Genomic DNA, 288,358 nt, shown 5'->3' with positions numbered 1-288,358 from the left:
TTTGACTGTATCTGTTGGTCTTTTTAATAAGACAAGGTTATGCAATTATTTGTGATAGAAAGAAGTAAAATTAAAATTAAAAGTATCATCTTTCTTACCAGAAAAAAAAAAAAAAACCAAAAAACAAAAAACAAGTGAAGTCTTTGATTACACTGTAAGCCTACTTTATAATTCCTACTAATGTGGGCAATCTCTCTCTCTCTCTGTCTCTCGCTCTCTCAGTCTCTCTCTCTCTCTTCATCTCTCTCTCTTTCTCTCTCTCTTTTTCACAGACTCACAGAGAGAGGGAGAGAGAGAGAGAGAGAGAGAGAGAGAGAGAGAGAGAGAGAGAGAGAAAGAAAGAGAGAGAGAGGTGAAAGAGGAAAAGAAGCTGGGTCTGAGAGAGGCTAAGAATAATCTCAATGTAGTGGCTAACATTTTTTAATCATTCATTTTATGCTAATGTTATACTCTTTGGCTCAATGAAAAATGTATCTGCTTTATTCTAGAAGAATGGATAGAGAAGCCTGGAGAGAGAGGATAAAAACATTAGTGGCTTTTAGCAATGATGAAAAGCATGTTTTACGTGACAAAAATGAGATGCCTGTAAATGACAAGCAGGCTGTCGGCTCCCTGAAAACATTCAATTCAGAGTGACCTGTGGCCATAAATTACCAGCACAAAGCTTCAGATTCCAGTCTTGTAATTTCATCATGATCAACAAGATGCAATCTTGAAAACTGTTTGCATGGTGTGAGGACGAATTGATGCCCTTGTTCCTTCAGACGGCTGAGTTTGACGCATCAGGGTCTGACTGCTCTTCTGTCTGTGTGTAGCCATATATGGCCATTGTAAATAATTAAGTAGAAATTTGTTACCCTTTTGTCAAATGTATTTCTGATGTTACTCTTCCTAGCTTCCATTAAGAAATCCCTTGATTAAATTTTAAAGTCTTAAACAATTTGAGAGTCTGAGAGCATTGGATACAAACTACAATTTAAATGTTTTGCAAGGGAAAAGCATATTCTCTTTGGGAGTAGGAACAATAATGTTAGGTATTTAGTATGCAGCCCCATGATTCCTTTTCAAGACATGATATTACTGATTTGATTACGAACCCAGTAGCTGGTCTTGTAGGTCATTTATTTCCTCAACTTCAGTCTTTTACAGGTTTTTAGATGATGTTGCTTGAAATATTTGAAAATATTTTAAATTAGGTAAAATAAGCTGGTAACTCTAAATTTAAAATCTTAGTCATGTCACCTCTTATGTAACTTGATTAAAAACAAAGAACAACAAATAAATGCTTCTTTTGGGTTTCTAGACCTGTAACACATATTTATATTTTTGTTAAATAATTTCACGAATTACCAAAATGAGAAGCTGGATTATGAGTATAATGTTTCTGACTTATTTTATAGACTATCATGAACTGTAATTTTAAAATCTATTCTTGTTGAATGCATACATTATATTGAATGAGCATTGATGTATGGCACTTATTTGGGGTTTATATTGAAACAAGTGTGTATGTTTATTCCAACTTTAGAATAGCCTTTAGATCTATAACACTTATAATCCAAGACCAAAAATATGGTATTAGGTTCTCTATTGTAACAAACAAAGATGCACAGCATGTTGCTTATTGAGATGAAATAATCTAGAAGAATTTGAATGTTTTCTGCTTTCTTTTACGTGGAAGAATGCTTGAATTATTTTCTTCTATCTCCACAATCTTCCCAGGAAACTGAGTAAAGGGAACTCAGCATTAGTACCATTTATAACTACCTACCCCAAGGACCTTCTATCCATGGCTATACTTTTCTTACCATCTCATCTTCTGATTAGCCTACTGTAGTCAAGATGGTTATAAAGTGTACACACATCTGTCCCTCTGATGATGGCAATAAATAACATCATCATTATTATTTAAATTGTTATGTGTTGATGAGACATATGTATGTATTATAACTCTAGCTCTAAATAGAAAGTTTTCTAAGAATTTAAATTACGTTGTCTTTAGACTAGCCCTTTCCACACCCACTTACAAGCTTCAAATATATGCTTAAGATTCATGATTTTAAATTTTTGTCTCATGGTCTTTGATGGTGACAAACTACATTAGATGTAAGAGGTGTTGTTTATCAAGAGTTGAACCATTGCCACAGCTGACCTACTCCTCTCTTGCTATGTCCCTTTTAGGGACAATCTCTGTTGACTTCCTATGGCTGCAGTCTCTGCTAGATTCCATTCCATGGAAATGTTTGTAATATTAGACTTTAGAGCGTGTTCTGAGAGTAAAAGAAGCAGGTAACCTCTCATGTCTAACTGTCATCTTTGACTGAGTTAACTTGTCAAAACTTTTCACAATAAATAGATAAGGAATGAGATTTTTTTTTATTTCACAGCAGCACTGAGGGTTCAGATTATATATGTAATATAGCATAATTCTGATGAATAAGACAATCTTTAAATGGTTAAATTCTCTTAATTTTACTTGGAAATTCTACTACTAGCACTGGAAGTGGGAAATACTATGTAGGTTTTTGTTTGTTTAATTACTATTAATTTAATGAATTTCAGCAGTAAGCAATCATTTGAAATATTAGAATTACCAACCAGAAGAAGAACTGCAAAGTCATAAGCATGTGATATCACCTCTGCACATGTGACATGACTTAATTGGGTCTGGTCCCCAGCACTGGGGATTTCAGAAGGTTCTGATGATCAAACTGTTCAAAGTTAGAAATCACTGATGCTGCATTCCATTCATCTATTCTTGGTTAATTTAACAAGTGCTCTATTACATACAAACTTGTGGTGTGTATATTTAGAACCATTCATTGACAATTCTAATTGCCACTGGTGTAGAGAAAATGTTAGCAATATCTAAAGTAAGGGGGTCATTGTTTTTCATCATCAGCCAATAATGAGCCTTTTTTTAAAGACACTGATACTTCAAAGTCTTCCTTCCATCTTTCCCTCCTTCTTTCCTTTCTTCCTTCATTTTTCCTTCATTTTTTCTTTCCTTCATTTCTTCCTTCCTTGTTTGTTTTCTTGTATCCTTCTCTTTATTACCTATTTTCTACTTTTTATTTATTGAAAGTTTAGTATTCTGTGAATTATAGAAAAGCTAAAAAGAGAGTTTAAATTCAGCTGTTTGTCCTAGTGATGTGCTAGGATTCCCTGAGGTTCAGCTGTTCCTGGAAAAATGGTAGATCCCGGACAATGTGATAGGTACTTTGCTTATTCTGTCTTAGAGATTTCACTTTAACAACACTGGGATACATGATGTCTACTCTGCTCCCCTTCCAGTTCTTATCCAGAGGCAATAAAAGTATACTAATGTAATTTATATTTGTCTTCCATCGATTATACAATGTTCCAGTGCTGCTGTTTAGTATGGGAACAGCAGAAATAATTAGTACTTATTGAATACCCATTCAGTGCATGCCTACCAACTCATAGTAGATCACTGTGTGAATTGTTAATAATTCTACTATGTAGACATCAATGGAAAATTGAGAGTCAAAGGACACTTTAATGTTAGGTTAAAAAATCATATATTCAGGCATATGCTCAAAATTTAATTTGACTTATAATTTTATCTCTGTGCTTAGATTATTAGTACTTATTTTTATACCTTCTTTGTGTTTTTCAACTTCATTTTATTTGCTTCAAAAAAAGACAATAAAAGTCCTAGTTAAGAAAAATTTCCAAATGAATGAAATCAAATTCTGTTGGGAGAGTTCTGTAACTATTATGAAATTGAACCAATGTTAAGGCATGACACATGACTTCATTAATATTATTCAATGTTTATCTGATACTCTTTTCACAAAACAAGAGCATATGTTGAGATTATTTTACAGAAAAGCCTTGTTCTACCCATTGAGAGACAGGAGATGAAAAGACAGTATTAAACTATTGTTGCTGTTCCTTTACCTCTGTCCATCATGACATCTATTATTAAATTACAAAAGGTTGACTTGGAGGTTACAAGAAAAAAATACTATATTATGAATAAGTCAAAATTCTTATTATCAAACATCTGGTCTTCACAATCTTGATTAATTATGTTTAACATTTGTTCATGTAAGTAATGTTAATCTGTGTTTTATTTTTTATTAAGATTTTATTTATTTACATTTCAATTGATATTTTCCTTCCTGGTTACTCCTCCACAACCCTCCCCATCCTCACTCTTTCGTCTTTGTCTCTATGAGGGTGCTCCTCCTCACAGTCTCCCACTTCTGTGTCACAGCTTTATCATTCCCCTATGCTAGATCTTCATGTTTAAGAACTAAATTTGACTTAATTTGCTCCTGTTTTCAATGGAATGATAACAATAAAAACACTCAGCACAAAAAAAAAAAAACAAATAAAAGTATTTACTGGTAAACTATATTGTTGATTTTACAATTATTTTTTTATTGGATATTTTATTTATTTACATTTCAGATGTTATCCCCTTTCCCCATCCCCCCTGGAACACCCTAGCCCATCCCCTCCTCCTGCTTCTATGAGGGTGTGCCTCCACCCACCAACCCACTCCCAGCTTCCCGCCCTCGAATTCCCCAACACTGGAGCATCCAGCCTTCACTTCATGTGACCAAGGACCTTCTCTCCCATCTATGTTCTACAAGGCCATCCTCCATACATATATAGCTGGAGCTATGGGTCCCTCCCTATGTGCTCCCAGGCTGGTAGTTTAGACCCTGGGAGCTCTGGTTGGTTGGTATTGTTGCTCTACCCATGGGGTTGTAAACTCCTTCAGCTCCTTCAGTCTTCATTTTAACCATTGGGATCCCCATGATCAGTTCAATGATTAGCTTCCAGCATTTGCCTCTATATATGACAGGCTTTGGCAGAGCCTCTACGAAGGCAGCTGTATCAGGCTCCTGTGAGCATGCATTTCCTGGCATCCACATCAGTGTCTTCCTTTGGTGACTGCACATGGGATGGATACACAGGTGGGGCAGTCTCTGGATGGCCCCTCCTTCAGTTTCTGTTCCACCGTTTGTCTCTATATTTACTCCCATGATATTCAACATTTTATTAAAGCTTTTAGAATGAAATGAGATTTCATAGGGAGATATTGATTAATCTTTTTATCACAATGGTATAGAGCATTGTGATGCATGTATTGTTTCATTAGCAACAGAAATACTTAAATACATACAACTGTTCACCTGCCCAGCGTGTACACTCTTCTCTCACAGAAATCACACACTTATTACCTCTGAGAAAAGTTTTTCCTGTCTATGCTGAAGTGAAAGAATATTTTTCTTTAATACTTTCGGGGATAAAAGGAAGGTCCATCCAATTCCATGTAACAAATATTTTTAAGTGATTATTTCTTATCCTATACTGTTTATAGGTTTATTGTTTTGTCATTACATGAAGGCCACAGGCCAGTTAAAGGAAACTATGTAACAAATAGCTAGGTTATTCAGAAATATTGCTTAATAATTTATCCTCAGAACACTGACCACATCCACATTGTGTGGGTTGTTTGCCATTCACCTGCTCCTCTGTAAAACCATACATATTATTTTGCTCTTTCTCCTCCTTTGGCAAATTTTGATGACTTTCATTTCAGCACACAATTATTTCTCATAGGGAAGACTCATTTTACTTTTTGTTTCCCTACGTGCTTCATAATATGATCAACATGTAGTAAAATAGGCAATGAATACTTATTTAATCAACCAAAGCTGAAAATATCTAGACACCTATTAATACAATCATCTGACTTTCACCAACAAGCTTCAAATCCAGAGCCAGGAGTGAATGAAGTCATGGAGTTACAAGGTTTCCCATTACTAAATGCACACAAAAGCCGCCCACTGAGAAATTATCTGTTAGTGTGAATATGTTATATAGTTACATTTTATTAATGGCTAATTACTTTAGTATGATGTTGAGTTGTTATGCTAATGACTAGAGAGCAGAGAACACTATCCAAATGGGAGCAAAAAGTGGAATCTAGAGTGTTTAAATGAGCATTTACATCGTGAAAAATATGTGAATTTTTCATTCAATCGGAAAACATTATTTTGGTTTTAAACTTTAAGTGTTAATAGATTACATATGACATTTAATAGAGACTATATATTATTACACAATTGAAAAAACAAAATAAATGTTTTTAAAAGTTAATATATTTTAGCTATTACTTTGAATATATTTGATATTTAAGGACTATTTTCTCTTTTATTCAACTTCTTATATTCTTGGCCCCAGACTTTTTTAGGATTATCTTGTGAGGTACTGCTCCTAAAATACCAGAAAAAATTTTTTTTCAACATATAATTATTTGAATTCTACAATGCACAGTACAGGAATAGTTTGAGTAATCTTGGTCATTGTTAGACTATTTAATGTCTCATATTATATTAGAGAATATTTTGTTATAAAATATGGAATGATGAAAGGAAACCTGCTAGTGCTGAATGCAAGAACTTCTGGGGTCGAGTATTTGTTTTGGTCTAGTGGGCGTGATGCAAAGGGAGATAAGCCACAGAACAGAGAGAAACATTTGCAGACATTGTGTTTGTCTGCAGAAAAAACACAGTGAAAATGCATGTTTAATGAGTTTATTCACACAGGATAATGAAGCATGCTGCCATCTCCTGAGTGGGGCGGAAGCACTAAATATTTAGAACAGATTTTCTAGAGACCTGGGAAGATCTTATCAAAGAAAGCCCCAATGAACCACAAAATAAAGTATGTAATGAAGGAAAAAGGTTGATTATTGCTAAACAGAAAATATTGTAGTGTCTTATTTTTATGACCTCATGATTTAATCTAGCAGTGGTTTAGAATACAAATGTTGCAGAGATGAGAAGAGAGAATAAAAGCTGGGTGGGACAGGCAAAGGGAATTCAAAGGAAAGACTTGAAGGCATTAAAAAAAACTGAATAATTACTACATATTTAAGGCATAAGGATGTTTAGAATTTAATGCAAGTTAAGTCATAGATATAAATAAAACTTAAAGTTTATTTTTTTCATAGAGAAATGATTCTGGTCATGTCTATGTTAAGTAGCTTAATTTTTATTTCTAACATTTTCACTATTCTATTACATTTCTTGAAAAAATATACAGGAAAAATTATATAAATTATATTAAATAATATATAAATAATAAATATAGATTAAATATATTTTGCTTATACACACACACACACACACACACGTGTGTGTGTGTGTGTGTGTGTGTGTGTATGTAAATTTCCTTTAAAATTCTTACCTGTACACATTTTCACAATTTGGCTGCTTATTTTGGAAAGTACGCTCAAAATATATTAAAATCGTTATAAATACATTTGTTTAATTGAAAAAAAAGTAGAACTTTTAAGCAATAAAATGCCTGAGATTCACAAATATTTTTCTTTATGAATATGTAATGTATGGAGAAATAATCAGTTAATACTGTTGTTCCTTTAAATCAAACAATTTTAATTGGGAAGTTTGAACATGTGGCAAATGCATGTTCTTGGTCTTTTGCCTTGTTTCTTTTTACTTTTTTGGGGTTTGTTGTTGTTGTTTGTCTGGTTTTTTTTTTTTGGAACTACAAACAACAGAAGTTTATTTCCCATGGTTCCGGAGATTAGAAATACTCCAAGTTGGAGGTTGTGGCCAATTGCATGTGCACTTCAGAGTGCTCTTTCTGAACCATGGGAGACCCTCCTGCTGCTATGTATTCATGTGGCCAATGGTTGAGGGAGCCCTCTGGGATCCCTTTGTTAAGGGCTTCAGTTTCACTTATGAGCTAGCTCTCCACTATCATGACATTACATTTCCCCCTTTTTTCTCCTTGAATCCCTTTTTCATTTTTTCATCTTTCATTCCTTCCCCCTCTGAATCCCATTTTCTTTCTTGTACCTTTTCAATCAAGAACATTATTGCCTGGTCTGGCCTCAGTGGGAGAGGATGTGCCTAACCCTGTAGTTGCTTGATGCCAAAGGGAGAGAGGATCCTGCAGTGGAGAGGGTGGGAGTGGGAGAGATGGGGGATCGGGACAACCTTTCAGAGGTGCTGGAGAGGAGAGATGAGGAAGAACTCTGAGAGAGGGCCATGCTGCGATGGAGATAAATAAAATAATTAATTAATAAAGTTACAAAAAAAATAAAAGTAAAAAAAAAAGAATATTTACTGTCATTTACATATGACAATCTGAATCTACTAAGGAAATACTTTAGTAATGACAAAGGCGTTGATCTTTTCCACTTTTCTTTTAATAGTCTCAGCAATACTGAGTACTGTGCAGACACGTTCAGACACTTTCAGTCTTAATGACAATGATTTCCTTTCTACAATGACCGAGGCCTGCCATGTTTTCTAGATGTTTTAAAGCTGACTGCATTGACTGTTTTTGTCTCACTCAGACCTGAAGAAATGCTCTTTGTGGGGCATCACTTAATGATGCTATGCACATTCCTTGTTACCAGGGTTACAGATTATGATCATCTTTTCCCACTGCCATTGAAACAATGGTAGAACAAATACAAATTGCCTATAATTTTCTTATTCTTCTAATTTGCAATCACACTTTAGATGAACATGTGTAATAAATAGCAAGTGCTACACGTGGCTGTGGAGGTGAGAACCTTAATTCATTACAATTATAATGTAAAGTGACTTGAAAAATTGAAAGATTCTCCAAGTGGTTGTGAGTTGTTTTAAGATATTAAAGAAAGTTGAAGCTAATGTTTAAAATAATTCCAAACCATGCATACCAACAAAATTACATTAATCTTCTAAGAGGGGCAAAAATAACTCTGTGTGTGTATGTGTGTTTATGTATATAAAGCTCCAAGTTTAATCACCCACATTCCACCAATGAGTTAGATATGCTTCCTTACAGAGCATCGGGTGAGAGGTTATGGGTAGATGGATGACACCTTCAAATAGTCTCACTGGAAACCACCCAGGATGGATGATTTCTCTCATATAGCTACCCAGATGGAACCAAGGTCTAGTATACTTTCTTGACTGTATATGATAGCGCCTCTCCCCACTTCCCCCACAGATCAAATGCTATTAGTGCAGAGTTATATATAACAGACTGCCAAGGGTAAGCAGATACTCAGGTGAAGTTCCTATGACACTCCCTTCCCCCATTTTTTCTATAGAATCAGCTGTCAATGAGCAGAGCTGTGATTTTTTTTTTTACAAGCTGGATCAAGCAAAACTTCTACAGTGGGCAGCAATTTGGCTTTGAGAATACTCTTATACAACACAGAGTGAGATGGGAAGAGGTAGAAATAGAGAGGGTGTTGGAGGAGGAGTGAGGTAGAACCAGGGAACAGCAATCCTATGTGATCAAGGAATTGAACACAACAAAGAGCAGAGAAACTGCAGAGGATTGAAGCAAGGAGCTTGGATGTCCTTGGCGAAGTTGTAAATGAATAAACATCAAAAAGCTTGTTGCATAAAAAATTTATGAAACAAATTAAGCCATTTGCAATTCATTTTGATGTTCAGAAGGAACCTTGGGACTAAATTTAGCAAGGCAGAAAAATAAGATCAGGTTGATGCTTTTGAAAGATGGGTATGTGGGGGGATGTCAGGGTATCTGCAGCTCAAACCACCCTAAAGCTTACAATGTAGCCTAGGCGGACCTGAACCTTTCTATACTCCTGCCTCAATCTTTTGAGTTCTTGGATTCCAGGCTCTGTGTGCTACTGTTCTCAATAGAAGCTATTTTCTATTTTGACTGTTTTAAAGAAATTTAAATGAAAATAAATGACCTATGACAGGAGATGAGGTAAATATTAGCTCATCTGTCTATGTAATGAATGTCAGTTTTCACAGCAGGCATAGAAGGAATTGGCAGGATTAAGGATGTATGAGAAACAAAGCATTTGGTTGAATGTGTAATTTCTGGTTTGATCAAATTACTACAAGGACATACTAAAGGAATTGCAAGTAGACCTGTGAACATTGGAACTCAACTAGCAGCCCAGAAAGATGAAGGGAGAAAGAAAATGGTAAGGGCAAAACAAAACCCTATGCACCATGCTGTCTACTGATATTAAGTTTTATCTTTGGAACAATAACTGAACTTTGAAGTGATAGACTCTCATTCTCTCTCTCTCTCTCTCTCTCTCTCTCTCTCTCTCTCTCTCTCTCTCTCTCTCTCTCTCTCTCACACACTCTGTGTGTGTGTGTCAGAGACAGAAAGACAAAGACAGAGACAAAGACATAAAGTTACATGAATGTGAATGTCTATAAAACATATTTAGAATGCAGTTCAAAAGCATCATTTTGGCTGGATTCTCTGTGTAAAATATACAGGTGGTCACACATAATCTGATTAAGATGAAGCATTGATATTTCGTTTGGTTCGTGTTGGTGACTAATTTGATGTTGTGCACAGTAAACTGATCTTCTACTCCTGAGTTACATATCAAATAGAAGGGAAATTAATAACCAAGGTAAGATAGACCAGGATTTAGATTAATAATGGTGACTGTAGATAAATTTGTGTTAAAAGTATGATGGATTTTTCACAATTCAGTATTTGATGGTGCATCTGCATCTTGACCCAATATTATTACTCATAAAAATATGCCAATATTTTGAAGATTGCAACTTTGTTTAGACTTTGTTTAGAGAAAAACAATGGTTGTAACATGTGTAAACAGGAGGAAATGAAAAAAAAAAGGAGAAACCAGAGAGAGAGAGAGAGAGAGAGAGAGAGAGAGAGAGAGAGAGAGAGATGGGAGAGACCTTTGTTACAGGAAAAAAAGAAAATGAAGATTCACTGTTGAACATTGTATTCCCTGATGTATAAAAATCAAGTAAACAACTCTGAATAACAGGGTCTTCTCTGAACCTTCTGTAAAATAAGAGCAAGTTAAGAGGCAGTAAGAAAGGTCTCTGAATGAGATGTGACCTGTCAGGTCTTCCATTGGCTGCCTCTGAGAAAAACGGAAAGCTAGGAACAAGCTGGGGACATGTCATTTGAATGGCCTGCTTTGATTTTGTCTGCAAAACGGAAAGTGTGCAGACATTTCCAACACGTTAGAATTTACTTCCTAAGCATTATTCACGGCTAGCATATAAGCTTGGTAAGGTAAGCAAATGGTTTGCCTGTGGACGAGAATGGCTGTCATTCACTAGAATTCCAAGGGAAATGAAGCCGTCAAGTGGAACTGGTTGCCAGAACTCTGAGCAGTAATCATAAATGGCCCGTTTCTGAGTCTAAAGATTTTGAATGTCCTGGAAAGAGTCATCTTTTACTGGGTACAAAGGTGGAGACAGATCATGAAAACATGGAAGACTTCTCCTTATTAGCTGTAAGAAAAGCGCTGTGATTACAGTAAAATATGAGAGAGATTTGCCTTTACAGATGGCGCATGATCTAGTTAGAACAAAGGTGCCTGAACTTGGAAAAGCAATTTGCAGTATAATGGTGTGCAAGGGTGCTAACAGTGGCACACCTGAAGAGCGGCAGTAAGAAATGTATTGGTTTGAAAGTCTTTTTGAATAAACAAAATGCTTTAAGAAAAACCTTTGCAGTTCACCCTTTCCTTATTTAATTTGTTCCTGCTTCTGTGATAGCAAATAATGCCGATTACATCTTCTCTACTTCTTAATATGGCAAAGGTCCGGCTATTTTTTCCACACAGCACACTTTTAAAGGAATGTGTTTGTCAAGGAATTGAACTGACACCATTACCATGAAAGTCAGCTGGATATTACAGGTAGGCTCCTGCTCCAAGCGAATATTTATACTACACTCTTGCAAAAATTTAAAGTACACATTTACAGAATTTTTGTCTACATTAAGGGAAGTAAGAGCCTGAAGATGGTTTCCCTGGTGATATTTAAAAATCTGAGATACATGTTTTACACTTTTCTTAAGTGGTTTTGATGAGGAGAGAATCCTTAACAAAGTGACCTTTTACATTTGTTATTCCATTAATGATCCCCTGCTGTGTTCCAGGCAGTGTGCTAGACCTTGGTAAGATGAAAGATAGTGAGCATCTTTCGTAGAGTTAATAGGGCAACAGGGAAGAGAAAACTCATAAGCTTTAATAGTAAATTCACTTCTATCGGTTGCTGTGGTTTGAATATAAAATGTCCCCCAGAGGCTTCTGTGCTTGAATACTTGGTTCCTGATGGTTACACTGGGTTTGGAAAGTTGTGGAACCTTTAGAAAATGGAGCCTTGTTGGAAGAAGTAGGTAACTTGTGGGTAACCCTGGACATTTGTAGTCTAGCCTTACCTTCTGTCTGCTCTCTCTGCTAGAAAGCATTTTGAACAACTGTGTCATACCCACACACCCATGCCTTTCTCACCATGGTGGACTACATGCCTTTGTAAACTATAATCCAGAATAAGACCTTCCTCTAGTAAATTGCTTTGTATCAGATAATTATTCAAAACCAGGATCTGGTTCTTTGAGAAAGTCAACAAGATAGACCATACTGCTTTTTTTTTATTGGATATTTTCTATATTTACATTTCAAATATTATCTCCTTTCCCCGTCTCCACCCCCTTGAAATTTCCTACTTTCCAATGTGTGGCACACTCCAAAAAAAAAAAAAAAAAAAAAAATACTAGTTTTTCATGATAACTGCTTTTTGCCCTCAGATTGTGCTTTTGATTTTATAGTTTGAGCAAGTGAGAATCTGAGACACTAAGACATAAACATGTACAAGAGGAAACTTTTTATTTCCACTTGAAGTCTAAACAACTCATGGTCCAGAGGCTGACTTTCTAACCAACATGTTGCCAGATTTGCCTTCATTCCATCTCCTGAGAGCTTTGAAAAGCTACTGTTATTACCCAGATACTTACCATATGATCAGCTAATTTTACTTTAGAAACAAGGAGGGGGATGGATGGCTTGTCACTAAGTCTGTTTTGGTGGTAAGGTTATGTAGGATTAGTTTACATAGATGAACATTTCCTCCTGTCTGGTACTTTTGCACAGTGTGATCAGGGCAATGTAAGTAATTCTGATCCTAATCCTCTCATCAGGAGGTGTTTTCCAATTGTGCAAATCTCAAGAATGAAGATCAATATTTCCTCAGGCTATTCAATTAACTGAATAATTCCCTGCATGCAGTTCCTGACATACCATACAATGGACAGGCTCAAGAAATAGCTTCCCAGAAGTCCCTATGTTGATTGCTCAACTCTGTAATGAAAGGAAACATCTTACCTGATTATAAGGCAAGACAAAACTCAGGTGAGGCTAAGTAGAAAATTGAGAGGACATCTGGTCTAAAGTGTTTAGCATTAGAAGGTGAGATGACAAACAGATCAAATCTAATAAGTAACCATTTGCTGGTGAATCCAATCTAGGACAATGTTGTATGACCTCATTTAACCTTACATTTCCAAGAAAATGTATATTTAGGTAATTATTCATTTCATATAATAATATGTATAGTTAATTGACTTAGAAAACAAACAAATATTAGTTGAATTATTGTGTTTACATACAAAGTTTTAGTGAATTTCAAAAAGAAAGCATTCATAATTTTGAATGAAAAACACAAAAGCACTATCTGAGATACAGGAAATTATACAGCAAATAAACACACACTCATATTGATAACAGTAAAATTCAAATTGATTTATAACACATAGGCTATAAATCTAACTAATGTAATGAAAACTATCTTGTATTCCAAGGACAATAAGTCTCTATCTAAATTATCCATGGATAAATATATTTATCCTCAATTTTGTTTGTGTGTTACAGAATTTATTCTTTTTGCGATTATAGTTTAATTATATTTCTTACTTCTCTCTATTTCCTCCTAAGCCTTCCATATACTACTCTCTGCCATTTCAAACTCATGGACTCTTTTTTCACTATTATTGTATGAATATATATTTTTAAATTTCTTAGTTATCTTCTTTCAAATAAGAGGAACATTTTCTATTTTCTGAGGTAAATTAAACACTGTAATTAGTAAGTTAAATGGTTATAGTAAAAATACATTCTTAGGCATAGATATTAATTAAATTTGATTAGTTTTATTTCAAATTTTAATTGATATCAGACACATAGTTATTCACATTTATGGAATATAATGTGACACCATGACACATGTCTATAATGTATAAGGAATTAAATGTTATTACGGCTACAATATATAGATGTCTGCTATTATGATTTATACATTGCTATTATGGAATAGCTAAAAAAACAACCTAAGCAAGAAAGGTTAATTTGGATTACTGGTTTACAGTTTCCAGTCTTTTGTGATGGGAAAGACATGGTGTCTAAAATCACTGGGTCTCTGACAGTGAAAGTTTGTTGTAATTACTCATTATATAGTATTAACCAGGAAACATGGAGCCTGGGGAGAATTAATGGGGCCTATAACGATTATCACTAACCTTCTACTAGTTACCAAATTTTTCCATCTAGGTTCCATCTGTGAACTTTCCACGGCTTTCCAATATAAGACTACCAACCAGAGACTAAGGATTCAAACACATGAGCCTGTAGGGGGACATTACAAGTTCAAGCCATAACATGGAGAATGCAAAACAGACAACATTTAAAAGAACTATGCATTGTCATCTTAATAAGTAAATAAGCGTGGCTTCATATATTGTTATAGGTGGAGTTTTAATAAATGTTTGAGTGTCCAAAAGGTTAAAGAACACTTTGTAAGTGATCCCTTTAGAATTTCCACCAGGATGAAAGCATTCTTTCTACTGAGGATCTTGCCTAACACACACTACAAAAATACTTCTGGAAATGAAAAGCCTGCCCCTGAAGAATTTGAAATTAGCACACGTAGATGAGCCCAGATGCCCTACTCACGTGGTAAGAGGTAAGTAAGTGATATCATAGAGATATGATAATATCAACCCTGAATTCTAAGATTTTCATACTCATCTTAGCATTGTTTTCATTTTATAAAGAAAATAGGTAAAACAGATTTATTGTTCTATATGGCATCATATGTAGCATCCTGCAAAAGTTCCCCTAATGTGAGGCTAATCACTGTTTATCTTACCTGGTTTAGAATGCAAAACCTCTTGGTGTCCTTGTATTGTATGGTGGGATTTTTGTATAGTCAACAGGAAGTAATATATTTTAAAAAAAAATCACTGAACAAAATATAATACTTCTTTCTATTGTTCATATTAATTAAAAAAGAATTCTCATGAAGGCCAGAGAGAGTTAGGTCTTTGGGGCATAAATAATAACTAATGACTTTGAAAGTAAGAGTAATGTCCCAAATATATTTGCTCACAAGGTTTAGATAGATGCGTTCTTTTCCTATCTTGTACACATTTCATTTCCTTTTACTCTTATTGCAGGCACAAACCTTGTGTGGTTCAAGGTGGTCCTTTCATGTCCTTCAAGACAAACTAGCCACTGGCCTTTACTTATATGGGAAAATATTTCTTAACTATTCCTTAAACCATGAAGAAAGACTTGAAAATGGCACCTCCAGTGGAAGACTACTAGACTGTGTACCATTCCAGAGACACAATGAAAGCACCAGTTCCTTTCTCTCATTTTGGCAGACTGTCCTCTCTGCCAGCACTACCTGAAAAAACACTGTCTGCATACTTCTTTATTACTTTTATTGCTGGGTAGGAGTTTCATCTCTAAATCAAACAGGCATAAAAAACCCACATCTGTGTGGCAAGTAGGTTATCTCCTAATAGAGATTGTCTGGTCTGTTGTGGATTTTGTTTAACTTTGTAGATGTTTCAAAATACCACATTTGCTATTTTAATGCCACATTTGATAAGAAGCCAGCAATTGTATCTTATCAATTTTTTTGTTAGAACTTCATATATTTACACTATACTACACAAGAATTAGTCATGCGCCACCCCTCTGCTCCAACTTCTCTCATGTCCTCTGTCTTCCTGCCACATTCATGATCCCTGTCTAGTTCATTTTTTCAAGTACTGCAATTAAGATCATGACCAAGGCAATTTATAACCAAAAGGGTTTATATGTTTTATAGTTACACAGGGGTATTACTCCATGATGGTAGAGGTGAGGTTGCAGGCACAACACCTGGGCAGTCACATCTATAATCATTAACAAAAATACAAGAGCATACTGGAAATACAACATAGCTTTTGGATAGCTTTTGGATCCTCAAATTCTGCTCCTAGTGAGATGCTTCCTCTAGCAAGCCCATACTTCCTAAACCTATGCTAAACAGTGTCAACAGCTAGAAAGCAAATATTTAGATGCTTGAGCATATCATAGTCATATTCAACCCACTCAATTGTCCTCGCTGGCCCACACAATTATGTCCATATCATAATACAAAAATGCAAGTTAGTACAAATCGAAAAGTCCTTATAGTCTTTTGCAAGATCCACAGCTCCTTAATTCTAAAGTCTCTTCTGAAACTCAATGCAATCTTCTAATTCTAATACCTTAAAATCACACACTTTCAACAAATAACACTATAGAATATGAACTACCATTCTAAAAGAGATGAATCAGTGCATAACAAAAAAATTAGGCAAAACCATGTCAAGGCAAGTTCCAAATCTCATAACTCCATGTCTGAAGCTAAAGAACTTAAATGTCTCTGCCATTCTAGATTTGCTGCCTCAACACTGCCTACATGAACAAGAACAAGACTGTAGAGAGGCCAGAGACCTAGGAGAGAAAAAAAAATCAATAAAATAATTCTTAGTGATATTCTGCTATACTTGTAGATCAGTCTCTAGCCCAGTATGCATTAGAAATGCTTCCTCAAGCAACGGATGGGAACAGATGCAGAGACCCACAACATAACATTAGGCAGAGAGAGAGAGAGAGGAGAGAGAGAGAGAGAGAGAGAGAGAGAGAGAGAGAGAGAGAGAGAGAGAAAAGAGAGAGAGAAGAGAGAGAGAGAAGAGAGAGAGAGATTGAGCAAATTGGAGATCTGCATCGAGTCTCTCCCCTTGGAGTTATAGAAATCCCTTGGAAGAAGGGAAACAAGAATTGTAGGAGACAGAGAAATTAGACACATGGAGAAGATGGGCCACAGAATCAATCTCAGAGCCAGGGTGTGTGCTAGGTCTTTTGGTCTTTTATGATTGTTAACTTGGTTAGTTTTAGCGGAATTCTTAATAATGGGAGTGGAGTGTTTCAGACTCTTTCAAATGTTCTTGGGAATCTATCCTCCTACTGTCTTGCCTTGCCCAGCCCTGATATAAGGCTTTTAGCCTTGTCTTATTGTAGCTTGTTATTCTGTGCTCAGTGAGTACCCTGGGGTGTCCTGTTTTTTTTCTGCATGGAAATGGAGGAGTGGATTTGAAGGAGATAGGATGGTAGTGTAGGAGAAGTAGAAAGAATGGAAAGTGTGGGAGAGACATATTGTATTAGAATTAATAATAAAAATGATAATCACAATTGTTAGAACTTTTTCTAGGCTTTGTCTCGCAGTTACCTGGCAACAGCTAGGTATGCCTGACTTACTATAAAAGGGGCTGCTTGCCCCCCTCCTCTCTCTCTTGCTCTCTTGCTCTTCTTCCTCTCTTCTCTCTCTGTCCCTTCTCTCCCCATTCCCCTTCCCCTCTCACTCTCCACGTGATCATGGCTTGCTTCTACCCCATCGACTCCCCTCCCCATGCCCTAAATAAACTCTCTTTTATTCTATAAGTTCATGTGGTTGGTACCTTAGGGGAAGGGATGCCTCAGTGTGGGCCTGCAGAGCCATCTTCTTCCCCTGCACTTATCAAACATATTCCTGTTTTTTTCCTTTTTTTATAAAACAAAACAATAATGTTACTATTAGTATTATCATATTACAGACAATCTAATATATAATTATATATAATATTACAATGTTACTAATACTTCTACTACTATTACTACTACAACCACTACTACTATATAATTCTTTTTCAGGCTGGTTCCAAACTCAGTGTATAGCTCTGATTAGCAAGAATACAATGGCTCTGGAACCTCTGAAATCTTGGGGTCTCCCACCCAACTAAAGCTTCAGTTTCACAGCTTCATATATTGGCCTTTCAAATTTCCCATGAAGAGACATCCCCTCACACACACTGTTCTGGGTGGCTATCTTAAACTTCAAAGGAAGATTCCATAACTTCTGTATTTTTGTATTGCTCATTACGCTAAAAAGAACATCAAGGATACTGGCAATTTTGGTGACCTCTTGAGACAGATTTGTGGCTTCATTGAGCTACATTAGCAGAAAACTTTAATTTGTTGTTGCTTCTTCTAGGAACAGACACCTCTTACTCCTTTTTCCTTCACAAGCTGGAAACTTTACTGGATTAGATCTTGCCCTGAAAAACACTCTTTCCTTTATTTCAATATATGTTTTCTCTCTCCTTAATGGTGTCAACATCCTTACCAATTACATCATTTCTTACAGTGCAAGCTTTGGCTTAACATTTAGCTACTTAACATTTTCTCCTAAACTGTTCATATTTAAAACTTCTTTCTGCCCCGTTTGCATTTATCTCACTGTAGACCAATGTAAGAGTGGCATGGATCAGCATTAGGCTGTTTTAAAGTCTTTACCACAAATTATGTACTCCACTACTTTTTAATTTAGTGCCAGGCAAGTTCTTAAAACAAAAGCAGAAAGCAGCTACATTGTTTTTACAAACTATCCCAGCAATAGTCTCTGGTGATATTGTTCCCCTAGGTTACCTCATGAACCACACTCTGCATAGCTCTCAGCACTGCTGTCTTCCAAGCTCCATCTTTAATGCCCCATTAAGCTCTGCTTAGAATGTCCAACTTCTTTTATATTCTAAGTATTCAGTGCTCCCCTCTTAATTCAAAAAACAAAACAAAACAAACAAACAAAAAAAAAAACCATGATCATATCTGCCACAAAAAATACCCCATGATCCTGGTAAAAATTTGTGACTTGGTTTCTTTTTTTAAAAAACAAAACAAAATAAAACAAAACAAAAAACTTTTTTAATTGGATATTTTACTTACTTACATTTCAAATGTTATTCCCTTTTCATGTCTCCCCTCTGAAACCACCTATCCCATTTGCCCCCGCACACCCCCGCCTCTATAAGGGTGCTCCCCCTAACTCCTGCTTCCCTGTCCTGGCATTTCTCTACACTGGGGCATTGAACCCCCAAAGGACTAAGGACTCCTCCTCTCACTGATGCCCAACAAGACCATCTTTTGCTGCATATGTGGCCAGAGCCATGGGTCCCTGATGTGTATGTACCCTTTGGTTAGTGGTCCAGTAACCCAGAGCTCCGGTAGTCTGGCCGTTTGACACTATTGGTCCACCATATCACAGTGAAAACCACAGTGACAGAAGCAACTTATAAAGAGAAAGGGTTTATTTAGCTTTTGGTTCCACAGGGATGTGAGTCTCTGATATCAGACTAGACATAAGAAGCAGCAGGTGGCTGACATACCAGCATGATCTCAACACCACAAACCAGAAGCTGTCTCAGATGGAAATGGTACATATCCTAAATGAAGTGTTGTACAATGGGAATCAAGTATTCAGATCTCTAAATTTTTGAGAACATCTGAATCAAACCACCACATTGTTTCTTTTATTATCATTGTTTCATATTAAGTCTCTATATTAGGACATGTGTATATACAATCTTTGGAGTTCAATGAACTTTTCTTATATGTACATGTGTATAGGGGTTATCCCCTAGATAATACATGTAGGATCTCATTCCCCCGGAGGAGACTCCTCCCTCTATCAGCAGCCAGTGACCGCCTTCATCTATGGTGAGTCCATATGGAATTTCCCAGTCCAAACTGGAATATCAGATAGGGTTGTTTATTACAGTGGTTTTATTTAAGCATCATTTTTGGGCAAATTCAATGATTTCTTATAACCTCAAATACATTAAAATATTTATGTTTTAATGGATTTGATTTTATTATTAACATGTATATATATGTTCATAGATGTAAATGTGTTTTGTTTTCTTTTTAATCAGTCTGTAGGTTTTTTTCATACTGTTGAATTTATTCATAACACAAAGCGTTTGAAAACTTCTTTCTGTTCCTGTATCTGAATCATTACCCACATGTGGGAGTATACTCATCCATGGTAAGATCAAGGAAAATCTCTGGGTATAAACAGAAGAAGAAGTTTCTATAGAAAGTTTCGACTGAGAACTCAAACATTATCATCGCTAATGCCACCATTGTGCTTCTACCATAACAAACATTTCACTAAATAAAACAAATGGGGAAAGTAAAACTTTATTCAGGATACTGGTTTAGGAGAGTGATGTGAAAATCACTCTCCTAAAGTAAAGTAAATTTTTGGAACATCTTTAGGAGCTGGACCTGAGTCATTTTAGATTGTCAATTTTTATGAATTGGCTTTATGTAAAGGAACAGCAAACTGTTCCTCCAATCCTCATGGGAAGCAGCTTCACAACTTGACTCACTCACTGGAGTTAGCCCCAAGCCCTTGCTGGACATCAAGGGATGTTGTCTTTCCTAACAAGCGTATTTATCCAAAGTTTTGTTGTTGTTGTTGCTTTTGTTGTATCTGTGTGTTTTCTTTAAGTTTTGCAACTCAACACAGAAGATGAGGAATTCATAATTCAAACAGTTCTAAAGATAGCTGCTGTAACTGAGTGAAGACCAAAACCGACTCAGGAAGTTTAGTCAAACTAAGGAAACATGAGTGTCAGTCTTCTCATTGTTGGAAGCTCCTAATAGCAGCTAGGTCCTTCTAACAGCAGGGATCCTTAGGAAAAAAAAAATGACATCCAACCTGAGAGTATTTCTCAGTACAGATGCACTTGACAGAGCAAGAGTGTGTGCCTTGAAAGAGGATATAAGGAGGGGGGCAAGGGGGAGCAGTATCAAGTACTGGAGGGGACAGTAGAGAGATACAGAGAGTCAGGAAATTGAATAAAAATACATAGCAGTGGGGAATGAGGAAATGGGGGTATCCACTAGAGGGTCCCAGACACCAGGAAAGCTAAAGGCTCCTAGGAACCAAGGGGATGACTTTAGCTGAAATGCGCAGAGAAGGGGAGATAGAACCTGTTGAGACCACCTCCAACAGATAGGCATGGCCTTCTGTCAAGGGATAGGGCCACCCACCCATCTCAAACTTTTTAACCCAGAAAATGTTCCTGTGCAAAAAAAAACCAAAAAACAAAAAAAAAAACAAAAAACAAAAAAAAACAAAAAAAAAAACCAAAAACAAAAACAGGTACAAAACCTGAAGCTGAGACTGAAGGAAAATTGCCCTACATGGGAATCCATCCTGTCTACAGACACCAAACCCTGACACTGCTGTTGTTGCCAAGAGGAAATTGCTTACAGAACCCTGGCATGGCTGTTCCTTAGGAGGTCCAGCCAGCACCTGACCAGTGCAGGTGTGGATGCTCACCCAACCATCAGACTGAGCTCAGGGACCCTGGTGGGAGAGCTGGCAGAAGGACTGAAAGAGTTGATGGGAATTGCAACCCCATAGGAAGAACATTGTGGGCTGGGCAGACCACCCAGCATTCCCAGGGACTAGACCAAAAACCAAGGAGTGTACAGGGAGGGAGCCATGGTTCCAGATACATATGTAGCAGAGGATGGCCTTGTCTGACATCAATGGTTGGGGAGGCCCTGGTCCTGTGGAGGTTTGATGTCCCAGCATAGAGGGCTGCTGGAGCGGTAGGAGAGTGGCAGGGGAGGGTGGGTGGGTGGGTGGGTGGTGGAGCACCCTCATAGAGGCAAAGAGGAGGGAGGAGAGGGAAAATGTGTGATGGGGAGTTTTTGGAGGGGTAACCGGGAAGTGGGATATTACTTGAGATATAAAAGAATGTAATGATTAATTTGAAAAAGAAAAAGAAAAAGAATCTTTTTCATTTTGCTTTTCTTTCTTTCTTTCTTTCTTTCTTTTTTTTTTTTTTTTTTGGTTGAAGGCAAAATACTATCAATAAGTAAAACTAATGCACTCCTTGTGAGCATCAGAAAACCAAAACAAGGAGCCACTTAACTGAGATTTTGAGATGCAGAAATACTCACAAGCATTTTGCATTTACTATAATTGAGTACTTAAGTTACTAAAAAAAAAAAAAAAAAAAGAAATATAAAGCTTGATCAATGTGTTATAGGTTTCTTCTAGGGTTATATTTTTAATTTTTCATTTCTTTTCACTTACCAAAATGAATGTTTAGCTGACAGATGCCGACATGATCACCTAATATATCAAAGAAAAAAATTAAAAAAAGAAAAATCAGTGACATTTTTGATTAATTAATTATCTTTTTAGGGCAAATCCAGGAAGACTATTTTTTTCTCTGCCCCTTCCACAACTATGACCTAATTTTTATTCCTAATCATAGAATCAAAGGTGAGCATTTGACAAATTGGGCATTACTTGTTCTTCATATATTATGCTGTATGTTACACCAGATAGTTTTCCTTTATTATGCTATCAGAATCAAGTAATAAATTAACATCAATAAAATAGATGTATTTTCCTTTATGCATCAGCCATACGTGATGTCTTAAAAAGCTGTAAAATAAAGTTTTTGTGTGACAATGTACTTTGAGGTTTAACTCCTATCTTCTTTAACTTTTTGATACCCAACATCGCAATCATTTAAATACTAGTGCTGCAAATCTAATGATATATAAATTTAAACTTGAAAAACTTGGAGAACAAACCTTTGCTTTGTCTTTATACTAAGACTGAAATTCTGATACTTCCAACACATGTCTTCTGCATAAGATCGAACACACAGTTCTCATGGGAATGCAATTCTGCCTGATGATAATTAATTATTTTTCTTTACCTTGAAGATTGCTTGCTGGAAAACTGAGAGCAGAATGGGGTGAAGAAATGGCACTATAAATTAAATTCCTGATTTTTTTGGCCAAAAGGGGGCATGCATTTCCATGATAAAAGGGTGATCTTACTTGAGTTTGGGAATGCAAATGGTTAAGAGAAAAAAGAAGAAGAAGAAAAAAAGCTATTACCTGGCCTAAAACTACATATACAGAGAAAACTCCTGGGTTATTCTGATAAGAAAGCTACCCCTGTACTTCTTGACCAGAACATGGCCTGTCTGTGTTTGTCCTGGGCTTCTCTGTCACTTACTTGTAGATGGTATCTAGAACGGAAACTCCAGTCAAGGATATGCCACTGTAACTCAGGCAATGGAGAGTTTTAAGTCCATAACTGAATTTCTTTTGAAAAGAAAGAGCTTTCTTCAGAAGTAGCAATTTGTCAAGTAAAAATGTTCTGGTAATTACTGTAGGATGCATCTCAGTGTTTCTATAATTCATCTTAGTTTGATGCATAAGTCTCACCACTTTCCCCACCAGAATATCCACGTGCTGCCTCTTTATAATAAGGTTATGTGTGGTGAAGAAAAAAATGGCATTTTTTTTCTAGTCCCTGGAACTGTGTTTTTCAAAATTTTCATTTAGTTTACATAGTTATCCCACTTTGAAACCTACCTGAAGAATTGCTAAGAATACATTTTAATTACTGCCTTCTCATTCTCTGTGCATATTTCAGTAACCAGAGTCACTTACACATGTTTCTGTTGTTCATAATAAAACTAAAACTGAGTACCATTAGTAAAGAGATAGAATAAACATGTGCAGTCTTCCAGGGATGCTGTATACATGCATGTTTGTCTGTTTATCTCCTAGAGGCATCACAGGCTACTGCTTCTTCTGTCTATTTCAAAATCTTTCATAAAATCTGAAACTCCCTATTTTGCATATGTTTTTATCTTTTCATTTTTTTTGAGAAGATTGGTTTTATATTTGTATTCCTTCATATAAAACTCAGGTAGATAAAATCTTATTTTTAAGTATAGGTAGATTCCTAAGTTTTGTGTCTGTGTGTATTTGAAGATCCATTCATCACCAAAAGAAATATGACTTCTTTCTTTGAAAATCATGTAACAGAGCCTTGTGTGAGCTTAATGTTGTTGATAGTAGGTGAGTCATTTTTATTACTTTCATGTACTAGATAAACACTGTTTTATTTAGGATAGTATAAATCATACCCCACAGCAAACAAATGAGGATTTGCTTTTTCTGATTCTTTTCAAATATTTTATGTTTCAAACGCAATCATGGAAAAGAGGCAGATACTAATATTTTCCCAAATGGACTGTTTTTTGGAGGTCTTCCCATGACATAATGACACAAAATCAATAAGTAACTTATGTAAACTCTGTTAACTTAATTTATTTCCTATTAAATAGAGGATAACAGAAATCATTTATGAATCAATTTATCAGCCTATAAATCTTATATCACTTTAAAGAAAATTACTATATAAATTTAGTATTAGATATTTTACACTCATGTCTTTGCAGCCACAAAAAATGACATGTACCTTCTCAAGCTTTAGTGTGTATATGAGAATATGTCAATCATGTTGCAAGATGTTTCATATCTCAGTGTGTCTGTCAGGAAGTCCAATTCAAGATATATTGGAGTTATTCTGAGTAAATGATTGAAGTGAATCCCTTTTGAAATCTCAGAAGTAATTACTAGGGCCAACAATGCATGTGAAAATTTGGAATTAAAAAGTACCTGGGAATATATTGTCAAGCTCCAAACCATTTAAAAGTAGAAAAATTACTTTTGAGTAGTAATTTCAATATTTATCTTTAGGGAGAAAAAAATGATTATTTCTTTCTTTTTTCTTGAAAAAAAAAAACATTTCGGTTGGAACATCTAAGAAAAACTATTTAATGTGACTTTACGACATTAACAGAAACATTCATCCTGTATTCCATTGAAACAGTTAAAATCTTTCAGGAAACCATCAAGTTCTCTACTGAGTGTTCCAAAGTGGGTTTGATTACTTTTGAATTCTAAAGATGATAGCTAAATTAGAGCTTTCTCTTTTTCTTATCTGTATTATTTGAGCCTCAATATTTATGTTCATTTCTAAATATAGGAATGGGAAAATATTTAGTCATGACACACACACTTTTGCAAATGAAACAAACCACTTCTTAATAAATAATTAAACTGGTTTTGATTTGTTTGTCTATTTGTTCAGTTGACTTATTTAATGAGGTTCTGTCTCAGTAACTTAGTCCAAAGTGTCTTGGAATATTTCTCCAAAGTGCTAAGATAAAAGTCCTGTGGCACACTATACCTGCTCTCTCAGTTTCCTTCAAATAAAAATCTAATTTTCAAAATTATACCATGATAGAAAATTTATTACTTTTAGTATAGATGAGGCATATATATATATATATATATATATATATATATATATATATCTCCAAATGTAAATCCTTATAAACTAAGAATCCTCAATTTTCTATTTTTTATTGGTGTGCAAAACACATACTCATTTGAGAACTCCTACCATTATGAATCAAACATTTATTTTAAACATCATTTTATGTGTAAAGAACATGAAAACATTAAAAAATGATGAAATTCCCCTGCAGTGATTTTTCTAGATATTATTTCCACTTGATTTTCTGAGATAATCAAAATTATATTTATTTTCAAACAATTTTATGCACTTAAATTCTTTAAACTTCACTCTAATCTATGTGGTGCAATTGCATTGGAAAATAGAGATACTCTTCAGTGAGGTCTCTTAAAGGCTCTCATGAAGGCTGATAAGATGGCTCATTGTGGAATGGTGTTTTGCTGCCATGCCTGGTGACTGAGCTATGTACCTAGAAATATATGGTAGAAAAAGAAAATAGAAACAGACTCTGCAAGTTATTCTCTCCTGGGCATAGGTGCATTATTTCTGTACTCCCTTAATGGAAAATATGCAAATGTTAAAAAATTTAATTATCAGCACTTTTCTTCACTTCAAATATATTTTATAATAATAACTCTATTGTAATGTTTAAAAATGGATGTCTCTCTAGATGATCTGTAATCTTTGTGTATTTTTCACAAGTTAATTCTTCATTCAGTAACAGATGTAAGTTTTGTATACACTGTTTATTAAACATGGATCGAATCTTAAATTCATCATCATTATGGTCTTTCATCCAAAGGTCTCAGAATCTTCAAAACATTATCCACAAACTCTAATTCATGCTATATTGATACCGGCCTGTAAATTATTTATATTAATTTACTATGGTAGTGTAACAAGTCACTTAGAGTGGAAGGTAAACACATTGTTAATATGTTTTTAAGTAAAAAATTTGGATATGACCCAAAGGAGAACTCACCTTAGAATTTAACATGGTTGAAACTAAGGTGTCAAACAGACTATATTGTCCTAGGTCATCTTGAATAGAATAGAAACAATTTTTTTTCAGATAAATATTTATTTATTTCCTAAGGCCAAGGATTTTTGACCTGTTAAGAGCTGAGGGTCACTGAGTTTTGAAGGCCATTGTCCACACTTATCATGTTACCTCTTACAACACAGCAGCTTAGAACCACAAAGCTAGAAGGAGATCCTTTAGATAAGGAAAGGACCAAGATCATCTGCAAAGCTTTTGTGACAAGGTCATGTCAACACAAAGAAAAATATTTCCAGCTGCCTTGTAATTTTACTGAACCACAGCAGTGATTGTCCTTTATAGTCACGAAGAGCCCCATATTTGACATTAGTAATTTATCCAGAACACAAGCAAAGATCAGGAATATTGAGAAACTGCCTATAACTCTGCCTGTCATAAAAAGTTACGGTAATTAGATTAAATTTTATGCCATTCATAGAATATTAAGAAAATAAGCTATATTTGGAAGACAATGAAGAATGACTTGATATGTTATTCATGGATGTGGGTTTTATGTCTGCAGATATTGAAATTTACAACTTTGATTTTTATAAAAATAGCTAATATTCCCTACCAGATTATGAGAAAATACTGTGCTATCAACTTATGTTTAACATCTTCTACATTGTTAGTTTTGCTGATGACACAAGACAATTGCAAATTCAGATGTGAGTAATGAATGCATCAAAAAAGACATGACATTGGGAAGGAAACAAGGTCTCAGTATTGTGAGAAATTGTCAGCAAGACATACAGATAAGACAAAGAAGCAAATACATCAGCATTTATGACTCGGTCCTTGAAAGTTCATATTAATAAATGAAAACTAACCACCGAAAAGGTTTTATAGTCACTGCAGTTTTTGAATACTCTCTCCTGAAGATTTCTTCATTCTTGCTTCCATAGTTCCAAGTTGGAAGACGAGTGTCTGTAGTTGTAATATGCAAGAAATAGTCCATTCTCTGATGGATCTTTATTACTTATTAAATGTTTAATAGGCTGCAAGGCTCACTATAAGCTCTGTTTCATTCCCCTCGGTGTGTATAGTATTACTTGTCAGGGGAAGAATATTAGCAGTTCTTGGAGAGTTTTATAAATAGGATTAGGAAAAACTTCAAGAGAGTTATTTTATTCCATTTAGCTTAGGCTGAGTTGAATTTCAAGCATAATAACCTCAATGGGGAATATTACTAAAGCTAAATGGGAAAGAGAGGGAAGAAATATCTTTACCTGTATATAGAAAAATAAAGCAGTAAAAGAAACTTTTCTTTCCAGTGATCTACACAATCTTCAGTGTTTAAGAATAGAGAAAGGTCACTGGGTTCAACAAGCAATGCCCCTGCTGTTCTCCTCATCAAGGTTTGCCTGTTTTCTCTCCACACCCTCAGCTCTTCTCTTTGTCTAATACATATTGACTTCCTTATTTCACACTTGCTGTGATATTTTGAAGCAGCACTGGCAACCCTGAAGATTTTCTTTTCACTGCAAAACAAAAAGTCATTTCTCTGAAGGTCTCTGACATATCACTTCAAATCGTTGTTGAGCAGAAGATGTAGTTCTGTGGGTTAATCTAATCTTTTTCTGCATGGAAATTCTTTCCTTTGAGATCCAAATGCAGAGTTTATACAAACTAAGATATGGGGATGATTTTTAGACCTGAAACAATCAAATCAGTGTGTGTGTGTGTGTGTGTGTGTGTGTGTGTGTGTGTGTAGATATGAACATGTTTGTATACACATAAAAGCATCATCCCAATAGCAGTGCAAAACTGCTTTCATTGCATGGGAAAGACAACATCTAATGTTAGTCAGACTTCCTTCTCACTGTGTCTAAATACCTGGAAAAATTAAAGGTTAGCAAATTTACTATACCTCACTGTTTTAGATGTTTTTCTTCAGCATTACATGGATGGATGACATGGCTAGGAGGTTACCCCATCTTTTGGCCACCAGGAATCCTGGAAAACTATGGTAGGTACTTCCCAGTGTAAGAGATAGCACCAAAGATAAGCCCCTGTTGACCTAATTCCTATATCCTTACCGGCATGCTGGGAAGCCATTCCTAGGTCATAATCTTCAGAATTAAGTAGTTCCTAGAGCACAGTCTTCTGACACTTGGTTCTCCAAGTAATGAATCTATGGCACAATTTTTATTTGAACCATAACAACCAATTGTAAACTCAGAAGATGAAACTATTTGTGTCTCACCTGGAAAGTTTCCTCAGCTCTAGCCACAACCTTAAAAACAAATTCCCTGTGAGTTAATATTTTTTTTTTTTACTTTTCCTTGTAATCAAGTATTATATTCATGTATTTAACATCACAATTATTTGTTCCTTGTGTTTCTCATTATTTTTCAAATATGTATCAAGTTAATAGTCATTCATCTCCCTTTATAGAGAATACTTTAAAAATAATAAATCCAATAAAAATAGTATTTTATCTTTCAGGATTGCTTCTAATACAGTAACACATTTGGGGAGAAATTTCACTTTCCATTATTGAACCTTAACTCACAGTATTAATGGTTCTTTTGATTCCTACTATCCTTTGTCAAAACAAATCCTTTTGTGACTTAACTTCTCCAAAGGCTCAGGCACCTAAAAGGGTTTTGAAGTGACCCATCACAGAAATAGATAGCCTCACATAGTCTCTCCCCTTTGTCTGGTTTCTGATCTAAAAATGGTTATATCTCCAGTTATGTTTGGAACCTGGTGCTATTCTTCTCAGTAGATTTTAACCTAAAAGTATGCATATGTATTAACTTAACCTTACAATTGTCAGACTCAGCCAATGAACAAATGAACAGACATATAATTCAATTTGACTTTCTGAAAACCAATAGGTAATTGTTCAGATATGTATGGACTAATTTTAAATGATACTACCTTCCATTCACTTTAGGATTTAATCATTGCTGTACTGAGGCATATAAGGAGCCCAGGTTTGTTTAATTGGATCAAATCTCTGCTTGCCTATCTCAGCACAGCCTCTTTACTAGCGGTGCCTGTGTGACAGGCCACAACACAGAACAATGCTGTGCATTTTAAACTTGTTAACTGTGGTCAATTCTGTGGGTCAATTTTTTAATCTCTATGGCATATCAGAAAACCTAGAACATAGGAGGAATGGCAACCCATGGACAGGTGTTTCTCAGTGGTATAAGAACGCAAGACAGTTAGGTAAACAAGACATGAAGAACAAGCCAGAAAGTAGCACTTCAATGTGGCCTTCACATTAATTTTGCCTCTAGGTTCCTGTATGCTTTATGTTCTTGTCCAGAGTTCCTCAAAGACATTCTGGTACCTGGAAGTTTAAGATGAAATAAATCTTTTGTTCTTCAGATTGCTTTTATTCATAGTTTTTGTCACAGAAATTGAAGTTCTAACTAACTATCTAACTAACTAACTAACTAACTATATATATATATATATGTATATATTTGTGTATGTTTATGTATATATGTGTGTATATATATGTAAATATATATGTACATATGCATGCTTTCTTTAATGAGTATTTTCACATGAAAGCTGTCCAGCATATAATTTTGTAATGTCAACAGTATTGTCTTTTGTTCTCTATATAAGATCATAGATAGCTTTGGCTATGAGTTTTTGAGAAGCAGATCTTAAAATTTTATATTGAACTGAGTGTTGTCGTTGAAAAACAATATCAATCAATGTACTATCATTTTTCTCTATCACCTATTTATTTCATAATGATATGTAATATAATGCGATAAAAACACCATAAATTACTTTTGAAATGTATATAATATATAAATGTTCCATTTGATTGTAACATTGTGTTACTAGAATTGGTATGTAGTTTAAAATATAAGGATGATAAAAGTAATAACAGATGCAACATTTCCTGAGTGAATTTAATGTATTATATTCACATCCTACTAATTGATTGCTTTTACTTTTCTCAGAGGCAATTATTACTACAAACTACCAGGGCTGGAGTGATGGCTCAGTGGTTACAATCACTTGCTGCTCTTGACCAGTGTTTTGTTGTCTGCTCCTGTGCCAGGCAGTTGACAACTTCCTCTAATTCTCTTCCATGGGTATCAACACTTTTCTGTGGCCTCTCCAGTCATTGCTTCTCACAGACATAGACACATAAATATAAGAAAAAGACAAATTTTTAATGAACTACTTTCAAAACCATCATCTCAATTTATATGTACAATGGTAAATAAGAGTTTAAAGAATTGGAGAATAACATAAATCTAATTTGAAGTGGCAGGCTTAGTTTTTCTTGCTGTCTATCCTTTATCCATCTCTGTCATGGTTTAAATAAAACTGTCTACCATAGAGACATAGATTTGAATACTTGCTTATCAGGAAGTGGCAGTAGTTGAAGGAATTTTGAAAATATTTGTCATTGTGGTTTGGCTTTGAGGTTTCAATAGCCCAAGTCAGACTCAGGCTGCCCATATATCTGATATAAAACTCTTAGCTAGTGTCCACCAGCATGTCTGCCTGAATGCTGCTATGCTAGCCACCACGATTAAACATCTGAAATTGTAACCAAGCCTCATTGAAATGCTTTTCTTTATAAGAGTTGTCATGATCATGCTGTCTCTTCACAAATACAGAACAATGACCAGAGGCAATCTTCAATTCACACTGGCATATATATATATATATATATATATATATATATATATATATATCAACAAACCATTTATTTTTCTGTATTTATTTTTAAAATCTCTGTGAACCAGCTTTCAAAAAATGCAAGACACATAACCTATAACTTTTCAAAGGAGAGGGGATTACATAAAGGCTGATACTGCCTGGAATTTAACCACACACACACACACACACACACACACACACACACACACACGATTAGTTTTTTAATTATGTTTATGTGTGTGACTGTACACATAATTGCAGATGCCTATGGAGTATGGAATATGGAGAACCTGGAGTCGTAGACAATTGTGAGCTACTTAATATGAACCCTGTAAATAGAACTCAGTTCCTTTGCAGGAGCACTGTGAAATACTTATAATTTTGGAGCCCATTCTCCAGGCCCAGTGTGTAAGTTTTTGAGGTATAAAATTATTAAAACTCTTCATCTTGAAATAAAATCAGTTATTTATCAAATAAAGAAAATGGATCACAGGTACATTTTCGTATTTGAATTCACACTCTCCAATGGAGTACGATTTTCAGTTTTCAATAAGACTGAGTTAACAACTTCCCTTCCATGGGATAACACATGTACATATAAAAATTATAATTAAAATACAGCAAATTGAATGCTAATTAAAAATTGTACTTAAGTTTTAAAACTAACCAATCATTTATAAACATTTGAATTTACTTAATAACTAAGAAACCTTAAAATTAAAAAAACCAGAACTTTTAACTTTTAACATAAAGAGAAAAAATAGTATTTTAAAATTCCAGTTTTAATTTCAGATATTCTGAATTGTTTCAAAGATCTAAAATATTTTAATAAAATTTACAGATACAAGATAAAGAAATCAATAACTGAAAGAAGACAGCTTTTCAGAAATGCTTGAAGATATTAATGTTTTGATTGAAAGGGACTATTAAGTGTCATCCAGGTCAAATGAGAAAATTCTCACAGTAATAGAGAATTCAAAGTCTGTGCTCTAGACAAAAGCCATTAAATCTTTCTTTAAAATAATATATTTGACTGAAAGGTAATTGAAAATTAGATTGGCATCAGAAACTTTCAGTCCAAGAGAATTTAGAAAGACAATTGAATAATCCTTTCAAAGTTCTGAGTGATAATTTTATTAAAGCCAATATTCTGTACACATGTAAGTCAGATAAAAGGAGTTGCTTAAAATCAAAAGGTATCCATGCTAAACTTTGCTAACAGGAGCTATGCTTCTCCCTTCTTACATAACAGTCATTATTAGAAAATGGCATGATTATTGCACCTTGCTGTTCTGCTTGCGCCCATATGGCGGCATATGTATGTCTTACAATGAGACATTTGGGGTCCTTCCTGCAGCATGGAAATCAAGATAGTCTTGTGAGGCCGTTTACTGTTTGTTAGTACCCACTATCCTGCGATATCCTGTGAGACACGGGATATCTATTCCATTTACTACTTCTGCTCAAAACACATACACTAGCAAGTTCCAATTCCTATTTCTCCACGAAACAATTGTTTTCTTTGATACTTTTCCTTCCCTTGCAAAATTTCACTCATGTTTACCAGATACGACTGTGTTTCTTGGCTGCCCATAGCTGTCAGGAAGTTGAGAATTGAGTACTGAAACTGAATTCAGCTCTCCCGGGGGGTTTTGATTAGAGGTTGGCAAGTGAACTGAAACTGGGAAAGGGTGTTAAGTAAGCCGGTTGTACACCTAGTAACACTATCAAATTAAATTTAAGGACACATCGCGAGAAGATAATCTGTAACACATAAACACGTCAGGAAAAAATTAAGGTCCTCAAAAATATCCACTCTTCACTCTTCTTGGATGAAGAAAGTACTTAAAAATACGTTTGGGCACAATTTCACAAAACATAAGAAATCAGGAAATCATGGGAGTGAACCAAAACTCTAAGTGAAAGAAAACCAGTAAATATTTGTTGTCATTTGCATGTAAAATGCCCTTCACGGGCTCATGTGTTCTAGCGCCTGGTTCTCAAATAGTGATGCTGCTCATATAGGTTTTGAAAAAGTGGTTTAGCTGGATGAGTGAAACTCCACACAGTCGATCTTGAGAGGTCTGTGGCTCACTATCAACTGTTTTCCTTTCTTTAACTTATGTTTCAATAAGATAAGAAAGAAGGGGGCAGAATTAGGTGTGGGAGGAGACAGAGGTGATGTACAGAGGGTCAGGAAATTGAACAGACGTGTGTAGCAATGGGGGATGGGGAGCTGGAGGTAGCCACCAATAAGTCCCAGAAGCCAGGAAAGCAAGAGGATCCCAGGACCCAAGGGAATGACATTAGCTGAAATACCCAACAAAGGGGAGAGAGAACTTGTAGAGACCATATCTAGAGGTTAGGCACAGCCCCCACCCCCACCCCCACATTAAAGGATGGGACCACCCATCCATATCAAAAGTTTTAACCCAGAATTCCTCCTGTTTAAAGGAAATACAGGGACAAAGAGTGGAGTAGAAACTGAAGGAAAGGTCATCCAGAAACTACCCCACCTGGGGACCATTCCATATGCAGCCACCAAACCCAGACACTATTGCTGATGCTAAGTAGTGCTTCTGACCAGAGCCTGATACAGCTTTCTCCTGAGAGGCTCTACCAGAGCCTGATAAATACAGATGTGGTGCTTGAAGCCAACCATAGGACTGAGCATAGGGACCACAATGGAGGAGTTAGGGCAGGGACTGAAGGAGCTGGAGGGGTTTGCAACCTCATACGAAGAACAACAATAACAACCAACTAGAACGCCCAGGGCTCCCAAGCACTAAACTACCAATCAAAGAGTACACATGGAGGGACTCATGGCTCCATCTGCATACGTAGCAGAGGATGGCCTTATCTGGCATCAATGAGAGGGAAACTCTTCATCCTGTGAAGGCTTGATGCCCCAGGGTAGGAAAATGCCAGGGTGGTTGGGTGGGGGAGCACCCTCATAGAAGGAGGAGGGAGGGGAGATGGGATAGGGGTTTTGCAAAGGGGAAACCGGGAAGGAGGATAGCATTTGAAATGTAAATAAATAAAGTAACCAATTTTTTTGAAAAGGGGGGTAAAAAAAAATAGGCAAGAAAGGCCTACCGACACGCTAACATTCTAAAAGATGACTGTGAGCATGCCTGTCTAACTGTGATAGGCTGTAATTCCTCAAACTGAACTAAAATAAAAATAACTCCTTTGGTTGTACCTTCACAGGTATTGTCCCAGTGATTAGAATATTGAACATTGAAGCAGGACATGTTAAGAGCACTAGGAATTAGTGGGTGTCTGTAAAGAACATTGGATTATGGTGCAGTCTATTTTCACTCAAGGGTATCGATAATGGTATGTTGAAATTATTTTCTTATAAGTAGAATGAGAAAGAAATTTAAATGTTTCAAGCAACAAAGGGTATTTTACAAACAATTTAACTATGTATGAAAAGAATAGCATAAATGCAAGTAATTCTTAAACATGTTTAGTCGTTGGTTTTCTTTTTCTTTTTGGGTTCAATCATAACATTTCACGTGTAGATAAAAGGTGCATAAACACAATACTGTAGGTCTTTTCTATTCCTTTTCAGTGTTTTTCATTAGACTTAATTGTAATTTAATAATTAAATACTATAAACTTGAAAAATATGAACAAAGAGTACACTGTACTTAGAAGACAGTTGGAAGGTTAGAAGAATGAAACATTTCAATAAATACTATTAATAATTAAATAATCAAGGATATATATATAAATTATTTATACACACATATATATATGCTTAGATTAAAATTATTTATTATAAACAAAAATTGTATGGTTAATAGGAAGGGAATTAAGTATGAGGAATTCTTTAAATGTGAAGTAAGGACTACAGATTATAAATTACAAGTGCTTGTTGAACAATCATGAGGACCAGAAATCATACCCCAGTGCTCATGTAATATGCTGGGTGTCATATTACATGGGCATGTAATATGACATTATATGTCACAAAGAATATATACTATGTATATATTGCGGTAGTGGCGCAATGCCTTTAATCCCAGCACTTGGGAGGCAGAAGCAGGCGGATTTCTGAGTTCGAGGCCAGCCTGGTCTACAGAGTGAGTTCCAGGACAGCCAGGGCTACACAGAGAAACCCTGTCTCGAAAAACCAAAAAAATAAAAAAAAAACAAAAAAAAATTATTATTCTCCAAAATCTTATAATATAAAGCACCTAGTTTATTAACTCTAAGAATACGCAACCCAAAATATAATTGTTTTTATAATAAAAAGCATGCTGAAAACTGAACTATAATGTATTATTATAAGTTAAAGTTTTATTTTTATATCTTGAAAGAAGTGTCAGATATGAGTATGAGAGAATGAGGAGAGAGAGAGACAGAGACAGAGAGAGAGAGAGGAAAAGAGAGGGACAGAGAGAGAGATACTGTTATAAACTACCATAGAAATCTTAATATATATGGCTATTTTGTCTTAGGTTTTCTTAACTTTTACATTTGCCAACACTGAATAAGTAAAATCTGGTTTAGTGTGCCTATCAATGGTTTGAATGTCATTACTTACTTTTCAAAATATGTTGTTTATTGAAACAGAATGATAATTAATCTCAATTTCTTCAAATATCCCTTGGTATTGCTTGGAGAAAATTCTTCTATATTACAGCCAGTTGTAATGGATTGTAAAAGGCTCTATTTATTGAATGAGGGAGGCTCTATGGAATATTTTTACAGAATTAGCAGAATTTTGTATTCTGTTTCTCTGGTGGTCCTCAAATAGTTTGTTGATGAAACTGTTAGCACGCGGCTAGGCTAACATCATCATTCCACAAATAGGAAGGCTCTTTCTCATGCACGAGCTGTGCTTCCTTCACAGTACCTTAATACTGTCATCTGGACAGGATTGCAGGATTCCGTCAATCACAGATGAATCTTGATTTCAAAAGTGTTAAACTGTGAAAAACAAACATGTAACTTTTATGGATGAAATTCCATATTTGACCTATTGCAGATCTTTTCTGCTGCTGAGTGACATGGCCATCACTGCCTTCTCAGACAGTTAATGTTCAGTAAATGCATTCTTTCTGACCCTTCCTGTCAACACACAAATCAGCTACAATGACTTTTCAATGAATATTAACTCGTTTTTACTCTGACTCACAGAATATATATATATATATATATATATATATATATATATATATATAGTTCAAATTATAATTTTCCTTGTTCCCTTTATACCCCTTATCACCAGCAAAGGAGAATAAAATCAATGTAGTTATAGATGCATAAAAAGTAGCAACTGCTGTGGGAAATGAGATAGAATGAATCCAGAAGCCTTAAGGTAAAGGATAGGTACAGCTGTTGCAGATGGCAGAGCAAATTATGCACTGGGCTGCACACCACACTATTGCAAGGCTTAGAGACATCTACTTAGTAATACATTTTTCATCAACAGAAAGGCTAATAGTTTCTCACAATTGAATTCATAGCTTTAGATGGTTTCTGTTTAATAGAAAAGCATAAACAGCATTTACAATTTTGTACATTGGAAAGTAAAAAAAAGATTAATTTTAAAAATATATGTGAAATCAATATTAAGATTATTTCAACACCAGCATACAATTATTTTTTAATATTTTTCATATTTTGAGACTAAGTCTTGAGCATCAAGTACATGCTAATAACATAACTCAATGAGGACTGGGACTCAGTGGCCAAATGCTGTTGTTAATTAACATGCTTATTAGGATAATTGCTGACAGAGTTATTCCCAAGGTGTCTTTGAGTGGTTTGGAAAAACCTTTCTTCTGTTTCAATTTTGAAATACCTGGCTACTGAAACAATATTGTGTATATGCTGCTCTGATCTCAGGTTCACTGACTTTTCAAGCAACAGGGTCACTAAAATTGCCCTCAAAGCTGAGACAGAATATGCAAGCTTCTCCTGGTCCTCCGGATAAAAGAATGTAAGACCCATTTACAGTAACACTAGAAGTAGAGGCCTCCAGCAGGAATGAGTTACTTGCATGGGGCATTGCCAGTTTATCTTAGCCTTTATGTTTAAGTCTGATTGTGAAAAATCCCAAAATTTCTCTCTCTGTCCCTCTGTCTCTCTCCCTCTCTCCCTCTCTTCCCCCTATGTATGTATGTATGTATGTATGTATGTATGTATGTATGTGCTGTATTTATTCCTCTACCCTCTTTCTCTCTTTTCCATCACTATCCCTATTTCTATACAGTTTTTCAATCATACTTAATCTTTTGTACTCTTCTATACTTTTTCTGTGACTTCCCTCTTTGCTCTCCTATGTTTGTTCTGTTTCTTCTGTTTGAAGCATCCATTCTTAGGTGTTCCTACACAATAAGGAGGGATGTTTTCCGCATCATAGGAATAAGTCCAGCCTCATGCTAATATACTAACTGCACACTTGGTTTCTGCTGCCTAATCCTGTGCGTATGCAGAACACCAGCTACTTGCCAGGCTTTCTCATGTGTTTAATTCTTGATTAAAATTTATAGTCTGCATAATTTCATAAATTCCATTCAACTGTCTTTCACTAGAGTGTCTTTGACATTCTGAGAAAGTCTCATCAGGCTCTTCTCTGTGGGGCATGACACTCACAAATCTTTATTATGGCTGTACGCTTGGAATGAAAGATGAAAGTGTTGTCTAAAACATTCTGATTTTGTGGGAAGTGATAATGTCAAGTGTTTTATAAAATTATAATTACGTTTAGGTGAATAAGAATAAGCCAAACAATAATTCTGTGATGCTAATTCCTGAACAATTATTTATACAACTAAAATAGAAAATAATACTTTGTTACAAAATGCTAATAAAGAGAACATAGCAAGAAAAAAATCTTGAATGGGCCTTCATACTTTTAACTGTGGAATGAGATTTACTCAAAAGTGGATGTTTTACTTTTAAAGCACTTATTCTCTAGAAGTTTTCTAAAGGACTCAACCTTCATCCTATTCAGTATGAAAGGACCAAATTTACTATGTGACTGTATCAATTATCAGTTAAAGTACTTTCTTACATGTCCTCAGGTTTATGTTTATGTTTCAGCAAAACTACCTGCTAGAGAAAAGAGAGGGGCAGGTCGAGTTGTATTTTCAAGGAATTCTTTTTAAGAAGTTCAGCTCCTGAGGCTGGACAGAAAGATCACCTGTTAACATTGTATGCTGCTCTTGTAGAGGACACAAGGTCAACTCCCAGCACCTGTTAGGCGAATCACAACTGAGTGTCAGTTACTCCAGTTTCAGGAATTTTGACACTATTTCCTAGCCTCATATAACACCCAAACACACACCCACACTCCTACACACACATCAAATAAAAACAAAATAACTATTTAAATAAAAGGGCTTCGTTTCTAATGCCTTTTAACTGCTTATAAAACACATTATTCATTACACACACACACACACACACACACACACACACACACATTAAAATCAAAGATTGAGAAAGCAGTTCTTCACAAATAGTATGCTGATTATTTGAAATTTGTAGATGGTGATGCTTTGAGGCTTGAAATTTTTACATTTAAAAATCCCTTGGAAAATATGACTAGCATAATTTATCCCAGTGGATTGAGATAATAACTGAGAGAAGTCTTAGTTTGCAGAAGTGTTTGAGTGAAATAGTATCGTAAATTCTATTAAAACATGAAGGCTCCAGATTTTTCCACCACTAAGCAGTATTAGAAACATGTTAAATCAGAGTTCCAGCTCACAGAATTTTCTCACTAGTGCCTCAAATATTGTGATGGTGGGAAGGGAAATTTCATTACGCTTTAAATTGTTTCCAGATTTTTACCTTTGACAAAGTGTGTGCAGAGTCAAATGGTACTCAGTTTGAAAGAACTTGACACTGAATATATTAAGCTAAAGTGAAAGTAGTGTGAGTATACCCAAGCTGATTTAGCATGCAATATTTATCTGTGGGAGAGAGAAACACAATTCAATTCAGGTTGATTCATCCCCCCAATTTCTGTGCACAGAATCCCACAGGAGGTCATCTGCTATCATTTTATTTCTATTTGGTATGCTCGAATATATCAGGTAGTAACAGCATAAAACCTGTGATCATGGTCCGCAGGCGAAGCCGCTCCGTCCCATGTAGGTAGCGTCAGGAGCTGAGGGCTTGGCTTTTTCTCACATCTACTTTGTAGCTGTGAAATTACTGTAATTGTTTTTTAAAAGCTTTTATATTTTCACTACCTAGGAAGCCGTTCCACACTGTGTCTGTTTCTCTCTCAGAATGAGCATCGTTTTAGAGTTACTTGTATTCGTTTATCCAGTTTATCTAGTTCCCTTGATGAAGCCCAGGGAAAAAGCAGGACAATTTGATTTTTTTTTTCATTTTTATTTTATTTCTTGTTTTTCTAGACCTTGACATTGACTGACTGGATATAAATTGTATATCATCTCTCATGCAATTTACGAAATATCATTTTACTTGAGAGTCTTGTACAATATGAACATCCACTTGGGATATATTCTTAGACTATACTTACCCGAAGTATTTCTTAAGTTATTACCCCCTCATAAGCTAGTATTAATCTTCTCCTGTAATATATAGTCATTGTTTTTCTTCATATATTCTAATTATATATAAAATGTTTCCATTATATTTTAACATGTGTATGTAATATATTTATATCATATTCACTCCTCCACTGACTTGTTTCCTTCTTTAAGAAAGTCCTTTACTGCTTCTGTTCTTTACTTCTCTGTCTCTATCTTTCTGTGTCTGTCTCTCTGTCTGTCTCTCTCTCTAGTTATTTTTTGTATGTGTGACTCCATGAGTTTTCTTAAGACTGATTATATGGGAGTTTGTTTATAGTGGCACAGACATCTTACCAGTGCTTATACGAGTTAAGCAATTTATCTCAGTGCCCCAGTAATTGTTAACTGCTTATAGACTTCATTGTTACAAATTTAGCCAATAGTTCTGTATCCAAAAGACATTTTCTTTTAACATTGTGATCTTGAGAAGTTATAGCTCTTCTAGTAGAACGGGGTTACAAGGGAATTTTGAACTCAGGGAAGTACAGTATGTGTTCTTACTCATTGGGCTCTGTCTAACCCCAATTCTCATCTTGAGTTTCAAGTTTCCCCATAGTCACAGAAATACGAACATGTTTGCCCCTTTAGCTCTCTTCTTATCTTAGGTCAATTTTTGAACTTGCACAGAGTCCCTGAAACCTAAACAAATTTTGTTACTTTCACACAAACAGCCGTTACCAATAGGGTTTAGGTTTCCACAATGGCCCCACTGCTTTGTAACTGTTGTATGTTCCTGAACACTGGTGTCAGCATCCTATATACTGTTAGGTCTTTCATGCTATACACTGAGAACTGAAGAATATTGTTTAGCATGGGTTCTGTGAAAGATGCGTCAAGGTTCGTGCAGACATTAGAGCAAGAAATCCTATTGCTACAGCTAAGTCCTTTCTCCCAGTACAGTACTCGATTCAGTTTCAGAAAGTATTTTTCAATTCTGCTTCTTTTTATCAGGTCAAGTATTTACTTTATCTAATGTTATATTTTCAAGTTTCTGCATCAATAGGTGGTATTGCTTCCCCTTTCTTTTCTCCACTGTCTTTTGCCTCTTTAAAAAAAATGACTAGAGATAAAGTCACAGCTATTTGTAAAGCTTATGCATGACCCATGGTTTTTCTTAGAGATGGAAAATTGGAGTATTCACAAATTCTCCTGACCAGAATCCATGATTGGCCTAATTCTCTTTATAGCTATAGCCAATTAATGTTACTCAAATCAATCTGGGCAAGGGCTGAGCTTCTTAGCAATGATTCTCCTCCTGGGCTTCATATGCAAGATCTTCTCCAAATGGAGAATGTGAATGGGTAGCATAAAGAAGGTCAGCGTGTTGTAGTTGACCAGGATTTCACCCGATAAGGAACAGGCAGATGTGAGAAGCCTGCAAAACTACTTCAGGCCATAGTGATGTCTTGGCCCTGGCTGCTGGCAAGGCCCACATCCCTGTCCATTGTCAGGCAGTTTGTGTTGATGCCTGTGGCAGGGCTGCCACCTGAGACCATATGGTTGTCTGAATCGGACACATGCTGGTATGAGTGTCCTGTGCTGCCACTTGAGGCCATAGTGACATACAGGCCCATGTTCATGCCCAAGGCCATGTCTGCATCCATGGTCTTATTGCAGTTGAAATCTGTGTTGTCAATATTCAAGGTCTGAATTACTGCCAAAGGCCATGCAGACATTCGTGGTCTGGGCTGCTGCCTGAGGCCATGTTGATGTCTGAGCACTGTGCTGAGATGGCCACACTTCTTTTTGTTCTTATAAAGGATAGCATTTAATTGGGGATGTCTTACAGGTTCAGAGGTCCAGACCATTGTCATCAAGGCAAGAGCATAGCAGCTTCAAGGCAGGCATGGTACAAAAGGAGCTGAGAGTTCTACATCTTCATCTGAAAGCTGCTAGCAGAGTATTGGCTTCCAGGCAGGTAGAGTGAGGGTCTTAAATCCCACACCCATCATGACACACCTATGTCAACGAGGCTACACTTTCTAATAATGCCGCTCCCTAAACCAAGAATATACAAACCTTCATACTAGGTATTCCATGCATGTCATTTTGGGTCTGGGTTATGTCACTCAGGATAATATTTGTAGTTCCATCCTCATTTTTAATAGCAGAATAGTAGCCATTGTGTAAATGAACCACATTTTCTATATTGATTCTTTGGTTGAGGAACATTTGGGTTGTTTTAAGATTCTGGTAGCTGACCCCAGCTTTGGAGGCATGGGTGAGGGAGAGATGTCCTCCCTTTTACCATTCTTCCCCACCTGCATGACTGCAGGTTAATAACTCCTGATCCTCACTGGTTGCAGTAATTGGGAGAGCAAGACTTGGTGACTGGAGAACAGGTGAGCCTTCCCTGAGGGTGTGAGCATGGGAGAGCTGACCCTATTCCTAGTCTGGCATAAAGGGGCATGGACAAGTGAGAGATGGCCCTGCCTTGCCCCTTCTTGCCACCTGCAGCAAGAAAGAGAGCTAGACCTGGGTATGGAATATGAGGACTGCACCACAAGAGGGACCAGTATGGAAACAGGAAATTAGAGCAAACTCAAACCACAGAAATTTCTGAGCTTGAGACAAGGAGGAGTAGAACTAGCTTCCTCCTTATTTCTATGCCTGCCTCAGAGTGCTTAACCATGACTCCCAACTAGGTGATCACAAGCAGTCAGTCACATAGCAGAGCACCTGGAATTTTCCCCATGCAAATAGAGTATCACCAGCACATCACCTCAGCCAATAGAAAGTATTTACCCCATCACACTCCTCAGGGTTTATATAGTCCCTGTTGACATGGAGTAAAGCACATAAGATATTTCACCAATTGTCTGAGACTGGCTATTTTTATTGAGCTGTTACACTTGGGGGAAGGCTTTCTCTCTCAAAGCACTCATCCTTGGACATTGGACCCACCTGCCTTGCCAGACTCCAGTTGCTCAAACTGGCTCATATTAGAACTCATACTTCTGATAATGTCTCTGCTGCCCTTAGTCAGGGACATTTTCTAAGGGCTGTTAACAGTTTGGGCACTCCCTGTGGACCATATTTGTCCTTGGTACTACTTCACCCTCTTTGGTGGTCTTACAGTGATATCTGATGCCCCAAAGGGAAGAGGCAGACTGTGGACCCCACTCATTCCACTTTGCTCTACCCTCTCCTAGCCAGTGTATGTGGCATCACACTAAGAACCCCGCTATGTGAGTGGGGACACTGAACCACACCTGGGGTGATGAGAGCTGGAGAACTCCCTCTGCCCCCTCACCATCTGCAGCACTCAGGAAAGCTGACCCTGCACCTTGCCTGGGCAACAAAGTACAGCTAGCTTTGCTGGTGTTGGGGAAGGTGAGTGATTCCCAAGGCCATGAGAGTGGGAGTTCCCACAGCTTCCCAGCCTAGACATTGGGTAAGTTAGCTGGGGCAGTGCTGGAGAGCTCCGCCTGAGGTATTCTGACCAGTTCAGCTACTGCCCAGGCCCAGATCCATGTCTTTGAGTTTGCCCGCTCCAACATCTACCTCATTTAAGAACTTCTAGAGCATCTGCAAAGGCTAGTCCTGCAGATCCAAAGTTGCAGGATCACATGACAAGACAACAGGATATCCTAGAGTAGTTCCAGTGAGGATCCAGTATTTATAGTGTAGTAGAAGCCAGAGGCCTGGGACCAGACCAATCACTCACTGCAAAGAACATTTGCAAGTAAAGGTGTGTGGACAAAGGGTACACTGTGTGATACAGTGTGACACATTATGGCTCCCAGGATGAATTTTCTTTGGTTTTTATTCTTTATTTTATTTGGTGGGGAAGGTTTCAAAGGCAGAGAAGCAAATACAAAGGGACAGGGAGATGAGTGGGATTTTAGCACATGATGTGGAATTTACCAAGAGTCAATAAAAGGTTTTAAAAATTAAAATTATTAGACAATTATATCAGCAGAAATTAACAGGTTGAACAGGTAAAATAATCATCAAACTCCATGTTGGGCATTTGAATCCCAATACAACACAGTGATAGAAAATCAGCAAAAATATCTGTGGTAAATTACAGATCTTATATTCTTATACTATTTTTCTTTCTTTTTTTGGTTATTTTATTTATTTACATTTCAAATGTTACCCCCATTCCTGGTTACCCCACTGGAGAACCCCTATTCCATACCCTGACTCCCTACTTCAATGAGGGCGCTCCCCTACCCACTCACACACTCCCTCCTCACAGCCCTAACATTCCCCTACACTGAGGCATTTAGCCTTCACAGGACCAAGGGCTTCCTTTTATACTGTTTTTCAAGACCCCTTTTACCTTCCATTTACTGGAGACTGTATATGAAGTGAATTGTTTCGTAGAAATATGTAATGTTGAAATGAATGAAGGTTGGATGTTGTGGTACTATGTGTCTATGTGCAAGCAAGAGATCATCAAGCTTGAGGTAAGCCTGCATTTTATAATAGAGACCAATCTTAAAACAATGACACAAAAATACTGTAAATAAGAATAAATGAAAATAAAAGATATAACCAATCCTATAGTTAAAAACCGAACAAGACTTAAAATGAACAAATAACTGAAAAAAATTAACTCTGACTTGATATATTTATAGTGTAATTCCTGTAAAGTATGAAAAGCATGCAAAGAATGCTGCATGATACAGTAATCTCAGAGTAGTAGATTTCTAAATAGAATTTACAACAAGTACTAAAATTGGTAAATTAACATATAATCAATATAGTTACAATTATAGGTTTAAACAAAAATAATTTGTCTTTAAAATAAATATTTGAAAAAATTACTATTTAATATATTTTAAGTAAAAAAACATATCCACTCTTCTGCACTTAACTTGATTATTAATTTCAAAATCCTAGTAAAAATTATTAGCTTTTATCCTGAAAGAGGTGAAAATTTTCATATATTTCCTATATAGTTATTTAAGATTGTATTGCCTTAAATTATATAGTATGACAAATTGAGTTAGTCTTTTACAGAGAAGTTACTAGGAATTAAATAAAAATATACAAAATATAGGCTCTATAACATTTGAAAAATGTCTTGTTTTTGAGTATTTTTCTTAAAGAAAAATCCTCCCCCACAGCAATAATAGTATTTTTTTTCCAAGCTATTTCTTCTGTTTTGGCCTTTGCCAACCTGACAAAATTTTAGGCCTACAAATGGTGGTCTGCTTAGTTTAGCCAAATCAACTTGAAAAGTTCTACCCATAAAAAGTCTCACTTCTCAAGCTCTCAAACAGATTTAAATGAGAAAAATCTGGTACTTAATGTTCTTCTGGTAAGGTTGCTTAGCGACCACTCCGCCCTGCAGATCCCACTGTGGCTTAGGTGTGAAGTTAACTGTTGCAAGACTTTCTGAACACAAGTCAACATTTAAAGAGATGGAATAAAACACACCTGCAAAAGCCATTTGGCAGGGTTTGGTCAAGGTACATGCAGTAAACTATGTAAGATTCTGGCTCTGTTCCTATTTCTATAAGTTGGAGTCTAAAACAATATTTACATATAATTTTGTGACAGATTTATATATATTGTTTGGTTCTGTTTATTTGATTTTTAAAAAATCAATCTTAAGTGACAAAAATAAGAGAATGTAAAAAACCAGTTTCATTTAAAATAGCACATATAAATGAAATGACTTGAAGATAGAAATATGTTAAGAAAAGTTTAAAGCAGATTTCTTTGTGCTTAAAGAGCAATGGTTTGGAAATAAAACACAGATGTGTCGTCTCTGAGCATTTAATTCCTGTTATAGCATGTAGCCTTTGTTTTGTTAAGTCTTAGGCATCAACAGTATTAAAAACAAAAGTTCTGATCTCAAAAATTATATCAAAGACAACTTCTCTTCCAAAGCCCACATTTAGTTCTAAATAATATTCTTTATTACTGGACTTTTTTGTGCATTGTCTATTATTTTCAACTTGTTCTTGTCATGAAAAATTACCAATAGTTTTTTCAAAAACTAAATGAGCCATACTTTCATCTGCTTTCTTCATGCCTTTAAAATAATGAGCCAGATAGCATATAAAATCGGTTTTGCCAGGCTTTAAATACTGCTTTTGCACTGATATTCAATTTTATTAAAGGTTCCCTTTATGTGAGCTATCATTCTCATCCTACTCTCTGTCTGTCTATCTATCTATCTATCTATCTATCTATCTATCTATCTATCTATCTATCTATATCTATCTATCTTTCTATCTATGTACCTATCAATAACTAATAAAATCTTTAGGCCAATTATAGATTTGAGCAATAATACTTGTTTTTTTCAGATTTTATTGATGTCATAAATAGAGCTTTGATTCATCTCCCCAATAACTAATTGAGGAGAGTGATATAATTCACACCTATTGATAGGCATTATTAAAATTTATTTTTGAGGAGTTAAAGTACTCACAAACTTTAGGTTTCACAGTTATCTTAAGTTTCAAAAAGATGGCTTGTTTGTTTGTTTGTTTGTTTGTTCAGCTATTATCTGAGTTGTATATTACCTTCCCCAGGGAAAACATTCCAAATATTTTCTCAAATTGATTATAATATGAGCATAAGAACTGAATGATGTTTAAAATGCAAAGTCTTGATGATACACTTTTGCTACCTTAAAATGAAACTAAGTAAACATTATCATTGGTGGCACATCCTAAATTTCAGTGCAGTCAGGCAGTGTCTAAGTAAAGAACAAGGTGGAATGACTTGATATGCTTAAGAGGAAAGATGAATGATGGGTATAAATTCTGAGCATTCTGATCCTGGATATAAAAATAGAACTATTTTAAATATTCACTTCAGTGCTTCTGAACATGAAACCCTAGAACATCTCAGGTATTCAGAGTGTGTGGAATACATTCTTGAAATTGTAAATATATTTTTCATAAAAAATATTTCTCTGAGATTGATCAGTTCAATGAAGGAAGCAGAAAGGGGAATCACAGGATTCCTAAGCACTTAAGAGTTCTCTGTACATCCTCTTTTTGTTGACCTCCTGGACCTTAAGTGTGCTTAAGTCAGTTCTTCCTGTCAGCACCTGAAAGGAAGCACTGATTGTCCCCTAACCATTCAGTACAGCACATCCTGGCAGATTAACAGAGCTGTTGATGGCAGGATCAGAAGTTGAAGAGAACTAATAAGACTCAGAGATAAAGCTCTTGTTGGAATTAAAGGTACCTATAGAAGAAATAGAGAATAATTTATTGAAGAAAACAAAAGTAGAAATAAAGAATGGATCTTCCAAGAAATAAAGAAAAGAAAGAGGGGTGTTTCTTGAACAAGCAAGTAACATTTGGGTAAGAGGGAGGCGAGAGGAAGAACTGCGTTATGACAGATGGAGCTGCCTTACAAAAGTGCAAGATTAAACTACACAACTCCAGCTTAGCACTCAACAAAGGGTTAGAGGGTTCCCGAGCACAGACTGGAATACCTTTTGCAAGCTAGAAAGTGAAATATTAAGGGGAATAATTACTTCACTGGATCAGATAATTAGGCATTTAAGACAATTAAAGTTTGATAGATATCAGAACCATAAAGTGTTTCTGCCAAGTTTTAACTTTCCAAGCTACAATTTGGCTATGGAAATGCTCTCATTGCTTTAAAAAATTAACAGTGGTTTGTTGCTGAATGAGTTCATGGATTTCTATTACTTGGGTTTGGGGGGTAGAAATATTGAATGTTTAAATGAGGTATAATGTCACAGAAAGATAGTAGATTTATGAAGGATACATATAACAAAAATGAAGAGAGAACAAGTTCAGTTACATGAGTTAATGACAGCTGTTTCAGCAAATAGCAATTATTCCAAAGAGGTGTGTTCAAATCTTTTCTAAGAGAATGTGTACAGAAGCACAAGCATTCATACAATGTGGTATAAAATATTGTAATTCTATATGGTAAAACGAATGTATTAGCTACAGTGTTCAAAGGGTTAGTGATTTCTAGAAAGAAAAAAATATATAATTAAAGGTACTTTTAGTAGTAAAGTTTCTAAAAGTTAGGGATTGTTCTTGTTTTAGAGAATATGTAATTTGGATTCATTAAGGCTTTTCTAATATTTCAGAAAAAAGGATAGAGTATTTATATTTTATTTTTTAACTATTATAAAGGAAAACTTCAACTATTTCAGCAAAAATAATTATTTTGTTGTTTCACCTCAAAGGCATCATTATCTGTAGTTGTCATTTCATTATTACTGTAGCAACCTGCAGCTTGGCTTGTGTTATGAGAATACAATTATATACTTAAGCCTAGAAAAATTCTGACAACCTAGTCAATATTTCTCCTTTTTTATTAAATTACTAATAACTCAAAGTTATGATTAAAAAAGCTGTCTGAGATTATGTTTAGGTGAAATGGAAGCTAGATCAAGGGAATATATATGATATTTTAAGAAATTCTAACAATACATAAAAATGTATTTCAGAGTAAAATGTGGGAAACTGATTCATTTTAAATATTCGTGTGTCTTTTGTCATCATTTTACTATAACAGGGCAGATTTAGTTTATTTATCAAATAAAAGCATCACTCATAAGATAGAAGCAAACAGTGTTGATTTTCTAATCTGACCAAAGTGATTTAAAAGAAATGTATCATTAAAATTAAAGGGCCAATGCTCAAGACCCCTAGTCAAAGAGACTGGGATATTCCATTTTCTATTTCAAAGAAATATATATTGAAGTCTTCCTAGATAGCCATGTTTAGAAACATGAAAATTAAATCTTGAGATGGGCTGCCCCGCTGGCGGTGCAGAAGTGGAGGTGGCGGAGCTGTACGTGAAGCCTGGCAACAAGGGGCTGGAACGACACACCGCAATTCTCCTACGGGCTGCAGACTCAGACTGGTGGACCCAAATGCACTCCCCTTACTAAAAGTGTCGCGGCCCCCACAGGACAGATCTCCTAGAGCCCCAGAAACTTCTGGGCCACCTCCAGTGGATCATCCACCTCCTTCAAGTAAGGCATCCAGGCCTCCACCCATGGGGAGCTGTCCTGCTACTGGTGTGGAGCCCCCAAGCTCCCCAGTCATTGAGTCTGAGACTCTGATAAAAGACGTGCTGAGACCTCTGAAACAGGCACTGGAGGACTGTCGTGGTCACACCAAGACGCATGTATGTGATGAAATCAACCGACGATTGGCACTGCTTCAAGAACAGTGGGCTGGAGGGAAGTTCTCAATACCTGTAAAGAAGAGGATGGCACTGCTAGCGCAAGAACTTTTACATCACCAGTGGGACACAGCAGATGACATTCACAGATCACTCATGATTGATCACGTGACTGAGGTCAGTCAGTGGATGGTAGGAGTAAAAAAGATTAATTGCAGAAAGGAGGACTCTATCTTCAGAGGAGGCCAAAGGAGAGAAATCTACAGTGGCACCTGAGAACCAGACAATACCAGGCTTCCAACAGTCATCATAATGCCAATGGCTCCCCGGACTCACGTCACATGACTTCCTATGCCTTAGTGTGGAAGGTCTCTTCTCACTTTGCTCCCTTTCACCACCAGGGAGACTATTGGTCTTGACCAGAGATCTTACCTAGGATACTGCAAGATCACTTGTTATTCATATGTACATTTCAATAAACATCTCAGTGGTGGGAAGTGGGTAGGGAAGGTGAGCCATTCTGATGCCAGACTGGTTCTTTCTGGTGCCAGCTTCCCCGCTCCATGAATACTACTGCTTAGCTTATTCATCAAGAAGGGCCTTGATAGGGATTGCCAGATTGCTACCTGCTCTTCTCAAAAATAGACTGGAAAGTGTATTCATAATGTGGCATGGTGTCTTTGGATAATATCATTTTAGCCTGGGAACAGATTCAAATAACTGGAAACTTCCTGTCAGAAGAAACCAAATAAATAAATAAATAAATAAATAAATAAATAAATAAATAAAAATAAATCTTGAGATGACCAAAAAAGAGAAGAAAGTTTTCAGAATTGTGAGAAATCATGAAATTCACACATGTCACAATAGGATATGGAACAAATAAACATATTAAGAAGTGGAATTTATAACCCAGATAGCACTCAAACTTCAAACTTGTCTAAATAAAATCTGAAGATATAAGTAAATATATAGTGTTCATTTAAACAAAAATAAGAACAATTCTGGGTGCTGTGTCAAGGTTTTACCTAAAAGCAGCCTACACACGTGCGCGTGCACACACACACATACACACATACACACACACACACACACACACACACACACAAACTGAGTCTGAAACACAGGATGATGACCATTCAAAGTCTAAAATTTAAAACTCAATGGGCATCAGTTTTAGTAAAAGGAAAAGGAATTTAAGTGTGAAAGTACTTGACTCTTAACAACACTTAGATGTAAATATATTAACAGATACAGCCACTGGTTTGAAACTTACTATAGAAGTGTAATAGTGGAAGCATTCTACAAAAACCTAATGGGAGATTGGGAGGAGTGCAAATATATAGTAGAATCTATGGCACTAAAGGGAAGGTTTAGTGTTTCTTCAAATACATACACAGTTTTGACCAATATTTGAAAACATGAGATAGTTTGGCTCAATAACTCACAGAACTGGTTAAGTCTAATCTTATTTTTTCTTATATATGTATGTATGTGTGTATGACTGTATATATGAATGTATGTATGAATGTATGTATGTATGTATGTATGTATGTATGTATGTATGTATTTTAAACTCCAGATTTTATTCCCCTTCTGGTCCACCCTCCAACAATTCTAAATCCCATACCTCCTCCCTGTTCCCCTGTCTCCACAAGGATGTTCCCATCTCCCACCCCCCACCCTACCAGATCTCTAAACTCCCTGGGGCCTCCAGTCTCTTGAGGGTTAGGTGCATCTTCTCTGACTAAACCCTGATCTGGCAGTCAGTCTTCTGCTGTATATGTGTTGAGGGGCCTCATATCAGCTGGTGTATGCTGCCTAGTTGGTGGTCCAGGGTTTGAGAGATTAGGGGTCCAGGTTAATTGAGATTGCTCGTCATCCTACAGGGTCGCCTTCCTCCTCAGCTTCTTCCAACTTTTCCCTAATTCAACCACAGGAGTCAGCAGCTTCTGTCCATTGGCTGGGTGCAAGTATCTGCATCTGACTTTTGCAGCTTGTTGTGTCTTTTGGAGGGCAGTCATGATAGGTCCCTTTTTGTGAGAACTCCATAGCCTTAGTAATAGTGTCAGGACTTGGGGCTTCTCCTGTCACTAGACCTTCTTTTTCTCAGGCTCCTCTCCATTTCCATCCCTCAGAAAACTCAGATCAAGTCTAAATTTTTAAGTTGATTATAAGATAATTTTAGTAGTTGTGTACACTTAAAGACTATACAATCAGTTTCTCTTAGGAAATAAGCATAAAATATTGCAAACATCCAGAAAAATTTAAATATTTAATATACATATAAAACTTAAAGAAATGGGGAAATTCCAAATAATGTTAATAGGTTATAGCTTATACAGAGATGCAGATTTTTTATAATTTAAGTTGTACTACTTTTATAACTATTGAAAATGTACAGGATCAACTGAACAGCATTATATTTGGTGTACATCTCTGAATTAAAAATTCATTCAAGTACAGGAGACCTTATAATAAGAGGCTATCAGAAGAGAACTCTCTGATATTCTCACACAGCAAAGCTCTCTCTTCCTTCTGCCTGAGTTTGTCATACAGTTCAATATGTTTTAAAGCCAAACTCGATGTCTTGGCCTACAAGTCACAGAAAAGCATTTATTAAAAGTATAGAATCTAAGTAGTCCATTCCAGGATGCATACCAATCAAGTCCCTTGGTGGTACTTTCCCACTCTTTCTTGCTGTGCTTATATGATAAAGAAACAAAAACTCTCTCTGAGTTTTCTTCTCATGAGAGCACTGATTCAATTAATAAAAGTATCCCTTCCTGACTTTTTCATCTCCCAAATGCCTGTCTCTTAATGTCTGCTTCCCAGATGATGAATTTGAACATCAGATCAAAGGACAGTGAATATATAAGATGATATGAATGTTACTAACTATAGCTTTTCTGCTCGTGATGCTCCTTGTTTAATAACCATGCAAGTAGATCTGTAGGTTTGTATGTTATTTTAAAAAGAATCTAGACTTTCTGTTTAACTGTTCTAGCTAATGTTATAAATGGCTCATCACATTGGTTCCTTCTAAGCCAAATATCACTGAAAAACTATTTAAAAAATTCTTCATTTTTCTCTTTGATATTCTCTTATCACAATTTTGATATTATTGAGCAAGAGTTGATAAAACTTAGAGACATCTCATATTGGAAATTCAATGGCATACCTGAGAAAAGTCAGTAGTGGAGGAAGAATACTTTGGATATATACTGTAGAGTGTTACAGCTAAATCTTGAGGTGGAGCTAGCCCCAGCTTCCCAAGGAACCACCACACTAACTTTTATAATGACTGCACAAGTTTTTACTCCCTCCAGCAATGGATGAGTTTTCCTTCACTCCATGTAATTACCAGGATGAATTTTCATTTGTTTGTTGATCTTGACTATTCTGACACACGAAAGATGAAATTTCAAAAAAAAGTTTTGGTTTGCATTTTCCTGATGACTTAAGATTTATATCATCCTGAGTGAGGTAACCCAATCACAAAGAACACACATGGTATTTACTCACTGATATGTGGATATTAGCCCAAAAGCTTGAAATAGCCAAGATTCAACTCACAGACCACATGAAGCTCATGAAGAAGGAAGACCAAGTGTGGATGCCTCGGTCCTACGTTGAAGGAGTAACAACATACCCAAGGGAGCAAATATGGAGACAAAGTGTGGGACAGAAACTGAAGGAGGGGCTGTGTGGAGACTATTCCACCTGGGTATCCATCCCATGGGCAGTCACCAAAGGTAGACATTGATGTGGATGTTAGGAAGTGCATGCTGACAAAAGCCTGATATAGCTGTCTCCTTAGAGGTCTGCCAGAGTCTAACATATTCAGAGGAAGATGATCCCAGCTAACCATTGATCTGATCAAGGGGTTCCCCATGAAGAAGTTAGAGAGAAGACTGAAGGAGCTGAAAGGGTTGGTGGCCCCATGAGGAGAGCAAAAATACCAACCAACACAGTTCCCCAAGGTCAAAACCACCAGCCTGGGAGCACATAGGGAGGGCCCCATGACTCCATCAGTATATGTAGGGGAGGATGTATTTGTCAGGCATAGGTGGGAGAGGAAATCCTTGGTCCCATGAAGGCTGAACACTGAGGGGGGGGGGAATTCAAAGGTAGGGAGGTGGGAATGGGGGTGGGTGGGGGCACATCCTCATAGAAGCAGGAGGAGGGGGAATAGGATAAGGGGTCCCTGGATGGTGGTGGGAATGGGGTAAGAGGATAAAGTATGAAATGTAAATATAATATTCAATAAAAAAGATATTAAAAATATATTTAGGTGTTTCTCAGCCACTTGTGTTTTCTTTTTGAGAATAGTATTCAGATTTGTAATGTACATTTAAATTGGATTGTGTGTTTTTTGATGTCCAGTCTCGAGTTCTTTATATAGGTATAAAGGTATTATATAACTCCTCTATTGAGGACCCCATTGAGGACCTTGTTCTCAGTCCAATGTTTTGCTGCCAGCATCTGCCTCTGTATTTGTCAGCCTCTGGCAGAGCCTTTCAGGAGACAAGTATATCAGGCTCCTGTCAGCATGTACTTCTTGACATCCACAATAATGTCTGTGTTTAGTGACTGTATATGGGATGGACCCCCTAGGTGGGGCAGTCTTTGGATGGCCTTTTCTCCAGTCTCTGATCCACAATGTGTCTCCTTATTTTCTCCCATGAGTATTTTGTTTCACATTCTAAGAACTGAAGCATCCACACTTTGGTCTTCCTTCTTCTTGAACTTTATGTGGTCTGTGAATTGTATCTTTGGTATTACGAGCTTTTGGGCTAATATCCACTTATCAGTGAGTGCATACCATGTGTGTTCTTTTGTGATGTGGTTATATCACTCAAGATGATATTTTCTAGTTCCATCCATTTGCCTAAGAATTTTTTGAAATATTTGTTTTTAATAGCTAAGTAGTACTCCATTGTGTAAATGTACCACATTTTTGGTATCCATTTCTCTGTGGAAGGACATCTGGGTTATTTTCAGCTTCTGATTATTATATACAAGGCTGCTATGAGCATAGTGGAGCATGTTTCCTTGTTACATGTTGGAGAATCTTGTGGGTATATGCCAAGGAGTGGTATAGCTGGGTCCTCAGGTAATATCCAATTTTCTGAGGAACTTCCAGACTGATTTCTAGAGTGGTTGTACTAGCTTGTAATCCTACCAGCAATGGAGGGGGGGTTCCTCTTTTGGGGGCCTACTTTTAGCAGAAAGTGGCTATCAGCTTTGCAGCCATCTTGAGCCATATACCCTGACATGAGACTTGGATTACAATAGCCTACAACACCTGAGCACACTCCGATAATCTTGGTTTAGATATTTTAGGTGTGTGAGATTAAAGGTGTGTGAGATTAAAGGTGTGTAACTTAAGTGTGTGACTTAAGAGTGACCTAGAGATCAGATTTAGAGACAAGACCTAAGGGCATGATTAAAGGTGTGACCAAAAGTCGTGGCTTAGAAGTGAGACATATAAAAGGCAGAGGCAGACAGTAGAGAATCAGACACAGCAGAGAGAAGACAGAGAAACAGTACAACTTGGAGGAAAACAGATTACCTGACATTAGGTAGAAGACACTTTAGAGAGAACAATTTGGAATGACAGAAATTCAGACACTTAGAGGAAGAGAGACTGAAGAATAAACAAGATCGAAACACACTCTGTCTGGTCTCCATTCTTCCAGTCCGTCCTCTCTGTCTCTCTTGCTGAACCCCGACCTGCGGACCTGAGCTGCAGCTTGGACAGGGATACAGTGGCCGCTAAACGCGGGCAGCCCGGGCCTCAACATTTTGCTCGGGCCGCCCAAACGTGGGGCTAGTGCGGTTCCCAACATTTTTTGGCCGCCCAAAGTGGGCCAGCTTAGGCCTCGACATTTCTCTTTCTCCATATTCTTGCCAGCATCTGCTGTCATCTGAGTTTTTGATATTTGCCATTCTGACTGGTGTGAAGTAGAATATCAACCAATCAGACCTCCCAGAGCTCCTAGGGAATAAACCACCAATCAAGGGGTACTCATGGAGAGACTCATGGCTCCAGCTGCATATGTAGCAGAGGATGGCCTTGTCAAACATCCACAGGAGAGGCCCTTGGTCCTATGAAGGCTTGATGCGCCAAGTGTAGGGGAATTTCAGGGTAGGGAATGGGTGATGGGTGGGGGAACACCCTCATAGAAGCAGGGGATGTGGAATGTGATGGAGGTTCCCAGGGGGACTGGGAAAGCGGATAGCATTTGAAATGTAAATAAAGAAAAATATCCAATAAAGCAGGTATTATCTTTAGTATAGATAATATAGATATTTCATATATGTATAAAGATATTACCTATAGGTATATAGATGTTATCACTTTATAAGATGTATAGTAAATAAATACCTTTTCAATTTCTGTACCCTGCTGCTTTAAACAAATAACACTGTACATTTTGCTGTGGAAGTTTTCAAGTTTCATGAAGTCCTATTTATTTATTGTTGTTTTTAATGCCTGTGCCATTAGTGTATACTATCATATTGCCTGAAAATAAAGGTATCTGTGATCCCCTGCAGTTGTCATATGCTCTAGTTAAAAGTTCAAATTTGGATAATGATTCACAAATGAAAATCTTCCCCAACAGAGTCTCACATAATATTCAAACTACTTTTAAGGTCAGGCCAGGCGATCAACAGTAGACGAGAGGTAAAGACTGAATAAATGGCTTTGTCGTGTCGTGTCTCTTCATGTTTTATTGTTTTCAATAAATACCATGACACGATAACTCTTGTAAAAGAAAGAATTTAATTAGGGCTTGATTTTAATCCTAGAGGTTAGGTCCATTCTCATCATGGAAGAGAGCATAGGAGAACCCATGGACCATGGTCCTCGAGAAGTATCTGAGATTTCTACAATCGATCATAGACCTCAGGAAGAGAAAGCACTGCTGTGCCTTTCATGCGTTTTTGAAATTTCAAAACCCAACCCCCAGTGACTTCCTTCTTCCAACAACACCACAACAACTCTGACAAAGTCACACCTCCAAATCCTCGTAAATAGTGTTGCTCTGTAACCATTCAAACATATGAGACTGTACGGACCATTCTTTTTTGTTTATTATCATTAGTTTTTTTCTTCACTTTACATCCCTATCACAATTCCCTTCCCTCTTATCTTCCCAGGCCCACTCTTACAAATCCTTCTGCTTCATCACTCCCTCTTCTTCTGCTCAGAGAAGAGTACCCCCTTTGGGTATAATCTCACCCTGTGCCAACTAGTCTCGGCAGGTCTAGAACATCCACTCCTATGGAGACCCAACTGGGCAGCGAAAGCAGGGGAGAAGAGATACAATGGCAGGGAGCACGCAGGAGCTTTACCTAGACCGCCTCTACATTTGTAGCTAATGTGAAGCTTGGTCTTCATGTCAGTCCCCTAACAAGTGGAGCAGGGGCTGTCTTGGACTCCTGATCCCTGCAATGGGGGGGCCATTCATTTTCAGACCACCACTTCTGGCCTATTACTTTACCACAGTCACATCATATATGCAGGCAAACATACACCTAAAATAAAAAAAATAAAAAAAACAATAAAAAACATTCACTACATTATCATGTTATAACATCACAAAGTATACTATCGAATATTCTCTATAGAGAAAATAGTGATGAGTCTATCTTCTAGGGCTTGGATTGTATCACTGACAAGTTTGTGTATTTAGATATTGAGTTTCTAATATGGATAAATATGTTTTAGAATGAATTACCTATGATGAGCTCGTACTGAACTGTGGTGACTGAATTGTGGTGTGCCGTATATCTGATGTCTATGCTAATGGGGGAATTTGGACCCATATATGTATAAAAGGAAAATGCCATGTGAAGATGAAGGCAAGTGCTGGATGATGATTAGACAAGCCAAATAATGTGTCATATGTGACATATGGACAAGCCCAGAAGAAGTGAAGTGACAGGGCATCTTTTCAGATTAAGAACATGGTACTGTTTGTATATTTGTTTGTTTCCCTTAGGCTAGATATAATAGAAGTGTTTAGGGACATGGTTACTGTTCTTCTTTCTTGATCTCTCTTCACATTAAAATCTTATGGAGGCTTTACATGGGGCTGTAACCACATCTGGGTTGTACAGCATTTCACACGTGGAAAAATTATACTGACTGACCAAGTTACCTTAATCTACTTTCCCTCATAAGTCCTTTACATTTCTCAAACTAGTAGCAACTTCTCTTCAGAATCCACATTGTTGTAATTTATCTTTGTTTCCCTTTCCTTAAGCTTGGTTCTGTACTAACCCTCTTTTCTAAAAACTACTGTCTTGCTGCCCATGAAATTCATTCTCCAAGTTCTTCAGATGCACTGGCCCTGGGTAGTCATCACCAGGGCCAGTTTCTTGGTGGTTGATTGTGATGGACCATAGCATCCCCTGAGGGACGAATCCATAGCATCTTCATGGATTCATTGCTCACCTGAGGTTAGAAAGCTTCCATTAATCTCAGTGATTCCCCACGTTTTCTTGACATCACTAAGTGAAGAACATGGACCAGATTCTCTTTCATAGCTTTCTGAAGGAAGAAATTCTATTAAAACTGTGATTTTAGTTTCTAGATCTGTGAGTCATAAATTTTCTGTTGCTTATGTCACTTGGTTTGTAGGACTACCATGACTTTCCCAATAAATTAATATAGTATAATACAATACATATTAGAAATATTCCATTTTTTCTAGTGATAATAAAAGTCCTGTACCAATTTATGTACTTACCTTTTCAAAATATAGTGATGATAAAAAGATACATTGTAAAACAAAAATAAAAGTATGTAATATTCAAGAATCTTAAATGTACCTTCTTCTTCAGTTGTAATTATGTTTGTGGCAGTAAGTAATATGTATGCAAATATGAAAGCCTGTAGAAAAGCAACCACCTTTTGTAAATGACCTTTGAGGTTATATAATCTAGCCTTTGTCACAATAGTGTAATGTTATAGATAAGGTCAGTGAATGACAGCCAATTATCTCCTTTCATGTGACTAGAGAGAGAATGGCTGGCACATGGGGAAGCCAGGAATAAAGGAAGTGATAATTATACTGAGTTGAAACATAGACAGAATGGCAGGTTTCCCTAAGGCTGCAGTGTAATATTAGTAAGAGAGAAAGTAAGAGGTCGTATAAAATGTATGCTCCATGTCCTATGAAGACTCTTCTCTATTATACATAAACATCTGTGAGTACAAACTTACAGACCTACAAGACTAAGATTTTATTGTGTACTATTATGTACTATTTTAAGTTTTATTCATTTTTAGAATTTGGGAAACATTTAAAATCAAAGGAATAAAAACACACAGTAAATGCATCTGTTATTAAACATGTAATTTAGGAACTTTATATTTGTGAAAACATGACAATATTTGAATGAAAGATCAGAACACTGTTCATCAATGATTGCTCTATTTCCTTGCTTAGTATGAAGCAATTTTTTATTATGTACTAATCCATTCAATTAGAAAAACCATTCTACTACACCTATTTTGAGAAATGATAAGCTCATGTGATGGTTCTATGTGGAGCTTGATTCTACTCTCTCCACTGCTACAGTCCCAATTTACAGCAGTGCGTTTAGATTACGGGTAGTGTTTGTTGGCACAATATCAGTAATCATTATGTATATTTTAGAATAGAGCTTGTTAAATCCCAGGATAAGTTCACACAAATAACACAAACATAAAAAAAGATATCAAAACTCACAAAACATATACAAAGAAAACTGACATTTTAATTTGTTTGTTTAACCAGATTTATGATTTATATAAGCCTAAGTATTTTACTTCAAATTAAAAGTATCATTTGAATCATGGTGAGACATTCATTATATAATGTGACATAAAACAGAATAAAAACAATTCTCTCAATTTTCTTGTTCATTCAGTCTTTTTAGCTCATTGTATTCCATTGAGTGTCTGCAAGTTCTGTAGAATAGGGTTAGCTTTTACAGATCTCACCATGTGTAAAAAAGCATTTCAGTTAATGGAACAGAAAGATTTAAACAACTGCCATCAAGGTTCAGCTTGTGTTTTGTTATTTCTGAGACTGAAAACCTTAGTAACTGTGCTTTATGGTTTAGTCTTTTTTGACCTCACTTTATCATCTGCTGTCATGGAAGACCTTTCTGGCATCTAAATGAGACTCCCATTTAGTTTATTCTCTCAGCTGTAGTGGTTATTCTTGCCTTTGTAAAGAAGTTATCTTGAAATAGTTGGCACTTTTTGGAGTCAAAACGTAAACTCATTATACTCACCCATAGTTATAGTCTATCAATATGTTATCATTTCATCTAAAATAAATGAATAGATCTCAATAAAAATCTGTTTACCTCTGTATTTACAGGAGAAAATAATGATGAATAAATATCATACTGATATTTATTTAGAATTTTTATTTATAGAAAACTCTACCACTCTTCTCATAAGTCAGAGGACCACTCACTATTTCTAATGGGAATCTCTTTGCAATCAAGTCTATATTTTTCTGCCATAAAAATATGGTAATTATAATTTTGTCAATTAATTTTTTTATATCTCTTAGTGATGCAGGTAAGATTTTTTTTCTAAGAGCCCCAAAAAGACTGTCTTAACAAATAATTTCATTTAATACACATAATATTAACATATGTGAAACATACGTGTGCACACTTATTACCCATACAGTATGTGTACTTTTATTCACGTGACAAATTTTAATAACTTTGACGATGATCTGTCATTTTAAATTATGGTGAAACCATAATTATTGTACAAAAGATTCATTTTAATTACATTACAGAAACGTTTGGACAAGTCACACCATTAATTAAATATGTTTATAGCTAATACTTACCATGGAAGTTGAGTTACCATGATTAAATGTATCTGAAAAGTAGAGACAGAAGTTATTTCAGGTTAGAATGGATATCTTGACTTGGTGAGCTGTGGGTTGAGTTGAGATACCCTATTCTAATTATATGAAGAAGAAAAATCAAGAAAGTGTTGTGGGGTTGCTGCAAGTATTATCCTGAAAAAAGATACGAATCAATACTGAGTGTTCATTGACTTTTTCAACCTGAGTCAGACTTCAGGGAGTCTAACGCCAGGCATATTTAAAACTAAGTACAATTTGGGAAAATGTTTCCATACAACAATCAGTCCAATTAGTCCAATTTAAGGTATATAATAAAGCTTAAGGTATTTCTACATAGAACCTCTTTTTACAAAGTACATGTGGCCATGAGCTTGGGTCCTAAAGCTAGAAGACCTAGAATTTAGTGTACTCTGACCAATATCAGAGAGTTATTAAGTAAGCCATAAACTACATGTGACATCTTATGTAAGGATGGGTAATAGTCTAGGGAAAAATGTTTCTGGGATACTCATTCCATGAAATTTGGGTAAGGTCTCCCTCTACTACTAAAGGTTGTTGGGGTCTCCATTCACAGATAGCAATGATTTCATCAGGTCGTTAACAACTTTCAGGATTTTATGCACTTTTTTGTTTGTTTATCTGTTTTGTTTTTTGTTTTTTGTTTTTTTGTATTTTTATCTCTTCCCTTGATGAGATACCACTGTGTGGTTAACATTCCTGCTTCTCTTAGTACTTTTCTGTGAATACAAGGACCTCTGTGTTTTTAACAAATGTCTCCAATGTCAAACACAGGTACCCAGCATATGTATAACTACACATGTGAATAAACATACAACTCATACACAATGATGGAGAGGGGGGGAGAGAGAGAAGAGAAATGTTTCATATGAATATGATCTACATGGTGATGAAGACATAAAGAACATGGTCTTAAGAATAAGATTATAAAACTATGTATATATATACAATGGAAATCAAAACAATGCCACCTTATAGAGTTATTAGGAGAACTATATGTAACACATCCCTCAATGATTATAAATGACTCAATAAACTTAAAATTCTGGATATGAAGAAGAAAGCTATATCTCTGAATATTGCTCATGTAACTATAAAAGCTGAAGTAACTCTTATGAATTTAAAATTAACTGGGTTCATTTTCCAGCAGAGTTAGGTATAACTTATTTTCAAACAAGGACTTTACGTGGCCCTATGACATATATTGTTATTATATTGGTATTTTATACATATATATACACATATATATGTATATGTATATATATATATTCTTAAGTTTATATTATTTTATTTGGAAGAATTTGTGGAATGTCTAAAATATTGATCATTATCGCATCTATATATTAATGTCTATCTACCTACTACCTGTCACTTATCTGGCTACTGGTTTTATTTCCATAGCACAGGGTTGTGTACTTGAGAGGTAATATAATACAGCTTCACTGCAGGGATTTGTTAGGGAAGTAATTCTGAACATAATATTGTCTGTAGTGTTTTTAAATTAAGTTCAAAGAAAAAAATGAAAAAATAAAGCCTTTCTTAAAGTTAGAAAATTTGCTCATATACATATAAACCACTATTTTAAGAATACTTTTGTACTATAGTTAGTTTGAAACCCAAGAAATCCTACACAAGACCATAAATTCTAAATTAGAATTTAAACCTTCTCCTCAGTTTGAGGGATATGAGTAATATCACAGCCACTAGCTTGTCCAGCCTCTTAACTTTGCAGTGTCATAGGACAATGAAGCAAATATTTAGATCTTGAGGATTGAACATTACTCTGCTAATCAATTTATTCATTGTTTTTATTCAAGAGACCAAAAAATTATATTCTAAAATTGTATTAATTTCACATGTTCTCAGTTGTTTGATCATCTGAATTGTACAAAATTCTTGGTGTCTAGATAAATTCATGCACCTGTGACACATGAGCTCCTTGATCACAACATTACATTTTATGTGATGAAAATTATTTATTTAGTAAAAAAGTCATTAATCATTATAGGATTTTTCAAACATAATTATATGTTTTATAATAATGATAACCCTGACTATCATGGTAGAAAACTAGAGTTACAGAACTCAATACTTACTTTTATTGAAATGACCTCAGTTAACTGTATCAGTCACGCATGTGAGCTTCTGGGGTAAAGTCTTGAATCAAACCAAAAACCCAGTTGCCACAATCCTAAATGACACTAAAATTTCTTCTTTGGATATTAGACAGAAGGTTGGACCACAAAATGCTAATTTCTTATTCTTTTCTCATATTACCAAAACTTAAGAACGGGGTCCTAGAGCATCCTAAAGCCCACATTAATATAAAAGTTCGGAAGCCAAGAAATCAGTATTAAAAAGTATTTATAAGTATATGAGAAAGTAAAGAACCATAACCATGTCCCTTTGAGAGCTGTAGCACTGTGGCTGTGGAGGTGACCAAGTATGTTTAGAAGAATGTCTCAAGGACAAACACACTTTACCACAGTACTATCATTATGGTTTCCCTGACAACTGAAGAGAGCAGCACAGTTGTGTTCACTGCAAAGCTCAAGGCCAATAGGAGCAGAGCAAACAGGCTGCAGTAAAGCTGTGTGAAAAGATGGGACAAAAGTCAGTACCCTGATCAGGCATGATGGACAAAAGGCCTGTGTTTGATTGACTCCATATTGCAATGCTTTGGCCATTACCATGAAACTATAAACTGAGTGTAACTGGCTTATAGTAATTTATATATAATAAATACATACACATGTCTATATAGATATATAGTTACATTATAATATAATATATCATATATAAAATATAGTGTGTGTGTGTGTGTGTGTGTGTGTGTGTGTGTGTGTGTGTGTGTGTGCAGAGAACAACATATGGACTCAGCATTCTCCTAAATTTACTTGACTTGATATTTCCAAACTTGGTAGGCAAGCACTCACTGAAACTTTATTTTTTGACCTCTTCCTTATTCTAAGTATTTCCTTATTAGAAAGTCAGATTGGTGTGAAAAGCAGAAAAGGTTCTAACTATAAGACTGTAACTAGAACTAGTAAAGTAACAATGCATACACTGTCATGTGGTGCTCAGAAATGAAGTCAGATATCTTTTGTTTCCATATCTAAAATAAATCTATTAGGGAACTAAGGAAGGAAGAATCTAATCATCTTTTCTTCTTCTTCCTCTTCCTCTTTCTCTTCTTTGTCTTCCTCTTCTTCCTCCTCTTCCCCCTTCTCCTCTTCCTCCTCCTCCTTCTTTTCTCCTTTCTTCTTCCTGCACTCAGTAACAATACTTCAACAAAAGAATGAATACTTTCTGAAATCTTTTTGTGTGATGGAAATCTGACCTATTTGTATAGGTATAGTCTTTAACTTTTTAAAAGAAGGATTTCATTAATTTATATTTTTATGTATATGAGTGCTTTGCCTACCTAGATGTATGTGTGTGCATCATCCATGGAGTTAGAAGAGGACAAATAGTCCCAGGAACTCTAATTTTGGAGCTGTTTGATGATGGGAATAAACTTTAGTCCCTTTATAAGAGCTAAGGCTCTACTGAGGCTTCACCCAACACAAAGTCTTGCTAAAATGGTGTTCAGAAGGGTCATTAATAAAAACTCATTAGTCAGCAGTACATATTGATCCTGTACAGCATTCAGGATGGGTTTATAGAAGCCACACAAGTCATTCCACATATGCCTGTAACAATAAAAACATGATGCTTCTGGCCTCTGTATCTTCATCATGTTTTTGCACACATCTGTACACATAAACAAAGTAATATAAATAAGTCTTTAGTGAAACAAAGACAAATATGCTCAGAAAAATAATCAAAAATGGTTTATTTAGTTCATTAAAATTTTCCAAATATCTGTGAAACAATTAATTTGTATTTATTTTGCAATTGCAAATCATTCTTATTGATCACACTGGGTTTCTGGAACACACATAAAACTTCAACTTATTACATTTGCTCCAATATCTACAGCAAATAACTACAGGATATTTTACATATTAGATGTCATTGTTTCACTATGACTTAAATTTCTTGCTTACAGCATTTTAAACATTAGAAGTGTTTAATAACTTAGTGATCAATGTGTTGACTTTTTAAAGCTATTTTTTAGTTTAATAATTAAAAATGGAGAACATTGTGTTCAAATTATAAGTAATCTTGGAAGTTACTTGCAAGTATAAATGTCCTATAGAATAAATCAATATATGATACCTAGGTCACTCTAATTAAAACAGGGATTAAAAGATATTCTTACTAGTGTAGTTATACTCACTACTTAAATAAAAATTACTGAAATGAAAATGCTACTTTAACTTGACAAATTATCATAAAATATATTTTATAGAGTGCATGATAATGATAAAAACCTTAATATATAGAATAATGTTTTAGACTGGAAAATGTATGGTGCTCTTCTCCATCAAAGCATAGGGAACCTTATAACTACCTTATAAAACTGTTCTTGTTTTCCATATTTATGGGATGTCATTGGAAATTTTTTGTGATATAAGCTGACTCATTTTTAACACTAGTCGATGAAGTCTTTAATATTCATTTGCTGAAATAGTATGACATTTGTAGATTTTAATATATATTCATACTGATATACATAGCAAAAATAGTTGTAACATTCAAAACCACGACTAAACTAATATTTCACGTTAAAAGATTTGAACAAATGTATACAACGGTTATAATTGTCACTGTTAGTATTCAGTGGGAAACAATAGAAAATATGCCTAACAGTAATGGCCAGTCCTCAAGATAAGAAAATAAATTGTCTAGAAAATCTGTTCTCATGGTAACTAAATCAATATGTGTGGAATAAAAAGCGTAACAACGTGCTAAGGTATACTAAATGAAAAGTCCAAACTGTCTTGGGAGCATTTCTTGACATTCAAAGTATATATAGTAAGATATAATATTAGAAGTAGCTAGATCCAAAACAACAGTTCTCTCATACCTGGAAGAAAAAAAAATCTGCAATGTTACTTCTTTTTTTTCAAAGTCCTTCGCTTACACAGGGAGCACAGATGAAACTATCTAAAGCAGACAATAGCGTTTAGAAGCGGAAAATATGAAGACCAAATGTCCTAACAATTATATGCTGTACTCAAAGGTCACGCAACATGTTCAATGCTTAAAATGAAAATTCACTCCAGCAACTGATTTTTGCAACTGTTTACAGCTCACAGTGATATGTGCTAATTGGACTTATCAGGATAGAAAGTTTGTCTAAATTATTTGTTTAAATAGGACTATGACTACTTCCCATCAAAACTAAGGGTATTTATGATTACCGGTTGGTTAAAGAAAATTTATTATTTTAAAATTTAATGTAATGTACTCTTCATAAACCATGCATTTTCATAGATAAAGTCAAGAATTTGTAACCACTGTATTCTGCCTTTACAGATGAAAATATTAATGTGAACAAAGTTTAAAGTATATACACAACTATGAAGTAACAACTCAGCACAGAAAAGAACCTATGCCATGAAATTAGTGGTCATAATTAAGAAATGGCGTTAAGACAATCCCTTATAAATTATACCTATGAGGTTCAGTAGTGTTTTTTCCTTTTGGTAGAGGTAGTTTTGTAAGTAAAGTCATGTACATATGTACATTTTAAAAATATATCAACTGTCATACACTGAGATTTTCCCTAGCAATTTCCCAAAGTTTCCTACTACTCCTTTTCAACTTGACAACTGTTCCTTCTAAAATCAAAGGAATCTCGCATCTCACTCTTAAAATTCTGCTTTATTACCTCCTCAATTTTTATTACCTCCACCACACTGCTTTCCTATATCAATGTGTACATCATATGTAAAGTATATATACTTTATATTGGCTTAGAGGACACTGGATGATTCTCTTACAATACTAGCACAGGAATATCCTTTTTTTTTTTTTTTTTTTTTTTTTTTTTTGATGTCAGTAAATAGGTGACCAAGGGATGCTCAAAATAATATACATCCTGCCACTGCCTTTGGTAGTCATTCAGAAGTTAAAGGTCAGATCCTATTGATGAGAAAACCACACATATTGGGTACAGGATTTAAAGAATTGGAATAAAACAACCCCGAAAACCTCTTTCCTGAAAACTACCTCTCCTAGTATGTGAAGGTGCCATACAAGCTGCCAGTGGATAAAATCAATCAACAGGGCCTATGAGATATAAAATATATGAACCACAACAGTCACCAAACCAGCAAGATATTTCCAATGAATCAATAATGAAATTTTTATCTTATTGGTAATTTGTCTTATTGAACCTAAGACCTGCTAAATAAGAGAGAATTTGTAATGCACACTTTAAAGCCAGGGAAATCCTCAACAACCAGTTTTGACACTTTCCTAAGCAGGCATAATTTTTAGCTACATTTTAATTACATATTCTTATACTCATAGAATTGTGTAACTTCCACCTATCCATCATTAAATGAATTCATCAGGTAGCAGACAGAGGCTACTAGAGGTATTCACACCTATTCAGAAGTACAGAGAATACAACATTTTATGGTGCCTAGCTCTAAACAGTATAATACAATGCAACAACATTTATGCTTAAGGGTCAGAGACCATTTCAAAGGAGGTATTAGGAAATGGGTAAGAATAGGAGGACAAAGATGTCTGCTGCTAAATGCCTAGTAAACATGAAAGGGAAGCTGCATCCACAAAAACCATGAAATAATGGTTTCCTGAATAAGAGCTGCATAGAACTACTCCAGTGGGCATGCCTGTGAGGAAAGCAACATATTCCCAAGGCTCTACACCTAGATAAAATGCTACAGGCACACAATGCTGCTGCTGCTGCTTCTTTTCTTCTTTTTCTTCTTTCTTCTTTCTTTCTTTCTTCTTCTTCTTCTTCTTCTTCTTCTTCTTCTTCTTCTTCTTCTTCTTCTTCTTCTTCTTCTTCTTCTTCTTCTTCTTCTTCTTCTTCCTTCTTCTTCTTCTTCTTCTTCTTCTTCTTCTTCTTCTTCTTCTTCTTCTTCTTCTTCTTCTTCTTCTTCTTCTTCTTCTTCTTCTTCTTCTTCTCCTTCTCCTTCTCCTTCTCCTTCTCCTTCTCCTTCTCCTTCTCCTTCTCCTTCTCCTTCTCCTTCTCCTTCTCCTTCTCCTTTTCTCCTTCTCCTTCTCCTTCTCCTTCTCTTTCTCCTCCTCCTCCTCCTCCTCCTCCTCCTCCTCCTCCTCCTCCTCCTCCTCCTCCTCCTCCTCCTCCTCTTCCTTCTCCTTCTTCTTCTCTTCTTCTTTTCTTCTTCTTCTGCTGCTTCTGCTTCCTCTTCTTCTCCTCCTCCTCCCCTCCTCCTCCTCCTTCTAGTATTAAATTTATTTATTTATTTACACTCCAGCATTTGCCCTCCCAGTTTCCCTCCCATAGTTATTGATCCCATCCCTGCTTCTCCTTGGCTCTGAGATGGTGCTCCCTCCTTAACAGGAATCCCCTTCCCTGAGGATTCAAGTCTCTCCAGGATTAGGCACATCGTCTCCCACTAAGGCCAGATCAGGCAATCCTCTGCTATATATGTATATATGTGCCTGGTCCTCATACCAGCCCAAGTATGCTGCCTGATTGGTGGCTCAGTCTCTGGTAGCTCCCAGGGTTCCAGGTTATTTGTGACACCTGGTCTTCCTATGAGGTCTCTCTCCCCTTCAGCCTCTTAATTTGTCTCCAAATTCAACTTTAGGCATTGCCTGCTTCAGTCCAATGGTTGAGTGAAGGTAGCTGTATCTACCTCAGTCAGCTGCCAGTAAAGCCTCTCAGAAGACAGCCATGCTAGCTAGGGTCCTGTCTATAAGCACATCATAGTATAAGTAATATTGTCAGGCCTTGGTGTCATGAGATGGATTCCAAGTTGGACTGTCACTGAATTGTCTGTCCTTCAGTTCCTCTTTTTTTGTTCCTATAGTTCTTTTATACAGAAACAAATCTGGATCAGAAATTTTGACTGTGGGTTGGTAACCCAGTTCCCCTACTTGGGGGACCTGTCTATTTACTGGAGGTAGACTCCTTGAGTTTCCTGTCCCCACTGTTGGGCACTTTGGCTAAGGTCACCCACATTGAGTCCTTAGAGTCTGTCACCTCCCAAGTCTCTACAACTTTTTAGAGGGTTTCCCCACCCCACCCCCGAATCTGCCTAATTCTAGTTCCTTCTATTCACCTGCAAAATTCATGATGTCCTCATTTTTAATAGTTGAATAGTCTTCCACTGTGCAAATTAACTACATTTTCAGTATCCATTCTTTGGTTGAGGGACATATGTATTTATGGACACAGAAGAAGATAGCTTTGGGGAGTCTATTCTCTTTCTTCACCTTTATTTTTGGTTCTGGGAATCAAAGTCAGATTGCCAGACTTATGTTTCAAATATATTTGCTCAAAAAACTTTCTAACCCTTGTTTCAATCTTTCATAGACTTTCAATGCTTTTGTTGTTTTTTATATCTTCAATAATTATAATAAGCTCATGGTTAATTTCAGTAAGATTTAGTTTTTCACTTTATATATTAATTATTTGTGGTCTGATGATTTTTAGCTCCCCCAAAGTTGTTAGTCTATTTTGAAAATGTATTCTGGTTTTGAGAAATAGGAATACATGCTTCCCCTTATTCATTTTACATGCTACTGAAGAAAATCAATGTGTAAGTATATTCTTGATTCTGTAAACATTTATTGGTTCCATTTTGTTTCACTTTACATCACATAATCCTGAACTTGTATCTTTTTTCTAGTCTTTACAGTCTTGGGAATTTCACAATTTAACTGTAATTCACTATTAAATGGTACAGAAAAATACCTAATCCTTACTAGTTTTAGGATTATGCTACTATGGGTCAATATGAAAAAGCTTACAGTTTAAGAATATTGACCTTCTAGTCCATGAGTGTGGTTTATGTATTTACTTAAGCTTTCTTTGAAATATTTTATCAATATTTTATAGATTCTAATATAGGTGATTTCACCATCAGCTGTCTTTTTTTCCTATTCTGTTAAACATAAACTGTAAATGTGCTCTTAGTTTATTTTTATATGCCAAGATATTCAAAGCATGGATGCACATTTAATTTTTTTTTCTCATCACTATTGTGTGACAAGGAAATAATTATATTCATTTTTCTCTTAGTTCAGCTGATTTGTTTTTAATAATATTGGTTTTGTGTTTGAAAATTTTATATACTTTAACAGTATATTTTGATTACATTCATTTACTGCCACCCTCTAAGTGCCTGTAGTGAACAACCTCCTACCCCTATGTACACACCACACCTGTCTTCTATCAAATTCATGTACTCTTTAAAATTGATATGAGTAACTCTAGTATTCTCATTAGGGCTCCACATAATTTCAAAAATCTGAAATAATTCTTTGGAGAATGAAAATACTGTCGGCAGCCACATCTTCAGGAGAGAGCATTTCTTCACCAGCCAGGAAATGCCAACATTTACTCCTCTAGGATTGAGAGAGGCTTCTCTTCACCCATTACTGCTGGAATGGTTCTGTTTTGTGGAGGCCTAGTAGAGGTAACCACAATTACCATAAGTTTATGCATAAAACAGTCTTGTCTCTCCACTTGACTTGTTTTTTGTATTTTTATGCCCGATTCAACTTTAAAATATAGAAATATACATTATTTTATATCATTTGATTTTATTTGCTTACATTCTTATAGAGTTTTGAGATTATGATGGCTATTTACAATTTGCATGTGTGTGTGTGTGTGTGTGTGTGTGTGCCTTTGATAATGCCTTTCTCATGTTTTGGCTATGTCTTTTCCAATACAAATAAACAAGATGAGAAATAGTTCTGATTGTTTTGTGTTCTAACACATTAAAGATTTTAGTTTTAATTTTTTATTGTTCTATATTTTGTCAATAAAAGTTATCTGTCCTTAGTGTGTTATTGGTTTTTTTTGGGGGGGGGTAAATTTATTTCAAAATGAATACAAAATAAATATTTCCACTATCCAATTTGCTTCATTTGCATTCTAATTCATTATGATGTGAGATTTTTATAACTAAGTTACATTTGGATGTGATACAGACCACCTTTAAGTCTATGAAGCATTACATTACTTCCCCCAATTCTTCATTAACAGCCTAACCATCTTCTACCTTTCTTTTATATTACCCAATGATAATTAACTCTGCTGTGAATAAGTGAGGAAAGAGTTTCCTATTTTCAGTAGACATAGCCTCGTTCTTATTTATATTTTATTTGATGCAAATATTCAAAAATAAATATAGTTATTCTTGTATTAGGAAGGAGTTGATTGAAACCAACTCCATTTCAAGTTGACAAGAAATGGCTAAATATTAAGAAGTAGCTGCTGACATATGTGGTTTCTGATGAAGCTCACCTTACATAGAAGGATATTTCACAGAAAATATAGAGCATAGATGGGATTAATTCTGAGGAATGTGACATTATATATTTTTTGTATAATAATAGCATTCCTGTCCAATCAACCTAAGAGTCCCCCAAAAAAATGTAAAAAAAATAAAAAGTAAAATACAGTGCTGAAATTCAATTAACACTATTTATAATTTTCCATATCTAGAAGTGAAAGAATGTTGTACAATAAAAACTTGTTTTGTTTCAAGATGGCCTGATGATGAAACATTATATGGTGGTGACTACCACAAATTTATCTTCAATGTGAATTGAGTAATATGATCATGATTTATGTCTGTATACTTTCAAATCACTATTTCCCTTTAATCATTATGCTCTGTTTAGAAAACACAAATGTTATTATATCCTTTATTTACAAAAAATATTTTACAAAACATTTTACTTTAGTTTGATTTAAATTTAATTTAATTTAAGAAAATATAAAATAACTTTGTGCTGAATAAATACTGTGAAGGCCATACATTGTTTCTTAGCTTAAATAAAAATCTTATGTTTTTATTTCTCATTCACAGTTAACTAGGGCTTATTTGATATCTATTATTTAAAAAGTTTAAAATACCAGAACATAATACTTATTATTTTTAATTAACTCATTTTTAAGGTAACGTGAAAAGTTTTAGAAAAGGCTCTTTCATCTTGAATTTGAAAAAAAAAAAAACTTAACCTTGCATCAAATTTTCTGTTTTGTTTTGAACTACTTGAGGGGCATAATCTTAGAAAATACTTTCATTCACTAAACCAAACAATATCTCTGTGACCAATTTCATTACTTTCTGCAAGGCCAGCATTCAAATCTCTGATATATTCCATTTTAGAACTTAAAATATTTGTTCAAATTTATTGCTGTGTTATTTTAGGGGTCAAAATTTCTTCCTTCTCAGCCTCATAGTTTTCACTTGTGAACCTGTCTGTTCTATCCTGTGAATCACTTCTTAATAAACCTGCATTTTTAAAACTTCTTTTCTTCCTATATTGTGCTGTATTAAAATGTTTGCATACTATACTCAGTAGGAAAACATGTACCAAATCCATTGTTTACGCTTCCAGATATTGAGTAGAAAGGTCACTGTACAGCTTCCAAGAGAGAATTCTTAACTTATTGATTTTGGAGAAGTTACATTTACTAGGATTTTGTCAACGAGCCAGTATTGCTACAATTTCATTTCTGTGTTTTACTCATTAATTTTTCAATAAGACATATAAATTAAAGAGACAATGAAACAGCAAGTCAACATGAACCTGAGCTTTAAGATTTTTTATTCTTCAAGATTGTATTCAAACTTTTTATGTAAATAAATTTGTTATGATTTATTATTCTTGACTCATTTCCCTAAAAATCACAGAAGAAAACAATACTTTATATAAAGGAACCTATGTAAGGTTTCTAAAGTGTCAATAGAAGATATTTTATGGTCAGTGTCTACATTGTCATTATTAGACATTATCATTACATAATCAGAAAATACAGAAACATTTTGTATGAAAATTAGTATTCATTTTAAAGACAAACAGAAGAATGACAGATCTAATTTAATTGGTCTTGATACATAATCATGTGAGGGTAAATAACATATTGAACTAGCATTTTGTCACTTTTGGTGAAGTATGAGCATGAAACTGCCAGAATAATTACTTTTAATAAATTACTGACATCATTAAAGTGCAGCAAATGCAGGATTTTAAGCATGCCCTAGTTTATCTACCTTTATGTTACAGAAGCCATAATTTTCTCTTTTACTTCAGGATAGTTTCCTCTACTGAGGAACTCTAAATCTTTCCTGAGCCATAAATACGTGAACATAAACCCATGATTTATTGCAATTTAGCTTCTGTTTCTGTGGAGGAGGTTTACTGTGCTGAGAAAACTCATTAATCTCATTCACAGCTCATAGTATAAACATAACCTTTAGAATATATAACAGAACAAGTTATGTGTTTGGATGATTTACTGTTTCTGTTTTGGAAAAAGAACAAATTGTGGTGTTCTCTTCTATTCTTAACTTTAATATTCATTGATACATTTTGTACTATTAATACAAAAACAAGTCATGAAATACAATATTTTTACTGTGACATCACTTTCATTTATATTTATTATAAAAATATAGATTAAAATGCATTTTGACATAGAAGAAACTTCAAAACAAAATAGTATTGTATTTTTGTGAAACAAATTGGTTTCAGATACTGAGTGTAATTATAAACCCAATTTTACTGTAACTATATCCTAAACTCCATTTTATATTAATTTAACATTAAGTCCTTTAAGAAAAATAAACTTAAAATCAGTATGTCTTGCCAAATAATTCCTTTGTTTTTCTTTCTTAATAGTTTTGTTTTGCCATTCTAGATTTTCTTGTGTTTTACTATTTCATGTTGCAAATGCATAATTTTCATATCATGAGCAAATGTCCTGTTGCCTGTCATAAATTTTGTTCAAATTAATTCTTCATTCAGTCCATTTCAAATATTTTGAAAGTTTCACTTTGTGTGTTGCTTAGTCAACATATAATATTGATTTAGAGACATAATTCTCTATTATATAGAACTAACCTTTCTTAAATATAGTGGATTATGTAGTAATAATTATGAGTCATTAATAAGCAGCAATATTCCTTTTTGAGTATAGAATGTATGGTATGAACCTTAGTATTCTGTGTAGTTAAAAATTTGAAGGTATAACTTAATATCAGTTTTAACACAACATTAACTCAAGCACTGTTTAAAGTGCTAAGCATTCTGGCTAATGTTTTAATATGTGTCTTATTAAAATCCTTAAAAATTCTCTTTGACCTGGCATATAATGAATGGTACAGGCTTTGAATAAAATTCTAACGGAAAGGCATGCAGAATATATCTTACCAAATAAGTTTTTGTTGTTCTTTCTAAATAGGTGTGCTCTCCATTCTAGATTGTCTTGTGTTTCTTTTACTTAACCTCACTCAGAAGTAATATGTTAAAATACTTTCTCAGATGTCATCCAAGCTGTTGTGCCCATGCTTTCTAGCATGGCAGTAGAGGGCACTATGAGAATGTGAGAGCAAAATATTGACAGCTTCGGGCATTATGGCAGGGCATTCAACACAAAAAGGAGGGAGCTTATGTTTCAGTCATAAATTATCCGTAATTCACCAATCCTTGAATTGAGAATAATCTGCCATAATCTGATGATGCTTACCAAATGAATACTGGGTGTTTACTTGGCTCTAATCACAGCCTCTTGGCTCTGGTTTGAAACTTCTTCTCCTAACAAAATGTGGACATTAGGTCAATGTGTATCAACATATGGCTCGATTTCTACTCTCAGATGGCTTTACCCATAATTTTCTGACAAACTGTGATTCCTTCCATCTGCCCATTTTTTGTCTCTGATCCTAGTATAGATAGAGCATATGGGATATCATAATAATTAATTTACCAATGTTCTTATTCTTTTTGCCAACAACAAATTACTTTTGGAAGATAAAAACCTCAAAATCCAACATACCACTATAATTATGCTGTCTCCAAAGCATCTCAAGATATTCTTATATGTCATTGGCAATTTACATATAGAATTTGGGCTAACAAAGGCACCAAATAAACACCAAATTACAGTGTCAATGGCTGAATGCTGTATTTATTCTTCATAGTTGTATTTCTAATTCAGACAAGAAAGCATCTTCGAACCAATTTTACTAAGTACATTACTCAAACCATTTTCTAGCCTATGTGCTTTGAGCAAAATTGTTCAATACTCTGGTAATTATGTGATCAGAAGTCATGTATTAAATAGTAAATTGGTTAAAGTGTTTTTATGACATCATTGCTTATACAAGTTTTACCAACTAACCACATTATAGCTTTTCCTATCCTGTAATATTTTTATCAGTAGAATTCCCTCTACTGATTGTTTTTATCCTGAGATTTCTTTTATAGAAATCAGTAAAATCATCAGTGTATAGAATATATTCTATAAGTGACTATCTGAAATATATTCCTGCCTTCTACAGTAAAGCATAGTAAATGGTATTTATATCCAATTTTATCATATCAGCAATTTTACTGGCTTTTTTTGCAAACATTACATTTTTGAATGCAACATTAAATAAGCTTTAGTTTCTGTTAAACACAAGGAAAATGAATACACATGATGTTAGGTACTTATCATGCATAAGACACTGTAATGATGCTTTTCATGCGCCATCTCATTTAATCCCCAGAATGGCTGTGTTCAGTGAATCTTAGCAGCATTTTATAACCAGGTAACTGAGACTGAGAGATCTTAAACACTGCTGAATGCAGAGTCAGTACTGAAACCCAAACCCTTGAGAACATAATCTTTGTTCAACCTTATCTGTCTAGATCCCATGCCCCACTGCAGATTTCCTTTTGATGCCAGGCCATTTTGTACATAATTAAGGGACGGCTTTGTACTGAGTTATTCCACTAGGGCTCTAAGCTTCACCACAGATTGGAGAAAGCTGTTAGGAATAATGATTTTATCCATGCTTTTCTCTTGACCTTCTCTCAATAATGGAACGTTTCTTTGAATTTATTATGAACTAAGGGGCATAGTAAAAACAGGAATTAATGCCACATTAAGACTCCATGATCATTTGAAATAGCAGGTGAAACAAGGCAGAAATTGGTTCTCTAAAAGTCTTTGGACCTGAACAGAATAATTCATAGTAAGTACTCAAGTGTTGTTGTGGTGCCAATGTTTTTCCTGACATATATTTTATATTAATATTTTATCTGCAGAAATTTTCCATTGAAGACCAAAATCATTTATTTTATTGTAACTGAAAGACAGTTTTTTTTTAGGGTTAGACTTATTTATGTATTTATATATTTATTTATTTATTTGATATTTTATTTACATTTCAGATGCCATCCCCTTTCCACTTTTCCCCTCCCTAGAAAACCCCTATCCCATGCCCCCTTTTCCTTTTTGCTTTTATATATTTTTTAAAAATGTTAATCATAGGCTTTATAAGTTTGGTGATGCTCAATCAGAAGTGTAACCTAATACCCAACCTAGATATATCAACTATCTTTGACTGGTGGAGACACGTGAACATCTGCCTCCATGTCCCCTCCTGTCTTTCTCTCTCTTTCTCTCTCCCATCACCTAGTTTCTCCTCTCCTTCTTCTCCTCCTCTCCTTACTCCTCCTCTTCTCCTTACTCCTCCTCTTCCTCTCTGTACTCCTCCCACCTTAGCTCCTCCTACATATCACCCTTCCTGTTAAAATAAAACTTTTCTCTCAAAATACAATTAGAACATAATTATACCAACAAGTACCAGTGAGGTACAAGATAGTCCTAATACCCAGTCCATCATTTTGTTGACTAACCAGAACCTCTGTCATCTCTCCTAACTAAAACACTTAGTTCTGAACTTTTCAAAGTATTGTTATTTAATAAATGGAAATGTTTACTTCTTTTACTACTTTCTATAAATTTGAAAAGAAATTATTTAGATATGCTTACTTGCAGTGTTTACCTTTTCCATTAGTCTTGCTATTCATGATTAGCTACATGTTTACCTTTATGTTGCTTTAATATATATATATATATATGTATATACATATATATACATATATTATTGGATTACATTTATCAAATATACATACATATACATACACACATAAACACACATATACATATATATACATATATATAAAATAGGATGTAAATAATATAATAAAAAATGAATAAGGATAATCTCGCATAATTTAATTCTTATTTCTCATAAAACTTTAGAGCCTCAATGCCCCATTACAGTTTCCAAGGCCTGAAATTTAAAAGCTTAGGCTAAGCCATCATCATCAATCACCCACAGTTTTACTGTAGCTTCTAGTTTGATCTTTTTTGATATAATTCATGTCTCCTCCATATTACTTATATTTAAATATTACATCTAAAGTGATATTTGTAAAGATTAATTTATCATCTTTCAGGTACTCAAAATATTTTCATAACCTTGTGAGGTAGTTTGAACAAAATTTTGAATTATTTTCCAATCACAGGATATTACTGATCAAGTCACCCCTCCTTATATTTCCAGCCTTCTTCTCATCCACTCCATCAACTGTATTAGTGCTGAAAAGACACTGAGAAGTGGTTTGTGCATATTCTTAGCCTAAAATGGTCTTGTTCAATCTTTACCATCAAGATTAGCCTTCTCAGAAGTATAGTCTAATCAACAATAATTCTTTGTGAGAAATGCAACTCAATACTATTCATTTTCAAGTCTATATTTCTGAGCTACACTAGTACAAAAATCCTCACTTTACTTCTTACAATCATTACAATTTAAAATTATCTATGTTTCTCAAAACTCAAAATGTTCTGAAGTGGCAGAGAACTGCTGATACTTTTACCACTTTGAACCTAGCAGCTTTATTCACTTTCTTGGTCTTATTAGAAGTAAAACCTTTAGAAATCTCTCATATGGTTTTTCTAAAATGAATACAACAAATATTTTCTTGCCACTATATTAGTTCACAGAATTAAAGTGTAACTATATATTCAGCAAAGACTTAAAATTAAGTGTGTGAGGGCTAGGGAGTTAGTTGTTTGTATGGGAAAAGTGTTTATTGGCCTGGAATTTCAGGTCTCCATCATGCATGCAAAACCCAAGCATGGTGGTGTACACTTGGAATTCAGAGCTAGGAGTTGGAGTCAGACAGATTCTAAGGATTCTTTCAGGAATCAGTCTAGTCATATCAGAGAGTTCCAGGTTCAGTGAGAAAGCCTGCCTGAAAAACAACAGGAAGAGTAAGGAAATGACACCACATGTGAACCTCTTGCCTCCACTTGTGCAAGTATTGGAATATAAACCTGAATCTACTAATGTCTATATACACAAAGCAGGCACACATCAGATCTCAGCACAAGGTCTGATAACAGTAGTTGGTGGATTATAGTTAATACTCCAAGTATTTGTGTCAAGTCTGAATCTTTGTTTTGTCAGACTTTTAGGGAGTCAATAAAACAAACAAACAAACAAACAAAAAAACCAACAAACAAAATATAAAGCCCAAAAATGCCTTTAGAGAAGTGCAGTTATTTGCAGCCTAATGGCTCATTATATTATTTAGCACAGATTTTCTTTATGCTGCAGTTATCTATGCAAAAGGATGCAAATTAGAAATAAATAGGTTATGATGGAATAGAGATGTTAATCACTAGAATTGAGGATACTTGGAATCTCTGTCTTTTCTAAGGTATCAAAATAGAGTTTGGGGGATTGGATCATTCACGGTAACATCAAATTACATACATTAATTTAAAGGTAACAAAATTTAGCTCATTTTCACTACCTCTAGTAGTTTATACACAGTCATTAAGCTGCCTGACATTTTGTAATGCCGCCCTTTATAAAACATTTGAATAAGGCCCCTAAATGTCCTTACTTTGCATTTCCTACCTCTCCACTTGTTGCTCGTATCCCAAACTCATTTTTATCATCAGTTGGTGTAGCTGCCATTTTAAGAGAATAACTACTGGGAGGTTATCTCTTTTGAAAAGATCCAGTTTTCTCTAAAGCAAAATGACATCTAGGCACAGAAGCCCAATTATTATTAACAGTCAGCACAATTGTAATTATAAGTACAATGTTTCATTATATCTGTTCGACTTTTAACTGAATCTCTGCTCCCTGCAATCCTAATAAGCAGCTAGGAACTGCTGACTTGGCAGCCTTGCGCATCACATTTGTGATAACAAAGGAGGTTATGAAAATGAATTCACCACCGAAGCCCTACTGAGTTAGTTACTATGATTCACAAGTTTATTATGGTAATAAAGCAACATGAGACAGTAATACTAGGCACTCATATGTACAAGGAATGCTCAATATTGCTCTCAACACATTATAAGGAAGGGCTGTGCTGGGAGTTGTATATAACTGAGCTTAGCCGTCGTCTCACTGCTGAAGAAAACCTGCAGTTGCTTTTCATTTTCCCCACATGTACGTTTCCCCGACTGAGAATTTTCTATTGTTTCAGTTACACAAGCAAGGTGTTCTGATTGTAGTCTAAAGGTTGTGGAATTACCTCTTTCTCTAGGAGAACAGAGAAAATGGCACAGATTTGATCTTCAAACACAATGGGACTGTCACTTTGTCTCTTCTTTCTGGGATTTCCGAATGAAGTGGGAGAGTTCAAGCAAACAGATAGAACTGAAGTAAAAAATTCCAGTGAAACTGAAGGAAAAAAAGTAATGCTTGATCTCTGGATTATGTCCTGGGCATATCAAGTCAGTCAGCATGCACTTTGTGCTAACAAATGAATAGCACAAGACCCCACCAAATGCCCAATGTCTAGGTGAAACCTAGTTGTTAACCAAGCAATCCTACACTGTGCTGGAGAAGTAATTTCTCTTTCTTTTCAGTGATTTGATTTCTTTGTGCCCTCATCTTCTTTTATATGTGTGATGATGTCTTTTCATCTTGAAACATAATTCACACTTGAAAAGACCGCTTTCTTCATAATCAACCTTTATCAAACTGTATATTAGTTTCAGAAAGTTCACAGAAGTTGAAAAAGCCAATATTCCCCTTGAATGTTTTTTATGGTAAATAATTTATTTCAGTAAATATTTTATTTCTGATACGAATAAAAATACACCTGAAAAATATTTGTAAAATAGTATTCAGGTTGGTGGAAATTATTACAGAAGTATTATTGTCATTCTATTTACTTATATTTTTGAATAGGGAGTATATAAAAAAGTCATAGTTGTTTGGAAAACAAAATGTCACCATCATATTTTCTTTCTTTTCTTATTTGATATTAATATTGCTTTCATTTCTGTAGGTTAATTTCTATAGCATACACCATGCCAAGCTATGCTTTTGTTGTTATTAACTTCTGCTTTCCTCTGTAAATTAATGAAACTTAATAAGAAAAATCAAAATTTATTATGGAAGTATGATTTGTATAATTGTACAAAATATATTGCATCTTCTCTGAGAGACAAAATGTTCATTTAAATAGGTAACTCTAGCTTATATAAAAAGCTCAAAAACCTAAAAGATAAAGAATAATACAATTTAAAAAACAAAATGAATAAAATGCAAATTAGCAGTGAATAAATGAAAATTTCCAGTACCAACAGCACATATTTTGCAATAAATTTAAAATAGTATAATGACAACTTTATATTATTAATATTTTTTGTGACAGTATTAGTAAGAGATACAGAGGCATAGAAACAAATTTAGTCTCATTCACTGCAAAAATAATAATCTGATTCAGAAACTTTAAAAGAATTTAAATTAATGAGAAATTGTGATATTTATTATAGGATAGACATAGGCATTTAAATTATTAAATTTAAATGTATATTTAACTGATTTTTTTTCAGAAATATGCTTTGGTGGTTTATAATATCAACTTGAAAGAATATACAATCAATTATAAAATTTAAATCTAAATGTACACCTCAATTTCTACACAATAAAACATATTTTAAGCAGGAATAGGTTTTATTTGGTAGTATATGTTGCCTAGTTGGGATAATATATCTCTCATTATATTTAATTGCATTTAAACACCCTTTATGTGTGGATTTATTTTAGAAAATGTCTACAGTATTCCATGTGACTATTCAAGAAGCCTTTAGTGTTAGTTATTTGTCCTTATATTTCCTTCTCTACTGTTTATTTCCATCCTTTGGTGGTTTCAATAGGAGTGGATGCCCATAGGCTCACTGATGTGAATACAGGGTCACCAGAAAATGGCATTTCTAGGAGATATTTTCTTGTTGTAGTAGGTTTGACCTTGTTGAAGGCTATGGAGTTTCAAATGTACAATCCAGGCCCAGTCTCCCCTTTCTTCTTTCGGCCTGTTGATCTGGTTGTAGACCTTGCAACTCCTTCTCCATCACCATGTCTGCCTCCATGCTTCCATGATTTTTACCCCGATGATACTTGACTCTGAAACATGCCTCAATTAAATGCTTTTTTTTTCATGAGTTGCTGTCATCATGGCTTCTCTTCTCAGCAATAAAATGCTGACGAAAGCTCAGCCCAAATATATTTAATGGTTTTTATTATCTTTTCCCTTAATAACACAACATCCTTTTTTCTCTTCCTTAGAAAATACTTTGCTCACCCTTAATGTCTTGTGGTCTCTCTGACATATATGGCTATTCTAAATGAAACAAACATCTGTAAAGCTTAAAAGCTAAGAATTACATATAATATAAAATATTAAGTTATTTCTTTCTGGGTTTGAGTTAAGTTACTTCAGATAATTAGTTTGGATGATATAGTTCCCTGAATTTACTTATAGAAACAAAAATATCCTGTTCACAACACCGAAGTGATACTTCACAAATAAAAAAATAAAAGCATCCCTAATGATAATCTTTTATACTCATAAATCTCTGCAGTAATAATCAGAGAGCCTTCCTCCTGCAGTAAATGAGATCTGGTAGAGAGACCCACAGCCGGATTTTATTTGGAGAGTAGGTGGGGAGAGTGGAGGGAAGGGAAACTGTAGTGGTGATTTGTTGTGTGAAAGAAAAATTTATTTTCAATTAAGAAAAATCAAACCAAACAAAACAACAAAACATGTTTTTCTTGGCTATTTATATTTATTTTTTATATTCTTTTTTATATTCTTGCTTACCTCCATGCTCCAATTCTCAGCAGAGTGTTGGATTAACTGACATTAGTTGTCTTTTGTAGATTCTATGTACCAATCTTCTGTGGAATTTATAGCTGAAAAACATGTTTTCTATTCGATTGGCCACTGCTGCTAGCAGTTGTAATAGAAATGTTTGGTTTCTGATAGTCACTGGTCTCAATGCCTGATCTACCATTGCCCTGTTTGGAAAACACATTTTTGTGATGCTTAAGTTCAGACATATCTTCCACTTTATTCTCTATACCAGGCCCATGGAATCAGGTGTTTCATAGAACACCTTTGAAAATTTCTGGTTGCATTTTTGCAGGTTGAGAGATGAAGGGCTAGCTTAATTTTCTACATGTAGCTTTTTTTATTTTTCTAACTGCTTTTGGATTGCTTGGCAAAAATCGGTTGGTTGTAGGAGTCTGGTCTTATATCTCTTCTCTTATATAAGTACAACTCTTCTAAATGATAAGTGATCCTGTTTGTTTGTTTGTTTGTTTGTTTGTTTTTGTTTTTCTGTTTTGTTTTGTTTTATCACAGCACCACACTGTTTTTTATACTATAGCTCTATAGTTGTAGTTGTGGTTTTATTCTTCAGGTCTATCTTATATATCCTGAGTTTTTTATGTTTTGTGTGAATTTTAAGATTGTTTTTCAAATTCTATGGAGCATTGCTTTTTAATTTTGAGGGAAATTGCATTGAACATATAAGTTACTTTTGTTAAGATGGGAACTCTTATAATATTAATCATATTAATCTCATGGGATGGTGTTTTGTTTTCCAGTATTCCATGTAACTTGTGCAAGTCTTAAACTTTTCTGATTCCTATTTATTGTAAGTTATGTGTTGAGAGTTTTGAGGGTGAGATTGTTTTATGACACTTTTCTATAATTCTCTCTAGTATTTAGGAAGGTGACTGATGTTTTTGGTGCTAAGTTTGTTTGCTGCTAAATTGCTGAACATGCTCATGAAATTTTTGTCAAGTTTTTTAAGGTGTTTGAATTCAGAACCATGTATTCTGCAAGTAAGAATGCTCGTGCCATTCATATATGTATCTCCCTTTCATCATCTCTTATTGCTTGAGATAAGACTTCATGCACTTTATTAAACTGGATAAGTAGACATCTTCATAGTGGAGTAAAATGTTTGAATTCTACATTTGGCACCATAATGGATGTGACTGTGGTTGAATACTGTTTTTATTAAGTTAAGACACACTATCAGTACCATCTATGTCTAGATTCACTAGAAAGTTTATCATAAAGAATTGTTGTATTTTGCCAAAGACCAGTGCTTCATCTAAAGAGATACTCGTGTTTCTGCTCTTAGGTTTATTTGTGTGGCTTAATGCATATGTTATTTTTCAAATATTGAATCATTCCTTCTGGTTTTTTATAAGTTGACTTTATCAAGATGGATGATCTTCCTTACATATCCTTATAACTTAAAAACACCTTACTGAGAATTTCTGTTTATGTTTATCAAGGATATTTGCTCAAATTGACATATATTAATATTTTCTCTCTCTCTCTCTCTCTCTCTCTCTCTCTCTCTCTCTCTCATGCATGCACACACACACACACATCCCTCTTTGTTGGGACTGTCTAGTTTTGGTATCAGAATAAATTTGGAATATTAAAATAATTTTAAAATGTTTCTTCCATTTTCATTTAATGGAATAGCTTAGTGAATATTTTTCCTATATGTTCTTTGATGATCTGCTGGAATTCTGCACTAAATCCACTTGATACTGGGTTATTTTTTTTTTGCTCCAGAGATTTTATTTATTTCTTCTATCTCATTCATGTTTGTGTATCATTTCAATTTTTAAATAATCTTGGCTTGATTTTGGTAAGTATCTGTCTAGAAATTTTATTCTTTTCTTTTAGATTTTTCCAGTTTTGTGGAGTATACATTTAATTTTTTTTCATCCAAATATTTATTCAATAGCAATTTTACATGGCTAAGCATGTATTCTATTAGTGAATATAGTAGCTGGGTAAAATAAAAAAGCCTACTGCCTTTATTGTTTTGGACTGAGTAGGGGAGGAGATGAAAATCCCAGAGTAAAGCTAAACTCCAAGGAGGTAGAGTACTTTCTTAGCTTTTGGGCAGCTCTGGGTTTGCTCTCCAGCAACAGTGGGAGAGGATAATAAATTGTGCACTGCATGTGTCTCGACTAGAGTAGAGCCAAGAATGAAGTTCCTGAGCCAAGTCTCCGAGGCAGTGATTTTAAGTCCTTCCTGGTGGCTGAGCTCTTCCGCTGTGAAGACAGATTAGGGACAAAAAGGGTTTATTCTCCTTAGCAAAAAGCAACCAGGAGACAAGAAAGTAAACAAGAGCAAACCTGGAAACTGGAACAGGAGTTGCTTTTTGCTTATTTGAAGTAGTATTCTCAGTGTAGTTTCTTAGCATTTTTTTTCCTGTTTCCTTGCTTCTCCCTGTAAATCCTGCTGCCTATGACTCCTGACTGTTAACTAAAGTCCTTCCCTTTGGCAGCAGCATGATTCTCTCTTAAGGAGTTTCAATGGCTGTGGTCTTTGCTTAGTGAAGAAGAATGCTCATCCATGAAAGTATAGTCAGGAAACTCCTTGGTAAGCCCATACCTGGAAAGGGTTGGGTTCTAGGTTCTGCTGAAGTTACCACAGGCTACACATGGAAATTGCTATCCTATAGTGCAGTTCCCAGACCTGTATGTACATTCAAAACTCCAACATGAACCTGGTCTGTTGAAGGTCTTGATTATGAATTTTTAAAACATGTCACCTTTGATTCTCTGTATTTCCCCAAGGTGTGTTAGTAAGTCATAATGTCTCCATTTTCATCTCTAATTCTCTCTCTCTCTCTCTCTCTCTCTCTCTCTCTCTCTCTCTCTCTCTCTCTCTCTCTCTCAGTGTTGATGAAGATCTTACAGAAGATATTCAGTTTCATGTGGTCCCGTTTATTGTTAATTTAATTATTAACTTTTTAAGCCATTAGTGTTCTGTTCAGGAAGTTGCCTCCTGTGCCAATGTATTGAAGGCACTTTATTAATTTCTTTTCTCTAAGGTTTAGTGTATATTAGCCATAAAGTAAAGAATAACCATGCTACAATCCACAGACCCATTATGCTAAGTAAGAACGGGGGCTCAAGGATATATGATTGAATCTCATTGAGAAGAAGAAAAAGAATAGACATTGAAAGTAGATGGAGGGAAAAGACTGGATAGTGGAGGAGCAGATAGTAACAAGAATGGATCAGATAGTGGAAAGATAGAGTACTGGAAGAGACAAAGATAATTGGGTGGAAAGCATCTCTGCTATGAGGTAGAAATCTGGGCCAATGGAAACTCCCAAGAATCTATGAGGGTGAGTCTAGCTAAGACTCTTAGAAATAGCATATATCGAGCCTGAAACGGCCATCACTTGCAAACAAGCAAGACTTCCAATGGTTAGATTGGGACCCCAACCTAGCCATAAAACCTTTGTCTTATAAATTGTGCTTTCTATAAAAATGTCAAGGGATAAAGATGGAACAGAAACTGAGAGAATGGACTACCCATGACTGGTCCAGTTTGAGACCCATCCCATGATCCCTTGACACTGCTATACTTGTAAACAGGAGCATAGCATGACCATCACTGGAGAGGCTTCTCCCAGTAACTGATAGAAACAGATTTAAAGACCCATGGCCAATTATTAGGCAGAGACTGGGAATCTTCTGTAAGAGGGTGGGAAGGATTGTAGGAGCCAGTGAAGTCAAGGACACCAGAAGAAAACCTACAGAATCAACTAACCTGGACCTACTGAGGCACCTAGAGACTGCACCACCAACCAGAGAGAATGCATGAGACTGACCTAGGCCCTTTGCACATATGTAACAGTTGTGTAACTTGATCTTCATGTTAGACTCATAACAGTGGGATCACAGCTGTCTCTGACTCTGTTGCTTGCCTTTGGGACCCTTTCCCCTAACTGGGCTCCCTTGTTCAGTCTCAATAGTAGAAGATGCTCCAAATCGCACTGCAACTTGATACAAGGCTGGTTAAAATCCATAGGAAATATCCATTTTTCTGACAGAAAGGCAGAAAGAGTGGATGGAGGGGGATTGGGTGGTGGGGGGCTGGAAGGAGGGAGGGAAACTGAGTTTGGGATGAAAAGCAAATTAGTTAATTAATTAAAAATAATAAAATAAAAATAAAAACCAATAAACCTATATTTCACAAAATTGAAAAACCAAAGATAAATGGATAATTTTCTTGTAGAGACAACTTATTAAGGTAAAATGAAGATCAGATAGACAACATAAACCGACCTATAACCACTTTAAAATAAAAGCAGTCATTACAAGTCTCTCAACGAAAAGTGCCCATGCCCCTACATTTGTAGCACTGAATTTTCCCAGGCTTTCAAAGAAGAGGTAATACTGATACTCCCCAAATTATTACACAAAATAGAAACAGAAAGAATATTGCTAAATTCACTTTATGAGGCCGCAGTTACTCTAATACTCAAACTACACAAAGATTCAATGCAGACAGATAATTACAGACCAATTTCTCTAATGAATGCAAAATTACTCAATGAAATACAGAACAGAAACTTTTCAGAAAGATTGACCAGCATGATCAAGTAGGCTCCATTCCCAGAGATGCATGGTGATTCAGTATATTAAAAGTCAGTTAATGTAATCCAACATAAAAACAAAATGAAAAACTCCACATAATCATCTCATAAGATGCTGAAAAGCTTTTTGGCAAAATTCAACACCCCTTCATGTTAAAAGTTTTGTAGACATGAAGAATACAAAGAACAAGGAAAAATATAACAATCCTATAGCCAACTTCACATTAAGTGGTGAGAAACTTGAAACAGTACCACTGAAATAAGAATAAGACAAGGCTCTCCACTCTCTTCATATCTATTCAATATAATACTTGATGTTCTAGCTAGAGTAATAAAGGAATTGAAGGAGATCAAAGGAATACAAATTGGAAAACAAGTTAAATATTTTACTTGCTGATGATATGATAGTGTGCCTTAGTCATTATATATGAAAACAACAAAGAGACTGAGAAAGATGTCAGGAAAATAACATCCTTCACGGTTGCCAAAAATAATATAAAGCCATCTTGCAGTTACCCTAACCAAGGAAATGAAAATCTTATATGACAAAACTTTAAGTCTTTTAGGAAAGAAATCAAAAAGATATTGGAAATAGAATAATTTTCCATGCTTATGAATCTCCAGGATAAACATAATAAATATAAACACTCTGCTAAAAATGATCTACATAATCAGTACACTATGTATAAAATTTGTAACACAATTCTTTACAGACCTTGAAAGGAATATACTCAACTGCATATGGACAGACTAAAACTCCAAGTACAAACTCCAAGTAATGAAAACTATCCTGTACAGTAAAGTAACTTTTTTCAGAGCTACAACAATCCCTGATTTCAATATGTACTATAGATCTATACTAATAAAATCTTCATGGCAGTGGCATAAAATCAGACACATTGATTAATCCAATCAAATTGAAAATCTACACATAAAAGCACATAGCTGTAGACAACAGAGTTTTGATAAAGAAGCCAGATCTGCATAATACAAAAAAAGCATTTTTAACAAATATTGCTGCTCAAACAGGATGTTTGCATGTAAAAGAAGGCAAGTAGATTGATACCTATCACCTGCACCAAATCCCAGTCCAAGTAGTCCAAAGACTTCAACATTAAGTTAAATGATCATGGGCGTACTTAATCTGTGTTGGAATTTTCTTTCTAGTGTCTTCTATAGGGTTGAATTTGTAAATAGATATTGTTCAATTTTATTTATTCGTGGAATATCCTGTTTTTGTCATCTCTGATAATTGAAAGTTTTGCTTGGTGGTGTATGTGGTCTCTTAGTGTCTGTAACAGGGATTTTTGGCTTTTAGTATCCCCACTGAAAAGTTTGGTTTAATCCTAATAGATTTATCTTTATGTGTTACTTGCTCCATTTCCCCAGTAGCTTTTAATGTACATTTTTTGTACTTATATTCAATATTTTGATTAATATGTAGCAAGAAGACTTTCTCTTCTGACCCAATGAGTTTAGTGATCTGCAAGCTTCTTGTGCCTCTATATTCACCTCCCTTTTTAGATTAGGAAAATTTTCCTCTATGATTTTGTTAAAATTTTTTTCTGAGCCTTTGCATTGGGACTTTTCTCATTCTTCTATTTCTATTATTCTTAGATTTGGTCTTTTCATAGTATCTCAGATTTCCTAGATATTTTGAGTCAGTAATTTTTATATTTATCATTTTCTTTAACTGATGTCTATGTTTCTTCTATCATATCTTCAATGCCTAAGATTTTTCTTTTCAATCTCTTATATTCTGCTGGTAATGATTGTATCGATATTTCCCATTTGCTTACATAGATCTTCCATCCCCAAGATTTCCTCAGGGTGTGATTTTTTTTTTTTTGTTCCTATTTCTATTTTCCTGTCCTGAGCAGTTTTATTGCTTTCCTTTGACTATATTTTTTTTGCTGCTTTTTTTTTTTTTTTTTTGGAAGGGGGTGCTTTCTTTAAGGTCATTTCTTTTGGGTTTTTTTTTTTTTTCATAGTTTTCTTGATTTCTTGAAGGAATTTGTTCACTTACTCTTTAAGAACATTTAAGAACATTTGTCATCTTCATAAAGTTGGTTTTAAAATCTTATCTTTGTTCTTCAGCTGTGTTAGAATAGGCAGAACTTACTGTAGTCGAATATCTGGGTGGTAACATATTGCACTGGCTGTTGTTAATCTAAGCATCTTGGTTTGGGATGATTATAGGTCTAGGTGCTATTTTTCCATTTATCTTTGTTGGATATATGTTTTCTTGATTGTATCTGTTTCTTCTCTAGTCTTCTAGCCTGTGTGGTTTGTGGTTGAGCAGGCATCTCCACCTCAATTTGGAGCTAGACTTCTGGCAGCTTGTGTGGTCTCTTGTCAAGCCAGATGTCTCCACTTGGGTTAGAGGCTGCTTGCTTTTTTGACATCCTACATGGGAGCTGATCCAGCTGGGAGCCTCAACCTGAATTGAAGTCTGGCACATGCTGATCAGGAGAGAATTGGGTATAGGGGATAGTTATGCAGTGGGCACAGAGAGAATGTAGATAGGCTGACAGCAGGCTGGGAGCCTCAACCTGAATTGAAGTCTGGCACATGCTGATCAGGAGAGAATTGGGTATAGGGGATAGTTATGCAGTGGGCACAGAGAGAATGTAGATAGGCTGACAGCAGGCAACCTACCTGGATTTCTGATGGCTGGTATGGTCACTGGTCCAGCAGGAGTCTCGCCCACGTTGGGGACTGGAATGTGATAACAAGTGGGAAAGAGAATTTGGGATAATGTCAGATGGGGTTCACTAAGAGCATGGAGTGGATATTCATGCAGGCAACCTACTTGGTTTTCTAGAAGACATGCCTCTGTTAGGGCTGGATGTGTCTACTGGAGTTGGGTATGGGTCTTCTGTCAGGCATTGCCTGTGGGTCCACAGGGGTTTCTGATCTTCGACATTTCTTCTGATTAGTTTGCTCTGAAATCTATGTTGTCAAATGTTAGGGATATATACACCTGCTTTCTTTCTTACTTTTACTTGCTTGAAATACTTTTCCCCCATTATCAGTGAAAGTGAGTTGTGAGAATTTGGGGAGGCAAAAATAAACAAACAGTCAAAAACAAAAAAACAAAACAAAACCCCACAAAAATGCATGTATTTTATTTTATTTGTTAAATTCATTTTACTCAGTTGTGTCTTTTTATTTGGTCATTGGTGATTTTTTCATTCAGAAGTTTTACTGAAAGATGTGCATTAATTAACTAGAATAAAATTTCTCTAATTTTGTTAATCTTGTAGTGTTTGCTTAGTTCTTAGCATTGCTTATTTCTTCTATGTGACCTTGTTGGTGGAATTTATACTACTCTTCAGACTAATCAGCCATCTTAGTATACATAAATCCATTTAATAGAGTTCATTATGGAAATTTTTAATTTTTTTCAAATTTAGTAGATAGTTTTGCTGAGCACAGAAGTTCCAGTTGACATTAATTATCTTTCAGAACTAGAATATGTATTTCTAGGCCCCTAGGCTTTAAAAGTTTCCATATGAAACTTGGACTTAAATAAATTATTTGACCTTTTTATTTTTCTTTCAGTTCTCAATTTCCTTTCCTTTCCTTATTACATGTTTTTAATGTTTTAATCATAACATATCACATGAAGTTTCCTTTTCTATCTTGTCTATTCATGTTTTGAAAAATTTTGTATCTGGTTAGGAGAATTTTGGGAAACTTTCTTCTATGAACTTAATGAAGATGTAAATATAAAATAAAATGTTTTCTTAACACTTTTTACAATTGCTTTAGTGTTAGTGATTCTTCCAATCTCTCCATGTTGCCTTTGCTCATTTCCAGTTACAGCTGCCCTTCTCATGTTTCTTGTTTTCCCTTGTATGTCACTCACATACTAGTATACTCTATAGGGTTTCCCAACTCATGCTAAAGTCATGTTTAAAAGCTTGTTCAGGTTTCTGAAATTATTGTAGTTTTTATAAGCATATCTGAAGGATTGGTGCTAACAACCACAGACAATAAAAAACATATAGCTTTCGGATAACATAAAGTTATCCAAACAAGTATCTGTAAAGTAAGATTTTGGATACTTTGGGTATATCCCAGGGGGTAGTATAGCTGAGTCATAGGGTGTATTAGTTTTATGGTTCTGAGAATTCTCAGAGAATTTCTAGAGAGTAACCGAACCACACTGTTTTGAAATCTCATAATCAGTGAATCAGGGTTGCCCCTTCTCTGTATCAACTCATTATTTTGTGAATTTTAGCCTTTCTGACTGGGGAAGATGTTTCAAAGTTCTTATTTGCATTTCTTTAATTCTTAAAATAATATACATTTTAAAGGTATTTTTTAGCCATTTATTTTTTATAGAACTCATTCAGAGCCATGCTCCATATTTTCAGTAAGTCAGCTTTGGTTTGGTTGGTTTTTAACCTTTTATTTGAAATTCCTTATACATTCTGGAAGTAAATCCTTTGTCAGATTTGTAGTCCACAAATATTTTCTCCCATTTTGTAGGTTTACTCTTAACCTCTCACCTCATCCCTTGCTTGATTTATTTTTGTCATGTAACAAAAACCATACTTACACATTACACATACACACACACACACACACACAGCCACTTGAGCTAATTTCTTCTGTAAGGACTTCTAAGGAAACCTGAGGAGCATGAATAAAAAAGGAGTAAAGAATATTTTCTCAATTTGTTGGTTGAGAACATCAAAGTGACTAGTAGAACCATATAAGATGTCATTGCTTCCCTTTTTGGCCTTCCAGAGGTTAATGGCTCTTGTTGTTGAAGAAAGCAAACAATCAGATATAGGTATGCAACACAGAACTTGGAAGATTAAACTGGATTTGACCTGATAGTCTTCTCTCTGATGTCGAGTGTTTGTGCATGCAGAAGGTGCAATGTAAATTTCCAAAGTGGAGCAAATATCAGTAGTCTTACCTCCCCTATGAAGCATATGAGCCATATCGATGACCAAGATTATAAGATATCCCTAAAGGTGCAACATTGGCACTCATATCTTGGTGATGCCAACAGATTTCTGATTGACTTAAGGGCAACTAAACAGGAAAAAATTATATTTGATATTGATAACCAGGTCAAATCCCTGGAGAAAGGGGATTCATGAATGTTGTACAATTACCTACTACCACTGCTTTCTTAAACCAGTATAATTCTTAACTGCATTGTACATTCTTATCCTAAGTGTAACTCATACACCTCATCAAAGAAGTTTCTTTTTTTCAATAAACAGAGATCATGACAAAAAATAGAACATGTGAAAGCATAGAAAACCACTCATCATTAGGCACCCAGATCCACAGAAAACCTAAAACAATCCCTGCCTTTAAGTTCCAGGGACCATCACAGAAAAGGTGGTGGAGGGAGAAAATATTAGAAAAGCAAGAGGGCAAGAAAGTCTGCTGTCAGTTTGTGTCTCCTATAGGGACAGGAAAATGACAACCGTAGTAATAATGTATGGATGCCTAAACAGAACTAGAAAAATGACACCACTAATTTACATGGTAATGTGCAAAAGAGGATTCTCAAAGGTCCATACCTCTAGACAGACTACTATGCAACACTTAATTCTAAGAAGTACTGAAAAGAGAGAGCACTGTTCCCCCCCCCCCCCCCAGGAACGAGTCCTCAGATTAATTATCTAATACCAAGTGATCAGCCCTGACATATTTATATAAGTATGGGGAGCCGACAGAAGGCTGCTATAATCCTTGGAGCCATCTTGAGCCATATACCCTGACAAGAGACTTGTTTTCAACAACCTACAACATCTGAGCACACTCTGGTAACATCGTGTTTTATATACCCAGGATTTTCCCTTGGGTGTATGTGACTTAAAGGTGTGACTTGAGAAGTCAGACTTATAAGAGGCAAGAGGCAGACAGAAGAAAGGATCTGGGAAACTTGGAACTTGGAGGCACTAGGGACTAGGAACAAGGGACTAAGAACATGAGACTTGGAACAAGAAACTTGGAAAGAGAGAAGAAAGACTTGAGAATAGACGGGACTGAATCACACTCTGTCTGGTCTCTAATCTTCCCATCTGCCCTCACTCTCTCTCTTGCTGAACCTTGACCTGCAGACGGGAGCAGCAGTATGACCAGGACAATTTAGCCCCCAAAGTTTGGGGCAGTGCGGGTTCCAACATTTGGCAGAGCGGTCCCCAAAATATAAGCACCACTACAACAAAAAAGTAAAGTAAAAAGGAGAAATGGGATTAATTAGAATGATTGGAGGGAGAGACAAGTTGTTGAGAGGAAAGGAAAGAGAAAAATGATGTTATTGTAGCCCAGTTAAAATAAAATTATGAAGAAACATAGAATTAGGTGTAAAAAAAAAAAAGAAAAAACCTTAATCATCATAGTATAAACAAAAGAATGAAATAGTAGATAATTTGTTTTTAATTGTACATATATCTAAGAAGTCCTAGTAAATCAGTTTCATTTCACTTATTAAAAATTAAGTAAAAATTTAAGTTTCCTATTGTCTTTCAGTATGAGTAAAAATTTTTTCACCTGCAAATTTAATAAAATTTAAATCATTTTTTCCACTCATCAAAGCAATTATAAAGTAAGTTGGACCAAATGCTTACAGAAATATACTAATATATTTTCAAATCATTCTTTAAACTTCCTGGATAATAAAAAAAGATTAATTATATTTTAGGAAGGAGAACTAATGGCAGTTATTCTAGGTTAATATAAGAATGAAATGAGCATTTCTGTCTTGTACTTTATTGTCCTTTCTGTTTTCAGTTACACAGATAATTTAGATTTTCTACTTGCCATTTAATTAGCCTTTTCAAGTGTCAGAGATAAAATGTTCATCTAACATCATTTAGTAAAACATAACAGAATTACCTTTACTATGGTACCTTTCTTCTATAGCTATAATTCAAATGTTAGTTCTTCCCATGGCGTACCAGGCTTTCCTATGTACTATTTACATACATTGAGATACATTTTAATTCTTCTTAACTAAGTGACTCACTTAACCTACGAGGCCTCCTGTCTTGCCTTTCAATGTTTCATACTGAATGAAAAAAAAAAAAAAAAAACAGAAGAAAGAGAGAAAAGAGAACAAACATGACTGGTCCTACATGAGGTGGAGGAGGATGTTTACTGTAGATAAAAGGAGAAATAAACAGGGGCAGGGACTTCCGGGAGAGTGCAAACTGAACCCTGATCCATATAAAGAAAGTGGGAAGAAGGGAAAGGGGAAATAGAGAAAGCAGGTACAGCAGCCAGGAGGCCCAAGAGATAAAAGATGTGCTAGCCATAATGGATGGATTATAGAGGGGACAAGTCTCTAGGGGAAATGTAACCCAGCAACTGAGCTGGAGATTTTGGGGTAGTGGATGAGTTATGCTAGTTGTACTCCATATAGGTAGGGACTGAAGAATGCTGGGAGTACCTGAATTCCAAGTCTAATTTGACAATTGAGATAGGCATTCTGCCTATGCCCATCTGTCCCAGAGTTTTAGAATTAACACAGAGGAGTCCTTTTATTGGGGAGGCTCTCCACTGATGTTTTGTATTTATTTGGCTGTTAATTTTCACATTTCAAGAATCATTTTAGGTTGTCTTTTGTTCAGCAATTCTTTCTTCTTCATTAACTTCAGTTTTTGTATCTTAGATTTTTTTGGACTCTGCTATTTAAGGTCTTAATCAACCACATCTTGACAGCTTCTCTGCACTTGGTACAAAATGGAGGGTTCCCTTTGCTAGCAGGGCTTCCTCTTTGCGTACACCCTGTACCTGAGGAAGGTCACATAGTCCTTGGCATACCTACAAGTTCAACGTTCTCTTTCCCAATAAGAACCTGCCCAGCAAATCCCTTGGATTGCTGGTATGTGTCTCCATGCAAATGAAGCATTCCCAGTACTTTAAACTCCAGCCAATGTGGTATATTCACTCTGAAACTTACTTCACACCTTCCAAGGTTTATATAGCCATTTTCAGCCCTGAAAAAGGTAAATGCAGATAAGATATTTTACTGAAAATTTCTAAGAGAGGCAGGTCAGGAAGGCAGGAGTAAGTGGGTGGATGGGGGAGTATTCTCATAGAAGAAGGGGAGGGGAATAGGATAGGGGATTCCAGAGAGGAAACCTCTTTACATTTGAAATGTAAATAAAGGAAAAAATATCCAATAAAAAAAAAAGAAAAGAAAAACAATATCTGTAGCACTAAAATCCTCAGAGAAGGCCTTTGCCCCAACCCCAATGCCACCTTTCAGCACTCCTGCAGACCTCAAGCATTCTGGGGTTCACTTCATTCTTCCATCCCAGTATGGGACACCCTGAGAGACCGAGCAGACTGAGAAACCACATACATTGACTAATTTGTTTTAGCTCTTTGCTTTTATATTTGATTTTTTGGACATGTTTATGATCAGTTTTTGCATTCTTTGCAAGATCTGTTAGATAATTCTCACTATGGTTCATTATGCTGCAGCAGTAGTTTTTAGAGGGATGTGTATCTGTGTGTGTGTGTTATCATCTTGGTTTTTACTCTAATCTTGCATTTTATATATATGTGTGTGTGTGTGTATAAATAAAATATGTAATATATACAATATAGAAATACAAAATTTCAAAGTTAAAATTTCCCCTTTCCCTTTGTTCCCTTCAATCTTTTTGATCAATCCCATAAATCCCGTTGCTCACAAATACATGATCTCCTGTGTTTTTTCTCTAATTGTTTTACATATATTACATTCTTCAGCATTTATAACAATATGACCTGTACATAATGTTACTAATATACATATATAATTTCAGATCTGCCCATATGGTATTAGATAACAAAATTAGGGGTTATTTTTAAGAATAACTAATGTTTTAGCTCTCAGGTTTTCTTGGATAGCAGTAGTTCTATGTTCAGGGTTTCGGCCCCATGACTTTCCCCTTCCATGTTAGCGTATTTACTGGTGGTCTTCTTTAGGTCTTTAGTCAGCAATGATGTTGAGACATCTTGTTTTTACAAATATCTTTTTATAACACACAGATACCATAATAAAAAAATTATCACTGATCATAAAGCAGAAAACAAGTGATCTTGTGGTGCATAGAAAAGCTTAACCATTTATAATACAACTCCTGTAACTATAGCTTAAGAGAAATAATAGAAATTAGGACAGAAAGACAATGAGACCTGGAGAAACAGAATGCCTGTTATGAGATGTTGTCTCCTAAAAGCATTAGCTGCATCTCTTGTTCTCATCACCTTTCTACTTTTAATTTAGACTTGTACAATTTTAATGAGCCATTGTGTTGCAAAGTGTTTGAGATTTTGATTTGTTTTGCTGTTTGTTTGTTTTTCTAACTTATGTTGGGGGTTATAAATTCTATCCCCTGTATATTGAAAGGCTACTGTGGTCTGCCTAAACAAGTACTTTCAAAGTGTTGGCATATTACTTTGTAATGTTTTCATCTTCTGCTTTATGATGTGTCTCTTTAAACTTAGTGGCTCTATTTTGAGTAGGCTCTGTTCAACCAAAGGTCATGGTTAAGAGATCTTAGGAAGCTAAATATGTAGTCAGAGGTTGTGGATGGTGCATGTCTCTACACAGTTCTCAGGAGGTGGAATTGTATATGGCAAGGTAAAGAGTGCCATGTGAGTGAGAGGTTTGAATGTGTGTAGTTCTCAGGTGATTGAGCAGAAGGAAAGCTTGAAATAGTGATTTTGCATTATGGTTTTATTAATAGTTATTTCCAAAGAGTAAAACCTGAAATTGCCAGGTACTTGTTTTTATCCATCAACTTGCTTTTGACATGTAGCTGACTAGAGCCTTATGAAATCATTGACATAGACACAGAATCATTGAGAATATTTGAAAGTAGTCTAAAACTCAGTACAAATAGTAGAACACACTTCTTTTGTAGACATTGTAACAAAGAGACACCTGATGCATATAGTTGTGTGTACAATTATATTCCAGAGGTAGAGTGAAAAAGCTTATAGCAGGAAAACGAGCCTTGTACCTTCTTTTATGCTAATGGTTCCCAAAGCTAGCAATAACTTGTGAAACCCCAAGACTTTTGTGCACCTGCATTCTCTGATCTATTCAACTGTGTCCATTTCCTTTGGCCCTGTTAATTATCTGTAAGTTTATCTTAATAAACATTCTTTCCTTTTTAAAATTGTGTGTGTTTTTGTGTGTGTGTGTTTGTGTTTGTGTGTGTGTTTGTGTATGTGCTTGTGTGTGTGCTTGTGTGTGTGTTTGTACGTGTGTTTGTGTGTGTGTTTGTATGTGTTTGTGTGTGTGTTTGTGCATATGTGTGTATGTGTGTATAAATGCATGTGTGTGCGTGTGTGTGTGTGTGTGTGTGTGTGTGTGTGTTTTGTTTAACTCTTTTTTCTTGGGTACAAGCACATTGAAATCTTTGTTGGAATCTATTGAATTCTAACATTAACCATTATCAAGAATGTTGATGATATAGGTAAAACATGGTCAATTCACTTAGAAAAACTTATTAGGTAGCTTTATATAAAATTCAACATGGTTAACATGTGAGCCAGCAAATCCACTAAAGATAGTAGTTCAAGAAAGATAAATCTTGTCACAAAAACCGGCAATAATTTATTAGAATATGCTAATTCATAATAACCTAGAAATGGAAAATATGTTTATTATACAGTAAATTAAATTAAAATACTGTGTTATGCTTTTAGAAATAAATGATAATTGACTTATTGACTCATTAACTAGGTTGTTGTTAATCTTCTAAAACCTTATACTGAAAATTAGATGGTATGTACAAAATTTTATTCCTAATAAGTCTGAAATTCTATGATTCACAAATATCATAGAATATAGGAAATAGTCTACAATCCTAATTGCATGAATTTTACTAGAAATTTTGTGCTTAGAACTGTTTAAAATCACGTCATAAATATATTTTTGATTTTATTTGTAGTTTGGGTATATGCATTTTTAAAACTCAAACTTACCATTAAATGTTACTGTAAGGATGATATTTCTCCAGGTCTAACACGTCTACATGCAACCATGAGGCAGAAATTATTTGCTTGACTTCCAGAATACCCTGGAAGTTATGGCCATAAAAATGTATGAAAACCCAATGATAACTAGGAGTATTGTTATGCAACTGGCATTTCTCCCTTGAGGTTGAGAGGAAGAGGAATGTTATCAGAACATCTCTTGTGATTCCAGTATCAACTGGTGTAGTGGTTTAAATAACAAGGACCTATATAGGCTCATATACTTAAATCCCATTGGTGGAGCAATTTGGGAAGGTTTACTAATTGTGGTCTGGTAGAAGGAGATGTTTCACAGAGAGGGTTTTGAATTTTCAAAAACCCCATCATTCCCAATCAGCTCCCTGATTCATGTGTGCTGATCATATATGTAAACTCTCAGCTACTGCTTCACACTATGCCTCCCTTCCCATTGCTATGCTTCCTGACAGGATGTCTCTGTATTCTAACCCTCTGGAAAACATAAATATTATCTTTTACAATCTACCTTGGTCATGATGTAGTCTTATGACAGTAGAAATCAACTAAGAAGTCACTGTCAGGGAATGGGCCATTGCTATGTGAGAGCCAATCATGTTGATTTTTAAAGGCACAGATGCTTCCAGCCATAACTCCAATAAGATCACTTGTTCACTATAGGTGTACTCTGTGTTCGGATGTAACTGGAAAGACTTTTCAGTAGTTCAATAACTGTGTTAATATTTTAAAGCAAGTAAAGCACATAAACTTTCATTTATATAAAATAAATATATTTTTAAATAATGACAATAGTATCAGAAATGAATAATATTTACATACTGAACAATGATAGGAAGTAGAACACCAAACCTTGTCCAAAAGAAAGAGCGATTCATGAATAGTCGATAACTTTCATAATATACTAAATTAATTCTCAGTGGAACAAGTCAAAAGACCTCTGAAAATATAAGATATTAAAATAAAAATCTAGAGCTGGAGAGATAGCTCAGCGGTTAAGAGCAGTGACTGCTCTTCTAGAGGTCCTTAGTAAATTCCCAGCATCCACATGTTGTCTCACAACCATCTGTAATGGGATCCAATGCCCTCTTCTGAAGATAGTTCTAGTGTACTCACATACATAAAAACCAAATAAATAAATATTCTAAAAAATAAAAATATAATGTGCACACCAAGATTATAAGAAAGAAAACACCCAAATATTGTGACAGATTTTATTATTTCTTAAGAACATGGAAATGAATTTGTATAGAATTATAGTCTTTCCCTTGCAACTAGTTGTATAAAATAATTTTGTATGATAAGCAGATGTATTTTTAGCCTTACAGGTATACATTTATCTAATGTGATAAAAATTATAACTGTATGTCAGAGTTGCAATTTCAACTTCACATGAAATTTTGAGTCATATTTAAGATGAAGTATAGAAAAGATCAATTAAAAAATATGGAATAATATTATGAATGAACATATTGTGAAAAATCCAACAAAAGTTAAGATGACACTAAACATATTAATATATAATCGTGTTATTTAATTTTATAGTATTTATCATTTAATTTTTTGAAGGAAATTCTACTCTTAAAATAGAAAAATAATAATCAATAATTACTGAATCATGTATACATAGTATCATTCTAATATAGTTTAATTTTTGGATAAACATTAAGCTTTGTCAATTTTATGTTTCATTAGGTTCTGTTTACATTTCATTCTATTCATTGTTTTAAAAAAAATAACATTAGAAATTATCCTTCCCATAAATCAGGTTCTCAATCTGTAGGTCACAACACCTACTGAGGTCACAAATTAGACATTCTGTGTATCAGATATTTACATAATAGTAGTACAATTGTAGTTGTAAAGTAGCAGCAAAATCACTTTATGATCGAGGGTCACTACTACATGAGAAATTAGTTGGTTGTGGACCACTGGTGTTATTTATTAAAATGTACAACATTTGTATTTAACTGGTTCATATCATACATTAAGATATTTAACTCTTATGGTGCTAGATTTGGAGGAGCTTGGGTTTTTTGGAGTTGTACTTTCTGATAAGAAAATGCATTTACATTTAACAGTTCAAAGATGAATTTTAATAAACACAATCTTTTAAAAATGGAAATCTTTGCTTGTTTTGTTGAAATGCAACCCTGTCAATAATATTCTTGTTCAATTCAATTGTGACCTAAACTTCGAAAATTACTAAGTTGAGCGATTATGTATAATATTAACAATTACGCATTGCCAGTCATCAATTACTGCCAAGAATAATTTGATGCATTCATACTTCCAAGAACAGTATTTAAATACCTTTTTGATGACTCGATACTACTGTATTTCCAGCTGTGTTTAGCCACATTCACAGGCCTCTTCACATTCCTTTTAATCTGTTATTTTAATCAATAATATTGAAATCAAAGAAAGAAAAACAGTCAGTTTCATAATGGCTCTAGGCTGTTGATTTGAACTAATTGTGCCAATTTCATGCATACACAAATTTACCAGGTTTAAAGAAAACTTGATCCCTTGCGAGTACACAATAAGTATTTAAACAGTGACATCTCATGGCTGAAACTACCTTTTCTAACTCTGAAACTGATTTGGATTCTGTGTTTTCTCCCTGTCTACATGCCATTTTTTCTTTTGTCTGGTTCCTGTAAGTTTCGAATCTAAAATTGGATGATTTCCCAGAACAAATGATGTTTTCCTGTGCTTGCTCATTTCTTGTCTTTCTGTCTGTTTCAAGGAATGTTCATATCCTAAAGGTGGAGTAGGAAGAAAGAGCCAGAGACATTAAAGTATAATAATACAAACTAATCAATTGCTTTTCAAAGGTAAACATCCTTCAAACAGAAACTATTTCATAATTTTAATTAAAGATAGAGTCAGCATATAGAGAGTGGCAATGCATATCAATATTTTGTTTGTTTGTTTTAAATTCAGAAGTAAAAAAATAGAAAAGACAGGGAAACGAACATTCCATAGTTGGAACTGTAAGTTGAAGAGTCACAGGGAAGAGAACAGTTAAGAGGAGCAAATTATTATTTTACAATATGCAGACTTTTTTAATTTCTTTGCCAGGAGATGAACAAGGAAGTGAAGCTGAGAAATGCTTTTGTTTACAGGCATCAGGGCATCTTTGCTTCAGATGATATAAAGAAGGGAAAGTGACTAATATAAAGACTGAAGTAGTTTGGTTTATAGAGATGCATGCTGAGACACTAATGACATTTGAACTTGATACCTTCATGGTATTTATACCTTTATAGATACAGATAGATAATGAATAGATATATAAATACATAGATGGTAGAAGACAAATACACAGATATATAGATAGACAGACATATAGTATCTATCTGTATTTATTTATCATCTATTTATATCTAGAGCATATTTATACTATCTCGATTTTATGAAAAAGTTAAAACTTAAATGATAAACATTTTCTCTCTTTTTTTAAATTGTTGCCACTTTCCTGTAGTTCAAAGGAGAAATTTGGTTTGAGAAAAGAAAAATTGTAATATTAATGAAATGTAACATAATAATAAAATAATTGTAATATTAATGAAATGTAATGAAATGTAACATAAGATTTTAAGAGATTATTTTAAAAATTTAAGATTAAGTTTTAGATATAAGCTAAAAACATGAAATGTGCATTGAGTTTTTGTGGTTACATTTTCTTTCCATCCTTTGTAAGTCTAATGAGAAGGCTCAATAAAGTGGTGTATGTTTTGTGGTAAGGGACTACATTGGTTAATAGATGAAATTATTAAGATGCAACGGAAATCTGGGACTTATAATGGCTGCTTATAATTGGGCATCTTCCATAAATCAAATGCCCTGAGGGCTGGATCAGATAACTCATCACCTACTCTAAATATCATGAATAGCAATAATTTTACTAATATCAATTCCATACATTACAGTAACATTTCTAACATATGTTAGTATATTATTATATTTCAGTATTTCTGAATAAGTACTGTATAAAAATTAGTGTAGGCTTGGTATATACCAGGTACTTCAGAATGTTAAGAAAGTTGACCTTAGCTGTGGCTTTTAATGACAGCATTAAGTGAAAAGAAGGTATCACTTAATTTTTAATGCTTGATGGGGGTTCATATTTAATAGACTATATAAGATGCTTAAGCAAGTTAATTAAATTAATCTTAACTGTGATTCAATAGAGTTGTGAAAACCATTTTATAGATAAGGGAACTAAGTCACAATTTATTACATTATTTAAAATCTGAGCACATAGTATTTCTCACTAAAGTCTATACTCTGAAATGCCACATTATTCCTCTGGATTTAAAAGCAATTTTGCCTGGATCTAAATGATTTTTTTTTTGTCTTGAAAAAAACATCAATGAAGATAGTGAAAAAATACTTTCAAACATATACAAGGTCAAGGGTTAAAAATTTAAACTTGAATTATAATAATTATATACTCATTTTGAAAGACTGGTTAAAGTAGGCATTGAAGCTATGCATTATTATATGTTAAATAATGAATGGATCACAGGAGTCATTCAGCCATAGAAAATGACTTTTATTTTATTAATGGGTTCAGGTGCAATCAGATGATGATTTAAGGCTTGACCAAATAGGCTTTGAATTTTCAGAGGTCTGTAATAGCCAGTGTGATAGGGAATGAGCAGGTAATCATGAATCTAGTCTTGTCTGGTAATTCAGCAATTGACCAAGCAATTTGAGCGATAATATCAATACTTGTGCTTAGTTACTGTTTAATTAGAGTGAAGAGATAACATGACCAGGGCAACTCTTATAAATGAAAACAGTTAACTGAGGACTTGTGGACAAACTCGGAGGCCTAGTCAAGTATCATCATGGCAGTAAGCAAGGTAGCACAATGGCAGAATTTGTGCTGTAGGAGATGTGGAGAATTCTACATCTTGTTCCACAAGGAGCAGGATTAAAGACAGAACAGGCCAGTGTCTTGGTTAGTGTCTCATTGCTGTGAAGGGACAACATGACCAATGCAATTCTTTTTTATATATTAATACATTTTTAGTTCCTCAAGATAATTTATCACAATTTGTTAGTCATTGATTAAGTCTATATCTGTCTGATTCAAAGACATGACATTATCTATTATTTTTTTAAGTTTGTGAATATAAATGGTTTTTTTCTTTTATTGGATATTTTCTTTATTTACATTTCAAATGTTATCCTATTTCCAGGTCTCCCCTCTGGAACCCCCTATCCCATCCCCCATCCCCCTGCCTCTATGACAGTACTTCCCCACCCACCCACCCACTCCCATCTTCCCACTCTGGCATTCTCTTACACTGGGGCATCAAACCTCCTCAGGCCCAAGGGCTGCTCCTTCCTTTATGTTCAACAAGGCCATCCTCTGCTACACATGCAGCCAGAGCCATGTGTATTCTTTAGTTGGTGGTCCAGTCCCCAGGAGCTTAAATTTTTAATTCTTATTTTACATATTTATGTTCTAAATGTTACTCTCCTTCTCTGGTCCAGTTCCCTGAGTTCTTCACCCTCTCCCCATCCACTTCATCTCTGACAGTATACAGTCTCTCCCCACCCTAGCATCTTCATTCTCTGGGGCATTAAGTCTATATAGGATTAGTAACATCTCCCTCTGTGGCCAGACAATGCAGTCCTCTGCTGAATATGTGCTAGGGGCCTCCAACCAGGCCCTGTATGTTCTTTGGTTGGTGGCTTAGGAGCTCCTGGACCTCTAGGAGCTCCCAGGGGTCCAGGTTAGTTGCCCCTGTTGCTCTTCCTATAGAGTACCAGACCCTTTGCTCCTTCAATCCTTCTACTAAATTTTACATATTGGTCCCTGATGTCAGTCCAATGCTTGTCTGTAAGTATCTGCATCTGCTCAGTCAGTTGCTAGTGTTGCTTCTCAGAGAACAGCCATGTTAGGCTTCTGTATGAAAGCACCACATAGCATCAGTAATGGTGATAGGGTTTGGTGCCTACCAATGTTATGGATACAAATTTGGGCCAGTCACAGAAAGGCATTTCCTTCAGACTCTGCTTTAATTTGGTCCCGGCATTTATTTTAGACAGGAAAAATTCTGCATCCAAAAATTTGAAGGTGGACTGGTGACCCCATCCCTCTACTGAGGGTCTTGCTTATCTGCTGAAGGCGGCCTCTTTAAGTTCCACCTCCCCACTGTTGGGCATTTTGGCTACAGCCACTCCCAATGAGTCCTGGGAACTTCTAACACCCTGGATCTCTGAGACTTTCTAGAGGAATTTCCCATCCACCACATCAGGCGGTTGCATATTTCTATTCTTTCTTCTGGCCCTCTGGAATTCTCTCCTCTCTCCCCCATACCTGATCCCGCCCCCTAGTTTCCCTCCACCTCTGCTCTCCCACCCAGGTCCCTCCCTCCTTCTGCCTCCAGTGATTATTTTGTTCACCCTTCTAAGTAGGATTGAAACATTCTCACTTGTACCTTCCTTCTTTGTAAGCTTATTATGGTCTGTGGGTTATATCATGTGGGTTATACCTCTACTTTTTGGCTAATATATAGTTATCAGTGAGTAGATACCATATATGTCATTTTGGGTCTGGGTTACCTCACTTCAAATATTTTCTAGGTATATCTGTTTCCCTGCAAAATTCATGATGTCTCATTTTTAATAGCTGAATAATATTTCACTGTGTAAATGAACCCCATTTCTGTATCCATTTTTATTGGATATTTTATTTACATTTCAGATGTGATCCCCTTTTCCCATTCCCCCACCCACCCAGGAACCCCCTATCCCATCCCCCCTTCTCCTGCTTCTATGAGGTTATGCCCCCACCCACCCTCCCACTCCCACCTCTCTACCCATGAATGCCCTCACACTGGGGCATCCACCCATCACTGGACCAAGGACTTCCTCTCCCACCTATGCCTGACAATGCCATCCTCCCCTACAGCTGGAGCAATTGGTTCCTCCCTATGTGCTTGCAGACTGGTGGTTTAGACCCTGGGAGCTCTGGTTGGTTGGTAATTTTGCTCTCTCCATGGGGCCGCAAACCCTTTCAGCTCCTTCAGTCTTCTCTATCACTCCTCCATTGAGAACCCCATGATCAGTTCAATGGTTAGCTGTGAATATCCACTTCTGGATATTTCAGGCTCTAGCAGACCTCTAAGGAGACAGCTATGCACTTCCTGGTATGCACATCAGTGTCTACCTTTTGTGACTGCACATGGGATGGATACCCAGGTGAAACAGTCTCCAGATGACCCCTCCTTAAGGATCTGCCTTTCTTTTTGCCTCTAAGAGGATACTCCCCTACTCTCCCACACCACCCACCCTCACTCACAGACCTATCTCCTCACACACCCACCTCTCTACCCTCCACATGCACCCCTTTATCTTTTACACTTGCACCCTACTACCACCCTACCCATCCTCTACATCCCTACTCTCTACACCCAACAAGCAATGCTACTTAGCCACCTCCAACCCAAAGACTTCCCCCTACCCCGGGGCATCAAGGCTCTACAGAATTCGGTGCATCCTCTCCCACTGAAGCCAGTCAAGGCAGTCCTCTGTTACATATGTTCCAGGGGCTACAGCCCAGCACATGTACGCTCTTTGGTCGATGGCTCAGTCTCTTGGAGCTATTAGGGGGCTGGTTTAGTTGACATTGTTGGTCCATCCCCTTCAGCTCCTTTAATCCTTCCCATAACACTCCCATAGGGGTCCCAGGCCTCATTCCAATGCTTGGCTGTAAGTATCTGTGTCTATCTCAGTCAGGTGCTGGTAGAGCCTTTCAGAGTACAGCCATGCTAGGCTCCTGTCTGAAAACACAAGTGCTTACAGACACATCAGTAATACTGTCAGCATTTGGTGCCAGCCCATGTCATGGATCTCAAGTTGGGCCAGTAACTGGACGGCCAGTAAAAGGTCTCTGCTCTATTTTTTCCCCTGAGGTTGTTTAATACAGGCAAAATTCTGGGTCAAAAAATTTAAAGGTTGCTTGCTGAGCCTACTGAGGACACCATCTATCTACTGGTGGTGGTCTCTTCAGGTTCCATCTTCCCAATCTTAGGCTAAGTTCATCCCCATTGAATCCTGGGATAATCTCATGTCCCAGGTCTCTGGGAGTTCTAGAGGTTTCACTCATTCTGCATTCCCATTTACATACATTCACTCATTCTGCATTCCCATTTACATACATTCTCCTGATCCTCTGGGTGTTTTCCAGTCTCCCCTATACCTGATCTTTCCTTCCTTTCAAATGTGTCTGTGCCATTCGAGATTCCTCTGTGGAAAATTCTGTTTAGCTCTGTACCCCACTTTTAAATTAGGTTATTTTTTTTTTTGAATCCAACTACTTGAGTTCTTTATATATTTTAAATATCAGCCCTCTATCAAATGTAGGGTTAGTAAAGATAATTTCCCAATCTACAAGTTGTTGTTTTGTTCTATTGACAGTGTCCTATGCCTTACAGAAACTTTTCTGTTTCATGAGGTTCCATTTATCAGGTATTGATCTTAGGGCCTGGGCCATTGCTGTTCTGTCCCAGATATTTTTTCCTGTGCCAAGTCAAAGCTATTTTCCCCACTCTCTTCTATTAGTTTCAGTGTATCTGGTTTTATGTTGAGTTCCTTGATCCACATGGACTTGAGCTTTGTACAAGGTGATAAATATAGATCAGATTGCATTCTTCCAGATGCAGACCACTAGTTAGAGCAAACATCTGGCTGACAGTCACCAACAACTCATCTGTGGTCCTAGGGGTTCCACTATTTCCCATGATTTGTTGCCATATGTGAATTAGACTTCCTATCATGTCAGATAAATGTTTTCAGGAGACGAAGAATCACTTCAATTTTTAGACATATTTTATCTTTCACTTCTCTAGAGATCAAGGCACAATATTCTTCTAAAATCATTTTCTATTAAGTATTTATGATTATGAAGTTGAAAATATTTTAGTTATCACAGGCAACTATTTTTCACATTTTTTTTGAAAAGAGGAATGAATGAAAATAAACATATGTTATGAACTGCTACTATGAAGTTTTAAGGATCATGGAGATTATGATTCAGATCAAGTAAAATGTCAAAAAGCTAACATCTTATTTCTTTGGAAAATTAATGTGCAATCTGCATCCTCTTCCAAAATGGCTCAGTTGACAAAAAAAAATGTATCACTCCTGAAGTGTGTCCCCTCTTGAGTCTATACCTGTTCAATGCTAGAGGTTCGGAGGCCATCAAAGCATATGGCAAATGGTTTCTCTCTGGGGGTAATAATGTAGACACTGACAGATTGTATACATAGAGCTTTGTCAGAGCTGAAACTTTAAAAAATGCTTTAACTACTAATTAGAGATACTAGGCTGGTAAATTTTCTTACATATGCACAATATATGATGACCCTATTTATTCCTCTTGCACATAACCTGAACATACAAGGTACAATAAATAGAGAATATATCTCCTAAGATGAAGGCTTTAATGTCACTTGAAAGAATGTGGGTATAAAAACTGATTTTTTCATTCCTTTTTTATTATTCAAAATAAAACAAATAAACAACAAAACAAAATTATAATTGAAAACATCTCTGCTCTTATGCAAAGTATAATAACATATTTGAGAAAAAACTAAGCTTTCACATAAGCACAGCAGGGAGTATTCAATAAATTAATAAATACTAATTCAAGCAGGGCTTTGGTAACCCATCTCATAAAAATAAATGGCTAAACACTAATATTGTAACTACCATTTAAAATTAATGAAAGTTTTTTTTATTAAATAATAAATAATTTTATTATTATGGTGAAAAACCAGTACAAATTATTTTCTTAAAACACACATACACACACATACACATGGTGTGTATGCATGCACATGTACATTACATATACACAACCGCAAACATATAACTACCCGCCCTATATGTATGTATGTTTGTAGTTTGGAAGATGCTATCATATTTAAGGTGATAAGTTGGCACCAAGATCCAAGACTATGTAGCAAAAGCCTGGTATAGAAAATTTGTCTTCAGGTGAAGGGAGAAGAAACTTCCATATTTTTATGTTATTTCTCACAGGCAGTAAGAACCTATTGATAAAGATTTTTGTCATTTTAGACAAAAGTGTTATAGTTACATCTTACCTAAAAGCCTCTCATAACACTCCTAAAGATGCAATAGTGGCACTTATACATGGAAGTAACCAATAGTTGTCTAATTGAAATTTAGGACTGCCAAATAAGTAGTAGGAAATTTATGCCTGCTACTATAAACCTAGCCATTTACACTGGCTATTAAGACCATGGACTATAGTGGAGAATCTACTGTTGTCATATTCTTAAACTAGTATTACTCCTAGCTACATTATAAATATTTATCTTAATACTCAGAGGTAAGTATAGTCATTACATTGATAAAACTTCTCTTCAAAACAGACAGAAACTTTAATGAAATATACTACTTGTTAAAGTATGGAGAACAGTTGATAGTTAGGTGCAAAAGAGGGGGCATAAAGATTTCTAATAGCCAGCCAGAGTTATATATATATATATATATATATATATATATATATATATATATATATGTGTGTGTGTGTGTGTGTGTGTGTGTGTGTGTGTGTGTGTGTGTAAGTTGGGATATAAATAATATTTAACCTCACTTGGGATTTTCTACCCCACCTTTATTAATTCAGTTCCTAGATAAAAGATACAAAACTTTTGTATTTATAATATTAAGCCTATAAATCATAAGAGCTGGGCAGATATCTACCCTCTAAACTACTAATAGTACTTCTCTATAAATTACCTCAAGATATAATTTGCCATGTTCCATCTCTATTGCTTTTAACACCAACTGGTCAAACTTCATGGCCATGGTTTCATGATTCACTTACCCAATGGTGTCCTATCCTCGCTCCTACTCTTTCTCTCTCCTTGTGGTCCCTCTCTGACCCTTAGCCTGAAACTGATGCCCCAATTATCTCTCTTCTGTCCAGCTATAGGCTGTTGGTATCTTTATTTAACCTATAGCTTTAAATTAAGGAGTGAGATTATCACTTGGTGTATGTGAGGATTCTCTCATCCCTGAGGCAACCAGCATTTAGGTTTACAATACAACTGACCAAACCCAACAAATTGTACCCATGAAAACTCAAAAGCATGGTTCCTTAAATAATGCCTAAACAATGACTACACTATTTGACATTCCAGCATGAATGGGGTAAATCACAAGACCCCATCCTTAGATAAAAGTATCTTAGCCAATGAGTGGCTGCTTAAATACAAAGAATTGTGCTTCTCTTGAGAAAACCACAATAATAAGTTATCTAATCACAACAGGTCATCCTGAAACACATACACATAAATAGCAATGATATATGAACTAAGCAGGGTCTCTCTCTCTCTCTCTCTCTCTCTCTCTCTCTCTCTCTCTCTCTCTCTCTCTGTGTGTGTGTGTGTGTGTGTGTGTGTATAACAGTAATTAAAGAATAAGCCATAGATTTGCAGAAGAGAGGAGGGAAAAAAGAGAAGTTATTGGGGTGATAAAAATGATATAAGCTCAGTGCTCATGAACAAATTCTTAAAAGAAAACCAATAAAATTAGAACAAAATAACAGGCACCTCACCATTTCAGAAGACTAAAATAAAGGATTTCTGATAAAATTGCAGCTTAGATGACATAATGATTCTTTTTCTCAAAAATAAAACAAAACTTCAAGCCAGAAGTTGTTAGCTTTACATCTTTACTATTTTAATTAAAAAAAATAGTGCTCTCATGTGTACAGGTGATGTGAGGGCAGGTAGGGGCACTGCCCTCTGGCTCAGGATTGAAGGCCAAAGTACAATTCTGTGTAATTGGTTCTCTCCTTTATTAAAAGCCCTATGGGAGTTAAATTCCAATAGAGAGGCTTATGTGATAATAATCATTATCAGATGAGGTATGTAGTACACACTGAGATGTACATTTTTAATGACAAAAGAAAAATGCAAAAAGAAAATATCAAAATTTTTATTTGCATTAATTTTAGGATTATATAATAATCATGCTTCCTTTATAATAATGAGGAAAGTATCTTGCATAGTTATGAAGGGATTATTTTGCTTAACAGTAAAATAAAGAATAGAAACTGAGAAGCCATTCCAGCAAGGATGCCAGGGACTTCCTTAAAATGTTCAAAGAATTAGTTCATCACTCGTTCTTTATTCTGTCTTTACACTTTATATTTGGTGCCTCTTAATGACAAGCTAACTTAACCTTCTTCAGTACTAAAGAAGAAAATGAGTTATGACCAGCGTCTTCTTCTGAAAGTTTAATTAGCAGAGTAGAAACACAGGATGGATAATATAGACACAAGATACAAACATAAGAAGAAAGTTTTGAAAATAAAGTAAAGGGAAACAGTAAAGCAAGCACATGTTATATAGGTGATAAAGGGACTCACTGTGCATGTGGAGGACAATTGTACACACACAAACACACACACACACACACACACACACACACACACACACACACACATCACTATCTCTTATTCTTTTATCTCTCCTTACTAAATATTCATCATAGGTCAATGAGACAAAAAAAATAACATCAACTAGAGGATTGAAAAATAGAAATTAACTATGATAGGACAGGTTTCTTTCTTTTTTAAGTAGCTTCCACTCACATTTTTAGATTATTTGATTTCATTCTTACTGACACAAGTTATTTCTTGCTGGATGCGAATTTTCATTTTCTGCAAGTACACAGTTCAGAGAGTGATTCTACATAGGACTCAAATTTCAGTAGTGGACACACACACACATCTTTATGATTTTGGAATTACAATTAGTACTTCTCTCAGATGGAAATAATACAAATTAAGTTTTAGATTGTGTATTGATTCATAAGTATGAAAATGAGTTTATGCATATATATCATAGTGGGACACTTTAAATCTACTTAAAACAGCAGCAACAATTTATATTTTAGAAACAAGCAGGCTCCATAAAGGCACATTAATATATTCAATTGCATTTACAAAGTATAAGACTTATGGTGCACACTGAGATCTTATGTTGAAATAAGTACCAAGTGTGTTCAAGAGTCATTAAGTTAACACCAGTTATTAAAGTAAATGTGTATCTATTCTAAGTGATGCATTTTGTGTGTATCCCTTGCACTTCTATGTACATTACTCATTTTGAAAAAAGAAAGACATTTTGATTCAGCCAGACATTCACCAGAAGTATATTTTTTCTTGTTGCATGTGGTTTCCTCTCAAAACTGTAAGGTAATAGTATATTAATGTATTATTTGCAATAACATAGCCTTTAGTAACAAAAGGAATAATCATTTTCTGAATCAATGTTATTTTAATTTTTATTTATCCCCTTTATATTATGAGGAAAGAATTACATAATGTAGAATCTTTATATATAGTGCCTTACTTATAAGTCCGTATTATCAAACTCCTATGGAAAGTGGAGGAAGGTGGAGAGAATATCCAGTGAATTCTGTAAATAATCTGAATCCTATACAGACTGTAGCAGCTGTGATTACTAATATATCTTTATAACTATGACGATGACCTTTCTGTTTTCCTCAGCTCATGTGACTGTGACAGAATGAAGAACCTTATCAGAGTGTCAAAAGAAACATTTGTGTTGTCATAAATAGCAAACACACCTAAAGTTAGCAGGTCTATTTCAAAAGGATTCATATTGTGTCCTATCTATATTATGATGGAGTAGACAGTAAGATACTTATAGCCATATTTTTTTTTGTTTTTACCATTATACTATCAGGTTAATGAATTATAACTAAATATTATGGGCTTAATTTAGAAACAGTTCAATCCCTGTTAAACTTGTCATTAAAATTTATCTCAAAATGTAAGTAAATGAAACTTAGTAACATGATGTTTTAAGTAAAGGGCAAAAATATGTTATCATATTAATTCCCAAATAATTGTCCATAATAAATCTGGTAATAATATCACATGCATGTTTTCATGTCTACATTACAGGATTGTATTGCAGTTTCCAAACAAGAACCATCGGTTTTCACAAAGTGACCATGTGAACCCTATTCTAGGTTTTTTCATTCAGAAAGTAGTTTGCCTGACAGGGTACTTTTATGTTGGGTAAAATAAAAAGTGTTTAAGTAAACCTACCAATTGGTTTTTCTTTGTTTATCTATTTATCTATTTATTTATTGGTTTATTTCTTTCATAAACACATGTACAGAGAATTAAATAGTAATAGAATTTAGTCAGAAAATCTATAGAAGGAAATTGGGGAGAGAGGCTAGAAGGCCTGTTTAGATACTGTAGTAACTTGCCTTTTTCAAAAGTTGGAGATGCTTGCACTTGCTGTGAAACATCAGATAGAAAAGATGGAAATATTTTGCTCTTTTCCTTAATACTTTTGACTATGTTTACAATAAAGAGAATCATGTAAGAACACTTCTTCATATTCCCGCATCTCTACAAGGAACCCATCTAGTATAAAATAAATGTCTGCATAAAATAAATTGGTTTAGGTTTTCATCCATATTACTGGTCATTGGATATGATTATTTGTTGTTGAAAATAACTAAAAGGAACAACATTTTGAGACAGGATATATTAGCATTTTGGAGAAGGCAAGTGAAGAATTGTTAGTAGCTATATGCCTCTGCACACAGAATAAAGAAAGATGATAGAGTGAGGAGGGCAAGCAGAAGTCTCCTGGTAAATGAGGACAGAGAGTGATATAACAGGATGTCCCATATCTTCTCATGTCCTATATGCATGCATACAACAGAAAACATACATCACAGTCATGTTCACAAATACACATAAATCCACAAAATTATTAGAAATATTGTAGTATCAACATATTACAAACATATGAAATAATTTTAATTTGCCAAGGCGGGGAGGTAGGAGTGGGTGGGTGGGCTGAGGAGCACTCTAATAGAAGCAAGGGGATGGAGGATGTGTAGGGGATTTCTGGAGGAGAAATCAGGAAAGGGGATAACATTTGAAATGTAAATAAAGAAAATATTCAATAAAAATATCATTTCTTTTGTTGGCAATTTTGGTGTTTGCCTTCATTCCCAGTACTCAGATGGCAGAAGCAGGCAGATGTCTGTGAGTTTGAAGCCAGTCTACAAAGTGAGTTCCAGGACACTCAGAGCTACACAGAGACACTCTGTCTTAAAAGATCAAATGAAGTATTTCTTTTAATTTTGCCATAATTAATTGCATCCCCTGGGCCTTTCCTCTTCTCTCTACAAACCTGCTCATATAATCTACTTTACTCTCACCCTTTTCCAAAGAAGCTTCTTTTTGCAGCAGACCAAGACTATCACAGAGAAGTACACCAGGTCTAAGTGCAGAGAACCACTAACAGAGTTTTGTACTCTCACTTGATACATGCAAAAACAATTCCTACAACTAAGCTTTGAGGAACACCAAGGAAGAAGAAGATGAAAATGTTTGGGATACAGAAGACCAGAGGGGGAAATCTAGTGTGACATGCTGTCTTCTATATATTACAGAGAAGCTGAACTCAAAAAATTGTAACAATATGGTTACCTAAACAAGAACTGAAAAATGATAACTCCTAGAATAGTAGAGTACTTGGTTGTTAAAAAAGGAAGAATTTGGATTTTCTAGACATAAGCCCCCTTATAGATTGGCCAAGAGTTCAGACCTAAACACATATAAATAATACTAAGTGACTTACTTAGGTTGTGTTGTGAATTTAAAAACACATGCACATGAACACAGTATACACACACTTTTTTTTTAAAAAAGAAAGGTGCATCACTTGTGGTGTAAATAGTACCAGAGATATTAAAACATATATATATATATATATATATATATATCACTGTAATGCATATATATGTGTATATATATACATATATATCCACTTAAAGAGCTAAAGAGTAAGACTCTATGACTTTGATAAGATGAGGGGAGATTTTGCTGATTTATTTATTTATTTATTTATTTAATGGATTGGGGGAAGAGGAAGATGAGAAAGCTGAGATTCAGTTGAAGAAATTTCTTTATTAATATGATTACTGTATGCCTTTTAGCAAAGGCATGGATGTCTTGCTGATATTGAATTCTATATACTGTATTCACTAGTGGATTATAGACTGAGCACCAGTGAAATCGAAAGAGAGGCAGTTGGGATGATTTACCTAACTTGTAATTCCAGCAGGTCACTGAGAAGTCCATCTAAGAGAATCATGTAGTTTCTGTGAGGAACCTGCTCTAAATCTCCCTTTTCTATGGACAGAAACAACTGCTGATGTCTGTAACAGAGGCTAATGTCAGGAAGATCTAGCATGTATCAGACAACTCTTACCAGTGGCATCTATAAAATGCTAGAGCACTGACATTATAGTGCAGTTTACTTTATTTTATATTTCCACATAACTAATTTTAGCATATGTGATGATGCTTTAATAAAATTATTGTGATATCAGTATATACAATGAATTACATGTAATAACTAAATCATAATTTGATAGAGAAAATTATCCAAAATAAGGCATTTGTCAGGCCAGAGTGAATTTTAATTTTATTTTAGGAAAAAAAGTGATATGAATCTAAGCACAATGACACATTCAGTGTATCCTCATAACTAAATAGGTTCATTTTACTCAGGACCATTCCAGTGTCCCAAGTCCCTACTGAAGAGTTTCTCCTAGTTTTCGTGTGTCCCCAAGCTGTATGTTACCTCAGCTAAGGAACTGCTTTTGAATGCTTTCTTTTTCTTGAACTGTGTCAGAATAAAACCTTTTCTATAATTAAATACGTGTTAGAGGAAAAAAAGATGCAGGCATGTTAATAAGATTTTAACAGAAATCTAGGATTTATCAACTTAGTAGTTAAATTATTGATGAGTAAGATGTCACAAATCAAAAATCAGATTTAAGTGTATTTTCAGCATATAATTATGTTCAGTCAATTTGTCTTTTAATTAAAAATAAACAAATGATCGTATGCCTTCCTTGAAGGTCTTATGGTGAAACTACTTATTAAAAACATAATTCACCATGGCTTTTTGAGGATGGAGATTTGTATCATTGCTCATATTAATTGTTTTCGGAAAACATAAGACACCTAAATGGAGTAAGAAATAGTTCATTCTGCAACCAAATGTGAGTGACCATGGTTGCCTTCAGTAACATGTCTGAAGATGATAATGGATGTACAAGGTCTTGATTATCATCGAACCAAACAATATTATAATTCCAGCCTCTGCACAGCAAAAACATGGAAAACCTTTGATAAAAGTTTCAAAAACTGTAATAGAAATCTTTGATATTTGAATCTTTTGAATACCATGTGATGGCATTCTTAGGTTTTAGCTTGGTCAAAACTAGGGATCTGCTTGTATGTAGCAATAGAACTTACCCAATAATTCTAAGGTTGCAAGTAGCAAAATGAGTTGAGCAACAAATAGTCATCAAGGATGCCAAAAGCAACCCAGGAGTTTTTGTTTCTGTGTTTGTCTTATTCCTGAAGTATTCAATCTTAGAAGTTTTCCTCCTCCTCCTCCTCTTCTTCTTCCTCCTCCTCCTCCTCTTCTTCTTCTCTCTCTCTCCCTCCCTCCCTCCCTCTCCCTCCCTTCACTTCATCCCTCTCTCTCTGCCTCTCTCTCTCTGCCTCTCTCTGTGTCTCTCTCTTCCTCCCTTCTTCTCTCCCTCCCTCCTGCTTCTCTCCCTCCCTCCCTTCACTTCCTCTCTCTCTCTCTCTCTCTCTCTCTCTCTCTCTCTCTCTCTCTCTCTCTCTTTCTGTGTGTCTCTCATTCTTTTTTCTTTTCTTACTGCCATAAGTTAAATACCCTTTATGCAGCTAAAAACTTCCACTATGATGTTCTGAATCATTACTGTCAAGATAAGTCATGAACTGCATTCTTAAATATATGTGAGCTGAAATAAATCTCTTTTCCTGATAAATTTATTAACTCTTCTTTCTTGCAACAGTGAAGAAAAATTAAAGCATTTAGTTATTACAATTTCTCTAAATAATTTAAGATATCCATGTATTTACTTATTCAATCTTTATGTATATATAACATAGTTGTGAAATGTTGTATAAGACATACAATTTGCAAAGAGAACTCTAAAATCTTAAATAATAAAACAAATCTCAAAAAATCTATAAGAATTTGTGGAACATGGTAATTCAAAAATGTAAATGTAAGCTGTTGTAATTTTAATGATCTTTTAATATTTACCAACATTTTAAGTATAAAATGTTATTTTAAAATAATTTCACATTATATTACTTTCAACAATGATATTAAGGTACAAACTTCTCAAACTTGTTCTAAACTTTATAAAGGGGGGGAGGGGCAATATGAGATAGGTTCTCACTATTGCTTCCTGGCTGCCATCAGGATGGCCTTGAACTCACAGAGATCTATCTTACTCCAGAGTGCTGGGATTATAAAAGTAGTCCAGTTTTTGTCCCTTGGCCTAAACATTAGTGAATACTAAAGATACATTTTATCTTCCAATTATTTTAACATTTATTGACATTAATTTTAATTTTAGTAAATATAATTTGATTTCTTTTTTTTTTTTGAACCCTGGTAGAGCAAACCAACCCACCCACTAAACTTTTGACGCAAAACTTATCCTATATATAAGAATTGCAGGGATTGGGGATGAAGCAGTGACTGAGGGAAAAACCAACAAATAACTAGCCCGACTTGAGACCCATCCCACAGACAAGCCTCAGTCCCTGACATTACTAATGATACTCCACTATGCTTGCAGGCAGGAGTCTAGCAAAGCTATTTTCTGAGAGGCTTCACCCATCACCTGACTCACACAGCTGCAGGCACCCACAACCAAACAGTGGGTGGACCTTGGGGATTTTTATGAAGAATTGGAGGAAGAAGTGTGGATCCCTAAGTAAATAGGAATCCATAGGAAGACCAACAGAATTAACTAACCTGGACCTTTGGTGCACTTTCAGAGACTGAACCACCAACCAAAGAACATACATGGGCTAGACTTAGCCCTCCCTGCACATATGTAGCTGATGTGAAGTTTGATTCTATTTCTTAAGCTCTCAGAAAAATATATGATTGACAAATGATTGTTGAATATATTTTAATAATGTATATCAACTAAGAGATTTAAAACCTACTTGAGTAAATTGTATTTATTATATGCTGTTTCCATTGAGACTAAGTTAATTTTTAATCACAGGTAATTTTTATGATTATATTTAAATATAATGGATACCTTGTGGAAATGTTTCAATACATAAGAAGTAAAATTTTATTTTGTATGTATTATAAACATTTAATTCTTCTGTGTTCTTTTGAGGAAGAAGAAGATTTGCTTGAAATAATTGGCATAAGAAAATTAATATAGGAGGATGGTGATGAGGTTCAATTAGTAGAGTGCTTTAACAGCATAAGAACCTGGCCTTGATCCATATTTTTACATAAACTGAACTCGGTGGTACATGAATGCAAAAATGTCATATGACAGGTAGAGGAAAGAATATCACAAGACCAGATTATCTCCTACATAGTAAGTTCGAAGCCACCCTGTATGCATGAAATTCTATCTCAAAGAAAAAAAGTAAATTAATTTTTAATGGAGAGGTTATTTTTACTATTTGCCATGAACCTAATATTACTTTATAATTAAACACTATCCCCAAATCTACCAGTCAAGAAACAGATACTACAAGAATAAAGCAACCCCAGATTACTTGTCCTCATGAGGGCTTTACTGATATGAAGAGACACCATGACCAAGGCAATGCTTATAAAGGATAACATTGAAATGAAGCTTATCTTACAGATAAGAGCATGGTAGCATCCAGGCAGGAAAAGGTATTGGAGGAGCTGAGAGTTCTACATCTTCATCTAAAGGAAGCCAGGAGCAGACTGTCCTTAAGCAGCTAGGAGGAGCTCCTCAAGACCCAGTACCAGAGTGACACAATTCCAACATCAAGGACACACCTCCTCCAACAAGGCCATACCTCCTAATAGTGCTACTCCTTGAGCCAAACATATTCAAACTACATTCCACTCCCTAGCACCTATAGGATTGTTAAAAACAGGAGTTCATTGTGGCCATACCTAGGCATAGTATAATGTGAAATACATTTAGTCCAACTTCCAAAGTCCCATGATCTCAACAATGTTAAAAGCTCTAAATTCAAAGGCGCTCCTGAGATTCATGCAAACTCTAAACTGCAGCCTCTTAGGAAATCAAAATCAAAAAGCAGCTCATATGCCTCCAACATCATGCAGGAAATGCATTACCATTCTAAAATGTCATGGAGAGGAATTGCTGGATCAAACTAAGACCAACTGGACAAACTCTAAACTCAGCATCTCCTTGTATGATTTCTAAGCACTCTTCAGATCTCCAGCTTCTTTATCTTTGTTGTTTGTAACAAACTTCTTCCTCTTGGGCTGGTTCTACTCTATGTTAGAATCTTTCCTAACCCCTCATATCACAGCTCTGTCATATCTTGAGGCCTCCAAAGCAACTTCAGCATTATAGCTTCTTGTTCAAATATCTGGGATCTGCATATAATCTCCAGGGTTTCATAAAAGTGTACACTCTCAAGCTCTGTCCTCTGTAGCACTTTAGGCTCTCATTGACTCAACTCCACTGCTTCTGTTCTTTTTGGTGGACAGCCCATTTTACTGGCATCTCTCATATGCTGGTGTATTCCTTTGAAATTAGGCTTCACTAATAGCCTCTCATAGGCTCCCTCTATGATGTCAAACCTCAACTTCTTTACATGACCCCTTCAATCCTGGGACCCCCATCTGCAACTGAGGCTGCAGCTTCCCTCATCAATGGACTTCTCTGGACTTTCATAGTGCCAAGCCTCAGCTGCTCTCCATGATCCCTTTACATTTTCAAACCAGTACCACCAGCTACTAGCATGAGGTACAACCTTGGTCATTTATGCAACACAATTTCTTTGTGCTCTCAGAATACATTTCCCAGAAGATCTCACCTGAGTGATGCTGGTCTCTTAATAATCACTAATTTCTTAGGTCTAGTTAACCAGCATCAATTGTCCCAGTAATGTGTTCTATTCTTGACTCTGAAGCCAGAGCCATATGGCTAAAGCGGTCAAGTTCTGCTGCTTCCTGGGGCCAGAACATGCCTCCTTGTTTTATTACATTATCACCAGCTGGTGTCCTGGAACTTGCTTTGTAGACTGACTTTGAACTCAGAGATCTGCATGGCTCTATCTACTGACTGCTGGGATTAAAGACATGTATTACCTTTCCTGGACCTAAGCTTTTGTCTACTTGGTACTTGCTCTGTACCAGGCTGGCCTTGAACTCAGAGATCTACTAGCCTGGGATCAAAGCTATGTACCACTGTGTCTGTGCCTAACCTGTTTATGGTCACTATTTCTGAAGATCCAGATCAAAAGCTTCTATCTTCTTGTCTCAAGAACTGGATCACAGATGTGCTCTCTATTTCTGGATTGTATTTCATTTCAGATTAAATTTTCAAAGGAAACTAATAACCAGGTCATAATAATCTTTAGCTATAATTATCCCTTCTTAACTGCAAAAACATAAGTTTAGCTGGATGGGATTTTGCCCTAAGGATCACTGTTTTAATTCCATTTAATATTCTTGAACATAGGATTTAGCCTCAGTCCACTTCTTGGTGCCCCTTTATTCTTTGAACCATACAATTTGTACTCTCCCTTCTATGCTTGGTACTTTTAATTAAAACGTTCTTCATAAGAGTGAACTTTAGTAACTACCCAACAGAATTTATATCAGACTGTTTTGAGACTTCCTTTGTCAAAGCAATTGATCTAAATCTTTTCATCTTAGGCTCAGGCAGACTTTTTGGACAATACCAAAAACCAGCCACATTCTTCACCAGAATATCACAATAACAGTCTCTTGGCCACATATTGAAATTCTTCTCCTCTGAAACCTCTTGTTCAGAGTTCATATCCCCCTCAGAAACAAAGTCTTCCATATTCTTATGAGGATAGATGATTAATCCTCACTTAAGCATTCCACTGCTTTCTAAATTCAAAGTTCTCAAATCCATGTTCTTTCCAAAAAACATGGTCAGGTCTATCACAGCAATACCCCAATTCCTGGTATCAATTTCTGTCTTAGTCAGGGTTTTACTGCTGTGAACAGACATTGTGACCAAGGCAACTTTTAGAAAATACAACATTTAATTATGGCTTGCTTATAGGTTCAGAGATTTAGTCCATTAAGATATAGATGGGAGCATGGCAACATCCAGGCATACAAAATTGCTGGAGGAGCTTTGAGTTCTACCTCTTCATCCAAAAGAAGCCAGAGCAGACTGTCCTCAGGCAGCTAGGAGAAAGTCCTCAACATCCACTCTCAGAGTGACACACTTCTTCCAACAAAGGCACAATTCTTCCAACAAGGCCACATCATCTAATAGTGCCACTCCCTGGGCCAAGCATAATCAAATCAACACACCACTTAAGAGCTAAATAGGTATCTTCTACTGTTATGAATTTAAAATACAAGAATGCAAACATTTTTAACATTCATACCTCGCCCACCAGATACCCTACTTTAGTAATGTAATTTTACAAACAATATTCCCAGAGAGAACTACTTTTTAAATGATTAATAGACACATCCTAATTTTTTAACTTTTATTGATTCTTTGTGAATTTCACATTATGTACCCCAGTCAGACTCACTTCTCCATCCGGTAATAACCTATGCCTTTGCAACCTTCTCCTTAAAATTAAAAAAAAAATGCAGACAAACAAACAAATAAAAGAAATACATAAAAAAAATCTGACCATGGAAACTGGAGAATGTCACAAGGTGTCCCACAGTATATCTCTCTGTTCACACATTTGCAAATGTTTATTGTAATGAGTCATTGATCTGGTCTAAGATCTTTGGTGTTTGTGACAACATCAATATTGGATATGTCTCCCATTTATATGTTGTTACTCTCTGTCATGCAGATCCTGTAGCTTTGAAACAGCAGTACTGGCCCTTTCATGCTTCTCAACCATTCACAGGTGATGTAGATTTTGAGGTTAGCCATGTCTGAGTCTCGGATCTGAGCCTGGGTAGTAGCAGAGATGGTCAGCTCACCACCTTATCCACACTACCAGGGCAAGCTTTACAACACTGATCTGTCTAGGCCACCTAATGTCACCATCAGCAGGAGGAAGGAACAGCTCTCCTTCTATCATGTACTCAGACCTACATCTTCTGAGCCAGCTCCACTGGGCTGTCCAGGTAAGGCCAGAGACTCACTCTCCCAAGTGCTGTGAGGAGCTGGGGAAGCTCTCCTACTCAATAAGTTTTGCATATGAAATAAAGGTGATATTTTATTAAAAAAACATATCCAACAGTATAGAGAAATGTAATACATGTATAGAATTGTGAAAGGTTTGTAAAAGTAATTATGCATATGAGAAAAGCTCTCTTGTTCATACCTGGGATGCAGAACAAGATGAATATAATTATATACTGATAAGCAGCTCTCATGAAGGCTTGCACTGTGAGTTACAGATGCTGACCATTTGAGAGATAATAAGAATTGAAAAAAAATAGAAAGTTACACAATTTAAAATAAAAGTATGTTCTATTTATAAAATTAATGTTCCTTTTGTATATTAATTTATAAGCCATTATTATGAGTAAGTCAGGAAACATGATTATTATATTTGCTTCATGCCTAGGTACAATGAGGTAGAGATTTGATTCATCAAGATGATATAAACTGAATTGCCAGAATTGAAATTAAGACTCTAGGCTTTCTTCCAATAAACATCCTTTTTTTTTCTAAATGTGTAAGTCTCCAGGCTTTGTGTTCAAATTGGAGGGTTAGTGGTTAACCTGGGCTCCCAGACATTTTATAATCACTAGCATGTAGACAAAGTCAGGGGTTGACATGAAAACAGTCAAAGAAATAAATGGCCAATTTTCTCAGTTTGGCATACTGTAAACAATTTCTTAAAGTAGATTAATGTAGGTAATTTATACCTATGCTGACAATTTTAAGAAAGAAAGAAAATGGCAATCTTTGGAGCCTTAGCAATTTTTATTCCTTTCAACTTCTTTCCTCATATGTCATCTTACCTTGGAAATCAATAAAAAAGGATTCTCTTTTAAACCCATTTATGTTCAGATTCAACTCAAATTCAACAAGTGCTTCAAAAAGACAAACTAACCTAGTTTTCTAGACCCCATGAATTTGCTCTGCTGGATAGAGATGCCATTTTAGATTCTTCTATGTCCCAAAGCTTATTTCTGAACACAGTTTCTCTTTTTAATACAATCTCCATCTTTCTTCTCTTATCCTTGCTGACATTTCATTTCAATCAGGGTTGAGACCTTGCCTTCAATCTTTTGGAATCAACTTTTGATGGATATAGGTGGTTTGTTAACAGCAGTGGTACCTATTAGAACAGTGATGTCTGAGAGTCTTTGATATTTCCATCTACGGGTCACTGTTTATCTTATTCTTGTCTATTTCAGAAACTTCAGTGAACTTAAGAAATATGTTTAAAAGCCAATTTACCATCTTGAAAAGATATCCATTCCTTTTGTTGTTGTTTTTCTTATACACAAGGATACAGAGCTACATTTTGGTGGCTATCTTGCTGTATTATCCACCAAGATCATCAGAGAAATGAAGAAGAATGCTCTCAGCGTGTAAGCTACATCCAGAAAGTACGTTATTACTTTTAGAAGTGGCTTTATGCTTTAAGACTGATAATGAAGATTTTTTTTTAAAAAAAAAATGACTTCTTAACTTTAAAGGAAAGAACTATATTTAAAAGGGCAAGTTTCAACATATTGTGTTGTCTCTGATATCAAAGATAGCCTATTAGAGGATAGACATTTTACAGTAATGAAAAACAACTTTAGGGTTTTATTTAGAATTACATTTTTCTATTTATGAAGGCAAGAAAATCACACATTAAAATTCAATGGAGAAATCCTCAAATAATTTAGCTCTAAGAAATTAGTGCTCAAAAAGATAAAATATTTTCATTAAACTTTGAAAAAATTATAAAAGAACACAACTTAACAAGTCATAAAATGTGCATAATCTAGGCCTCATAAGTTTGGGCTTATAAATTTTATGATTCAAAGCAATAAAGGGACTAAAATGACAAAATTTTAGAGTGATATTACAGATGACAGAGTTTGTTTACCTGTGCAATGGATGGTCCAATGATTAAATTAAAGGTACATTCTGAATTGTATGCATCTTTTACCACTGTGATATCTGAAAAACAGAGGCTGTTGTTACTGGTCTGCAGATGTTTAGAACACCATGGTCCCCTTACCATATTTCCCCCACCACCCAGGAACCCCTTATCCCATCCCCCCTACTCCTGCTTCTATGAAGGTGTTTACCCACTTACCCCCAGCCCCCTCCCCACCCTCAGATTCCCCCCCTCAGTGCTCAGCCTTCAGGTTACCAATGACCTTGTCTCCCACCTATGCCTAACAAGGCCATCCTCCCCTACATATACAGCTGGAGTCATGTGTCTCTCCATATGTGCTCCTAGGCTGGTGGTTTAGAACCTGGGGAGCTCTGGCTGGTTGGTATTGTTGCTCTCCTCACGGGGCCACCAGCCCTTAAGGTTCCTTCAATTTACTCTCTAACTCATTCATTGGGAACCTTTGATCAGATTAATAGTAAGGGGATGAAATTTGAAATGTAAATATTATATCCAATAAAAGAGGGGAAAAATACAAAAGCGGTTAGAACCAACATTCTTAATAAAATGTCAGCCCTCTTAAAAAAAAAAACTATCTTGATACTAAAATTTGTTTTGAGAATTGTATATTGCAGAATGATCAGCCTTGGTGTATCTACTCAACAAGCAAGCTGGGCAGAACTGCTCAAACCTCTGAGGTCCGGGAATTCCATCTGGAGGCAGCAAAGACACAGCATCAGAGGATTGTCAATTTGCTCTCCCCCCAATCCTCTTCTAATATCTCAATGCCCATAATCAGCTTGAAGAAGCTAATGATGAGTCAGCGCCCCTATTCCCTGGGCTTGGGGACTAAGGTGGTAAATGTTGGGCTGTCTCTCTAGGGAAAAGTAGTGGTTTTGTCGTAATAGAGAGGATTAGCTAGGGTTTATTGCATAGCCATAACCTATTAGCAGAAATCTGTATAATTAATATCAAGATGAAGATATAAATTCTTAAATGGCTCCAATTTACTTTGTTTACAAATTTTAAGGTTTTCATTGGCATGAGCTTCTTAGTGATATAAGAGTGAGATGAATATTGTTACTCTCATAGGCATTGTACCAGTATAACACATTTAGGAATACAAAGCTTAGACCAAGTCCTTCTTTAACTTTTTTTAACTGATTTGAGATGGTCAGCCTGTGAGTTAAGGGACTATAGCAAATTCATGACTTGGAGTTTATTATAAGAGTGTTCTCTATGTTTCATTTAGAAATAGCTGAGTGGAGTTAACAGGCAACAGTCCAGATTACCTTACATGGATAACTGGTTTTCAAAACATCAGAAATCCTTAGAATTGACATGACAGACATTTCAGTATTAATGTTCATTTTCATTAGAGACCTGTCTGCTCCGGACAGCTTCCTATATTGAATTCTAAGAAGAAATTGAGCATCCTTGGAGTTATTCCAGTTGTGGTGAGACAGCCACTAGGCAAGAATTGCCACTTTCCTTCTACAGAAAAATTACTGTTCAGAAAAGGACACACTTGCAGAATAGTTGACTGATTATATCTGCCTAGACAGAGTAATCAGCCCTTAATAATTCTGCAACACTAATGTCTGTCAGATGATCCTGGGCCAGAAGGCAGAAGAACAGATGCTCCAACGTTTTGAAGTAGAGCGAGTGTCCAGGTGTTCAGAGGTCTCTATAAATTGGCTAAGTTTTAGAAGCTATGCTTTGTGCTTCCCACAATTATAGTTAACTCAGTCATTCTGGATTTCTGATGGGGTTGAAAACATATAGCTATTGACTTTAAGAGAAAAGATTTGAGTGGATGGTCATCAGCTGACATTCATCCTAAAGCCAGGTTCAGAACTAAATGTTTTAGTTAGAATAGAGGACAGAGGAGCTGGTTAGTCAACAAAATGATGGACTGGGTATTAGGACTATCTTGTACCTCACTGGTACAAATTGGCATAATTATGCTCTAATTGTATTTTGAGAGAAAAGTTTAATTTTAACAGGAAGGGTGATGTGTAGGAGGAGCTAAGGTAGGAGGAGTACTGAGAGGAAGAAAAGGAGTAAGAAGAGGAGAAGAAGAAGGAGAGGAGAAGCTAGGTGATGAAAGAGAGAAAGAGGGGGGAGTCAGGGAGGCAGATATTCATGTATCTCCACCAGTCAAAGATAGTTGTTATATCTAGGTTGGTCAGTGGGTTACACCTCTGATTGAATAATTCCAAACTTATAAAGCCTATGATTAACATTACTTTAAAAAATGTATAAATGCAAAAAGGAAAAGGGGGCATGGGATAGGGGTTTCCTAAGGGGGGTGGGGGGGAATGGGGATAGGGGATGCCATCTGAAGTGTAAATAAAATATCTAATAAAAAATAAAAAAAATAATAAGTACTTTACAAAATTGATGTTAATAAAATGGAAAAAATAAAAAAAAATAAAATTAAAAAAAAAAAAAAAGAACAACATGGTCTTTTGACTACATCCTGGTCATAACATGGCATCAGCCGAGCAGAAAGACCAAGGGCTTAGGACATGATGTAATCCTCAAAGCAAAGCCTTGTTGCCTATTTCCCTACATCCAAGCCTAATATTCATGATTTCTACTACCTGGCAGTAGCCCATTCAATTAAGAGTTTTCAGTGATTCAACTGTTCCTCAGAATCTCTTACATTGTTTTGTAGAAAAAACAAAAAAAAAAAAAACCTCATACAAAAATCTAATGGATGTTTTACATCCAAAAAGTTAAACTCACTACTTGAAAAACAAGATGTAAGTGCAGAGCAAATCAAATGATTTTTATAGTCCAGTACAGTTTTTCTTTCATTAGCCAATAAAAAAATCTGAATTTGACAACAGTTTATTAAAATGAGGACAAGTATAGAATACTAAAGAGAAAATCTTGGAAGTCATAGATAAAAGGGGGTAAAGTAACCATAATGTTTTAAAATATGCTTTTCTACCTACATTTAACATATAGCATCACTAGATTAAAAAAAAGAAATGCTATAACATAAAAGTGTTAAAGCATTAATCTAAAAGTTATGAAATAATTAAATAATAAATAAAATAAAACATATCAATAAAACATTCCATTTCAAATACTTAAATACAATTATATATATATATATATATTCTACTAATGCAATAGTTCATAATTAAAAATGAAGCTACTATTACATTGTCATGTAAGTCACTTTTGATGAAATGCCAAATTAGATATAGTACATGGTTTCTTATATCTTTAAAGGAAATGAATACATAATTATAATTAGGAAGCAGGAATCATCTCTTTATAGTAGAAATATATAAAAAAAGAATGGGAAAAGTATTGATTTCCATTTATCGAAATGTAATATTAAATACCAAGGTATTGAAAGTAGAAAGAACACATTTGATGTTGGAGAAACTGGATACTTAATATTAATGGAAAGTCCATAATTTGATATTACAACATTTCAAATCAGAGGGAAAACAAGTATTTGGCTTCACATTGTGTAGTGATAGGGTCAACATATTAATTTTTCATTAGAATATAAAGTTTTCTAGGAGAAATCTTAGTCAATAAAATGAAAGAGAAGTCCTGAGTTACAAACTCAGAATGCACATGAAAATGGTGGGCATGGTTGCATGTAATTCTAATTCCAGCCCAAGGTAGTTGGAAACAAGGATATCCTTATATTTTCTGGTTACTAGTAAGATATCTTTTCTCAAGAAAATTGGATAGTGCTTTAGAAGCACACTGAAGTTTGGTTTTGGACTCCACAATACATGCTTGAATGCTAACTCACATAAAATCACACATAGTCACAAACAAATAAATGAATGAATAAATAAATAAATTATAAAGCTCTCTTAATTTACATATTTGTTCTAAAAAATAAGCTAGATAATTTAAAATTCCAAACTTTAAAAATGAAACAGATAATATATCAAATAAAATGGCAATATTTATATTTTGTCAGTGGAGAAAATGTTCTAAGCAGATTACCTAACTCCAAACTGAATAAGTTTTGTTTGGCTCTTTTTAGTACTGTAATTATAGAACTTTAAGCACTAAGCATAAGCAATTAAGAAATAGTAAGTAATCATTAAGAAAAAGCAAATTTGTAAGAAAAAGGGTTCTTATACTAGCTAGTATTTGAATATCAGAACATACCTACTGTAAGCCTACAGAATAATATCACAATTCTCTTTTATTTTTCTTTTGCTGTGATATACATTGACTTCAAGTGACTGTTGGAAGAAAAGGGTTTATTTGGTTTACAAGTTAGAGTTGACCATCCAGGGAAGAAAAGGCAGGATTTCTAGGCAGGAACCTGGGGGCATTAACTTAAGGAAAATCTGAGAATAAATATTGCTTACTGGCTTATTTCCTCTGGCTTTCTCTGCTACTTTCTTATATAGCACTTAACCAGCTTCCTAGAGATGGTACTGCTCAGGGTGGACTGGGTCCTTCCATATCAATCAGAAATCAAAACAATGCCTTCATACACATTCCCTAGAATAATATGTTTGGGGCAAGTCCATAACTGAAATTCCTTTTCCCCAGGCATGTCTAAGTTTCTGCAAGATGAAATGACATACACATACTAGTGAAAAAAAATTGAAAAGCAATTCTCAAAAACTAGGCTGCAGAAGTGTAACCATTCATTTAACCTTAGAATTATCAGTCAGTAGGTAAATTAATTAGTCAATAGGCAAATTAATCATGATAATAGAATATAACAAGCTCAGTGCAGATAAATATATAAAATTGGCAAAGATTGCCAATGAACTACTCCTTATTTTCTCAATGCATAAACCACATGCAAATTTGTTTCTATTTATCATATTCATGTAAAATACTAAGGAGGTGAGCTTGTGTACAAATATATTACAATTGTATTTATAACTATAAATGTTAGACACCGTGCTGAAGTGAAACACAAAAAGAAATATGTTAAATTAAAAACTAAAACAAACAAAACACAAACAATCAAAACAAACAGTCAAACAAACAAAAGTAAATTAGACTTACTAGAGTTTAATAAGAATGAGAAAGTTGTATCTAGTGGTTCATGCCTGTCAATACGGGGCCAAGGAAACAGATTTGAATCTAAGGTTAGCTTTGGCTACAAGCTGGGTTGAAGGCCAACCTGCACAACAGAGTAAGATCCTGTTTCAAGACCCAAAAAGTAAAAGTAAAGAACTGACAATTTGCAAAAGAAGATGGGAAAAAGAAATAAAGGAAGGAAGACAGAAAGAATAGATATGGACTGGGACTGTACCTAGTGATAGAAAGACTTATTCAGCTTGGTCACAGGACAAGGCCAGGTCACTTCACTTCTTTAGACCTTTTAAGCCTGGGGATAAAGCACAGTGGTAGATTGTTATCTGGCACGTGTAAAATATCAGGTTTACACATTTCTTTGCTTATTTTAAAACATCACAAAACATCACCGATGTACTACAATTAGTATACCAAATTAGTTTAGGTTTGATTCTTTGCACGTAGATTCACAATAAGCAATAAATAAAACATAGGCAAAAATATGCTCATAACTACAAGTAATATTTCTCTTTGGTAAAAGGAGTGGATGTAGGCAGTCAAGGAAGACTGTAAAATGTCATTGTTTATATTTAGATAGTGAAGGATTTTATTAAATGTTTTTTGTTTTTTGTTTAAATTAATATGCTTTTAATTTAAACAAATAAAATCACACCATTTTGAATTGTAAACAAAAGAAAAATTGATGCCTGATAGTAGCCTTTCTCAGATAATTTAATCATGTTATAAAATAGTTCATTTTCAATTATATTATTAAGTTCTGTATATCTTCTGACATTTATATTCATTTTTATTAATCATTCCATATATTATATCTCAAATGAAATCCCACTTTCCAGTTATGATCACCATCATACTCCCATCCCACATACATCCTCCCTCTCCCTTTGCCTGTATGAAGGTGCTCCTCCACCCACCCACACTCTCCTGCCCCACACTGTTCCAGCATACACCTAATCTGGGGAATCCAACCTCTCCAGGATAAAGGGCATCCCCTGTCATTGCTGTCAGGCAAGCCATCCTCTGCTACATGTGTATCTGGAGCCATGGATCCCTCCAGGTATACTTCTTGTTTGGTGGTCTAGACTTTGGAAGAACTGAGTTGTCAGGCTAGCCTATGCTGTTTCTTCTAATGGTGTTGCAATCCCCTTCTGTTCCCTCAGTCCTCTGTCAGCTCTCCCACCAGATTCTCTGAGTTCAGCCTGATGGTTGGCTCCAAGCATCTGCCTCTGTGTTGGTCAGTTGCTGGCTAGACATCCTCAGGAACCGCCATACTTGATTCCTGTCTGCAAGTGCCTATTGACCACAGAAACAATGTTGGGTTTGGTGTCTGCAGACATGATATATCCCCAGGTCGGGCAGTTCCCTGTTGGCCTTTTCTTCAGCCTCTGTTTTATTTTTTGTCCTTGTTCTTCCTTTGGACAAGGACATTTCTGTGTTAAAAAGCTTTGAGATGGGTGGGTGGACCAGGCCCTCAACAGGTGTCATGTGTATCTACTGGAGGTAATCTCCGTTGGTTCTATCTCCCTGTTCTTTGTGCATTATGGCTAAAGTCAATCCCATTGGGTCCTGGGAGCCTCACATTTCTCTGGTGTTTGGGACCCTCCAGTGTTTATCCCCAGTTCTTCATCTTCCCCTGTTACCTATTTTTACTCGATTTTGTGACCTCTGTACTCCTTTCACATATCCTCCAGTTTCTGATACTGCCACTATTATTTCCTCCTCCTTTCTTCCTCCCATGTCCCCCTCTCCTTCCACCTCCCACAATCATCCTGTTACCCCCTAAATGCAGGACTGAAGTGTCCACCTCCTGATCTTCCCTTCTTCTAGTCTCCATGTGGTCTGTAGGTTGTATCACAGGCATTGTGAACTTTGGTGCTATAAAATTCATTTGTATTTTATTCCCCAAATACTTGTAATTATGTATATTTATATTGTTTTTTGGAAAGAACAATCAGATGGAATGTGATAAGTTATTTAGATGTAGAAATAACAATGAAAAACTAGAGTATAGAGTATAATTTTATAATTTACTCTAAATTATTCAGTTTTCTGGATGTGTTTATAAGTTAATGAATTGAATTCAACTCTGTTTTTGTTGATATCAGTGTCCAAGAGCAACTCTCACATTTCTTTAGTAAGACTGTCGGAAATAATAAAAAACAGCAGAGCACTTTGTACCCATGGATTTATTTTATGTCTCCCACTCTTTGCAAAGAAATGCTGTTTTAATTAAGACTAATTCTATAAGGATTGCTGTGAAGACAGAGGAAAGATAGAGCTTCCTGAGGTTAAACACCATTGTTTCTAAGCACATTTCATCCTATAGCACAAGTACATCTTTACATTTTATTTCCTGGCAGATAGCCAACCTTATCCGCTAGCTTTTGTTGTTTTCCATGCAGCAGGTGTGCAGATGGGTACCAGGCATGATGATGTGATAGACAATGAGATTAGGAAGTGTAGACAGCTGCTCTGAGCCACTCTCACATTAGGTAAAAACTTACAGGAAGATAACGATGCCCGCAGGGGTTTTTTTTCTTTTTCTTTTTCTTCTTCTTCTTCTTCTTCTTCTTCTTCTTCTTCTTCTTCTTCTTCTTCTTCTTCTTCTTCTTCTTCTTCTTCTTCTTCTTCTTCTTCTTCTTCTTCTTCTTCTTCTTCTTTTTCTCTTTCTTTCTTTCTTTCTTTCTTTCTTTCTTTCTTTCTTTCTTTCTTTCTTTCTTTCACAAAACCTGTTCTTGGCAGGAAGGAAGAAAGCAGGTTCATTATGCTGGCTCATGATTCTACAGTAAAACATACAAGTGGACATTAGCCAGGGGATTCCTAGCTCTTTGATAGAGGCATCTTAATGGACATAACTTTTCAGGAGATTTAGATCTAACAGGACTACTGTGAAGTTCTCAGTTACATTCCACAAGATAGCTACTATCATTCAAGGGTACAAATGATCAATTAAAGATTACTTAAGGAAAACTGGAGTGTAGTCATATTTAATTCTCCGGTTTCTGATACTGATTTCCAGCACATAAGAATCAAGGTAAATTTATCACTTTTTTTTTCTGAATCATGTCTACTTTATACTGTTTACACTATTGAGTAGAACATAAGGAATATAGAACATATTTTGCTGAAGTTGTGAAAAGACAGGCATAGAAAAATAAAGTTGCATAGTAAAAATTTTTTCTCCTTATTGAAAGCTTTCAAGGTCAGTGATTTAGGTTAGTGGCTAGTCCAAGGCACCCGGTACACATTTATAGCAGAGGACTGCCTGGTCTGGCCTCAGTGGGAGAAGATGCACATAATTCTTGAGAGACTTCAAGGTCCCAGAGAAGAGGGAGGTCTGGTGATGGGGGAGCACCCCCTTGAAGGCAAGGGGAAAAAGAGCAATGGGTTGAGGATCTGTGGGAAGGGGACCAAGTGGGGGGATCATTGGAACATGAATAAACAAAATATTTTTTAAAAAAAGAAAAAAAATTATATTCAAGAATAGAAAACAATTAACTCATGAGTAAAGTTTGTAGAATTTAGAAATCTTGTGAAAAATTAAAATAGGAAAATATTAAACAAGAAAAGCATATAATAAGATTAAAACTAAAATGTCCCTTAACATCAATGAGCCCTTTGAACAGTGAAAAGCTTTGCTAATGGGGAAGACTTGAACACAAAATTTTCAAGAAAGTGCAGTTGAAGACCTGCACTTCTCATTCTTCACCTTAATCTTCTCCTCATCTGAGACCATTTGAAGGAGGGATAGGGATATGGTTCGTCAAGGAGCTAGTGTTTCTCATTAGACAATATAAATGGGGAGAAAGGTGAATTTAAGCTTCTGAAAAAAAGGAAGCATTGGATTGAAGTTCTATGACAATTATTCCCATATCATTCCTTCAGAATTTGTTTTATTTTGTATTTTCCTTTTTTATCTTTTAATATATTTCAGAAGGATAGAGATTAAGATATAGGGAGAGAGAGAGAGAGAGAGAGAGAGAGAGAGAGAGAGAGAGAGAGAGAGAGCACAAAAGCAAAAGCAAGGATTGGGTCAGTAAGGAAGAATTGGACAAAGAATATGGTCAAATCCACTGTATAAAAATTAAATAAATAAAACTTAACTAAAATATAAAATACTAATAAACAAATGAGTATTTTTATTACCTCAAATAAAACAAAAAAGTAAAAAAAAAAGAATTGTAAGATAAAATTAATTTTAGTCATGTGGTATACAAGAAATAGCTAAAGCAAAGTCTTAAAATAGGGAGACATTAATGAAAGGACCTTTATTTATCAATATGAAAGAATAAACAATACTGCTGTTGATTTTTCTGTATGTATTAATAAATGTTGTTTGCCTGTAGAAATGTGTCAGTAGGTAAGAGCATTTGTTTTGGAAACTTTAGAACCTGAGTTCAAATTCTCAGCACCCAAATAAAAACTTGACTAATATTGAGGAGCAGGAACAGACAGATCCTGGGAACTTACAATTCGATGATCAGTGAGAAAGTTTATCTGAAGTGAATAAGGCAGAAAGTGATAGAGGAGGAGGAAGAGTGGATGTTCTTCTTTGGCCTCAATATTTGCAGAAGTAATGTATACACTTTCACAGTCTCCTTCTCACACACACACACACACACACACACACACACACCAGACTAAACCTACACTAAAGACACACACACCACATATACATACACATACAAATTAACATTGCTTTTCAATGACTTATTATAAGTGAGATTGTCTTTAATAATACTTAGGAATTGTAAAGTTTCGTACATGTGGAAAAATCTTAAAGGGTTAACAAAATGCAATCTAATCAAACTAATTAGTGAATATACTATAATATATAATTAGTGAATATACTAATACTATTAAACATTAGTGAAATTATAGTCTTAGATACTTGTTCCTTTGGACACAGCTTGTTTGAGTTTTGCTACATCCCATTTATAGTAATAATAAAATATTATTAAATAAAGTATTAATTAATTAATATAACATCAAATATGTAGGTTTAAATCAAAAAAATCCAAGAGATTTACGGTATAAATCACCAATTACTGATCATAGAAAATTTAAAACTATAAGCAATAAATATAACTATGAGGCCTGTGTGTTTATCAAAAGGTCAAATACTGTGAACATACCAATTTTGCCATATGTGGTTTTAGATTTGTTTTACCAGATGCATATTAGAACACTTTGTTAAAATTGAGAAGTTGGTAAGTTATTTTTGAAATTCATATGGCTATTTCATGGAAGTAGAAGAGGCAAAACAAAGCTGGAGAACAATTTCTTTGAAAAGTGAAGATTTGCAATTTGATGAGGTTCCATTTCTCAATTCTTGATCTTAGAGCATAAGCCAATGGTGTTCTGTTCAGGAACTTTTCCCCTGTGCCTAGGTATTTGAGGGTCTTCCCCAACTTCTCTTCTATTAGTTTCAGCATATCTGTTTTTATGTGAAGGTCCTTTATCCACTTGGACTTGAGCTTTGTATAAGGGGATAAAAATGGATTAATTTGCATTCTTCTACATGTTGACCTCCAGTTGAGCCAGCATCATTTGTTGAAAATGCTGACCGTTTTCCACTGGATGAGTTTAGCTCCTTTGTCAAAGATCAAGTGACCAGATGTGTGTGGGTTCATTTCTGGATCTTCAATTCTATTCCATTGATCTTCCTGCCTGTCTCTGTACCAATACCATGCAGTTTTTATTACTACTGCCCTGTAATAATACAGTTTGAGGGACTGTCCAGGTGTTCAGTGGTCTCTATAAATTGGCTAAGATTTAGAAGCTATGCTTTGTGCTTCCCATAATTTCAGTTAACTCAGTCATTCTGGATTTCTGATGGGGTTGAAAACTTATAGTCTCATAGCCAATCCTGGCTATTTACTTTGAGAGAAAAGATCTGAGTGGATGGTTTTCAGCTGACATTCATTCTAAACCCAAGAAAAAAGCCAGGTTCAGAACTAAGTGTTTTAGTTAGGAGAGATGACAGAGGTTCTGGTTAGTCAACAAAATGATGGACTGGGTATTAGGACTATCTTGTACCTCACTGGTACAAATTGGTATAATTATGCTCTAATTGTATTTTGAGAGAAAAGTTTTATTTTAACAGGAAGGATGATATGTAGGAGGAGCTGAGGAAGAGAAGGAAGAGAGGAAGAGAAGGAGTAAGGAGAGGAGGAGAAGAAGGAGAGGAGAAGCTAGGTGATGAGAGAGAGAAAGAGAGAAAGAGAGGGGGGACATGGAGGCAGATGTTCATGTGTCTCCACCAGTCAAAGATAGTTGATATATCTAGGTAGGTTATTGGGTTACACTTCTGATTGAGCATTACCAAACTTATAAACCCTTTGATTAACATTTTAAAAAATTGTATAAAAGCAAAAAGGAAAAAGGGGCATTGGATAGGGGTTTTCTAGGGAGGGAAATTGGGGAAAGAGGATGGCATCTGAAATATAAATAAAATATCCAATAAAAAAGAAAGAAAAAAGAAAAGTGAAGATTTGTAAGGCAACATTCACCAAGTTGGTACACTGCCAATGACTCATCTTAAAAAGGGAGAATCCTAGGATGCCACTGCACTTTAGTTCACTTGTTATTTTCAGATGCTACCACTGAATTTAAGAATGATTGCTTCTCATTGGAGAGACAGGCATTTAATGTGGATATATATGCATTTTCAGGGTTTATACACAGTTTCTTCTAGCATGCCATTTTTAGAGAACTAGGTAAGGTAACATCCTCATCATTAAATAACACCTACAAAAAATCTTCTCTCCTGGAAATCCACTCAAATTGATCAAAATATGGTAATGTATTTATCATGCCTATCAATTTCATTTCAGATGTCAAACTGTTCCTTATTACACACTGGCCAATAACCATCTCAGAAATCTGATAAGCCCCATCCCAGAGTGGTTGGATGATAACACACTTAACTATGCTGTCCAAAGTAGCCCCAGATTAACAGTAATAAGTATATAGTATTATTTTAACTATAGCAAAAAGTCAGAATGTTTAGTGTCAAAAGTATGATCATTGGAGTTATTTTATTATTTACAGTAATTAACTACAAAATATTTGCTTTCCCCCTTCCCAGGTCCAGTGATGATGCAAACTATAACATAGTGGCTGTAAAAAATTTATAATGGTTTATAATGACTTAATTTTCTATGAACAGATCATTTGTGTTACAGTCCCCACACTTAAAAGGAATGTCATGTTCATTATGGTGATGACTAAGGTGCAGTTTTTGTGGAAAAATGAGTAAAAAGGTATTTATCAGTTTTTTATGAAGCTAGCAGGCACAGTAATAACTGCTGAAGTTATTTTCTTTCCTTTCTCTGCTTTGACATGTATATTTTTCCTCTCATTAAATCATCTGTGTTTTTCTTCTATTATCCTCTGACTTAACAATATAAGATATATTAATAATATATATAAAATTTATATATAATAATATATATATAATTATATAATATATAACAATAACTGCTGTATTTAAGTCAGAACACCAAAAGGTTATTGTAATAAAATCACAACAATGGAAAGGAATCTTAAGGGACAAATACCAAGACATTATCTGAAATAATATTCAACGAGCAAAGGGGAGATAGAACCTGTAGATAGGCAAGGCCCCTGGTTGAGGGATGGAGCCATTCACCTACCTTGAAAAATTTAACCCAGAATTGTTTCTATCTAAAGTAAATAAATGCAGGACCAAAGAGCAGAGCAGAGACTTAAGGAAAAGCCATCCAGATACTGCCCCACCTTAGGATTCATCCCATCTGCAGACACCAAACCCAGACACTATTACTTATGTTAAGAAGTGTTTGCTGACAGGACCCTGGTATAGCTGTCCCCTGAGAGGCTCTGCCTGATCAATACAAATGCAGCCTACCATTGTACTGAGCATAAAGTACCCAATTGAAGCTTTACGGAAAGGACTGAAGGAATGGAAGGGAATTACAACCCCGTAGGAAGAACAATAATTTCAACTAACTGGACCCAGTCAGAATTTACAGGGACTAAACCATCAAACAAAGAGTATACATGGAGGGACCCATGGCCCAGCTGCATATATAGCAGAGATTGTGTTTTCTGGCATCAATGAGAGGGGAAGCCCTTGGTCCTGTGGAAGTTCAGTGTCCCGGTGTAGGGAGATACTAGGGCAGTAAAGCAGGAGTGGGAGGGTGGGTGGGTGGATGAGCTCTTTCATAAAGGCAGATGGGGGCGGGGCATGGGATGGGTGGTTTGCAGTTGGGAAACGGGGAAGTGGGACAATATTTGAAATATAAATAAATAAATAAAATAACCAATTAAAAACAAAAATAAGAACCAAAACTAAAAGATTGTGATTTTTCATTTGTGGAGACTGAAAAATGAGGGTTTTTTTGTTTGTTTGTTTGGTTGGTTGGTTGGTTGGGTTTTTTGTTTGTTTGTTTGTTTGTTTTGGGTGAGTATAGATTCATCTTAGCAGGAAGACACATTGCCATCACAGTATAATTTTATTTAATTGTGGGTTTAATAAGCCAAAAGGCTGTATGAATTCTTATCTGGCAAGGATTTGAGCTCAGCTGGACTTTCTTCTCGGAATCCCCATCCTAATCACCTCATCCTTCCACAGTCAGCTGCACTACAGGAGCCCCTCCAAAAGGGGCTTCCCAGAATCCCTTTTCTAGGACAAATTTTGCGGTAAAGAGATACTTGAGTCAAATAGTGATGAGGAAAGGCAAGTAATTTCCTTCTGGAATCAGTAACAAAAAAATGCAAGGCCAGATGTACTATTCATTACAGCTTTGTAGCATGTCCCCTAGAATCATTTATTTCCCTGATTAAAATAAAACAGATGACAGGAATTTCTGAAACCTATCTTCCCTGCAGTGCAGCATAAAGCTTACAGCATTGGTCTGAGCTCTTTGTACACACATTCCTGACCTCCTTTGTTTTAGTTTTCTCTGGGTTGTGTCCTTGACTTGTAGTAGAATCCTTGACTACATCAAATCCTTCTTGTTTGTTACTAATCTATGCAATGATATATTCAGTTATATATTACCTAACCAGATTATGTAGTTTGAAATTTTATAACTTTTGGGGTTGTTTAGTTTTTCTTCTTTTCCTAGCACCGTTTATTTTTTTTTAAACTATAAATTAGGTGGCAGAGGATGCCACTCAGGTCCATTAAAACAAAATCAATTATTTTCAAGGTGATGAATGTGTATAGATCCCCTTTAGTTCAGTCTCTAAATCTGAAAGCATTCAAGGTGACCGTTGAAGGTAATTTTTAAAACAAATAAACAGACTTTCCATTCCAGCTGGCTCAGCATCTGTAATGTTCTCAGAGAGTTTGCTTCTAGAAATGATATTTGGAAATTAATAGCAGTTGTGTTTGACCCCCCCCCCCCCCACACACACACCTTCAAATGATTCATCTGTTCAGATAGGATGGAGTAAGATTGTTTGATTGTTGTTGAACAGTCACATGATTTTTAGGTCTCAAAACCCATTTGCATTGCTTAAAGAACAAATGATTTTGGAAATAAAAGGAAAATTAAATAAGAAAACAGGGGGAAAAATTCCTAAAGCCCCATTGTCTCACATAATATATTTGTAAGATAAAGGCTAAAATATTTACACTTTTTGTAGATTAGATGATCAAGTATTTTGTAAGAAAATAATAAAATATTTGTTAACATGCAAAACATGCACCTTGCAAGAAGCAGTGGCCGGGAAGAGCTGAAATTCCTGAGTCCTAGTATTTGTGGAAAATACAGTACTGAGATCATTGTGGGACTTATTTCTTGTATTTGTATTGATATTACTTACTTCAGAGGAATGCACATTTCTACAAATTGAGTTATTTTCATTGAATTTTTGAAATACAGATTCCTTCCAGCCATCTGATCCTGAAACCCCCCGAAAAAAATAGGAAGAAAGAAAAAAGAAAAAAACATAGAAAGAAAGAAAGAAAGAAAGAAAGAAAGAAAGAAAGAAAGGAAAAAACTCCTGCAACAACAAAATGATGAGTGTTTTCTCTAACAATTGATTTCCATCCCACTTTGACAAAATAGTTTTCATTGGTTGGGAGAAATTCAAGGAAGCAAATTATTTGTTTCTAGGAAGGATTAGAAAATGTCTAAGTATTATTGAAGATAAGTGCGAGGGTACTTTTCTCAGTATAGTATTATTTACTTGTGGTATAACAACTAAGGAAATCATTGACATGCATCTATTTGTTTACTGGAACATGGCATCTACTTTATTTAGAAATATAAATTGCCACTGCATTAACAAATATTACCTTTCAGTATATATTATTACCAGGGCAGACTTTATAAAAATAGACTTATATGTTCACTCTGAAAATCACAGCAACTAGACTGGGAACTCTGATTGCTGAAATGTGCTTTGCTTTAATGCAAAGTCCTTGATTGCCTGTCTGCTATTTAAATAAAATTTATGGCATGCCCTTTTTCCTCCCTAATTTTTCAATCACTATAATGAGGTCAAATAAGCTCATATGTACAAACATAATGAAATGTGACTGGGCATTAGCATTATTGCTACCAATTTAAAGCAGATCAAACAATATTCCTAACTTTGAAAATATATTATACATATCAAAGCAGAATTCTCAAAAATCAATTATCATTATCATTTTCATATATGTTTTCCATATCAAATCACCTGCCATCCTTTTCAATTTTTCTATTGATTCTCTCTTTGCTTTTTGTCCTTCAACTTAATTTTATATTTTCAGTATGCCACCTCTTAATAATTCAGCTATTTTCCTAGTTTGTGTGCTTGCTCTAATATAATTCATTATTTAAATCTAGTCATATCTAATAAAACCAATTTTTCTAAGAATGATTTTACTTTCATAATACTAGAGATGTATAAGTAGTTTCTTTGTATTGCTCCTTAGCTATAATGGCTTCACACAAATTTTACTTTTTTTCCTGCATTTCTTTTGCTTTAGCACAGTTGGTGGGCACAGGCAAAAGTTATACCTAAATCATGATATGGGTTATTTTTTCTTTATGAAAGTTTTGGTATGGTTCGTCCAGCTCTCTATTCAATATTATGCTTTGTTTTAAGGCATTTTTTTGTTCTATGTTTTGTTTGGAGATAACATAATTATATTCCTCACCCCTTCTCTTCCCTATATTAAAATTCTCTTTCATACCTTGTCTTGCTCTCATTCAAATGTATGACCTTTTTTCATTAATTGATGTTACAAACTTTTATGTCTATGTATATACATATATTCATAAATACATAACCACAACCTCTTAATCCAGATAACATATTATATGTAGTTGGGTCTTTAGAACTAATCATTTGGTATTGGATAACGAATTTCTCTGCTCTTCTCCTTGGGAGAGTATTTGTCCTGCCCTTGGGTTCATAAGCAGTTCTTTGTGTAGGGCTGAAGTTTCTTAAGGTTCCCACTTCACTTTAGCAAGCCTTTTGTTGTTGTGCTCCTTGAAGTTTTCAAAGTATGACTGTAAACAACCATCATACCAAATTATGCTGTACATAAATCACAACAATTCCCAAGACAGCACAGTAGTGGAATATATAACTTTGTAATAATAAACAGCTCTATAATAGAACCTAATATCCACACAATAAGAGTAAAATCATTTCTGGAACTGAAAATCCAGGGTTAGAGCAGTCATGGGTATTGTAGGAGAATCTACAACTAACACTTTAATAACAATCCATAGTACCTAATCCTATTCTAATTCATTTATCCGTTAAATTGAACAATAGTTATTACTGTCTTAGATGATTATTTTGAAAGTCAAAATACAGTGTGACTTTCTCAGAGTCTGGCAAATGAACATGAACTATTTTAGACCCCTTGCGATAGAATACACAGATAGAGAATTATGGGAAGTGTAGACACACTAGTCAGCGTTGATGTGTGTTTGAACTGCTTTCCCCAAGTTCCAATCTTTGCTGTTCTATTGAATATTTCCCTTCCGTTAGTCCCATAACAGGGAAATCCACTGTTCCTTTAATCAAAACCTAACACTTTGTGTACCACAAAGTAAGAAGAAATTAAGTCTTTCATTGAGATCCACATAGAATTTTCACTCTTTGATTTTGTTTTGCAAGATGATTTTAATCATTTGTTGCTGAGGAATGAAAAAGAATTTATGAACTGGAGAATAATGAACTCCATCTTTTTTCATACAATGCATTTTCTAACTTTAAATTCTTTTTATATTCCTATTCACTGTAATACATTTACTTCTAAAGAATTACTGTATTACTAGTAAAATCAGCAATTTTTATATTTTTTTATTATATGTTTTAACATCTTCCATATTCATAGTATATGATATTGTTCCATTCTATACCTAATACTTTTGGTGTATTTACAATTGTGTAAGTCATTCATAGATATGTACTTAAATATATGTTTTAGTTTATACATTTTATATTTCTAATTTAATTTAATTAACATACATGTTTATAATTTATTATAAAATTATTTAGAGCTAACATACTATTTGCTATCAAAGCATTTATTTTATTATTTTCCATGTATATAAATGTTATTGTTTGATAAGTTTCACTCAAAATTCTTATATTAATATCGAGGTCTAGGGTTGTATCATGTTGGGAGGTAGTAGAACCTCTGAGAGATGGGGAACGACTATGAGTTTCTTAGGATATAGAAGTATGACTTTGTTAAACATTTTTAAGATTCCAGCCAAGCAATTCCTCCCTCTTGTTTTCTGTCTCATAGTTAAGTAGTTTTGTTGTGGCATAATCTACTCCCATTACAATGTGTCATCCCCATTGATCATAGTGCCAATTAATCCAACACTGTCAGTTAAATTATCACTGGTTTTTGATGTTGAAGATATGACTTAGTAACTATAAAGGTATGTTAATTTGAGAAAAAATTCAGTTCTCTTGTAAAAACTAGGCAAGGAGCTGTATATTTGTAACCCCAGAGCTGAGAGAAAGGGGCAGAGATATTGCTAGCCAGCCAGGCTAGCCCAACAGGTAAGCTTCAGTCTCAGTGAGAAATCCTGTCTAAAAATCAAGGTAGTAAGGAACTGAGAAAGACATTTCGCACTGATCACTGATGTTCATGCACACACACATACACACAGGTGCACGCACACGCATGTGCGCGTGCGCGCACACACATATACACACACACACACACACACACACACACACACACACACACACACACACTGGTGCACACGCTCACACACTTTTTTTTTTTTCGAGACAAGGTTTCTCTCTGTAGTCCTGGCTGTCCTCTGTAGGCCAGGCTGGCCTCGAACTCAGAAATCCACCTGCCTCTGTCTTCCAAGTGCTGGGATTAAAGGTGTGTGTCACCACTGCCCTGCCCACACAAACTTTCAATTATAAGTAAATCATCATTGGTACTTTCTGATGGTACTATGAGGTTAAAATAAATTTTTGTAAGTGCTGAATAGGTGTGGCTGCCCACTTACAATTTTATCCTCCAAAGACAGATAGATTTGTACCATTCATAGATGATTGATTCTCAATCTAACCTTAAGTATAAGGAGCATGCTATCCTTAAATCCAATTAGAAATTGAGTCTCAGAACTGCACCCTCCGTTACAAAACATAAAATCAACAACATTTCTGTCTATAGAAGAAGAAAGAGAAGAACAGATCATCCTGATCATAGTATAATCCTAGAGATTAGAACGTATCTACATGAGCTAACCTCAGGATGTAGGAGGTTGGGGAAACCCTCCAGAATGTACCAGAGACCTGGGCAGTGAGAGACTCTCAGGACTCAAAAAGAGGGATCTTAGATGAAATGCCCCACAGTGGGGAGAGAGAACTTGTACAGCCCACCTAAAGCAGTAAAATAAGGCATCAAATGAGGGATGGGGTTGCCATCCCAAAGTCAAAATCTCTGACCCATAATTATTCCATCTGAAAGAACTGCAGGGACAACATTGGAGAAGAGCCTAATGAAAAGGAGGTCCAGCCACAGGCCCAAATTGAGATCCATCTCAAGGGGAGACCCCAAGGCCTGACAGTATTAATATGGTGTGCTAACAAAAGGAACCTATCATGACTGCCCTCTGAAAGGCCCAACTGCAGCTGAAAATCAGATGCAGATACTTACACTCAACCAATACACAGAAGCTCCTGAACCCTGCAGTTGAATTAGGGAAAAGCTGTAAGAAGCTGAGGAAGAGGGTGACCCTGTATAAGGACCAGCAGTCTCAATTAACGTGGAACCCAAGATCTCCGAGACACTGGACTACCAACCAGGCAGCATACACCAGCTGATATGAGGCTCCCAACACATATACAACAGAGGACTGCCGGGTCTGGACTCAGTCAGAGAAGATGTACCTAACCCTCAAGAGACTGGAGTCCCCAAGGAATGGGGAGATCTGATGGGGTGTGGGGTGTGAGATGTGGGAGTGGGGACATCCTCATGAAGATGGGGGTGGAGAGGTGGGGATGGTAGGGAGAAGGTATGGAATGTGGAACAGTCAGATCGTGAACTGGGAGGGGGATGAAATATGGACTATATAAAAAGGTTAAATAAAATGAAAATACAAATAAAAATCTTTTATAGTTCACTGAGTCAAATTAGTGTTGTATGGCTCTGGGACATAGCAAAAGTACAAGTGGCCATACTCCAAAGGAAATGGCTCTTACATACCCATTGGCCATCAACTGTCTATTCAGCTGCCAGTTAGAACTTGGAAGACTCTTCCTACTCTGGGCAAAAATGTTCAACTGCATCAATAGTACGCAAATGTATGCATGCAATTGTGAGTTGGTATGACATCCTGCCTCCACCGTCCATGTCCTGTCCAGAAAATAACATACCACAACACTACTCTCCCTCTTCCTACGCTTTTATTCTTTCTGCCTCCTCTCCCATGATGTTTCTTGCACTTTGTATTGACTTGAGAATGTCACTATTGATCTTTACCCATTCATGGCTGACCATTCACAGGTGTTTTTTCTCTGCGCTTTTGACAGTTATAAGACTGTATTATCTACTCTCTAATAAATAATAATCTTCTCCAATAAAGGTTTGGAGCAGAAAAATCTATAATTATAAACAGGTATTACAAAGGCAGGTCTGACAACATGACCATTTAACAAAACATAAACATTTTTCCACTTTTCTTTCTATGGTCTTTTAGCCTTTAGTTAATGATCATGTTTACAGTAGTAGCCATGAACTATCTCCTATATAGCTGGCCTAAATGCAATCCAAAGAGCTGAAGGTTACCCTATAAACAGTCTTGTTAATATTGCATCAGTGACTGATTTTAGAGTAATTGAATGCAGAGTCCCAAACTGGTCCACAGGCCAATAGCACTATGGGATCTAGGGTGGAGGTAGAGAGGTTTTGCTTATTATAAGTTGATTTTGGTCTTTTTAAATACATGTATGTGAAGTCATTATAGGATACTTATTTTCAACGTAAATTGATTAGAGGCTGAAAAGGAAGACGGTGATAAGGAAGCAGCAGGAGTTATATGGTGTGGTAATGAGGTAAGAAAATGATTTTTATGATTACCAATTATTACATTAATGAGGAAATTAATCAAACACGAGAAGCATAATTGGAAAACTGATGAGTGAATATGATTTAGTGTATCACATTGAGGCTCAGTTAAGGCACACAGGAAGTGTTCACATGCTTAATCCTAAAATGTTACTTTGAATGTCAGTCTTCAGGACGGTACATGGAAAAAAAGGACATGGGCCAAAAAGTAGAAGTTGATTTTCTGGAATTTCTGAGTTTAATGCTGGATTCTTAAAATAAGCTGATGAATGCAATTGTTCTTTATGCTACATATAGTTTTGACTTTTAATGATATATTATAGTTAGCTACATCAGAGCATACATTTTCTGAGGGAATAATGATTTTGTACTTTAGCCTGGATCTACTATAATATTCACTACCAATATAATAATCTTCAGCAAAAGCTCACTAAAATTGATTTACATACAAATTGACCACAAAGGCATGAGGGTCTCATAAAGAAATCTAAAAGGAGATGAATAATTAAAGAACACAGTAACAACGGTGACATTTTGTATTCTTAAAACACACTAGTAGTAGGCTCAAGTTACAATTTTTGTGTTTTCACCATCTGCTGAACTTTACATACACTGAATTATTTTGTACTATTTAAAAGTGTTTTCATGTATGTGGTCCATGTGATCAAACAGCAAATTGTGCCTTAGTACACATTATGATAGAACATTCATCTAAGGCGACACAAAGTATATTACAATATCAATGTTAATTCAAAAGAAGGGGAAGCTACATGAAGAACTAGATTAGTATGGGTGTCCAAGTCTGGACCAATTAACAGTATCAGAAATTGCATAAACATATGGCTCTTCTGTAGAGCCTGACCGAGAGCCAGAAACTACAGAGGACAAGATGTTTGCTCAGAGATACCTGCAGTGACCTACTGCTCTCATCACAGACATATTAAATGAATAAAAGGAAGGTTCTATTTAATTCTCCTGCACTGATCCATTTATTGCCCATGTTCAGAATATCATATTTTGTTACATGCCATTTATTTTAAGAAAAACATGTAGAAAAGTAAAAAAGCAAAAAAAAATTCAAGAAGGTATTAGAGTTTTATACTTCCAAATAATACCACATTATATTAGAAAATTAGATGATTATGATCACAAATACAATGCCATATTAATTTTCTGTGTTTTGCCTGTGATATTTCCTTCAATAAAATGTTTTTCTTCTATAAAATAGAAACATAACTAACACTAGAAAAGTATTTTGGCGATGTTTACAAGAAATACACTATTCCATGAAAAAATTTTAAAATGTCTTTAGCAAACTGCAAGAATACTACTAATACTGTTTTTTTTCTTACAAATATTGACAATGGCAACAATTTTCTATTTATGTTTTAGAAAATAATGATAATATCATTGGAGCACTATGTAAGTATTTGTCTTCAAGAAGTTAGAAAGCTAAAACAGGATTTAATGAAACAGAATTGAGTTGTGGGCAGAGCCACATACTACATTGAGGGTTGAAGGACTATTACATTCTGGGAGAATTTTTTGTTTGTTTGTTTGTTATTTGATGTGTTTGTTTTGTCAACTAGTAACCAGAATTTGTCTATTTAATAGTTTATTTCTTCACAAACAAGCTAAAATATTATCATGTTCAAATGCCTGTCTCTAACAACCAGGCCATCCTCTTATTTGCATAGAATTAGGCCTACCCAGGAAATGCACAATAAACTTTCTTTAGGAGATTCTTAAATGAATTTACTCTGTAAAGAAGGGTATCCAAAGGTACTAAAAAAAAAAAAAAAAAGATTTGCTATTTTGAAGAGCCATTGTACTGTGGACAGCCAAATAAAATGACTTTGTTTTATAACAGTTAGTTTCTGTTTTATTAAAGCTATTCTATAAGGATGCATTTTAGTTTTAAATGATGTACATGTTCTTAAGTATTATCTCATAAGCATCTTTGTTTTATTTATTTGTTTTTCTTTCCTGTGTTGTGTGTCTGTGCATACACATATACATATGTGTGTATGTGTGTGTGTGTGTGTGTGTGTGTGTGTGTGTGTGTGTGTGAAGGACAGGTAAAAAGATTGGATATTATGCCTCAGACACTATTTATCTTGTTTTTTTTTTAGAAAGGGTCTCTTCCTGGGCTGAATCTTGAGAAGAATTATAGGTTGGCAGGCCAGAAACCTTCAAGAATCCTTCCTTTTTCAGATTTGGGATTATGAATTCCTACTACTACGGGGGTTTTGTTTTATGTTTGTTCTTTTTTTTTTTTAACTAGAGGCAAAGTTTATTCTAAAACTGAAATAAAGTATAGATTCTCTCTTTCTGCCTCCATGAGTGTCTTTTGATATTATAGTAATACATACAAAATAAATTATAGATTGTTCCACCAAGTTTCTGAAAATATTAGTGCAAACATAGTGTTTCTACGTTACATTTCCATTGTAATCCATTTGTATATAGTACATAATTAAGTTACCAGTGACATTTATATTGCATAAAATATCAAAATATGTAACTATGCATAAAATAAAAACATTCTGGCATTTTGACAACCGATACTTTATAATTCTACATAACATTTTGACAGAAGCATGTACTTTAATTCAAAGAAGGGCCTTTTTCAGTATCTCTGTTTATTAGTTACTCTTCTGTCTGGACCATATGAGAAAATCTATAATCTTCAATAAATTTTTTCATTTGTGTAGACTACACAGATTTGCTGTTGAGTGAAGAACACAGAGACTTTGACAGGCCCTATGTAAGTAAGGAAGTTCTTTCTCATTCCTGCCAAGTACAAAGTAAAATTACAGAGCATGATTCTTGTTTAAATTGATGGGTTAAAACATTTAGAACCTATGTTGTTCCATTATCAATTGCTCATTTGGTATAGTGCTTTTAGTGTTCTTACTTTGTGAGCCACTTCTTACTGTGTTTTCAGACTTCAGATAAATCACTAATCATTACCCCAAGGATGCTCCATTGCAAATTCAAGTATCTGGAGTTTAGCCTCTTTAGGCTTCTTAAAAGAGCAACCTCCTGCCTTGCTTTAGAGTTTAAGCTGAAAGCAATTTAATTTGATTTAATCTTGCATTATTTGGAAGATCATTGATTTTCTTGACTGCTTGACTTTTGTTTTGTTTTCAATTTTGACAGTCTTTTGAGTTGACTTTGCCATTAAAAAGACTTCATAAAATCAAGTTATGTTAAAAAAAAAAAAAGAACCCTTTTTTTTTTTCTTAAGGTTAGGTGGTGATATACCTACATGACATTTGCTTTGACAGAACTCAGTGGGAAATAAACAGTTTTGCCAGTAGGAAAATTCTGCTGCAGAAGATAAGCAGAAAGGATAATGAATGTCATAAGCTGCCAAAATTACTGCTCCATCTATGAAAGTTTATGTCAGATGAAGGAAGAGTAGATTAAAGGAAACTGCTTGTTTATGTGCACAAAGATGCCAAAATTAACATCTCAACCTGTGTTCTCTTATAAAACTTGATTAAGGTTGAAGTTGTTCAGCAGAAATTTCTCTTGAAAGTTTACAGAGAAAGTTAGAGAAATAAATAAACAGTGACAAAGGGATTGTTTGATGAACCAAACAGCATTAGCGAGTGAATACACACCACTACATCATAGATATATATGTATATGTATACATATATGTATATGTACATACATATATATTCACAACAGAGGACCAGTTGGGTTACAATGCCAAAAGTATTTAATTCCAGAGCAGGTCATTTAATCACTTAGAGAGCAAAAGATTATAAATTATACTTAATTGCTATTTTCATGTAAATCACTGATTGTTTTTCCAGTCACAAAGTTGATCCCAGCAATTAACTGGTAGATTCATTCTTCCTATATTAACATATTGTCTACTGGAGAAAATGAATAATAAATGACCTATTTAAAAAGTAACCGTTGCCATAAAAGCATTTGTTCCAATAAGAATATAATAAAAATTATTTAAGTCACTGAGTTTTGTGCAGTGTCCTGTGAATATTGTCCTCCCATCACCAATGATGGAGGTTGGGCTTCAAAACAATCCTAGACTCACCTTCCAATTCTTGCCTTTCAAGATTTCTTTCTTCATTTTCTTCAACTTTTCTTTGTTTCTCATTCTATCCCATAAATATATAAAGTACATGCTTATATATTCTAGTAAAAATGGAGCAAACTTAGAAATCATGGATCTTAAAATAATTTAAGTATTACAAATTTTAGTGGAACAACTTTTTAAGTGAATAATTATTTAAATGACTCTAACAACTTACTTGAGAGGAATATGGAAATTTTATGAAAATACTTAAATGGATATTATTCAATAATTGAAAATAACTGTTTAAAGGCTAGGTATAATACTGATATTATCTGATGACCAAAATATGAGGTGTTTTACAAATTAAAAATATTTATTCTGAATTCAACTAAGATTTTATTCAATTAAAAATGTCTCAGAGAGACATGTGAATTGAGAAATGAGAGATTACCCAACAGAGTCAATTTGTTATGGCATATTATCATGTGGTGAAAATTCATATGGTTTGAGGTGGGGCCAAGAACTTGATAACAGAGGTAGTAGAGTGATTAGGTTAGCATGCCTGTTACTTCTTTCCCATGGTGAAGCAACCATGCATGGAAGATCATGGCTGTTCTCCAAAGATAAATCGTTTTAAGTGAGGATCATATGTGTCTTGCTAGGAAATGGTTCCAGATCTCTCACAGAATTACTGACATGAACAAATATGTGAAAATATGAGAGTGCTGTAACAAATTGCTGAGTTTCTTGTACACAGATATAAAGTCAAGACAAGTGCAAAAGTGATGCTCAAAAAAGAAGCTCCGTTAATGAATGAATTAGAAGAATACATTTTAATTTGCGTTAAGTTTAAATACCTATGAGTTTCATGGTATAGTTGAAATTCTCCTGTGCCCATTAAAAATTTAGAATTTGCAAGTAGCAAGAATAACACATATTAGTGGAAAAGAGTTCTGGTATGTACAATAACACAGAACTGTTCTATATGTACACATTCATTTCTATTTTTTAATGTGTTTATTATTTATTGATTTTTAGATGGATATTCATTGAGTTTTAGAGGTAGGACTGAATTCTCTTAATAGAGACTTGGAAATTATAGGAGCCATAGAAAACTAAGGATCAACTTGTGGTGATCCATGAGTGAAAGGTACAGAAATTCAGTAACATAATTTATTAAAATACGATGTCTGGACTTAAGTCTGTTGCCAAACTGTAAACAACAATTCACCAACTCACTGCACTTAACTGCTTCATTCACTTTTGTGACTTCTTAAGCTATACTTTCACATGTTTATTATTTTGTCTTCCTGACTTACACTTTTCTGCTTTTTTTGTGTGTGTGTGAGCATCTCCCCTTTAAATAGAATTTTAGCATTTTAGCTTTCCTGAGTTTATTTCAGATGCTCTAAATTTCCATTCTCTTTTTATGAAATTCATTCAAATTGTCTCTGAATTGATTAAATTTATTCAGACTCAAAATATTCACAGATATCCATACATACATTGTTATAATATAGTCTCAAATTTCAGTTGTATATCTGTTTTCACATTCTCACGAGAGTTTCTGATAATTTTAATCCAAAATTGACCGAGGAATTTTTTGTTTCATATTATTGTTCTTTCTCTATTTATTATGCCACTGAATTTAACAATAGCAGCATCAATAAGATATACAAAAAACAGAATGAAGAGCCATGTTCATTCAGATTTTTGAAACTACATTGTTTCCAAAATAAGAATGAATAAAATTACCTTATACATCAAATTTGAGAAATTACATGAAGTTCAATAAGATTCCACAGGAGGAGTCAGTAGTGAGCATTATTTATTCTTTCTGTGGTGATGCTCCTGGGCTTGCTCCTTCTGTAAAAACGGTCTTGACAACATCAGAACATTCTATTAAAATGAACCTAGTACTGAAACCACTGAATTTGTCAGTACACATCTGCTTTCTTTAGTTTTACCAGTTTGCCACTGCTATTCTATTATTGCTTTAAAAAATACACATAAAAAAAAAAAAGCCGGGCAGTGGTGGTGCACTCCTTTAATCCCAGCACTTGGGAGGCAGAGGCAGGCAGATTTCTGAGTTCGAGGCCAGCTTGGTCTACAGAGTGAGTTCCAGTACAGCCAGGGCTACACAGAGAAACCCTGTCTCAAAAAACAAAACAAAACAAAACAAAACAAAACAGAACAAAACATTTACATGTCTGATTCAAGCCTGATGAATTGTCTCAATGATTATTATACTAATTTTACTTTATGTCATGTGAGTATACTTTTCTTGAATTCTGTCCTCTACTTGCTTTGCTATCCCTGTCTCTCTAAGGAACATATTTAAAGTTTGTCATCATGTCTAAAACAGGCTCCCCATTATCAATAGTGATGAATCCTGTTCTTTGAATGCTACATAGCATCTTTCTAGTTCAATTCATTCAACTACTTCCCAACTCATTCTCTGACTTATTAAACCTTTTGTTTTGTCCAGTCCCTTTTGGCCTCTGTCTTGATAACTTAGATAAAGCTGAAAATCAGTCACTAGAATATATTTCCATTTATTTTTTACTGCCTCATGTTATTCTTGGATTTCTTTATTTAAGAAAAATCATTATATAAAACAACTTTTCCACTTCCATTCCACATTCATATCAATTCAGCTCAAAGCTGAGTTAGACAAATTGTCATTCATGATTGACTGATCTAATTTTTCAACCATGACTACCAGAATAAAGCAAACTCTTTTCCTTCTTTTAAAATTTTTATTTATTTTTTTTGTTGGGCCTTGGACGAGGTAACTCCATTTAACCTGTTACCTTCAGTCACGTAGGACAGGTAGAGGGTGTGACTAACAAGTCTCCACCTCCAGAGATTTAAATATTAATGAATTATCAAAAGGCCAGGGGCGTAGCTAATTAAGTTATTCCCTCCCCTTTCTCCCTTCCCTATAAGACTGGTCCCCCCTGGCTTTTGGCGGGGGAAGCGCGTACCAGTTGCGCCCATTCACCATGCCATGAACAATAAAAGCTTTGGAAAACCGGACTCCACGTGTCCATGGTCTCTCCGCCTGATTCCCAGCTTTTGGAACCTTGGAACCTTGCCGATGCAGGCAGCGCGAGAAGCCCTGATGCCTGACTGCCCTGAGACTCTGTCGCCGGACTCCCTTCCCCCCGCCCGCGAGATTTATGCCCCACATTTTTAAATTTTTCTTTTTTGCTTATTTATTTATTTATTTATTTATTTATTCTTTTCACATCACAATCATTGGCCCCCTTCCTGGTCCCCTGGCACATCAAGTCTCTGCAGGGCTAGGCACAGCTTCTTTCATTGACACAAGATAAGGCAATCCAGCTAGGAGAACATATCACACAGACAGGCAACGGCTTTAGGGATAGTCCAGTTCAAAATTTTGGAGACCCACATGTTAGCTGCGCATCTGCAACATTTGTGTGAGGAGGCCTAGGTACAGGCTTTGTATATTCTCTGGTTGGTTGTTCAGTCTCCTAGAACCCCCAAGGGTCCTGGTTGGTTGACTCTATTGGTCTTCCTGTGAAGTTTGAATCATGTCTGGCCCCTCAGTCCTTCCCCCAACTCTTCCATAAAAGTCCTCAAGCATCACTCAATGTTTGACTGTGGCTCTCTGCATCCATCTGAGTCAGCTATTGGGTGGAGCCTCTCAGAGGATGGCTTCCTTTCTGCAAGCATAACATACTGTCATTAGTAATGTGAGAGACTAGCGCTTGCCTATATGATAGGTCTATAGTTGGGCCAGGTTTTGGTTATCGTTTGGCCATTCGTTGAGTCTCTACTCCATCCCCCATTCCTACATTTCTTGAACACATGATAAAATTTGAGTCAGATGTTTTGTGGGTGATTTGATCTCCCTATGCTTGGCTACAGGAAGTGGCCTTTTTAGGTTGCATACCCCCAAGGATGTGAGTCTCAGCTAAGGTTCTTCCACACACAGAGATTGATTCTTGGGAGCTTTCCTTATCCCCATGCGGTTCCACCCTTGAGATGCCTCCCATCCTCACTTTCATCAGTTGTGGATTTCCTTTTATTCTCATGGCCAATCCTGTATCTCCCCAGGCCTAATCCTGAAAGAACCTCATTTCCTTCCTCATCCCCTCTCTCACCTAATTCCCTCCCTCCATCTACCTCCTAAGACAATTTTGTTCCCACTTCTAAGTGAAATTCAAGCATTCTCACTTGGGTACTTCTTGTTTGGCTTCTTGCTTGGGTATCCTGTATTTTATGGCTAATATACACTTATCAGTGTATATTATACACATCATTTTAGGTCTAGGTTATCTCACTCAAGATGACATTTGCAAGCTCCATCAATTTTTTTGCAAAATTCAAAATGTGTTTGTTTTTAATAGCTAAACAGTACTCCACTATGCAGATATGCTACATTTCCTTTATCCATTCTTCATTTTAGGTTATTTTCAGTTTTAGTCAAGCAAACCTTTAATGCTGTTTCAAGACATGGGGTAACTCATGCCAATCATGTTTCTATTCACCTAGATGCTAGATACTACAGAAATATATCTTTCTTTTTATGTCTCAGACAGAATCAGATGAGCTTACTGTGGTATGACCATATATTCTTCCATTCTTTAAAACTGAAAACATCTGTTCTATTAAGCTTTTTTTTTTTCCAATAATGGGTTACCCTTCAAAAAATCTTTTGGCTTCTTAATACATACACCAAATACTATTGCCTATATTGAACACTGGCCCAGAAACTACCCTTATTCTTGTCTATGAGATGTGATTTTTCATTTTACAGAATTTTTAGATCACATGTCTATTAAAATAAATTAAAAGTCATAAAGGGTTTTATTGTTGTTGGTGGTGTTGTTGGTGTTCTAACTTTTTCTATCCACTGTCTCCTCATTTATAGTTACTATTTAAAGCAATGGTAACTATAGGAACTCTTTCATTTTCAAAATGTTTGTCAGTGATATTAATAATCTTCCTGCTACGAATTCTGATGGTCAATTGTCAATCCAGCTTGTTTGAGCTTTTCTTTGCTTATTATTGATCAGTCTGATTATCTTATTTCTGTGATTCATTTACTTTCTATTCCTTCCAGCTCTCAAAATACTAAGATCTACTTTTTATTATTGAATTTTACTTCTCTCTCTCTCTCTCTCTCTCTCTCTCTCTCTCTCTCTCTCTCTCTCTCTTTCTCAATGCAGTGTATGGTTCAAAAATTTAGTCATAATATTAAAGTTCTAAGACTTAAGTGTAGTTTTGACATAAAATGACTGCAAACTTACAATGAATTATGTCCCTTCACAGTTCCTATGATTTTTTTATTTATAATTGACTCTTGTTCTGAAAAAAAAAAAAAAATAGCCTGCATTGGAAAGGAATCAATAGGTCTGCAAATTTACTAGGGAAAAGCAAAACAAAACTACCCCCCTCAAAAAACAAAAAACAGCAATGAAAACATAACAACATCAAAAACAAAACAAACAAACAGAAAACCTTACCTCTTTCTCCACCTACAATAATAAACTGAAAATGGGATCTGACGGCATTTGGGATGATGTTAAAATCTTATTGCTTAATTCACACATTTTGGTAGCAAAATATAGAGACAGCAAGCTGGACCAAGTGTAGGAAACAGTGTCAAAGGACACTGTACTGTCTGTGGGGGAAGAATTCTCATCAGAAGTTTTCCTGTTGTAGACTCTGTAAACTATAGATTGTCTAGGAAATAATGACCAGTAGTAACACAGTGGCTAGTTCTTAATGAGCGTAACCAACTGCTCTTGTTAAAATTTAAAGAATGAAGATCTAGTTAAGAAAGCTCCTAGCTGAGGAGTTCATAGGCTTGAGTGGGAAGCTAATGTATTTGCTTTGCTAAATGTATATAGTATTGTTTAAGAGGCAATAAAGACCCATCTAAAGGAAACTGTTTCCTTCTGGTATATCAGGCCTCAGAGTAGACATAAACAGTCCTGGTTGAGCTGGTCCTGAGGGTAGACACCTATAGGAAGAGGAAGGCTGGCTCATTTTAAACTAAAAAGATATGAGAAATAATTAGTACATCAATGAGATAATATGCTTTCTTTTCCCAGAACACCCATTCCATGTCCAGTGTATTATACAGCAATTAGCCATGATTCGGTGTAAGTCTGTCTGGTTTTCTGACTTATTCATAACAAAAAAAAATGTAAGTTTTCCTTTCTTACGTCTTTTTTTTTTCCTAAGCATGCTTTCCCATTGCTTTGGGCCTTTTTGTTTGTTTGTTTGTTTTTCTTTGAATGGCAGCTACAACAGAGCTGTTTGACTAACCCCCATGCCAGCTTAACTCAAGTGACAAGACATTTTCACTTTTCCATTTTCCTTTTGCAGGTAGCTGCCAAGCTTTATAGCCATTTTGCTCTGAGATTTCACTTTCATACCAAAATATGTTTCTTCAGGGTTTTCTATTGTATTCCATACTTTAATTACTGTATTGGCAAAATGAAGAAAACAAAGAACATACTAGATTTCCCCAGTATGGTATGGTAAACCAGACAGGACTCCTGAAAATGTCTAATAACAGTATGTCCACTAAGTTTGTATCTGAAAACTTATTTTATGTCAATGGAAAGTGCCTCTTATGAATGTGCACAGATTCATATCTGGTCATGAGGGTAAGAAGAAAGGCTGTTGAATGATCATCTATAAATGCGACTATTATATCTTACTTTTCACAGCTTGAGGGATATGATAGAAAAGGGTTTCAATAAGTGTAAGAGACAGGAAAAAATGGAGTGAGGTAGAACACATTCTTTAAAATATGTCACCCTTTTTCTACTCTTATTTTCATAGTAGTTGTGACTAGAGACAAAATAACTACACAGGTTTGAGTTTTTCAGGAGCTGGTCATAAACCAGAGACAGGACCATGAGCTTGCCAACTCAGATAACATCTGGGATAGAAAATGAGAAGGAGGGAGGAAACCACCAGGAAGGAAGTTCATGCATATCCCAACATTCCCTAAGTATCTAAATCAGAATATGGTCATTGCAAGGAAAGAAAGAAATTTTCTTCAGTGCCTTAGCCATTGTATTTGGTCCATGCTAATGCAAATGATATTTCACCTAGAATCTAGTAATCATAATAAAATTTACTAGATTGTTAAACAAATCTTAAATAAACAAACAAACAAACAAATGTAGAAGGACAAGTTGGGAAGAAGGTATTATGACGGTTTCAATCACAACCTGAATTTTTACACATCAACAGTGACAGAAGGAAAGGAATTCCCAGTAAACAAAGAATTATAAACTGAAAATTCCTAACATCTAAAATAGAATGCAATTAATTTTAATAAGTTCAAGCCCAGCAATGGGCAGAAAGACAAGCCACGTGATATGCAGCTGTGGGATGGAAAAGGTCATCACTAAACATGATTCTCATTTACCCTTTTACTCCCAGTGTCACGCTCTTGCTCTGGCAACACAAGCCCCTAATATGGCTCCAGCCAGCCTTTTTTGTTGCACCACCTTGCTAATTTAAAAGCTTTCGTGATTATGCTCTGTTATGATATTAATGGAAAGGTCAATGAATTCATAAAAATACTTTTTTCTCCATTTATCTGGCATGCAGAACCTTTTCTTCTTTTACAATTTTCTACACAAAACTGATCATCTGGGTAATTTTGCATAATAGATGAACATAAGTTGTCATCTTTCTTGACAAGATCCCTTTTCCCTGTCATGCAATCCATGTGGAGTGAGGCTGTCTGGGTTGGTTAATATGCTACATTTTCCTGGTTTAAACAACAACAAGAGCTGTAATGGAGAAAGAAAAGGAAAGAAAGTCATTCTAATTAGACAAGTTACAACTTAGAGGATGAAAAGGTTAAAAATTACTCTCAAAACTGTCATTAAATGCTGGTATAGTGACTGCTAATGTTCTTGCATATTTCTTTTAAAACCTGTTTTACACTGAGATTGTTTGCATGTATTGTCCGAAAGATGGCAGGAGGCAAAAGCTTGGGAAGTTTGAGGTGAAGCACAAAAGAATATTAACACGTCTGTGAGAAAAAAAATGAGTCAAAATGGTATGTGATTCTACTTCTGGCATAAGTCTAATTCTCAAGGACATAATAATGTTCTTTCTTTTTGAGACACCATACTCATATTCATAGAAAGATTTTTTTGAGTTTGTGGATTCTTAGTATGGTTATCCTATACTTTATCCATTTATGAGTGAATACATATAGTACATGTCATTTTAGGTCTAGGTTACCTCACTCAGGATCATATTTTCTAGTTCTATCCATTGGCCTGAAAAATTCATGATACTCTTGTTTTTAATACCTGAGTAGTATTCCGTTGTGTAAGAAACCAAACAAGAAGAAGAGCCCAAGGGATAATACTTGAGTCTTTCTCCATATGGGAAATAAAATCAATATTAAGGTGGACTGAGTGGGAACTTAGTGGAGGAGGAGATGGGGAGAGAATGGTGAATGGGGCAGAGAAGAGAGAATAGAAATCAGCAGTAGGCAGAGAAGGGCATCTCTAGGACTTGCCAGAGACCTAGGACTGGGAGGAAACCCCAGATAATCTATTGGGGTTACTCTAGCTGAGACTCCTAGCAGTGGAGAGTATGATGCCTGAAGTGGCCATTGTCTATAGCCAGGCAGGACACCCAGTAGAGAGATTTGGACATAAACACACCCACAAAACCTTCTACCCAAAATGTGTCCTGCCTACAACATGTGTAAAGACAAAGATGGAGCAGAGAATGAAGGAATATCCAAGTAATGACTGGTCCAAATTCAGACCCTTCTCATAGGTAATAGCTAGTACCTAACACTTTCAATTATACGTCATTATGATTGTAGACAAGAGCTTAGCATAAGCATGTCCTCTGAGAGGCTCCCTCTAGCAACCAATGAAAACAAACGCAGAGACCCACAACCAAACATTAGATAGAGTTCTAGAAGTCTTGTCTAGAGTTGAGGGAATGATTAAGGGACCCAAAGAGGATAGGTATTCCATGGGAAAACCAACTGAGTCAAGTAATCTGGACCTGTTGAGCTACCAGAGACTGAACCACCAAGCAAAGAGCAAACATGGGCTGGAGTAGATATGCAGTAGTAGCAGATATGCAGCTGGGTCTTCATGCATGTCCCCCTAACAACTGAAGTGAGGGCTGTTCTGGAACCTGTTGTCTCTCTGTGGATCCCATTCCTTTATCTAGTCTGCCTGGTCTGACCCCAGTGAGAGAGGATGTGCTTAACACTGCAGTTACTTGATATGCCAGTGGAGAGTGATATCCAGGGGTGGCCTCTCCCATCACAGAGGAAAACAGTAGGGGAAATATGAGGAAGAGCTCTGTGAGGAGAGGAATGGAAGGAGAGGGAGGCAGATATTAGGATGTAAAGTGAATACATAAATAAATTAATGAAAAAGAAAGATTTTTAATATTTTTTAATTGACAGAATTATGTGTAACTTTAAGGCAGTTGAAGATTTCCCAGAGAAGGCAGATAAAAAATGGAACCCTTCCCCTGTTTGCACAATATGACAACAAATAAAAGATATTGGTGTAAACATCTTGTGGATCGAGGATCAGTATTAATTACAACTCTGAGTATATTGGTAAAACCAATTAGGAGACTTTAATTACAGGCTTTAGATTTCGCTTTGCACAGACCCCAGAGTTAATTAGCTTTTATTCTGGCAAAGTTCAAAAACATCTGAGGATGAGCTTTGGCAAACCTTTTTGATAGCCAATTTTTATGGGGTCCAAGACCCATAGATATGTTTTCATTATTAAATCAGCAAATAAGGGTATTATATAACTTATTAAAATTTAAATTATAGAACCCCATAGCTCTGGACACATACAGTCATCAGGTTGTATAGACTACATGCATATTACTATTTGAATACTCTGAACCCACTCAAGTTTAATACTCTCATGTGCTTAAAAGAATCAAATAAAAACCTACCTAGCCTATACAAGTAGGAATAAATTCACACTACATTACACATGCATGCCAACAAACTCAGTAAATACATCACATATTATATTCACATAAACTCCACATCACATATACACATATACCTACACAGTACATATCATGCTTTATGTTAAACACATACTCACTATACACATCCTACAAAAATATACCCCACATTATACTTACAGATAACATACACAAAAACCCATACATTACACATGTGTGCACAGACATCTGGAAGCATGAAGGCATTTGAAAACCTTTAAAACAGTTGTTACAAACAGCTAAATTAAAAAAAAAAAGATCTGAACAAAATTGTTTATAATATTGTAGATAATTAGAAAACCATTAGAGAAAATTATGTTCAGTTTTATAACATATATTAATATCCTTTAAGAAATTTCTTAGATATAACCATTAACATTCAAATTAATACTGATAAATACATTTGCTCCATAAGTCTTATTACATAAATTCAAAAATTAATCTACAAATTACCTAGTAATATACATAATACATATAATGAATAGACATTAGTATTATATTCATTATATGTATATGTGTATGTGCATATACATATGTGCCTATCTGAATAAAATCTTTACTTACATAAAACAAATATAAAATAAAATAAATATGTAAAGATAATCAAAACGTTGACAGAATTATGCCTATAATCTAGAGTAAGACACTACTCAATATAAACCTGTAAACAGACAAAAAAGTTTGTAAGAGAAGAAACTACATAACAACATAGAGAGATATGCTACATAATTTTGTCAAGTCATTTTTTAAATAACTTAATTTGACATTAAACAATGTGAGGCTTTCTGTGAGATGCCAGGTAATGCAAAGACAATTAGAGCTGAAATCAAAGAGAAGTTTGTCTCATGTTTTATGTGATTAGATTTTATATCTTCTGCTATATAACTGGTGTAAAATATAATTTAAAAATAATTTGTTAATGAAAAATAATGTTAATTTTTAAAAAACATTTTGTAGTGCAAGTGAGATGCCAACCATGTTCCATAGGTGTATGGAAGAAAATCATGATTCATAGCTTAATCCAGGTCTTGCTATCTTAAACTACACTATACCTACACACACACACACACACACACACACACACACACACACACACACACACACGGAGAGAGAGAGAGAGAGAGAGAGAGAGAGAGAGAGAGAGAGAGAGAGAGAGAGAATAAATGCAGTAAATATTGTTATTTCTACTGAGATCAGATGGAATAATAATGACTCATGGACCACTTATACCATACTTAAAATATCACATAAAATATCCTGCCCTGAGTTTTTATCACCAAATCACATGATGTTGGACAAACCATTGTACAGACATATCCTGTTCCCACAATGGACTAGAATGAACTGGAATGAACTTTGGGAATCATCCTCAGCAGACAACAATTTTACCTAATGCTCTCTGGCTGGTCTACCATACCTTCTACAATATTTTTGGGAATTAGAAAGGAAAGACGTGTGTATGCAGGGAAACTAGATCCAAAGCTACCAGAAATGCCTTCACTATATTTAAAAAGTGTGTTTATTAAAGACTGTAAAATTAAAAATACTTTGTGGATTTGGTTTGATTCTGATATGAAAGTCATTTTGCCAGGGTTCACGTATATATTTACTCCACTCCTTTAAAAAACAAAAACTAAAAATAACATCAGGGAGTGCTGAATATTACATATGAGTTCTTTATGTGTTTAAACCATGCTTTAATAAAATATAATCTATAAACTAAAAAGCATCTTTTTTGTAAATACTAAACAGGCATTCAATGAAAGTCATTTAGGTATAGAGTTACAAATACATTAAACGAAGTAATAGGAACTCATAAGAAATTGTTCCTCATCTCTTCATTTTTTTTTTTCACGGAGGGCACATAACAGAGTCTCATCCCTAAACAAAGACTTACAGGCAACTCAAGAATGCTGAAGGGGGAAGAATAATCTTCCCCAGAGATGAGCTCCATGATTTTTTATTGGATATTTTATTTATTTACAATACAGATGTCATCCCTTTTCCCCATATCCCCTCCTTAGAACCCCCTATTCCATCCCCCTCCTCCTTTATGCTTTTATACCATTTTGATTACATCATCTGTTCATTTTAATAACTCCATTTCTAAGAAAAGTGGAATAGTGTGAATCACATGGGATTGTTATGATAAAATGGACCCTGATCAGGAAATGGTTATTATTGCTTTAAAACTTCTGTGTGTTTCCTGCCATAACTTCTACCTGAAAGTGAATCACAATGTGGTCAAACATGAAAGCAGTCCAGATTATTCAGAATAAACTTAATACTTTCAAGATAGAATTACATTTCATTAGTTAAAGTAAATCTTGATGAAAAGAATTATAATAGTTTTATAGAAAGTACAACTTTCAAAGTCACTCAGGTAATCTGTTAGGTCTTCCAGAATTCATGAAAATACTGAATTTTATAATGTATATGCTACCTAGTATTTTTATTATATCTTCTACATCTTTAAACATGAAAATCAGTTTGAGTTACAATCTACTAGTTATGCAAAAATTTATAGCAAATAAATATAGCATATTAATACTGGCAGTTTATCTAATGAGATGCTGCTTCAAATGTGCAAGCTTGGCAAATGACAAGAAAAGTGCCACTAGAAATTAAAAGTAGCAACATTTCAAGAATTGCTACTGTGACCAGAGCCTCAAAATGCCTTACTTGGTTCAAAGTCCTAAAGCTTTGCTCACTTGGCAAGAAGAGCCCCAGTAGGCATGAATTATACTGTAGCATTTTCTTCATGATAAAATTAGGAAAAAATTCTAAATCAAATGCCATTTATGTGATTCTGTCTCTCCTATGTAAAATTCTTTATTTTTTCTATCAAATTCAATTCAACTTTAATGTTTTGCTTTGTTGGGTCTACATGAACAATACAAGAGTAGTGATAGGTGGCTTCACTTGGATTCTGTGGTAAACTTATTTATGACAACTTTGTAATGCAGATTAGCATGTGTGACTTCAGGTCAGATTTTACATCCTCATTTTTTTTCAGTTATATTCATCATATTATTTTTTCTGTAGCTGGTTGGGAGAAGTCTGCAAAGTCTATGCTAATAATAGCATACTAAAATTGTCTAAGATGCTTCAGTGAAGATGTTCATTTGTATTATTGTGAAAAAAATGGCTATTGATATTTGAATAGTTAAAAAGGCTTAGAGCAAATAATCATTGTTGTCCTAGCATCTTTATGCCTTAGGTCTAACTTGTCACCTCATTCCATTTCAATAGCTATCTGGTGACAGTAAATTAAAAAACGAGTTGCTAAGAAGGTGGCTTTGAAAAAGGATGACATCTGATGTGATCTTATAATTAAAAAAAATCACATGATGTTCTGCTCTGGCTAAAGAGTGGAAACAGTTTTATTCATATAAGGCAGTAATTGAATTATAGGCAGCTTCTTAAAGTGAGTGATAGTAAAATGTGAATGTACTCCTTGAGATTGGATATGAATAAAAAGGTATAATTTAAATAAACAACATAAAAAAGAGTGTAGAAATCTCAAACCACAGATAATATCCAATCATATAGGAATACAAAAGTCTGTATGCTCGGGGTGAGACTAGATGCTACTGTCAAAATTGAATATCACATTATTCACTTAGCTCAGCACTCATTTCACTGTATGCAAATGTCTTTTCTTCTTGTGTCATGACTGTAGAGATTTCTTCCATGCTGAAGCATTTAGGATACCTGAGTTGTATTATAACATTTTGTATTCCTTGTCAGAAATTAAACTTTGCAATAATTATGTCTTCTTTCAAACCTGTCAAAATTTTTGCTTACTCAGCCATTGAGTGATTCTTCCAGAAGATTTCAGGACTAGGCAGACCTTTAAATGATGACTGACATGAATACTTATAAATTCTCCTTGCTCAAGGTTTTACAACAGCATCTTTGCCTACTATGGTTTGAATATTTTAAATCAAACTATTTGCTTTCTCTTATCAGTTACTTATATGATAATTTAGTAATCTGAATATCCATCCCACCAAATTTGCAGTATTTTTAAAGTAGAAAAACACAGTGACTGAATTTTAAATAATACCGAAGGATATTCCATTAAAAACTAAATGAGATTTTTAACTGAATATTATCCTCCCATCATGAGGGCTTTTCTAAGATGAATTCATATATTAGAACTTAGTACTTAAAAAAAAGAACTTAATACTTATTATTCTCCAAAAATTGACTAATTTTTCCTATCTTTCTTATAAATTGTAAATTTAGGTAATACAAAAATATTTAGTATAAATTTCACTATTGTTTATATTTTGTTTCATTTAGAAAATATTGACAAATAGTTATTTATGATTATATATCTGTAGTGTGTACAAAAAGAAAAACTATGCCATCTGGAGAAATAGGTTAATAGTTACGAGTACTTATAACTCATTTATGACAATCAGATATAGTTTGCAAATTCCTGTAACTCCAGATTAAAAGGATCTATCATCTTTATTAAACCTCTGATTGTCTGTATTCTCATGTATGTTATAGACAAACACACACACACACACACACACACACACACACACACATTGGACAAATATATTAAGTCATTTATAAAGACACAATTATAGAAGATATTTGAACAGTTTGACTATTTAAATATAAAGATCATATACAATATTCAATATGTTGATATTTAATATTTCTCATTTTAAAACAACCTAGGGTGCTAACCTTCAAGTTCAGTTGAAAGAGTTTGTACCTACCAACCAAGAATCCCTGGAGTTGATCCCAACACCTCATAAACTAAATTTGAAAGCTCATGACTGTATCTTCAAACTACAGAGCTAAAGTCAGAAAGTCAGAAGATCTAGATTATTCTAAGCTACATAGCACTGTGGATGTGTGCCTATGTGCAGTACATTCTGCTTCAAAATTAATTAATTAATTAATTAATTAAACAATGTGCAAATCATTGAGTAAATATCTCACTCACTTGTACCTCACCTCTTTCAAGCTAAGGGCTAGAATTCTATATACAGTTACAAAAATATTTAGAACACTAAGATAAGAATGGACAAAAATTGATTTAAAATCAAATACATAAAATACATAAGATGTTTCTGGCAGCACTTAGTCATTTTACATTGTGGAGATACCTTGAAACTTTGGTTTTCAGGAAACAATGTGTATAGTTTTTGTTTTGGATGTTGTCATACCACACAACCTCAAAATTGATGACTGAAACATCTCCAATTAGATTGGAGACCTATGTATATAATGGAGTAAAACACACACACACACATACACACACACACACACACACACACACACACACACAAACACACAGTGTCATAGTTTAACTACAGCTAGCAAAACTTTTAATATAGTCCTAATGTTATCTTTCAACATATAAATAATAAAGTAGGCCATCTTTGAATTTTATTGATTTTGAACACTTAATTTTTAAAACTACCTTTTGAATTGCTGATTTAAGTTTTATAAAAATTGTGAGATAAATTTTAGGTTGCAATTGGACAAAAATCCTAACAGCTTATGAAGTAGACCTAAATACACTTTGCTATTTTACACTACTGTGTTTCTGAAGTAACATTCTCAGCAGTGATGATTATCTAATCAAAGTATTTTGGCTATCCTTGAAAAATGTTGGAGATACAGTATCCTGTAGAATCAAATACTCAGCATGGAATTAAGCTTTTATATAATAAATTGAATATATGTTATAATTCTTTGTATAGTAAATTATTGTTTTAAAATACATTTCTTAATTATAAATTATTAGTAAGTGGTTAATTTGTAGGTCTATATACCCAATAAAGCATAAACATTTACTGAATAAAAGTGGTTGTGAACGGCAAAACATAAAGCTTGACTGAGAAACTGAATAATATGCCAGTATCCAAATTAGAGACTGGGTGGGTCTACTTGTTCTGCTACAAGTATTGTTATTGTTTTCAGATTTGCTTCATTAAATGTATAGCCACTATCTGACTTTGACTATGACCTTTGTACTTTTATAAGACATTGGGTTAATGAGAGATGCTTTTACCTTTACTCTGATTTTAAACAGGTGACATACAAGATTTACAGATGTTTCAACATATTTATCAGATCATTTTTAAAATTTATATTTACACTGAAATTACCTCTACCTGATCACAAGTCATATTTATTTCCACAGAAATCTTGTCAATCAAAAGTATTCATTATTTCCCAATTATGTTTTATTTCAATTTTATGATATTAATATGCTTAATTTTAAAATTCTATTTGGACACTTTTCCATTAATTAATTAACATCATTATATCCTCATCACAACTTATCCTCTCTCCTGTCCTCCAAATACTTCTCTTTTATCTCACCTCCCTCCATTCTTCTCTCCCTTTCTCCTCAGTGAAGGGAAGACCTCCCCTGGGTATAAATCAACCTTGGCATATGAAGTTGAAGTAGGACTAGGCATATTTTCTTCTATTGAGGTTAGACAAGGCAGCACAGTTAGGAAAACAGGACCAAAGTTGGCAACAGAGGCAGAGATAGCCCCTCTTAATGCTGTTAGAGTTCTTCCATAAAGACAAACCTGCACATCTTTTAAATATTTTTATGTGTAGGGGACCTAGGTCATTCCTATACATAATCTCTGGTTGGTGAATCAGTCTTGTTGAGCCCCTATGGGCCAAGGGTAATGGATTATGTTGGGTTTCTTGAGGTTTCTTTTACGCATCTTGCTCCCAAAATCCTTCCTCTTCCTCTTTTACAAGATTTCCCAAGCTGTGCCAAATGCTTGGCTGTGCGTGGTTCTCTGCTTTTGTTTCCATCAGTGGCTGGGTTAAGTCTCTCAGAAGGCAGTTATGTTAGGCTCTTGACTGCAAGCATAGCAGAAAATCAATAGCTTCAGGGATGGAAGCTAAGTAAGGCCCAAGAGAAGATGTTTGAATCTCACTGAGAATCGGAAATCAAATAGACATCAGGGTGGATAAAGGGAGGGAATTGGGTGGTACAGGGTTTAGAGAGGTGGAAAAAAGGGATCAAGTTTGGGGATGAGAGGGATCTGGAAAAGAAAAACTGGAATTCGTGTGGGAACATCTCTGTTACAAGCTATAAACCCAGGAAAAAAAAAAAGGAATCTATGAGGGTGACTCTAGATTACATAAGACTCCTAGCAATAGGGGACACAGAACCAGATAAAACTTCTGATGGAAAGATGATGACACCAATCCAGCAACCAAACCTTAGACCTATAATATATGCTGCCTATAATATGTGCAGGAATAGTGTTGGAGTAAAAACGTGGGAATGGCTAACCAATGACTGGCCCAACTTAAGACCCATGCTATGAGAGAGAGCCCACACCTGACAACATGATTATTCTTAATAAAGTATATATATTTTATTACATTTATATTTCAATTTTCACCTTTGTTCTAAGGATTGTATGAATTTCATGTTATCTATAAATACTGCTATTCCAAGAGAACTTGCTATTTTACTCTACTCATAAACTACTGTTCTCTCTACCATATGACCAAGTTGTTAATTTACATAAGTTTCATTCAATTGTGCATTACAGAGTATTTTAAAAACTGTTTTCATTACTCTTGTTAAATGTAACAACATATGTCTTTATTTTCATATGACGGAATGAATACTACATATTTTCTAGAGGAATATAACACAGAATAGAGATGTGTGTGTGTGTGTGTGTGTATGTGTGTGTACAAAATTTGTCAGATTTACTTACACTATCTGATTGAAGTAGAACAACAGTGTCTTTTTCCCATTGGAAAGCTTAAACCTCCAATAGCTTGTCATCAATAAGAGTCTGGAACTGGAGAATACCTATAGAGCACCTGACCTTTAGTCTCCATAGGAAGGCCAAAAAAGCTGGGTTTTCGTGTTACTGACATATGGCGATAGTAGTGACTACAAGGTAAATGGACTATCACTTTTTAATATTTTGGAAATATTATTCTTGTTATTTTGGGGCCTCAAGGTTAATGTTCAATTAATAACATAAGCTATCCACAGAGATCTTCCTGAGGGAAAACTATTGGCTAAATAATGTCTTTTTAAAAACAGTCATAATAAATGGTAATTCACGCAGAAGAAAAGGAAGTACCTCCTTCCCAGCACTTCCTTTTACTTGGGCTGTTGAGGAATGTGCTAAAATCTCTTCTTTGGCCATTGCCCTTTAGTTAATTTTTCAAGGAAATATCCTTACAAACTCCACAATGATCACAACTTCTGCTTGATTTCAAACCAAGTCTAGTTGAAAACTGGATGCTTATGACCCTGAATGACTATCTAAAGAGTCATCCTGTGCTGCATGTGAAGCCATGGTCCTGCTCCATCTCTTCTTTACATTTTACCAGAATTGCCCCTCCCCTCGTTTACTTTGTGTTTTAAACTTTTGTATTGTCTGCATTATGTTTTGCTAAATTTATTCCCTTGCCACACACATGTATTTCTTCAGTTTCTTCCGTGAACCCTTGTGCAGAAACAAAGCCAGGTATAACGTGTCTAGACATAAACCTTTCTTCCTCTAAGAAGTATCAACGAGACACCAAAAGATTACTTACCAGGCTCATGCTGTACTGTTGACCTCAGCTGGGTGAACTTGAGTCCACTTAGTTCTTCACTATAAGATTAAAAAGCTTAATTTCTTATCCCTTAACACCTAGATAGCATTTAATAACTTGAATATTGTGGTGGGCCAGGGTAGGTTCCTAAAACTTCAGGGAGTGCTTGATCCCCGAAAGAAACATTATCCACACAGTAGTTATTCCACAGGTTCTAAGCAAGACATTACTGTAAGAGGATCTCTGTGGATGATAGTTCAGGTTATTAATTCAACATAAAACCTGAGTTCCAAAATCTTAGAAAATGTTAGTGGATATAGTTCAAACTATTTCCTCTGTCTACTGAATTTGTTTTAGATATTTTATTCAGAGTCTTGCTTTTAAAAACTTCAAACATACACTGAAATTTAATTTAATTATTTTTGTTATAAAGTTTTTGGTATAACATCTGAGACTTTATTGTGAATGTATATATTTTAATTCATTTTAAAGCCACCAAAACTATATTCAGCTTTATTAGAACCATTTTGCAGTAAGGTAAATTGAAGCCCTAGATATCATTAGCTCTTTAAGAACTGAGCAAGAATTTAAGCAATCATTTTAAATATTATTACTTAAAATTATATATAAATATTTGAATATATAAAAATATAATTATACATGCATATATTATATATATATAAATATATATTCAATTAATGTTTTATATGTGTACACAAATATATATTCATATGTATGAATGGATATCTCTATATATGAACATACATAAATATATTTTATATGTATATGTATCTATATGTACATGAATATTTATAGTCAGTCCATAGTTAGTGTTGATATACATATTTTCTCAACAAATTGACTGTGTGTATGTTTGTGTGAATTTGTGAAATATTTGTGCACATAGTTTGTATGTATTAGACATTAGAGAGGGGCCAAGTGTGTTTCTTTTTAACAATCTCTAACTTATTTTTTAGGGTAGCCCTTTTGACTTAATTGGATGACAAGCAGGCTCACAGAATCTTTCTGTCCCTAGTCCAAGCACCTCCGTTATAAGCATATGTCACGATGATCACATTTCACATGCATATTGGAACTCTGAGCTCTGGGCATTTTGTTTACACTTGGGACATTGCATCCTTTGAGCAAACATTCTAGTTCCTAATGCACTTTTGGTGGAGCTAAAATATTATTAGAAGAGCCTAGCTGGAGTAACCACTATCAGGCATAATAGGTTAAAAATATCAATAGTCATACTGTCCCTTGAGGGACACATCCCTATCATAGACTAAAGACTACAAAATAAAACTGAGCAAGGTATGACTGAAAAAGAAATGTGTTTTATAAAATTTATTTGTACCTATATCTTAAGATTTTATTATATGCAGTCCCTATCCTTCATACATTTTGAGGTATTGACTATTTTGTGATGATAATAATAAAAGTGTCATGGTCTTGTAAATGTGATTAAAGTCAGTAAAACCATAATTTCATTTCCTAGGTGCCTATGATTAATTTGATTGGATTTGAAGAAAGTGCATTATTAACTGTCAAATACATTGGTAAATTAAATAAAGCATTTTTCAGAGTTAAAAATTAAAATATTTCTAGATTATTTGGTCCCTAGTAACTTCTACAAGGCTTGATCTGTAGCTAATGACATTCCGTTGCTATAAATAATGTCAATATTCAGTACTTACATCAATCAAATACAAAATCTTGACCACAAATTTTACAAATGTCAAATGGCAAGTGTCATGCAGTTTTGATGATGAATGGAACAATTTCTCCATGGCTACAAATTGAAATGAAAGCCGACAGACTAGTACAGCTTTAGGCTCTAAATATGTTCACAAGATCCATTTACAGATAATAAATTTGAAATTAAAATAATTTACATGATGTCTGTTAAATCACACAGAGGGTGAATATCAAAGTATTATAATGCTGGTCGTAATGTTAGGAGGGAAGACATACACTCATTTTAACAGAGCATAGATTGAGGGTTTTTTTTATATATATATTGAGAATACAAAATAATGAGAGAGCACATCTCTCTTCAGATGGTGTTTTTTAGAAAAATAAAATCCATTGATTTGACAACCTTTTGAAAACAGAGTAGCAGAATCAATATTTAAAGTCTAGTAGAACAACTCTATCTTTGTCTCTGTCTGTCTGTCTCTCTGTCTATCTATGTCTCTCTGTGTGTATGTCTTTCTCTCTGTCCCTCACCCTCTCTCTCCCCCTCTCTTTCATGGTAAGACAATTTGAACCTTTGTTGATTTGTTCTTCTGGTTCAGTGGTCCCTCCTGAAAGCTAGCACAGGAAGGAGCTAAAGATAAAACATGAAATTGTGTTCCTTATTCAACATTCTGAATTCCGTATTTTGCCATTCAGATAAACTTGTCTCCATAGTTTTGTTTGCCTGTGTTTCTGAATTTGGAGGCTTATTTTTTAAATCTTGAAAACCTAAAATTTAAGTGAACTTAAAGTTACTACACATAACATATGAAAGCAGTAAATATCAAATAAAAGAAAAACTATGTAGACTTGATTATCTTTAGCTAATTATCCATAATGCTTGCAAAAATTTTATCTTCAGAATCTCTCTATGTACAATTGGAATCACAAGATAAATTTTAAACAATTAAAATTTCTCATCTATACAATTTGGAAGATAGAATTCATACTAAGTCTACAACCATATGTATAGTGAGAAAAATTAAATGGATCACGCACATCTTTGTACCATATTTTGCCTATTTGTTACTAAGTGAACTTGAGGCAAAGATTATTGTCTCTGTATTACTGCAGCCTCACTAGTAGAATAACAAACGTATTTAGTCAAATTATCTTTTATTTAATCAATGTATTCTAATATTTTGTTACAAAATAGTAACCACTCTCAAATTCCACAATACTATTTTTTCACATACACTTAAATCTCAAGCTATATAACTGCCATTTCTTCAAAATTAACATGTACATTTTACATGACTACCGAAGGGTGGAGCAGCAGTTCTACACTTTTTGTTAGTTGTAGTAGAACTATAAATAAGCAACCATTTGGTGTGCAACTGCAAGTTAGATTTAACTTTCTTGACATGATTGAGTTGCCAATAAGCCAGCACTAGGGTGACTTCCTGGGTTCCAGAGCTCAAAATGTTCCCATAGGGTGCCCATCTGCTGCTTAATTTTAATGATGTTATGTATTAAAGTAGATAATAATAAATGCCTATAGTTAAAATGACAGCAAGTCTGGAGCTTTTAATTTTCTCAAAGTAAATTTAAAGTTAGCAGAATATGGACTCTATGCAAAGCAATGTATGTTGAAATTTGTACAACCTCAGTCATTCATTGTCATTAACAGCTTTTATCAAGGGATGCCAAAACATTAAAATAATGATTTAGCTCTATTAAAATTCTGACATTAAGTAACAATTTAAAGTCTAAGGTTTATGTTTAAAAATTTGGGAAAAAGAACTAATGTGCCATCATCTAGTCCAGAGTTCATATACATATGAAGTTTTTACAACTTAACAGTGAACCTTAGCAGCTATACACTTATGAAACTGAATGGTACAATATGAGATGCCAATTTGTTAAAAATAAATGAATAACTGGTATAGATACTTCTATACAAATTTAAATATCCACTAGTTAATAATGTCCATTGCAGGCAGATTTATTGAGCATAGACTGAGACCAAATGAAATCAGTTAGACAGCAGTTAGGATGTTCCATTTGAAAATTTTTAAACTGAAGTATGTCAGCAAACTCAGCTGGGAGCACAGCTTGCCTTGCAATGGATACATTCATGTATTCCCTTGAAATTTCCAGTAGCATTTAATGAAAATACTAAAGTAAAATCATGGTATGTATTAACCCAGTGGTGTGGTAGTATAAGAGAGAGATGTCACTGAGGTGGTTTGAATATGTTTGGCCCCCAAGGATTCATAAGTTTGAATATTTGACCCATAGGGAATGATACTATTAGGAGGCATGGCCTTGGTCAGGGGTCTCTTCACAGCAATGAAACCCCAACTAAGACAGTCCCTCATAGGCTCTCATATTTAAATACTTGCTCAGAGTTGGTAGCTCTGTTTGAGGAGTTTTAAGTTATATAGCCTTGCTAGAACAAGCATGTTACTTGGCGGCAGGGCAGAAGTCTTGGAAACCTAAAGCACCTCTTTCCTGCTGCTTCACTTTCTGATTTATGTTTATTTGTCCTCGAATATGTGAGCTCTCTGCTTCCTTTTCTTCATGCCTATGTTTTGTTGCTATGTCTGCCAGCTAGGATGGAGTCTAATCCCCTGGAATTATACAGAACAATAAAATCTTTCTTTTGTAAGTGGCTTTTGGTCATGGTCTTTTATTGCAACAAAAGAAAAGTAACTAATGCAAATGCTATTAAAATTCATTTACATGAAAAACAATATATCAACTATAAGACAAGGAATGTCATAATCCCTAAGCTATTTAATGAAACACTGATGAATTTTGCTTTGCCAATGAGAAACAACATATAAAACAAAATTCATGTCTTTGGAAACAAATTTATTTGACAACTTTATATTCACACATTAGAAGTTAAAGTATAGACATTAATTTAAGACAATAGTTTCAGAAACAGTTATGGAAATTCTTAATATAATCATGGAAGAAATAAAAACAGTGTGTAGAGAATGATTTAGAGTATTGTGTGGATATTTAGAAGAGGATCACAAAATCAATAATATAAATACAATTTTAACAAAACTGTAGATGATGAATTTATAGCAAAAGCAAACATAATAAATAATTAGAAAAATTTATAAATCAGAAAATTTAAGAGATATAGAGAAAAACAGTGAAATCAAAATTTTGTTCTTTCTTTTTAAATGTTTTATTCTTTGAGAGTTTTGCTCTTTTAAAAATATCAAGGAGCATATAAAAATCTAACATTCTTACAAAAGAAGACATGTGTTTCTAATATCAGAAACAAAGTAAAGTCATCACTGCAGAGTCCAAGGCCATCTACATAAAGAGAATTTATAGAAAATGCTATGATCACAAATTTGATTATTTGGATATAATTGAACACTTTCTTTAAAGTGAAACTAGTAAGTACACTCAGGTACCTATATGTAGATAAGATAATGTCCCTCAATCTGCCCAAGAAATTGAATTAATAATTAAATATCTCCCAAGTTAAAAAGCACTGGGTTCAGAGCTTTTTACTTGTTTTTTTTAAACAAGTATTTCAGAAAATTCTACCACAGGTTTTCTAGTCTTTTCCTGAAGATACAGTGAGATCATTCTATGTGTCATTCTTGCAGCCAGCTATGTCAAAACCAAGATTTTCAACACCTGAAAAATCAATTGCAAGAAATGGCTCCCATAAATATTTCTATCTTTTATGAATATGAATGCAAAAGTCTTCTAACAAATACTAGTTCACTATAGTTAGCAATTACAAAAGACTTACAGACTTATTTGTTTACTTTAGAATGGCAGATTTTATTAATATTTTTAAATGTACCAGGTAAATCCATAATTGAAATAAGATCATAGAAATATAATCTGCTGTACATGAAAAAGGCAAAACAATGACTATGGTTGAAAACTGTCAGAGAACAGAGAATACTAAGAGCTTTTCTAAAGGTAAAAACAGGAGCTGTGTAAATCTGACACTAATGCAAAATTTGATGGCAAGGAAATGGTTGTCATACCTTAAGACCACAAAAACAGCAGATATACTTTCAATTTTGGTATACATTTGATATTGTTTTGGAAGCCCATGCTAGAGAAATAAATCCCCAAAATGCTTTAAAAAATCAGAAAGAAAGAAAATGCCATTTTTAATTGTAAATAATCTGAGTATCTTTTTAGAGAATCTGTAGGAATCTACCTGAAAATTCTTGAAACTGCCAATGAAGTGAAACAATAGTATAGAACTCGGTCACAGGATAAAGATTTCTGTTTTCTTCTTTGTTCCTTTGTTTGTTTGTTTGTTTGTTTTTAACCTGCTATGAATACTACATCTGAAAAGATACAAAGAAGATCATAAAATATTGATGATACCACTTGGAAAAATCTCATGAAATGTTGATGGAAGAAATCAAAGCTTTGAATTAATGGAGAGAACTAGTCAATATTTACAGGCATTTGAAAATAAGTATGGTTAAGATTTAATTTTTTAAAAATTAGTCTCTAATTTCAACTTCAGTTCTGAAAAAATCCTACCAATATTCTTTGAAATATTAAGAAGTTCATCTAAAGTTATTTATAGAAAGAGTAAGCCTATAAAAGACACCTCCATACAAAAGGGCAAGCTATATAAGCATATCATAAAGCAAGTTAATCAATATAGTATTATATTGACAAAATAATAAAATGAGCAATGAATCAAAACATAAATTAAAATTAATTAAATTTAAGTCAAAATTCACCAATTATAAAACTTATAATTGGAAGCATAGTTTAAAATCTGACTCTACAATTGCAGATGTATCTTCCTTACAAATATCTTATTAAATATTGACTATTTTATAAAATTGATTTTAATTATATTATGCTTTTCCAACTCCTCCAGCATCCATGCTGTCCACACCCCTTTACAGACCTTCTCTTGCAACCTTTAGAGGACTGATTCTGCTGCTGTTGCCTCATCCTCCTCCTCTTCCTCACCATTTTCCTTCTCCTTCACTTCTACCTCCTCCTCCTCCTCCTCCTCCTCCTCCTCCTCCTCCTCCTCCTCCTCCTCCTCCTTCTCCTCCTCCTCTTTTTTCTCCTTTTAACTCTTATATATTTCCTCAAGACATCTAGTATATGTTCCACAGCTAGTCTTGAGAGTTGGAGCTTGTCCTGGCTGACTCTACCTGACCAGGTCCAAGCTGAGTAGTGAGCAACTGTGTTTTCAAATATAATATCATGTACATTAATTCATTAAATTAACTTTTCTACTCTGTGAAAGCAACTATTTTGAGCATAATGATTTCCTCTAATCCTTGTTCTTCATTCATCATGTTTCCTCTGGCCAACAACCCTTACCTTGAAGGCAGCAACCCTTACTGTAAGAGGTGGAATTTCAGCCAGTGCAAGATTACCCTGAATCTTGAGCTACACCATGACTCACAGGAGATTTTCCTATTTCATCATGTAAAATGAGATTCTGCATTCCTTCCCAAAAGGAATCCTCAGCAGACAAATTGGACTGTCTTTTTCAGAAGAAAATACAGAAAGGACCATTACACTAAATTCATAAGAAAAGAACTTGCCTTGAAGTAAAAGCCAAGTGTATCATTACTTTCATCTCTAGTTGGTATAATGGCCAAGAAGAATCACTAACCACAAGTTAGGAAAGCTTCACAAAGTAAGCTATGAAGGCTTTCAAGGAAAGCAAATAGGCTAAGCAAACATCAAAGAAAAGAGCAATGGCTGTGTCCAAGGACCCTAGTAAAGTAGCACCTAAGGAAAGGATTACAAATCCTGGAATGTGTTTTGTTCCTAAGTCCCTGGAAAAAGCTAACAACAGAACAGAGATTTAAATAATGATTCATCTCAAACATACAAACTAACAAACCAACAAACTAACTAACCAACCAACTAATTAACCTCCTAGGAGGCAATGTTTTAAATTAACTGAGATGCTTATTCAAGATATATAAGTAGTACATAAAACAGAAGGTCCTATTATCCCACCAAACTAAATAAATACTTTAGTAAACAATGAATTCAGAAAAACTTTCCTTTATAATTTGTCATTTAACACTAAAACTCAAAAATAGTACTGTTTCTCTTAAAAATATAGGCATACCAACACACACATATAGGATCAAACACATAAACATGTGTGGGCATGCAAACACAAATGCATGTACATGCCTTTACACACACACACACAAACACACACACTAACTACATGAAAATACTTACCAACTTTTCACATTTTTTAGTATGTGCATAAGAAAAGTTTCTTTGGTGTATTAAGAATAAATAAGCTGTGGTATATCCATACATGAGAATATTATAGAATGCAATTTATTGTCAAAATGCCAAAGCAAGGCTAGAAAGATGGCTCTGTTATTAAGAGAACTGGATGCTCTTATAAACTGCCAAAGATAATAAATAAGAATCTACTCATAATTAGCCCTGAGAAAGATGTAAGTATGCTTTAAATGCTTAGTAGTAAGTACAATATAGTATCTGACAAAAATTATTTTCCCTAATGTACCATGGCACAGGTGTCTTTATATTACATATCAGCTCAATTGGGTTTGTGTGGGAATGAGGCCACATGACTGATTGTGAGCAGGCAAAGTTTTGTTTTTTATTTTTTTAATTTTTGGGTTTTTGTTTGGTTTTGTTTTGTTTTGTTTTTAGAATACTGATCATGCTAGCCCTTTTTGTCCTGGGAATACTTTTATTCCTGCCCATTGTGTTAAAGCTTTTCTTTAACAACATCAACATGTTGGCAGCCAAAGTACATCACTTGAACCTGAAAATGGACCCCCAGACAGAATTATTAAATTAACAGGCTGGCAAGCCAAGGACAGGTAAGAATCTGCACAGAATCTTACCAACCTAAGACAGAAATGCATTGCTTTTGATAATGAATATCCCATGGTGCTTAAGGAAGGCATTCTTGTCAGAATGACCTAAGACAGGCTCAGTCTTGTTTATGAAATAAAAAAAAAAAAAAAAAAAAAAAGAGGAGAGGTGGAGAGCCTTTGGGGCTGCTTGGCAAGAAGCTTACATGGGCCAAGGACAGGGAAAAGGGCTGCTTGGCAGGAATATAACATTGGCCAAAGAAAAGGAAGTAGGCTTCAGGCAGGAATCTGACATTAGGCCAGAACAAAGAGGTAATCTCAGGCAGGAATCTAAATATTAGGCAAAAACAAAGAAGTAATTTCAGTCAGAAATTGAAATTTTAGGCTAGAATAAGGAAGTAGGCTTCAGATATGAAAATAACCTTGGGCTACAAAAGGTCATAAGCCCTTAGAAACAGTGATCATGGGAAAATTCACAAAATTGGGTTTAATGCCTTGCTTTTTCTTTGACTATTTGTGTTTATTCTCTTGCTTGTTCTTGACTGTTTGCATTTACTGTATTGCTAGACCTTCAACCTAGAACTGACATTAATACATGCATGTAATTAAAATGGTATAAAAGCATAAAGAAAGAGGAGGATTAGATAGGGGGTTCTAGGGAGGGAAAATGGGGAAAGAGGATGACATCTGTATTGGAAATAAATAAAATACCCAATAAAAAAAAGGAAAAAATGGAAAAAATAATATTGATATATTTTATATGAGAAGATTTTTATCACTTTGTTCATGTAAAGCTTTATTTAGCTTTTGTTTGTTTATAAATAAATTATCATATGTTAATTAAAAAATACTGGATTATCTTGATGTGATAGTAGATAAAAATAATTTAGCTCTTATTGCAAACTAGGAAATGTTCATCACATAGATTAATCTGTGATATAGAATGTTTCAAATTTTTATTTTGTGGTTTATAGAATCCTGCTATTGAACAAATAATAAGAAAACAACATGCATTTCAAATAAATTATAATCGTAATTGTACTTTATGATGATAATGAATGAAACATTCCTGAGCTATTCTTTTAATTGCTAAAAACCTTTCTACTATATCTGCTAATTACTGCCAAGCTACCAAATATGTATAGTGAGAAACAAGGCAAACAATAGATGGGAGTTGGTGGGTTAGTGTTCTCATTGGCAAAGTGAGCTAAGATAAAGAAGAGCCCAGACAGGAGAGTGCCTGTTGCTATTAAGTAGACTTGAACTCACTTGCAGCTAAAACTATATTTGAATGGTATTAATAGAAATATGTATAGATTTCTTATATGTAATGCTTGCTATATATACGTAAGTTCTGTTCTTCTATCAGCTAAGAGGAACAAAACTTTTATAAAAACAATGAAAATCCAGTTTAACTTAAAACAATATTACTTTAATTTATTTATTCTATTTTCAGAGAATAACATATTTCTCATAATTTTGATTCTGCTTATCTTGCCAGTCTCTCTAATATTGTTTCATCTAGCTTCATATTTCCATCAAATTAATAGTTTTAGTTTTTAAGTATAGTTTTATTTTTGCAAGTGGGTCTCAATATTTTCTAATAGTTCTTGAAATTATTCATCATTTATTCTCAAAGTTAAAGCAAAGTTTAACAAGGAGATGCTACTTACTCCAACAATGATTTAATGAATTAGTTAATACATGAGTAGAGTTGGCAAGAAATGACTTACTATGGAAACATCACATGTAAGTATATTTCCAGGAATTACAGGGTAAATTTGAAACAGTTTTGTTTCTAAAGATCAAGATTAAATCATAACATTTAATAGTATTAAGTTTGTCCTCTTAAAAACTGATTAAAATTTTTTTTTAAGTTAAAACGGAGCTTTCCCTTCCCAACATATTTAAATATAAAGCTTTCTATTGTTACTTACAAAAACACTCTAGATATAGAATAAAAAAAAACTCTAATACATTTTAACATTTTACTTTAAAATAAAATTTGACTTCAGATCATGTTAGCAAATTTTTTTCATCTATTCTCATCAAAGAGAGTGTAGAAGGACTGCAGGCCTCTGAGAGATACATTTTAGTCAATTATGCTAAGGAGAGAGATGAAAATGAATCTGAGAACAATTAATATGTGGTTCATATTCTACAATTCAGTGTTAACATTGCTGTGTTTGAGGTTTTTTAACTGAAGGCATACTGAATTGTCAATGTGCTGCACATGTCATTAGTAGATATTTTACTATTATAGCATTACAAGATTATACTATACCAAACATGGTTTTTTTCCTACTTTCTTAGATTTTTGGTGTTTAAAGGGTAAGACAGATAAGAGAGTATTAAATGAACAGTGGGTGTGCTAGTGACACGAAGGTTTAAATTCAAGGATCTTAGAAGCTGCAAAATTGAAAGAGCTCCAAGAGTGTCACCATTTCAAGTCTTAGTTACTCTGGAATGTGCTATAGCCTAATTATCAAATAGTAGTCAGACCACCTACCCAATTATCAAACCAAGGCAATAGCCTTTACAATGATATACAAAAATGGGTCTTTTTTTTGGGGATTATTTCAAGTTATATTGTATTTATTTTAATAAAAAGCAGACAATTGTAGCTTTGGTTATTTTCAGAGCCAGAAATTAGATAAGGCTCTATTAAAAGTAAATTTAAATAAATTTAATTTTCTTCTACAATGTAGATGTTTTCATACTAATTTGTAAATGTTCAGAAAATCTCTTCTACAAAATTTTCCAGTATAAAAATACATACTTCCTGCTAACATTTTTCAGAATACACATCTTTTAAAATTCTGAGACTATTGTCTGTTAACTTTGTATGGGTACTTCTGTAATTTGTTCAAATGCATTCAGGTATCTGCTCAGTGTTGTCAGTAATAGACAGGTTCCTTGATCAGGATGTTATATTTCTGTAGATGTACTATTTGTTCTTATTTTGACATAACTAATATTTGATGAATACATTTTTTGTACAAACTGCTACCTTAGGTATTTCAAAGAAATAGGGGGAGTCAATATGAAAACCAAGATACTTTGAAGTTTGACTACATTCTTTTAGAAGTATCTTATAGCATGATTGACCATTTGCTACCTTGACTGAATTCCGAATAAATAGTTGTAAATTATGATTCTTACTTGATACAAATCAGTAGTTATAACTATTATACTATGTTTTGTAGAAAAATTTTAATCCAGCAACATGGCAACTATGGCAAGGTTGCACATCCAAAGACTTTCTAAGTCTTGGTTTTCTGGTATGATCTGGCTAGAATACAGACAGTCATTTAATCCCAAGAGACAGAGGCAAATAGATCATGAGTTCAAGGCCTTCCAGGTATAGAGAAAGTTTCAGTGACAAAAAAAAAAAAAAAAATTAGGTCCAGGCATGCTGGTGCATTTCTTAAATCACAGCACTCTGGAGACAGAGGCATGCTGATCTTTAAGTTCTAGTCACTCAGTTGGGTACAGTCAGTCAGTTCAGTTGAATGGTGCCCATTAGGACTCACTCAATTGGGAGGCAGAGAAGTGGAGTTGAGTTCCTGAAATTTGAATTTTTACTTGGACAATTTGACAGAGATAGGTTATACAGAGAACAAGCTAGACAACATGTGAAGATAGAAGAAACCAAAGAATGGGAAGTACAAGGATTAGAACAGACTTCCAGAGTTAGTTGAGGCCAAGCAGAGCAATTCAGTGAGAAGCTGATAGAAGTCAAATTTCCAAATGGTGTCCAGGCATGGGCAGCATAAGATGAAGGTAGCATTTTAGCCTAGCTCCAGGCAAATGTTTCAGTATCTAAAATACTCTCCTATCATTCCATCTTCTTGGATCGTGTGAGTTTTAAAAGGATGTTACATTGAATTCTAAAGTTCCCAATTACTAGTTAAATATAATTACTAGCAATTTTCCTATAAATGATTATAGTATAACAATTACTTAAAACCTTTTCTTTCTTTCTTTCTTTCTTTCTTTCTTTCTTTCTTTCTTTCTTTCTTTCTTTCTTTCTTTCCTTCCTTCCTTCCTTCCTTCCTTCTTTTCTTTCTTTCTTTCTTTCTTTCTTTCTTTCTTTCTTTCTTTCTTTCTTTCTTTCTTTCTTTCTTTCTTTCTTTCTTTCTTTCTTTTTGTGGTTGTACTAACAATCTGCTGGTCCATCACAGAGCTGCACATGAAGTACTTATAACTTCAGTTCAACCAAAATCTCTTTGTCGGCTAAGCTTAGAAGCAGTGATTTGTATTTAAGAATTGCTAGCCAAGTCATGGAGCTGCCTTCCAAAACACTTTAAAGTGTTAATCAGAGGTTGATTCGTAACAATAGTGCTGGATCATATGCTTTGCAGATATAGTTCTGATATACTTTCATGGAAAACAAACCTGTGTTGATCACAGAGTGGCATTCTTTGCATAATTGTATGCCTTGTTATAAGATTCAGCTTTCTGAGATTTAGACTTATTTTTGTGTCTTAAGTTTACAATAAATATATTTAACACCAAAAATACAAACAAACAAACAAACAAACAAAAAAACAAACTGAGAAATTTATCTCATCACTATCTTGAATTCCATAATATGCATCCTGGATATTTTTGGTCTTCTTGGACCTTCTGACCATAAATTATGGACATTCACTTTCCTGTTGCATCTTGCTTTATTTCTGTGAGTTTTATCACTCTTCATACAAGAACAGCAGTCTTTAATAGTGTCTTACATCTACAACTTCACTTAATCTCAACTGCTTCCTCATCTCCAAATAAAACCACACTAGAGGCTATGGTTTAAATCTTTGAATTGGAAAGTGGAAATTTCATCATAACAATATCTTCAAGTAAAGTGATGAAGTACACTCATTATCCTGAGCATTTTCTTTTACAAATTTGCATCTAATTTCTCTTATATATTCTTATAAAATCTGCCAATTCCAGACTCCTTTCAGTAACAGATATGTGACATATGCCATGCTCCCTTATGTGCTTCTCCTAGAACTAATCTAAATAGAAGAAAGCTTCTGCCTCAGAACTCACCATTCATTTCCTCTTTCCTTTTTTTTTTTGTCTAAGATTCTGCTTGTCTACCTTAGACATTCATTTAGCATTTCTCTTTAATAATTTATGATTCTTCCACTTTTCAGAGATTGGAGAGTTTATATAATTCATGTTTTTATTAAATATCTTCCAAGTTTGAGCTGGTTTTAACTTGGTAAAATTTAGAAATGCATATATTATTGAATTATTTTGAAAGATTTCAAATCAAGTTTAATGCATAATAGGAATAAAAAAAAGGATTGTGCTTGAATATGTGCCTTCCTATTCAAATCTAGATATGCTATTCTGTAGAAACAATTAGTAGATAACAGGCAACACAATCTCGAATATAACCTGTATTTAATGATTTATATCTTGAGTTACATGCCAAAGCCCCCACAGAAATATATATACTGCAGTAATACTACAGAGTGCCACATTAAAAATTCTCAAACCTTTGTAGATCGTATGAAAGACTACATTTGTGGAACTTAAAATTAAAATGGCTACTACCCATTAACATTTTAGACATTTCTAACAAGGTTTTACCATACCAATAATGAAGAATGTAAAATAAATACTATAACCCATTTCTACATATGACTACTGTAATTGTGAAGCAGTAGCAGAGATCTTTACCTGGGAAAGTTTGTTAGACAGCAATGTGAAAGAGGAGGTAATGAACAAAGATTCATAGGTGCTCACTATGAATGTAATCTCTAATGTTCTAATTATATCACATTATTTACCTTGGAAACAAACCTTTGAGGTAGATGTAATTATCTCCATTTACAGAAGCAGAAATTAAGGATCAGAGGAGTCAAGTTTCTTACTGAGAATTGCGCAGTTGTTAAAAAGAAGAGTCATAATTTAATCAGAGTTCTATTCATGCCTCTCATAAAATAGTATCTTTTAGTATAACATCCCTGTCTGTCTATGAATGCATAATGCATATAACCGCAATACAAATACACACACAGGAGAAGGCTTAAGCTTTAAGAAATGAAGAGGTGAAAGAGGGAAACTCAAATTTTAGGAAATAATAATCATGACATTAGATAATAATTATATTCATAAGAAGACAGTTTTAATCTGAAAAAAAACTAATGGCTATTGTAGTTTACAAGTATAAATGGGAATAACTAAATGTTAAAGTCAGATGGCTTACATATTCAGGTCATATGCTTTGGTTTTTGTTGTTCCTCGGTTGAAGTAATGAGATGAGAACCATGTCAAAGCTGTGTGAATACATGGCTTAGGCTGATCCCAGAGTGTTCTCTTATCTGTTCTAACTATCCCTAGGCCTCAGCCTGAAGTTTCTAGCCTCCATACAATCTCTGGCTTTTCTAGTTTTCTGACTGAATTCCTCTGCTTGGACTCATACTAACTTGGGCAATATGTTCTAATATTTTGGTTCTTCTCATTCTCTGGCTTGTTTTGTCTTAAACTGTGTCTAGCTTGTTCTCTCTGTAAAACTGTAAAACTGTCATGGTAAAACTGCTATACAAACTCACCATAAGCTCTCTCTCTCTCTCTCTCTCTCTCTCTCTCTCTCTCTCTCTCTCTCTCTCTTTCCTCTTAAGATGTATCTCTCCTCTCTTACTTCTAAATCATTCTATCAAAATCCTTCCCTAATTCATCACTTGTGTGCCCCTCAATTAGATATCACTTTCAAATTGGCTGCTTTTTTACTACAAACTAAACTTAACTTCACTGTTAGACATTCAAAGTGCATAGTAATGGCATGTATGTATTCCTGCTGCATCATATTACAATCTAGGTGTGTCTACATTCTGGCTAGATTATATAGGCCTAGAAGGTCTTTGGATGTGATGCCTTTCCAGAGAAGTTATGTTACTGGATTAAAATTGCTCTACATATCTCTCTTGCAGAATGTTGGAATTGAGCTTCCAGTGCTCACAGGGCAACACAAAAACTGCCTCTAATTCAGTTTCAGGGTATTTGATGGCTTCATCTGATCTTCCTCAGTTCCTGAAGGCACATGTTACTTCTAAAAAAACAAATGTCCGGCATGGCTCCTGAACCTAAGACTCTGAGATCACTATGAATGAGTATGTAGAAAAATTTTAAGAGCTAGTGTATCAAAAAGTTTTCTGTGAGAGGTTGTCTCCTGGGAATGTCAGAAACTTCACCTATGAAGTCTCACTGTCATGACTTACTAAACATGACTGAACAAGGACAATAACAATACACATGTTACCATAGACAGGGAAAAAGACCATGAAACCTCAACACTAAACAAAGAACTACAGGCAAGTAAGGAAGGCTGAGAATAGGAGTATTAATCTTCCCTAGGGAAGACAACATCAATTAATTTTTCAATACCAAGTGGTGAGTCCTGAAAAATTCATATAAGTAAGGTTACACATACTGGGTAGGATATATTTATGTATTTGAGAAGATATATGCATATATATATATATATATATATATATAGGAATATGTATAAAATAATCAATAACATGCTTATGTGTAAGTATATATTTATGAACAAACATGTATTAATCACATAAAGATTAATAAAAGAAGAGAGCATGAATTATAAAAAAAGCAGTTTGTTATAGTCAAGTATTTGGTGTATGGAAATGGAAAGTGTAATGACAGAATTAAATAATTTAAGGAAAAAATGAAATCAGTAACTCATAAGTATATATAAATATTTGAGAACTTCCAGATATTCTTGCTGAAAGTAATTAATAATTTCAAACAAAAATCATTTGATTTGTTTTAATGCTAAATGGTATAACATAATTTTATATGATGCCATGATTAGAATTAGACTTGATAATAGGGATAAAGCATTAAAAATAATGTTAACTGTGTAATTTCTCATAGAAAACATAATAAATTTCTATTTAATAGAAGTAGGAACATAACATTCTGAGAAAAAACTGAGTTACATATAAAACTATAATACAATTTTAGACATGAAAATGATTCTTAGATTATTTGTATAAGAAAAATATTTCTGCATAGTGATTCACTTAACATTTCAAGTAGAAAACATCACTTTTTTTCTAAAACAGTCTTACATAATGATACATAAGCTGTTCTTGCTACATATGTCAATTTTAGACATATACTTTAAGAACTTATCTCAACTTCCCTTCATCTATAGGTTATTCTTATCCATGTGGAGCTTTTACTTTCAAAGTACTGGCATTTGAAAATACTTATTACCCTATGAAATTGTCATAAAATAATTGTAAAATCTTCAGAGAAATTGGTATAATAATGTCTCTAAAAATTGGCACCTAAAGATTTTTTTATTTGTTTATTATTACATACTTTGGAAATGTATTAAAATATATTTTTTAAAAAATGAAAATATGGTTATTTTGGTTTGAAAAGGAACACATAGAAATAAGAATGTTCATATAATAGAACACAGAATGCATAAGATATTTAAGCATTCTGTACATGCTTGTTGATTAATCATCATAATTATAGTTATATCAGTAGGTTTTCTATCTTTCATTTCTTAAACATAGTAAAACAATACAATTTTTGAAGATTTGAAAATTTTATCCCTATATTTCTTTTTAAGTCTTCTTTTGGTAGTATTCTTATTTTGCTCTTCTTTGCACTTTAATTATTGATTGAGAGGCTGGATTGCCCATTCTGAGCTATACCTCATACTCTTCACCATTAGACTTCTATCTATACAAAAAGGCATGTATGACTAAACTCTTACTGTGTTTTAATGAAGCATTATCAGTCAATCCACTTGAATCAGTAAGTCACATCTCAAGCACTCGTACTTCCTGTGCATCACATTTATGTAGATCCCTGGGGACCCAGATAGAACTCATGTTTATCATTTTTGTTTATTTTTTTATTTTTTATTTTTATTTTTTTAGCTTAGAAAGGACAGTATCTGAAAGTCAAAGGATACCAGCTTTTACTTGTGATAAGGACTTCAGTAGTCTCTGATTGCAGAATAATTTAGTGGCCTAATGTCAAATGATTGTATGTATAAATAATATTCCCTTGCAGAAAGCAGCTTGACAGCAGATAGAAACACATAAATATTTCAGCACTTTGCAATAAATCATGCTTACATTATATTATGCCTGGTTAAATTCCCTTGAAAATGTATCATTTTCACCTCTTCATCCAAGCATGATTGTGTCTCCTACAGTATAATGAAGTAAAGAGCAACCCATTGAATTTAATCTGTGTCAAGGGAATCTAAGGATTTCAATTACAATAGGATGTTTCATTCCCTGATATCTATTTTTTATTTTCTTCTAACAAAACATTTGTATCCATGTCAGTGTCTCTTTTCAAAAAATTGTTGAGGACATTAATGCCATAAAGGATTCAAGCTATTTTGAAAGAATAACCAAGCCATTTTATTTGATTATGATATCCAGCTTTCCATTCTAGGGAAATGTCATTTTAATTCTTTATTGATAAGACAATGTAATGAAGAAGACTAGAAGAAACTGAGTTTTACACCATTAAAATATAGTTTTATTTCCCTCTAGTTGTAAATGCTCCTATGTAATTAGATTTATGTTCATACTGTTTATGTTATTTATGTTACCCATTCTGTCTGAAATGTGACAGAGAAAAGTAGTCTTAATTTGAATTTCCATTATTGATTCATGTCAGATATAGTACATACCACAGTAGAGAGAGAAGCTCACCAAGATGATAAACCTTCTTGGAAAAGTCTGAAACCCAGGTAGTTCACTCCAGTTACTTTATTCAAACACTATACAAGGCTAATTGGGTATGGAGAAGGTTCTCACTACCAAAGTCATCTTGTCTTTGATACCTTTCATAATGGACGACCGACACATATCTCAGTCCCTTTTGACCATGACTAGCCATAACCTAAAGTAAGAACTCTGGGTTGCTAGGAGTGTTGGAGGACAAAGGTTGGTGCAGTAGCAAGCTCTCACAAATGGAGAGTTTCTAGAGAGACATTTGTTCACAGTTTGAATAGTCTGGAAATAATTTCTCAGCCTCTACTGATTGACCTAAACATAGCAATGACTTTTCTGAAGAAGTTACTCAAAACCTGACAAGAAGGTTTTACAATGCATTTCACTTAAAGTCAGACAAAGAGACTTTTCTATACATATCACTACATTCCAAAATTACTAATGATCATTTACGTTTTTAAATACTATATACCACATGTTTTTCTTCTTTGGAAAACTGCTTGTTTGAAGTTCTGAAAACTTTTATGTTTATTATTTTGATAACATAGAGGTGTATTTATTGTTTAATATTGGTAGTACTCCATGTATTCTTATTCTTAACTCATTGACTTAGAGTAGACAAAGCCTTTCTTTACTCTCTTGTTTTGCTGACTGCATAAAAGCTGTTATGTTTAATATAGTTTCATTTGTTATTTATGATTATTTTGTATACTACTGAAATATATTTCAAAGTTCAACTGTATGTTTTTATTTTGGTATAATCTTTGTTCTTTTCATTTAAGACTTCAAAAATTTCAGGTCTTACCTTATAATATTTTCACAAGATTTAATTATTTTTTAAAAGAACAGAGATAGCTGTGCAAAATTCAAATTTCTGCATACAAATATGAAGTTTTTATGACACTGCCTAAGAGTCATTCTTTGGTACATGCATATCTTTGGAAACATTTTTATTATTAATTAGTTTACTATAGATGGACAAGTTTTTCTCTGTTAATATATTCCCAATCATATGGTCTGTATTATGAGTTTTAGGAGTTTATCATGCTTTCTTTAGAATTGTAGCTGTATAGTATAAATCTGAGTTTTAGATACTCTGAATCTTTGAACATTATATTTTTCTGCTGGCTATTGAAAACCTTTTGTTTTCCCATTAAAATGTTAAAATAAATAATTTATTTTTTAAAAGAATGCTATTGGAATATGAATGGGAATTATATTAAGTATATTGACCAGTATTATTAATATAGCCATTTTGACATACTGGTTTTAGAATTCTTGCATCTATTTATTGGGGACTTACTAGGGAGTAATAGATTTGGATCATATGGTCAATTAAGCGTTAACCTTTGAAAAAATCCTCACACTAATTTCTACTATGTGTTTACTAGTTCATACTCTAATCAATAATAAATGAGTGTTCCCTTTCCTGAGTCACCTTTCCAACATTTGTTGTAGGTTGTTTTGTTGACCTTGATCATTCTCACTGAGGCAAGATGAAATCTCAAATTTGTTTTCATTTGCATTTCTGTAGTTGCCAGGGAAAAAACATTTTTTAAAAAATACTTTGTGGCCATTTTTTTTCTTCATTTAAGAACTCGATGTTTAGATGTTAAGCTCACTTTAGGAATATGGGATCATAATTTCTGAATACAAAAGTATTATATTAAGAAAAATAAAAAGTATTATTAGCTTAGTCTCCATTTCTTTCTAGTTGGGCTGGCATGGTGATGTGCTTACAGTCAAACAAAGCAAGTCACAGTATATTTGTTTTCTTGATCAAGATTTATTTGTGAGAACTTTGCAGTTTGCAAGAGTTTTCTAACCTGAGTCCACAATTTCCCATTTAAGGCTTCATCTTTTGTGTTTTGTCTACCATACTTTCCATGTGCTGGCTGTTTTCCAACAAGGTCTAAAGGTACCGCAGAAGATCTGCACAACTGTATTTACCTTTGTAATTGGGAGGGCTCTTGCTTATCCATGTTAAACTTTCCATGGCATAGCAGTCTTCTTAGGATGTATACTTCAGAATACCCAAGGAGAATCTCAGCTTTAGACTCCTTGGCCACACAAATCTTTATACTTCATAGCCAGCTCTTCTTCAACCTCTATGAAGAATCTTTTCTACTTTTGTTACATCTCTACATCCCAGACATGTTTTCTATGTTTCAAAGCATGTTCTACTCTAGAGTTTTGTTCAGGCATAGTGAATCCTTGTTATATTTCAGTCTTCCAGCTAGTCTCTTATCAGTCTTCTATTCTCATAGCGTCTATGCCTGAAAATAAGAAAGACATCCATGGCAGCTACCATGAACCCCAGCCAGCTTCAGAAGATGTTATTGTTTGTATCTTTGTGGGAAAAAAATACCCACTTTAAATACTTCATTATTTTTTCCCATTTTATAGTTAAAAAACAAGACCTTAAGGATTTATGCTTCTCTTCTGACTATTGTCTTTTGCCAAGTTCTACACTATGAAGACATGGTTTTTAATCATAATCTTACCTGAAAATACATAAGTTTTATAATTTTCTGAAGTATCAATTTTGTCATGTATAATTAGTGAGCCTAAAATATCTTACCTGAAGGCTTGTGAAAGAACAAGACAAAAATTATATTTATAATAAAACAATGTTAAATAAGTAATAATTATTTTTATTCTGTATAAAGCCATATATATATATATATATATATATATATATATATATATATATATGTTTACAAATGTGTATCAAAGAAGATACACCTGTAATTCCATGCAGTATTCTTTAACTAGTTACCAGTTAGAGAAAGATATAGAATAAAAATTACTATGATTTATCTTTGAAGATTTTAGCTTCTTCTGCTTTGATGACTATAAATGCAATATACTTTTTAAGAAATGTTAATCTCACACACCAAGTCAAAAAAACCCTATAGTTTCTTATTATAAATATAGAACAACAGAACTAAAATGCTTCAACACATTTGGATCATTGAAGTTCTATGAAGCTTAATAAATATTTAGTTCACACCAAATTCCATAATACTTTCACATGACAATGGTAAAATGATTAATACCATATTTCCACTGAGTATTAAGTATATAAAACATATATTAAAGATATAAATAATTGAACTTAATTATTTTACAATTTACTTGAGCTGATAAAATAAGCTTCTATTTATATGTATGAAATAGTACTATAAACTTTGAAAAAACAATCAAGAGCTCAGAGCATTTCAATATTCAAGACTTAGTTTTTTAAACTGTGTGCATGAAAATAGGTTATGCTACAGAAGAAAAAAAAAGTAAAGTTTCTAGATTACTTTACACCATGCTGATGTTATTAATAAGAGAGTTACGAAGATTTATGAAGTCAATCTAAATTTATAACAATTTTCTGTGAGTTTTTATAAAAACATATTAAAAATAATATCTTGAGAATTTAAAGAGCTAGATTGTTGTATACTGGGAGCCATCTCTAGCTGTTCTTTCTTTCTTTTTCCTTGAAAGTAAACCTATGGGGAAGAGTGTTGGCAGGGGAGCAATGGTTAGCTGCGAGTATCCTCCTCTGTATATGTTAGGCTCTGGCAAAGCCTCTCAAGAGACAAGTATATTAGGCTCCTGTCAGCATGCAATTTCTGGAATCAACATCAGCATCTACCTTTGGTGACTGCAAATGGGATAGATACCCAGGCGGAACAGTCTCCAGTTGGTCCCTCCTCCAGTCTCTGTTCCACACTTTGTCTCCTTAAATGCTCCTGTGAATATTTTGTTACTTCTTTTAAGAAGGACTGAAGCACCCACGCTTTGGTCTTCCTTCTTTTTGAACTCCATGTGGTCTGTGAGTTGAATCTTAGGTATTTTGAACTTTTGGGCTAATACCCACTTATCAGTGAGTGCATATCATCTGTGTTCTTTTATAATTGAGTTGCCTCACTCAGGATGATATTTTCCAGTTCCATCCATTTATCTGAAATGTCATGAATTAATTGTTTTTACTAGCTGAATAATACTCCGTTGTGTAAATGTACCACATTTTCTGTATCCATTTCTCTGTTGAAAGACATCTGATGTTAGATGTCCATGGGCAGCTAAGAACAGACCACACCAGACCAAACAGTTCCAAGGGGAGGGTTATTAAGAAGATAGGGCAAAGATGGGGGAGAAGTAGAAGAAGAAGATGGAAGAAGAGAGTGAGGTCAGGAGGTTCTGCCTGTTTTATAAGGGCAGTGACATAGCCTCTCTCAGGTAAAGGTGAGGTAGCCAGGTGAATTCTGGGAGTGTATGGCGGTTGCCTTGGCAACTATGTGGAAGTCGCCTAGATGTGATGTCACTTGGTTTGGAGCCAGACACCAACATACTTCCCTTTTCTTATTATAAAGAGAAGATAAAAGAGGAGGGGAAGCCGATAGTGAAAGGAGAGTTGTGGTGCCATGTCTCTTAACTACTTTCTGCTGTGTAGGGCATAGTCCATTGTGGGGAATAGCTGGCTTTCACCATCAGGGTCCACTTGGTAGATGTGTGTATTAGGTTCCTCTTTGGACAATGGCTGTTAATCCTATAACAGGAACTGACTAGTAGTTTGGTTAGAGATAATAACACCAAGAGGATGACTAGAAAGGGTGCTACAAAAGAGAGTATCTGCTTTTATATGGGTTTTTAAAAATCTCAGAACTGGAGGTCTCATGTTTCATAAAAGCAGCATTCTTCTTAGAGGAACTGGCCAAGACCATCTTCTTTAGCTGTCAGGATATCTAGCCCCAGTTGGTTCTGAAGCACCACAGCTAGAATTCCAGGGCTTTTGTATGTAGAAGAGTCTTTTCATGTTTATATAAGAAATGTTTGGTCTGTGATCCTAGCATATGTATCTGACAAGACCAATATGTGCAGTTCCCATAATTGTCTGGCCAGTTCTACAATAATCTGGTCAAAGAGAAAGCAAATATAGAGAACATAATATTTAGATGGGACAACAGATATAGGGATGATAGCAATATGGATTGGTTCTTGGCATCTGACTATAGAGCAGTTTCCTGACCCTGTTTGCAAAGACTGTTATCTGTGGGGGTCTCTTGAACTTCGAATCTCCAGATGTAAGGGCTGACCTGGATGGAAAGAAGCAGCAGGGGGAGGACAAAGAACCCATGTCTAGTCCAGTGAGGTCAAGCTCGGCTGCCTGAGTGGAGTCTCATTTTCTGGGATTGAGGACAAGTTGGGTGGTTTCAATGTCTTCTGAACCTTAACAGAGCATGGTCCTGGTAGAGTCCAGTAACTGGATGACAACAGGAGAATGATGTTTACCAACAGAGGGGTTCTGGACTCCTGAAACTCGGCGGTCCACCTGAGAAGCTGGTAAGGAAAATAATATGTTAGTGTTAGTAGATTGACTGGCTAGAAGAAGGAGCAGAGGAACTGCTGGCGAGCTTGGATTTAGGCAAATTGGGAGAGCAAAGGAAACAGAGGCTACCAACTTAGCTAAAATATCCCTTCTCAATAAGAGGACAGGACATGTAGGCACTACCAAAAAAGGAATGGGTGAAAGATACATCCCTAAATATGCAACTAAGTTGGGAGAGGGAAGTCTGGTGAGCAAGGTAAGGTTATCCTCCTACACAGACAAAAGGAAAAAGCAAAGGTGAAGTGGCTTCCTAAAACTCTGTTGGGATCCAGTAAGTGTCCAAGAGGATGGAGATGGATCTTCCACATACCATAATAGCTACCCAGGGCTCCCTGCTACTGATAGGCATGGTCAGTCAGGTCAAGGGAGCTCTGGCCTCATCAGTCCTTCATAGCCAATCCTAGAAGGTCAGCTAAAGGGTTTTCTTGGAGCAATGTCCGTCTGTTTTGTGTGACATGAGGGCAATCGACACCCCAATGTCCCTTCTGATGGCATCTAGGACATGGTCCCCTTTGCTTGCTGGGGTTGGGGAAAGCCCTTGCCCAATGACCTTGTTGACCACATTTACAGCAGGGGCCAGGTGGTCCCTGAGCCTTCAAAGACCTGGAATCTGGGGTAGTGGCTGAGGTTGGTTGGGTACCCTTTGCCAGGATGTGGTATTTCTGTTTTCGGGCTTTCTCATCTCTTTCATGGTACACCTTGAAGGACAGTGCCAAGACTTCTGCCTGTGGAGTTAGGATTCCCCTCTCCAATCACCTAAGTTTAGCTTTTATGTCAGTGTAGCTCTGGGAAAAAAGTAGATCATCAGAAGTTACTTACCTTCTGGGTTTTCAGGGTCCAGATTAGTATATTGCAATAAAGCCTTTGTAAGGCATTCTAAAAACTGATTTGGGTTTTGTTGTTTGTCCTGGACAACCTCTTGGAGTTTCTCAAAGTTTACTGGCTTTAAAGCTGCCTTTCTTAGGCCTGCCAAAAGACATGTTATAAATCTATCTCTAGCTAAGATACCACCTGAGGAATTATAATTCCATTGAGGATCCTGGTCAGGAACTATCTCTGATCCGATTGGATATGTTCTGTCTGTTTGATGAATCTGATCTGCATGCATTTTTGTCTCTTCCCAAACTTGCCTGTATTCATCAGGAAGTAAATTGTTAGTGAGAATCATATGAACATCATGGAATGTCAAGCTATAAGACTGAGTGATGTACTGGAACTCTTTAATAAAGGTGAAGGAGTTAGAGGTATAGGAACCCAGTCTGCTCTCTATTTGAGAAAGTTCACTCAGTGAGAAAGGGACATGTGCTCTGAACAGACCATCAACTCCAGCCACTTCCCTTAGAGAAAGGACATATGTTGGCTTAGGTGTCTCTGGAGGAGAAGGAATTGGAGGTTTGGTTATGGCCTTAGAATGCGTGATAGGAAGGGTAAAGGTTTCTACCAATGTATGGCGATTAAAGTGGCCTACAGCTGGCACAGAAGGAGGGGAGGGGTCTGGAGAGGTCAGGCTAGTAGACTCTGAGGTATCCTGGTGAAAAGAAGAAACTGAGGTGGCAATTTGGTTTTTTGATGGTATGGAAACAAGTCTGTGATGGAAGGGAGGTGGTTTGTCAGGTGGATCTAAAGGTGTAGTGTCATCTAATGGTGGTTGAGTAGGTTTCATGGCTAAAAGTACCTGGGGTGGGGAACAGACAGAAAACAGAGGTATTAGAGCGAAGGTAGATGAATGCTTGGATATAGGGAACCTCTTTCCATTTACCAGACTGCTGGCAGTATGTACGAAGACCCTGTAAAATGATTGGGTCTATCTTGCCATTAGATGGCCATTTTAAACCATTATCTAGAGGGTACTGAATCAAGACCTTATTGCAAAGGTGTATTAGTTTGGAAGGCCTCAAATCAGGCACTAATATTAGAGATTTGAGGTTTTTCAGGAGACAACACAGTGTGGTGTCTGGGGGGGAGGGGTTGGAGACAATGTAGCACCCATTGGGTGACGGAGGGGGTGGTGGAATCTTACCAAACTATTTGTATTGGCATCCCAAGAGAAAAGTCGGTAAAGAATCAGGCAGGCAGCTTAGATATCAGGTCGTCATGAGAATATCTACGGGCCTCTACTGTCGCAAACACCTGGAGATCGCCAGAAAGTAGTTTAACCTGATACCAGAATTTTCCGGCTCATGCAAGAGCTTAGGAGGTAGGGGTGGGGTCATGAACTACCTTCATGACCCCAGGATGGAAGTCACCCAACAGCCGAAGTCCTAAGTCATAGGTCAGCCAGGAGGCCAGTCATATGGACTGGGGCAATGAAATGCCAACCCCTTAGCCCAGGAAAGGCTGGCCAGGCACTATCTGGGTATCTAGGGTCCCTCCCGCCAATTGGAAGCTCCTTACTAATCAATATGTTGGGTGTGTGTTTGTGGGCTTCTGCAATCTATTATCAGGAAAGGTGGAACCATGAGGTCTGTGTAGGCCTGTCTGGCTGCCTAGCCTATGTGGCAGAGCACCACATGGGGGCCCAAGTGGCACAGCTCACATGGTGGAAGTTTCCTGAGCCTCGCAGTGATGGGTAAAGTTAGTCTGCAGCAGCAGTGGAAGTTCACGAGGTAGATGATGTCAGGTAGCAGTGGATGGAGTGCACTTGGTGTAACAGTGGTGGGGGTGGCAACAGTGGTGGTGGCTGCAGCAGCAAGCTATGTGGCCTGGTGGCAGCAGTGGTGGTGGCTGGAGCAGGTCACAGCAGCCAGCAGCGGTGGCAGCCAGGCAGCAGCTGCATGGTGGGTCGTATTTTCCAAAGTTTTCGGTCTCAGCCCAATGCACAGTGTTAGACATAAGCAGGGTCGCTTAGAACAGACCACACCAGACCAAAAGGTTCCAAGGCAGGGATGTGGGGGGAGAAGTAGAAGAAGATGGAAGAAGAGAGTGAGGCCAGGGGCTTCTGCCTGTTTTATATGGGCAGTGATATAGCCTCTCCCAGGTGAAGGTGAGGTAGCCAGGTGGATTCTGGGAGTGTATAGTGGTTTCCTTGGCAATGATATGTGGGTCACCTAGATGTGATGTCACTGGGTTCAGAGCCTGATACCAACATCTGGGTTCTTTCCAGCTTCTGCCTATTATAAATAAGGCTGCTATGAAGAAAGTGGAGCATGGGTCCATGTTATATGTTGGAACATATTTTGGATATATGTCCAGGGGTGGTATATCTGGGTTCTCAGGTAATACAATGACCAATTTTCTGAGGAGCCACTAGACTGCTTTCCAGAGTATTTGTACCGGCAATAATGGAGAAGTGTTCCTCTTTCTCCGCATCCTAGCCAGCATCTGCTCTCACCTGGGTTTGATCTTAGTTATTTGGACTGGTGTGAGGTGGAATCTCAGGGTTGCTTTGATTTGCATTTCCCTGCTGACTAAGGATGTTGAACATTTCTTTAGGTGCATTTAGACCATTTGAGTTTTCTCAGTTAAGAATTGTTTGTTTAGGTCTGTACCCCATTTTTAATAGGGTTATTTAATTGTCTAAAATCTAATTTCTTGAGTTCTTTGTGTACATTGGATATTAGCCCTCTATCTGATATAGGATTGGTAAACATCTTTTCCAATTCTGTTGGTTGCCATTTTGTCTTATTGACAGTGTCCTTTGCCCTTCAGAAGTTTTGAAATTTTATCAGGTCCCATTTGTCAATTCTTGATCTTAGAGCATAAGCTATTGGTGTTCTGTTCAGGAACATTTCTCCTATGCCCATGTGTTCGAGGCTTTTCCCCACTTTCTCTTCTATTTGTCTCAATGCAGCTTGTTTTATGTACAAGTCTTTGATCAACTTGGAGTTGAGCTTCGTACAAGGAGCTTATGGATCAGTTTGCATTCTTCTACATGTTGGCCTCTGGTTGAACCAGCACCATTTGTTGAAAATGCTGTCTTTTTTTTTCCACTGGATGGTTTTAGCTCCTTTGTCAAATATCAAGTGACTATAGGTGTGTGGGTTCATTTCTGGGTATTCAATTCTATTCCTTTGATCTTCCTGCCAATCTCTGTACCAATACCATGCAGTTTTTATCACTAATGCTCTGTGGTGTATCTTGAGATCTGGTACGGTGATTCTGACAGAAGTTCTTTGTTGTTAAGAATAGTTTTTGCACCAGGCAGTGGTGGCACATGCCTTTAATCCCAGCACTTGGGAAGCAGATGATTTCTGATTTCGAGGCCAGCCTTGTCTACAGAGTGAGTTCCAGGACAGCCAGGGCTACACAGAGAAACCCTGTCTCAAAAAACAAACAAACAAACAAACAAACAAGAATAGTTTTTGCTATCCTGGGTTTTTTGTTATTCCAAATGAGTTTGGAAATTGCTCTTTCTAATTCTATGAAGAATTGAGTTGGAATTTTGATGGGGATTGCATTGAATCTGTAGACTACTTTCAGCAAGAAGGCCATTTTTACTATATTAATTCTGCCAATCCATGAGCATGTAAGATCTTTCCATCTTCTGAGATCTTCTTTGATTTCTTTCTTCAGGGACTTGAAATTCTTGTTGTACAGATCTTTCACTTGCTTGGTTAGATTCACAGCAAGGTATTTTATGTTATTTCTGACTATCGTTAAGAAGTTTTAAATCTTATTCTCTTTCCTCAGATAGAAGACATGTAATTAATTTAGTTACTTTTCTATGTCTAAATATGTATGTATATATTCTAGCTGCATAGAATGATAAAAAAAATCATTATACGAATGTATATTATATTTTATGAAAAAAATCCCTGAAAAATTATTAATATTTACTCTAGTGTATTCTGACCTAATATCCCTTTAAACCATGAATATATATTTACTTATTAATATGTCATAAATACTTAATTATTTGTTAATGATTATTATTACCTTATTATTAGCAATGTAAAATATTACTATTCACGTATAATACCTTTTGTACAGCTACTTTTGTTAATCATTAAGCAAAAAAATGTTACTAATGTGTTGAGCATACAAGAGGATTTAGATAGGCATTTAGAACATTGGATTGCTCCTGTTTATCCTATTCAAATTATTAGAAGGAGGTTCATGGTTTAAGAGTAAGGGGCCATCTCAAGTATAATGCCAAACACCAATGGAGTTGTGTTACTTCTAAAATTTACAATGATACTCATAATAATTAGGAAAAAGTTTAAAGACAGTTGCAGGGTATTTGGCATAATACTTACACCTCTCTGGATGTTCTAAGTTTGCATAGTGAGATTATGAATTTAAACAATGATGCTCTGCTGAGCTTGGATACTACAGATACTGCTGATAAAATTATGCATGGCTTGAGGTCAGTATTTCTATTTTGGTCAAGCTTCAAGAATGGAATATATAGCTTGATCATGCTAGCCCTTTTTGTCCTGGTAATACTTTTATTTCTACCCATCATGTTAAAATGTGTCTTTAACAACATCAGCATGTTGGCAGCCAAAGTACATGACTGGACACTGAAAATGGACCCCCAGACCAAGTTATTAATTTAACAGTCTGGCAAACCAAGGACAGGTAAGATTCTGCACAGAGCCTTACCAAAGAGCAGAAGTGCATTGCTTTTAACAATGCATATTCCACAATGAGTAAAGAAAGCATTCTTATCAGAATAACCTAAGACATGTGCAGTCTTGTTTATGAAATGAAAAAGCACAGGATGTGGAGAGCTTTTGGTGCTACTTGGCAGGGATATTACATTGGAGGAATACATGGAAATGGGCTTCAGGCTGGAATCTGACATGAGGCTAGACCAAATAAGTAATTTCAGGCCGGAATCTAAATCTTAGTCCAAATCAAAGAAGAAATTTCAGGCAGGAATCTAACTTTTAGTCTAGAACAAAGAAATAATTTCAGATTGGAATATAAATCTTAGGATAGAACAAAGAAGTAGGCTTCAGACACGAAAATTTTTGTGTCTTTGTGCTAGAAAAGGGAAGTAGGCTCAGTATTTTGGTTCATGCTCATAAGTGCTTAGAAATAGTGATCACGGGATTCATCACAGGACATTGTTTATTGACTTGCTTGTTTTTTTGAATATATGTGTTCATTGTCTTGCTTGTTCCTTGACTATTTGCATCTATTGTATTGCTAGTTCCTCAACATAGAACTGACCTTAATACATACATGTAATTAAAATGGTATAAAAGTAAAAAGGAGGAGGAGGGATGGGATGGGGGGTTTATGGGGGGGGATGGGAAAAGGGGATAACATCTGAAATGTAAATAAATATAATATCTAATAAAAATAAAATAAAATTTTTTAACATGAATATCATTTAGCATTCTTAAGCAATCACACATGGCTGAGAATGATGTATTGTTTTTTTGTTTTTTGTTTTTTTGTTTTTTTTTGTAGTAAAGTGGCATTACTCAAGGCTGCTGAGAAAGAGTTTTGCACCAAGGGCAGGGGTGCTACCTCAATCCACTAAACTTGGACCTTAAGTAATGGGGTTTCTGGATTCATTGTATCCTTCTTCATTCCTCAGTATTAACATATCTTGGTTTCCTTTTTCTATGTTGTAAACAAATTTTTAAGTTCAATTTATACAAATACTCAAAACTTGGAAAAATATAATTTATCTTTTAGGTAGAGAAGGACTTATATATAATATTTGAATTTGTTTTGCAGGAGAAAAACTTTTTCTGGGCATGTATTTATTTATTTAATGACTGACATTATTAACTTTATCCAGAGAACTTTATATTCAGAGTTATACTGCAGTGATGTTACTTAAATTATTTCTGAAATATTTACCATTGGGTCATAGAAATCTTGTTCAGCAGTGCCAGCTTGGTTTACTATGTTTTCAATATGGTCCTGGAGTTGTTTCTGGAATAATCTGATTTTCCCAGAATGTCAATTATGTTGTAAACTTCTGTTAACCTCCACTATCCTTTCTTTTAGTATATCCTTAAAATAGCTTCTACATTTTATTTTCTGAATTTAGAGTGCTGACCCTGGCTGGCATTTACTATTAAAGATAAAGTACCCAATATAAGCCATCAATTTATAGCATATAGGACATCACGCAGTGACATCTAATCAATCTGCTGGCCATGTCTGTAAAGAGATGCAAATCAAACCCAGAATAATTACCCAGGGATTTATATAGCCATCATTAAAAGTACCTCTCTGTTTTAGTTGTTTTTAAACATGAAAATTGGAGCACTGAGTAGGTTCACTATGTATTAGCTTTAAGGAAGAGTGTGTGTCAGACAAGGAACTTGCACACATATGCTACATCAATACCTTCAGAATACATGTAAGTCATGTTGCTTTAATATGTTCTGGTGGAATGTTAGAGAATTTATTTTGAACTGTTATTATATTATTATATATTATTTTATATATTATATATTATTATATCTCAAAGGCCAATATAAATATCTAAATGTATATGCTTTTTAAACATACCAGATGAAAATCGATAGTTGATTATTTTTTACTCATATAAAATGGAGATTGAATAAAAATTTCTGGCTCCTATTCTCAAGATACCATTTGATGCTGTCCAGTAGCACTGTAATGTGTCACAGTTTTTACTTGGTATAATTTCTCATGACATAAGTTATAATGGCAAAGACTTGAACAGTGTAATGATTAAAATCAATCTCTCTGTGTCTCTGTTTATGTATCTGTGTGTGTGTTTGTATATGTGTGTGTGTGTGTGAGAAAGAGAGAGAGAGAGAGAGAGAGAGAGAGAGAGAGAGAGAGAGAAAGAGAGAGAGAGAGAGACTCTGTATATGTGTGTGTATTTGAATCTGTTTGTCTTTCTCTGGTGTGTATCAACTGCTTCTGAGTTTTTGAAACTTTCCAATCTGTATGGAAACTTGGTAAAATGCAGGATTTTTTAAAATAGAAGTGAAATATTCTATATTTCAGGGAATAGCTTCTCAGACTCAGGACTTAAACAACTCTGAAGTTTCAGTAAGTTCCTAAAACTAACCAGGTATAACAACTGTGTTCATCCCTAATGTTATAAAAGCACCAAGAACTGGTGAGAGATAATCTCACACAAGACAAGTTGTTTAGAAGACTATGTCAAACTAACTTGCCTAAAAAGGCTCAGAGCAACTTAGCAGGTTGAAAGAGACACAGGCCCGTAGAGCTTCCAGGAATGACTTCAACGTTCAAACAGAACCTGTATAAAAATCAATGCCTCGACTGATTTGACTGTTCATGTCCTTAGCTTTGTTTATCATTGCTTCCTCATGTGAGTGAGTAAATTTTTTTTCATGTCTCCCTTAGAGTAGTGTTCATAATGCTTACAGGTAGGATTGAATTTAAAGATGAGATTTTTTTGTTGGTGGTGTTTTGTTTTGTTTTTTTGTTTTTTGTTTTTCAAGATAGGGTTTCTCTGTATAGCTCTGGCTGTCCTGGAACTCACTCTGTAGACCAGGCTGGCATCAAACTCGGAAATCCACCTGTCTCTGCCTCCCAAGTGCTGGGATTAAAGGCATGCGCCAACACCGTCTGGCTAAAGATGAGATTTTTAAGTACTAAAAAATAATTTTCGGGAAATATAAGAAGTATTTTATTGTATACTTTCAGAGGCTTCCACTTAGATCTTCTATCTTAGAAGAAACAATAACCAAAATATTTTTACTCCATGTCATTCCAAATTTATAACAATAACTGAGATTTTTGTTTTGTTTTCGAGACAAGGTTTCTCTGTGTAAGCCAGGCTGTCCTGGAATTCACTCTGTAGACCAGGCTGGCCTCGAACTCAGAAATCCACCTGCCTCTGCCTCCCAAGTGCTGGGATTAAACTGAGATGTTATATGCCTTCTTTTTTATACCATTTTTACCACATGTGTTGAAAATGTCAAGTGGTTTTTCCTTCTTACTTTGAAACTTCCAGGAAGTATGGCAGCATCCTTTGACAGTGGGCAACGTTGTTAGTCTTCGTGACAATAAACAAATTTTAGACCTTGTGAACCACAGTGGAATACAAGATGCAAGAGCTGATGCATCACTGAGATAGTATTCATTCTACTTCTGCACAAAAATAAAGGAATTCTGTGGTTCTTGTTAATGACATGGAGTGCATTGAATTTGTTAGTAGCTCTGCTGAGGGTTTGATTATAACAACTATTTTTTTTATACTTCTAAAGTTTTTCTTTAGTAAATTACATAAAAATTATCAGCTTGGCAAAATGTATATTTTTAAATGTGAAACAGACAATCCAAATAGGACCCATTGCACTAATATAAAGGTGCAAGTACATTTCTGTTGCTGTGTGCTTCGGAAGAGAATTTACATTCTTGCCTTTGCTTTTGTTTCCATCATAAAAACCAATTTACTCCATAGTTACCTTTTACATTTATAAAGAAAGCAACATGATATCTCTGTGACTGGACTTAATGTTTGCTTTTTATTTTTTTCACCATAGTTAAGACAATTCTCTTTTTGTGTATTCAAGTGGTTTGCCAAGACAATTCAGGATCATCTCCATAGCCTCCCAATATGCATAACTGTATCTTTGGATTTCAGTTTTCAAAAGGCATAAATACTTAAAATAAATTAATGTTTTAATATCTCCAAGCACACGAGAATATATGACATAATTTCAGAAATGTAGATGAGAAAGTTATGGAACCAACAAACCAATTTCTTTTCCTGTGTGCTTGCTGGTAAATGAGCAGTGTTGGGAGCTGACTTTAGTAGAAAGCGGCTAGATCAACTTTGCAGCCATCTGGAACCATATACCCTGATGAAAGACTTGGTTTTCAAAAGCCTATAACAGCTGAAGCACACTCTGATAAATATATTGTTTATCCCACATAGCTTGTTTTGCTGTTTAGTGACCTCAGCTGTATGGTGCATGTGGCATGAGTTCATGGGCTCCTGGCAGGGTTTATAAGCTGCACCCAGGAAGGGATCGCTGGCTCTCGCCATCTTGACTACCAACTGCTAAGCATCCTGAGTAAACTGCTGTGAGAAGGAACTGGTTGTTCTCTGTCTTAATTCCTGCTGGTCAGGGTTGGCGAGGCACAGAGCAGTCCACTTCCCATTCTTTTTAGAAGAATATTACATCCATTTGAATGAAGCAAAGTGCAAACAAGTATAGCAGAAGAGATACTTTTATTGAATGTTTTATTTGCTAAAATTGTTCTCCCCAGTCTCATCCCCAGGACGCCACAGCGTGTAGTACTCCAGGGGGAATTCAGGATGATATTTCTTTACTTGAGGTAAACTTCTGACAATTGAACAATGTTTTTGTTATTTTTAGTTGTATAGCAAAACAGAAACCGGGATCAGACAGTTCTCTTCTATTTCTCATCTCTTTCATAAATCTCTATCAGCCTGTTCTTTTGTCTGCTAATAACAACAGCTTATCTTAGCACACTTGAGTCAAAAAATAAAAGGGAACAATATTCTATCAGAAGGCCATCTGAGTGACTGTGAGATTAAAAGAAGCAGCAGGCAAAGGTACTTTAAGAAGAAACCTTGAAACTATGGCAGAAAAAGATGGGATATTTTACAGGGGCTCTCTTAAGCATCTGAGTGTTAGCCACAATTGATGAATCTATAATGCCAAGACTCCACATCCTAAGTCAGTACAAATGGATGTTTAGTGTGGTTATTTTCCCATTAGCTATGTGATACTACCCCTAAAGAAAAAGTGAAGAAACTATTCTGCAGTAATGCATTTATCCCTACTAAATCTGAAGGATTCAAACCAGGCAAACCATGAATGAAATACTAATTTCAATTATTTCCTTTTTATTTCACTGTATATATTCAAAAATAATAACAGAAGCAAACATATTGTATCCTGAGAATCACCACATTCTATTTATAAAACAATTATTTATTTTGAATGGTTTTCTCACTTTTGTTATTATATATTATTCATGCTATGCAATTGTTTAATGTTGATATTTTCATATGGGTAATTAAAACATTTTAATTGAATCCAAATTTTCTCTAATTCCTTTCACTTTTATTACAATGTCCTATTAATAATGCTACTCCTATAGTATTTTTACACAAAATGATTTTCATTTCACATGGGAAAGAAAATGGGAATTTTACTTTTCAATTCAGTTTGGTTAGCATGAACATCTTTTTTCTTTTTTCTACATAACATGTTTTATTCTTCATGGCTGAATGTTATTGTGTGTGTGTGTGTGTGTGTGTGTGTGTGTGTGTGAATGTGTGTTTGCATGATAGTTTATCTATCCATTTATACATTAATCAAGACATGTAGTGACTTTGTAATGTCTCTTGTGGATACAGCTGCAGTAAACATGCTTAGGCAACCAAAACACTATTATATGCTGCCTTGTATCTCTGTGGATTGTTCCCCAGGTGTGATGTGGCTGGATTATATGGTAATTCTACTTTTATTTTTTGTCTTGATCAGATAATATAATATTCTCGGGACTCATATCTTAAGATTACCATCATTCCTTTAATAAAATTAAAATTTATGACTTTTAATTTTGTCAATTCATTCACTGATTGTTTTATCATTAATTTTATACACAGATGAATTATTTTATGATTGCTGAGTCCCACTCTCAGAGTTCGATTAACTATGTCTTGGAGAAGGCTAAGGAATTAGTGTGTAACTTTAAATAATTCTTAGGAGTCATACCCTGTCTCTGTTTGCCTCTTGTGCTCCTCTGTGATTCACCATAAAAGAATATCTTAGGTAGCTATTGATCTTGAAATGAAAGATTCATGAGGCAGGCCTGACCTGAGCTCTCAAGTCTACACTGCACTCTGCTTGCTGATATTCCCTGAAAGAAAATTTATATGTGTATTTTCCATACAACTGAGAAGTTGATTAGCATTAAGAGTGCAAATATCTGACAAATCTGTATATTGGAAAGAGTTGTGAGGTAAAAATTAAGGCAAAGAATTTTAATATTCTTATCAGAAAACATTTTCAACCATTTGAAATTATTTTTTTCCAGTCAGTTTTCTGTTATATACCTAGGCTGTACCCATTACAGAAATGTCGAAATTAAGTTTCATCCTCATCATTCGTGGGTTTTATTATAATCTTAATCCTTCTGCCTGGTGGCCAAAGACCTAATTACTTCCTTGGAGATTCAAACTAATTATTTTCCTCAGTGGAGATAGATAGTATTTTAAGCAATATGAAAAAAATTTGTCCACTATTTGTTCAGTAAATATTTTATTCATTTGTTATTCAAACTACACTTTTAAAGTTCGAAAATTATTTAATAAGAAAACATGTAACAAAATTTTAAAAATAATAAGATAGATTAATTGGCAATAAAACACCCAGCTTCAATATTATTTTTTTTATTTAGGAAAACAGGGGCAGACAATTTTCTTTTACATGGCAGGAATGAAATATTGACCTGCTAACATCTATCTGATGGAACAGAAAGTCAAACTCATACAATGCCCAGTCACATTTCCTTTCCTCCAGATTTCCCTTACCTGCATAGATCAGTATACAGAATTTCAAAAATGAATTACATTTTGAAATATACTTATCCTGTGAGAATTTTCTTAAAACAATTATTATGACAAGTATCATAACACTATTGTGTGGCACATTAGGCTTCTTAAAGAAAAACCAATGATGAAAACCAATGTGCTAAAATGTTTGTCACTTTTTTATATATGACTTCTTATAATTAGTGAGGATAACTTCCAGAAGCAAAATCTACCATTTTTGAATCTTGGTTTTAACTTTCAGTTAAATTATTTATGACAAAATACAAAGGAATGACCTAGCCCCTTTATCAATTGAGCAAGATCACCAATTCTTTCTTATATATTACTTGTTCTTATTTGCATAGTAGCACACACTTTCATAGTGTTTGTGATGTGTAGATATGATTTTCCTGAAGAGAAACTAATTTACACTTGTGTAAATCCAATCACACAAATGAACCAATATTGCCAATCCTGTTTATTTACTTTATACTTAATTATCTTGTTTCATTCCTAACACACCAATTATAAGCCACTTGAAGACAAAATTGAAGAAATTTAATTGCCATATCCAGTTCAGAGCCCCTGAAGTTTCTTTATTTACAGAGTGCCCTGAGGACATTTTATTTCATTTGAAAAATAGATTTTCGATCTCTTATGTCAGGGCTGGAAAACTACTGCCTATGCCTTTCCTCTTTCTTACAGAAAACTCCATTAGAGTTTTCCCACACATATAAATTCATGCATGCACCTTGGTTTTGTTTGTTTGTTCGTTTGTTTGTTTGTTTGTTTGTTTTTAAGTGAATAATTGAGTGAAAGATGGCTATTTAACTGGGAGTCTGGTGGTGACTGGGTGTGAAGTATTTATCATAAAGTACTCAAAGAGTAGAAAACGGGATTCTTGCTTTTTCTGATCAATTTCTTCCTATATTTTTGTAATTACAATGTTACTCTGGTGTACTGTTTGTGTGTGTGCATGCATATGTGTGTGTGGGGGAGAGAGAGAGAGAGAGAGAGAGAGAGAGAGAGAGAGAGAGAGAGAGAGAGAGAGAGAGAGAGAGAGAGAGAAAGGGGGAGAGGGAGGGAGGAGGGGAAGGAGGGAGGGAGAAAGAAAGATAAAACTTGAAATTTGTATTCAAAAACTTTGTCTTCTTTGCCTTCTATAGCAAACAATTGTTTTCTGTTGCTGTTAATATCATAATTCATGCATGCACTTTGGTTTTTTCATTTTTTATTTTTAAGTGAATAATTGAGTGAAAATTCTTCACCTAAAATATGGAAAAATATCCAGGATAAAGTATCATAAATTAGATATATGACAACTTTTTGAACACAGAGATATATTATTAAGTTCTAGAAATGGTTCTCACATGTCTCACAGGGTGGTACTCCTGTCTCAGTACTTTAGAATCTGTTTAACCTGTTCTAATAATCTTCAGAACTCAGTGACTTCTTTCTCTATGAATTTCCTTTACCCTGCCTTCAAAATCAGAAGCATGAAATGTCTGCATAGTCTTCATAGACAAACCAGAAAAAGTCCTTTACATTTGGGGTGCAGGATAGTAGATTGTTTTCACTTAAATCTAATGAAAGTTCCTCTTCCTAGTTGACATGACATAATAACATCTGAAAAAATATATTTTATATAATGTAATATATGAGTATATTCCAAGGATCATGTTGGGAAACATTATTTCATTGATAATGGTCATTTTAATCTAGTTAAAAAATATGGTACATCAGATATTCTAGTTTATTTAATTCACTTGAAAGAGAACATTGTCTCAAATTTTTTCACTCTCACAGATATGGAAGACTTTAATAACATTTCAATAGAAGTAGATTATTATTTTCAAACCATTTTAGATATTTTTTCTTAAAAATTTTAGGTGAGAAATATAATTGCCATTCATTAGTCCATCCAAATATCATCTCATACTCTCACCTACACATTAGTTTTAATAACATTTTAATTCAGTGGCACCCAAAAGTGTATGTGATGATTTGACTTATTATGTAACATGGGGAATAAATTATATAAAACTTATTTTTCATTTTTTCATTCTCTTTGTGTCTTTTTTATCACTTTTTTTATCTGACAATCCTTGTTTCTCTCTGTCATTAAAAGTATTCCTTTTATTTCTATGCCACTAATTGCACCAAAACTGATTCCCAAACATAATTGATGTTCTCAGTAGTATGGGACAAAAGCACTAGGCAAATCCTAAGAACAGTGAAGTAGACTCTCAAAGTTACGTTTACCTTTAACAAAGAAAGATCAAGAAGAAAAAAAAAAGTTTGACACAATGAACCATTCTTACCAATAATAATTTTCTGCATGAGAAAATAATTCATTTGTTGTGTTTTTTAAAGTTAGATACAAAGTTACTCATTTAAATAAGCAGTGTTCATTTATTTATTTGTTTATATATTCTTTAAAATTTTATATTTTTGTGTATGGTATTTCAATCCCCTATGCAAATATTACTTATTGTCCTTCTCCTAACCCATCAAATGTTCTTTTCCCAAATCCCTTTCTTATTTTCAGGACTACACAGAGAACAGTACTTAAATGCAGAGTTTTTGTCTTATGTTCAGTGATCCAGTGAGTTTCTTCAACTGTGTCCTGTATTAGAAAGGATTATATTCTCTCATACCTGGACATTCTCCTCTAAAAATTTATGATGGCATTTGAGATATATTTAGTTTAAATCAACCTGTAGCTTGTATATTCTACTCCTTCTCGGAGGCAAGGCAAATAATGGGGATTGAAGTTTCTTTGTTAAGGAACTACCTCCCATTCCCTGGGAAATCTTATATCAGTTTTTATTTATTTATTTTTATTTATTTATTTATTTATTTATTTATTAGAAATATGCTTGTATTTTCCTTTGACACATCGTAGTATTTTCTAATATTGGGTAAAGAATATTTTAAATTTGCTTATAATATATAATAATCATTTTACAGTGATAGGCTTACATTATCTCACAGGGTTAGCATCTCTTTCAGTTGAGAAAATTCAAGCTTCTTTCTAGTAGCTATTTTGAAATATTTTCCAGTCATGGTTGCCTTACTGTGTTATAAAACATTTTGAAATTTTTTGGGGGGGGTATTATATTTACATTTCAGATTTTATTCCTTTACTCCACTTCTCCCCACTACCCAGAAACCTCCTATCCCATCCCCCCCCTTCATGTTTCTATGAGGCTGTGCCCCTACTTATTTCTCCCACTCCCACCTCCCCACCCTCCCATTTCCCCTCCTCCACTCGGTGTTCAGCCTTCATTGGACCAAGAATCTCTGCTCCTATCTATGCTCAACAAGGTCATCCTCCCCTACATATATAGCTGGAGTCATGGGTCCCTCCCTATGTGCTCCCAGGTTGGTGATTTAGACCCTGGCGTGCTCTGGTTGGTTGGAATTTTTGCTCTCCTCATGGGGTCGCAAACCCTTTCTGCTCCTTCAGTCTTCTTTCTAACCTGTCCATTTGCGAACCCTTTGATCAGATCAGTGGTTAGCTGTGCGCATCATCCTCTAAATGTGTCTGTCTCTGGCAGACCTCTAAGGAGACCGCTATATCAGGTTCTTGTCAGCATGCACTTCCAGCCATCCACATCAGTGTCTAGCTTAGGTAGACACTTACATGGGATGGATACCCAGGTAGAATGGTCTCCAGATGGCCCCTCCTTCAGTTTTTGTCCCACGTTTTGTTTCCATTTTTGCTCCCTTGAGTATTTTTGTTACTCCTTCTAAGTAGGACTGAGGCATCCCCACTTGGTCTTCCTTCTTCATAGCTTTATGTGGTCTGTGAGTTATGTTTCAGTGTGACAATGTACATAAACCAAGAAGTAAGCCAGATTTTTCCACTCATTATAGATTGTCATTTCATGTGTTAGATCAATATTCTCTCCATTAACAGATCACTTATACATAATTATGTAATCATACATTTTTTATATCTGATTTTAAAAGTACTATAAAATCTTTACAAAAGCTGAGAAAATAAATATTCTTGAAGCTATTATAAATGCACATTTATTGGTCTTTCATATAAAGAATAAATTAGGAATTTTTAGGATTCTGCTAACATACAGAGTGCTTGTGGGGAATAATAGTCGTAAATGGTTAAGCAGTGTCTCTGAATTCTGAAACTGCTACATGAATAATAAATATTAGCAACACATAATTTTGTAAAAGCAAAGTTTAAGTTACAATAACATAACTTTTCAATGTATAATTATAGGATCTAACGTGATTGAGTGAATGTACCAAGTACAAAATTATGCATAAAGGGTCAGACTAATGTCATTGATAAGATATAAAGACTTGATTATGTCTTTCTGATGTCCACATGATTCAGACATCATGTTTAAAAGAATAAACACATTTGTCATTGAAAATGAAAGATTTACAAACTGAGTATATATTCTAGAAATAAACTTTATTCAATTTCTTGCCCTCCCAGTACATTTACATATATTTTGTAAAAGTGAGATAAAGTATTTAACCAATTAGAATAATCACTGGCATTTTTAAAAAGCTCCAATGTATTAATTGGATAGTGATGACAAACCTGAGAAACTTAAATGTACATTAAATATAAGAGCATTTTTCATTTTAATGACATTGCTTCATAATGAATATAGTAGATATGACTGAAGAAAATTATAGTCTTATTAGTACCTTTCTATAGAAAAACATAATTTTTGTACTTTACCAAGACTTTTGGTCAAATATTACATAATCTAAAGTTATAATAAAACAGTAAATGTGGTTATAAATAGTTTCAAAATAAATCAGCTGATGAAATGTTCATATTAGTGTGGTCTTTCTGATTTGACTATACTGGGATGTTTTAATTTGTAAATATTAGCAGAGTTTCTAAATATATTTTATAAGTAATTTGGTAGTTTCATCTTCCTCTCTTATATTTTGACATATTTCAGTACATAAAGAAATAGATACTTTCATTTTACAGTTTTGACTTAGACTGTGTAGTGATATTATATCAACAGTGCAAAACAATGTAGATTAACTTCATCTCTAAGGCAGAGTTTATATACTAGAAGGAAAACTATTTCAACATGACCCTGGTACTGTAGAACTTCCTGAGAAGGGGGGCACAGTTGTAAGATGAAACATATAGCTGCAGTTTTTGGCTATAGACTGTGTTTTCAGGGGACTTGGCAGGCAAGTCCCCTGAGGTTGTGGGTATGTGATTTACCTGGTGTCTCTGTTGCTGATCTTACAGAAAAACAGGAAGTTGTGGGCCTGAAAAAAATCAGCATTCTTAAATTTAATATTCAGAATTATATCAATTCTACCTTTATGAAATGCATTAAAAGTTATTTACTATGTTTTTGTTTATTTTAGTATAATGATAAGTATTTTAGTATGTAATGTTCATCCTGGACCAATATGCTTGCTTCCCAGTTAACAAAAAGTTGCTACAGTTTTCTGCATCCTTAAAATAGAAAGAGTTGTCTCAATAACAACAGTCACTGCAGCAATGTCTGAAACAATGAATCATTTTACAATTATTAACTACACCAGCAGTATTAATAGTTATTACTATTGTCTTAAATTGTTGATGTGACTTTAATTGTCATTCTTTAGATTTTCGTTAAACATTCAAATTAATAAACCACAAGTAACTCAAATACATCATGTTTGCAACTAAAAACTGTTCAAATGAAAAATTGTTCATTTGCCTTTAGTTTGTCTTTAAGGACTAACAGTATATCATAGCAGATTCCTAATCTGTTCCATTCCTTTACCATCAAGTCTCTATTTTGGCTGATATTCAACAAATTCCCAGAGGCACACATAGATTTGCATCCTCCTGAAACTTTCATCTCTGAATGAATAAAAAAAAATTAAAAAAACCAAGTGATCTTTAAGATCATTTACAAGTGACAGACAGAACAAAAGATGGATATAGCATATACTTATTTTAAACACTTTAAAAATTTTAAAGCATTTTATATGTATGTGTGTGGCCTGATATATGTATGTGCACCACATGCAAGCAGAAACTGTAGGATGTCAAAGTACATGACTATGTAAAATGGCAGTTACAGGTGGCTGTCTGTGAGTTGCTAAATTAATGATAGAAAAAGAAAAAAACCTCTATCAAAAGCAAGAACTGTAACTACCCATAACTACAGTCACTTCTAAGACCCCAAATAATGGCTTTTAAAATGAAAAAGTCCTCAAAAATCTTTAAATATTTATTTATTTTCATTTTATGTATATGAATGTTTTGCCTGCATATAAGTGTACAGTATACAAGCACTGAACACAGAGGGAAGGAAAAGAACATACATACTCCCAAAATGATAGCAATATACAGTTATTAATAGCCTGGTAGGTTCTGAGAAGCAAATCCAGATCCTTCATTAGGGTAGAAAATATTCTTACTCATTGAACCATTTCTCCAGCTCTGTAATTTCTTTTTTGAGAGATGACATAAAGAAAATAAACTTATCAAAAATATAAGGGAGTCCATTTTAAACATTGATAGAGAAATCACTGGGAGAGGATCATGAGAAGTAGTGGTGACATTCTCAGTCACATGGAGATAGGGCATTAGTTATATACAACTGAATACTCAGGAAACAATAACAAGAATAATTTTTGAGAAGTCATTCTGCATTTGTTCATCTTAATGGCAGACCTATTGCTTCTTGAACAACCTTACATTACTAGCTAGGTTTTCTACTTTGTAGCTGCTGCTATTAATATAATTTATGTTTGCATTTCTGTATTTATTTCTTGAGAGGTTTCTCACATTTATGTTACTGCATGTATAAGAAACACTTTTGTTTTTCTTTAATTAATTTTTCTTTTGCTTGCCATAGGCGTTGATAGCTTATTAAAACAATGGTTTTAATTCATTAACAGGGTACAATATTTAAGGCTTGTTGGAGGTGAGAAAAATATCAATACTTCAGTGTAAAAAAATAAATATGAAAATACCACTTTAGTTTACATTCTCTTTAGAAAATCTGAATATTCATAAACAATTACACCAATAACAACTAAAAATAAAAATAAATTTACACAATATGCAATTTCAAAGATATATTTAGTAACAAAATACTGAGATCTATATATGAATGGACATAGATATATTTAGTCATATATGTTGCGTTTTAAATGACAATACCTCAGTTTCTCAAGATACCACCATTATCTGGAAGTCACAGTCATCATTTTCATAAAATTTGTAGAAAAGAAAAAAACAGAAGGTAGAGAATATAAATTAATGTTTAGTAATCGCATAATGCCAATAAAAACCAACACTATACTGCTCTCTTATTTAAATGTCTTATTATCAAATGGCTGTGAAGTTTTGTAGCATGACTTGTTGGTATTTTTCTCACTATGTTGAAACCCCTCTCATTGTTTCTTTCCTGGCATTGAAAGTCTTATGAAATTTTAGATTGTGAAAGTATCTAATGAGCTTGAATATCTGTGATTGGATCTGTTTTGGATCTGGTCATTTTACTTCCCTGAGTCAAAGTTTTTCACTGCTAGAGTGTTCATGAGGTCGAATTATGAGATATATTTCATAATCAAAGCATTTAGCCATCTCTATAAGCTCTTAATATTTTTCCCAAAATTATGCTATCATGACCAAAAGCCAGTGAGTGTTTTTCTTAATTCTATATGATTTCAAGTGAACACATTTTCTAACCACTGCCTGGATGTCACTAGAATGTGTTCAAAACAAAGAGAAATAACTATTAATATAAAATGACCACAGAATGATCTATATTGTGTGAAGAATGATAGACCTTTCATGTATTAGTTTTTATTTATGTCTTGAGAGCTATCAGACGTGTCTTGTTATAATCAGTGTCTCTGAACCTGGGATACTAAAGTTTATTTTCCCTTATAGTAGCTGATCTAATTATATAAAATAACTTTTGCTGAATGAACAAATAATACATATATCTATAACCAAACATCCTTTGTGATAGACTGTCTTACCAAAGTATCTGCTGCCTAATAAGTATATAATATTCCAGCTTTAATGATTTTAATAACTTATACATTTTTATATTTTTAATATTTACAATATGATAAACAAAATTTTCAAAGCTAGGTTTCACATGATTTAACTGGTGGTAGCCAGTCCAATCCAAGACTGTCTCAGAGACCCTGAGAGAGAAAAAGGGAACATTAGTTTTGTGTTCTTGTTGGAGGAAGATTTGGTAAGGCCTAGTCTGAACCTGGAGACAAGGCCTTGAGGGAGTTAACATTTTGGTTAGTTTTAACCTGATTTTCCCTCATTAAGAGACTGGAATTCTCAGTCTCATGGCCACTGTGTGCTCAGTATGTGGCACACTTGAAATAACCTGTGTTCCCCCTGTGCAATCTTTCTTTAGTAAATCTGTGCTGAATTTGTCGTATTATATGATAGCATTCTACTGACTCTGTCCCACCTCTCTCCTAGTAGACTGTATATAAGATGGCATATTTCTTATTAAAGTTGTTTCTCATAAGTCCCAAGCTTGTGCGAGATCTTCTGGTCCAGACTCTTTGGTCTTCTTTATTGTTTTTCACCCTTGGTCCTCCCTCTATAATTACATATAGACTATTCCCTTCTTCATTTCTTGTTCTGAGGGATATTGTGCCCATTCTAATATGATTATATTTTGCTAGGTAAAATTTTTATGTTAATTGATCAGCATCAATTAGACTTAATTCTCACAACAATGCTGAAATGTAGAAAGGCCATTTTAATTGTGGTGGGAAAATTACAGTAGTTTAATTGCTCATTCTTTAGATTGACTAGAAATCTTGTGTTCCTCTCATTGCCTAATAGAATATCAGGTAGTTGTTTTGTATATTTCTACACTAGATCTTTAAAGTGACCTGTGGTTACTTATCTACCTTACTTCTTCACAATATAGAAAATTAGTGTAGGGGAAGACTTTGAACATCTTCATCTCTAATCTATTGTCCTTTAAGTCACACTCACATGTCTGCTTTGAATGGGTAACTTGGTTAATTGATGAGCAAGGTGCTTCTAATTTGGCTGCTTTCTGCAGGTGGATGTTCTACCACTTATAAAGGGGCTCAATCATCTCAGATAAGGCATTTGTTTAATTCCAGCAATGCTGCTGATTCATTGAACCATGTAGATAGCAATCAGCAATGAGATATTATGCTTTCCTGTTAAATATAGATTCTAAATGGAAAATGCCTAGTAAAAGCTTTATGAAAAATGTAGGTGATATTATCTTCAACTATGTGACATATCTGTCAACAGTATTCAATATCCAGATTCGTGTTCCCATAATCTTGGACTTTATTCATGGAATTGCACAAATTAGCAAGGAAATTTTACTCAAAAGGCAAACAATAGTATGTGGCAGTGAATTAGTTAAACTACTTTGGCTCCCAGCAAGTCGAGCTTCCAACAACCCTCTAGAGCCCTCTGCATTCTCAAATGAAACACACACACACACACACACACAAGCTAATTTTTTTAATTTATTTTTTTTACTGGTTATTTTATTTATTTAAGTTTCAAATGTTATCTCCCTTTCTGGTTTTACCTCTGCAAATTCCCTATCCCTTCTCCTCCCCAATGCTTCTAGGAGAACTCACCCACCCACTCCTGCCTTACCACCCTAGCATTTCCCTAGTCTCCACAGGACCAAGGGCCTTTCCTCCCATTGATGCCAGATAAGGCAATCCTCTGCTACCTAAAAGGAAATTGAAATAAGACAAAGCATTAGAACAAATTCCCAAAAATAGTATACATTAAAATGAAGCACAGTTAGGCATATGAGTGGACCATATGGGTGAGAGAACTTAAGGGGTTCATTTCTGTTTAACCCCATCTTTTTAGGGTTGTTGTTGTTTAATGAGGCATAGCTCCCTGAGGTTACCTGCTTTAATAAGCAAGTTTAGATTATAAAAACCCCTTGCCCGTTTGTATATATCTTCTCTCATAATTTATCTGATGAACTCCTAGCTGAAGTCAAATCCACCACTAAATATGCATTCTGGGTAAATTTTATTGTCACTTTTTTTTTCTCTTTTATTCAGAGGTCCCAGAGGTATCCAGCACCTAATGTTGATGCCTTATTTTTTTTTTTCAAAATTGTTCATCGTGATGAGGCTATAATGAAATTAGTTCCATAATATTTGGTCTCATTTAGGGGTAGATGAGATTGTTATAATTAAAGAAATACTTGAGGTGATTTAAATCTAATTTGGAATATACTTCAATTGCATTAGAAAACATACACAAAAAAGATCATAAAATAGAGCAGTTAGTGAATGAAAGTTGGTTATTAAAGGCTTCAAAAATTATCTAATTTTCTTGTAATTCTGAATTTGTGTATATACAATACCTCAATTTACATTTTATTAAACTCATTGGGATAATTATTTAACCTCTAGTGAACTAAACTTCTGAGTTCAAATTCAGTTCATCAAATAAAATTTGGAGTAGAGATGGAATCATACTTAAAACATAAATCATCTAAAAGTCAATTTTCACTTTGGCTATTCACCTTTTCTCTCTGTCTTCAATTCATTAAAATGTGGTCTTATGTGCTATACCCAAACATGTGTTCTTTTATTTTGGAGCAACATATCTCTTCTGGATAAGAACATTCAGTGTTTCTTTCCTCACAACTCCTTAGAGCTCAGTTGTTATTTCATATCTTTTCTAACATGTTTATAAAAAATATCCTGGAAAAGCTATTTTTTAGGATACAATCTGGCTTTTAATATTAAGAAACAACTGCACTTTCTGGTGAAATGAACAAAATCAACTAATAGCTCAAAATTCACTGTGCTTAAACAACTGGTCAAGGTTCACTTCTGCATTGAATTGGAGGGATTTGATTTGCTATAATCTGCCTCCAAGAGCTGGTACTCTTAAGCAGGTAGCCTTTGGTAGCAGGAATTCAAAAGAAGGATTAGTAAATTCATCTCTGTTCATCCACAATCTATTTAGTGACAGCAAATTCTTAATCCTATATCAGGTAATTTGGGCTTGAGGTTAAGAGAAAAAACAAACAAACAGAATGCTAAGTTGATTTCTGAGATCTGCACGGCATTAAACTGCTAGAAAATAAGAGCAGTGGGTGGTCTTCATTTTGTTTGTGGCAATCAGAGATAGGGTTGGGATTCTGAGAACCAGGGAAACAGCCAAAGGCACAAACGTCCATATGATTACTGCTCAGCTGGAGAATTCATGGGAACAGCAAACATAATTATGGTAGCTGGCTTTATACATGGACTGCATCTCTCTGTTGTTCATAGTTTTCACATATTATGTAAATGTGTTTCATTTTAGGCCTCTGTTATAAGTCATTTTTGTACTGTTTTGAACAAAATTTAATGAAGCCTGCTTTCTATGGAAGTTGACAGATTTTATCTGAGCACATTTCCTGTTAGCCTTTTATATTTTACCATGATTTATAAAGTTTATTCTCTTCTTTAAGAAAAAAAGACTCAAGTTATATACTAATGTCTATGGAACAAGTTGGCAAGGCATGTAATGTTAGAGTAGTGACATCAAGTAGTACTTATATGTAGGCTTTGGTATGTGCAGATAGATACAGGCTATGCTGTATCCCGGGGAAAAGAATCACATAAACAGACTCAGTCCTTGTGCTTAGCAGAATATTTAGTTTGTTTCCTTTTTCCTTTATTTTAAGTTCCCTTCTTTACATTACCTTTGAGAGTTGTATCTTGTATATTTTGATCTCATTCACCCCTCTCCCCTAGCTCTTCCTAGAGTCAAACTCCCCTTGCTAGCCCACCCTTGTGAAGTTAACTTTCAAAAAGGTAATCAATCGCTGTTGCCCAAACTCATTTGGATGTATATGCTACTACTGGAATGTGGTTTAGTTACCAGTGTTTACACTCTTAAAGAATACTGAATCACTCATATTCAAAAGCTATGAACTGCCAATAGTTCTAGTGGAACTATTGCTTCTTAGTTTTAGTGGAACTGCTTTGTACATCATATTCTGTCCCAAGTTTCTCCATAAGACACTTTTTGCTTGCAGTCATCCACTGACTCTGATTCTTAGAATCATTTGTCTCCTCTTCCATGGTGATCCTTGAGCCTTGGAAGTAAAGGGTGTGGTATAAATATCCTTTCTATGATGGAACATTCTTCAGTTTACCATTCATTGAACCTTGACAACTTAAGGTTTGATGCTAGCTTACAGAAGACACTTCTTTAATGAGAGCTGAGAATTGCCTCATTTATAAGAATTATACATATGTGTTTAAATCAGTTTATGTCCATAGAAAAATAGAAATCGACAGGTCAATGCAAGATTGTAGAAGTATTTATATTCTCTTAAATAGTATGAGTAAGTGTGCATATGCTGTGAGTTTATTTAGATACTAACAGGGACAAGGAAGGGCTGTGTTCGATTTGAGCACTGCATTCTCAAACATGTACTGAGTCAGACTCGATACCCATGCTTGTTTAAGGAATGATAAATTTTGGAAAAACTTAAAAGGCTTGGGAAAGGGAAGCTTATGAGAGCAGAAAACGTGTAAAATAAAGAGAAATATTTTTGAAGAGGAATAACAACAGCAACAAATTTGAGAAAGAATATTTTCTAAACATTAAAAGAGAGAAGCCACAGGTACTGGTTTCAAACTTTGCATTACCAAGGGGATGGGTGGGGGGACAAAGAAATGTAGCCTGTTTCTCATTTCTACGATTACTCATGGTAGATATCAAACATCTAGGAAAGTTTCTATTGTGATGTATAGTAAATATAGAAACTAATTAATGAGTGAAAAAAATCAATACCCACGAAGTGAACACCTATCTAAAGAAATGTAGCATTTACCACTATAAGTGAGTCATATTTATATTCTCTCCTTTTCAGAACCATCCACTATTCCCAATTTTTTTCAGTTAAATTATAATCCCGAAAAGTGCCTAGGTCTTACAGGTGAAGCAACAATGACAACAACTCTATCTTACTTACTCTCCTACCTACTTCGAAACAGAAAAAAGATACAGAAGCCTTCTCAGGTTTCATGTTTGGCCTGAAAGTATTTGGGGGAACATGTTTGTTTTTATGTTGTTTGTTTACTTGTTCATGTAATTTCCAAACCTACAAGGCCTTTGAGTATGTTTGCATTAGTTCATAGAATTTTGCTACCTGAGACTCACTCTTAGTTAACACTTTCCATTTCCAAAGGAACTACTTTTGTCTTCAGGAATAGGTACCATTTCTAACAAATGCCATCCTATTTGTGATCAGTCCTCTCCAGCAAGTATGAGACACATTCTGTTCTAGATTTTGTATCCTCTTTAGTTCTGAATGCTCATCATTTTGTTGCTTCATAAGCTTCTAAGGCAAGCATTTGTGGAGTAGACAATCTGATGATATTCTATATCTCCAATTCATTCTTGATGCAAGGTATATATGATTAACCAAACATGTAAACTCCACATTTCTTTAGACTACTGGTTATTTATCATATATTTACTGCAAGTGTTTGTTAGAGAGATAATCTGTGACATTATTTTAGAGGCATCTGTTCTAAAAGTTTGCTGAAATTTTTTTGACCCTCACATTAAATCAAATATGCACATTTATGTTAAAATAACTATACCAGTAAGTATAGTTCTAATATTGTTTTATTTTTTTAAAAAAATCCAAATTTCTGTTTGTCTTAGGTTTAGTTGTACATTCTGTTAAAATTAATAGTTCTGTGTATTATTTGAGTTATTAGCAGCAGTAATGACCCATATTAACTTGTGAGATTTGTAATGACTCTAAAAATTAAATATTTTCACATTATTTAACATGATATAAGATGCCCTCAATATAAGAACTGATTACTTCCTTTCTGTTTTGGAATAAGTTGGGGAGCTTTACTATTTTATTCTGCAATAGAATAACAAACTACAATGAGTAAAAAATAAATGTATGTAACATAAACAATAATGGAACAAACTGTGTTGATTTCTTTATAATGATATCTTCAAATGATCATTTTCTTATCTAAAATTCAATGTCCACATTTTATTTGCCTTAACTCAGCCTCATCATCTTCCTCTTATAAGATGTTGTCCTTTGTGGACTAGCAAAATTACATTTCAATCCTGTAGTAGAAATTTAGAATGTCAACACACAACCTAATGCAAATGTCCTGAATTTATTAATGCTGAACTAGACACTGCAAGTCACTCATTGGCCACCTGTTATGTGTGAAGTCATCAGCTATATATGAGGATATCCGAGGTCACACATGTTTCTCTGATTTTGACTCTTTTCCTGGATGTGAAATAGGGAGGTAATTGATTACTTCTTTTGACAACACTTTTTTTCTTTCCACCTTGTTTCTTCCCACTCTTCCTTTTATTTTCTGTTTATTCCTTGCATATATGTATACAATAAAACACAATAAAACACAACGCCTCATTTTTTCTCTTCAACTCCCACTGATCACAAAAAATGTTCTTGACCCAACTTCATGTCTTTTTCATTGTGTGCATTTCTTACAATCCACCAAGTCAAATAAAACTGCCCATATACTCATATGGGCCATCCATGGATGATACATGAAACTGACTAGCAAAAACATCCTTAAGGAAGAGTGTTTCTCCCTCTCCAAGTACCAATATTTAACAAATACTCCTTCATAAGAGATGGATCTGTATAGAAACTCTCTATCTATGCATGAATTTTGGCTGCTGTATCTTATACAGATCTCACTCAGATAATCACAGCTTAAATTAGTTTTATGAGTAAAATATTGTTCCAGCCCATTTATGTTCTTTGGTTGCTGGCCCAGATTCTGAGAGGTCCCAGAGGCCTAGGATTCTAGACTCTGTTGGTCTTCCTGTAGAATTCCCATCTACTTCTGGGCTTCATTTTCCCCCCAACTCTTCTCTAAGGGTTTCAAGTTTGGCCAGTTATTGGTTGGCCTTTGCTTCAGTCTCTACTTCCCTGCATTTAGTTTAGGCAGAACTAATTTTGGGTCTGTAAGCTTAGAGGTATGTTGGTGTTCCTATTCTTCCACTGGGGTCCTGCCTGGCTACAGAAGGTAGGCTCTTTAGGTTTCAGATCCCTACGGTTAGGCATCTGAGCTAAGGTCACCTGCACTGACTCTGGGATCCTGCCCTATCCCAGGTTTCTGGGACTTCCCAGAGATTCTCCCTTACCCGTCCCATCCCAAGGAGTTGCATATTTTCATTTATTCTGGCTTACTGTGCCTCTCTCCTGTCTCATCTTGCACCTGATCCCGTCTCTCCATTCCTTTATCTTCTCTCTCCCTCCCTTAGCCTCCTATGATTAATTTGCGTCCCCTTCTGAGTAGTATTCAAGCATCTTTGCTTGGACCTTCCTTCTTGTTTAACTTCTTTGGGTTTGTGTGGTGTATCATGGGTATTCTGTACTTTATGGCTAATATCTACTTACCAGTGAGAACATAATATTTGGGTATAGGTTACCTCACTCAGGATGATCTTTTCTAATTTTATCCATGTGCCTGCAAATTCTTGATGAATGAACAGATTAAACAAGACAACGAAGAAGTACTTTTAAAAGACAAAAATGTACTTATGATGGGTAATAATTGTGCAGATATTTTCCTGTTTGCTTCTATGAGTCACATGCTGCCAAGTACTTCGAACATTAATGCCATGCTGTGGATTGATGGAAATCCATATGATATCTAGAGCGGGAGACATTTGCTCTGATCACCCCACTTTTCTATGCATTTCATTAATGAATGACAGGGGAATTTGTCAGGTGGGCTGAACTCATAGCACAGATGGTTGTCAAGGAACAACTTCTTATATTATTTTTCAAGTACTGTGGTTATTGTCATGAAAAAACATTCATCCTCTTTCAGGGAAAGAAGGTATATTGGAAATGAAGGATTTTAAATCAGCAAGAAAAAGAAAATAAGATAACCAGTGCAACCTTTGACAACTTAATGAAACAAAATAATATAAAAGCAATGGTTGATTTTGAGTAAATAAAGTTATATTTCAGAAAAGATAAATATTTGATTCTGATACCTGGAACCGAATTGGTATGTAACAAAGGTTTCTGCGTAGTTACACTATATTTTTATAGTTAAAAATATTAGAAAATCAAGTAACACACATTAGAAGTAATTTTTTTTCAACATAAGATCAATGTTTATCTTTAATCAGAAACAAGTGACCCTTTGAATACCAAATTGAGAAGCAAATGAATCTGACCTTCTCAGTGGATTAGTAATAGGATATAAAAATGTTAACTTCTAGCATACAACGGCATTAAATTCAAGGGAATCCACTGGTGACTACACATTACAATATCCAACAGCTCTTTCAATAGCCTAAGTGAAATTACTTCATAGTCCCAGTTCAATTTTCAAACATAGATGACACATAAATAGAAAACATGAGTCAATTAGTGGTCTGTCTTCAGCTGCATCAACACATTAAAGGAACATTTTTCTCGTCCTAAAAGAGACAAGAGACATGCAATGCAGATGGGAAGCATTTCTTTGTCATTCTGGAAGAGTTATCAGAAAAAAAGGCTTTTAAATTAGAAAAGTTGTTAGCAGTTAAAAATGTGAACATTGATGCCAAATCTGTGTTTGTCTCATTTGGTCTTGAACACTCTGATAACTCCTTTGCTGATTCTTCTTCATAAGAAAGTGTGAAATTCTTCACTTAGTAAATTGTTCTGCTTCTAGGTAAATGAATAAGTTCCAAGCAGATGCTTATCATTACAAAGTAACTTCTACTGATCCCAAACAGGATGGCTTTGAAGTGACAAAAAAAAAAAAAATAGCTTTATGACCCTGAGAAAAAGCTGACTCTTTTACTTCTGTCTAGTATCCACATATAGTAGATATTATATATCTCCTAATATATGTTTATTTACCTTTATTCTTATTTATATTTATCATGCCAACTCAAAATCCCTACATTAAAATGAGATACTTGGTTCATATTAAATCTTTCCAAAGAATATATACTTTGAAAATAATTATATTAGAGTCTCTGACTCATTTAATTGGTTTCTATTCATTAAACCATGTTGAAAGACACTTTTCTCTACCACATGCATGGACTTGGACAACACAACTACACAGAATGTTATCATAAATTACTTTTCTCATTGCACTTATAAAATTATTCTCATAGATTATTCATCTTTTCCCTATAAAATTAAAACTCTTGGTGAAAGAAGTATCAACTTGCTTAGTGAAACTGCTATCTATCTATCTATCTATCTATCTATCTTCCACCTGTTTACCATATCTTTATCTAATATTTAAAACAGGATTATAAAATAATGTTACCCTATTTTTAAAATATCAATAGTGTTACATGATTTTCAACCTATGTTCTCTGCAATTGATCACTTCCTAATTACTTATAATATAAATTTTAAGTAATTGTTTCATTATGTTGCTTAAAACTAATGGCAGGAAGTCTGTAATTTTTTACTACAGATGCACATTAAAAAGATGTACTTCACTCTTATGAAGGCCATTCCACAGGGAACTACCCAGATGCTCATCAGAGACCTCAGGCATTCCTTGCATTTTATTGTGTCCTTTAATTTTTTCTATATGTTTATTTCTGTATCCATGTTCTTTATTTTTTCTCACAATATAAAAATAGAAAAAAAAGTTGAAAAATGTAACAAGAGGCAAAGGTGTAGACCTGAAGTGGTGCTTGCCGAGCATGTGAAAACGCTAGGCTTCATCTTCATTGCTGAAAGCATGCATGTTTTTGAATCTTTGACATCTAGAATTTATAGTCAAGTTTGAAGAACAATAGATACAAAGGGCTAACTTTATATGCAGCTTAACTTAATGGACAGAATGCTCTTATTTTTTTTAAGAGTGTTTATTTGACTCAATATGCTATTATTATTTTAGTCATTTTAATATAAAAAATATTTTATTCTTGGCCAATATAACCAATATATATATGGAGAGAAAAGAAAGTACGGACCTAGCTACCAGCCCCAACCCAGCTTCCTTTTTGCTCTACCCACCTTTAGCTCTTGGAGGTGACCTCATTACCAGCCCCTTCCCAGATTCCTTTGAATCCTCAGATAAAAGAATCACACACACACACACACACACACACACACACACACACACACAAACACACACAGAGTTTGTTCCTTTACAATTTGCCTTCTTGCACAATTGCTGGGTGTTTCTATCTACAGGATAGAATAGCATGCCCTTACCAATTTATTATCTCTGACATTCCACCTGCCCTATACTTCAGTGGCTAGTCCTACCTGGCTCCTGTCAAACATCTTGATCATCCACCTGTAGTAATGGCTCCCACTCCCCCCTACCCCCACGAGACTTCACATGGTTGTTAGGTTCTTCTCCCTTCAAAGCATGGCAAAAACTCCTCTCTCCTTCCTTGTGTCTCCCTTTTCCTCCTGGTACCTGGAAGTCCCACCTGTACCTTCTGCCCAGGAAATGGCACCTGTTTTTCTTTATAGATATATCAACAACCAACTGGGGAACAAAACATTATCATCAGAACCGCCCCCTTCATCCCACCTATTATATTATTAATAATAACAATGAAAAATGGGCTTTATTGAAGAAAAGAACTGAAATGAGCATATGTAGGTAGAATATGGGAAGGAATGTATTGAGAAATAGGTAGTCTTGTTATTTATTAGCCCATGAAGGTTCTTAAGCTTTTTCATCCCTACCTTTCACTGAAAAACAAATCACTCACTTCTTAACTAAGGATATATATATATATATATATATATATATATATATATATATATATATTGCATATACTTTGTCCAAATTATGTTTTAACTGTATGTTGGATAAAAGACCAATTTAAAAAATCCCTTGTAAAAGTACAAAGCTAACCCTTCAACAAAAGAATAATATAAAACATTCTGTACTCTTTATATTTATTTTTAAAAGTAAACATTACATTTTTATTGGATACTATATTTACATTTCAGATTTTATCCCCTTACCCAATTTCCCCCACCACCCAGGAACCTCCTATCCCATCCCCCCTTCTCCTGCTTCTATGAGGATGTGCCCCAACCTACCCCCAACTCCCACCTCCCCACCATCAAATTCCACCCCCCCCCACTCAGTGTTCAGCCTTCAAGGGACCAAGGATCTCCTCTCCCACCTATGCCCAACAAGGCCATCCTCCCCTACATATACAGATGGAATCATGGGTCCCTCCCTATGTGATCCAAGGCTGGTGGTTTAGACCCTGGGGAGCTCTGATTGGTTGGTATCCTTGCTGTCCTCATGGGGCCACTAACCCTTTCAGCTCCTTCAGTCTTCTCTCTAACTCCTCCATTGGGAAACCCTTGATCAGATCAGTGGTTAGCTGTGAGCATCTGCCTCTGAATATGTCAGACTCTGGCAGACCTTTTGTTTTTATTATAAGAAAAATTCACTTAGCCACATTAGTGGCAGTATGTCAGTTATAGAAATTTCAATGAATGTTGTTAAAATTATTTAAATCATTAATGTTCTGGCTCATTGTAAACCTTTATTTTAAGCCATCACTCAGGTAGTATTTTATGAATATAATGTATGAGTATATTGTATATAGTAGTGACAAAGCACATTTTTGTGTGTATTTGACTTAATATTTTAATTTTCTTAGCCTCTCAGAATTTTTTTCTATTCTATATTGGTGATAATGATACCTCATTGGATTGATCTCAAGATTAATATATATCAAATAAAATTCCACATTGTTTGGTATAAAAATAATTAAAGACAGGTTTTTATTCTTTAAAAAAGTCTTTATTTCAATTATGATAAGCAGGAGAATTCAGCTGGACTAATAGATAGTAAGGCTAGTATGTGATTGCAAACAAATGAGTTGTCCTAGTAAACCAACCAACTGGACATACAGCCGGGGCACTCTCTCCTCTCATTCATTTAGGAGACATTGCATTTCTTCTTTTTTTTTTTAATTGGATATTATCTTAATTTACATTTCAAATGTTATTCCCTTCCCTGGTCCACCACCCTCCCAGGCTCCCTATCCCATTCTCCCTCATCTGCTTCTATGAAGGTAATTCCTCACCCACTTACTCTCGCCTTCTGGCCCACAAATCACGAATTCCCCTACATTGGGGCATTAAGCCTTCATAGGACCAAGGGCTTCTCCTCCCATTAATGCCCAAAAAAGCCATCCTCTGCTACATATGCAGCTAAAGCCATGGGTCCTTCCTTGTGTACTCCTTGGTTGGTGGTTTAGTCTTTGGAAGTTCTGGGGGCTCTGGTTGGTTGGTTGATATAATGGTTCTTCCTATATAGGGTTGCAAATTCCTTAACTCCTCCATTGAGGACCCTATTGAGTACCCTGTGCTCAGTCCATTGGACTATGGCATTGCATTTCTTAACACAGATCAGATTTTCCTTATATTGAATACATGCTCAATGGTAGCAATCACCCACTTACAAATCTTCTGTTTATGTACAGAGACAGATAGTATTCTACTAACCATAGATGGAAATAAGAAAGAAATTCACTATTACAGCAGCTCTGTTTGCATGTTCATGTTCTGAATGGATAATTATTAAAAGATTTTTTTTTAGATCTATTTTTACAGTCCAGATTTATCTACCTCCTGGCCCACATTCCATACTTCCTTCCCCAGTATCCACCCCACACACACACCTGCACCCTACCAGACCTCTCCACCCCCTGAGGCCTCCAGTCTCTTGAGGATTAGGTGCACCTTTTCTGACTGAACCCAGACTCGGCAGTCCTTTGCTGTATATGTTTTGGGGGCCTCATATTAGCTGTTGTAGGCTGCCTGGTTGGTGGTCTAGTGTCTGAGAGATCTCGGGGTCCAGGTTAGTTGAAATTGCTGGTCCTCCTACAGGGTAGCCCTACTCCCCAGCTTCTTTCTGCTTTTTCCTAATTCAACCACAGGAGTCAGCAACTTCTGTACATTGGTTGGGTGTAAATATTTGTATCTGACTCTTTGAGCTGTTTGTTGGGTCTTATGGAGGACAGTCACAATTAGCCCCTTCAAGTTTATTGTTAATGTCCATTCATTTAATCATCCTATATGGAGGCTTTGGGCTACTGTATGTTTATTTCAGGACTTACTCAGTTGAAAGTTTTTAAACTATGAATATGTGTACAAACATTTTCACCTTATACTTAGGGTATTATGATGTTCTGTGATTGAGTTGTAGGAAGGAGCAGCTCATTAAAACTACAATGTACTTACAATTTAAACCTTGGCAGGTATCCTCACTCTCACTATTATTTCTGTAATTATGATCATAAGTTAATGACTTGATTGAATGAATATTTATTTCTGAAATTGTGATCAAAGACATGGCCTTCAAAATCAAGTTTTAAAACAGGGCTAGCTCTTCTTGACTTTTCAGAAAATGCACTCTTCTTCATGTGGTTACACTTCTTGACACGTTAGCTTGTGATTGCTTCTTTTTCATACCTATTTGTGCTACTAAACCTTTATCCAGTGCTCTATCTCTGTTGATTTCCATCTATAAAGGGACTCCATGATCACAAGATAATATGTCACTTTAAGCTGTCCTTCATGATCACACCAGTAAGACTTTTTTTTAATCCCACAAGCTAATATATGTACAGATTATAGAAGTCAAGAGTTCATCACATATAAGGAACTTGACAATTTTAATAGTTAATATATTAATATTCATAACTTTAGCTGGCTTCCAGTTGTGAACACCACACATTCTGGTTATTAGAAATTTTACCTCTCAAAGACATATATGCTCTACAGTCTGTTAAAAGATATAAATATGACATTGACTATTTGGAACAATTGTTTCATAATGTATAGTCACTGCCTTGGAATAAAAAATACAATTATCTTATGTTTTGCTAATATTGTTTTACATTTGCAGTGAGTATGACTTATGTTAGAACACTCACTTTATTCTACTGACAAATGTCCTATAAATTAAGTTTCCAATATGTTCAAGACATTTTGAACTCTAAGTATCACTACAATAATTTCTATGATCAAGTCACCAAAATATTTCTATAATTATTGACATTGTTCCTTCTGAAGTAACACACTGCAAATTTTCAAAGCATGAGGTTTTCTTTTCAGTAATTTCACATTGAAGTTATTATGGGACACTTTTAGATTGCACAATTAGAACCTGGGATTTTAGGAGGTTATTTAACTTTCTGTTAAATATTTAAAAATAAAAAAACCTCTATTTTATTCTTAAATGTATATATTATTTCCTATCAGAAAATCTGTACAGTATAATTTTTTACATATTTTCATGGTTTTAAATAGAACTCAAAAAGGCTGACCATGAAAAATGAGTATCTTATCTGTCTAATATTAAAAACACTCCTGGGGAGGGGAGAAAAAAAACTCTTTCTCTTTAAATTATCCTTAAGAAATTATCTTTTAAATAACTTTGTACAAATTAACTAACAAAATGTAGTTAAAATTTTGAAGCACTATAGTTAGTAATATTTACAAACTCTTCATATATATATATGGAATGTACCTGTTACAATTTTCAGAGTCTTGTCCTATAACAAAATATTGAACATGGATATGAGACTAATGGAAGAATGGATAATGTAAAAATAAATTATTTACTCTGATGAAATCATCATCTCAGAGGCTTACTGCTGAATAAGCTCATCATATCTAGCTCTTTCTGGACTCTGGTTGTCTGCTTCAACTCAACTGTTTGGGACAAACTCCTCTCCAATCTGACTAATTCGGTCTTACTTTTCTCTGCTTCTGACTGAATTGTTCTGCTTAGCCTCAAACTAACTGGAAATCTCTTCTAATCTGGTTCTTTCTCATTCTGACTCATTCTGTCTTCACCTGTGTCTAGCTTGTTCTCTCTGTAATCTTTCTCTGTAAGAAAAACTCTGTAAGTTTCCTGACGAAACTGCCTCTAGACTCCATGAACTGAACTAACTGCCATGAGCTCCACTCCACTGCACTGCCCCTCTATTGACTGACTCCCAACTGACAGACCAGCTCCACTGCACTAAACTCAATTTATGGAATAGAACTGACTGACTATAAATTAGATATATGTGAGACTCTGTCTCCTGAGTGCTATGATTAAAGGCATGTACCACCTAGTCTAGATCAAAGTTTTTCTTAACCTGAAACTTGTTCTATACTAGACTGGTCTTGAATTCAGAGATCAGGTTACCTCTGTCTTCTGGGATTAAAGGCCTGTCTGTATTCAGGCCAGAGTGGCTATGTTGCTATTTAAATTTCCTCCACATGATAATTTGTTAAGGTTGAAGTGTACATCTGTAGTTAGCAATGGAACAGAGCTGAGGAGATGTCAGATGCAATAGCTTCAACCTTAGAGTCTTTCAGCATATTTGATAGTCTTCATACTTCATTTCCCAGGTATGCTATTTTTGTTAGATATGACTATTGATCAGCAGGACTTCAATTTTTCCTCTGCCATTGTTTACTTCATATACTAAACTTGATACTTTTTGAAGACAGATTTCCTCTCCAAATAACTCTGCTGGCTTAGTGATATTCTTTAAAGCATTGTTATATTACTTATAATACCAAATGCAGTGTGGTTCCTGCCAGTTTGCTATACTGTAATATTTAAGCAATGATGAAAAGAAAAACAATCCCTATATGTAAGATGATTTTAGATATTTTCACTTTCAGTTGGTGTAAACCATGCATGTAAACCTGCAAATATGAATGACCACTTGACCACTTGTGCTGTGTGATATTTCTCTATACTTGAATATCCATATCCATCCATCTATCCATCCATCCATCAGATAAATAATTTTGCCAATCAAACAAGAGAAAAAAATTATATATAATCAAACATATCTCATGTCAATTTACAAGTTTTTCATATTTTAAGTGACCTGTGAACTTCAGTTGACTTTATGCAAGTAACTCTATATTTCTATTTTTGATGACTATATAGCCACAAATTTAAAGTATGGAATGAAATCACATGGTGGAAGAAAATTTCCATGTCTTTAGATCAATAATTTAGCTATAGAAATGACTTAAACACTTGCAGTAAAGCCATTTTACTGTTGTGTCTCCCAGATTCTGCTTCATTGCTCATTTGTAAAAACAAACATTTGCCACGAAGACATAACTGCCAATTCAGTCTAAATAAGACAAATGAGATAATGAGACCAGTGGCACATTTGAGTTGACAAATCCTGCAGAATGTTCAGCTCTAAGTAAAAAGCCTTCTTTTCCTGCCAAAAGGTCTATATGCTAATACTAACTAATTTGCCAACCTTGGCCCTACATTGTTTGACAATAGCTGAGCATCCCAATTTGTTACAGTTGTGACAGTAATTCTTATGTAAAGTGTAGCTCGATTTAGTAATTTGGACAACCTCTTAACCCAGCAACTAAACATAGCAATTATTTTTTTTCCTGTTATTTTGTATTCCCAATACTTCTGAAGGTCTTGGGAAATCGTGTGTGTGTGTGTGTGTGTGTGTGTGTGTATGTATGTATGCTCAGTTTATTAATCTACATATTTATAATTCATTCTATTAAGTTATATATGTATGCTCTGCCTATATACATTATATATGTATATTATATAATTATATATATGTATATGTTATATAGCATTACTATATGCATATTTAATATCAAGGATACAGTAACATTAAGGAGGTAATAAATAGCCATCATAAGTATAACTTCCAAGAATCAAAAATCTAGATTAAAAAAAAAGAGTTGAAATAAAACATGATATTGACTCAAACATCAATGTTATACTGGCAAATTAGCCACTGATTTTAAAATATCACTTTATAATATTATGTTTAAAAACCATCTTTTAATGTTTATTTTCTTAAAGCATCAAGAAGTATCAATAATCAATTATATTTTTCCATTTTTTTAAAAAAAAACTATATAAAAGGAAAATACTCATTTAATTATTGGCACATGAATAAAAGTAAAATTCTATGCTCTATGGTTAGAAAATTTTTATTTAGTATATTATAAATTCAGAAAAAGGAAAATGTTTGCTTTTATAAAAGAGGCTACATTTGAAATAAATCATCTGGTATATTTGGGGAAATTTTTTGACAATTTGAGACATGGTAAATTTTAAAAAATAATTTACAGAGCCATATATATTTAATTTAAAACAATTTTATTGAAGATATATGGCTGTCTACTTCACACTATGAAAATGAAGAATTTTGGTAAAAAGTATTATAATTTTTTGCTACCTCTTTTAATTTAAGAGAAAATAATCTTAAAAATGAAATTTTTATTTCTTAAACTACATTGAGAAACAAGTCTTTCATCTCTTTAACTCTGATGTTGCCCCAGCTGTCTTAAAGTTGTCCTTTTGTATGGCTCAGATAGGGTGGATCTTAGCTCTGCAATCGTGATTGAGGGACAATGCTGACAAAACCCAGCTTTCATAAGAGAAGATTCCTCTTGCAATAGATGAAAACAAATACGGGACAATATGTAGAGAGTGGGGAACCTTGGAACATTCTCCCCTAAATGAGATGTCTTCAACAAACCCTTCCCTCAGGACTCAAGGAGGCACATGGAAGAGGCTTAAATCTCATTGGAAGAGCCAGAGAGATGGACAATTTCAAGAAAACTGTATCTTCTAGACACTGCAGCAGAAATACACATATAAACTCACAGAGTCTGTAGCAACATGCCGAAGGCCTGTACAGTTCATGCCCCTTCTGGTGCAGAGAGTGGGTAGTACACACACAGAGAGAGAGGGGCTCATGTATGCAGAGACAGGGGTAGAACATGCAAAATTTCATCCTTAACTAAAATGCTATCTCCAGTTGGCATCCCTTGGCAAAGAAAACAAAAACAAAAAAATCTACTTCTCTCCAATAGAGTCTAACTGACTATAGTAACCACACTTAAGGGCAAGCCCCATGCCCAGAGGTACAAAGCCCACTCAAAACAAATTTTTTAGCTTTTGTGTCTCATGTGGCCTGTTTGGTCAATTTTTTTTTGTGTGTGTGTCTCAATGGCCCTTCGCTAGTATATTATGGTTTCTGATTTTGTGTTTATATGGATTATCTTTGTGCATACATATATGTTTCTAGTGGGTGTTTTCCTTTCTTTTAAAAATATTTTGGTTTGTTTTTGTTTGTTTGTTTGCATGTTCATGTGATATAGAGCAAGAGAAAAGAAAGGGCTTGAAGTTGGGTGGGAATGGAGTTGAGAAAGTAGGAAGAGTTAGGAGAGGGAAAAATCCTGACCAGACTGTACTGCACAAAGACTTTTATTAAAAGCTGACAGAAGTAACTTTTTTTGTAGCCAGACGACTTGTGATTCTATAGGCACCAGGATAAACACTCCCGGCTCTGGTCTTTATCTGAAAACTTCTGATTCCTCAAAGTCTTTGTATTACTGGCCTATTGATAGTTGTGATTGGTGGCAGAAACTGTATGAGACTACATTTATAGTCCCAGCTCTTGCCTCAGGGTTTAGAATTCCTACACCAGGATGTGTTGAAGACCAATACCCTATGTAATTGGACCCTTGACTCTTCATGCTTGGCATGTTTCTGAAACTCTTCCAGGCTTTAGAACCAGTTTCTCTTATTCAGTTCTACAGGATCCACAGTATTCTTGTCACCTTGCCTCTGCAAATAACTTCCTTTACTATCTATCTCGGGAACTCCTCAGTTGCTCGTTGCTCATTATCTCCTCTCTCACCACTATTGCCACAACTCTCTGTCATTTTCCTCTTTATTCTCCTCCTTTTACTAGGTTAGTTCCTTCAGATAATGATGAGGTTCAAAAGCACACAGGAAAACATCCATGGGATGCTTTGTGGTGGGGATAATTTCCTAATATCAGACCACAACAGTGGAGAGTGTCTTCTAGCTGCCACACAAAGTGATTGGATAACTTGATTATGTGGCCAGAAAGGAGATGTGACAAGAGTTTCCGTATCGATCATGACAGTCTCTTCTACAAATAAAAGAAAACTCTTTCATGAATCTTGGCAGCGGATTTCATGTAAATGAGAAACTGAACTTTCAACAAACACTGTCATCCCTAATAGAACCAAAGAACATTATATCTGTCACAAGCTTCTGTGGGTATCTTATCAGCGCTCTACTGTTATAAAGAGACACCAAGACCAAGACAACCATTATAAAGAAAAGCATTTAATTTGGCTTGCTTGCAGTTTCAGAGTTTTAGTCCATTATCTTAATGGCACGGAGCATGGCAGCACACAGGCAGACATAGTGCTGGGGAAAACATAGCTGAGAGTTCTACATCCAAAGCACAAAGAGAGAGAAATACTGTGCCTGGTTTGAGCATTTTGAAATCTCAAAGACTCCTAATCTCTTCCAAGTATCTCCCCTCCCTGATGACTATGTGTCCAAATATGAGCCTAAGGGGTTCATTGATATTGAAACCACCACAATGGATCAACAAGGGGAGGTAGGAAAAGATGAAAACTGAGAGAAACATTCACCATAATTTTGATGGAAAAAGAAAAGAAAAAATAATAGCAAATAGTTTAATCGTTTACAACAGTGCTTCTAGAATAATACCTTTAGCAGCAGAATCATCCTTCAGGGGCAAGTGACTACTTGCAGCTTTCTTTCTTCCCCAGGGTACTTGTGCACTGGTATAACTCTCTCGTGCTGGCCTGAGTGCAATACTCCTGGATATTTGGCTGGGATTCATAGCATTCAGGGGATCAGAAAACACAGTAGAATTCTGCAAGTAGGGAATGTGCATGTACTGATGCCAAACAGCTTATTTAAAGGGAAATTAAAAAGCAAAATATGAATTGCTGCAGAGGAGTATCATTACCGGTAACAATATATATAATATAAGAGAAATGTGAAGCTCATAAAAAACTGCATGAGTCCATTTTACTGTTGAATGTTGACTATAGCCTGTGAATGAAATATACTCAGATAACACAGGGTAACATTGTTTACTCCTGGGAGCAATAGGAGACAATAAGTGTTTGTTAGGTTTCTTTTTTAAGGTGGAAATATAGTACTACTCAAAGCTGATATCTTGCACTACTTTTTAAGTACTCAACAATCCTTTTATCCTGGGTTACAGAATGTTGTAAGCTACCTGATGTGGGAACTGGGAATGGAACTTGGAATCTCCAAAAGAATCACAAATGTTCTTAAGGACTGAAGAACTGCACTCTTTCTCCAGCCCCACAGGAAAGCATTTTTCTCCTGCCAATTAAATTGTTCTGGATGTCATGTGCTCCCTTTTTACCATATTGACATCCGTGGGGCAAGACATCATGAAGTGGAACCTTGTAATATATGAATCAAAAGAAACTTATTTCTCCAAAGTTAATTTGTCCAGTATTCAGTACAGCCATGGAGAGCACTGGAAGAAGAACAGATCATCCACTAAAGAATTCATTACTACTACCTTTGTCAACTACCCAGGATATTTGTCAAATTAGTTCGATGAGTGAAAAATTTCTATCTTTAACTGAAAGTACAAAATTAAAAACATGATTACAAGATTTTAAATGCTTATTCATTACTTTGGTATTATTTTTTTCCTTCCCACTGAAATCAATCTACTTAAAACCAATATAATTTAAGGATTGTAAATAAATATTCCCAGGTAACTTTCCCTTTTGTGGTTTTTCATTCAAATATGTATTTTCTATTTTCTCTATTTTCTAACCATGTACCACAGAATGTTCTATTAATTCATATTTTACAATAAATATAAATTAACATATCATTGATATCTAATCAGTATGTTTAAACTTTATTGATATTTTATTTTATGTGTGAGGTGTTTTATCTGTATATACGTACCATGTACACGCTGTGCCCCTGGAGGCCAGAAAGAAGCACAGAACTCCAAGGAACTGGAGTTGAAGATAGTTGCAAGCTGTCATATTGGTGACAGGAATTGAACCTGGGTCTTCTAGCAAAGAAGTTAGTGTTCTTGACCACTGAGCAATCTTCTTAGCCCCTCTAATTAATATTTTATTAAAACAAATATTTATAAAAGTTACTGAGCAGTATATGAAAAACATTAAATCTGTGGTGTCAGGAGCCATCATGGGATAAGCTAATGACTAGCAGGTCATCTTCTATAGATGAGTCTGCTTTGGATTAACAAATAATCCACTATGGATTTTTTTTACCATAGGTAAGGCCCAGGAGAAATAATTTTAGGAAAGATTCCTGCTATTAATATGCTTTTCCTGTTATTACCAAACATATATAACAATCACTATCTATTAGCCCACCATTTTGAGCAGATCTCTGCAGAACTATTAAGATATACTGTCTCTTAGTGATGCAATGTAGACAAATAGATATCTTCTTAATTCTTAATGATGATCTTATAATAATTCCTAAAATTATATCAGTACTGATTAAGCTATTTTATTGTTATTAGATTCTTTCTGATAGTCAAAACTGCACTGAGAACTCTGGCAGTCTCTATCACCAATTAATGGCTTCTACTACTCAGAGCACATTCCAAACGGTTGTCTAAAACCATTAACCAAAGGTCATAACAAGGGAACTATGATTTATTATAAGCGCTAAGACAGAAGATAAAATGTTGTCTGGGTTTATCTCAATAAAATTTTACTAATAACCTAGTTATGTTTTTTCAAACCTCCATGAGCCTGTGGAGAGCTGTGACAGGAGATGAATGTTCAGCAAGATAATTACTTTTAATGGATATGCATGTAAACATTCACTGTTGTTAACTTCTTACTCTATTTATGATTTGAATTTATGTGTAAACTTGTGTTGAACTTTTTACCATGTGATCATGTATGCTAAAAGGTGTTCAAGTTTTGAGGACAAAGAAAGGAGCATGAATTTCCCTTGTCCCACTTTGTCTTTTTCTGCTTTTCCCCTTTTTCTTAGAAAGCTTTCATAGAAAACTTTTTACAACTTAGAAATAAATGCTAAATTCACTTTTCAAAGTGTCCCTTTTTCTCCCTGAGCATTCAACTACCAGGCTAAAAGTTTGAGTAGCAGAGTTCCTTCTGAGATAGAACAAAGGCTACCTTACTTAATCCTTTGCTGTTATAGGATGAGGTGCTAAGTGCCAGAGATTGAAGTTTCTGGCCTCAGAGAAACACAGAAGGCTGGTCAGCTGTAGCAGAAAAGCATCTTATACTTAGATAAGTAAACTTTTTATTATTACACAGCAACCTTAAGCATCTTGTAAGACAAAAGTCTTACCCTCAGCTAATGTTCTTCTCTCTCTGCTGCTTCAAGAAGAACCTACAACAAAAATTGACCATGCTGGGACTGGCTCCCAGCACTGTGGTTACAGCTACACATAATCACATTTTAAAAATGCTTTATTATAAATTCTATCTCATCCCATTTCCATATACTACCCCTAGACTGATGATAAACACTGTGTTTGCTTTGCTTTCCCCACCAATTACATGATCATGTCACCTTCATTATCAGAAGATTCCTTAATGACATCAATTACATTTTGGGTTGATCTTACCATCTTAATTTAGGAGTTACTCTAGCCTCCACTTCTTTGGGGTTTTTTGTTTGTTTGGTTGTTTGGTTGGTTGGTTTGGTTTTTTTCACACATAATGGATTCCATTCTTTTCAGTACTTAAGAATGTCTTTCTCACTTACTCTTCCAACTTAGCACTCAAGAAAAATGTCTTGTCATTTTACAAGTATCTATGTTTCATAAGCTTATTAGTCACTCTCTTTTCATGTTTCTCCAAGTTTGGTGAGCTTCTTGCCAAAGTAAATCTTTTGGAATTTATAAATTGTTCTTGTCAAAATTGTGGCCTATTTCCAAAACTTCTGTTTCTGATTGGCTAAAGTTATATACAAATCTGTGGATCATGAAAAATCCCTTTATGACTTTGAAATTAGAATCAGTTTTTTTCATGTTATTGGTGTAAGCAGCTGACCTATGTGTCTTACAGTATCAGTATGTATCATGTAGAGGCATTTATGTGTCAGAACAACTATGCTTTTCATTGTAATTGTTAACTTAATGGGTACATTGTATCTATATTGCACTTAGGAGGTGGACATTAATGGACTACAATATTTTCCTCAACTTGGTCTATATGTGCTTCAGAACTACTAAAATATGCTTTATATTCAGTTCTACTGGATGCCTTCAAGATGGATCAGCCCTGAGTCCTTTCTGTGTTATCAGTCTTCACTATGTGTAATCTTTTTTTATAAATTATTACTGAAATTTTACATTTTACATTTTTTTGCATTTATATTTAGATTGTTTATATATAGCCAGCTCTGGAATTTCAGGTTACTTGTAGCAATACAAAATCCTTCACAGTATAGAACTACTTTATAGTGTTTCTCACACCTTCCCAGAGCTATCTAAAGCACATGTGTTTCCTCATTTTACAACTACAAATGTGCATAACTGAAAAGAAGTATTTCTTTCATATGCCAACATAGGTTCAGATTAGTAAACATATCTATACATGTAAAACCAAAGGAAAGTTCCAAATGATTTAGATTCAGTAAATTCATTAGAAATTATTGGCCATATTTAACTTTATACGTAATTTAGAAACAATTTTTTTAAAAATACACTTTTTAATCAAAATAACATATTTTTAAATATTTTATTTTTATGAATGCATGTGTGTGCAATCATTGTGTGCAAGTACATGCATGCATGGATGCATGTGGAGACAGAGAGATTAAGAGAGAGAAGCCATAGATATAAGACTTTGTGGAGTCAGTTTTCCACCTGATATGGAAGTTAGCAGTTGAACTCTATCTGTGCAGGAGAAGTATGCATCATGTAGAGGCATGTGCTTGTCAGCAAAGCCAAGGATCTTATTTTATGTTCTCTCTGTTGGAGTTAAATTTTGTTTCATTGTCATGCAACCAGCGTACTAGTCTTCTTTCATAATGTTAGCAATTTTAACTGACTTTAAGTGTCTTATACATTGAGTATTCGGAAGATTAGCGTGAAATATATTTAAATACTTTCTTGCCTTTAGTCTACAATTCTATTACAGTCTGTGAAATGAGTATCTTGATCTGAGAACATATCTAAATATTCTGCATTAAAGTAATCAAGTATTCTTTTTCTTGATAACATTAGGGTTTTTTAATTTTTAAATTAATCTATTATTTATTTATTTTCTTTAAAACCCTATATCAGCCCTGCATCTCCTCCCAGCACCCTCTCATGCAAATGTTCTTCACCATTCCACTTCCCCTTTCTCTTTTGAGAAGGGAAAGCTTAAGCAGTTACTTCATTAATAATTTTTTTAAAAGAAAAGAATGTGTAAACACAATATGGAATATTATAACTGGTTTCCAGGCTGTACATAATGATCTCCAAGTTCACATGATAATTTTAAGGTATAATTTATAGAATTTAACATGTTCCTACTAAAAGTATTTTCTTTTTGTCTTCTGACGTCTTGGATAATAATTGGAACAGCAAGGAACAAAAAATATATACATCTTCATTTAGCCCAACTGTGTAGCCTGATAGCTTCTGTGACAAATCATTTATTATACTTAGAAGCTGCTTCAAATATTATATTCAGTATCACATTCCAGGACATGTTCATGGAAAACATTTCTTCACCTTATGTTATTCTTTGGCCTCACAAAGGTCCTTCTAAAATCAGTGATCTTCAGATGCAAGTATTTTAATTTTCTGCTTCCCCTTTAAAAATAGAACCAGTCATAGTGATATACTGTGACTAATGCCTAAGAAGGAACACAGGTCTACACAATCCGTTTTGAATATTTTCTAGTTCATAGCAACATGTAATGTAAAATATATTTTTAGTGTGAAGATTTACTTATTTCTACCTTTATCACATCATTTCTCTTTCTGGGTTTCTACCATTTGAGAGCTATTTAATATTGTGTTTCCAATATATTATCTAGAAAAGTCATATAACCAATTTAGGCCATATATTTTGTTAGAAAAACATTTGATTAGAATTTTCAACAGTCTTCATTTTATATTGGGACCATCCTTTTATTTTCCATGTTAAAATTTATGGAAGGATGATTAGGAAATGAATTTTACTACTGTGTCTTGTGTGCTGCTAATGAGGGGAAATTTCACTACTGGAATATAACTCTAAGTTTATAGTTTTCTGGGGTTTTGTTTGTTTATTTGTTTTTGTTTTTTTTCTGAACTCAACAGCAAAACAGCAATATTGATAGGGTTTGTTCTTGTTGCTGTTGTTTTGGTTTGTTTGATTGATTGATTGATTGATTGATTGATTTTTTTTTTTTTTTGGTACTCTCAAGCTTGCAATAAAGGTTTAGAGAGCTAGGCTGTAATTTCTGTCACAGAGTGCAAGCATGATGAGAAGAGAGTGAATGGATCTCGTGGTCCTAGGAGTGTGACAGCTTTGTGCAACCACTATTCTTATGGGTGACAGTGTGAAGCTGTTTACATCTTTGAGTTGTCTTCTTTCTAGTTATTAGTTCTTATCCTTCACTTATTTTAAGTGGTCAGCAAGATTCTCTCCCCCCCCCCCCAAATTAGTATGTTATATCATGCAGAATAAAATAAATTAACTGAATTATTTCTTTAGCAACAGTGATTTATCTCTGATTTAAAAAATCCACTTAGGCAAGTAAGATTCTAAAGTATGATCTAAATGCTAATTATTTTGGTTTTTGCTTTTATAATGACAACTAGGCACTCTGGAGAGACTCCATGACTCTATCCTAGCAAATTTACTTTTAGTTCTTTGACTCAATATGTTTGTTATTTTTTTATATTAACCCAAGTAAAATCTATACTATTTTATTAATAAAAACCTGGTCTTTTCTTATAAAATCATGCCAATGATTAGTGAAATATTATTGTAAAACTGTTCTATGTTTGCACTCTCTTAAAAACTAACAGTTTTCTGAACTTTTGCTGTAGTTTTGATGAGCAGATATTGGAGCAACCATTCACACAACATTCTTTTAAACAGTTTTATGTTTGCATGGCTTAAGGGTTTACACACTTTGTTTGACGCAGTACACATAGCAATTCCAAGCACTTTTACGTGTATCTGTTTACCATTCTGAATCATAATAACTGTCAAACCAGTATAAAATTGATACAAACGTATTATTATTTCTGTCCATTCCTTTGCATGTGTTTATGCATGTCCAAGTGTGCCTGTAGGTGCAAGCACATGTGGAAGTTAGAAATCAACATCAGATACTATGCCCAATCTCTCAATCTTGTTTTGTTATTATCTTATGAGACACGACTTTTCACTTACAACAGAGCTTAGCAACTGGTTAAGCAAGTAAAAATCCTTTTGTTTCTGATAATTTCCTCAAGACTGGAGAAGGAAGCACACACTACTACACTGGTCGAACTTAATTTTTTATGATTGAAGCATTTTCCTAATTGAGCCATCTTCCCAGACCACGATGTCTCTACATTTTTAAGATAAAGTTAACATTTTGTTTTGTACTAAGGGAATTTCATATTGTTTATGGTTTATCACTGAAAATTGGTCTGGTAGTTTATTCCTTTGTGTTTTTTTCTTATTCTTGATTCAGTTGGAATTGGCTAAAATTTTACCTGACAGAAATCACAGCATGCTTTGTCATTTATGTCACATTCCCTGAAAATATGGATTTAGATAAATGTGCTGTACGTCTAACAATGGGATCCTTCATCCATTTTATCAGAAAGTTGTGTAAGAATGTATTTCCAGTTAACCACCTGCATCCATGAGAATCCCAATGGCATATCTTCACCCTCACTGGCAATAATGTTAACGTGACATGTGTACAACATGCCAAGAAATAATTTATCCACTCACCACTTGTTTGTTGTAAAAGTTTAATGCAAGATGAGATTGTAAAACTGAACTCAATCATAGATAAACTTCAAAGAAGTGAGGAAATCTTTTACCATGTATCAACCCTCCTATTAAGTACATCTTTTACTTTGATGATCTTAAGCCCCCTAGTTACTAGAGAAAAACACAACATTGTAAAAGACACCCCTTTAGACAATAATTTTATACATTATTTATAAAAATTTAGGACATTGGTCAAGCTATAAATATTTGCAAGTAAGTTTATGTTTTTAGTGAAGATATGTTTTTTCTATCTTAGCCCTTCTTGCTTTTGATATTCCACAGAACCAGCATGACTCAACCAATCTTTCTTCTTTAACTTTTTTACCATTGTCTGTTTTCTCTGCTTCTCTTTTGTTTTCTCCATAAATTACTCTAATTCTTTTGACATTCATATGTGGTATGAAAGACAATTGGAGTCATTTTGCAATTGTATTGTGACTGAATAAAAAATATGTGAGTTTCCCAGATTATTATATCCACTGTTACTTGAATAATTATAACAATTAGGAGCAGCATGAATGTAAGGACCCCAAGGCTGGTATGCTACAATTCTATTGCTCAACAGAAAAGTGTCATTCTCTGTGTCATATGTACTGTGAAAGAGGACTATCTTAAACTTGATATTCATTAATACTGGACATGACATTTTTCATTTTTTTTTTTTTTTGCTACCACTCATATGACTCTGACTTTTAGTAAGGGCAATCAACTCAGCTTCTGTCATTTCCAGATTTACAGATGAAACCACAAGTGATTTGCGGTAGGCATGCATTCCTAATGGTTTTCTTTATTTTGTAATAACTAGACATCAGATTATTAAAATAATCTTTTTTTTTTTTTTGGTCTTCAGGGGTATTGAAGAGCAATGTGAACATCATGTTGTAGAATAACTGACAAATAAGGTATATTCAGTATGTATGTGTTTTGTTATAAAGGTGTGAGTTACATATTAGTTGAGATAATCATGTCCATTACTAGGTATTTAAAAAAAAAATGTTGGCTCAAGATATAGCATTTATGTTTTAGATAGTAATTGTAAGTCATTTACTCTATTTGTCTTTTTATGATAATTTCAACATAGCAGTATGGTAATGGCTATTGAAGTCCTTTTTTAAGAGGTAAAGGTGAGAAATAAAAGGTAGTGTTATTTTCACTACTTGACCTTTTATTCAATTATTATTAAACTTACATAAAATAATAAATATTTGACCAAATTTTATAAAATTTTGACCACCTTTTATCACAGATATATTGGTAACAAATTATGATATTATCAGTATCCTTCCTTTTCATAGTGTCTCCCAACACAATAAAATTTTGCACACCATAATTCACCAGTAATTCAAAATCAAATAGGATTAGGATTGGAATCTGTGAAAGGGTTGTCAAGCAATGACACATCCCATATAATTTTATATCAATTAAATAATACATACTAGATGATAGATAACATTGACCTAAACATTTGGGAGATGAAAACTCTATCTCAAGGGTAACTTGCAGGGCTTTATTGTACAGGGTCACTTCACTGTCAAAGGCAATTTAAAAAGGGGTCATCCTCATTTCAATTCATTACAACTAACCTTGTCATGTCTTTACACCAGTTTAAATTTCTGTTCCTTTAGGACATCAAGACTGATTTGCCAATACACACACACACATACACACACACACACACACACACACACTCACACACACACACACTTCCCATTGCAGCTGCCATCCACTAGAACTTCATAATGAAAAAAAAAGTTAATTTTGTGTTATTTCTTAGTTTAAGAACCCAAATGAGGTATCATTCTATATTTATATCTGGATGTGATATTCCTAGATCATCTTTCCAGGAGATTCTGGAATATCACCGTGGAGCAGCTGTTATTTTTTTATCTGCATATGGTAACTGAATACAGCATCATTATGGGTATCAATCTGTAGATAAATTTTGTTAAAGATATTTTGAAATTGTGGAGTTCAAAGATAGATTTAATAGGCAAGATGTATGTGACTAGAAAAAACACAGAATGGCTGTTCACCTCATTTTGGGGACAATTTTTTGCATAGCAAGCCATTCCATAACTTACCAACATCACACAACAATCAGGGATGTGTTCTATCACTAGTTAGTTTGTACTGTTACTTTTTATCACTACAATGGAGTAAGTAGACAAACTATTTAAAGGAAGAGAGGTTTATTTAGGCTCAAATTCATGAATACAATCCTACATGTTGACAGAGGGACAGTGACAGGTGGCAACTTGTGTTGAGAACTATTAACCTTCAGAAAACAAAGAAATACAAAGTTTAGGCAAGAAAAGAGACAAGCTATAGCTCTCACAGCCTATAAGTAAATTACTCACTAATTCCAACTATTCACCAACTCCTAAATGTTCTACAACCTCCCTAAACAGCACTTCACCACTGTGTATTCAGACTCACGTGCCTATGTGGTGGTTTAATATTTAAATGTAACATTTGGAGCACTAGACTCAAATAATTATTCTTCTAGTCTAGCCTATGTTGCATCATGTAGCTCTAATTAACTCTGACTGAATGGTGTCAGTTGACTTTATTTATGGGTTTGGGCTTTGTATAGAGTAGATGGATGTCTGTATCTTTGAGGCATCACTTTCCACTACATGTATCATTCTCAAAGACACTGAAATGCTCATTTGCAGAATGAAAGCTTCATTACATAACAGAAGCTCCAGATCTTCATGAAAGGGATTAAAAATCACCTCCTCTGGGAGGGAAGTGAACAAACACACAGAATACTGCATTTCTCAGCTCACTGGTTAAGAGTTGTGACATGAAGATACTTGACTCAGAAAATTAATGAATGATGTTATAGAGAGAGTGGAACTTTGTCATAACAATTGCACTTTCTAAACAGTATGATTTCAGTTTTGAATTTTTTTATTTAATACTTACTTTGTTTTGATGTATTAGAAAGGGAATGACTTGATTTTCTCCCCCAGGTAAGTAATTAGAGCATTTCTCATTTAAGCTTGATTTCAGAATTTAATAACCAAATATGTAACATATAAAATGTTTAGTCAGGCCCCTTCCAAGGAATTGAGAAAAGGTAAAACATGTAAACAACTCTGATTTGAATTTTATGTAGATAATTCTATTGACACATAGATTCTTGTTATAGTAATATACAGACAATAAGGTTATGAAGTTCAAGAATTACTTTATTTCTTTGATGAATTACCTGGCTTATATTCATATTTAAACACAGAAATATGTTCTAGATTTTGTATTGTCATGCTATTATAAACTACTCAGATATTTGCTATAATTAGTACAGTGACATACTTAAGTATTTTTTAAACTGTCACATATTTTTTGTCTGACTCTCAGAACTGCAAAAAAACCAAAACAAAACAAAACAAAAAAAACCCCATAAGGCCTTACTCTTCTTGCTCTTTTTTCTTTTAAGTTAAACTTGTATGCTTATTCTGGCTTCATTCTCCCTCATGAGGCTTCTAACTTCTTCAATACTTAAATCCACTGATGAATTATTTGGTGAATGGAAAATGAGAAGGTGGGGCTGAGTTGCACAAAGGTCAGCTGCCAGTGACTTTGAACATTTAATCCTCTCTCCTTCTGTGTACTTCTTGGCTGCCACCAGGAGAACAGCTCCTCTCTGGCCTGTATTTCTGCCATGGTAGTTTTGCCTGTCATCAACCTAAGAGCAATGGAGCCAGATGTCCATGGACAAAATCTCTGATATTGTGAACCAACAGAAATATTTTCTGATATAAGTTATTTCTCAAGAATTTTGTCTCAGGAATGGCTAAGTGATGGATGCAGTTTGATTTCTATTCCTTCTTCTTCTTCTTCTTCTTCTTCTTCTTCTTCTTCTTCTTCTTCTTCTTCTTCTTCTTCTTCTTCTTCTTCTTCTTCTTCTTCTCTTTCTTTCCTCCTCCTCTTCCTCCTCCTCCTCCTCCTCCTCTTCCTCCTCCTCATCTTCCTCCTCCTCCTCTCCTTCTGCTTTTGTTTTCGAGAAGTAAAACTACCCCAAATATTAAATATACACATATTGGAACATTTTGTAATTATATAATTGTTATTATGTATTCATTTAATTGTCATTTTAGAAATTGTACAGATACTTAATGTACAGTTTGGATTCCTGGCCTGAAGGAGATAGAAACTCCAAAGAAAGACCTACACCATCAACTAACCTGAATTCTTCATGCTCTCAGAGTCTGAACCACCAACCAAAGAACATAGATGGGCTGGACTTCGGCCTTCCTGCTCATATGTAACAGATGTGGAGCTTGGCCCTCACATTGGTCCTGAACAACTAGAACAGGGGCTGTCTCAAAACCTGTTGCCTGTACATGGGATATGTTCTACTATCTAGGCTGCCATGTCTGTACTGAGTGGAAGAGGAAGCGCCTTGCATTTGTATCTTTTAATGTTGGACTGGCTATGGCATTAGATCCAGACTTCTTTTAGATTGTCTTTGACTCTAGACCTCATCTGTATGATGGGACAGTTACATTTTGTTTTCTTGTCAAGATCAAACTTTCAACCCTATTATATTTTACTTACCATATCCAAAAATCTCTGCCTTAGTGAGTACCTACTCAAAAATGCAGTTTCTTCTTGGTCTTGTAAAATCAATAATGTGTGTTGCCTAGGCTATGGTGATATAAAAAGGCATGTGATAAAGGTTTGAGGGACTTGATTTTTAACGTCTTGATATTTCTTTCAGGAAAAGATATGATCTTGTCTACTACCTTTGGCCAAAATTCACACTTCTGTTAAGTTGCCTCTTATTCTGTTTGACACCTTTATGTATGAGTGACTCGTATTCCTATTAATAAATTGCATGAGTTTATCATTCTAGGTCTTCTAGGTACTGTTCAATTTTACCATGTGCTGACTTTTATTTTGCATCAATGTGAAAAAAAATGAACTGTACTTTTTGATGTTATTATCTAATAACAACAGAAACACTTTAATAGTCATTTTTATTTGTAACCCAACCAAAATCAGCTCAAGAAATATATGAAATATAGCATATTTGTCATGATTCATATTTCACAACTATGTCACTATAAACACATCTGGTTTAAAAAAAATCTTCAAAGGTAATTACTAGCTCACATGATCAATGACATTTGATATCAGATTACTGTAGAAATGCATGTAGACTTTTTTGGAACATGAAAAAAAGGTATAAATAAAATGTTTTAAACTGTACTTTAAAAAACCAATTCTCTGTTGATTAAAAGGGACATTTTAAGGGGACATGATATTCTTTTTTGTTTCTCATAATGATTCCTCACAGATTAGCTATTGTTAGTAGTATTTAATTGGTTTACTTCTAGGTATCCCTTCATATATAACCTAAATGTGGTACACTTTAACTAGTTATTGACTAGTAGCAAGTGTCTGTATATATGGACATATAACATTTAACCACTTTTAAGATCCTTCTTCTTTTTGATTGAAAAAAAGCAAACAATAAATTAATTTATTTTATTTTTCATAATACTTATAAATATTAATTATATTTTCAGCATTATTAGACAACACATTACAATTTGAAAAAATATTATTTTTTAGTATAGAACTGGAACATTCAAGATTTCTTACAATATGATTTTAATTATGTTTAAAATCATATGATTTGAAACAAAATAATAGATTATTTATTGTACTCCTCCTTTATACTCCATTATGCTATTATCACAAGAGATATTTATCTAACTACAGAGCAACCATTCATTCTAGTCAAAAATAAAAAAGTTTATTGCTGCCTTCTTATTAAAAATGGCCACTTTAAAGACCCTGAAATTATAGTATCCTACTAATCAAATATATGGCAAATTAAAATTATACAAGAACATAGCATAAAATAAACTTTAAAACAAAACATTTTGTTAAATTATAAAGTCATTTAAATAATTATGTTACAAATGAAAGTTGAGTATGCAAATAAGAATATTTTCTTTATTTCATTGAAGTATAATTGATAAATGGTAGATATTCTTTGATATTGAAATTCTACTTACATAGGCATTTGGAACAACAAATTGATACTCTTTGTCCTATTCAAATTATTGGAAGGGGGTTCAGAGTTCAAGAATAAGGAGTCATCTAGAGTATCATGCCAAATACTATTGGATACATGTTAGTTCTAAAATTTACAGTGGTAGTCGTTATAATTAGGAAAAAGTTTAAAGACAGTTGCGTATGTCTACAATTCTATGTGCCTAGCAAAAATGAGTTTTGTTTGTTTTTACGTACACTAATACTTTTACTTACACTATCAAAACAGAATTTTTCTCTGTTTTCATAGAATTTCAAAGGCAGGGAACAAACACTTATATGTGTGTGTGGTGTGTGCATGTATGTGTGTGTGTGTTTGAGAGAGAGAGAGAGAGAGAGAGAGAGAGAGAGAGAGAGAGAGAGAGAGAGAGCGGCAGCTTAAAGAAGCTGATTATTTCATTTTACTGTGTGTATTTAGGTATCCAAATTTATTCAGAGGCAAGATAACAAGCAATCTTACTCACGGAGGAAATTATTTTGAATGAACTTATTATACAATGAAGTTAAAACATTCTATGCACTATTATTCAGGTTATTTAATTTAATGTGTCTATTGGCTAGAAAAAGATTAGGTCAGACTCTCCAAACTGTTTTGATATTTGTCCTAGTTAAAACTAAAACATTTTAATTTGTACTGTAGTCGTTTTTGCTCTTGCTTTATTTGTCCTCTCTATTGCTTGCCATGAAGATAATTCTGGGATTGGAGTCTTTATGAATCATTAAATCATCTGTGATCCTTACAGAGCAAATCACTGACAGTCAAGAATTTATATGTTATTGTATAATGTTGTTTAGAATACTGCATAGAAGTGAATATTTGGAGCTGAAAAGCTAACTTAGAGGTTAAGAGCACTTATGGCTTTTTCTGAGAACCATGGCTCAGATTTCATCATCAGTGTAATAGTTCACAGCTTTCCCATGTAACTCTATGATGTCTGTCTTCAGTACGTAAGAGGCAAGCACACAGCACACATAAAAACACTCAGATAAACACTCAAACAAATAAATTAAAATATATAAAGAAAACATAAGCAGAACATAATATGAAGTAATAGGAATGAAAATAAGAATTAATTGAAGAACCAAATGAATGTGTACACTGGATTATAATAATTGTTGCATAAATACTATTTTACAAAGCAAAAGCAGTAAATCAGGTTGATGTATATGTTAAAACATGACAAGAATGGAGAAGTCACAGTAGTAGAAACATCTCCAGAAACACAGCAGGGAATACAAGGCCCCTCAATTCAAGATATATATATATATTTCTTTAGTTTGACATTACTGCCTTTTCCTCTTTATTATTTTGTTTCAACCTTATGATTAATTCAATTATAAACAAATCTTTTCCTTCCTGAAATATTAAAAGTAATGTATTTAATATTCTCGTAGGACAAAAATCTATAAAATGTGTGCATTATTAATATTCTTAAAAGTTCTGATTGATAAAAGAAGAAATGAAATGTTTTGGGTATGGAATAGTAAACCTTTCTTATAGTTTCTTTTCTGAGCCCAGTATTAAGAGTGTATTGTATTTGGGCATATAAAAATCCAAAAGGCATTTGTTTTTGTTATTAAAGGTTTAATCTTCCATTTAGAAGAAGCATCTGTTTTTCAATCAGGCAGAATTCAATAGTATTTCTACAACCTAGGAACGATTTCCAATATTATCAGAAAATCAGTTAATCATTAATAAGAAGTTTTCTGTATATGAGATATTTAGAAATATTCATTATTGAAGTGATGTGGAAATATAGAAACTATTACAATTATATATTCATGCATCCTGAATATTTCCATACCATCAATGTTTCTTTCTGTGCTTTATCTCAAATTTTTATAAATATTTAATTGTGACAATGACCAGATTTAATAAAATTTTCTCTCCCTGTTTTTTTTTAACTGTAAGTATTCTATGAAAAAAATAGCTTTCTAGTGAAGCCTAGTGGAGTACCAGGTATTTAGTCATTCAATAGCGATACAAAGGGTCTCTTGTCATTTCAAGTGAAGTCTGATATACTAATGAGGTCCAGGAAAGTAAGATATACTATAAAATGAGAGAGAGAGAGAGAGAGAGAGAGAGAGAGAGAGAGAGAGAGAGAGAGAGAGAGAGACAGAGATACAGACACAGAGATACAGAGAGACAGAATCAGAGGATTATTATTTATGTAATAAAGGATGAAAAATACATTTTTCTCTATATTATCATTATCTGTCAGATTTAAACATATATGAATAAAACCCTAAATTTTGTTCATCCATAAACAGAGACTATGGTAGTGTAATGTGAAGCAGTCTTGCTTCCAACTTGCATTTATATATGAACAGAAACGTTTTGCAAAAAAAGAATAAAAGAAAAAAACCAAAAACCCATTAAATTTTGCATGTGATATTTATACTGCTTTCTTAAGTTTGCAAACATCTATAAACACATGGATTAAAGATCAACATGTAATTGGAAAGGTTCTTCAATTGTCAAATGCTTGTCAGATACACAGGAACAGAAAAACAGTGCTACGCTCTAGCCTAGGATGTCCGAATGCAATTCCATTAAAGACTTCCTCAGTCATCATTCTCTGAAGCCAGGGTCGAAAGGGCAAAGTCTCTCTCTCTTTTTATAAAGGAATTTTTTAATTATTGCATATGCCCTTTCAAGCCAGTGAAAAGTAATCACCTTTTCCACTCGTCAGGTAATTGTGTTCAGTTTCTACAGAGGACATGAAGCTTCAGTGGTTCCAACTGATACATAGACAAGTATTTTTGCTGTTGAATAATGTTCTTATTTTGGATGTGTCAAGGCCAAAATAGCATGCTTAATATAAACATATAGCAAGGCAACAGTATGTTTTCATTTTAAATGAGAGTTACCAAATTGAAGACCTTCTCTATAATAAAACCGTTAAAACGAATTGACAGTCAATATTACTAAACTTTAACTTGATTAAGCCTGCTCTTAGCAATTGCACTACTGCTTTATGTATGACCCTTGGTTACACAATAAAATATAAAGACTAGATTATTCACTTGAGTGCTGTTCAGTTTCAGATTGAATGTTACAAAATATTGGTGTTACTTAGAGACTGTATATTTTGCCTACATTATGTATCATTGTATTTATTATAGTAAAAGCAGAATAAATAAAAATATAATTGTATTTATATAAAAGGTTATGGTAATATTAATGATTCAAAATCTTTCATACTGTGAACAGCTAGTAGTAGTATTTGGCATACTGATATGTAGTTTTTGTTTTCTATATATAGAATAATCCTTTCTTTGTTTTCTTGCTTATTTGCTAATTACCCTTTTTTTCCAAAATACATTTACAATACATAGGTTACTTCTCTAGTAGTCACTACAGATCCCTTACTGCCTTCAAACTCTTTACAATTTTTCAGAAGCATCCATAACTGCTAGAAGATCAAGTATGTCTAACTATGAAAAAAATAAGGAATAATTTTAAAAGGAGAGTAATTGTCTCCTACTTCATTTGGATAACTTTTAGCTTTTAAAGTGACTAGCCTATGAACCAAGCATTATAGCTAATTTGTACTGACTTATGGTAATATATATAAAATATAAATATATGGTATTAAATATAATATATAAAAATATGGTAAAAATATAAATGCTCTTAAGTTGCTATAGTAAAGTCTGATATAATAGTAACTTTCTTCATAAAAACCACTATATTATGTACAGTGAACTAACTAGGCAATGTCTGACTGCATTCAATTACTAATTATTTTTCCAGTGCATGAGATTTTACATTTTAAGAAGTATAATATTTTTCTAAACTAATGAATTTCTCTGGAATAAAAACTAGATTTTAAGTTATAAAGGTCTTTTGCAACATAGTTGTAGTCATATTTGATTTTTGATCCATGATTTTGACAGATATGAGAAATCAACTTATAGGCTGTAGTCAGGTTACAAATAAAATGTCATCTTCTTAAAATAATCAGAGAACACTAGAAGCATAAAGCTGTATGCTTCCTAAAATATGTTGAAGGGAGTTGGTTTTATTATTATATTATTTTCCCCACATATTGCTGAATAAAAGAAAACAAATTTTTTAATTTACTTTACATCCTGATCACTGCCTCCCATCCCAGTTACCCCTTCCACAAACCCTAACCTACCCCCTTCTCCTCTGATAATGTGGAAGCCCCCCCAGATATCCCCCACCCTGGCATATCAAGTTTCTTCAGGGCCTAGTCATATTAAATAATTAATTTTAAATTAATAGACATTCTTTTCACAGAAAAGTAGAAGAGCAAATGCTCAAGATTAGTATTAGCAGTGTCTTTTTCTACTATTCTTTGTTTTTGTTAGGGCTCTTGTGTTTTCCCTAATACAGTCAGAAAATGCAATGAATTATGCAAGTCATGGAAGGAGCCAAGTGGTTCAGTTTACAAGCATTTCCCAATTGGCTATCAAGATACACATGAAAGCAAAGGCTTTCTACAAATATATATTTATAAATATACTATATGTGTAACGTGAGATTGATACATTATGGAGTGAGAGCAGAGGGGATTAATAGGAGGGAAGCACAGATTATTTTTAACATGTTCTTCTAGATATGTATCTATGTACTTAATTTTTGGGGGCCGACTTTTAGCAGAAAGTGGCTATCAGCTTTGCAGCCATCTTGAGCCATATACCCTGACATGAGACTTGAATTACAATAGCCTACAACAGCTGAGAACACTCCGATAATCTTGGTTTAGATACCTTGAGATTTAAGGTGCGTGAGATTAAAGGTGTGTGACTTAGAAGTATAGAGATCAGAGTTAGAGACAAGACCTAAGGGCATGATTAAAGGTGTAACTTAGAGGCGTGGCTTAGAAGTAAGACATATAAAATGCAGAGGCAGACAGTAGGATTTAGACATTAGGGAGACTATAGAAGACAGAACCAGACATTAGGGAGACTAGAGAGAGAGATTCATACACATCAGACATTAGGTAGAATCTGCCCTCACCCTCACTCTTGCTGAAACCCGACCTGCAGACCGGAGCAGCAGCTTGGGCCGGGATACAGTGGCCGCCCAAACGTGGGTCGGCCAGGGCCTCAACATTTTGCCTGGGCTGCAACATTTATTTTGGCCGCTCCAACTTGGGGCTAGTGCGGTCCCCAACATTTATTTTGGCACCCAACGTGGGGCTAGTGCGGTCCCCAACACTTAATAGCGGACATTTTCAGTCTAGAGAACTGAAGTTAAAAGAAAATGGGAGTAAAGATTTCAAAGTGCTAACTTTTATTAGTCGAATTGTTTTGTTTGCTTTTGTTTTCTTAGACAAGGTCTTATGTATTCTTCACCAGCATTGATCTAATTGTAGCTGAGGCTGACTTTAACATTGGGATCTTGTTGTCTTAGCTTTATAAATTCTGAGATATGATGGACTCAAAGCTTGGTTGTCTACTTTTTGAATATATGCATAAGGTAATTTTATATCGCCAAACAAAAGTGCTTTCTCTTACATAGTCTATTGATAGTGGTAATGAAGAATCAAAGTGTGTGCATAGTACTTTTTTCTTAGATCTCTAGGTCATGAATGTTAATGCATACTCAGGAAAAAAATGTGGAAAGTTGTCAGACGGGAACTTGGGCAGAGAGTGAGGTAGCAGATGTTGGAGAGACCTAAGAGAGAATAGGTATGAAAATAACCAAAATAAACAACATATACATATAAATAGCAAAAGAAAAAAATATTCATTTAAAAATTAAAACACACAATTCCAAATTTTTAAATCTGTACTCTACTTTTCATGGAAGCTCCATAGTAGCAAGGAAGAAACTTCCAAATGAATGCATAAAGTAATTTTGGCCAATTATTAGATGATTGCACAGTTACAACCAGGACCATAAAACTATATATGTTCTGGCTTTTTGTATTATCTTCTGTTTTTAGAACCTAATGTGTTTATATGTACATCCCCTAAGCATCACTGGCATAGCAATCATGGAGCACACACAAAGAGAATTACATTGTAATGTTGTTGAGCCTAATGACAGTAAACTGATAAAGAGCACCCTTGAACATCTTTATTCTACTTCATAGGTCAGAGATGGTTGACTTTGTATGTTATTTTGTCAGCATTCTCATCATATATGTAGATAAATTGATAACCCACTTAGAAACAACCAAATTGAGTGCCAGCTGTTAAGATGAAGGTCCATTTCAAGGACAAAGTTTATAGAGTGTGAGTTGGATTTTCATTGTAGCCGCCAAATTGACACTCATTTCTAGTGGTCCCATAGGATGCTGCTTTTCTCTCTAAAATCGTGTTCTTAATTTTTATAGGCTTTGACCACAAAACTGTTTTGAATGATATGTTCTTTCAATGACATTGATACTGATAGAAGTCAAACGAAAATAACATGGAAGACACATTCACCAAAACTCAGTGAATTGATATTATTATTATCAAACATGATGCAGGACATCTAGATGTAGCATAAATATAAAGTTATCTCTGAATTTTATTAACCTTTGCTTAAGAATTATGTACTTGACTAATTTTGTTTATATTTGGTTTACACATTATCCTAACTCTCCAAAAATTAGAATACTATAATGTTTAAATATTTTTATAACCAAATAATAGTAAAACAACATATATACTAACAACCCTAATCTAGTAAACATTGTTTTAGAAATAAATTTTTTTCAAATATTTAATACATTTTAAATTAATATTCTGTGATAGGTGTCCCCTTGTAGATGGGAAATTTCTGATATATATGTATATTTCATATCAGTTTTTTAGTAAGTGCATATAAACTGTTTGAAATTTTGTTGGTAACTAAGTATGTAACAACAAAATGTTATTCAAACCATAACCCAGTTCTTGTGTTTTTCTTTACTCTCTCAGATAAACAACATTTTCTGCATGAGTTACATGAAGCAACTATTAGCATTTGATTTATCCCAAGCCCTTTCATCTATAAGCAACACAGAAGTAACATACACATGGTCAAATAATGACTATATGCCTAATGAGACCATTGTTTACTTTTTGAAAAGCATCTGTGCTTATAAAAAATGAAAGGCACTACACATTATTTGGATGTAATTAATAACATGTACTATTATGTTCCTTACACTGCTCCAAAAACATTTATTCCTTTTAATTTTTATCACTGTATCAATTTGATATTTTCATGTCCTTTATATTTAAATTATAGCAATATCATTTGTTTCATACTAAGCTTGTGAGAATGGAGCTGTTTGCATATATGTATGATAGATATGTATATGTTGATGTGAGTTTATACTTGCACACATAGGCATATAGAGGCCAGTGGTTCACTGTCTTCCTTTATCATTTTTTTTCATTATGTGTTGAGATTAAAGTCTCTCATTTGACTTGGAGCAAATTATTCTAGTAAGCTGGATGCTCAATCAATTCCAGTAATCTTCCTGTCTATGCTACCCATAAGAGAGTTATACTACATGCCTCATTTTATATGTAAGGTGGGAAGGTGAACTCGGGCTCTCAAACATGCATGGTAGCCACTTTAACAGATAACTCATCTTCTTGGCCTAGAAGCATTTAAATTTTCCTTGCATTAAGTGATTAATTAATTAATTAATGCAGTAGTATTAATAGTGTGTTAATGTATAAACATATGTGTGTATGTGTGTGTATGTGTATGTGTTTGTGTCTATGTGTATGCATGTATATGTGAGCTTATGTGCATGTATATGTGTGTATGTGTATGTATATACGCATGTGCATGTGTGAGTGTGTACTGTGCATACCTAACAGAGCCAGCCCATGGAGCTCAGCAGACAATTCAAGGAAGTTGGTTTTCTCCTTCTACCACGTATGTTCCAGGAACTAAACTCAGGCAATTAGTCTTGGAGGCAAAACATTCATCCAATAATCTGAAGGTTCCGGAGAAGCTTTTCATTGCCAATACTGCAAGAAAGCATGTAACTAGGGGGAAGCATGACGCTAGGGAGAAAAGTGGGTCATTTTGTTTGCTCGCAAGTTCATTTTGTTACTTACACTTAGAAAAAAAATCAGAAAAATAAATGTAAGTAAAAATGCAAATAATTGAGTCTTAAGAAATTTTTTTTTTAAAATATTCACTTGCTGAATTAAAGATGATGCCCTAAATAGGGCAAGAAATGTAGCTTTTCCCCCCTATGGCCAGGTGGGTACTGAACTTCAAGAAAGAGAAGAAACAAGTGCTCAGGGAGCATCAGAAACACTGAAGGGAATTCAAGGGAGTAAAAGAGAGAAACGTAAGGTGGGAGGTGTTCAGGATGGAAGAGTGGGGTGCTCCAAGACTCATCATATCAAAAGGAAGCCTCCTTGCTGGCCGATTGCTACAAATCCCAGCAGGTGCATTAATGCAGGAAGAAGGCAGAGCCCACATTATTAATAAGCTTAAAAACAGATTTAAATTGATCTCCTTTAGGTTATCTGGCTGCTTTATACTCTGTTCTCTCCCCTGTGTTTAGTTTCACTGGGTTTTAATCAGATAACTGTAAAAATGTTCTGAACTCAGGTTAGAATTTAGCACAAAAACACTTGAAGAAGAGACTTTTCTGAGTAGGGCAAGTCAAATAACTCACCGCAGTTAAGAACATGAGGACTCCTGAAGGGCAGAGAGAAGGGGAAAGAAATCCATGCACTTGACACAGGAAATGCTGAGTAGTCAAGGAGCCAGTCAGAGGGAAGGTGCAGGGGAGAAAAGACTAGCGAGAATTCCCTTAGGAATTGCACTTTGAAAATTCAGGGTTCAATACAAGTCTCTTTCATTAGTGTAAGTGTTTCTGCACAAATAACTTGTCGTTAAAATTTTTTTTTAATCTTTGAAATTGGAGGGACAGAGACTTGCTAGGTCACAGTGCTTGTCACCCTACTGCAAAATGGAAACAATATTGCTCACATAGGAGATTGCATGAATTAATTCAGAAGTGGAGAATATTGAACTACTTCTCCTGTAAGGAGCTTAGGCACTACAATGATTACTTAACATTTTTAATCCTTTTGGCCACAGAGGCTGAGGCTGAGCAGTTCCTGAGTGCTCTAGGATAAGATTATGGTGCAGACAGGATCACGGTGTAAAGAGTCATGGAGAAGAGATCGACACTTCCTTGGTCTTTGATAATGGTCCTTAATCTTTTCTTTCCAGAGCTGCAATTAAATGTAGCAGTAGGATGCTATCTCAAATCATTTCCATGGATCGCAATGAATGAATAGAAATTATTAACCTATAAACTACACTTTAAAGTATTTCTTAAATAAATGCTGTTAAAAATATTGGATATTATAATTTTCCTTAGTATAAAAAATAGATAATTTATGAAAAATGTATGTTATGAAAAAGCATGTCTGATTGATAGGTATACTCTTAGATCTTATGGAAGGGTAGCTTTTATTTGTTGCTTTACAAAGAGAAAATCAGAGTAAGAGTGTTAAGTCATTAAAAACACACTACACAGCTTCCAAAGTGCATAAATATTATAAATGAACAAAAATGTGGCTTATCTGAAGATTATTTCTACGTTTTGAAGTATAAAAGTGTTTTAAAAAAGTATTAGTCAGACTACTCAAATAAAACTGTAAAATCTCTTTTCTAATTTAAAATCACATTGGTTTTAGGAAGCTATTCATTTAACTGGAAGTGATAATATGTCACTTTTTGATTACCTTTCGCCACTTTAAATATGTCACATTGAATCACTTTTTGATCAATCATGTTCAACTAACAAGTTTTCCTTTATTTTTTTCCTTTGTATGTCTCCAGGCTAGTACTCTGTCTAGTGAGGTGCCCCTGCTGGTGATGTCAGTCAATGGGTGCTCCCGTAAGCATAGGAGATCAAAGAAAACAAGAAAAGGCTTAAGTTAGGAATCAATTCAGAGCACAGATTATTGGGACAAGGAAGCTTTCTATCCAGCTGTAAGATTCCTGGCTTCATGGAGATATGTGAAATATATGTGTAGAAACTTAACTATAAAATCTGATATAATGATTTATGATTTATATACTATGTTTTATCATATTGGCTAAATTAACATTTCATGGTATTTCTAAAAATGAATCTTTGAAAGATGTAGTGATTTTTCTCACTATCTGTTCTCATGGTCTATCAAAAAAATTAAAAGGTACAAATGTTTATTTGCACATTCAGATATAATTGTGTTTTGGCCACTGTTCTTTTAAATATAAATGCAAAAGACCACAAAAGCATCATTGACTTCCTGAAAACTAATAACATGAATCTAAAAGTCACAATTACTTAGAACACATTTGTGAGAGAAGAGGTCCAACACCCATGTTGATCCTTCATTAAATGGGTATAAATACAAAATTTTCCAATCTAAAGAATTTATAGTACCTACTAAGATCAGGGAAATAATTCTTCAAACCAACAAATTGGTATTTTGAACAAAGTCTTGAGAATAGATTTAAGTTTAGGTGATCAAGATCAGCAAACTGCAGCTTCAGTCTCCTATCAAAGCACAAGTGTAAGCTGGGCTCAGCTTCTTAATCTTTTCATCCTCACAGAGATAGTCCTCCCCATGTTAAGTGTTGTAGATGTATTGAAATATCTGTGAGGTGCGGCATAATATGTGACTTTAAACTTATTTCAGGTTTTTAAAATATTAAGTTGCTCTTTTGGAAACTGGGAACCTTTGTTTTCATCCCGACTCCTTATCTGCTAAGATTTGCATGCATGAAGATGTTTACAATTATTTACTGTTAGCAGGGAGCACTTGTATGGAGTATGTGGCATCTCACCCACCCAGGTCTAGCCACATACATTTGTCATTTTCTCTTGAGAATTAGCATATAAAGGAAGCCAAACCACAGAAGTACTTGTGGGAGAATACATAGGCTCTTCCTCCTCATCTAAATCTCTATAATCCTTTAAAAGGATGTGTCAGATCTGATATAACTTCACAAGATTTGAGTACTGCTTTATTAGAAATAACTGTCATCTGAGATGCTTCATCCTGCAGCTGATGGAAAGAGATACAGGGAGCATCTCCACAGCCAAGAATTAGAGGGAAGTCAAGGAATCTTGTAGGAAACTCAGAGGGAGGTTTGAAGGAACCAGAGGGGTCAAGGATACCATAAGAAAACCTAAAGAACCAACTAACATCAGCCCATGAGTGCTACCGACACTGAACCAACAACCAAAGAGTGTGCATGGCCTGGACCTAGACCTCCTACACATATTTAGCAGATGGGCAGCTTAGGCTTCATGTGGATCCCCTAAAAATTGGATCAGGAGCTGTCTCTTTCGGTTTCCTTCCTTTAACTGATCTGCCTTGTCTGGCCTGAATGATAAAGAATATGCTTAGTTCTTTTTAAATGTGTTAAAAATTGTTGGTTTACAAAGTTGTCATAAATACCTTATAACGCATCTTGTTGTAAAAAATACTTGTATGAAAGCCAGCCATATATCATTTTATTTCTGTGGGTGGCCAGCAGCATATGTTTAGTGGTAGCAGTTTTCAAGATCTAAAAGTGCTTACTATTATGAAGACATGATAAATTTTGTTTTCCAACTAAAGAGATAATTTATAAATACACATGTAGACAGACATCATATGCACATATATGCACTATATATGCATATATATCACATTATATGCAAATGTATTTTGTAATAAACAAATATATGCAAATGTATTTTGTAATGAATACACACACACGCATATATATATGTGTTATATATATATACATATATATATATGTATATATATATAATTTCCTGCTTATATAAAATGTTAGGATTACTTTCTGCATTTGTAGTTCTTTAGTGACTGGCCTATAATGTTTATCAAAAGTAGCTTAATAATATTCATTAACGAGTGTCTACTTTTTTTCTACCTTGGTTGAAAGGTTTCTGGGGTTGGGCACAGATTCTAGTTTTAATTATGTTTTCAAAGCTTCTTGAAATACTAGGTTACATTTTATATTGTATTTTAGAAATACTGCAGAAGTCGTGAGAAGTGGATATATCACCAATATTATTCAATCTTTTATTATTTTATTATGACATATTAAAATTATATATATGTTTTATAGACAGATACATTTTGAAGTCACTGAGGAAGACAGCAAACATGAATGGAGTTGCTTATGAGCTATGATTGCCTTGGGATAGAAAAAAATCAAAAGAAAAAATTCAAAGAAAGGGGGTTGAGAATCTTTATTATGGGAACATCAGAATTTTGCCTTTCAAATAGAAATGAATTTAGTTCGGATAATTTTCATAAACTGACAGTAAAAATAAAACTGACAATTTGTGGAGTAGGGTTATGTAGTCAATAAAGCTCCTGGTTTTGATTCTGTGGCATTATTATGATAATAAGAGCATTTGAAATGCACTACTTCAAAGTTTTCTCTACCTTAAAATAATTTCTACTTAAATTACTATTCATATTTCCTACGCTATAATTAATCTTTCCCTTGGGCTAAGTTCTTTTAGAACACCTTTTTTTTCTTCTCCTAGATAAAATAGTAAAACATCTCATTAATTCCTTTATTAAAATATTATGGGTGATGTTTCAAGGAGTATATACACTTGTTAAATTGGACAAATCTAACATGGCAACTGAGAAATGATGGCAGAGCATGTTTTAAAATAAAAATAAAAATAATTTATGAAATATTGAATCAGATCTTAAAAGTCTTGAATGGCAGAACCTGTGGTGATAATGCCATGGATTAAACATTTACTGCATAAGTATGCTAGCCTGTGTCCAGAACACTTAGGGGAATAAAAACAGGTAGATTCTGAATGCCAACTGGTCAGCAAATTTATTAAAATAGGAGCTTATCTCAAAAAATAAAATGCAACACGGAAGACACAGTTAGTCATCTCTGACCTTCATATGTACATATATGAGACAGTGTGCTTGTGTAAACATTTGTACAGGTTCCATGCTCTATGTAGATACACACAAGGACACAATCTTAAATGCCATAATCCAGACCTGCATAAATAACACTAATTCTCATTAGAGTGAACTTCACATTTCCCACATGCTGATATAAAACACCTACATAAAAATATATTCTAAAGCTCTATGAATTATTCCAATCCTATTTTACAAAGGATTTACTGACTGTATCTATAATACAGTCTTTTACTTTGCATTCATCTAAAAGCTATTAAAGGTAAGCCAGTTATTAGATCAAGATATTGAGGCTTCAGAGCCTTAGTTAGTAACTACTGTGTAATTTTTTTATATGGTGAGAATTTATAGCTCTCCTTTTTTTTTTCTTTTTTCTTTTTTTTTTTTTTTTTTTTTTTTTTGGTTTTTCGAGACAGGGTTTCTCTGTGTAGCCCTGGCTGTCATGGAACTCACTCTGTAGACCAGGCTGGCCTCAAACTCAGAAACCCGCCTGCCTCTGCCTCCCAAGTGCTGGGATTAAAGGCATGCGCCACCACCGCCCAGCTGAGAATTTACAGCTCTTATAATCTCTACTTAGAATGTGTATTCTGTAGCAGCTCTTCATAGTTTGATTAATATATGAATTATCTTTTATCCCATCTGTAGAGCAGTTCTAATCAGTAGATTTGAGGTGTACACTGAGAGTTTTCATTTTATGAAGTCTTCTGCTACTTATATTATGGTTCTGGTGGGCCCACATCAGTCCTTTATGCATTCTGTGAGTCTCCAATAGAAATTAAGAAGCACAGGATTAAGAAACATCAACTAGATAAATAAATACTAAATAAATAAAGTGTTAACCCACAATGTAAAATGCAAACCTAAGGATTATGGATCGTGAATACATGAGACAATGTATTGCAAATGAGCTCTACCTAGCCTTGCAATGGAATGATAAAATAACACAAAACTAGATTAGGATAGATTTTTCTTTTACTTTTTTGTTGTTGTTGTTGTTGTTTGGTTGCATCTTTTTTTCTTTTTTCTCTTTGGATATTTTATTTGCATTTCAGATGCCATCCCCTTCCCCCATCTGATTGAGTATTACCAAACTTATAAAGGATAGATTTTTCTAAGAGTTAATACTATTGAGTTACTGTTACTTCAGTTTTGGAAAAGCATCATTTACTATCTATAACTATGCATTGATAAGCAAGAATTTAGTTCCCTTCCTAGACATAAAACTATTTTGCATTTGGTTTTCTAAATATATACAAACTCTGAATTTTTTATAAATATATGAACAAAATAACAAACACTAATTTCCAGTTGTATTTATGTGCCAAGAACTTTTGTCAGAGAGTTTGGTATATTAATCTATAGAATTCTCAAAAAGTCAAGAATAATCATTTGAACATTGAAATGGGCAGAAGATGGCTGTCTGAATTTTATTGTAGTGACAATGGAGTGAAATTTTGTTTTTGAGTCATGAGAATTAACATCTTCCCTTTGACGGTGTCTCAAGAGATGTAGTTTTTGTGGGTAGCTAAAGAAAGTAAGGTTAAGTATATTTTTAATGTCACTAATTTTCTAAAATGCCTGGTTCTGATACAATTGAGTTATTTCCCCTACTTTTTTTCTGTGAAATAAAAATTAGTGCCTTGATTCAAAGTTATCCTGATGAGTAATCAGGTTGTGTTGTAGAAATAGTTCCATCTGTACAGGATAATGGAGAAAAGGTAACATTTTTATGCATAAATGCAGAACATTATTCAAATACAAATTTATTTTCCTTCAGCACATATAAGGACAACCAAAGATAAGACAAAGAAATACAATGGGCTCTGAAAGGTACTTAGCAGGAGATATTTTTCTTAATTATTAAAATTCAGAGTATTTCTCTCAAATGGCTGAGAAACACTTATGGAAATGTTTATGATCCTTAGCCATCAAAGAAATGCAAATCAAAAGTACTTTAGGAGTTTATCTGGCACCCATAAGAATGTATGTGATCAATAAAACCAGTGACAGGTTATGCTGGCATGGATGTGGTATAAGGGAGCCAATCATATATTGTTGGTGGGTATCAGATTTAACTAATCATTATGGACACCAGTGTGGTGGTGTAGGGTTATTGGCCTGTGTCCCCACTGTCACTGGGCATGGCCACTTGGAAAGGCACACTTGGGAGTTTGATTGTGCTTATTCCATGCCTCTGCCAGGGCAGGTGCTGGGCTGTATAGAAGCTCCACGACATTGCTCCAGGGATGAGAAAGCACAGTCTGAGAGCTGGTTCCAGGGTCCCCGGGCCTGTGACGGGGCTGGAGCCATGAGGTTCTCAGACTCTTGGACATCCAGGTGTTGTTGAAAGTTATGGAAGAGCAGAGAACCGAGTCAGAGCTCACAGGTTGGAGACAGTGTCTAACCCAGGGCTATGGGAAAGAGGAGCCCCAGCATGTCTCATGGGAATGACTGTCCTTATCTTGATGGAGGCAGGCTTGGTGGCAGTTATGGCTGGGAGCACAAGAGACCTTCTACTGGAGATTACGCTGCAGCTCTGTGGGCAAAGACCTTCCATGTGTGTTGGGGTCCACACTAGCCCCACGTTAGGAGCCAAAATAATGTTGGGGTCCACACTAGCCCCACGTTGGGCACCAAAATAATGTTGGGGTTCACACTAGCCCCACGTTGGGGCGGCCAAAAACGTCGCAGCCCAGGCAAAATATTGAGGCCCCGGCCGACCCATGTTTGGGCGGCCACTGTATCCCACCCCAAGCTGCCACTCCGGTCTGCAGGTCGGGGTTCAGCAAGAGCGAGGGTGAGGGCAGACTCTACCTAATGTCTGATGTGTCTGATTCGTCTGATCTCAGTCTGATTCTGATCTGTTCTGTCTCTGCCTTTTATATGTCTCACTTCTAAGCCATGCCTCTAAGTCACACCTTTAATCATGCCCTTAGGTCTTGTCTCTAAGTCTGATCTCTATACTTCTAAGTCATACTCTTAAATCACACACCTTTAATCTCACACACCTTTAATCTCACACACCTTTAATCTCACACACCTTTAATATCAAGGTATCTAAACCAAGATTATCGGAGTGTGCTCAGCTGTTGTAGGCTATTGTAATCCAAGTCTCATGTCAGGGTATATGGCTCAAGATGGCTGCAAAGCTGATAGCTGCTTTCTGCTAAAAGTTGGCCCTCAACACTTGTGCCCCCCCCAAATGGATCACAGTGAAAAGAGACAGTCTTGTGGTTCCAAATAGTTTATCATCATGGCAGAAAATAAATGGGTAAAACCATACTTCACTTCTGAGGGTGGGCCTGAGATTAAAGACTCTTGGCAGGGAGAAATGTCTGGGAAGAGAAGCTTATTGAGCAAGCCCTCTAGGCCTCTAGGTAACTCATTAGCATGGAGAACTCTGACTTGAGCCTATATGACCTTTGTTAGAAGCATGGCATGTCAGGAGTCTTGCAAGGAGCTGGGAGTCACCTAAGCCTCAGGTGTTTGCCCATTAAGTCTCCAGGTCTTGACCTTCTTTACCTTACCAAACTTCCTGGCATTGTTTTACATCCTACATGGTGGTTTTTCAGGGAGATGGAAAACAATTAACCTCAGAATTCAACTGTATCACTTTTGGGAATATACCCAAAGAGTTCTTCATGTACCTATAGAGACACTTGCTCAAACATGTTCATTGCTGTTCTACTCTTACAGACCAGCAATTGGAAGCCATCTAGGGTTACACTACCTGAAGAATGAATAAAAAAAAAAATGTGGTAAGTTGATACAAAGGTGAATCTTTAAAGAATTAAAAAAATGAAATCATGAAATTTGAGTATGAATAGATGGAACTAGAAAAAAAATATGTGTGAGTGAGGTAGTTCAGACCTAGAAAGACAAATATGCTATGTATTTGCTTATATGTGGATATTAGTGGTTATTAATGTTAACCATACTATAATTCAGAAAACCTCAGAGGTTGAGTATAAAGTAAGTGATTAAGAGGGACATACGGATTTTAATAGAAAAAGTAAACATAACAGATAGTTATTGATTGATGGGCAATTGGGGCTTTGATCAGAAGATCAGGCAGAGAGTAGGAGGGAAGCTGTGGATGATAGAGAGAATATAGAGAGGGATAAGTAAAATTAAAGGCCATCTGAGGTGTCATATGTAAGTTTAGTAAAGTACAAGCTTCCTAATATAAACATACATGAACATAATATAAATGAAATCACCACATAATGAGGAAGACAGAGCCTCAACTGGTCATCTTTGTCATCAAATGAAGCTTCCCATACTAGTAATCGGTAACATCTAGTTGAGTTGTTGGTCAACAGGTTCCATGGGAATCTCTAAACAATCCTGAATGTTGCCAGAACTACAGGATTTTCAGCTCTTTGCTGGCAGGTCCAGGCAAGAGGAGAGAGGACCTGGTCTCACCGGGTCTCTAAGCAGCTGGGTCTTTTGGGGACTGAGCAGGATGGTGAGTGTTGATGGCCCAAAAGAAACACACAGGACTAGGATTCTTGTCGAAGCAGGAACTCAACTTTAATGTATCATCCTCTCACTTAAACTCAGAACATAGGGAGGAGGAGTTTTGGTGGGGTGAGATTACATAGGGGGTGGGGAAGGGTGACAGAGGGTATGGCATGACTGACAGGGTCAATGTCAAAGCTCTACATCAGCAACAGCTGGGCAGAGGCTGGACCAATCAGGTCTCCTGAGTCACCCCGGTATGGAAGTGATGGAGATAGGTTTCAAAACTCAAGCCAGGTTTAGGTTTGTCCACAAGGCCCAAAACAGTGCCAAAATGGGGCCCTACACAGGTTTCTCTCTAAAAAAACTGAATGCAAGGCCTGATTCCTGAGGACAACAAATATATAATTCCTATGAAGAAATCTAGATGTTTCCTACTTAGAGTCTTTATCGCTAAATTGCTGCTTCTTAGGTACAGGAAGATATACTGCATGCTACAGAAAGAGAAATGTAAATATCATCCCAGATCTTAGATCTCTAATGGTGTTTCCTCTACAAGGATATGCTAGAACAATGATGGCAGAAATTTTAAGTGAGTAACCAACCAATATCTGGTTTCAGTTAGGGCCCACTCCAGGAAATGGAAACAATACACAAGACCAATTGGGTGACCATAACTTGAATCTGAATAACCCAGAGACTTAGCATAGAAGCAAATACTCCCGTTCTTAAGAAATTTTATTGTAATGAAATGACTTATAATGTCCTCAGATCAGTTCATGTTCAACCATCATCAAAAAAGACTCCTCCTGAAGCAGAAGAGGAAGATACATCGAGCCTCAGTAGCATATTATGTGGAAAGTGAGATAACTTGACACAGTCAGCTCTAAATGGGATGTCCCCCTCAAATCCCTCCCCTCAGAGATTAGTGAACCATGTGGAAGGGATGGCAGAAAGTGTAAGAGCAAAGAAGATGGGGGAGACTGAAAAGACAAAGCCCCTGTAAATCAACATGAAGAAAGCTCCATATGCATTCACAGAGTCTAAGCCAGCAGAGAAAAGGCGTGCACAGATATAAAAAACGATCCTCTATGTATAGGTTATGGCTTCCAGGTTAGTGTTTTATGGGATTCATTAGTGCAGAAAAAGGTCTGTGTTTCGTGTGCCTTTTCTTGGGCTTTTTTCTTTGATTGTATTTTCTTTCCAACTCTGATCTGTTTTTATCACATTAAGTTGATTGAATATACATACATACATATATATATATATTCATATTATTGTACCTTAGGAGCCTCCTTCTTATCTAAGGAGAGACCAAACTAAAGTAGAGCTGGATGGAAAGGATGCTGTGGAATATCTAGGAGGTACAAAGGGAGTGGTAACCACCCTTTATTATGTGATAAATTCAGATATATTATGTAAGAAGAGAAATATATATACAATAAAAGAAAAAAGGATAAATGAATTTATATTGTTGGTACTGTAAATATGTGTAAACATTTAGACTTACTGTACTTGAAAATTGTTGTTGTAAATTTAGTTAAACCAGATGTGATGGTTTGTATATGCTTGGGCCAGGGAGTGGCAGGAGTAGAAGGTGTGGCCCTGTTGGAGTATGTGAGTCACTGTGGGTGTGAATTATAAGTTTCTCATTCTAGCTGTCTGGAGGCCAGTATTCAGCTAGAAACCTTCAGATGAAGATGTAGAACTCTGAGTTCCTCCTGCATCATGCCTGCTTGGATGCAGTCTTGATGATAATGGACGGAACCTCTGAATCTGTAAGCCAGCCCCACTTAAATGTTGTCCTTATAAGACTTGCCTTGGTCATGGTATCTGTTCACAGTAGTAAAACCCTAACTAAGACACCAGATGTCCAAATGGTATTTCACTGAGCTGGAATAAAGGCATTATTTGATCAACATGGCTTCAGTAGGATATAAGAGATAAATCTATTAACTTTTATGTCTCAGGTTTTGAAGGCTGATTTCTTAGACTCCTTGTAGGAAGTGGTTTTTTTTTTTTTTTATCATAGTCACAGCTAACACTGCATTGGGCTTTAGTTGAGTTTGGATTGCTTGAGATGTGTTGTGCTTAAATATGGAATTTACGTCCTGTGATTAAACCCTTGGCCCTCAGCTAGTGGCTACATTTTAGAAAGTTGTAAAAATATGAGGAGATGAAGCCTCACTAGAGGAAATGCATCACTGCGTGTAGATCTTGAGCCATTATAATCTAGCACACTTCCTGTGTGCTTCTCTTTCCTGACCATGAAGTCATATTGACATTTACTTCATACCTCTGTGGCCATACCTTCCTTCACTGTATGAAGTATATCCCTTAAAACTATAAGCTAAAACAACCTTAAAGCTAATAATAATAATAATAATAATAATAATAATAATAATAATAATTAGCTTTTCCTACTCAAAAATGTTACTACATCTTCAACAGAAGGGACAGCCTACAAACACTGCTGTATCTTGCCAGTGTTTCATGGCAAAGATTAGAGCCTATGCCTAGAACACAGCCAGTGAAGATGATTTGGCATAATATTAAAGGCCTGTAGCACTGGAATTTTTTCCATTATTAATCCTAAGAAGTATGTGTATTTTTATCGAGAAAGTCTATCTTTCATCTCTACAATTTTAATATGGCCATTAAAATATGTTCTGTCACTCTTAATGTGGTCACTCTTTCTAGTGATGTATGGACAGAACACATTGTTCATAGTGAATACAATGCATTGGTCTAAGGGACTATGTCTTAGCATGTTTCTCTTGGCTAATGTTTTCCTTCATTGTCATTGTTTTTCCACAGCATCTCATAATTTAACGACAACCAATACTGTACATTCTGAACTTTGTGGCTGTTGTTTTTGCAGTTGTGGTCACATATGATAAAACGCCAAACTTCTCCACCCTAGTATTTGGCTGTGAATATTTGCATCTGCTCCCATCAGCTGCTGTTGAAGGCCATTCTATTGATGATTGGGCTAGACACTGATCTGTGAGTATGGCACGTTATAAATGGGAATTGTTTTATTGATATTTTTCTCTCTATCCAATGTCTCTGGGCTATTCAGTCTCTGTTTCCTGGTCTTCCAGGCAGTGTCTGGCAAGGGCTCCCATTAGTGGCATGGACCTCAAATTAGACCAGTCATTAGCTGGCCATTCCCTCAAGTTCTAAACCTCCATTACTCCAACACAGACAGGTAGATTGTAGGTCAAAGGTTTACTGGCTGAGTTGGTGTCTCAGTTCCACCACTGGAAGCCTCGCCTAGTTACAGAAGATGGACAGTTCAAGCTCCATAGCTTCTGCTTGCTAGGGTCACCTTCACAGATTTTTGAGAGGTTCTGCTCCACTAGGTTTCCATATTATCTTCAAATATCCTCCAATTCCAATTATCTCTCTCAGTACTTTCTTACTCCACTCCTTCCCATCCTTCTCTTCTTTCCTCTTCTCTCCTGTTCCAATCTCAACCTGCCCACAGCCCAACTGCAAAATCTATTCTATTTTCCCCTTACCAAGAGACCCATGTGTTTCCGTTAAAGCTCTCCTTGTTACTTGGCCTTTCTAGGTTGTCATTATTATTTACTTAGCTACTAATTTCCACTTGCAAGTTTGTACACCTCATGCTTGAATTTATGACTCTCAGTTACATTACTGAGGATGACTTTTTCTTGGTTCATCTATATGCCTGCAAATTTCATGATGTCATTTTATAAATAGATGAATAATACCCTATTGTGTAAATATTCCACATTTTATTAATACATCCTTTGATTGAGGAACATCTAGGTTATGTCCACTTTTTGGATATTATGAATAATACCGTAATACTGTTATGAATATAGTTGATCAATATGCCCAAGAGTTTTATAGCTGGGTCCTGCAGTAGATTCATTCCAAGTTTCCTAAAGAACTGCCTATTTATTTTCATCGTAGTTGGCTGAGCAAATGTGAAGTCTCATCAGCAATGGAAGAGGGTTTCTTTTTGCTCCACATCCTTGCTAGCGTGAGCTGTCACTTGTGTTATTTATCTCATTCAACAGGAGTCTTTAAGATTTTTAAAATTGATGACATGGATGGCAACCCCAGAGGAATACCAACAGTGTCAACTAACCTGGACCCCTAGGAGCTCTCAGAAACTAAGCCACCAACCAGAGAGCACATTTGGGCTGGTCCAAGGCCCCTGACACATAAGTAGCAGAGGACTGCCTTGTTTGGCCTCAGTGGTAGAAGATGCACTTAATTGTGTATAGGCTTGATGCCCCAAGGATGTGGAATACCCGGGGTGTACCCTTAAGAGGTGAAAGGAATGAAGGATGGGGGAAGAACACTGAGGAGGGACTGGAAACATTTTGGATATAACTAAATACAACAGTTTATTAAAATAATAAAAATGTTTTAAAGGTTGAAGCAAGACCATCTTGAACTGTGAATTAATTGCTCCTCATGGTGAATATTCTTTCCAAAGCTGTGGGTAGAATGAGGTGTCCCAATCTAGCTGTGAAGAAAATGGCCCTGTTTTTCACTACATGAGTGCTAAAAATGTTCCACCTGCCATTTTCAGTGTTTTTGCATGAACGCACAAGGTGCTGACAACTTAACTGAAGTCTTTAGGTACATGCACACAGCTGAAAAGCCCTCTGATAATTTTGTCTCTTTGGATAATATTATAAAATGCTGCCTTCAGACCATGAACTCTTACCACTATTTCCTCAGAGCAAAGAAATCATCTGAGTGCATCTGTATGTCCCTGCATGAGTACAATTCCCAAAAGGCAATATATTGAAATGCCAGACAGTTCTAATTTATTTTTCATTTTAAAATAATCAATTATTTCTTTAAAATTTCTAATTGCTATTTTATTATTTTTATTTGATTACTCAATATCTCTTCTATTCATTTTAGTGTAAGAAAGATGATAGCTACACTGGAAAAAATAAGTAAAAACCATCATAGATACCATTTACTATTTTATTATTTTGTACATAAAACACAGAAATATATACAATGAATTTTATTGGATTCAGTCTTGACTGATATACAGATTTCTGTAAAGAGAAGTATTGGTTCCCAATTAAATCCCAATTTAGGGATTCAAGGAGTCTTCCATTTTCATCAGCATTTTGAACAATACGAGTGTTCTTTGCTCCAATCCAAAGAATTAGGATGGAACTATAGAATCAGCAGTGTGGCACCATGTTCAGGGGATGCTTTCTTCTCTATTAAAATGATAGATCTAGCACCTTTTTTATTAGAAAGAAAGATGAAAGAAAGAGAGAAAGAGAGAAAGGAAGGAAGGAAGGAAGAAAGAAAGGAAGGAAGGAAGGAAGGAAGAAAAGAAAGAAAGAAAAGCTGTGTCTAACATTTACAGGAAGTTTGAATATATGTCCTATTTTTGGTATATCTTTCATAAACCATCATCTGTTTATAGACTTTAAATTACTGTTCAGTTACTCAGGATTCCTCAAACTATCTTGATAGGCTACATCATTCTTCTCTCCTTTTGAGGAAGAGTCACTTGTATTTATTTGTCCTTTGAAAAGCATGCATGCTTTATATTACCACTGTTTTCTCCATTTCTACTTCCTAATATGTTTCAAAATTGAGATACCCTAAACCTCTTATTAAGTAGAATCTGGTTTAGATGATCAGAATCTGATGAGACGCCTAAGCAAATGCTTTCTGATGTTTGTAATTAGGATTTGAGGGGAATAAGAAACTTTGAAAATGAATGGAATGGTAGACTTGGCAAAACCATAGCTAAGAATCTTGATAGAAAAAAGGAGGAGCTATATGTGGAGGGATTAAAACTAACCTAGAAGAAGTGGAAAAAGATGTCTGGAAAGAAAACCCAATTCAGAGCTTTTGGTAAAGAATAGCCTGATTCTATGTACTTAAAATTTGTTTTTTCATAGATCAAATTACCTTGAGCTACAAAATCTGTAAAATGTCATGCCACCTGCAAAAGGAGAAAGCTGAGAGTAATCCAGAAGGCTTTCCCCAGTCTTGAAAATTGTTGGTATCTGTGACAGCCTTTGTGTTTTGACCAAATTTACATACACATCGAGTGGGTGGGCTTCATTCTTTGGGAGGGGAAGGAAGTTGTGGACTTCTAGATGGAAATGAAAAGGAGGAAGATGGATACCACTAGGGAAGAAGAATTAGGTGGCTGAGATCTATGGCCAGAAAGGAGAGATGCCTCTGGGAAACAATAGAAAAGCTGTCGGGTTACTAGCGGAGTCAAGGAAAGATAATGGAGATATGACTGTGGGAAAAAAAAAAACAAAACAGCTGCCTTTTGGATCACAATTACCAGTTAATCTTAACACCAGCTTACTCTAAACCATTTTTTAAAAATTTCTTTTTGGACTTTTAGTTGTTCATATAAGACAGGTAAATCGAAACACTGTTTTCTATATCTTTAGTTGCAATATATTTCCAGTTACAATATCTTATTGATAGAGATTATTATTTTTATAATATGGACCGAACCAGTTTAAATTAATATCACATGTTCACTCTCCCCTCCAAATTCAAACAGTAATACTGAGTCTTCTCACTTTACAGTAACAAAATATTTGCATAGATGTGCAAATTTATCCTTCATATTAGTGTGATATAATTAGACAAATGAATAGTCAAGGCTGTATTTGAGGTTTTAAATTTAAGAATAATCCTATTTCGTCAGACCAGATAATCTGTGACTAAAAGATGGGGATTAACTGAATTCTTGGAGACAAATTCTATAATGTTCTCTGCAGACTGACTCTTTTACTTGGATTATAGAGGTTTAGCCACATAGCAGTCAAGAAATTCACTATTTATTGAGTTGAAGACCCTAAAAAAGAAGCAAAAACCTTGAGTGTTGCCTTCTTCTGAAGTTTATCTAAAAATAACAACTGAATTTGATGAAGACTGTGTTACAGTCTTAACTTCCCAGCTGCAAAGGTCGAAAGCCATAGAGTTATAAGAAAACAATCTGTGATTTCTCTTGAGATTTTGGAAACAGTGGTCAATTATTTGACACTGTCAGTTGCCAAACCTGATTGAATCTGATTTATAGAACACCAGAAGACACGTTGAGTTGACTAACACAATTGCTTTATGTGAGCATAATCAGACCAAAGCTAAGATGCTATGTGCTTTTTATGTGTGATCAAGAATAATTTTGAACAAAAGAGACAAAGCTCTCAAAGAAAAAAGTATTTCTATGTTAGGTGTAGGTAGACTATTTTTAACGAATCCTCACAGTGCAAGGCTGGATCTAATAGTATGCAGGATTTCATCTTTGTAGAGACTGGCTTAGTTTTAGAACTTCATTCAACAGAGCTGTAATCTTTTCTTCTGTCCAAGACAAATGATAACACCAAGTATTTGGTAAATTAAAATATTAGAAAGTAGCCAGTTTTACATTTAACCTACTAATTTATCAAAGGAAACATTTATCTGTTTCTATTTCTTTATGTATTCTCAAATATTGCTAATACTATTGACTCCATTACTGCTTCCATCACTAAATAATGATTCAAATGTCAACTTTGACAAATGTCCACTTAACATTTGTATGAATATTTTGCTTCTAAGCTTTTGAACATCACACTTAGATATGAAAGCATATGACAATATACAGGTTTTAAGGATTAATATATTGGAACATTACTGTAATATGTAGCAAAGTCTAAGTACCATGTTTCAGATTAGAAGAATCCTAATTTGAATAGAAATATTTTTTCTGGGATGTGCTTTTATTCTGCATCCTGTAAGAGTAGTAAAACCAGAAGAGAAAACGAATTTTATAATACCATCTTAAAAGTTAGGATCCAATGGGTTGTGTTTGCAAAATACTCTTCAAATGATTACAAGATGCTAGACTCTCAAAAGAATGTTTTTGAGATTAGCAATTGATGTGACTCAAAAGTCTATTTTCATAAGAAACTAGAAAAGCCTGCTGTCATCTGCTGAGAGGATGATACTTGACTATTTACAGTGCTTTCCAAATGTTGTAACTCTGCAGAACTCTTCAATAAAGCATATAGACTATTTTCAACACATTTTAAAAGGTTTTAAAGTGGATTGTACTTGAAGATTTCTGTTAAACCTTAGTGAATTTGAAGATTTTTGCTAGTATGGAATGACATAAATATGCAGAGACAATAAAAATCATAGAAAATATAAATGCCATATTTTGCATAAGTGTGAATGACGAATCATAATTATAATTGCAGAGAACGTGTCCTTCCATAAAATGATTGTGATGGTTTACAGCACTTATAAGCGCAGTATATTTAAAAGCAGACATAACAAGGAAATCTTCATTAATTAATAATATCATCTTTATTATATCAACAGGTCTTTTAAAGCTATTTATATGTTTTATTTTCTATTAAAGAATCACATTTGAATGTATATAAAACAAATAAATCTATGAGTATCATATAGATGAGGCTAAAATTATGAATCCTTAAATTTATATTTTTTAAGTCAAACTTTTTTTCTTTTAGGTTATTGAATTGATTTTGAAAGACCACATATCAAATTCTCACTGCAAAGCAGTGCATGCATAGGGCAATGGTGGCAAAAAGCTCCTGGCGATAACCAATCAATATCTGATTTCACTTAAGGTCATCTTGAGAGAATTCACATTTGACACATTATGGCTGACCAAGAACCTGAGATAGCTCAGGGAGCTAAAGCAAAACCAGATTATAGTGGTCTAAAAAATGTGATAAATAGACTGCTATGTTCATAGATGAGTACCCTGTTGAGCTATCGTCGGAGAAGCTTCCTCCTGCAGCAAATGAAAACAAATACAGAGAGACCACAGACAGACATGATCCAAATAGTAAGAGACCTTGGAACATCCAACCGTAAATAGTAATGTCTCCATCAAACCCCTGCCCTTGGAGCTCAGAGAACCCTATGGAAAAGCAGGCAGAAAGAGTGTAAGAGCCAGAGGGTTTAGAGGATACCAAGAAAACAAGGCCCTCTAAATCAACATGATCAAAGCACATCTAGACTCATAAAGAAAAGTGAAGGCCTCACGCACAGCGCCTGCACACGTCAGCACTAGGTCCTCTGCTTATATATTGTGGTTTCCAGGGTAATGTTTTTATTGGATTACCGATTCTGTGAATAAGTGTGTTTCTGATTTTCCTGCATTCTTTTAGGTTCTTTTCCTTCTGTTTTCCTGTTTTTCCAACTGTGGTGCTTGTTTTATCTTATATTTTATTTTATTAGAATCCCTTAGAAGCCTGATTCTTTTCTGATGAGAGACAGAAAGGAAGTGAATCTGAATGGGAGTGGTCGGGAGGTATAGGAAGAAGTACAGGGAGGGGAAAGTTTAATCAGAAGATTGTGTGAGGAAAAGATATAATTTCAGTAAAGGGTAAAAAATGCATGAATATTATACTGGTTTACTGAATGTACTCTGAAGTAACAGTAACTTCGGAATAGTCTCTGCAGTATATTTTCTTATTTGAAGTGAATAGGGTATAAGCTGTTCTTGTACTGCATCACAGGAATTAGTTTCTTGGGATTAGCATAATGCAATTCTCTGAGTTCTCTTTCGCACTTTACTGTTTCTATGTGCCTGTTTGTTTATAAGACAGCACAATCATTCACTTCGATTCATTAAGGAAGCGCCTAAACAGCATAGTTCTGAATAATTTTGAGCATCGTTTAAAAAAGTGTGCATGAGAAACTGGATCAGTGCGATTTTTTATTCTGCTTTAACACTTTCCGTTGAGACATATACTGGATTTACTTCAGTGCTGATTATGCCAAAATATGATCAAAGTGCTATAAAAGTGTATAAAAGCAGCTATGCTTTTCATTAAATAGGTTCATTTTGATATGAATATTGTTTGTTATGGGCTAACAGGGAAGATGTTTTGCTATTTCTATTATGGAAAAATTATATCCAACTGCTATCTAGCATTTTATTGCAAACTGTAGCTCAAGAATGGAGTATATATTACCAAATATAATGCAAACTGTTCTTGGTTATTTTGGCCAATTGTGAACAATAAGGGTTCAAAGTGCAACAGAATTATATGGAACAGTACTTACTGTTTATCTTAAGACTTTATAAAACATATCAACCTTAGAATTAGCTTCATTTTCTATTATGTTTTTCATACCAAGCCTAATTGTAAAAGTTATCACATAATAATCATCACACACATGCGTCCATTTGTGCCCAAGTTCATGTACATTTAGTATTATAGCTATCTGCTTCTCTCCCAAATGATAAATAACGTCACATGGAGAGGTAGATTCATGTTTGAGTAAACCTTTGTTGAAATATAGTAGTCCTTTAGTTAAGGTAGGATTGAATACATAATAGAAAATAAATGGAATATAAGGAAAGATTAGGAATGCTCAATATTGTAAAGCCACTCTAATACAAGCAGACACCAAAGTGAAACCTCTTTCTCTAAAAATGCCTCCATTCTCAGTTGCATGTGTCTTCCCTAATCTTGTAACAGTTCTTACAAGAAAGTTTTACTTCTCTAAATCTGGGCTTGTTTTCTCTTTGACAACATGTGCACAAAGGAATTCCGACTCAAGAAGATAATTAGAAATTTTGTTTCTCCTTTTCAGCTATTTAATTAAGCATCTATTTGTCCCAAAAGATTATTTTTCCTTCAGATATATTCTGCCTTAAGCTTTTTTGATACTAGTAGTAACAATATCTGACAAATAATTCCACTATAGTTCCGAAATTATTCTGAAACATGATTTTAAAGGTTGAATTAGTGAAAAACTGTTTTAAAAGTAATTTAAAAATGACTCATAACATACATTTTACTATGAAAGTGAAATGTAGGTAAATAACTGGTTTTTTTTTTTACCTAGTAGGGAAAATACATTAAAAGTCTATGTATGAATTTTCTCATGATGTTAATATACATAAATACATGGGCAACGTTTAAATCGAGTTAAAGTATTTGTATTTTCAATCATGCACATTTTTATCATGGTAAAATTTTCCAAAGCTTTCCCTTAACATTTTAAAATACACAGTGCTTTGTGTGTGTATTACACCCAGTCCCACACTTCAGTACCACAGCCTTGTCTCCCACTAGTTTGTCTTTCAAGTACCTTTGTTGTATATCCACTGCCAACAATGGGACACTTCCTTTTGGTAGTGACAGAAGTTCCCCCAAGAAGTTACATCTCAGAAAGCTCAGAAAATTGTAAGATACACAGGGCTATGCCCCTAGGTTATGTATGTAGTAGCAATTGTCGGGGAGAGGGTACTTCCCAGCTAGGAAAGCTGCATTCAGTTCCCAGGGATTTAGGGATGCAGGTTTTTTGAGATAACACTTGCTCAAGTGGACTTCTCAATCATGCCCCTTGTTCCAACCAATATACTCACTGGTTGGCTAAGCAATGCTTGAGTGACATTGTTATTTGGATTGTGTAGAGAAAATTTGGCACAATATATTTGTATTCTCTCTTATACTTAAATTAAAATTAATAAATTTTCTGAACTTGTTTTTCTTCCTGTAAGAAAATTGAAAATTGTAGAGCTTTTACTCCTATTATTTTACATTAAAAAAATTTGATTATCTCTTCCTACTTAAGATTTTCAGCCTTTGGTAGTAACCAGCAATACACTTGCTATTTCTGTTATTTTAGCATTGCTTTATATTATAGTTATTAACAGTATCATGTCATCCCAAGTTTTATAGCACCGTTTAGTTTATTTAATGTCAGCATCCCTAATTACATTCTTTTAATTTCAAGTGAACTATTTTTAAGGAAGAAGAATATTGTATGACATGTATATCTTCTAGCCTTATGTCTTCATTTGTTGATGAATGCTTAGAATCATGGGAAATCTTCACCATTTTTTCCTAGTTCTGAAATATACACTGAATCCACATGTGTCTTCCACATATTCATTTCTATTTTCTGTGGACATAAACGCAGTAATGACTTTGTAGAATTCAAACTGGTTTTTAAAATGCTTTTAAAATAGCAATGCTTGCTACGGTGGGGTGGTAGATCATTGTCACTTTCATTCGGAATCCTTGCTGATAAGTATTTGCCAAGTCTCGCAGTGACTTGAGGCACCCTTGTGGGCTGGTGACCAAGGAGGACCTCCTCCTTCTCAGAGGACAACAGAATGGTGAGGGGGGCTCTGTGAGGGCACACTGGGAAGAGAGGGTGGCTTTGATCAGGATGAAAAATTAATTAATTAATTAATGGATAAAAAGTATTTGCAAACAGTTTGTCTGTAGGCAATGAGGGGAGAATTTGAAGGTTCTAAGGTATGTTTGAACACATGTTCCCTTTAAGAAGTTTCACACTTTAATGGCTGAGTTTTTGTTTGCTTGTTTGGTTGGTTTTGATCTGCAGAATATTATAGGTTTAAAACAAATCACATTTAAGCAATTTTGCTTGTGTTTCCTGTACTTTGAAGTATTCCCCACCAATATATTTCTTTCTCAGTGTCCTGTACCATTTTTTCTTCTATTATGTCCAGTGTTTCATGGATTATACTTTCATTTTTTTTAAAGATTTATCATTTATTTTATGTGAATACACTGTTGTTTTCTTCAGACACTCCCGTATGGGGAATCAGATTTCATTACAGATGGTTGTGGTTACCATGTGGTTACCATGTGGTTGCTGGGAATTGAACTCTTGTCTTTCTTTCTTTTTTCCTCCTTTCCTTCTCCTGCTCGCTCCGGCCCTAAGTAAGTTCACTGTAACTGTCTTCAGACACCCATATGAGGGCATCAGATCTCATTATGGATGGTTGTGAGCCACCATGTGGTTGCTGGGATTTGAACTCAGGACCTCCTGAAGAGCAGTTGGCACTCTTAACCACTGAGCCATCTCACCAGCCCTATAATTCCATTTTTAATTGACATTTTTATATTGTTAACAGAACCAGATCTAGTTATATGCTGTTATGGCAGATGCTTGATTCTCTTAACACCACTTTATGAGAGCCATCATTTCCTAGTGTGTATCTTCAGGATCATTATCCAAACATGATTGGCATACATGGATAGTTTTTTTGAAAACCAATTTCTGTATATTTTTTCTGTTCTTTTGTTTCTTTACCATATTGGCATGAAAGGTGTTTATGTTTTTATTCCTATTGCTTTGTAGTACATGTATTTTGAAATCAACTGTTCTAAAAGCTGTAGCTTTATGCTTAGTCTCAAGATTTCATCAGCAATTTCATTTCCTTCCTTTCGTCCTTCCTTCCTTCCTTCCTTCCTTTCATTCTTTCTATTTTTTTATTTTTCTCATTTCATGATTTTCAGGAAATGAAACGTAGGTGTATTTTTTTTTCCCATGAGACGCAGGAGGAGACGCGTGGAAGCAAGCAGAATTCGAACCAGCGGGTCAGAGAGAGAGTGCAGAGGGACCCGTGCCCTCTGCAGGCAGACTCCTTATGGGCTGTGCCACCGCCGGTTCGCTGGTAGGTGTATTTTCAAAATATTAGTTTTTCCAATTCAGAAACATGAGAAGGTCGTATGCTTAAATTTAATTTTTAGTTGCTTGCCCAATGTGGGTAAATCATTAAAAACTGTTTTTCTGCAGGGTCTGTAAAGTTCCAAGATCTTTGAACAAACAAAATATTTATTACAGTTTCTGCAAAGGCTTGGACTTCTCCTGAACAGAAAATTGTGATTGAAGAGAGAAGGAGTTATACATGTCAATAACCAAAATCATCTTAGTATCTTAATCACTTTAATAAATATTTAATTTTAATCATCTGTGAACTGAAGTTTTTAACAAGGGAAGCCAAATCTCTGCATTGCTTATAAAGTGCTAAACGTTTTATATTTAAAGACACATTATTCTTTTACTATGTTAGCCATTACTATCTGTCCTCTACCATTTTGTGTCTTTTGCAATTTAGAAACAGAAGGTAAGATCATAGATGATGCTTCTTAGGACAGGAAGAACCACTCCTTATAGCATATCCCGTTATAAACATAATGTACCATATTGCATGTAGCAGCCTCAGGGTAGGATGGGACAATAAAATTAGTTTTCAGAGTTATTGCCTTGTGCTCTGTCTAGTAACTTCACTAATTTGCTAAATTCAGTTATTCTTCCATTCTGTTCAAAGACCTTTTATCTTTAAAGTCTATAAAAGTTAAGAAATCCCCCTTGTTCTCCATTTGCCTTGGAATCTCCTAATCCCAAATTCTGCTTGGAGCAACCAGCATTACTAAATATATTGCTTCAGAAATCAGACTCAGTGTATATCTGTGTGAATCTAGAAAAAATTATCAAATATGGTCTGAGGCTTTTAACAGATAACTCCCTTTTTGTATACCTTTCTAGTATTTCCACAAAATACACTAAAAGTATCTTTATTCATAACTATCTTTATTTCAAAATTGTTATGAAACTTTATGAAAATGGGACAAGCAAAATGGATATGTTCCTATGATACAGGCCTTTATATTTGGCTTCAGAATAAACTATTTCTTGCTCACATTTAGGTGAGAGTTGTAACTTCTGCACATGCACTACCATTCAATATCTGACACTGAATCTGACATCATATTCAATATCTGACCTATTGTCCAGGTAACGATTACTGGATAATACTCAGAATTCATAATTAAGCATAGGTATCTGACATCCAAAAACAAAAATTAAGTTAAAATATAATAAGAGAACATTTTAAAGCATTGAAAATGCTACTATATCTCACCTACCAAACAAACTTTCAGTGCATTTTGTAAAATATACCAGTTTATAGCATTATGTGTTGTGTTGTTATCAAAGTCTGTGAAAACTTCCATGATAGAAGATGTCATTCTGAGTAACGTGGGTTTATACTCCTGGACAACTGTCACTCATATTTAGCTCACAATAAACTTTCTTCTTTTTCTTCTTACTCCTCTTGTTCAGTTCAGAAAGAACTAGAAAGGATAAGCTTATTTTTACTCTGACTTACTGAATAGCAGTAAACCTCCAAGACAACATTAAAAATAATAATAAATAATAATAAAGTGTTAATTTAACAAAAAAGATATATGTGTTGTTTGACAATAAAGTACTATTTTGTTTGTTGTTGTTTTTATAAGTTCACTTAGTTGTTTGATTAAATTTTATTCCAATTTAAATTATATTGTTAGCATTATAAATATGAATCCTTTCATGATTCATTTTCTTACTATTCTGTGTAAAAATACTAATAATTCATTATTTTGATTTTGTTCAACTTTGTTTAATTCATCTAAAATTTCCAAATTTTTTTTAGTATGATATTTAGGTTTTTCTGCTCGTAGAATTCAACCAATGGTAAATAAGAATCTTTTATTATAATAAATACCTTGTCATCTCAAACAGGCTTAATTCAGAGACAAAAGGGCCATATGTTTGCCCTTACAAAAATTACCCCTGAATCAGTGTTTTGGGTCCTTTTTCTCATGAACTTTAAGAATAAATTTCATAGAGAATGAAAAATGATTTTTTTGGAATCAGGTGTTTTATTATAGATTGAAAGAAAGCTTAGTGCTTTTATATCAGAAAAATTGCCAAAAGATGTTTTCCAGAAAGATTATGACAATCAGGTAAATAAGAAGTATTTAGTAGAGGGGGTAATAAAACACAGGAGGTAGAAGTAATTTCAGACAGGAATCTAAATATTAGACAAGAACAAAGAAGTAATTTCAAACAGGAATCTAAATTTTAGGCTAGAACAAGGAAGTAGGCTTCAGATGTGAAAATTACTCTGGCTAGGACAGGGAAGTTGGCACAGATATTTTGGTCATCCTGATAAGCCCTTAGAAATGGTGATCAGGGGAGTGTTCACTTAATTTTGTTCATTGCCTTACTTGTTCTTTGACTATTTGTGTTTATTGTCTTGCTTGTTCCTTGACTATTTGCATCCATTGTGTTGCTAGTCCCTCAATCTAGAACTGACCTTAATACTTGCTTGTAATTAAAATGGTATAAAAGCATAAAGGAGGGGGAGGGATGGGATAGGGGGTTCTAGGGAGGAGAAATGGGGAAAGGGGATGATGTCTGAAATGTAGATAACATATCCAATAAAAACAGAAAGAAAAAGAGAGAGAGAAAGAGAGAGAGAGAGAGAGAGAGAGAGAGAGAGAGAGAGAGAGAGAGAGAAGAAAGGGGGGGAATCACCTGGGATTGAAGGTTTAAGTGAAGAAAGGAGGCTTGGAGGGGAGTGGAGATGAGGTGTGAATTAACCAAAATGTATTATACATAAAAAATTAAGGAAATTCATTAGTTTGTACATAATCCATCTATCTATTTCTTTGCATACTTTTCAAGGTAGTTTTAACCAAAATTACCATTGATGGGATGATAATATTGCTACCAAAATTAAAGGATAGTTAAAAATATTAGTGGTAGGTACATGTCTCCTCATACCTCTCAACAAGGGACTATCTGAGGCTTTCAAAACCACAGAGGTTATTTCCTTGTTCCTGACTGTCTACTATGACTATATAAAAAATAAAAATTAAAAAAAAAAACCTATTGCTGTAGATAACAATTATTTAGATTATTTAGATGGGATATAGAGAAATCAATCCTGAACTGGCCAAAAACCTTTTATTCATCTGAATAGCTATTATAGTACCAGACATTGCATGCTGGTTGTTGGGGTCAATGGTCTTAATGAGCACTGCATTCTATGTACTAAAACATGACCTGCCTTCTTAGATATGCCCACTGGTGCAATGGGAGCATAGTAATTCTGGGGATACACAAGCCCATTTTGATTTGGTGCAAAGCTGGTAATTCCATGCTTACTAATGTAACCTGTTCAATAAACCATGACTGAAGTTTTCATATGACCTAAGTGGAGACCACTATTGCTATTTTGCTAAATAGTAATGATGTCAAAGTGAATGAAACAAAGAAGAAATACTGTTATTCCTGAAATATATACTTAGAAATAAACAAAGAAATGAACACCAAACACATGAAGGTGCAGGAGAGATAGTTCAGTAGTAATGAACACTTCTGCTCATATAGAAGTCCAGTGTCCAGTTCCCATCACTCACATGACAGCACACAACCATTTCTAATTCTAGTTCAACAGGATAACACATACATTCATAGAAAATTATACATATACATATATATTAAATATAAGCATTAAATAAATTTAATAAATCTTTTAAAATAAGAAAAACTACTTCTTTGTTTCTAGCTATATGGATTATGAGGACATATGAAGAAACAAACTAATGCTATTGAAAATGTTAGAATTCATATATTTTACCTTATTTCATATAATAAGTGGAATTTCCATAGGTTGAGGGTCATGGTATATCATGTCAATAAAGATAAACAAAATAAAAAAATTAGGCATTCAAACTGAAACCTTCCTGCTAGAGTGTTTTTCTTTTGAGTCACAGTAATGAGGATACAAATTTCTGTTTCAAATTTTCTTCTGTAAGTGGACATTGAATTTGATCTTCCCCAGCATCCTTATGCAACCTCTGTGTCATCTAAACATAATCAGTTATTGGATGTCTGGAATCTATAAAATTTTTGTAATAATAATAAAAGTCTCAATGAAACACTTTATTTTAAAGCATGGCAAAACCAGCAAGGAAATGTTCCTTTTTGTAGTTAAACTTGATTTGTTTACCCATTAGTTTAGAGCATTGTTCAACCAAAAAGTTGACAACTATTGAGTTTCTCTTCTTTCTGTAGTGCTTATAAAGAAAACTTAAAATGACTACTAGCCTGAAACAACTCTTTACTGTTAACAACAAATTTTTAACATAATAAACTATAAATATTGCAATCTCCAATTTTCAGAATAAGCAAAAGTGATTGAATACACAAAGGAACTTGAATAGAAAAATACAATGAACTGATAATTGGAGAAAACATAGTGCCTAAATTGTACTTATTGTAGAATGTGAATAACATTTTAGATGGACTGTTTCCGTTTCAAAGGGATTGATTTTAGCGGAGTATCTTATATCATAAAATAAGCTTTGGGATGACTTCTCAAATCATTTTTCAGAGCCTAAAGTATATTGCCTTCCAAATCAACCTCTAGACACTGCCATTCGGTATTTACCCAGAAAAAGTTTCCCTTTACTTTGGAAATAACATGCTTTTATTAGCACATATTTTCAAGTCAACTAATGTGTTTAGCAGTGAGTCCGAGGTGTGATGTATGCAAACATAAGACACCTACACCAGAGAGAAAAACTTTGTGCTGTTGTCATACTAAGACAAACAAGAAGCAATTCTGAAACACAGTGATTGAGCTGAGATCAACAAGCATCAGAATGGTCATGAATTTATTTCTCACCAACTATATTCTTTGTTTTGGTGATTTTTATTTGTTAATTATCATCTCTTAATTTTCAAGTAAATTTAGACTTTCCAGGATGTGATAATGAGGATACTGATGTTGAGTTGATTTTATCAGGCAAGGTTAGAAACAAAAATAATAGGCTTATCTATTATTTCGATGGCTCAGACTGTAATGTTCTTGACAGGCAAGCATAAAGACCTCATTTGAGATCTTCAAATAAATAAACAATAAATCCCATGTACCAGTAACTGTAACATTATGGAAATTAGAAAAAAATACTCTGGGGGCTTGCTGGGCAGCAGCCCTGACTAATAGGAAAGTTCAAGGTGACATGTGATACCTGCCACAAAAAGTAAAAGATGCTAGGCTCCTGTCTGTAGCACATCATAGCATCAATAACAGTGTCAGGGTTAAGTGGGACAGGTCAATTGGTTGCCTTTTCTTCAGTCTCTTCACCATTTCTGTCCTTTAAGTCCTTTTAGACAGGAACAATAAAGGGTCAGAAATTTTGACTGTGTTTGGAAATCCTGTCCCTCCACTTGAGGCCCTGTCTATCTACTGGAGGTGGACTCTTTGAGTTTCCCTGTCTCCACTGTTGGACACTTTGTCACCCCCATTGAGTCCTGAGAGTCATCTCCTAAGTCTCTGGTACTTTCTAGAGGTCTACTCCATGTCCCACCCTGAGAGTACTCTCTAGAGGTTTCCTCCACATCCCACCCTGAGAGGCTGCACATTTCCATTCATTTTCCTGACTCTCTTGGCTGCTCTCCTATTTACCTTGTTCATTACTGATCCCGTTCTGTTTATCCCGTCCCACTACCTTCTCCCACCCAAAGTCCTTTCTCCCTTTGCTCCCATGAATATTTTCTTCCCTCTTCTAAGAGGCATTGAAACATCCTCACTTGGGCCTTATGGTTTGTTAAACTCCTTATAGTCTGTGGGTTGTAGTCTAGGTATACTGTACTTTTTGGCTAATTATCCACTTCTCAGTGAGCACATACCATGCATGTTTTTTTTGTTTGTTTGGTTTGGTTTGGTTTGGTTTTTTGCGTCTGAGTTACCTTACTCAGGATGATATTCCCTAGTTCCACGCATTTACCTGTGAATTTTATGATGTCCTCACTTTTTTTAATAGCTGAATAGAATTCCACTGTATAAATGATGCTATGGTGTGCTTACAGAAAGCAGCTTAGCATGGCTGTCCACTGAGGGGCCCTGCCAGCTGCTGACTGAGACAGACACATGAAGAGGCACACATGTATGCCACACAACGACACATATATATTCACACATATAATCATACATAGACACACACAGAGACATACACACAGACACACACACACACTTAATGTGACATAAATTCTCATAATAAGTTCTGCAAATGAACGCCTTGCTAACAATTTGTGTGTAGATTTTAATCCTGAATATCCTACTCTATCTCCATGGTACCATCCCACATATTTGGCTACTGACCAATCTTATTGCACCCAGAGAAAATTGTCTCCATCATAAAACTCTAAAAAAAGAAAAAAAAAACTCTTTCTTTTCATTTTGATGTAAATTATATATCTAAAAAAATTCTACTATGTAATTGCTACACAAGGAAAACTTCCTACATTATAAAATCCTTAAAATAAAATTAATTTCTTATATTAATTTCTACAATAATCTGTTTTGTTCAAATTTGCATTTATGAAGAACAGAGCATACAGTTTTAAAAACTTTTAGCAAGTATGTATAATTAATTTAAGTCTTGCAAATTACAATCTTATTATTCATATAAAGTATTTTTTTAGTAATTCAGATCAGTGATCTAAAGCAATTTTCTCAATATCTTGTAGTTTAATAGGACAAAATTAAGACAGAAAAATGTGAAAAATTTAAAAGTGAGATTTTTTTTTCACATAGATTTCATTTGATTCTGAGTTCTTTACCCAATTATTCTAGTCTTGGAAGTAGAACTTTTAAACTTTTGAATTTATAGTTTCCCTCCTTTAGGGTTTATAATGCCTTTTAATCCAGTGTCCTAAAACAACAGGACTCTTCCATGAGAAAATGTATCTGAGATCTAAACAATAAATATGGGGGGAGGTGCAAGAGGGGGTGAACAGATATTGATTGGACAGCTCCAGTGTATTTGACACCTTCTAAACTCATCACACATATGAATCACATAAGCTCACAAAGGCTCATACATATAAATAATAATGTAGAAAATCATAATGTGTCATCAAGAGTGCATCGAGAAGAGGAGTGTTTCACAGAAAGCCATTCGTAGCATGCAAGGTGCCACTTGCTTTGATATGTTGCTATCCCAGGAACATTGCAGAAATCAGATCTTAAAGATAAGAAGCATGCATTTGGAGAGTTAAAAAAAAAAACTCATCTTTATTTTGCTGGCATGGCCAATCAACAAACTCTTCTGAGTTATTGCTCTAAGTAGCTGGCCTCCAATCCACAGGTTTTGTTGTTTTGTTTTTTGTTTTCTCTTTTCTTTTCTTTGATTTTATGTTTTTGTTTTTTTTTACATTTATGGTATATACAGTAAAATTTTGAACCTTATGTCTTATAGAATTAGTCAATATTACTAAATACCAAGAACAACTGTTTATAGACTCAGAAACATGAACTTTGAGCATTTGTTTCTGTTTGTTTCTGACAAGGCATGTGGAGGTGGGAAATGGGACGTGTAGTTGGTTAATTAAAAAAGCAACATTATAGAAGAAAACACAACACAGAGCTAAAAGTGCTGTTTTTTTTTCTCTTGTTTCTTTTTTTATATTGGAATTTTTAAAATTTCAAATGTTATCCTGTTTCCCAGATCCCCCCCGCACCAGTCCCCTATTCCATCCCCCTCCCTCTGCTTCTAAGAGGGTACACCCCTACCCACATATCAACACTTGCCTCCCCACTCTTGCAGTCCTCTACAATGGGGCATGGGCATTCACAGGACCAAGGGTCTCTACTCCAGTTTATGCCCAAGAGGGCCATCCTCTGCTACATGTGCAGCTGGAGCCATGGGTCCCTCCATATATACTTCTTGACTGGTGGTTTAGTCCCTAGAAGCTCTGGGGGGTGGGTTTTATGGTTGATATTGCTGTTCTTCCTATGGGGCTGCAACCCCTTCAGTTGCTTCAGTTTTCCAACTCCTCCATTGGGGACCTCATGCTCAGTTGTTTGTTAGCACACATCTCTGTATTTGTGAGGCTCTGGAAGAGCCTCTCAGGATACATGTATATCAGGCACCTGTCAACAAGAACTTCTTGGCATCCACAATGGTGTCTGTGTTTGGTGACTGTATATGGGGTGGATCCCAGGTGGAGCAATCTTTGGATGGCCTTTCCTTAAGTGTCTGCTCCACACTTGGTTGGTCTCCATATTTGCTCCAGTGAGTATTTTATTCTATTTCTAAGAAGGACCAAAGCACCCATATTTTGGTCTTCCTTCTTCTTGAGCTTCATGTGGTCTGTGAATTGTATCTTAGTTATTCCAAGTTTTTGGGCTAGTATGCATTTATCATTGAGTAAATACCGTGTGTGTGTGTGTGTGTGTGTGTGTGTGTGTGTGTGTGTGTGTGTGTTTGTGACTGGAGTACCTTACTCAGAAGGATATTTTCTATTTCCATCCCTTTGCCTAAGAATTTCATTATTTTTAGTAATTGAAAAGTATTCCATTGTATGAATGTACCACATTTTCTGTATCTATTCCTCTGTTGAAAGACATCTGGGTTCCTTCCAGATTCTGAATATTATAAATAAGGCTGCTATGAGCATAGTGAAGCATGTGTCCTTGTTATATGATGGAGCATCTTGTGCGTACATGCCCAGGAGTGACATAACTGGGTCCTCAGGTAATACTATGTCCAATTTTTGAGGAACTGCCCGACTGATTTTCAGAGTAGTTGTACCAGTTTGCAATCCCACCAACAATGAAGAAGTATTCCTGTCTCCACATCCTTTCAAGCATTTACTGTCACCTGAGCTTTTTATATTAGCCATTCTGGCTGGTGTGAGGTGAAATCGTGGAGTTGTTTTGCTTTGCATTTCCCTGGTGAGTAAGGACGTTGAATATTTCTTTCCTTCTTACTTTTTTTTTTTTGTTTTTTTGTTTTTTTGTTTTTTCCAGACAGGGTTTCTCTAAGTATTCCTGGCTGTCCTGGAACTCACTCTGTAGACCAGGCTGGCCTCAGAAATCCACCTGTCTCTGCCTCCCAAGTGTTGGGATTAAAGACATGCACCACCACTGCCTGACTGTATATTTCTTTAGGTGTTTCTCATCCATTAATTATTCTTCAGTTGAAAATTCTTTGTTTAGATCTGTATCTCATTTTAATAGGGTTTATTTGATTTTCTGAAGTCTAATTTTTTGATTTTTTTTTTGTATATATTGGAGATTAGCCTTCTATCAGAGGTAGGATTGGCAATGATACTTTCCCAATCAGTTGGTTGCCTTTTTGTCCTATTGACAGTATCCCTTGCCTTACAGAAGCTTTGAAATTTTGTGATGTACCATTTGTAGATTCTTGATATTAGAGCATAAGACATTGATTTTTTCCCTGTGCCCATGTGTTCAAGACTCTTCCCCACTTCCTTTTCCATTCAATTCAGTGTGTCTGGTTTTACATGAAGGTCCTTGATTCACTTGGACTTAAGCTTTGTACAATGATATAAGAATGGGTTGATTTGCATTCTTCTGCAGGCTGACCTCCAGTTGAACCAGCAACATTTGTTGAAAATGCTATCTGTTTTACACTAGATGGTTTTAGCTACCTTGTCAAAGATCAAGTGACCATAGGTGTGTGGGATCATTTCTGGGTCTTAAGTTTTATTCCATTGATCTTCCTGCCTGTCTCTATACCAATACCATACAGTTTCTTATCACTATTGCTCTGTAATACAGCTTGGGGTCAGAGAAGGTGATTCCTCCAGAAGATTTTTTATTGTTGAGAGTAGTTTTTGCTATCATGGATTTTTGTTATTTCAAATGAGTTTGCAAATTGCTATTTCTAGCTCTATGAAGAATTGAGTTGGAATTTTGATAGGGATTGCATTGAATCTGTAGATTGCTTTTGGCAAGGTGGCCATTTTTATTATAATTCTGCCAATCCATGAACATGGGAGATCTTTCCATCTTCTGAAATCTTCTTTGATTTCTTTCTTCAAAGACTTGAAGTTCTTGTTATACAGACTTTTCACTTGGTTAGAGTCAACCAAGTATTTCATATTATTTTTTACTATTGTGAAGGGTGGCATTTCTCTAATTTCTTTCTGAGCCTGTTTATCTTTTGAGTAGAGGAAGGCTACTGATTTGTTTGAGGTAATTTTATATCCAGCAACTTTGCTGAACTTGTTTATCAGGTTTAAGAGTTCTCTGGTGGAAGATTTGGGGTCACTTAATTTTACAATCATATCATCTACAAATAGTGATATTTTAACTTCTTCCTTACCAATTTGCATTCATGTGACCTCCTTTCTGTTTTAATTTACTTCTCAGTATCATGGTAAACTGCTTATATAGTAAACACATCAGATAAATTATGATGGTATTATAAATAAACTTTTACTAGAGACTTAGAATTTAAATTTATTTTTCTGAAGCCTGCAAAAATATTATCTTTGTTGTAGTTTTTAAAGACGACAATCAAAAGATTTCTAAAAAAATAAGAATATTTAAGAAATATAAAAATCCTTACTCATAACAATTATAATCTATTCTATTTCTAAATATCTTTTGATAACAACTTGCAATATGTTTTAATATGAAAGAAATTGATCTCTATACATAGTTAATAAGGCTACAACATTATATTCAGAGCAACATATATCCTAGAAAATATTACATAAGAAACTGAGCAGAGGTGATCAATAAGTATAAATAATATACTTGATGTGTTGTATGTGTAATTTCCCTCTTGTGGAGTGTGTATTAAGTTCAATTAGAGAACAGTTTGTCACCTCTGAGGTACATGTATGACTGCAGACTTAGGGTCATTATGCGATTCTGATTGTTGTTGTGGTTTAGAGGTGTCATAACTGCACAGAACTATTGGCTACTTTCTCCTTGGCAGCATACATGTTGATTCTGGTACTGTGGAAGGTAGTCTTCAGGGAGGAAGTATTGAGATAGGTTCATGCTCATAGGTCTCTTGGCCCTTTGTGTGATGAGCATGATATCTAAAGCGATAGAGACTTACCTTCCATTTGGAGGGCAATCAAATTCAATAGCAGTAACATGAAACATTTTGAGTGTCTTTTGGACATTTCTGCCTAATAACTCAAAAGAGTAATTCTCATGCCTACTGTTAAGATTATTGGTCTATGGCTTTTTGATGGCAGATTATAATTCCAGTTTAAACTGCTTCATTTAATTTCTACATGTATATTTATATATATAATTATGTGTGTTAAAGGTATTTTTATGTAGATAATTAACAGTAAGATTTCACTATTTTTACCAGACATCATTAATGCTAATTTCTCCTCTTCCTTTTCTTCTGTATTTATCTACCTCCATACTCCTTAATTAAAGCCTCTACTCATTTTTTAATCCCAAAATCAAGATCAAATTTACCCTGATCTTTGTCTCCCCATTTTCTTTCACTGTCACAATGGACTCCTTTTTTCCCCTAGATTATGCAGTCACTCCAGGTTATGTACTCTCACCCTAAAATTTGGAACTAAGCCCCTCATATTGAAAAGAATATTCAACATTGGTCTTTTTGAGGCTGAGTTACCTCAATCAATATGACATTTTGTAGTTCTTTCCTTTTACTTGTAAGTCATATTTATTAGCACCTCATAGTATTCCATAATTACATTTTCATTATTCACTCACCAATTGAAAGGCATATAGATTGTCTGTATTTCCTAGCTATTATAATTTATACCTGTAAGTTATTTGAAACACTAGAGTTTAAAAGTTCACTTCAAAATTTTTCAAAATATTTGAAATTTGTAGTAAATGCATAATGTCAATATAGCCATTAATGAAATAAATAGTTCTTATTTTTTAAAGAATGATTTACAAAGAATAAAATATTTTGTTCTATTACACATATTCATTCAAATGTGTGCACAATATATTTGTTGCAGTGATTTTACACTAATTTTGCATTTTATTCAAAAGTATTTTTTCTTAAACATACTGTGGTTTAAATTTTTAAATAGTTTCTGGTCTTGAGATTCCTTTATATTTTCTGTGTGTTCAACCAATCTTTGAAAAACATGCTGATAGACATTTAATCTTTTGCTATCTTTAATCAGTAGTAAATTGTGGTTGATTGTGCTAGAGATATAATTTTTATTTAAATTTTCCATAAATTAGCTGCATTCTACTAATGAATATGCCCCTTCGTGAAAAACATCCAAGCCTTAGGATGATTTCACTTCTTCCCCTGTGTCCTGTTTGTAAGAGATACATTAGGAATTGAACATGGAGAATTTTCTAGATTCTGTCTGTAATTATGATTCATAAGGATTCATTACATGGTTCAGCCATAAAAATGATTTTGTTTGTCCATTGTAGACTTTTTAAAGATACAATTACAGATTATTACTATGAATTTATAATCAATTGTATATTAGCAACTGAGTTGACTTCAAACAAAAAACACATTTTTCTATGAGTAATAATATCAGTACCTTAATGCCAGCAAGTCCATCCTACTTAGATTCTGATTCTAAAACTTAATCTGAATTCATTTTGCAAAAGTTTTAGAAGATCTTTCTCTATCATTTATAAATATCTTAAGTTATAGATTATAAAAGTAAAGTGCTAATATAAATTCTTATGAATGAATGAGATTTCAATTATAAATATTGAAAAATTACTTTATAACTTCTGGATATATTTTAAAAGACTGTAGCCTAAAGAGATATCCAATTCCACTTAAAGATTTTATTAAAGAGGTTACATTTTGATGCAGGATAAGCTAAATTGAATCATGTGGCTCAAGTTAAATGTATCTGCAATAAAATTAAAATATTGAAGATATCATAGAAATCCTGGATTATTTCAAGTAGTACAGAAAATAATTTTGAATCTGTATTTGTTTCAAGCCAGGGAATATAAATATTAGCTACTCAATAGTTAATACCAGGTGGCATCTTCAACTGCTATTTTACAAAGTAAGCATTCAAAAATTGTATTAACAGACATTTTCATACTTTGCAAGAGAAGATAATATATGACAGAGATTTTGCTATGATCTTGGTAATTGAAGACATCCTTAAAACTTGTGCATGTAATGAAAAACTGTAGATTAATATTAAGAGGATGAAGTTCCTCTCAGTTAATGAATTTCCATGTCATGTGCACATTATGAAAGTTTTGGAGTGTCTTTGATAGTCTTAGAGAGTACATTTTTACATTTGCAATTAATAGAAATGGATCAGTGACTCAAAATTAGTTCAAAGAGGCATGAAATGTCTATGCAAATAGCAAAGCAAGCAGTACAATTTGTAAATGCTCGGACAAATAAATTTGAATGCGATTATCCAGCACAAGTATCTTTTCCAGCTAAAGCAAAACTAGGCATTCTGGGTCATAAGAACAAACCCCATTACTTTCAAGATAGAAACAGAAGGATTGCTGAAAGTTCAATACTAGCCATCAATATAAAACAAATCCTAGGCCAGCTTGAGTTACGGGATGTTATCCCATCAATAGACCGAGCAAGTTAATGACAAAAACAACAAATATAAGTCAAATTATAATCTAAACATATAATTTTAAAATGCTATTTATTTCAAATTAACCTCTACTTTTTAATATTTTATGTATCAGGAATTATGTCATATGTGACTATGAAAGAATTTACAACTTTCTGCTGCATTGAAATCAGTAGTGAAATTGAGTTTATCATTTGAAACAAGTCTGAATCTTTTTCAAAGTAAATTTAAAGAAGTATTCTCTTTACAATAGATAGGAGAAAGAAATGACTTAAGTATTCATCTACTGATTGATGGATTTTAAATAGTTATAGATATGCAGAGAGGAAATATAACCAGCTATAAAAATAAGTAAGTAACTAAATAAATAAAATAAAAATAGTCAATTCCTGTGCCTACAACCTCAAAGGTGGAAATGACAATCATGTCTTTGCAAAAAAAGAAAAACTAAGCTCAATGTCTTTGATCTTACTCATATGCCAAATCTAAGAATGATGATCTCCTAGAAATCAAAATTATTTGATATTGATGGGAGGAGAAGGAGGCTTGATGCTTTAGCATAAAGGGATGTTAGAGGGGTGAGTGAATAGATGGAGGAGCACCCTCACAGAGGCAAAGTGGAGGGGAGAGAAGGGGGATGAGCAGGGGGGTGTAGAGTGGAAGGCAGATATCATTTGAAATGTAAATCAATAAAATGATTTAAAAAATAATAACAGGTCAGATATAAAAAAATAAGAGTACTTGATATAATGAGTCTGAAGGTAGGAGGTTTAGTGTGTGGCTCAGTTAGAATTAGAAACCCACAGAAATTTCTCCTGTGGTAAGGCAGAGTAGCTTGCCTGTGACATAATAATCCAGTATACTTTTCATTAGACAAAATGATTATTAAAGATATGGATATGTATAATCTTTTAAATATTATACAATGAATACATGTTTTGAAATTATTAAATAGTCCCTCTGAATTGGATGCAGATTTTGTGTCTTGTATATGAATTAAAAGTCAATGTCATAAGACATTATTATATAATTAAATTATTTGATTTCTTAATGTGAGAACCAGATTAACATTGCATTAATCCATACTAGGACTCAACTTTAATGAATATAATATTGGCAATACTCACAGAAATAGAGTATAACACAGCATCATTGAATGACAAACATGTAGTTCAGAAAGCACAAATATACTACTAGAACAACTTGCTACATGTGTTTTGGTTATGCTTTACAAGATCACATTTGTTCATAAGATGAGCCATGTTTTATGTATGTATATGCTATTTCATTCATATATATATATATGTATACATCTATGCATAAATAAGTATATATACAATATGTAATCTATCCATATGCACACAATTCACATATATATGATTGCACTATTTCTCATCATATAAATTATTTGAGCATTTCAATGGTTTCTGATTATTTTGTTCGTTGCATTAAAGCTGATTAAAGATGTCATACAAAGATGGTTAAAAAGTGTTTTAATGTTTCTTACATTATTGGATACTTATTCGTTTCAGAAACAGCTACATTCCATATCCTTGCTGATAACAATTGAGTAGAAGATGTCACTGAGCACTGTAGTTCCATTAAATTTACTTCAGTTCTGTGATAGCATCTCGTAGCTGGATGAGAACTGAAAGTCAATTGGTTGAAAGACCTTCATTTTTCAATCATGGATAACACTCTTCTGTGTAAATGATGGGTATCTATTCTGTTAGAAAACTTGTAGTGATGATTTCACATGTTAAAATGTTAGCACTGTCCATTATCTAGACATTTCTAATTGTTTTAAGCCTGCTTTTTACAAATTGGGGATATTTGTCTCATAGAACTTTCAACTCTCTTTCTTGACCCTGAACAGTACATGTGTAATTTACACACACACACACACACACACAATTGGAATCCTCTAAAGAGTACTTATATTCTTAGATCTGGCATTTCTCAGATGATGTGACTTATGAAATATGTGAGTTGTACTCATCAACATTTAGTAAAACAAATGTCACTCCTCTAGAAATAAATAAAATTTCAGTTTTGATTTTTAATAGTGTGTATTATATATAATGAATTTCAATTCATATTTTTTTGAAGTTTCTTAGTTACATTTCCATTGTTTGTGGCTATTTAGTACATTCACAGGGATCAAAGTGTGTCCCTATGTCACCACATAGATGCATTATTAGTATATTAGAGAGGGATGTTACTGGTCAGTGAAAGAACCCACATTTATGAAAATGATATTGAAATAAAATACACATCTCATACTACGAGAAAAGGGTAATGGTACAAATGCTTACATTATTATTCTGAGACACTTGACTTACAGTCAGAAAACCTTAGTAATGAAAAAACTATGAACAATTTTATTCTGAAGTCATTGTGAGGAAGGGATGAAGTTGTTCTAGGATGTCTGGTACTGCCAAGATTCCTATTTAAGAGCTCCTAGAAATGATTCAATGTACTAAAATCATAACACAAATGATTCATTCATTTTGATCTTTTTGGTAGTGTTATGTAAGGCAACTGAGGTTGGAATTCTCCACATAGTGTCAGAGCTCTCTGCATGCT

General features: G+C 34.7%; 1 pseudogene; it reads left to right on the top strand.

Annotated features, from left to right (window-relative positions):
• Nucleotides 1-48,087: 48,087 nt before the first annotated feature.
• On the top strand, nucleotides 48,088-48,964 carry LOC117705171 (steroid receptor RNA activator 1 pseudogene; annotated as a pseudogene).
• The last annotated feature ends 239,394 nt before the right edge of the window (nucleotides 48,965-288,358 follow it).

This window comes from Arvicanthis niloticus, chromosome 3 (assembly GCF_011762505.2).
Source record: "Arvicanthis niloticus isolate mArvNil1 chromosome 3, mArvNil1.pat.X, whole genome shotgun sequence".
Classification (NCBI taxonomy): domain Eukaryota; kingdom Metazoa; phylum Chordata; class Mammalia; order Rodentia; family Muridae; genus Arvicanthis; species Arvicanthis niloticus.
Note: the sequence above shows the minus strand (reverse complement) of the source record. Positions and strands in the feature narration are given on the sequence as shown.